The 285,830-nt window shown below is 40.9% G+C and overlaps 10 protein-coding genes across 14 annotated transcripts; 5 read left to right on the forward strand and 5 right to left on the reverse strand.

Moving 5' to 3' along the window:
• Positions 1 to 3,165: 3,165 nt before the first annotated feature.
• Positions 3,166 to 23,637, reverse strand: LOC100566498 (retinol dehydrogenase 8). Its single transcript, XM_003222561.4, has 6 exons — positions 22,773 to 23,637; positions 21,084 to 21,245; positions 16,937 to 17,116; positions 14,771 to 14,864; positions 12,313 to 12,496; positions 3,166 to 4,909 (listed from the first exon to the last, which is right to left on the reverse strand). Exons 1-6 carry the CDS (start codon positions 22,867 to 22,869, stop codon positions 4,670 to 4,672), a joined length of 957 nt encoding a protein of 318 aa, XP_003222609.1. The 5' UTR covers positions 22,870 to 23,637; the 3' UTR covers positions 3,166 to 4,669.
• Positions 23,638 to 24,495: 858 nt separating this feature from the next.
• On the reverse strand, positions 24,496 to 110,978 carry grb7 (growth factor receptor bound protein 7). Of its 4 annotated transcripts, none has more exons than XM_016994563.2 (15): positions 110,728 to 110,978; positions 49,450 to 49,645; positions 46,717 to 46,861; positions 37,194 to 37,350; positions 35,549 to 35,670; positions 34,837 to 34,917; positions 33,628 to 33,765; positions 32,449 to 32,559; positions 31,340 to 31,438; positions 30,465 to 30,545; positions 29,773 to 29,889; positions 28,526 to 28,586; positions 27,849 to 27,936; positions 27,147 to 27,240; positions 24,496 to 26,307 (listed from the first exon to the last, which is right to left on the reverse strand). In XM_016994563.2, exons 1-15 carry the CDS (start codon positions 110,747 to 110,749, stop codon positions 26,161 to 26,163), a joined length of 1,659 nt encoding a protein of 552 aa, XP_016850052.1. In that variant the 5' UTR covers positions 110,750 to 110,978; the 3' UTR covers positions 24,496 to 26,160. The 4 variants fall into 4 exon arrangements, with proteins under 4 accessions (XP_016850052.1, XP_016850054.1, XP_016850053.1 ...); XM_016994565.2 differs by lacking the exon at positions 110,728 to 110,978 and adding an exon at positions 101,631 to 101,699; XM_016994564.2 differs by lacking the exon at positions 110,728 to 110,978 and adding an exon at positions 92,095 to 92,477.
• A 6,577-nt stretch (positions 110,979 to 117,555) lies between these two features.
• Positions 117,556 to 120,906, forward strand: LOC103279236 (large ribosomal subunit protein mL40-like). Its single transcript, XM_062984059.1, has 2 exons — positions 117,556 to 117,696; positions 120,065 to 120,906. Exon 2 carries the CDS (start codon positions 120,243 to 120,245, stop codon positions 120,840 to 120,842), a length of 600 nt encoding a protein of 199 aa, XP_062840129.1. The 5' UTR covers positions 117,556 to 117,696; positions 120,065 to 120,242; the 3' UTR covers positions 120,843 to 120,906.
• On the forward strand, positions 117,556 to 126,403 carry mien1 (migration and invasion enhancer 1). Its single transcript, XM_003222559.4, has 4 exons — positions 117,556 to 117,696; positions 123,015 to 123,112; positions 123,606 to 123,682; positions 124,966 to 126,403. The coding sequence occupies exons 1-4, from the start codon at positions 117,617 to 117,619 to the stop codon at positions 125,047 to 125,049; spliced, it is 339 nt and encodes a 112-aa protein (XP_003222607.1). The 5' UTR covers positions 117,556 to 117,616; the 3' UTR covers positions 125,050 to 126,403.
• Positions 126,404 to 127,736: 1,333 nt separating this feature from the next.
• Positions 127,737 to 197,941, reverse strand: erbb2 (erb-b2 receptor tyrosine kinase 2). The gene is made up of 27 exons (XM_062984058.1): positions 197,615 to 197,941; positions 168,884 to 169,035; positions 164,246 to 164,432; positions 163,505 to 163,639; positions 160,216 to 160,284; positions 159,942 to 160,057; positions 157,206 to 157,347; positions 155,604 to 155,720; positions 154,350 to 154,476; positions 153,062 to 153,135; positions 152,833 to 152,923; positions 152,072 to 152,271; positions 149,782 to 149,914; positions 148,918 to 149,008; positions 145,419 to 145,579; positions 143,569 to 143,616; positions 142,059 to 142,197; positions 141,149 to 141,271; positions 139,860 to 139,958; positions 139,507 to 139,692; positions 137,802 to 137,957; positions 136,612 to 136,687; positions 136,374 to 136,520; positions 135,118 to 135,215; positions 132,980 to 133,153; positions 132,631 to 132,898; positions 127,737 to 131,136 (listed from the first exon to the last, which is right to left on the reverse strand). The coding sequence occupies exons 1-27, from the start codon at positions 197,694 to 197,696 to the stop codon at positions 130,748 to 130,750; spliced, it is 3,780 nt and encodes a 1,259-aa protein (XP_062840128.1). The 5' UTR covers positions 197,697 to 197,941; the 3' UTR covers positions 127,737 to 130,747.
• Positions 197,942 to 216,219: 18,278 nt separating this feature from the next.
• On the forward strand, positions 216,220 to 233,544 carry pgap3 (post-GPI attachment to proteins phospholipase 3). 2 transcript variants are annotated; one of them, XM_008113333.3, is made up of 8 exons: positions 216,220 to 216,467; positions 219,479 to 219,576; positions 220,407 to 220,529; positions 221,008 to 221,070; positions 222,338 to 222,399; positions 223,690 to 223,826; positions 227,205 to 227,409; positions 228,225 to 233,544. In XM_008113333.3, the coding sequence occupies exons 1-8, from the start codon at positions 216,275 to 216,277 to the stop codon at positions 228,286 to 228,288; spliced, it is 945 nt and encodes a 314-aa protein (XP_008111540.2). In that variant the 5' UTR covers positions 216,220 to 216,274; the 3' UTR covers positions 228,289 to 233,544. The 2 variants fall into 2 exon arrangements, with proteins under 2 accessions (XP_008111540.2, XP_003222491.3); XM_003222443.4 differs by having other exon boundaries at positions 216,221 to 216,467; positions 220,377 to 220,529.
• Positions 233,545 to 236,246: 2,702 nt separating this feature from the next.
• pnmt (phenylethanolamine N-methyltransferase) lies at positions 236,247 to 243,283 on the reverse strand. Its single transcript, XM_003222557.4, has 3 exons — positions 243,057 to 243,283; positions 241,314 to 241,524; positions 236,247 to 236,963 (listed from the first exon to the last, which is right to left on the reverse strand). Exons 1-3 carry the CDS (start codon positions 243,226 to 243,228, stop codon positions 236,534 to 236,536), a joined length of 813 nt encoding a protein of 270 aa, XP_003222605.2. The 5' UTR covers positions 243,229 to 243,283; the 3' UTR covers positions 236,247 to 236,533.
• Positions 243,284 to 250,149: 6,866 nt separating this feature from the next.
• On the forward strand, positions 250,150 to 255,421 carry LOC134299909 (uncharacterized). The gene is made up of 2 exons (XM_062984060.1): positions 250,150 to 251,917; positions 255,146 to 255,421. Exons 1-2 carry the CDS (start codon positions 250,370 to 250,372, stop codon positions 255,185 to 255,187), a joined length of 1,590 nt encoding a protein of 529 aa, XP_062840130.1. The 5' UTR covers positions 250,150 to 250,369; the 3' UTR covers positions 255,188 to 255,421.
• A 482-nt stretch (positions 255,422 to 255,903) lies between these two features.
• tcap (titin-cap) lies at positions 255,904 to 259,601 on the forward strand. Its single transcript, XM_003222442.3, has 2 exons — positions 255,904 to 256,176; positions 258,141 to 259,601. The coding sequence occupies exons 1-2, from the start codon at positions 256,028 to 256,030 to the stop codon at positions 258,526 to 258,528; spliced, it is 537 nt and encodes a 178-aa protein (XP_003222490.2). The 5' UTR covers positions 255,904 to 256,027; the 3' UTR covers positions 258,529 to 259,601.
• A 13,506-nt stretch (positions 259,602 to 273,107) lies between these two features.
• On the reverse strand, positions 273,108 to 284,904 carry LOC103279234 (melanoregulin). Its single transcript, XM_008113331.3, has 5 exons — positions 284,567 to 284,904; positions 277,867 to 278,026; positions 276,808 to 276,898; positions 275,583 to 275,752; positions 273,108 to 274,977 (listed from the first exon to the last, which is right to left on the reverse strand). The coding sequence occupies exons 1-5, from the start codon at positions 284,641 to 284,643 to the stop codon at positions 274,705 to 274,707; spliced, it is 771 nt and encodes a 256-aa protein (XP_008111538.1). The 5' UTR covers positions 284,644 to 284,904; the 3' UTR covers positions 273,108 to 274,704.
• Between the last annotated feature and the right edge of the window lie 926 nt (positions 284,905 to 285,830).

Here is a 285,830-nt window from a genome sequence, read left to right on the forward strand (position 1 = left end):
GCCAGTAATAAAGTGCAGTAGCTGGGTATAGGTGGAGGTAAAAGGATTCTGTCAAACTGTGCTGAATTAATCAAAAGCACATTGAAATTCCCAGGTTTTCAGGTCTTTCCGGAATGTGGAATCCGGCTATCCAACTTTCAAGCAGAGTATCTGTAAACAGGGGCAAACACTCCTAATTAGGATCTCCATTTTGTATGAGATATCATTTATTTAGCAACCAATGGTCCTGTCTGCTTTTGAATTCCAATTGTCCCATATTTGGAACCTGACCATTCTTGATCCAACTGACTTGAGCTCAAAGCTTGGATCGGAGGGGGGGGGGGGGGGCTTTTTGGACTGTAACTTATATGGCTTGGGGATTCTCAGATTTGTTTTTATGTTGTCCAAAGCATAACTTTTCCACATTCTGGTCAAGCCTGGAAGCCTGAAAGGCAAATGCTCCAAGAGAATGGCGTCTTGAGATTCTGCATTAAAATTCTTCGGTACCAGCAGAAATGTTTTAATCAACAGCTCTATTCATAGAAGAGGCTGCTTGACATGTTGGGGAGCTCTCCCTTCCAGTTACAGCCCAAGTATTCCTTCCCTGGCCTTTATATAGCTATAGAAGTTTACCCTTTTAACCAGTGGGATGGAGGAAGGCTAAGAGCTACTGAATCATTCATTGTCCAAGGATCAAGAAATGCACATGCGTGCGTAAAGCACTCATCCATCAACCACAGAATTCCCACTAAATTTCTTGTGTGTGTGCACAGCTATGAAGATGGAGAGGCATGGCTAGTTACATTTTGGGACTTTCTAAGCAGTACAGGACCTGTCCTGACAGCTGCACTTGAACATTTGCTACTGACAGCATCAAGGACTTTGGGAAGCATACACCGAGCCTTTCATAGGTTGGTAATCTTAGCTTCTGAAAGTGATCAACATCCTACAAGCCTTCCAAAGTGAGAAAAATGTGTAGGTAACTGTACTCCACATACATATCACCTGATCTCTAGTCATGTCATATCCTGAACTCTCAGAAGAAAGGAACTTAAGCAGCTAGCTTTATATTAGACTATTCATTCATTTAACACAGTAAGGTTTACATGCTTACAGACAGGGTGAGTTTTTTGCTTAAGCTTGGAAGATTTGCCTTTTGGACTATCATTTCAAGAATCCCAAGCCACCATGGACATGTCACTGAGAGATTTGAGGATCTCTAGTCCAAAATACTCTGACTTTTCTTAACACTTGATCTTCTTCCCCTTGCTTTAATCTGAAGAGGAAAGCTCATGGGACACACAGTAAAGCAACATCTGTGCTTTACCACAAAAACACAAGCTTACAAAATTATCTATTACCTTTCCCACCACTCCTCTGGTCTAAAAATGGGAATGGGGAAGCTGTTCTATGCCCCAGGGAGCTACAGTGAAAGCAACACATGCCTGTGACATTTGCATACAAGGGCTCTGGAAATGAATTTGGTCTGTAAGTTACAGGCTCTGGAAATGAATTTGGTCTGTATATGAACAAGAATGAAGAGAATTGCCTGCATGAACCACTAGATGTCCTCCCACATCCACATCCAAACTTTATTTGGTAAGTTTATATTTTAGATCAGATTCAGCTCTTGTTCAGAACTTTCACTAACAGTCATTAACTGCTACCAATTCAGTTTCAACTTACTGTAGCTCTATGAATGAGAGCCCCGGTGGCGAAGTGTGTTAAAGCACTGAGCTGCTGAACTTGCAGACCGAAAGGTCCCAGGTTCAAATCCTGGGAGCGGAGTGAGCGCCCGCTGTTAGCTCCAGCTTCTGCCAACCTAGCAGATGTGAGTAGATCTGGAGGGAAGGTAACGGCGCTCCATGCAGTCATGCCAGCCACATAACCTTGGAGGTGTCTATGGACAACGCCAGCTCTTCGGCTTAGAAATGGAGATGAGCACCAACCCCCAAAGTCAGACATGACTGGACTTAACGTCAGGGGAAAACCTTTACCTTTACCTATGAATGAGAGATCTTCAAGTCACTCTATCACAGTGGTTCTCAACCTGGAGTCCCCAGATGTTTTTGGCCTTCAACTTCCAGAAATCCTAACAGCTGGTAAACTGGCTGGGATTTCTGGGAGTTGTAGGCCACAAACATCTGGGGATCCCAGGTTGAGAACCACTGCTCATCAACAGCCTTGCTCAGGTCTTGTACTCAGGGCTTGATGGAATATATCCACCCGGAATGCAATCTTCCACTTTCCCTATTGACTTCTACCTTACCAGGCATTCTTTTCTTTTCTAGTGACTCATGCCTTTCCATGATATGCCAAAGTACAACAGTCCCAGTTTATCCACCTTGTTCCTAGGGAAAGTTCAGGCTTGATTTGCTCTAGGACTCACTTATTTGTCTTTGGAGCAGTGTGCAGTATTCATAGAACTCTTCTTCAGCACCACATTTCAAATGCATTGATTTTCTTTCTATCACATTTCTTTGCTATCCAGCTTTCACCATACATAGAAATTGGAAATATGATGGCATGGACCATCTGAACTTTATTGTTCCATGATTCATCTTTTCACTTCAGGATCTTGCCTAGTTCCTTCAAAGCCGTACTTCCAAAACCTGGTCTTGGCTACATTCTTGACTAAATTTTGATTTCTTGACTACATTCTCCATTCTAATGTCTGGCTGAGCCACAGTAAGGAAAATCTTAAACTATTTCACTATCTTCACTGTTTACATTGTCTACTTTAAAGTTATATAAATAATCTGTGGTCATTATTTTTGTTTCCCTGATGTTTAACTGGAAACCTGACTGTGCACTTTCTTCTTTAATAGTCTTCAGTAAGTATTCTTAGTCTGCTATTTTCTGCTAGCAGTATGGTGTCATTTGCATATCTTAAACTGATGTTCTTTCCTGCAGTTTTCACACACTTTCCCCTGAGTCTAATCCTGCTTTGTGTATGATGTGTTTAGCATACAAATTAAACAGGGAAATAAAATGTAGTCCCGCCTGACCCCTCTTGCCAACTGGAAAGCGTTGCATTTCTTTATATCCTGTTCTGATAGTGGCCATTTATTCTGAGTAGAGGTCAATAAAATATTGTGGCATACTCTTTTCTTTAAAATCAATTCAAAGCTTTTCATGATTTACTTGATCAAAGGTTTTCTTATAATCTATAAACATGCAGGCCAATTTTCTTTTGAAAGTCTTTATTGTGCCCCAGGATCCAACTGTTGTGGTTCAACATTAGTACCAAAAGGGTTACAAATAAGTTTTTGGTCAACTTTAAATTTGGTTTGGTTATTTGGGGTGCTGATTCAGAAAATTGCATTGGATAGACTGCATCAGCTCTAGTTTCTGATATACGATTATATGCCATCCAGTAGTCGCCATCTGCTCGCCCACAGAAAACCATATTTAATAATCTATAACTTATGTGGTCTATCCAATGCAATGGTCAGCTCTTTGGAAAGGAGTGGAAATAAAAATTAATAAAATACAATGAATAAAAAGGAAGGAGGTTCACAGGCCACATTTTTGTTCTTGCAGCCCACTCCTGGGCTGCGTCCCATAGGTTGGAAACCACTGCTCTAGAAAGTAGATTAAGGATTGCTGGCTTCACAACCAGCAAAAAAAGTCCAGTGATTATATTTGCAGGTTCAGTATGGGTTTAAGCTCCCACATTAGTCAAATTAACATAAAGCCTTTAACATTTTGTTCCTTGATAGATTCCGGTTTTTACCATATCTCACTGGCTTTATTTATACATTTGTGTAGAACCATTGGTTGTGCAAGAAGCTTCACTTACATAATTCTGACAAAGTGAAACTGTTTGTGCAGTTATTTTAATGCAAGCATAAGGTTCCAAAAGGATTCTGGCCCCAAATCATGGGCTTAAATTCTATTGTAAGTTCTGGCTATAGAAGAGCCATTGAACCCACTGGATTTCTCTAGTGTCAACTCAACATACAACAAATGATTAAATATGTCTACTCTAGTTGAGATTAGCTGATAGGATCCCTGCCACTGTGATAAAGCATGCAAGTAATACATACAAAACAGGACTTAAAAATGTAACATAGAGGTCTGAAAAGGCTATGGGCTGTATACAGCCCCCAAGACATCTTTATGGCTGCCAGGAGTGGGGAGTATTTCTACCACATTTGGAGGCCCCTTACACCCCCACAGATTCAAAAAACATTTGGAACTTTGAAAAAAAAGGTCTTATTTAAAATGCCTTATGGGAGGAGGGGGCACATTTTCATCATGTTTATATGCCTTCGCCAGTTTAGGTCCAGGAAAGGGGCTTTTTTAAAACAAGGAGTGATTTCCACTTATTGTTATCAAAACTTGTTTTGGACCTAAAAGGAAGGCCCAATGGCATGGTAAAAATATACCTCATGCCCCTCAGGGGCCTTTGAAACAATTGTTATAAACACTTTTTGCAAAGCTAGTTTGGGTGATGTGACCCTCTAATGTCTCCTGGAAAATTAATGCTATATCCTTGCCTTCCACAGTTGTCCACCCTGATGTGGTGTGAAGATACAACTAAATGTTATGAACATTTAAAAAGTCCAGACAGAAAAATTGCCATAATGAAATAAATCCTTGAAATGTTCTTCTGATTGGGTCTCTTGGCATCACCTCCTGGTCTCTCTTCTCCTTAAAACTCTGGTCTTTGAGCCTCCGAAGCACCTCATCTGAAGCCCAGCAGCCTGGCCCCTTGTCTCATTTTGTGGGCTTGCCAGCGAATAATACGGATGGCCTTCAAGCTGACATGCAAAAGGGTGTCATATCTGAAGATCATCTTGTAGAAGGAGTCGGTCATCAGGGCCCCAGTGGGGTCAGCATGTTTGAGGGCAGTCATGGGTGTATAGATGGCATTGGTCTGGTGACGGAAGGGAGGCTTGACAGTGGTGATGACCTTCAACGTGTGCTGTGGGGAAAAACAGATAGGGTCCTTGTAAAAGTCTGCAAACTCTGACTCACCCTTCCCTAATACAGAATAGACTTTCTCAGCTCAGTACACTTCCCAAAGTATAGTCAGGTATTTTTGATAGAGGCAGTCATCATCCCCATGGCCCTTCTGGCTAGGGATCTTATAATACAGCATTGTGTAGTGGTCGGAGTACTAGACCAGGACTAAATTTAAAACATCTCATCAGACAGACAGGGGAAAAGGCTGGGAGAGCAGAGAGAACCATCCTCATCTTTCCCCATCTTCTGGGATATCCAGTTATCTCACATCCTTTACCCATCTTCTGCCCATATTTCCACATTTTAAGCTTTGGGACTCCGTTTCCATATGCTGTGGAAAGGGATTCCTATGGAATCCAAATGATCTCATCAGACAGGCTGAGGGAAAAGCAGAGAAAGCAAAGAGAACCACCCTCCTTCATTCCCTATCATCTTTCCTCATCTTCTGAGATGTCCAACCATCTCACATCCTATCCGCATCTTATGCCCATCTTTCCACATTTCCACTGAGTCCCACCAGATGCTATGGCCTCCGTAGGGCTCCATTTCCACCACACATGGAAACGGAGCCCTAAAGCCATCTGATGAGGTCCTTAATCCTCACAACCATGGAAACTCACTAGGTGATCCTGGGCAATGGCCAACCTCCACTGAACAAATATTGCTAAGTAAATCCTAGGATTAGTCTGAGTCTATTTGAAAACATGTAACAACAGAACAACAATATACCAAATTAAGGCACACATATATACAGTAGAGTCTCACTTATCCAAGCCTCGCTTATCCAAGCCTCTGGATAATCCAAGCCATTTTTGTAGTCAATGTTTTCAATATATCGTGATATTTTTGTGCTAAATTTGTAAATACGGTAATTACAACATTACATTACTGCGTATTGAACTACTTTTTCTGTCAAATTTGTTGTATAACATGAAGTTTTGGTGCTTAATTTGTAAAATCATAACCTAATTTGATGTTTAATAGGCTTTTCCTTAATTCTTCCTTATTATCCAAGATATTCGCTTATCCAAGCTTCTGCCGGCCTGTTTTGCTTGGATAAGTGAGACTCTACTATACGTGAAAATTTCAAGTTTAAGCTGCAATAAATGCTGGCTCAAATTTAGTTGAATTGACAATCTTTTCTTCCTAGAAGCCCGTGCCATTTAAGGAGAATCAGTTGGATACTACCCTGCTATGATTCACACTTTCCTAGAAGTAAGTAGGTATTGATTCAAATTAGTTACTGCCAAATGATTCCATGCCATCCAGAGCAGCTCATGGTAGGAGGCTTTCCAAGAAAAGGATAACAACTCAAATAGAGTAACAGATCAAATAGCACATGGATATATTTGCATTGCTATCTCCTGCTTAAGCATGGACAAACCTTCAGCACATTTTCCTGCTGATGGATGGTTCCAAAGGGACTATATATTTGCTGCCTGCCAAAGTTTTGACTTGTCAGTTTAAATCACATTCCCCTTTCGCCTTCTTTTCCTCTTGGAATTTAGCTCAGTCCTTCCTTCAGCTCATCTTGGCCGCAAATTCAATGACAAATCAAATTTAGAATAGAATAGCATTCCACACTTGGAAGATAGACTTTCCTTTAGGCTGCTTTAACAGACTCTGGGCTCTCCCAGATTGACCAAAAGAAGCATGAATTCCTGTGATAAAACCCTTTGGGTTTTTCCAAGCTCTGTTGGTGTTGTCACATCTTTGACCATTCTTTCATTCCAAGTATTTTTATACTTGCACTGATCCATTATAGTACTATAACTCTAGGGGGGGAAACAAGTTAAAGAGAGAAAGAAGAAGAGATGGAGACACCTTAGAATTAAAAGAAGAATCACTCAAAGGTGGAAATTTACTGTGGCAACCTGTGTCAAGAATTGCCCAATAATAGTCCAGGATAACAGAAATGTTGAGAGGAAACTACGGATATGCGATCCATTAAAGTGGTTCAAAGGTCATTACAAAATTGGGAGGTGTGGGTGCTTCATTTCTAAAGTGTTTCTAAAGTATAGTTTGTGAAAAAATTGTTGCTATTTTGTTATAGTAATTGCACACAATTACTATAATTGAGGAAACTTCAGGGGCTTTTTTTCCCCTCATTTCTAAAGCTATTGGAGTGAAACTTGCTACAATGGTAGAACACATTTACCACTATTGGCCCACCAAATTTCACTTTCACTAAGAACTTTCACTTATCCATAGATTTTGTTGAATTTTCAAAGTCTTTACAAACAACATTTTTTAAAAAGCTATAAGAGCTACCCACTTGAATTTTATATAAATGCACAAGACAACCAGGGCATCAATCCCCAGAAGTTTCAAAAAGATTCAATCATCTACAGATTTTTGGAGATTTTTAAAAGTTTAGACACAAACAATTTATCCCCCCAAAATGCGACAACAGCAATTTCCTTGAATGTCTGTCTGTCTTTATGACACACAAGCACATAACTTCAATGTAGCACAGACTTATACTATTACTTACTTTAGTCTTCTCTGCAGATTCAATAATTTTATTTATTATTATTAGACTGCTGCAGCCTTCATTGAGTCCTTCAGATGCTGAGCATTGCATTCTGGGAAATGTAGTTTAGGGCAGCACCTTTTGTATTCTCTGCCACAGGGAGCCTTGCTTTCCCAAACTACATTTAAGATGGCTGTGTTCTCAGTCTCCTGCCTGTTAACTTTAGTTTCGCCCCAGTGCCTTCCTTATTGCAAACAGGCCAAAGAAAATCAGGATTGGTTTTTAAAACACTTTATGATTTCTTGGCTTTACCAAAATTGGTTAATGCTTATACTGAAAATTAAACTGACCTTGGGAGCCATCTGAATGTTACAGAATCTTAACTAAAATGATTGGAGAGTGTTTCGATTTCTAAATCTCCCCCTTTCCTGCAAGTTTCTAATATTGATTCCTATGCACGAATTTAATGAATTTGATCCAAAATACTAATTATTTAGTAGCCAGCTGCAATAAATCACTACTACTGAGAGGTCATGAGTTCGAAGCCAGCCCGCATCGGATTGAGTGTCCAACCATTTAAATAGCCAAGTTCGTTGTTGACCTAAGCAATCTGAAAGATAGCTGCATCTATCAAGTAGGAAATTTAGATACCGCTTATGTGGGGAGGCTAATTTAACTAATTTACAACAGCATAAAAATCGTCCAGCAGCATGCGGAAAGGAGTGAGGAAGTAATCCATCAAGGACTTGATATCACAGAGGATGATGAAGCAGCAACTCCCCCTGTGGCCGGAATCGAGCATACCCTCATGAAGCCAGAAGCTGGAAAATGTTAAATTGCCTCTGTGTCTCCATCTCTGTCTCCTGTCTGTATGTTGTATGGCACTGAACGTTTGCCATGTGTATTTACATTGTGATCCGCCCTGAGTCCCCTTCGGGGTGAGAAGGGTGGAATATAAATACTGTACATAAATAAAATAATTAAATATGAAATTATGCACAAGCCTAGTGGATACAGTCGGCCCTCCGCATTTGTGGTTTAACTTTTGCATATTTGTTTATTTCGGAATTTGAATAATATATTCTCTCTAGGTCCCCCAACATGACTCCAGATTTGCACAGTTGGATCTGGAGATCTCGAGAGATTGTACAGGCATTTGTATTTCCAATATAAGCTTATGGTCAAATTCCAGCGAAAATTGGCCATAGAGCTGCTCTGGAGAGGGATTCTCTGGAGGGGTATTTTTCCAAGAACTACAGCAACAAATACTGCAAGCTCCCAATATATTCACCCTATCTCGAGGTGCCTCTGCTTTTTCTATGTAAATTTATAAAGGGGCAGAGAATATTTTCTCTGTATCTGAGTTCTACCCTGTTTCCCTGAAAATAAGACATCCTCGAAAAATAAGACCTAGTAGAAGTTTTGCTTAATTGCTAAATATAAGGCCTCCCCTGAAAGTAAGACCTAGCAAAGTTTTTGTTTGGAAGCATGCCCAGCACCTGCCAAACAGAACACCAGAGCATGCAGGATTGGTAAATGTACATACCAGTTGTTCATGGAAATAATGGTAGTAACAAGAAATTCTTGATAGGATTCACAGTTTGGCTGGTTATGCTGGTTTGTGATGACAACTACTTTACAGTATATAATAAATGTTCATTTCTTTTTTTTTGTTCAACAATAAATGTGAATTCTTCTTCATGGAAAAATAAGACATCCCCTGAAAATAAGACCTAGAGCATCTTTGGGAGCCAAAATTAATATAAGACACTGTCTTATTTTCGGGGAAACACGGTAGGTGAATGCATTCAATATTATAAGTTTCATAACAGGTTATAGTAAGCCATGTAATTGTGTCAGCTGTGCCTTCAGAGTAACACCATCGTCCCTTGTATGTTTGCAGGTGAGTGCGTACCAGGGTCCAAACCTTGAAGTACACAACTAAGCCCTCAGAAATTAAAAAAGTTTTGAAACTGGATTAGGTGGGATTACTGGTTCATGGAACTGAATCGTTTCCAAACAATCAGGGCATTATAAATAAAAGAAGGAAACTAGATCTAAAATGCAAGTATGTAGTAATGTAGATTTAGGATAGTTTTAGTAGAAGAAAGGAGGGGGACCCCAAAATAGTAGGGTGTCTCCATCACTTTGTTTTCTTTTTTATGCATTAGACAACCCAAGGCATATTCTACAGCTATTGGGGTTGTAAGGAAGTAGCTATTCAGATATTAATCACACATAAATTCTATTATCCATTAATAATTATTAGATTCTAGATGCTGACACTGTTATAGCACTATGCAGATACCCTTTCATATTCACTGTGGTTAGGGCCACAGGATCCCCATGAAAGTGGAAATAATGCAAATTTAAAAATTGCATTTTTTTTATATCGTAGAGAAGACTTCTCTAGCAATGTCTAGACCCCACAGCAAGGCTCTTCTGGAAGCTGGCCACAGAATTGCACTAGCGGACCTAGACTGGGTCTACTCTGCCATATAATGTTGTTTGAATTGCATTACAGTGTTCCCTCACTACTTCGCAGTTCACTTTCTGTGGACTCGCTGTTTTATGGTTTTTAATAAACACTAAAATAATATTATAAGTAATACAAAATTATGATTTACAGTAGCAGTGATCTCAGTCGAGCAGCAGGGCGAAAAAGGAGCCCAAACAGCAGCGGGAGGAGAAGTCGGCAGTGCCATGTTCCCCAACCTCTTTCTTCTCTTCTCTTCTTCCCTTCCTTCCTTCCTCCCTCTTTCTACTTCCTACCTAAGGAGAAGCCTAGTGTCCCTACTTCGCAGATTTTCACTTATTGCGGGTGGTCCTGGAATGTAACTTCCGCGATAAGTGAGAGAACACTGTATATAGTCAGTGTAGACCCACATAATGCAGTTTGAATAGCATAGAACTGCCTTATATGAGTCTATACTGACCATATAATGCAAGTCATACTGCATTATATAGCAGTGCAGATACAGCTCTAAAAATTCTGAGAGTAATGTTCTCTCAGGTTAAAAAAAAGAGAGAGAGAGAGAGAGAGAGAGCTTTTTTTTGAGAAATTTGACCATGGAATCACACTGAATGAACTAGAGATAGGGAAAATATTTTAATCCAATTTGTGAATAATCAGATCCACAAATGTAAAGTCCACAAATGTGAAAGGCCAACATTTTTTATTGAAACATTTCAGTTAAGCTGCACATGAAATGCACTGGGGTTTTCTTAAGTTGATAAGTTAACTATAAAAATTAGTTAGGAGTAGAAAGGAGGAAGGAGAAGGAGGAAAAGGAAAAAGAGGAGAGGAGGAAGAAATAGTACTGTAACTACAGTTCAACATCACTGATAGAGTGACATACATGATATGTCAGGAATTACTTTGAAACGTTTCCTCCGGCATGTTGCCCCTGAAATTGTGTCACTTTGCTTTCCAATGTCCTGGAAAAAAAGGTAAAGGTTTCCCCTGACGTTAAGTCCAGTCATATCTGACTCTGGGGCTTGGTGCTCATCTCCATTTCTAAGCCGAAGAGCCAGCATTGTCCGTAGACACCTCCAAGGTCATGTGGCCGGCATGACTGCATGAAGCACCGTTACCTTCCCGCCGGAGCGGTACCTATTGATCTACTCACATTGGCATGTTTTCGAACTGCTAGGTTGGCAGAAGCTGGAGCTAACAGCAGGCACTCACTCTGCTCCCGGGATTTGAACCTGGGACCTTTCGGTCTGCAAGTTCAGCAGCTCAGTGGTTTAACGCACTTTGCCACCAGGGCTCCTAATGTCCTGAAAGCTCATCAAAATACTCATCCTGCTCCAAGAAAACCAATCAATCTGGCCCTTCAACTGTCTGTGTCTGTCTTCTAGCCAAACTGACAACTATCCCACCCTCATAGATGGTACTGCTGTTTTATTTTTAATGCTTACACAATTTAATGATTCTATATTGTTTCAATGTGATGGTTCCAATTCTGTTTATTGTTACATCTTAGCTGATTCTTTTTCTGCACCAACTTCGGTCCCACTCTAGAAGAAACCACCTGCCGATATTATGCCAGAAAATCTGATCTAAATTGTAGAACAACCAACAACACACACCTCTTGCTTTTTGCTTCTTCTCCTCATTGTAGACCGGAACATCAGAGGAGTGCAATCTCTCCATATATATAATAAATCTTTATTTATATACCACCCGCTCTCCTCAAGAGGACTCAGAGTGGTTTCCAACATAGCAAAGAAACCATATAACAAATTAAACGTGATAAAGAATAATAAATATGAAACAAGAACATACAATTCAAAATAACCACAAAATTTTAAAAACCAGTTACAAAATACTCCATCAGTGGGACTTGATATAATGACCAGGGCTTCAGAGTGGACAAGGCCAACTATAAAGTGCTAGGCAAGACAAGTGCAACAGAATATCCGTAGGGCCAGAAGTGGGTGAAATGCTGAGTGAGATCCTACTTAACAACCCGGGGGGGGGGGGGGGGGGCTAAGACTAATCCTGCTCAAAAATCTGCAGGAACCACCAAGTTTTCAGATCCTTGCAAAAAGAGCATAGTGCAGGTGCTTGTCTGATCTACCACTGAGAAGGTCCTCTCCTTTGTTCTCACCAGGCATGCTTGTGATGGTGGCTGGAGTGAGAGGAGGGCCTCCCTGACAGATCTCAGAGCCCACACTGGTTCGTAAAAAGAAATGTGATCACGAAGATAGGGAGGGCCCGAGCCATATAGGGCTTTATGTGTCATCACCTGCACCTATATATACTGGGAAGTCGGCACAATCATTTCCCTTCAAGAATCAGCTGCCTAGTGTATACAATAATTGTGCAAGTGCAGTGTGTTGTGGTCCCCTCCTCACACATGTTAACAAGATATTTAGATTTTCACCTCAGCCACATCTTCTGGGGTTTGGCCCAAGCTGGAGAAGATGGCCTTGGAATTCTTCAGGTAGATATTGGTGAATATCTCGGCTGTTTCGGAATCCGTCTGGGAATAGTCAGCCTTCTCTGCATCTTCATGGACCTTCATCTCAAACTCAGTGACCACTGGGCCTGGCTCTATCAAACTGACACTACAAATCAAGTAAGCATAGATATAAAAATCAGAGCAAGGCTTTTATATGAGACTCTTTCTGGTGGTTGTTGGCTGCCTTGTAGCACATCAGAATCTGGGAATGTTTTGATTTTTGGATGAAAATTTGAGGAATCTTGCAGAGATCATGAATGTTAAAAAAAGGAACTTTTCAAAGCTCTGCATCCATCCTTCCTTTCATTCATTTAATATGGACAAAGAGTTCTTAATTAAGCTCCAGAGGCACAGAGATGAACAAGTCAGGGTCTTAATAAAACCAATTATGGAAAACGTTAATAGTTATGGGAAAGATTAATGGTTATGGAAAAGATGAGTACTGAACACAGTCATTAGCATTACTCACTTAACTCTGTTCAGGTATTACTCACCATACTTTCTTCAACAAAGTAACATTTGGCATTGCTCCCTTCCTTTGTTTCCACAGACTGAAAGCAATGAAACTGAAGAAGAGATATGTGTCCATGTGTGCAAGAACCCTGGAAAATAAGTGATCTTACTCACATGGAAAACCTCTGTGAGAACCTCTTCTCTGCAATCCGCTGATTTGTTTCTCTCTCAGGAAAATGAGATGAATCATTCCCTTCCTCCCATGTTGAAGAATGTGTAATGAGTAATGTCTGAACAAAGCTAAAGTCTTATTACTAAATAATTGAGTAGCAACCATAAACAGAATCAATTATTGAAGGGCCACCTGTTCTTGCAAGAACCTGCCTTTTCAGCTTTGCTCAGGTCCTGCCCTTGGGAATTGATGGATCCGTTGATTTCCAGGCCCCATCAGTTTTATATGTGTTTATTGGCGGGTCCAAATTTCACAGGAATCCTCATTTTAAAAAATCCGCACGAACATTTGCATTTAGCACATATTTAGCTATGTACCTTTAAGCACAAAAATATACAATATGCTCTCTCAGACCACACAATTCGAAGCTTGTTTTATCCTAAAATAGACATTTCATGTACATTTCAATCTGCCTTTAAGCCAGGCATAGGCAAACTTCAGCCCTCCAGGTGTTGTGGACTACAACTCCCACAATTCCTAACAGCCTACCGGCTGTTAGGAATTGTAGGAGTTGTAGTCCACAACACCTGGAGGGACGAAGTTTGCCCATGCCTGCTTTAAGCCCAAAGCCATTTCACTATGAAATGTGGACATAAATTCATCAAGTATCCATAACTGCAACTTTTCGAGACAAGGGAAGTGATGGGGAGTGGGATGAAGGCATTGCCCTCCTATATAAAAACTCTGTCCCCTCAGATGATATTTTCCTTCAGTTTCCAAATTTCTAGCATTGCAGAAATGTAGACATTGAGAATGATTATCTTCTAGAACAATTTCATTTGTTGTGTTTGTATTCCGATGGTCACTCTGCCTGCCTCTCTCTTTTGGATGTCTAAACTGTTTTTCTAAATGTTCAGCAGAAGTTTTGAGGTACCAAAATGCTACAAATTTGTGGAATATTTTATGGGAAAACAGAACTTGGGGGACAACAGGTCCATTCTGATGCACACACATTACATAAACACACATAAGATATGTGCCACAAAGCCACCTTGCGTCTGGCATAAAAAATAATTTTGGCAATATCAAGTTTTGCACCTCATGAGGTTCCTTGTGAGAAAAAGCACACTATCTCTCACAAATGTGCCCATTTGTGTATCTTGCAGTATGACTTATGTGCACAAAAAGCTGTGCACATTTTTAATAGCAAAGGTCTAAAAATATCATCCATTGGGAATGTGTACAAAAATACACATGCTACTTCCACAGATCCAATAGCCACCATTTCAATTAATTGTATTCTAAAAAATATCACCCCACAGAACTGTTTGTGGGGCTTTCTAGATCAGTGGTTCTCAACCTGTGGGTCCCCAGGTGTTTTGGCTTACAACTCCCAGAAATCCCAGCCACTTTACCAGCTGTTAGGATTTCTGGGAGTTGAAGGTCAAAACATCTGGGGGACCCACAGGTTGAGAACCACTGTTCTAGATTTTCCAGTGTGATTGTACAGTATGCTTCCAGCCCAAGTACAATCAGATATAAGATTTGGAATTATTCACTGTATCTCTCTCACTGTTCCTCATAAAGCTATGGACACAGTTGCACAGGAGGGACCCTAGCTGTTAAAGCGATATTACACACCTATCATTATGTGATATGAAAAACACAATTAAGACCGCAGAAAAATATATATTGCCACTAAAGGCAACCAACTTGGGATTTTAAAGCACTACTAGACTACAACTAACTACTCACAAAATGTTGAACTTGAGCGCCTGGATAACGAGGCTTTCGCAGAAGCCCTCGATGGCAAATTTGGAGGCTGTGTAGATATCATTGAACACAATACCTGGAGAGAAAGAAAGAGGCAAAAAGAAGAGATGAAGACCAAGTTGTCCCACTTCCTAGGGATCTAACACAGTTAGCTTGCTTATTACCAGCACAAAATATCTCTTCTGTGGGGAGAAGTGGTAATATTTTTATGACCCTCATTGTAGTTCTATAAGGCTAAATGAGACATTAGGTTTGAGATCATACATTATTGTGGCATAGCATTAGGTAACAACAGGTTTCTTCTGTTCCAATTGCAATATGCAATCCCTACACTGGATACAATTGTAGTGTAACTAAATAAATAAACTGGTAAATCCACATGTGTGCCATCCCATCACACAAGTACAATGACAAATGTGAGCAACACATTCCACATTGAGCTATTTCGTGTTCTGTAGAGGGCCTCTGGCTCCATTACAAAATAAGCAGATTAACTGAAACATTAATGCTGGCTTCCCAGTGACAAAGGACTCTTGCCACACCCTGGACTCTCCACAGATATAGATTTTTTTCCTTTCCTTGCCTATTTTATCCATGCCTCACAGCCTCTGAGGATGCCTGCCATAGATGTGGGCGAAACGTCAGGACAGAATACTTCTGGAACATGACCACACAGCCCGAAAGACATACAACAACCCTGTGATCCCGGCCATGAAAGCCTTCGACAACACATTAAGCAGAAGCCCATCATGGACCACATACACTGCTTCTGATACACATCACTGATACATACTCTTCAGGTTCTGTATTTCCCCCCATCAGATGGATACTGTAAATGTATGATGTCCAATTGAAATACTTTTGCATGTGTACAGAAATTTGAACCTATAAATGTCACTAAAAGGATACTGGGCAATATATCTCACATCACTGGCTCCTTGCACTGTCTTTTGTCTTTAACAAAATATCTGGTGTAGGAGGTGGAGGGCAGCACTGAGTAAGCCTGTGACCATGGCATGGAGGAGGGGCATTGATGGGAGTGTTCCTTCCATAGCAAACAGCAAAGCCTGGTCGGATTTGCTTCAATTGGGCCCTTGAAGAGAAAGGGTTGAAGTCCCTCTGTTAATTAATGATTCCTCTAATGGACTGTATATGATCCTTTGCAGAATAGGAGAGATAACAAAGACATTGGCATCTGGAATTTATAATCTCATTTTGACAGTGGATGAGGCAACCATGAAAGAAAGAGAAAGGGGTTGATCACCTAATTTTTGTGCCATATCAAATGCCAAGTGTATTTATTATATTTTAATTTGTTTTTTACCTTACACCATACTATATTATTTAATTGTTTTATTTTTTATTTTTTGTTCTGTGCTTTGAAACTATGATGAAAGTGTGGGATTGTTAGCCACCTTGAGTTCCCACAAGGAGAAAACCGGAGTATAAATAAAGGAAGGAAGGAAGGAAGGAAGGAAGGAAGGAAGGAAGGAAGGAAGGAAGGAAGGAAGGAAGGGGGAAAGAAAGAAAGAAAGAAAGAAAGAAAGAAAGAAAGAAAGAAAGAAAGAAAGAAAGAAAGAAAGAAAGAAAGAAAGAGGGAACAATGCCAATTAAAACTGAGAATTAAAAAAAATCCACTGAGAATTTAAAAAATCCAAAGTTGTCCACATGGGTGGCTCTAATTGTGTAATCTTTGCTTTCTGATGGTTCACAGACTTTACTTCATGCACAAAATTATTTTCACATATTATATACAAAATTACTTCCAGGCTATGTGTATACAGTATACATTAATCATAAATTAATTTTGTGTTTAAATTTGGATCCCTCTTCATTACATCTCATTATGTATATGCAAGTATTCTAGAATATGAAACACCTTTTGTCCCAAGGATAAGGAATACTCAACTTATATTTTAATTCCAGGTTGTAAGACAATCAAATGTAGAAAAATCTTGGAAGAAGAATGTTTGTGGAAGTGATTTTATACAGAGTAGTTCTATATATGCTTCCTTAAAAGTAGTTTCCATTGTCTCGGTTTTACTTTTGAGTGAGAAAGTTTAGGATTAAAGCTTGAAAGTTCTAAACGGGATGCTTTGACTGGTGTGTGTGAACAAGGCTGTGGGATCAAAGCAAACAAAAGCTTACCTTGCAAACCCATGACACTGCTGATGACCACAATGTGACCGTTTTTCCTTTTCTTCATATCAGGGAGGACCTCCTTGATCATCCTCACCACACCAAAGAAGTTAGTCTCCATGATGGCCTTCATCTCCTCAATAGACTGGCACTCAATGGGACCAATGAGACCAACACCAGCGTTATTGACTATGAGAGACAGCCAAGAGTTCATACCGTTAACCTCCAGTATCAAATGAACATCAAATAGGAACAGACAATTGAGAACTATGTCATTTGATAGTGAAGAATCTATCACCATTTAGATGTTGTTGGACTAAACGTCCCATAATATCTGAACTTTGAACAAGCTGAATTAACCATTGCCAGGGACAGCTCGAAACATTTTTCCATTTTGACAGAGGTCAACATGGGACCTAGTCGTTCATTCCATGTATAGAAATGACTCACACTGGCAGATCCGTTTCAACCCAACTGATGACAACACAGTCTCTTTCGCTGTACCTGAAAGTAGCAAATTAGATAAGTAGATGGAATAGAACTCAAGTGGCTATCTGGTACACACGCTTCTATCATCCAGCTACCTATCTCTCAACATCTTCTGCTCACAGCACCTGCTGAACTGCACATGGAATTAATGAGTAGGCCTCATCTTGACCTTTGCCTCAATGGAAAAATGTTTTGAGCTGGCCTGGCAATGGTAAGCATGTTCAAAGTTCAGCTCTGCCTTAGATAGAGTCAATCTAATAGACACCAACTCAGGCCAACACATTCATGTTGTGTGTATGGGAAGCTTAGCCGAATCTCTTCTATCAAGTAGAGCCTAAGCAGAGCCCTCCTGGATCACAACAATATAGATGATGATGATGATGATTATGATGATGATGATGATACCCAGAGTCTATGTGACCAACACAGAAATAATCAGATCTTGTGTGTTGGGTTGTTGTATGTCTTTCGGGCTGTGTGGCCATGTTCCAGAAGTATTCTCTCCTGACATTTCGCCCACATCTATGGCAGGCATCCTCAGAGGTTGTGAGGTATGGATAAACTAAGTAAGGAAAGGAAAGAATATATATCTGTGTAGAGTCCAGGGTGTGGCAAGAGATATATATTCTTTCCTTTCCTTACTTAGTTTATTCAAAGACATACAACAACCCTGTGATCCCGGCCATTAAAGCCTTCGACAACACTCTTGTGTATTGTTTCAAATTATGTTATCAGGGTCTGGCATTGTATGTAATCGAAACTTTTGGCTGTTGGTTCTGCACATATAATATTGCAGTTGCTGAATATACTATTGATGCTGAAGATAATATTCAGCCAATTTGTGTAACAGCCTTAACCTAGTGGCAGCTGATAGCATCACTGTCAATGGGATGGTGAATCCACTCCATATTTAATCCAAATTCTGATGTGGTTATCCAAGGTGCTGAACCTTATTTCCGGTACCCTGGATATGTCCTTTAAATTCAGAATAATTGTGTAAAAAATTTACTATGTTACTGACACAGGAAACACCATTGCCATTAACTTTCATGAATCTCTCCAATCCCCCTTTAAAGCTATCCAGGCTGGTGGCCAACATGACATCTTGCAGTAAAAAATTCCATTGTATGTGTGGCCTATGTATTATATGTGTGTATCCTGTTAATATACTGTGAAGGTCTCTTCACTGATTCACCTCTTCAGTCTGCAGTCACCAAATGATCAAAGCACACAGAGACAGGTGCCAGCTAGTGGCAAACCTTAAAGCAGCTACCTCTTGTCTCTGAACATCTGTTTCTATCCACAGGAGAAATAACAAGTAGCAAAATATAGAGAACAAACCTGATGGATTAAACCATCCTCCATTCTGTAACAGGGATTTGTCAACAACAGTTGGTTTGCTTTGGCCATTTAGTTTCTAATCCAATCTGGAAGATTGTGAAATTGGCTCAGTGTAAGAAGAATAATCACTCCAGAATTGGCCAAAGATGTGCGTGCAAATATTTCACATTGGACTCTATTGTTCCACAGTTTTAGAGGGCAATCCACCCACACCAATACCCTACTCCATTTATATCACTGTTGTTCCTTCCTGGTACCAAAGCCTGACCTACATACAAGACTCACATCAAAAGAATGTGACCATGTAACATTTTTTTTCTTCTTGACTTCAATTAATCCAATAGGCTATTTGGAATTGATTCAAATTAATTGAGGCTATCTCAGGATTTGTTTCATATAAACTCTAGGAGCATTCTTCACATTCTTTGGGTCTGTAAAGTGAAAATATGAAACATATTTCATCCTCAATAAATGAAGTTATGCAATGGGGTCTATTATCTCAGTGTTTATCTCTAAATCATGTGAAATACATAGGATTCCATGTGACAGTGTTCTAGACAGAGACAGCACCATCATGTCCTAGCATTTAACCTATTCCATCTTGTACAGTGGTACTTAACCTGGAGTCCCCAGATGTTTTTGGCCTACAACTCCCAGAAATCCCAGCCACTTTACCAACTGTTAAGATTTCTGGGAGTTGTAGGCCAAAAACATCTGGGGACCCCAGATTGAGAACCATTGCACTATACCAACTTGAGCACAAACCCAAAAGAGACATACACATGTGTAAGATTAGCATAACCAGTATATAACAGAATACCGACCATAATGTGGCACTGAGAGGGTTTGGTCTTCAGGAGCATATGGACAAGAAGTTCTGAGGTGTGTAAAGAGCAATTTTAATGCACTACAATCACTTTTAATGCACTCTTTACAGTGTTCATTGTTGATTGACCAATTGTGTTTTATAGTACATCTTTAAAAAAATAAAAATGTCTCTGCTGTTTAAGGACAAGTCAGTGAAGAATAAATGATAGTACACATTGGATGAAGACATAGTGTAGAATTATGAGGACCGGACTAAGACGAAAGGAGAGACTGAGGAAATTCGAGTAGTATATTTGCATGGCAATATCAGTGTTAAGTGTCTGTTCATACTTTTTTCCTGTAACCATTTCTAGCCAAATTTGAAAATATCAAATGTGTATTACTGTGTAAGTGCTAGATCACGAGAAAAAAATAATGTGTCAGACTATCAAATTAAACAAACATATTCAAAATTATTAGGACAGTAGTAGTGCAAAGTAATTAAAAATAGTAGCCGTGACTCAAATAAGAACATTGGCATTTAATGAATTTTAGCATAAAAATAAATATTGATTTGATTAAAAACAAATTTTAAAATCTTAGCTGAATTTTTAAACAATTTATTCTCAAACAAAGAATACACATATAATACACCATAAAATAAGAGATAGGTATGGTTGTGTATGATGAAATTCAGTGCTTGGTCTCATATCAGTGGACTGTGAGTTGGGATAGGGTTCTCAACACCTTAAATAGCTCCTTTGTAGTAAAATTCACTACCCTTTAGATGCAGCCACTGTAGTGTTACCAGGCAAGAGTATGCAGCGGAATCAGTAGCATCCAGATAACACCATGTGCAAAAGACTCAGACCAGGCAGAGGAATTTAAAAGAACAAAGGAACTTTTACTCTTGCTTGTAGAGTTGAAATATAAACAAACAGTTCTGCAATCTTACAATGTCCATGTAGTTGCATAAGATCAATAACTAATCAATCAGCATCAATATATACAGCATAGTAGCTAGAGAGCCTTTCTTCCCAGTGCTCTCTCTAGCAAGCTCAAATTCCAACTGACATTCCCAGCCACCTGCATCAAAAAGATACATTGTTTGAGGCGTGGCTTTGCCTCTGCAAAAAGATCAGCTCCCTTTTTGCAGAGCTCTCTTGCAAGGATTTCTTCCAAGGGATTTCTCTTACACATATACACATTAGCAAGTGCTTGGTCTCATATCAGTGGACTGTGAGTTGGGATAGGGTTCTCAACACCTTAAATAGCTCCTTTGTAGTAAAATTCACTACCCTTTAGATGCAGCCACTGTAGGAACTAGCGTACTTGTGGACAATATCAACACAGGCCAATATCTGAATGAGTTTGAAGCCCCTTAAATGTTTGTTCCCTTGCTTTTGCTGTGACACTTGGAGTATGATGCCACACACATATCCTGGTTCTACTGCATACCCTTTCTTTGCAAATCTCATCCCTGGAGATGGATGAACCAGCAAATGGTTTGCGTACTTACTTAGGATGTCAATGTGCCGTTGGGGAATACTGTTGATGCAGTTGCGGATGGATTTCTCATCACAGACATCCAGTTGTTTGATGTCCAGAGTTTTGTGGAGGGCATGGCCTGCTGCTGCTTCCAGCTTGTCCTTCTTGGACAAATTTCGCATTGTGGCAATCACTGGAACACAGAAACCTCATCACTCAGCTCAAACTCCTGACTTTGGGAAAGTCAATTTTTAGATGGCAGCTCCCAGAATCCCCCAGCCAACTTGCCCAGTGGCTATGCTGATTGGGAGGATTCTATGGATTAAGGCCTCCAAATGTAACTTTTCCACAATTTTGATTAACAAGCTAATTAAATGTGGAATAAATGATAAGATGGATCCATAACTGGTTGTATAAAAATACTTATAAAGAGTTGTTATCCATAGCTGGAAAAATGTTTCAAGTGGAGTGCCTCAGTGTTTTATCCTAGAGCAGTGGTTCTCAACATGTGGGCCCCCAGGTGTTTTGGCCTAAAACTCCCAGAAATCCCAGCCAGTTTACCAGCTGTTAGGATTTCTGGGAGTTGAAGGCCAAAACATCTGGGGAGTCCCAGGTTGAGAACCACAATTTCAACATTTCAAGATTTGTATCAATGTTTTAGAAGGTAGGGTAGAGAAAATCCTATCACGCGTGAAGATGACATAAACCTGGGAGGGGTGGGTAGCACATTGGAAGACATGAACAGAATTCAATAGGACTAAAAACTAGGTAAAAGTAATAAAACAATTATATAGACAAACATTCAAAACTGCACATTTAGACCACAAAAAACAAACACACAATTATAGGATGCAAAATACATGGTTCAGCAATATTACATGCAAAAATGATCTGCCACTGGTCAGGCCTCATCTGGAGATCTCCATTATGTCCTTGGGTGCTTCATATTAAAAAGTATACAATTTGGAGCAGGTTCAGAAATGGGCAACAAAAATGAGCACCATATACTTAAAAATTATTTATATAGTTGCATCAAAAGGATTTGCTATCCCCGGATCTGTTTTATGTCATTCCTATTCTATAAAATATTCAAAACTGGTCTGAATAGATGTGGCTTTCTTATGGTTTTGTTACATATGTTATGGGTAAAGGTAAAGGCTTTCCCCGACATTAAATCTAGTTGTGTCCAATTCTGAGGGTTGGTGCTCATCTCCATTTCTAAGCTGAAGTTGTCTGAAGACACCTCCAAGGTCATGTGGCTGGCATGACAGATGGAGCGCCTTCACCTTCCCGCCGGAGCAGTACCTATTGATCTACTCACATTTGCATGTTTTCAAACTGCTAGGTTGGCAGAAGCTGGGGCTAACAGCTGGAGTTCACCCTGTTCCCCGGATCTGAACCACCGACCTTTTGGTCAGCAAGTTCAGCAGCTCAGCGGTTTAACTCACTGCTCTACCAGGGGGCTCTAACATATATGTTATACACAACAATAATCTCTTTTTTAAAAAGCAAACTGGACATAGTAATGCTGGATCATGAAGGGGGGTCTCAACCAACAGTTGGGAAATGTCTTTACTTGAAGTGTACACTTATCCCCCACTCAGGTAAATATGATTTTGGGTGCTAGGAAATTCTTCTTCATCTGGCTAGCTAAGCTAAAATAGGAGGAAAAAAACAAAGAAATTCAAAGATTAGGTCAACACTATGTTTAAAAACTCACCTTTGAACCTTCTTTGCTTGTCCTTTGCTAACTTCACAGCCAAAGCCAGTCCAATTCCAGAGGAGCAACCGGTGATCAGAACTGTTTTGCAAACCATCTTGGACCTCAGTTGAGGAGAGATGTATGACCTCCAAATATGAGACAATGGCTTCTAGAACACTTTTGAAAAGGCTGTGTGCTTCCCTAGCAGCTAGGAAGTTTGCCCTGACATCTTCCCAAAGGGTCCCTCTTCAAGAATCTTTTAAAAGGCCAGCTTGAGAGCTCACTGGCCAATATCCAAGGCTTTAATCGCCTGACCCTTGCTAAACCCCAAGTGGATTTGCAGGGAAAATCCCACCTAATCCCTTCCAGGCCTAACCACTCGTGATGCATAAATAAAACCACGAGACCTGGCAGGGAAGTGGATGGGAAAAGGTAACATAGCCTACCACCCAGAATGCCTTGTAAGGAGCATCACCCAGCATACGTTGCTTCTGGAGCTGTCATGCTAGACTTCCAGGCAATATAAAGGCTGCAGAACTCCATGGGAGAATTTGCAAGAAATACATGGTTCTGATAACCTTCTTCATGTGATAGTACCCACGGCTATGTATTTCCCTTGAATACATCTGGAAACAAAGATGAACACTGTAAGGTCAGAGGCCAATGACAAAATGGCAGTGAAGTGAGCCAGGTATTGACTTAGCCTGACTTCTGCCACAAAAGGTCTTAAGGGCAAGGAAACATGGAACGTTATGAAATAAAAACTTTTATTTACATGTCAGGGGCGCAGTGGATTAAGCCACTGAGTTGCTGAACTTGCTGACCGAAACGCTGGTGGTTCGAATCAGGAGAGCGGGGTGAGCTCCCACTGTCAGCCCCAGCTTCTGCCAACCTAGCTGTTCGAAAACATGCAAATGTGAGTAGATCAATAGGTATCACTCTGGCGGGAAGGTAATGGTGCTCCATGCAGTCATGCTGGCCACATGACCTTGGAGGTGTCTATGGACAATGCAGGCTCTTTGGCTTAGAAATGGAGATGAGCACCACCCCCCCCCCCCAGAGTCAGACACAACTACAATAGAGTCTCATCTATCCAACATAAACGGTCCGGCAGAACGTTGGATAAGTGAAAATGTTGGATAATAAGGAGGGATTAAGGAAAAGCCTATTAAATGTCAAATTATGTTATGATTTTACAAATTAAACACCAAAACATCATGTTTTTACAACAAATTGACAGAAAAAGCATTCAATACATGGTGACGTTATGTAGTAATTACTGTATTTATGAATTTAGCACCAAAACATCACAATGAATTGAAAACATTGACTACAAAAACATTGACTACTAAAAAATTGACTACAAATAAGGATAGAATTGCATAAAATGAACTTACAGTAACAACACTGTCTGAAGTTCAGTCCTTGCTGCCTAGACAAACAACTGTGTATCCGGGCAAGAGGCAGACTGCGTTTGATAATCCAGAAGGTTGGATAAGCAAAGGTTGGATAAATAAGACTCTACTGTAGACTTAATGTCAGGGGAAAACCTTTACCTTTAACTTTTATTTGCATGTCAAACGTTTAGTGTGTTAGAGAAATAGAGCCATAAATAGTCTTTGGATTCTTTGCAGGGTAATACTTTGCTATTCATTTAAATGGTTGTTGTTATCTTGCTCTTCTCCCCCTTGCCCCCCATTCACCCATCATAATTGATTTGCATACAAAGCCAAAGCAAAGATATGGAAAAAATAAGATTTATTATCATCACTTATATATACACAATTCATCACAGTATATATACTGGCCTTATAGATTTGTACAATAACAGTGACAGAACATTCTTGCTTTGCCCTTTCTCAACCCGAGGATATTTCCAATTTAAAAAAAAAACTGCTATTGCAACCTCCATTCTTTGTCTTGTCCTGATACTTGGAGGTTATATAAAAAGAAGGGAAGATTTTTTTAAAAAAAACTCTTGAAAAATCTTTAAGAGCAACTTATTTACTTTGACATATCCGTTTGTGGACTACAGCCTATCTCTTCAGATGAATTTTTTAGGAGTAAAAAACCCTCAACAAACTATGCTGTAATAAACTGCTTAATTTTAAAGGCACTCCCGGACTCCATTTTCTCCTTCCCTCTGCTCTTTTTTATATTAAAATAGGTTAAAATGGTGACTTCTTTGAAAATTGCTTAGATTTAATAGCACCACTAGGGCTGAAAACAAGGACTATTCAATCTGTGTTCTGTTGTTTTTCCGGACTGTAGAGTTTCTAGAGTTAAGATATTCTTCTGGCTTCCCATCCACACTACAGAATTATAGCAGTTTAGATGAAATAGCTCCATCCTTGAAGTTCGATATGCCACCAGAGTGCTCTGACAGAGAAAGGTAAATACCTCACAAAATTAAAAAATCTCTGAATTTCATAGCATTAAGTCATGCAGGTAATGTGGTGCCAATGCTATAATTCTGAAGTGTAGAAACAGCCTGGGTTATTCTGCCTCTCTAAAAAGCTCCTTAGCCTATCCTGACCTAGTAGGCCTGTAAGAGGTTACAGGTCAGGTTTTGGCTATTGATCAGACAACGGTTGGTATAACCTAACTATTATCCCACATGGTTGAATTCCTTTCTCCCAGCTAGAGATCTGCTCTACTTCCCCATGCAGTCTGCTGCCCAAAATCATACTAGGGGCTTCCCATGTGAATAAACTGTAATGCTTGGCACCAGAGACCAGTCAAGGAGTCAATTGCCAAACAAATGTGACAGCAACCAAAAAAAAAAATCTCTACCTGAAGGCAGACAGTTGTGATTAAGAGAGCAGAAAGGCATTTCCAAGAAAAATCAGTTCCCTGGGTATAATCAAAGATTGCTATTGTCCCAATGTTTCTTCCAGTTGATCAGGCATTTGAAACAAGCCAAGAAAGCTCCGTCAGCTCTACAGGACAACTCTCAAGATATAGAACCTCTGGAATTATATTAAGGAGCAGACAGATGCAAGGACTGAAGTGGCAAAATCTCTTAAACGTGGTGATAAAACCTAGTCTGGCACAGAGCACACACAAGAAAAGAGTTATCCCATGAAGAGGGGCATTTTGCAAGCAGATATGTGTAATTTCCCTCTTTGCCAGGTATGGTGAAAGCCACAAGTCAATAAGAAGAGTGTCTCGTCTTCTGTAGAGAGTTGACTTCCGATCACGATCCGATCATTCCTGCTGAGTGGATGAATGGGAGGATTCAAACCAGGGCCTTACTGGATCACTTGCAATAGGTGTGACTGAAGTAAGGAGCAGGCGAAAGATCGGAGTTGATCCTGGTGCACAGAGTTCATTTTTTTAAAGTCCTGCTTCTTCAGCTCCCCTCCTGCCACGGCTGTGGTGGGTCGAAGGGTAGGAAGATGTCCTATCACAAGGCAACAGAGGTGCAGTAGTGCTTCAGCTTGCAAGGCAGGATGCCACGGTTGATCTGGTGAAACTCCACGAGTTGGATCAGGTCAGTAAAACGAGTCTGCCCATCATCCATGGTGTAGTAGGGACGACCATCTTCTTCAATCTGAAACCCAGAAAAGATTGTGAGCTATGGCATGGACACCGAGAACAGAAAACACGATGTAGTGATCTCACTGTAAGGGGGATGTGCAATGTTAAATTATTCATTCCCATAGGGGAGAACAAATAATTTAATCATTTTTTTCATGCCTGTCAGACTATGCAGTTTTTGAAGATGTCTTGTGGCACGAAATACTTTCCAGTGGAACACTGGGAGGATGGAAGGGAAGATGAGCAAGAATCCAAATTAAATCCTGCTTGCAAATTCAATCAAAGCCACTTTGCCTGGTGCCCATGGGGAAGAGGGACTATGTCATATTAAACGTCCCTCTAATAGTGTCCTAATGTTGCTCAGACAGGCTTTAGTGCAGTAGTTCTCAAGCTGTAGGTCCCCAGGTGTTTTGGCCTACAACTCCCAGAAATCCCAGCCAGTTTACCAGCTGTTAGGATTTCTGGGAGTTGAAGGCCAAAACATCTGGGGACCTACAGGTTGAGAACCACTGCACTAAAGCCTATCCAAGCAGCATTAGGAGACTATTAGAGGGATGTTTACTCTGACATAGTCCCTCTTCCCCATGGGCACCAGTCTAAGGCACCTAAATGGTGAATTGGGGATGGGGAAATAGCTCAGTATTAGAGTACATGAAAGTATTAGAGTACACATGAAAGACATGTGGATGGCTTTGGAAATCGCCATCCTAAGGGTTTTTTGTTAGCAAAACCCAGAAAGCTAGAGAACCTGGATTGCTACTGACATTCTAAAGTAGGTTGCATTAGGGCTTAGTGGACAAAAGCAGCTGATTGGGGATTAAGGCAGCTCTAGGTATCTTTATCAACACTTACCGGAAGTATGAGATAGTGCTTCACCTTTTGTAAGTGACAAAGTGACAAGACAAAGCCTTTGGGATTCCGCTGGCTGTCCCGCACCAGGAATACTCTGCAATTGAGAGGTCATAGGCAGGGTGTGAATAATGCATCCCATAGTGAACAGCAAAGTGCCAGCAAACTACTTTAGCTATTATGTACAAGCCACAAGTCAATCAGTCCTTATCACTCCATGCTTTATGTCAGGGTATACTATTCAAAAACTGCTTCGGCTGTTCCTTCAATGATAACTGATGGTTGGCACTATGAATCGCACGTTTGCCACATTTGCATTGCAATTGCGTGATTTGCATAGTTTCTTTCATCTGTGGTTTGTTGATCACATTTTTAAAAACACATAGGGCTATTATAGTTTTATATTTTTTTTAATTAACATTAAGCATAATTTTAAAAAATAATGCTGTGGTGTGTGGTAGCATAAGAAAATAATGAAAACATCTTTGAGGAATGGCCCCATGCAGTAAGGCATCTGAACAGATCAGAATCCCAATGTTACCACACTATAACAGCAAAGCACATGCAATATGTGTGTGTGTGTGTGTGTGAAATAGAAAAAAAACTGCAAAGGGTTTCACTTCAACTATTAGAGCTGATTCTGAGCATGATAAGCATAGGACTACGCAAGCATTATGAATTGCAAAGTTATTACAAGCTACATACCCATCCACTAGCCCCTGCTGGATTATAAGGCGTTGGGTGTCTTCTCTAGAAATGTGCCCATGAAACCATGGCTGGGTTCTGTGAATGACTGGGAGGGAAAAAAATGAGACATTTTCTTAGAAACGAAGATTGGTCAAAGTCTTCAGAATGTCCCATTACTCACTGCAGACAGGGATCCCTACACTGAAGACAGTTGAGGTTCATGATTCCTGGAAGAAATATGGGACTGACCTGGATATTTGGCACTAGCATAGGGAAAGACAGCCTGCATCCCTCAGAGCCCTTGCTGTCATTTTGATTATTTCACACATGCCGGTATTGGCACAAAAACCCGGCTCCTGGACTGGACCGTGGCTCCAATAAACCCTTCAGTCTGTACACGGTTCAGATGCACATTCCTCTTGTTTCCCATTTCATATGTTCCCTGAATGTATGAAGGAATTTGCAGTGTGTGCCAGAGTCCAATGCCAGATATACTCCGTCTTCAAATAAGATCCACAACTAGGTCCATTTATAGGAAGCATCATCATGCTGGGCAATTTGTTATAGATCAGTTCCCAGGAAGGCTTGCTTAACTCATCCCCTAATTTGCTCCCATCAACTGGAGGTATGCTAAATTTTCACATCAGCAATGATGGGGTAACATGTTCCATAAGTTATTTGTGACAAGTACTCACCAGTACTGAGCGGAGAGCTCTGCAACTGGGTGGGAAGACTGTATCGGTGAATGGTCTTCTTCTGAAATATGCGATTTCAAGATGTTAAACACTTATCATGTATTTGTTAATTTCCCTTCCTGCTCTAGGTAGAACAACCACAAAATCCAGTAATATTTGCAACAAGTTTCAAAAAGGCAAGCACATTCATTCATCTTGTGGCAACTTAAAAGACTGAGAGTGCATCTACACTGTAGAATGAATGCAGTTTCACATCACTTTATCCTGGGATTTGTAGTTTGCTAAGGAAAAAGATTTCTTCATCACATGCTAGTTTTCTACCTTCACATTATTGGAAAAAAAGAATGCAACAGTGTGTACACAGTCAACGATGTGTTTAAAAAGGAGGAGAGATCCTCCTTTCCTCTTTGAATAGTTTGTTCTGTTTCTTCTATACTCATAGTCTGATAAAATATTTCCTTCACTCCTGTTCCATCTTTTCTCCTTAGTGTCTCTGCCTCATTGGCTCCATATTCTCAAACAGTAACTTCCTAATAGGTAAAGGTTTTTCCCCTGACATTATGTCTAGTCGTGTCCAACTCTGGGTGGTGGTGCTCATCTCCATTTCTACTCCGAAGAGCCAGCGTTGTCCATAGATACCTCCAATGTCATTTGGCCGGCATGACTGCATGAAGTGCCATTGCCTTCCCACCAGATTGATACCTATTGATCTACTCACATTCGCATGTTTTTGAACCGCTAGGTTGGCAGAAACTGGGGCTAACAGCGGGAGCTCACCCTGCTCCCTGGATTCGAACTGCAAGTTCAGTAGCTCAGTGGTTTAACCCACTACTTCCTAATATTTATATATATACATATTATTGATTAGCCCTTAGACCATATCACAAAGTAACTTCCTAATACATATTTTTCTTTTAATTTTTCATCCTGAACTTTATTCCCAGTTCCATATACGTTCTCACATATAAAGTTTGCTTCTCTAAGAAAGAAAGCTGTCTCTGAAGGTTTGCAAATATCAAAAGTTGGTATTAACCCTGCCTCTCTCCAGGTTAATTGGGAAAATGACAAAACACAATAGTGTTTAAGTGCTCAGTTGTAGGTAACCGAAGTATCTCCTGGCCATGTTTTAGGTGATCCACTGTTCTGCTCCAGATCTTAGATCTGCATATCCTCACTAGTAAGTCAATGAATTTCCCAAAGACATCCATGTCTGCCATCTCTTGGTAGGAAGCAGACAACAGACTCACCCTCCATGCCTGAGCTTCCTCCAGGGCTACTGACAGAGCCTCATTGGGGTTCTCGATCACGCGGCCTGTGCAACCAGAGAAGTCCATGGCCACCAAGGTATTATCTGATACGCTCCGCTAAGGGATTACAAAGAAAAGGATCAGCACAGATCTGATATATTCTGCTAAGGGATTATAAAAAAGGGATCAGCAAGAAATCTCCCTAATAATATGGTAACTGTCCCTAATGACAGTTTGCAACTCCACTTTTCCATTTCTGAAAAGTATGGGTTTTGTAATATCTTGATAGCCCAGAAGCAGTTTCAGAATAGTTAGGAGTGTGACTCCCCCCTTTTAATATATTTATTAAATATTTTTATTTAAATATTTGAAACATAATACAAATGTCTTATCTCACCTTCTGTTCCCAGATCGATACCCCCACAACCCTCCCACTACTCACATAGCATTACAAAAATACAGCACTCCCAATTCTATCACTTCTGCATTTTTCTAATTTTATCCATTCCGTAAAATTATTGCAATGTACTCAAAAATTACTCAACCACAATCCTTCTTGGATGTTTGGTGGCTTAAATTTGCTGATGCTTTTACACATGAAACTAATAAATGGTTTCCAAGTTTTCTCAAATAGATCTTCTTTCAATTTACCTTTTGCTAAGTACCCGGAGCCATTATCAGAAAGCACTTACTAGAGGTGCAGTGCCAATCCAGGTTGGTTCCCTTTGTCGTGCCTGACACTGCTGGTAGTTCCTGTAGAGCTGTATGCCATACTGTGGAAAGAATTGTCCCCATTAGCATTTCTAGAGCAGGCAAACCTATTAAAAACTGCAGCCCACTCTGGCATAGATTCCCCAAAGTTAGCTATAACAAAGAATAGAATTGGGCAATTGTATGAATTGGATGTCACTTCTGCAGAAGGAGACCATGCAATATAAATATATCCTTTAAGTCCATTTATTTACAAGATATGGGCAGAAAGAAGGACACATGCACCTTTTGCTATTGGTACATGCCCTCCAGTTGATCCCAACTTATGACAACCCTATCTCATGGTTTCTTTCAAGATTTATTTGAAGGGAGGGCTGCCATGGCCACTTTCTCAGGTTGCAAGAGTGATGTTTCCAAGATCACCCAAGAGGTTTCCATGGCTGGATAGGGATTCGAACCCTTGTTTCCTGGAGTCCTGGTTCACACTCAGTTCTCTACAGCAGTCTGGCTTTTAGATATGTACATAAATCATGTAACTACTACAGGAGCAAAGGGAAATGCAGCAGAAGGGTCGAAGGGAAGAATTTTCTTCTCCCAAATACATAGGTGAAACATGTCACCTGGGACACCAATAATGCAGGTCTCCATCTCAGCTGACCATTTGCTTGGATGCGGTTGGGGCTGAGGCCATAATCTAGTGAACTTTGGTCATGATGAGAAAGAGAAATAGGAGGACAACATACTATCTGTGTGTTTGCGTATGTTAACGTTTTCCTCCCTCACTGAAGTCCTAGTAAAATTCCTTTTATAAGTTGCTATTTGCATTGAAAGAAAACTAAAACAAATTACTCCATACCTTAAAGAGGCGGAAAGCAGCCATCCAACACGTGCGACTTTGCTCATCTTCACTGCAGAAGAGCTTCAGGCCTTTTGCCCCGTTGCGTGTCTTGTGGGGCTGCAGAGTAAAGACTCACATCAGACACATACAATGAATTCTGATAGAATTGCAGTTCCTCTTCTATTTCAGAAAGCTGTTGTATGTGACTGAAGTGAAAAACTTGTGGTCCTCCAGACATTAGAGCTATAGCCACTGACTACAGCCACTATTGCAAACAGTGAGGGTGATGAGAGTTGTAGTTCAAAAATATCTGGAAAGCCATACCTAATACCTACTATATATGTATTCTCCACATATTGATAAATCAAATCATTAATCTTCCCAGAAAGAGAAAAAAAACATTAATGTGCTATGAGATAACAGCCAATGTGGTTATACATTGATTAAATTATTATAGGTTCTCAAAATAGGCATCTGCATTGTTTATAATTTAGACTTTGCTTAGTTCTCATTAGACTCTCCAGGAGAGCAGTTCTACTTCTTGCCTTCTCTCTCCAGAGATTAACTAGGAAATGCTGTTGCTCCCAGTTCAGAGACGCAACAGGATTTTCCAATCAAAGGATGATGTCTGCTGCATATCTCTTAGAGCAGTACCCAACCTTTGGGCCTTCAGGTGTTTTGGACTTCAGCTCCCACAGTTCCTAACAGCTGGTAAACTGGCTGGGATTTCTGGGTGTTGAAGTCCAAAACCCTTGAAGGCCCAAAGGTTGAGAACCACTGTCTTAGAGTTACTGCTCTGAACATGCCTCTTCCCAACTAGAACACATGCCCAGAAGAAGTAGAGGTGTGTGTTTGTGTATCCTTTGTGAATATTTATTAAATGCCATCCATTGAGAGCTGGTAATTCCCATTTTAGCTCAGAAAAAGGGTGTCTCTGTGATGAGAAGTCTCCAAAATATTTGTGTACATTTTAACTTGCTGCTCTAGGATGCAAAGCTTTGGGTGTATTGAATCAGGGCGGATGTGCTGAAAAGTCTCATAAGGTTTGATTTCAGACACCCAAAACATCCAATTAACTTCTTAACCATTGATATTTCAAATGGGACCAGGATTCTCAACCTTCTTACCTTGATGCAAAAACCAAACTCAGTTGGGGTGCTGTACTGTTTCTTGCCTTGTGTGATGTAGTAGACATTGGACTCATTTATGTCAACACAATACTGTAAGTGCCGTGGGTCCTGGCATAAGAGAAACAAGAAAGAACATCAATGAGAATTTCTTAATAACATGAAGGACTATTCTATCCTATCTTCACTACAAAACATTTTTTTTTCCGGATCACAACAATGTTTCAGGCTGCAGGACTGAAAACCTGGTGGAGGATTCTGGAAATGTGTAGTCTCAAAAAGTAACATTTCCAAGATCCCATTCACATTTTCAGTATTAGAAAAAAAATTAATTACAGCTAATGTGTGTTCTGACATAAGGCAGAAACTTAACCGATATGTGGGAAATTGGGTACAAGAGCATCCAGCTAACACGGTAATAAACATGAGTTTTTCTAACCACCAACTATAGGGCTCTTCCAGATTGGTGTAGCAAATGTGAATTCTTGCAAACCAGCTCTGTGGCATTTGCAGATTACACTATGTAACACGATTTTTGTTCCTGGGTTATAAATGTAATTTCCTAATTAGTTCTATCATAAAAACATGGGAAGTTTACTAAACTTCAAAAACATTAGTTTTTGTGGGACATCCCGCAGCACATTTTGCTATAGTTTTTCAATGAATATCTTGTAGAGTCTCAACCAATTCAACATAGTTTGTGACAGCCACAAAAATGAAGTTTCTGGAGTATAACAATTACTTTCAAACTAAATATCGCACAATTAAACAAGAATACTGTAACATTTTCAAAGCAGGAACAGATTTTTTTTCAAATTTTGTTACATAGTGTTATTTTTACTTCTGCGACCACTTATTCAATTTCACTTGAAGGGTGAAATTATTTTTGGGATATCTACTAGGTTTTCCAAAAGTTTTTGTTTGTTTGTTTAACAGAATATGTCCTGTTGAGACAATCCTCCAGCTTGAAGGACAATTTTTGAGCCTGCCTATATTGACCACATAGTCAAAAGTGACTCACTTAGGAGTGGGTACAAACTATTGGAGATAGTGCTGGGAATTGGCAGAAAAGAGTTCAGGACAGCAGAAATGTCATTTTTTAAACAAACAAATAAACTCAAGAATGCAGTAACAACTTCAAGAGAGCATCCAATACATTTAGCTCACACATAATCTTACTTTTGATGTGCCTTTTGTTGAATAATAGAGCCCTGAGCGTCGTAGAGAGAAGTAAAACCTTTTCCATACTTTACGCCCAACTTCTTTTAAGTGCAGGAAGCCTTGGATTTCAGGGCAGCTGCCTGAATTTAGCACATTCTGAAAGGCAGAGACCAAAAACAGGAGGAAGAATGAGGTTGTAGTGGAGATGCAGGGAATAGAAGACAATTAGCATTAGCAATCCCACTAATGGCTTTACCTTGAAAGGTGGTGCATGATCAAGACTGAAAAGAATATTCATAAATACTCTAATTTTCAGTGCAAAAGGGCACAAAAAGTGTCAACTACTGTAATATTATTTCTATGTGTATGTCCATGTACTTTCAAGTTACCTGTTGACTCATGGTGGCCCACAAATGAATTTCAGTTTGCTTAGGTAAGGAGCATACAATGGTAGTTTGCCATTTCGTTCCTCTTAAATATAGTCTATAGCACTTTGTATTCATTGGTGGTCTCCTACCCCAAGTACAAACTAGAGCTAACCCTGCTTAGCCCCCTAGATTAGATGGGATCTGGTGAATTTAGGGTATTTGTTCCAGCATGAGAGCAAAAGGGAAACAAATTCTCTCATCATTAACCGCTACAGCTAAAATTGTTCAGCTTTGAGCTATAAAAGTGAAATGTTGTCTAGAGTACCTCTGTGAAATTTTCACTAAATAAAACCACAGAAAAGGCTTTTGACATTTTCTCTTCTTGAGTCTATGACTAAAATGAATGAAGATTTACATCCCATAGGGAAGTAAAAGGTAATATCATGGGGTCTGTAGCAATGCTTCTCAACCTGGGGTCCCCAGATGTTTTTGGCCTTCAGCTCCCAGAAATCCTAACAGCTGGTAAACTGGCTGGGATTTCTGGGAGTTATAGGCCAAAAAAATCTGGAGACCCCAGGTTGAGAACCACTGGTCTATAGAGAAAAGAACGGTTGAAATAGCTCTGATCTAAATATAAAGAATCTCTAGACCACGTAGCCAAGATTATGCTTGCAGCAATAGAAACATATCGCTACACTGTGGAATTGTGGAAAGAGATATGAGCCAGTGCAGCACAGAATTTAAGAGATTGAGAGAGAGAGGTGGGCCAGGGAAAAGTGGGCATGAATAAACGTGGGTGTGGTATCATCACAGCTAGCATACACTGCTTCTAACAAAAAGGGGAAAAGAAGCAGGATACCTGGACAAGTTCTGAGTGGGACATGCCTTTGTCGGCTGCATCTTGACAGCTGGAGACCATGACTTCAGGGAAGAGTGACTGCTGCAAGCAGAGAGAAAGAAAAGGGGTGAACTTCACAAAATTGACCAAACAAGGATGGCACTGAGCTGTCACACACATAAGATAATTTCTTCTCACACATGTCATTTTAAATGCCATTTCGGGGGGGGACGGACCCCTGAATGCTTAGACCGAGGATAAAACGCGTTTCTGGTTCTCATGTCAGCAGAGAGGGGGAAATTATGCTGCTTTGTTGCAAGTTCTTTTGCCTACCCCCTTAAAATGTTATTTCATCTCTTCCAAAGTTTTAAGAACTCTAAAATACTCAATATAAAACAGACTAAAGATCAGCATCAATACAACTCAAGTACTCATAAATTACAAAATATAAATGGTGTATTTTACAGGTAGTTAACAAATTCCTGAGCTACGACTTCAATGATATGGAAATACAGGAAACTAAAGCTTTGCAGAATCAATGGCTTGATATGTGAGGTCTAAGTGGAACTTGCACCTCTTTAATAAGCAGAAATGTTAAAGGATAATATTTCATTTCAAATAAATTGAAGGATTATGAAATTTGTAATCTGTAAACAGATTAGGAAGCTACCATTATAGTGGGTGGGTGGTGGAATAACCTTTCGCTTCTGGCTTGATGGTCAATCCCACTTACCGGTGAGCTCTTGAACAGCTCATACTTGGCGTAGTTCTTCCGGAAGACAAACCTACTGTCTCCCCCAACAGGCCACGTAGCCTGAACCTCCACCACAGACTCATGGTCTTCCAGATACCGCTCTGGAGGAACAAAGAGAAAAAGAAACAGATTACAGGGCAGCTTGGCACTATTCTACTTCTCATTCAGATGATGGCACTAACAAGGGCTTTTTAAAGCAGTGCCATGGATTTCCCACATACTGTGGCAAATTCATGGGCTCCCAGCAAGGGGTGACTTACAGAGACCCCCATCCCATGGGGAAAACATCGCCAACCGGCTTCCTCCCATTGCTGGTAAGGCAACACAGAAAGGCATATCCTGCTTGCTCTCAAGGTAAGAGGGTTGAGAAGCCTCTTACTTTGGACGGAGCCCTACCAGAAGTACATGTGCATCGTGTAATGGGCTCCATCCTGAAAGGAGAGAACAAGCAGCGTAGTATGGGGAAAGTACCCCGTCTGATGAGGTAGTATGATAAAGCATAAGGCAGTTGTAGACAAATACTAGTTGATAGGTGTCCACACTAGGTCCCAACAAGACTTGGAGGGCAGCACCCTCAATTATTTTTTATTATTTAATTTTTAAATATTTTAAGCACCCCCTATGCGTTCAGAGGTGTGGGAAGAATTTTATTATGCCCCCGGCCCTTTGGGCTGTTTTAGTCCAAGAAGAGGTCTATACATACCTAGTAAACTGCATTATATTTTTGTTCTGCTCCAGATTGCTCAGATCCAGCAAATGCCTTAATTTATCTAGAATAGGCCTGCACAACCTGTGGCCCTTTATGTATTTTGGACTTCAGCTCCCAGAATTCCTGACTACTGAACAAGCTGGCTAGGGCTCCTTAAAGTTGGAGTCCCAAACACCTGGAGGGTCGCAGGTTGTGCAGGCCTGATCTAGAACATTCACTGGACTGCCTTGATTTCGAACACAGTTCCTATACTTGCAGTTAGCCCTCCACATCTGCAAATTTCACTTTTGCGGATTTGATTATTCATTGATTTGATTAAGATATTCTCTCTAGAAATGTCAAGGTCCTCCAGTGTGATTCTAGGGTCAACTTCTATCAGAAGTTGACAACAGAGTTGTACTGGGAGACACTGAATTTTTATTTCACGAATTTTCCCACTGTTGTGGTGGTCCTGAGCCTTATTTACATACATACCGTCTAGCCCTAAAGTAGTTTCCTGAAGTCCTGCTTCTTGTTTTTGAGCCTCAAGACCAGGGGAGGAATCTCAGGGCAAGGGTACTGCCCTTGTAAACAAAAAGGATTTTTATGTTGTTGTTCCATACTACTTTAGAATTGCCACTGTAGACTCTTGAGAGACCTCATTGCCTCTTCTTCGTTCTTCTAATTTGCTTGATCAGTGTTTTGTATTTGAATGTCATACTCTAAGCAACTGTTGTTGATACTTAATGTGTGTATTTAATGGCACCACCAGGCTCAACCCCTATGATATCATCAGACACTTTATTTTGGTGTGAAGTTTAGGCCTTGAAATCTGATGATCTGGGATGCTTCTGATCTGACAATTTTACTCTTCCAAGATGCATTCTCACTCCCCACCCATTGTGGTTTAGGAGAAATACCCCTCTTATTTCTCACCGAGAGCTAAGTGCTGATAGACTTCTACGAGTGACCAGCAGTCGTCATGCAAGGCTTGGGTCTTCTGTACAAGCATCTCACAGACATGACGTGCTGTGGTCCCTGCCGTGACTTCCAATGAGCGGCAAGTACCATCTTCACTGTAGACCTTGACCACCTGCAGGAAAAAATGGGGAGCAGTGGTTAGGTGGTTGGGAGGAGGGAAGATTACATCTCTGCTGAGACAGAAGCCCAGTTCAGCCAGTGAGCAGGCACTCATAAACAATAAGTTGTTGGTGGTGTGTGCCTTCAATTCATTTCTGACATACAACAACCCTGCAGTAAATCTATCATATAGTTTTCTTGGCAAGGTTTGTTCACAGGGGGTTTGTGGTTGCGCCCCTTTGAGGCTTAAAGTGTGACATGGGTGTATGTGGATTCCTCGGAGTTCTAGTCCAACACTCAAATCATGACACCATAATGACTCACAGAAAATCCAAACTATTTTAAACATTCTTATTTTCCTCTAGAAAACTGCACATCTTTGAGAGAGGGCTTTCTCTTTGTTTTGCGAACCTTAGCAGTTAAAATTAATAATTATTACAAATAATAATACTTATTATTATCTTTAAAATTAATAGTTATGAAGACTGAAGAAGACACAAATTAAAGAAATAACCTGCTGTTTTTTAAAAAATAATGCTCCTAAAACTGCTGCCTGATATAGAGAAAATGGTGGGAACTGAATACAAGAATAACACTGAAAGCTCCTGATTCCATTTGGACATCTCAAAAAGCTCAATATATCTCCTCAGGAGGATCACATGTATGTGGTTATTACATCTGGCTAATGAGGCTGCACAAAACCCTTACTGCACATTTTATTTCCTGACTGCACTAAATGTATCTTGCCACATATCATAATATAGTAGTAACTCTTATCTGCAAGAAATATGGACTTAGAAAATGCCTATAGAGAATAGCATTTCTATAGCCACCAGTGCAACTCTATGGCCAACTTCTAGCACAGTGGTTCTCAACCTGTGGGTCCCCAAGTGTTTTGGCCTACAACTCCCAGAAATCCCAGCCAGTTTACCAGCTGTTAGGACTTCTGGGAGTTGAAGGCCAAAACATCTGGGGAGCCACAGTTTGAAAACCACTGTTCTAGCAGAAGCATTCTTGTGATACAGATCTAGAAAATGTCGAGAAAGGACTTATTTATTTTGCATGAGTGTAAGTGAAACTTCACATACAGGTCTCACAGATATGGGGATCATACTGCACATAATGTAGATATAGATATGCATACATAGCAGGAAAAATGTCTTTAAAACACCCAGGGAAACAAGACTGCTATTGAGAAGTGTTTGATGCCAGGGTCCATGCTTAAGGAATGGTTTATACTGAAAATCAGATCCTGCAAAGCAACAGTGAAAAGAGATGCTGACTTTACATGCCCTGCTTATGGGTTTCCCTGGTGCATGTGGTTGGTTGTCTGCACTTGCGAACAAGATGCTGAGCAAGATGGGACATTCTTATAAGTCACCTGTGAGGGATGTTTGCTATTACACAGCTTTTCCACAAGAGGGAGGAGGTAACCATGTTCCTGTAAAACTGAAATTATATTATTAGTCTTAATAATTAATGGCATTCCACTTATAATTGTGGAAAGGTAGGAAAATGTTTCCTATCTACTGACTTTGAGTGCCATGCTCTCCAAAACCAGATTAGTTTGTTGTTGTTGTGTTTATTCAAGTCATGTCTAATTTATGAGGTTTTTTTTCTTTTTTAACAGCTTGATAAATTTAGTAGTAAAATTCTTTATTTCTTGAGTCACTGCAGGACCCTTGCCTTTCTTTCTTAGACAAAATGTGTATACTGTCTTCCCCATGACAATGTTGATTTAAATGAGATTTGTAAATATAACTCATCAATGCAACATATCTGCAGAGTTTCAGAAAATTATATTCTGGATTTCAACTATAAGCTGAACAATCTTTCCAGCATCCGCATGCCAAACATATTTTTTTCAAAACCAAACTAAACAATGCCTTGCTTCACGACAGAACATGATAGAGTATTACGAATGCAGGTGGAATTGATGGTCCTCTGGATTGCTGACACTGCACATGCAGAAAGTCCAATTTCAGCAAAGAGATAGACTTTGAAAACTCAGTAACCTCTTACTATACCTACAATCGCCTAATGTGATAGTTTGGTGAAGGACTAAATTTACTATACCCGCAATCACCCAATATGGTCAGTATGTCTGTGCCTGTGTTCCTAGAAATGGGAGAAAGTAAAAATCTTGAGAGGACAGGTAGAAAAAAATGATTCAAGGACAATTTGACTGGAAGAAATGGTGTATGGGTAAAGATACAACAATGATCTTACACTTCTGCACATGGTTGAATGTAAGATCACTATTGCATCCTTATCCATTTCTTCCAGGCAAATAGTCATAAGAGGGGAAGACTGGGGAAGCAGCGTCTTACAAACCTATACGCCTCCTTTCTCTCTCTCTCTCTCTCTCTCTCTCTCTCTCTCTCTCTCTCTCTCTCTCTCTCTCTCTCTCTCTCTCTCTCTCTCTCAATCTCTCTGCCATCTAAGCAAGACCAGACACCTTGGCTTGGATCCCAGGGGAGGGATTAGGATGTCCCACCCTGAATATCAGCAGCACCTCCTCCGCAGATGAAAGGCGAGGGAGCATTCCCTTCCCTGTCAAAACTCCTCTCATAAACACTTCAAAAGCGGTTTCAGGCTGGGCTGTAAGTAAACCTAGAAATTGGCAGAGAATTCTGAAAACTTCAAAATTACCAGACAGGCTAAGACACAATGGCTCTTCGGGAAAGAGGCCTGTAATCACTCCCTTGCATCTTCTCAAAAGACTTCAAAATTGGAATTATTACCTCTTCCCTGGCTGCATCTAAACCTTTGTTCTTTCCATCCACTAAGAACCATTCACTTTTAACGAAAGCAGGTGGTGGTCGGGGAGTCTCCCACTACACAATTACAACATGAATCCCAAATCAACTGCCATGACTCCATCCAATGAAATAGTAGTATATCTAGTAGGCATGCGCATTCAGATCCCACATCAACTGCCATGACTCCATCCAATGAAACAGTAGTATCTAGTAGGCATGTGCATTTCGCTTGGACCTCAATCCGTTTCTGTTAGCCGAATTTCGGGAACCCCCCATACCAGTTTTCGCGAGGCTCCCGAAAACGGGTGCATTGCCGAACCACCATTTTTGGTCTGCTGCCAAAAATGTGGCTAGATCCAGCCCATTGGAGGCAATGGGGAACTTACGAGGCTCCCCTTTCCTTCATTTTTGGGGCATCCGACTTAAGAAAACACACTTCCTGTGACCATTTCCTTCTTTCTTTCCTTCCAATGGAGCCTGGATTTGAGGAACGGAGTTAAGGAAGCATCCTTCCGGGAACCCTTTCCTTCTACCTTTCAAAGGAGTCTGGGTTTGAGGAACGAGATTAAGGAAGCATCCTTCCTGGCATCCTTTGCCTCCAGCAGCTGCCTCTCTCCCTGAACGCCAGAGAAATGCACAAGCCTAGTAAGGGCTTAAGATCCCCCTCTTCCTGCTATCCTATCCCTTTTCCCTTAGAGGAGATCCAGGTTTAAGATAAGCGCTTACAAATCCTCCCTTCCTGTTATCATTTCTGGTATCCTTTCCTTCTAACTTTCAAAAGTGCCTGGGTTTGAGCGTGCGCTCTCTCCCTGCAGCATTGCACACAGCTTGCAAAGGCATTTTAAGGAGGCTTCCCATGGAAGAGTGATTGACCTGGAGCTATCCTGCCCTGGGCTTCCTTTATAAACCCCTCTCTTTGACCTGCCTGGAGTGGTGGCTTTTCCGTCCCTGTGCTTTTCTTTCTAGTCAAATGGGAGAGGAGATAGCCACTACCAGATGCCACGGGCCTACTTTGGGCACAAAAATCATGGTGGCTGGCCCCTTACTGTTATGGCTACTGGACCAAGCTGAACAGCCCGGATTGGCTGGAGGGAACCAATCTATCCGAATCCATGCACAAGCCTAATATCTAGGTACTGAAATTCTCCATCAAATGGAGCCCTCCATCAAACTGCAAAATCCCAGGCTTCAACAGGATGGAGCCATGGCAGTTAAATTGGAAACAAAGTGCTATACGTTGCAATAGGAAAAGGGGCCAAAGAGAACTCTGAACCCATTTCTGGCAATGAACTTGGTACAGTCTTCTCATAGCATAGTAGGGATGTCTATCCAAATGAAAAACTTCTGAGTATTCTGCTCCAGAGCTGTCCCAGATACATCATGGGAGCATGTCATAGACATTCTACTGACCACACAATTGGTGCATTGGCATCAGTGACCTGTTCTCCTGAGGCCATCACTGCTGTCTCACTGGCCAAAAGTAGTTCCCCAGCAGAGCCTTGCTAGCAATATCATTTCTGGTGAAGTCACCACAGGACAGCCAGTCATCTAATCACCAGAAACAACGTCACTGGCAAGGCTCTGATGGGGAGCTGCGTCTGGCTGGCAAGGACGTTTTGATGTGTTATAGGCACTGAACTGCCTTGGATCCAGCCCGATCCATTCACCCACACATTAAAAATACTGGAATTTCCTAAAACTGTGTTGTCAAAAGCTTTCATGGCTGGAATCACGGGGTTGCTGTGAGTTTCCGGGCTGTATGGTCATGTTCCAAAAGCTTTCTCTCCTGATGTTTCACATACATCTATGGCAGGCATCCTCAGAGGTTGTGAGGTCTGTTGGAAACTAGGCAAGTGGGTTTGTTTAAATATCTGTGGAATGTCCAGGGTTGGAGAAATAACTCTTGTATGTTTGAGGCAAGTGTGGATGTTGCAATTGGCCACTTCGATTAGCATTGAATGGCCTTGCAGCTTCAAAGCCTGGCTTGTTTTCTGCCTGGGAGAATCCTTTATTGGGAGGTGTTAGCTGGTCCTGAGTGTTTCCTGTCTGGAATGTCCCTGTTTTCTGAGTGTTGTTCTTTATTTACTCTCCTGGTTTTAGAGTTGTTTAATACTGATAGCCAGATTTTGTTCATTTTCATGGTTTCCTCCTTTCTGTTGAAATTGTCCACATGCTTGTGGATTTCAATGGCTTCTCTGTGTAGTCTGACATGATGGTTATTAGAGTGGTCCAGCATTTCTGTGTTTTCATATAATATGATGTGTCTGGATTGGTTCATCAAGTCCTCTGCTATGGCTGACTTTCCTAGAACTTCTGACACAGCCTAAGATTCTTCTTGTGACAGGTAAATGACTTGGAAGCTGTGAAACCATCCATACATTGTGTGGACTGCTTGCAGTGGGTTTGAGGTGAGAACCTTTGATATGGCCCATGTACACAAAGGGTTGGGGAAGAGTTGAACATGCTTCATTATTGCACAACCCCTCGGGGAAAACAATTTGTCTTCACAACTACAGTAAGGAATATGAAAGAAGATAAACAAAAGACGTTCTTGAATATTTTGTTTTTAAAAAAGGATGCAAGCAAAATTGCTTGAAGCATCTGACTATCACAGGAAATAATTTAGTCATGCTTTGAAAATGAGCTTGCACAAGCTTTGGTGAAGACATAAGGTCCATCTCTATGAGTCATCTGTTTAGAATGGGACAGTATGCTACATTAGAATGGGGCAAAGAGCCTAAAACTTGTATCTGTATTTGCTGATAAATTGCTGGTGTTTTATATCCTTTTGGTCTGCTGTGCTTTTAATTGTAATTTGATTTTTTAGTTATTTTATTGCTCTTAATGAGGATTTGATTTTGAGTTGTAGGGTGAGCTATTAAACTGTAAAAATATATAAACACACTAGTCACAACACAACATGAAAATAGTTTGCTATGACTCTCTAGCTATTTCTCGGCTCCTTCTGGTACTGAACACAGAGGAACATCCCTGTTTTTCTCTGCCAAACACAGAGGGGGGATATCTATTTAATATCGCTCTGGTGGCTTTGATAGGAAGCACTGAGACAGCAGGTGGACTGAAACATTTCCTAGACTGTTGACAACCTTCTGTCCCGTGACTGTGAACTGCCTGGGTGGAGGCTCGCAGGCTAGCCAAACAAAACTTGGGAACCTTGACAACAATCTCCATAGAAATTAGCCTCACCCTTTCATGTCCAGTGAAGCTCAAAGCTCTTACTCAATGGAGGGGAAGTGGCACAGGTAACACTATAGATAGAGTCATGATACCTGAGTTCTTATCTTTAACAAAGGGCTCGTGCCTCACGCATATTGTTTTGGGAATTCATGTATTGTTCTGTATTATTTTGGATACTGGACTGAGACATGAAACCTGCTTGAAGTTGCAACCTTTGTGTGCTAGCCTGGATGTCTCTCAAAGAGTTTTTGCACAGCAATGATTCACATAATTTCCTGAGGTTTGCCTTATCCACACTCTTTTTATCTGCATTGGTTAGGTGTGTCTACACTGTAGAATTAATGCAGTTTGACATCACTGTAATGGTCATGGCTTAATGCTATGGAATCCTTGAATTTATAATTTGATGAGGCATCAACACTCTTTGGCACAGAAGGCTAAAGACCTTGTAAAATACAACTACCATGAGTCAACAGCACTGAGGCATGGCATTGAAGTGGTATCAAACTGTATAAATTCTACAGTGTAGATGTACCCTTAAACTGGATCTACACTGCCCTATATCTCAGGATCTGATGCCAGATTATCTGCTTTGAATTGGATTATATGAGTCTACACTGCCAAATAATAATAATAATAATAATAATAATAATAATAATAATAATATTTATTTATTTATTTATATGCCACCCTATCTTCCCAAGACGACTCAGGGCGGTTTCCAACATAAGCAAAACATTCAATTGCCAATAGTAGACCATACAACAAAAGTAAACATCATAAAACAAAACAAAAATACTATCCTACCAAAATAACCACAAAATTTAAAATTCTGTTTCAGACTACTTCATTGGATGGGTTCAAAATACCAATACCAAGATAAGTTGAGATAAGAAGATAATCTGGGATCAGATCCTGGGATAAAGGGCAATATAGATCCAAAATCAGCAGCCAGTCTAAGTTGTTCATATTCTACCTTAAAGGCTTGCTCCTCCATGTTTGAAGAGCAGCTGTTACAGAGTCTCTCACATGAGATGTTACAAACCCCTTAGTACTTGTAAGTCAGTCTGCTTCATTTGTATTCACAAAAATATAAATCCTGCTTAATTTTTCATTAGAGTCAGTGTGGGACTGGTTACTGCTCATCTTCTATTTCTGATGCACACCCAATGAAATTATCTGTCATAGACTGCGAAGAAATAAATAAAATGGGAAGAAAAAGAGCCAGGCATTCTACCTGAATACAAAATATAAAACTTACATAGATACATACAAAATGGTTGGAATAGGTTTTTCTCAACTGTTGGGAAACATTGACAAGGACAACCTTGAACTGGTGAGAATTTTTTTCAGGTCAGGACTTCTTCCACATCAAATATATATAGGAGCCCCCGGTGACGCAGCGGATTAAACTACTGAGTTGCTGAACTTGCTGATTGAAAGGTCGGCAGTTCAAATTTGGGGAGTGGGTGAGCTCCTTCTGTTAGCCTCAGCTTCTGCCAACCTAGCAGTTCGAAAACATGCAAATGTGAGTAGATCAATAGGTACTGCTCCAGTGGAAAAGTAACGTTGCTCCATGCAGTTATGCCGGCAACATGACCTTGGAGGTGTCTACGGACAACACCGGCTCTTCAGTTTAGAAATGGAGATGAGGACCAACCCCCAGAGTCGGACACGACTAGACTTAATGTCAAGGGAAAACCTTTACCTTTACCTCTCTATATACATAAAAGCAAAATACATTTTTGTACAAAATATGGTTTTTTGTGCAGAAAATATCTGCATTTTCTGTAAAGTAAGTAGAATTATTAATCCAGAATATATTTTTCTGTATAGAACTAGCTGTTTTCAGTGCCAAAAAGTATACACATCTGATACAAATTAAGTCCTGAACTGCAAAAACCCTTTGAAAACTGCTCAATTTTCAAGCCAGAAGAAGGATTTCATCCTTGCTTTCTTCAAGATGAAATCAGGGAAGAATTACATCATCTCAGCAGCACTGGGTTTAAAGGGAATAAGAGATTGCTGGCAGAACTGTGTAAGTGCAACTGGTGGATCTGTTGTAGTGAATCTAGTCTTGATTTTATGCCTACTTTATCTGCAGCTGCAGAAGTTCATCCAACGTTCTAACTGTGTTAGGAGCAAAATCCAACATAAAACCATTACATGATTCACAGCGACAGAGCTATTGCTTGTACTTGTTATCCTCTGCTTTATAAAGGAAAGAGGAGAAATGCAATGAAAAAAGTTGAGAATGGGGACTTGCTTATTTTGATAATCCTTTTGATTTTGCTGTCTTTTGAATTTAATGGTACTCTAGGCATGCAGTTGGAACATTTGGCTATCATTAAGGCCAAAAGGACAAATTTTCATTTACAGTAGAGTCTCACTTATCCAAGCTAAATGGGCCGGCAAAACCTTGGATAAGCAAATATCTTGGATAATAAGGAGAGATTATGAAAAATCCTATTAAACATCAAATGAGGTTATGATTTTACAAATTAAGCACCAAAATGTCATGTTATACAACAAATTTGACAGAAGGTAGTTCAATACGCAGTAATGTTATGTTGTAATTACTGTATTTACGAATTTAGCACCAAAATATCATGATATATTGAAAACATTGACTACAAAAATGCATTGGATAATCCAGAAACTTGGATAAGTGAGTCTTGGATAAGTGAAACTCTACTGTATTTTTCTACGTAGCTTAAAGCTTGGCATTTTATATCAAAAACAATCATTTGCTGGGATGGAGATAGGGGATACCATATCTCTATGTCAACTCTTCACAGTCTCTGAAGCATATTGAGCTCTGAAGTTTACCTGAGAAGGAATCCCACTGGAGAATTGCAGCACGTCAAAATACCTGGGAGTCACTCTGGACCGTGCTTTGACTTACAAGAGCACTGTCTGACAACCAAGCAAAAAGTGGGTACTAAAAATAACATCATATGAAAGCTAACTGGCACAACCTAGGGATCACAACCAGGTCCAGTTAAGACATCTGTCCTTGCACTTCGCTACTCTGCTGCTAAGTACACATGCCCAATGAGGAATACATCTCACCATGTTAAAACAGTGGATCTGGCTCTTAATGAGACACATGTTGCATTATCACAGAATATCTACGCCCTATGCCGTTGGAGAAATTATACTATTTAGCCAGTATTGCACCACTTGATATCAGTCGGGAAGTATCAGCCAGCAATGAAAGGACCAATAATACATAATAATAATACTACTACTAATAATAAACAACTTTATTTATACCCCACCACCATCTCCCATAGGGACTCGGCGCGGCTTACAAAATAGCACACAAAGATGCCATACATAAAACACATAAAATACATAAAATTCAAAGCGAGCCCAATCCCAGGCTCCTTTTGATACTCAAATGTAGTAATACTTACATGAGAGCCACCATCTCGGGGTGATCCGGGTCCCAGGGAGAGGGTGCTGAGGATGGGTGAGTTGGAAGGGCTGCAGAGTTCTGGGAAAGGGTTTGGGATAGAGGGAAGGGATAAGGCACGGGGTTCCTCCTCCTCCTTCAGTTTTCTAAAGAAAAAAAGGACATTGGAAAGATTACCATAAAGGCTTTCAAGGCTGCATTCCAAGAAAGCAAACATAATGACACGTCTGGAGTAGTGAGTAAAGCCAAACCTCTTCTCAAGAAATCCAGAAAGCTCTGTTTGGTTTAGAGAATAGAGCTTATCATGGGGGCTCCTTGATAAGAAGATCCAAATTCTGTAACCAAGCAATCCAAATCTTGCAATTTGAACAATTCATATAATGTAAGCAATTTATCTAAGGATTCATCTCACTGTTGAATCAATGCAGTTTGACATCAATGTATAACTGCCATGGCTTAATGATCCAGAATCCTGGGATCTGTAGTTTGGTGAGACATCAGTATTCTTTGTCAGAGAAGGTTAAATAAAGGCCTTGTAAAACTGTAACTTTCAGGTTTCTATAGTATTGCAACATTGCAGTTAAAGTAGGTATCCAATTGCATTAATTCGACAGTGTAGATCAGTGGTTCTCAACCTGTGGGTCCACAGGTGTTTTGGCCTACAACTCCCAGAAATCTCAGCCAGTTTACCAGCTATTAGGATTTCTGGGAGTTGAAGGCCAAAACATCTGGGGACCCAGAAGTTGCAAACCACTGGTGTAGATACACCATTACTTTTTTTTTCCTTTTTCTTCCTCCTTGTCCCCATTTTTCTTGAATTTACTACTTTCTTCAGTTTTTGCTACTCACGGGAAGGGTAAAAAGCCACGTAGAGAACTAAATGCTCAAATGTTTTACTTCTTTATTAGTATGGATGGGGGTCAGTTAATGAGCCAGAAATACCAACTCTTATTCTAGCCATGCTGTTAGAATAAATAGTCTTTTATTAAAAACTCTGTATTTGCTTGTACCTGCACAATTCTTGGGATTAACAACTCCCCTGCAACCTGTCTTACAGTCTCACCGTGGCACCAGCCAAAAGGGCAGTTGAAGCTAATAATTAACCCCTATGCCCTTTGCTTTTTCTTCCCAAGGCCTTTTATACCCAGCAGTTAGTCTGCAGCCTGTCTGGCACAGAACTCCAGTTGTTAGATATATATGCATAATGCAGCTGGAATGACGCTTGAACAGCTGCATGTCAACAGAGCTACAGAGGAATGAGGTACATGCCAAAGTAGTGGCATATAAGTGGTCTCAAGTGATTTTCAATTGAGATACTCTTCAGGTGCCCTTCTTTGCTTCAGAGACAAAATGATACTGGGCATTTGCAAAGGCCACTTCCCCAAATTCTACTACTTTCATTGGAACTCTTTTGGATTCTCTTCTCAAAACAAATCCCTGACACATGACTCAATTGAAAAGCCACTCAACTGACTACATTTTTCTTTAGCCTTCACATCTGGTATAAAACACTGAAAGTAAGTTTGTTATGCTGATCATCAGCTTCATGCCCATTCATGCATCATTTTGCTATCACATTTGAAAAGGACATTTCATGTCTTACACAGGCGAAAGGTCAATTTGTGTTATCTCTTCAAGTCATTTTCGATACCTTGTCAATGTGTGGGGCTGAAGTGTGTTACTTGCCCAAGATCATCCAGTGAGTTTTCAGTCACAGTTCAACACTCAAACTACAGTAGAGTCTCACTTACCCAAGCCTTGCTTATCCAAGGTTCTGGATTATCCAAGGCATTTTGTAGTCAATGTTTTCTATATATAGTGATATTTTGGGTCTAAATTCGTAAATACAGTAATTACAACATAACATTCCTGCGTATTGAACTACTTTTTCTGTCAAATTTGTTGTATAACATGATGTTCTGGTGCTTAATTTGTAAAATCATAACCTAATTTGATGTTTAATAGGCTTTTCCTTAATCCCTCCTTATTATCCAAGATATTCGCTTATCCAAGCTTCTGCCAGCCCGTTTAGCTTGGATAAGTGAGATTCTACTGTACTACAAAATTATATCTTCACAAATCATTTGTTGGACACTGGAGGGATTGGAATTCTCTTGTGACTCGGTGCAATGACCAGGGGATTAGAATACAAATATGTATTCTGGCCATCATTGAATTTTTTTCCAGTTCCAAATTACTAGCATTGCAGATAATGAGGAAATGACAGTTATTCACACCTAGAACTCTTTAAGTTATTATGTTTGCATTGCCTTGGTAACTTTCCTTGCCCCCCTTTTTTATGGCTAACCTAAGTGCTCAACTAAAGTTTTCAATTACTGCAAAACCAATTAAGAGACTAATGGAAAATTTAATGGGGAGATAATTTTTTATTTGAGGGAGCAATGCCCTCCATTTTGCCTCCCCCATAGCTAAACCCCCAGCAATAACAAACTCCCTCTCCAAATTGACTTTTGACTCATTGCAGCTTCCTTCTATAACATGGGCACTTATTATCTGGTGGAGAACAATATCTGGCAGAAAAAGTATATAATATGGCTGGACATCCACGACCGACATCATCCTGTGGGGCTTCTGAAAAAGTCCCATGAGACTTATGAGATGCCTTGTCAATGTGAGTTCAGGAAAAAATTGATGTTGCTCCATCACCCCATTTTGAATTTCCTGAAAATAGTGGTCTGAATTTCCCACAATACATTGTTCCAGCTCCACATACCTGTTGGCCTGGATGAACAGTGGTTGAGAACGTTTGACGGCATCGCTCCCCGTCAGGAGATCCGCTTGCTCACCGTTGCAGGCAGGGTTGGCATTTGAAAGAGTGCTGGTACGGCCAGATTTCAGATCGTCCTCATAAGCATTGTCCACAGTGCAGTTGAGGTTGTTTTGAAGAGCTCCTAGGTCCATGTCATTATCTATAATAAAGGAAAAGAGAACACAGACTTTCTAAATCACTACTTATTTTTGTGTAGCAGGGATACTGCTAGATGAGAACTCCTGTCTTGTTGAGAACTCCTTGGAAAAACTTTTAAATGTTTTTCAGAGAGCATTCCTTGACAAATTGTTTGTTGTCACTGCTTTCAGATGATAGCACTCTCGACTTCCACCATTCGCCTTCACTGACAACATAAAAATTGTTATAGCTTTGCAATATCATCCTGCTCTTAACATGACCCTGATAGGCCATGTTGAAGCCAAAGTGCAAGCTGTTGATATTCTCTGCAACTCTGCTCAAGGAGCAGGGCTTTGGCCTTGCCGGCGGATAGATCAGGCACAGTTACACTCTGGACTCTACGACCAACACCTGCTTCTTTCTGGATCTCTCCCAGGTCTTGCAGAATATCTGAAACTCAAAGAGCTTCTCCAGCATAATTTTGCTCCAGATATCTCTGGAACATTCCCCTTGCAAGTGAGCAAATTCAGTTGATTCAGCATCCCTTGAGCTTGGCTGGAACAAGACAGCGCCTTACTAAATAGGAGGCAGAAAAAAGACCATGCTATGCTGCTGGACCTACTTATGTTCATTTGAAAGATATCCAATACATTATTGGATGAAATGCCCTTCTGCCATGGTTATCATGGACCCATTTACTCCCAAGATCAACATGAGAATAGAGACAATGTACTTCATGCTACTTCTAGCTTTGGAGAGTAGGGTTCAGGTGTCATGCCCATAGCACCCGGTTGTGATAGAATCTCCAACTCCATTGTTGCTGCTGCCCAACCAATGAGTTAGTATGGAAAAAAGTGAGAAGACACTTCGGGAAAAGCCAAAGACCTGGTCAAAGCTTATTCAAGTTACTTTTTGGACTACAATCCTCAGAATTCCCAAGCCATGGATACTGGACATAGTGGTTAGGATATTCTGAGATTTGTTTTCCAAATTCTGGAAATGGCCATCTGCTCATACAGCTGTCTGCTGCTTTGGACCAGTGGTCAGGACAATTTCAGCAGGATCCATGACCCATTACTGCCTGTATGAAACAAAACCAAGTAGTTGTGGCCCCTCAGCACTGACAGCAACAAAAGGAGCATGTGGCAATATGCAGCAATGGGCAAAATAGCAGTGGAAGCAGCAGAGGGCTCAGGTCACATACTGGGGAACAAGGCAATAGCGTCATAGAGTTAGAAGAAACCACAAGGGTCATCTATTCCAGTTCTTTGTCATGAAGGAATATACTATCAAATCACTTTTGACAAATGGCCATCCAGCCTCTGCTTAAAAATCTTCAGAGGAGACTTCACCATACTCCGAGGCAGCATATACCATTGTCAAACAACTCTTACTATCAGGAAGTTCTTCCTAACATTTAGATGTAATCTCTTCTTTTGTAGTTTGAATCCATTTGAATGCCCATAGGTGCTGCTCTTTGATATCAGTTCATAATGAAATGCTAATCTTCCTTTCCCGGTTCCCTTGACTAAATTCACTCGAGAAAGTGACATATTATGTGGGGTGAAGGCACAGTTCAAATAATAATCTCAACAACTCTGGGCCAAAATTCTGCCCACCAGCGCATTAGGCAAACTTTAACTTGTTAATAAGTAACTGATTGTAGATACCAAAAGCACATACCAACAAAACCAATAAATAAAAGTTCATTTTCAACATGCTACCACCAAAATGATTTAATAAGTGCTGAACTCCGCAGATTAACAGCCAGCCCAAACAAGAAGGTCTGGGAGGAAAAAAAAACTGCATAGGTACAGACCCTGGCAAGCCTCCAGGATGAAATCCAGTTCCTCAAGTTGATTTTTGGATGCTTTGGAATAGCACAGGGAATGGCAGTATGTTTTGGATAGCCACCCAAACATTTCACCAAGACTGTTTCTGAACTGAATGCGTTCTGGCAAGGAAAATAGTTTCCAGATGCAACCAGATGCAATATATGCCAACATTTCACAGTTCCTGCTGCACAGTATTTGGACTATCTCCCAACTTTGGGTAACGTGGGAGAAGATGTTACCTCAGATGAATCCTGTGTAGTGTTTGGCCACTATGGGGCTAATTCACATCTACACCAACCTAAGTGATCAGCATAGTTCTGGACCTCGTCTCCAGACCTGTAGTTTAACCACTACACCACACTGGTTCTCAATATGGAAAATAGAGAAAACAGCAACCCAGTACTCATTATATTCTATCTCATCCTATGCACTATATTAAGGTGAATATTAAAAAAGGGGAAAGCTAATGTCATTGCCTCCTTTTCATTATCCCAAACAGAATATTATTTGTAACATTAAAACTCTTTAAAACTTAATGACTGCCATACAGTACTTAAACACACTTTAAATAGATAGCAGATGCACATGAATTGACAAAAGGAAATTAAATTGAGTCTAATGGATGAGACTGTAAGCCTAGTTCTTCCCTAGTGTCGTGTTTTGCCAATACTGTCACAAAACGTTGTGGACATTTCATGTGCAAAAAAGAAAGAAAGAAAAAGGTTTCAACCCCCTGCAAGCAAGTTTAAAAACTAGGTTATCATCATGGCTTCACCTAATCACTGATCTTCTATATGATTCATTTAAACACATGGAGGCACAGTCGGTTAAAGCCTTGTGACTTAAAGGTTGGGTTGCTGATCTGAAGGCTGCCAGGTTCAAATCCAACCCAGGGAGAGCATGGATGAGCTCCCTCTATCAGCTCCAGCTCCATGCGGGGACATGAGAGAAGTCTCCCACAAGGATGGTAAAAACATCAAAACATCCGGGCATCCCCTGGGCAATATCCTTGCAGTTCTCTCACACCAGACGCGACTTGCAGTTTCTCAAGTCGCTCTTGACACACACACACACAAAAAATTAAATCCATGTTTTTAAATGTTAGGCAAATATTTTTAAAAAATTAATCCAGTGCCAGGATTTCACCCACCCTTCTTTCTCTGTATCTAGTGACCTGCTTATCAGAGCAAGACAAGGTGACTCAGGGGTTGTCTGTGGTCAAAGCAGTGAAGATATCAAAGGTCACAAACCAGTCTAGGCGGCGTGGGAAGAAACATAACCAGACATTTGTGCTGCAACTGCATTCTTCCCTGCAGGGTTCCAGTCACCTTTCCATTCTATAATGATGCTATGTTTTGTTTTGTTTTTCTATCCGTATCTTCATCACCGGTAGGGGGGATGTAGTCTTGGTTTTTTGAAAAAATAAATATTCTGGGAATTAGTATAACTTTAAATCACTTTTGCAAGTCATAGTGCCTTAAGAACTTTGGGAAGCATCAGTTACAAGACATCTTCTCTGGGTTTGAAAAACATTGCGCTCTTACACTTTTGAGTGCTTTGAGGAACGAGAAATATCTCCTTTTTCATTCTGAACTTCACCTGAGATTCACTGCTTGCATGGTATATTTGCAAGACCATTAAATGCCAAGAGCCTCACAACAAGTCTACAGAACCAAATGTTGAACAGAAGTTTACTAAGGGAAAATTAAAACATTTAAGAGACATTGCGAGGCATTTCCAGCAAAAACACACAAAAACAACTAAAAGGTGATGTATAATTTTTCTAAACAAAAGCAAAACAAACAATATTGTAATTGATAATTTCTAGGGTTATCAGACTATACACAGCCCAACATTTTTCTCTCATATTCAGGGTGAACAAGAGAGAATTTAAGAGTGAAAAGCACTGCCTTGAAAGGTGTACATATTGTGTGTGTGTGTGTGTGTGTGTGTATTCCTCATTTATTATACATGAAGTTTTTTTATTTGAATGGCATACTCTGCACACCTGCAGTTGAGGCTTAATGACATCACCAGGACTTTCCCTTGGATATTACCAGGGCAGGTGTCCAGTGATATCATAAAAGATCATCCCTACATCTCACACTTTGGCCCTGGGAGAGTCCTGGCCTGGCAATCATAACAACAGCAAGGAATTCCAATCTAAACACTACAACAAGTAGTGGGAAGAAATTATTCCCCAAAAGTACGCTTCTGGAACTACTCTTGTATCCAACACGCCAAAACGAAATAAATTATATTTTCAGATTTTGACGGCCATGCCCTCAAGCCTTGAAGCAGGTTAGGGAACGCAAAAAGGTGTGGGTGGAATCAATGACACATTGAAGAACATAAAAAAATCAGTCAACACAAAACATGAAAATTAAATGCAAAGGCAAACAAAAATGAAAATTCAATGCAAAAGCCAACCAAGCTAGACAAACATTACAAGGGCCTTCAAAAATATAGAAATGTTCTGGACTCCAATCTATATATATAAATGAGTGATGGCATCATGGCGACCAACAAAACAACAAAACTACAGGCCCCCCAACCTCGAAATTTGACAACACAACCCATCATCCATGCCACTAGGTTGATACAACAAAAAGAAAAGAAAAATAAAGTCCTAATTAGAGGGAGAGCAATAATTGTTTTTATCCAATTGCTGCCAGTTTAGAGGGCTAATCTCTGCCCACTTGGTCTCCTAGCAACCCACTCAGCCCAGGGGACAGGCACAGTTAGGCCTCACTTAGGCTTCTTCCACAGATTATCCATTGGATTATATGGCAGTGTAGACTCAAGGCCTTTCCACACAGCTATATAACCCATTTAGAATCTTATATTATCTGCTTTGAACTGGATTATCTTGACTCCACACTGCCATATAATCCAGCCTTCCAAGCAGCAAGTCTATTCCTTTGTATTCCAGCTCATCAAACAAGGATTCCCATAAGAAGAAAATGGCCAAGCTTTGAGGCTGCAAGGCTATTCACTGCTATTCCACCTGGCCAACAAAGCATTCCCATAAGCCACAGCAACGCGTGGCCGGGCACAGCTAGTGACCTTATAGAAGTGTGCTGTGGCATTATTGAGGGGATATTATTACAAACAATACCTCCCTTTATGTCCTTGCTACATAAAGTCTGGCTGGAATATAGATGACATCTTGAGGAGCACACCTTAAGTGGATCTCAGGCATAGGAGGCAATGAGATATAAGGGAGGAAGCAGCCTCTCTATTTTTAAGGTTTAAACTGATTAGAGTTCAGCTTTGTACATTCCATTCTATCATTAGAATGATCCCTATGCCTGGAATAATAATGACTAAGGGAACACTTGTTTTGGCTGTTGGGCAAAAACTGCCCTGCGTCAGGACTTCTGTAGACAACCAAGTGGAGCAATGCCACCAGAACTTTTTCTCCAGCTGTCTGGTGCTTGTTTTCCACCGGAAGGCGGCTATTGTTATTAACATCATTATTATTTTTCGTACAGGCGCCAGGATCACTCGGTATTCAATTATGGCAGGGCTAGACCAGTCAGGCATGAATCACCAACTCACAATGCCGGTTGGACCCGGCTTATCAAAAATCACACACCTGCCTCTTTACAAGAGAAGTTGTGTTCTCTGTCAACAGAGTTGAATGGCAAAGAAAGGAACGTGCCCCTAAAAAAAATCTGGCTTCTTTTACCAATGATCTCCTGGCATCAACCAGCCCTTTTTCTGTGGGATGGAGAAGCCGGCCTGGCGGACTTCCTTGTGTGCTTCTTCCTACTCCATCAAAACAAAACAGTGACTCAGAATGTGGGCTGCTGACTCAAAGCCAACAACCTGCCCTTCCCACTGGCCCCAGCCTTTACATACCTACTCCTCCGGGTGTATATCTGGGAGGCTTTACCTTGCAGTAAGAATTTTGTCCCTCCAAATGCAATTTTCTCTCTGGCTTTGCAGGGAGTGAGACACTGCAAATCATTCACACAAAGGCCTCTTATATTTCCTGTGTTTGCATTTCCTTGGTCACTTTGCCTGCCCCTTTTCTTTGGATGCCTAAAGTGTGTTTCGAAATACTCAAGTGAGTCTTAAATTACTGCAATGATATAAATATAAAAGAAACTTCTTTGGGGATTAATGTTTACTTGGGGGCCAATGCCTTTATTTTGTGTCCCATAGCTACAACCTCCACCTCTTCTCCATGCTACTGGGTCCTTTTTCTTTTGGAAGTCCATACAAGCTATTGAAAAAAATGTTATGTCTCTGAAACAGTCAGTGTCTGCATAAGGCAAATGTTTTAATTCACGGCTCCACTCAAGAAAATATCACCCGCACTTGGCCTACTATTGAAGCCCATGCTAAAATGATCCATCATTCTCAAGAAGAGTGTTTCCAGTCCTGCACCAGATGGAGCAGATATTTTAATTTAGAAGAAATACTAAACCAATGAGCTGAAGTGCCTTTTAGTTAAACATTAAAAGTCCTAACAGCAAAAGCTATTTGACACTGAGAAAGAGCACCTCAGGCAAGCTGGTACTGAAGGAGATACCTGACTATAGTTTTCATATCTATATGAACTATAGAACCATAGCTCTATATGAGCTATGGGACACAAAATAAAAACATTGGCCCCCAAGTAAACATTTATCCCCCAAGAAGTTTATTTTATATTTATATCATTGCAATAGTTTTGTACACTGTTTTTAGGCATTGCATTTTTGCCTATTTATTGTAAGCCGCCTTGAGTCCCCCCAGGGATAAAGGCAGGGTAAAAATGATATAAATAAATAAATATCTGGATAAATAATCACACACAAAAAGATAAATGCACTTGTGATATCATTCACCCACTACTCGACATGTTATATATTACTGCATTTCTTCTCAGCAACTTTCAAATTTCTGACTGGTAAAATTTAGTCTATGGCGAGGATACAAAAATATTTGTCCAATCTAGTAACCCGAAATGCATTACCTCAATCATCTCAATTTTACATTTTCCCCATATGCTGATACAATTAGATTCTGCACAGTTCAGCCTTTTTGTTATTTTTCTGCGACACACTGAAGCTTTAACTCAATACTAGCAGAGATTGTATACAGTTAACAGATTGGCTGTATATGATCTTGAGATTTCTTTGAGTGATGGCAATGTATACAGTGATCGTTGAGTGGAGTAGACCAATGATTATATTTTGAAAACACAGATGTTAACATTAAAGACAATGGACAAAGAAAGGTAAGCTTTTCAGGAAGCTGAATTATAATGCTTATTAATACCCATATATTTAAACAAATAGCTGCGCAGAAGTAAGCTGCCACATCACGCCTCGCAACTTTGAATGCCGCCGCAGTTTGCTGGCTTTCTCTATGGCGATCCTCCTTTCTCTACAAGCCTAGAAACATCAACACACAAAGCTGACCCAATGCAGAATACTTTGGAAAGAGGAAAAAGAAAAGAAAAAAACAGCAAGAAAGGGAGAAGAGGGAGTGGAACGAAATCGAGACACAGGCTGGATCTACACTGCCATATTATGGTTAGACTCATATAATGCAGTTCGGTGCAATTCAAACTGCATTATATGGGTCTACACCACGAGTCCCCAAACGAAGGCCCGCAGACCATATGCACCCCTCCGAGATCATTTACCTTAGTGACTAAGTCTGAAGTGACTTGAAAGCACTCAACAACAACAACAACAATCCTAATTAACTTGACTATCTCATCAGCGAAAAGCAGGCCCACACACCCACTGAAATACTGGTAAATTTGTGTTTTTGCACTACAAATAAGATATGTGCAGTGTGAATAAGAATTTGTTCATTTTTTTTCCTTCAAACTATCGTTCGCACCCCAATAGTCTAGGGGACCTTGAATCAGTCCTCTACCTAAAAAGTTTGAGGATCTCTGTTCTACTCTGACCATATAATGCAGTTCAAATCACATTATATGACAATGTAGATCCAGCCACAGACAGAAAGATTGAAAAAAATTGTGTTTTTTAAAATGAATCTCAAAAGTCCAGTTTGAAGTTAAAGGTGAATTCCAGTATTGAAAAGATTGACAATGATGTCAGCAGAACATGCAGAAGCAGCAAGGAGAAATGAACACACAACAAATAAATATCTTGTGCTCACAACACACATGGTCAACACACTCCAGGGCCCCTACGCCTTCTTGCTTCCGGTTAAACCAGTTCTGCATAAAAAACATCTCCCAAGTTGGATGCTTGAATAGCTCCTCCCTTGTAAACATCTCATCAGCCAGGTATCCAGGGCACAATGAGGAAGGATGGCTCATTTTGGAAGAAGGAGATGCAGCCTTCGAAAGGTGGTGGGGTGGGGAAGGGCAGAGGATAGGTGTGGGGAACGGAAATAACTGTTGGCAAACTAAGGAAGAAATTGCCATATAAAAGTTGGAGAGCTGGACTACTTCAAACCAACATATAGACTATCTCAACCAGAGAAATCAGCCATAGCAGAGCACTTGATGAACCAACCTGGACACAGTATATTATTTGAGAACACAGAAATGCTCGACCACTCCAACAACTATCATGTCAGACTACACAGAAAAGCCATTGAAATCCACAAGCATGTGGACAACTTCAACAGAAAGGAGGAAACCATGAAAAGGAACAAAATCTGGCTACCAATATTTAAAAAAACTCAAAAATCAGAACAGTAAATAGGAAGCAACACTCCAAAAACAGAGGAGTTCCAGACATGAATCAACCAGGGGCGGCTAACGACTCTAAAAAAGGATGCCCCCAGGCAAGAAGAAGCCAGGAGATGAAGCTATTCAATGCTAATTTAGATGATTAACTACAACATTCACACTGGCCTCCAACTGACCAGAGTTCTTCTCTCACCCTGGACTTTCCATAGATATATATAAACCTTCCTTGCTTAGTTTCTCCATACCTCACAACCTCTGAGGATGCCTGCCATAGATGTGGGCGAAACGTCAGGAGAGAATACTTCTGGAACATGGCCATATAGCCCGGAAAACATACAACACCCCTGTGATCCCGCCCATGAAAGCCTTCGACAACACATACAATAATTGCATAAACAAAAAACCGAGTAAAATAGCAGATGACAAAGTGGTCCTATCTGGGTGGGATGTTTAAGACTTTTCATGCAGGGAACTACAGTAGACTTTCAGTTAACTGGTACCTATTTATTTATTTATTTATTTATTTATTTATTTACAGCATTTATATTCTGCCCTTCTCACCCCAAAGGGGACTCAGGGCGGATCACATTACACATATAGGCAAACATTCAGTGCCTTTTAACATAGAACAAAGACAAACAAACATAGGCTCCGAGCGGTCTCGAACTCATGACCTCCTGGTCAGAGTGATTCATTGCAGTTAATTGCAGCTGGCTTGCTCTCCCTCCTGCGCCACAGCCCGGGCCTATGGTAGATGTGGGACAAATCGAGTTGCTGGTTGCTTAAGAGTTAATATTGAAATAGACCTCCCACACTATATCATACGATAAACTCTGTATTGATTTCATATTAATATTGGAATACAATAATTAAAAGCAAATAAAGAGAAATAAAGGCAAACTTAACTAAATGTAACATTGGTGCTAAAATTGATTTTATTTTAATTTTTATTTAAAGTATTATTTCTTTGATATTTTGGGGGGCTGGTTGCTTGAGTTCCAGTTCACTGAGAGTCGATTGTACTTTCCATTCATGGGACCATAATGCCTTGTAAAGAGGATCCTCCTACTTTTCATCCTGGATTTTTACAACCAAGTTTTTATACCATGTTTCCCCGAAAATAAGAGAGTATCTTATATTAATTTTTGTGCCTTTCCCTCCTCCTTCACGCCACACATGCCTTTCTCGGCGGCAACAGCTCTCTCCTCCTTGGTCTTACTTTCGGGGGATGTCTTATATTTGGCAATTCACCAAAACCTCTACTAAATCTTATTTTCAGGGAAACATGGTATATAGAAAAACTTTAGGCCTTCTTTATCAATAAGCATATTATTATGGTGATCAATATCATTAACTTTATTTATACCTCACCTTTCTCCCCATGGAGGCTCGAGGCAGCTAACAATCCGACATTTTATTAAAATTTAAAAGGCTCAGTACAAAAGTTTTTAAAAAATTAAATACTACAGTGTGGTAAAAACAGATTAAAATATAATAAATACACTTAAAATAGCCTTTAAAACTCACCCCCCCCCCCTGCAAATCCCACCCACAACCCCAAAAGCCTGCCCCTTATCCTTCTCCAAATGCCTGCTGGCAGAAGAAGGTCTTAACCTACATATCCCTTCAATGCTCTATATGTGAGTGTAAATGATTTCTTTAACAAAGAGGGGAAATGCTAGCTTTTGCACAGAGATTTTTTTTCAGCAAATTGTGGAAACCAGATCCTCCTTTTAAAAAAACTCTCCCTGACTCACTCTGACAAATTTGTGGGAGTTGTTTCTTTCTCAAAATGGTACCTTGACGTGTTGAAACACTATTTTGTTAAGAAGGATACATTTTGCAAACACTCTTTCCATTCTGGCTTCCCAATATAGCTATGTTCATCTTTGGGGATTTTCATCCCCCGTGAAATGCTCCCAAAACTGAAGCCAATACTTTGGCCCAACACGTAGAAGGGAGTAAAGGTTTTCCCCTGACATTAAGTCTAGTCGTGTCCGACTCTGGGGTTGGTGCTCATCTCCATTTCTAAGCCAAAGAGCCAGTGATGTCCGTAGATGCTTCCAAGGTTATGTGGCCAGCATGACTGCATGGAGCGCTGTTAACTTCCCGCCGGAGTGGTACCTATTGATCTACTCACATTTGCATGTTTTCAAACTGCTAGGGTGGGAAAAGCTGGAGCTAACAGCAGGAGCTCACCCCGCTCTCTAGATTCGAACCACCAACCTTTCAGTCAGCATGTTCAGCAGCTCAGCAGTTCAACCCGCTGTGCCACTGAGGGCTCCATTACATATAGAAAGAAGGGGAAATATGGAGCAACTATAGAAAAGCACATGTTTGCCATACAAAAGGTTCCTGCTTCATTCCCGCAGATCTTCTGTAGAAAAATCTCAGGCAGCTAGATTGGGAGAGATGTCCTTCTGTGGGTTTGGAAAGCTACTGTCACCCCATTTCTGAGCATATTGTCTCTCTTACCCTTTGCCTGTTCTACATGGTGAAGGTTGAGTGAACCAAATCGTGTAAAGAAGAGTCTTGAGCTCATATTGACAATGCTTTTAGAAAGCCTTTTTTTGTCCCTGGAGTAGAAGTGAGCTGAGTGAGTGATACAAACCAATTTGTTTGGCTTATGTCTTTGGCCAATTGCCTTTCAGGAGGCGAGTTTCTGAACAGGAGAGTTTCTGAACAGTCTCAAGGTCAGGGCACAGGAATTTGAGAACAGAGTGGGTGGAAAAGATTGAGAGCTGGGATTAAGTCCCAATTAATCCTGTCCCACTTTCTCAGCTGCGTTTACAATGTCCCAGTTTCTCTCTCCTCCCATGTCCCCCTTTGCCCTCAGCTTATTTCACTTGCTGCAAACTGAGTTCAAAGCAAAAGCTGTTTTTCCTAAGTTAACTCAGGGTGGAGGACAGAAGGGTGGAATTGTGGCCTAGTTTGTAGACTCGGCGAGAATCCAGACTGATTCAAAAGTCTCAGATTTTGTTCCTACTCTTTCTAATTTTATACAGGGTTGAAATAATCTCATCTCTGGAGCTGGCAGAAAATATCCTGGGATAAACAAAACATGTACAGATAAAATCAGAAAGAACAGAAATGACATTTCAGCCTTTCTAGTTTTTTTTAGCCAATTTAGATGGGCCCTTAGGTAAAAGCAAACTGAGGCAGCATCTCTTATCTATTCTTTCTCATTCATACCTTCTGCTATCTTGACCACACTCCGATGTTGCTTTTCCATACAAGTCCCAGTTTCCATGTAAGGACACATCTACACTGACCACTTAGGTCAGTGTAAAACCATCAGAGAAGGAAGTGGTTTTGGTGTGTGGTTGATTAAATGAGAAATCCTGAAACTTTGAGATTGGATAGTTCTTACACGCATTGCAGAGTCTGGTCTGAAACCAGTTCTTGGATCCGCAAAATGCACACACACACACACACACACACACACACACACACACACCGTAATGTGTATGTACAGAGCCTGCTACAGCACACATTTGCAGTGTGCATTATATAAACATCATGCTGATAAGTTGCCTTCAAACTGCATTAAATGGCGAGTGTAGATATACTCTGTCAAATTTTGGTGTGAATGAAGAATGCTCAGCCTCTTCCAGCATCATCATTATAACTATTGTTAACTGAACCAATTTACTAGGACTATCCTAGTAATTTATAATACTATATCACAGTTTTTTAAAATAAAAACATCAGAAGGATACCTGATAACACAATGTCAGTGTGAGTTACTGAAGTGGTGTATTTTCCACGCAATTTCCAAGAAACCTAAACCAAACCACATTACAAGCCAAACGTCACCCTGTTAAAACTTTTGTGGCTTGTAAAACTGATGTGGAGAGGGATCAAATGAGGGAGAGTGGGGGGATTTGAACCCTTTTTTCATCCCAACCTGCAACCAAAAGCAATTCCAATTTCTTCATGTTTCAAATGCATCAAGGAAGCCACAATCTGAAAGTTCCTTCTTTCGTCAAACTTATCTCACTTTCCCTTCTGAATCCTATGGTCTCCATTTCTTTTTAAATTGTGTACCCAGGAAATCAGATTCTGGATGTTCCAGAACATATAGGCAAATGTTTCTTTACATTTATTTGCTCTATTCTTTGGCCCACACACAGAGGTGTGAGCAAGAGAGATCAAGACAAAATGGTTTATTTTTTTCCCTTCTGTAAGTTAACGAATTCCCACACTGGCTCTCTGCCCTGGTGTATGAGTCAGAGATGTCCAAGAGCTCTCAGTTTTGTGCTCACAAAACAAACTCCCCTGAGAGGGAGTAGAGATAAAGCCAGGCGAGACGTTGACAGGGCCTGAGGGCAAGACACCGACTTGGAGGACATACAGAGGGTCAAACAAGGAAAGAGCAGTCAACAGTCTTCCAGGGCAAAGGGACCCTTCACATCATACAATGATAGTGCAATTATTCCATTTTAATTTCCATGGTTCCATTCTGGGATTTACAATTTAAAGAGGCACATTTTCCAATCTTGAACAGAGAGCTGTAGTGCATTATTGTTGTTTATTTGTTCAGTCGCTTCCGACTCTTCATGACCTCATGGACCAGCCCACGCAAGAGTTCCCTGCTGGCCTTCGCCACCCCCAACTCCTTCAAGGTCAAGCCAGTCACTTCAAGGATACCATCCATCCATCTTGCCCTTGGTCGACCCCTCTTGCTTTTTCCTTCCATTTTCCCCAGCATTATTATCTTCTCCAAGCTTTCCTGTCTTCTCATGATGTGGCCAAAGTAATTCATCTTTGCCTCTAATATCCTTCCCTCCAGTGAGCAGCCGGGCATTATTTCATGGACTATGGACTTGTTGGATCTTCTTGCGGGTCCAAGGCACTCTCAGAATTTTCCTCCAACACCATAGTTCAAAAGCGTCTATCGTCCTTTGTTCAGCCTTCCTTATGGTCCATTGCTTTCACTATGTGGACCAGGGGTCCCCAAACTAAGGCCCGGGGGCCGGATGCGGCCCATCGAAGCCATTTATCCGGCCCCCACGGCACAAGGGCAGAAGAGGGTTGGGATAAATGACCCAAGGGGTCTCTTCTTCTCTTACAACCATTATTATTATTATTGACACAACGACGTTGTATGACACAGCAAACAAGATAGATATGCTGGATTTCGTTTCACAAAACCACAAGTCGAACACTTCCCAAGTGTCTAGGACTGTGTGATGTATTTTCGGATGATGCGTGCAGATCCCAGCAGGGTGGCCTTTTGCAGTTGGCAGATCGTAATTTTGTCAATGTCTATTGTTTCCAAATGCCGGCTGAGATCTTTTGGCACGGCACCCAGTGTGCCCATCACCACCGGGACCACTGTTCATTTGGGTTTTGATGATTCCGTAGCCCACTTGTCGATGGATGTCCAGAATCAGCAGCATCCACCGCGGTCCTTTTTATCCTGGGCGACGACCGAGCCAGTATAGACTTCGTTTGGGTTTGATTCTCCATAATGCTAATGGGTTAGGTGCTCTTAGTTCTGCTCCTCAGCTGAGGCCTCTCTGGCTTGGTTGGACCTGCCGGTAGTAACACTACCACCAGCACAGCCCACAGTCATCATTGGAGCAGTTAAGCCCTCCCCCCCCCCCACGTCAAGGTGGCACCTGCGGGGGGGGATTATTATTATTATTATTATTATTATTATTATTATTATTAGCATTGAGGCTGGGTGGCCATCTGTCAGGGGTGCTTTGCTTGTGCTTTTGGTACACAAAGGCAGAAGGGGATTGGACTAAATGGCCCAAGGGGTCTCTTCCAACCCTCTTTATTATTATTATTATTATTATTATTATTATTATTATTATTATTAGTATTAACATTGAGGCTGGGTGGTCATCTGTCAGGGGTGCTTTGCTTGTGCTTTCGGTGCACAAAGGCAGAAGGGGGTTGGACTCAACAGCCCAAGGGGTCTCTTCCAACCCTCTTTTTTATTATTATTGTTGTTGTTATTATTATTATTAATTATTATTGCTCGGTGGCCAACTATAGTCCGGCCCTCCAATGGTCTGAAGGATCGTGAACTGGCCCCCTGTTTAAAAAGTTTGGGGACCCCTGATGTGGACCTTCGTTGCCAGTGTGATGTCTCTACTCTTCACTGTTTTATCGAATTTGGTCATTGCTCTCCTCCCAAGAAGTAAACATCTTCTAATTTCCTGGCTGCAGTCTGCGTTACAGTAGTGCATTACTAAACTACAAACCCCACAGCAACAGGCATTGGTCCCTTATCCTAGCACAGTGGTTCTCAACCTGTGGGTCCCCAGATGTTTTGGCCTTCAACTCCCAGAAATCTTTGCAGTTGGTAAACTGACTGGGATTTCTGGGAGTTGTAGGACAAAACACCTGGGGACCCACAGATTGAGAACCACTGTCCTAGCAGACAGGGTGAGATTAAACTTAGGATCATTAGACAAGGACAACCAGAGCTCCAATTCTCACATAGTCATGCATCAATCTACAACTATGAAGCCCGGGATTTGAATTCCCCACTTGGCCATGAAACTCGCTGGCAAGACACAGTCTTTCAACCTAAGAGGAAGGCAATGGCTAACCGATTCCGAACAAACATTGCCAAATAAATCCTGTGACAGCTTGGTCTTACAGTTGCCATAGGTCAAAAACAACTTGAAGGCACATAACATGAAATATGCTAATTGAAAGCCAATCACCAATTTTCAACTTATTTTCCAATATTGTTGTGGTGATCAAATATTATATTTCTGTATTTATTGTATTAATTAGAACACATTAATCAATAGTTAATTGTATGCTGGGATTCAGCTGCTTTATTCACCTATTACTGTCTTCTTTCTGCCTGCCTGACTCTTCTTTCTCTTATTTTCTTATTCCTATGCAACTTTTTTCCCTATGAGTTCAAGATGGTATATGTATATCTCCACTCCCCATGTTATGCTCAAAAAGACCCTGTAATTTAGGTTAAACTGATAGAGGGGACTGCCCAAAACGTCCTTACTGAGATTCATAGACAGGATCAGAATCCAGATTTCTCAGGTCTCACTCCAATTCTCTGTGGTTCTTGGAGACAAGGCAGGACACAACCATAATGAAAGCAAACAAACTGACCTTCATCCTTTGAATCCCTTTTGTTTGAAATACACAGAGTGAACAAAGCTTCTTTTTCTGTCAGTGCAGAAAAGAATGGCTCAGAGAGCCCTTCACTGTGTGTTTACCTTTGCATAGGGCAAAAGTAAATAGGAAGAGTATCCTTGGGAGCAGGCAATATGCAAAGGAATGATGCAGAGAGGCCTCTCCTGAAAGCTAGATGGGCATTATTCCTCCGTTCGCATTTTCCTACTGTATAAGCACATCTTCCCTCCCATCTAAAGCAAACTACAAGGGAACTGTAATAAAAAAAATGGCCACATATACAACAAAATCCAACTATACAGTATGACTTGTGTATCCACTGGAGATACGTTTCTGAACTTACCATTGAACCCTATTGAAAAGACTGCCTTCCATTGGAAGTTTTATCATAGAGTTGCCTTGGAAAACCTAAAAAATGCCCAGAAAGGTATCATCTCTCTGGTGGTGGTTGTGAAGATCTTCCAGGAAAATGTTAAGGGGCACATTTACTGGCTGCCAAATACTTACTTTGCATTTCCACAAGATCAGAGTGAGTGGTAATGTTTTAGATGTTACTTGTTTCCTCCACAATGTGGTTTCTTGGGGACCTGTCCCAAAAATGTGCCTGTTGTCTATTTGTGGAATAACATTCTGGGAATGGTCTCTCAATCAGAGGTGCTGCTCAGTCACAGACCACATGATTTCTGTGTAGAAGGACCCAAGTTAAATTCCCACTGTTCCCATTAAAAGTATTTCCGGTTGCAAATCTGGAGAAAAAGACCTTGCAGAGTTGTGGTCTGAGCAAGGATAAGAAAAGTGGCATTTTGGACTACAACTCCCAGAATCCCCAATCAGCTTAGCCAATTCTAAGGATTTCGGTCCTTAAAAATATGCAAGAGTACCATGCTGTAAGTTTCACTCTGTCTTGGGAAAGGAAATGTTTGAGAAGGGAAATGGCCAGAGATTATGCTGAGGGTTGGGTTTAGTGACCTCTTTCTCATTTCCAGTTCCAAGTACACTTTTCAATGCCAGTTCTGAAATAAACACACTTACTGTGAAGCCAACCTCCTTCTGTTATCTCTGTTTACTTCCTTGTTCTGTGTCTACAACACATACAGTTTCCCAAAGCTGTGTGCAGTCAAGGGGAGCGGGAAAATTACACACCAACCCCTTGGCACATGCCCAAAGGCAAGCGAGATACAGTCTGCACTCGCTCGGCACCAAAAGCAGATGATCAACATACTGCAGGAGCTCATAACGGCCCTCCCACAGTTTTTGCAACATGAAGACATGTTCAAAGAGGTTCCAAACTATGTTAATCCATTTTAGTCCCCGATCTGGATTGTGAAATATGATTTGTAGCATGCAAAATGCCATTCCTCCTGATGACCAGGAAGGGCATAGAATGGTTCATCATCACAACAAAGTTTAGCATTTGCTTGAGGCTTTCAAAATAAGCAAAGTGCTTTGCAGTATGCTCTCTCAGTATGTACAAATACTCCATAGGTTAGAACTACACGTAATAAAGGAAACAATATTCCCAACCATGTGATGAGTTTGACCTGACAATGCCTGTCTCTTTAAGAATCCCTGTGGCTAAAAACGGATGGGCTACATCATTCTTTTCCTAGTAACAGAGAAGTCACGTCCAAAGCATCAGTTACATTCATAACATAGATCTAACAAGCACAGAAAGCATTCCTAGCTTATCACTTTTTAAATTCTGTATTCATGTCTATTAAACAGAGATATAGATCCTAAATAATGTTGTTCTCACATGTGAGGGTGGGTAAGTTTGACAGTTTTTTCCCATCTTGCTGGTTCAAACAAATACTGTGTTGTTGAAGGCTTTCATGGCTGGAATCACTGGGTTACTATGAGTTTTCTAGGCTGTATAGCCATGTTCCAGATGCTTCTGAAACATGGCCATATAGCCCAGAAAACTCACAGGAACCCAAACAAATATTCCTTTGCATTAAGCTTGCTGTCTTGAAATGTACAAAAATGCGACGTAGGAATTAAAAACGTGGGTGTTTTATGAGCAAAAATTACATTTTTCATGCAGAAAATAATTTTCCTACAAGGAAATAGGGTTTTCTGTGCCGAAAACACAAGAAGCCTTTCTTCTGCTCATAAAACCTGTTTTCTGTGCAAAAACCAGGATTTTTTTTTTACACAACACAGCACATGCTTTTCTATGAAGAATATTCCCCCCATACCACCTTAGGATGTTTGAATACTGGTAGAAAATTGTGTAAGATGCTCTTTTAACTATTATTCTACCCAACAGAGTTTCCCAGCTGTCCAATACATACATTTTTGGTCTGGGAGTTAATAATAGTAAATACTACTTCATGCCTCCTTTTGAACAAGGGTCAAACTGGATTGGAAGATTCCTCTCCACCTGTCAATGTCTCCTCCTGCTTAATTCTAGGGAAATAAAACGAGACTGTTTTCCCATAAAATGCTGCCTCCTATCAAACATCCAGAGTCCTTGTAGATAAGTACATGATTCACTATAACCATGCTTAGTGTCAGGTATTCAGAAAATAAACTGCTTTGCTTTAATTATTTAGTAATTTAAAACAAAATTCTGCCTGTCTGGTGCTTACTCATCATTTGGTTAGCAATTAACACCAGCAGTAAAATGCAATAAAATCACATATCAGCATTTTATAGCTGCTTTCTTATCATCTACACTTCCTTCTCCTGAATCTCAATAAAACCTTTTGAAACCTTTAAAACACGAAGCACCACATTACTGTAAGTATCGTTTGTATCACCCCGAACACATCTGATTTGATTAGAAAGCTTGGCAGGGTCAAGCCTGGGTAGCTTTTGGATGGGAGACTACCAGGGAATAATGGAGCTTCTCCAGTTAATGACAGGAAACCAGTACAAACCAGATTCCTATGTAATTATGGAAAGGAAGAGTCCCACCTAGATGCTAGGTTGCTGATGTCTTTGCTATGGATTTGGTAAACAGATGGAGGCAAACAATGGAGTAAGTATGAGAATGTGCTATAAATCACTTTACCTCTCTCAAGTGATTGATCCAAAGACTTGAGATGTCTTCCCACAACCTATTTAAAATAAACGAAAAGGATGGCGCTAGTATCAAATAATGAAATCAAAGAACAGCACACCCATTTGATCTGTGCAACAAGACATGCACAGTTGTGTATGTGCTTTCAAGTCAACTGTTGACTTATGGCAACCTCATTAATTTGATAGGGTTTTCTTAGGCAAGGAATACTCAGAGGTAGTTGCCAATTCCCTTCTCTAAATCATGACCTATAGGATTTGGTACTTGCTGGTGGTCTTCCATCCGAGGATTAACTAGGCTACTGCACTTACTATTCATTGGTGGTCTCCCATCCAAGTCTTGATCCTGCTTAACTTCCAAGATCAAGACACACTGTATTTGTATAGAAATATTGGTGTTAACACAGTTGGAACATGTTTGTAAGAGAGAATCAGTGCAAGAAAGAGCATTCCTGATATTTCCTCCATTCCTCCTATCCCACCAACTCATTTTTCTGTCCATTTCACCGACCACCCCAGATCAGAAATAAGGTGTGTATGTAATGATGACGATGCATAAATGAGGAACAAGAGCAAAAGACATTTTAAGTATCTTCTCTCCTTCTCACCTGTTCTTCTCTGCAAATGTTTCCCCATTAGTATTACTAGTCAGACATGTATTTGGTAAAGCATGATTCCTCAGCTAATTAGTAGCTCTATCCTAAGTCAGGTCGGCATTATTATCACCAGGTTACAAATGTGGGATTAAGAGAAAGGCTTGCTCATGCCAGAGATGAACCTGGGATCAGATGCCTCCCTATTGCAAAGCCCAGCGTGCTAATCACTAACACTCTGGGTACCATGAACAGTGGGTGCCGAAGTATTTACATGTAAATGATATATTATAAAAAAGCAAATTATATGCTTGGGTAAGAGGCAGAAAGAAAGGCATAATGGTTTTAGTGTTGGTTTAAGACCCTGGGAGATTTGGATTTAGAACCCTGTTCAGATATAGAAACTCACTGAAATACTTTGGCCAAGTACAGGAATATTCTTTTTCTAAGAAAGCAATGGAAAGCTTTCTCTGAATAAATCTTGCCAAGAAAACCTTCCCAAAAGCTTGTTAAAAGCTGGAGTTAACTTAAAAGTCGCATAAAAATGCAACCAGACATACAAATTAACACCGCAAGTCTATGCATATACAGTAGAGTCTCACTTATCCAACGTTCTGGATTATCCAACGCATTTTCGTATTCAATGTTTTCAATACATCATGATATTTTGGTGCTAAATTCATAAATACAGTAATTACTACATAGCATTACTGCATATTGAACTGTCAAATTTGTTGTTAAACATGATGTTTTGGTGCTTAATTTGTAAAATCATAACCTAATTTGATGTGTAATAGGCTTTTCCTTAATCCCTCCTTATTATCCAACATATTCGCTTATCCAATGTTCTGCTGGCCCGTTTATGTTGGATAAGTGAGACTCTACTGTACTTAAAAGTAAACCTACTGAGTGGAAATGATTTGAAGGTAAGTGTGCACAGGATTGCAGCAAAGAAGAGCATTCCTAAACTGCAGTTGGAAGTAAAGGAGCATTATCTGCCACTTTAAAAGTAGCTTCAATTCATGTCAGCCAGAAAAGGTGGCGGGAAAATCATATGTACTTTTTCTTCAACTTTAAAGATTTCCGCATGCCACTTGTGCAGCTTCAGTAGAAAGGAAAAAAAGGTATACCAGCTTTATGTTGAGGGCCCAGATCCTAGGCTTCTCAGGGGAAGAAAGGGGCTTGCATCCACAACATTGAAGGCCACCTCCAACCTACCTGCTGAATGCCAATTTGGGGACCTACCACTAGTGGAAACATTCCTGATGTCACATCTAGGCTGACTGGGCTTTCTGTGAACATTCTGGTGGCTGTTGGGGTAGATGTGCCCTCAGTAGTGGACCTCCTCTCCATTGTTGGAGGGACACTTCCACTCCGACCTAATGACCTCCAACCAATGGATCTCAGAGTTAGGTTTGCTCTGCAAGTCCCTTTGCCCTCATTCACACACTTGACTTACAGATTTCAATGTCCAAGACGAAGGCACAATAGGTTTTGAATTTAAAAGCAATGAAGGAGGTGGTAAATGTTATGGTACCAGAGAGAAGGTGGTGGTGATTTTGTATATGTGGGCAGCAGAGCCAAGAAGCAAAGAGAAGAGCAACCAGGTGATGAAACAGAAGAGAAAGGTTCTCTGACAGATCAGTTCTGGAAGTTCAGATCAACTTCAAACCAGCTTTTGAGCACTTCTAGAATCCATCTCATGATAGAATCTATTGTGAAATATGACTGGATACACTATATCAAATACAGTAGAGTCTCACTTATCCAACATTTGCTTATCCAATGTTCTGGATTATCCAACGCATTTTTGTAGTCAATGTTTTCAATACATCGTGATATTTTGGTGCTAAATTCGTAAATACAGTAATTACTACGTAGCATTACTGCCTATTGAACTACTTTTTCTGTCAAATTTGTTGTATAACATGATATTTTGGTGCTTACTTTGTAAAATCATAACCTAATTTGATGTTTAATAGGCTTCTCTTTAATCTCTCCTTGTTATCCAACATATTCACTTATCCAACATTCTGCCGGCCCGTTTATGTTGGATAAGTGAGACTCTACTGTAAATGGTGTTTAGACTGTTGGCTTAAATTATTTTTGATTCAGTAGGTCTACTCCAATTGTGTCTTACGTTTTTGCTTATAAAAGCCTTCAGAACCACCTGCTCAGAAACAAGGTAACTAGACTACATGCATTGCACATATTTTGATCTTTCAGTCACTGGCCAGGCTGGCTATGGGATTCTGATAGCTGCAATCATTTTACAAATTCTGAAGGTAGTGTACAGTTTTTAGATTGTTAGATCCAAATATGACTTGCACAATTCCGTGGTTGTAGCATTCAGATGTCTTGGTGGAGAGATTTGATTCAATCCCCACTTTCTCCCCAAATAGATCCAAAGCAGCTTGTCTCTCTGTTAAGCACCTCAAAATTAATCCCTTTAATTGCTTTGGAGAAAAAGATGGAGGGTTACTTTTTAAAAATTGCAGTTAAAACACCTAACGACTTTTGTTCATGACAGAAATTAGAGTAGCAAAGTGAACAGAAACTGTAGCTTGGTTCTAGTCATTTTCAGATGTCTGGTAGTACAGTTCCTCCTTTATGAATCCTTGGAAATATAGTACAGTGCTGGTTGGTGGCTTCGATATCAGTGACCCTAGACAGGTTCAGCACCCTAGACAATTCCTTTAAAGTTCTGATGAAATCTAGAGAGGATTACCACTGACATGGGAGCCGCTAATCAGGTCTGAGTAAGGGAACTAATAAGCAGAAACAGATTTTTCAGGGCTCTTTTTACTGTATTCCCAAGGGATTTTTCCTACTTCTTTGCATCTTGGCCATAGAACACACCAGAGCCTGCCAACACGGCATCTTGGGATTAGGATGGCAGCAATAGAGCAGCCCCAAAATCAGTGCAAGGGTCAGGCTCAAACACGGAGATGTGAGCTCTGAGCCCAGCCCATCTTTCACAATACCAAACCAAGCAAAAGCAATTTGAGGCACAATCAATGAAGGGTAAAAAGAGCAAGAAATTTAAAGTCCTATAGATGGAAGCTGCAAGTGGAGCATTTTCGCCTACGTAAGGCAGGAGTAGGCACTATAAAGCCCTCCTGATTCTAGTGAACTGACACTCTTAGCATTTCTCGCCATTAGCTGGGCTGTCTAGGAATGATAGACCTTGCAGACCCATAAGGTTACAGAGTTCCTGCCACTAAGGAAAGTTGAAGCAGAGTGGAATACAAAAACATAATGAAAAAATGATTGCCACAGCCTTAATTTTCCCTACTGGTTCTTGCAATTTGTGGTTTCCTGTGTATGTCTCTCCTCTAATGGACATCTAATGTGACCACATGCCCACATATCATTACCTCGTTGCTTTGCCTCTTATTTATCCTTCCCCTGCCAATATTTAGACCACAAACACCTTTTGGCAAAAAAACTAACATCCCACCTGAATTATCATGATCTGCATAGGGATCCCATTGAAAAGTGCTTGAAAATTTCCTCTGGTTCAAAATGCTGTAGAGACAGATTGTTGATTTGGACCTGCTACAGGGGGCATATGATTCCTTGGTCACTACTACTGTTTCTTTGGCTATTGATTTTTTATTTATGAAGTCCTCTATAAATTGTGGCCAAGTGCTTTGAAAGACTCCACTCTCCTTTGTAAACCTGCCCAGGATTTTAAGCTCTTCTGTCCCAACCCTCTCAGGGTCACATCTGATGGGAATGCAACACAGATACTTCTCAAAGGTTGATCGCGGGCTCAGAAATTCCTTATAAATTTCCCCATTCCATAGTCCTTTAACTGATTTGATTTTACTCAGACAGGACTTTGGCATTTTGGTTGCTTCTTAAATCAAAGCGTTTTAACCTGTGTTAAATCTAGTTTTATGTTTCAATTATCACTATGTAATACAATTTTTGTTTCTAGGTTGTAAATGTCATTTCCTAATTGGTTCTATCATAAAAACATGCAAAAGGTTTATTAAACTGCAAAAACGTTATTTTTGTGGGACATCCTATAGCACATTTTGCTATACAAAGTTTCGACTAATTCAACATAGTTTGCGGCAGCCACAAAAACAAAGTTTCTGGAGTATAACAACTATTTCCAAAGTAAGTGCCACACAATTAAACAGGAAATAACACTTTCAAAGCAGGAACAGATTTTTTTTTAATTTTGTTGCATGATGTTATATTAGTCTTATTTGAACTTTACAGTTGTTAGCCACTGAATTATTGGACGGAAAGGTAGAATATAAATATAATAACTAATTAATTAATATTTTAATTCACTATTGCTTAGCCTGCTCTTTAAAGCGTTACATATATAGGTCTCCCCCGTTTTGGTATCCAGATCTCTTGAGCTACAACATCCATCCTGTTGGTTGAGTTCATGGGAGTTGTAGTCTTACACATTGATAGAGTGCCAGATTTGGAGAAAATTGACGTGTACATATAACCAGCAATGGCTGGTAGTTCCCATGACAGTAGTGAATCTATGAACTTGGAGGGAGATGCATGACATGTTGAACTTATTTGGAGGATACAATACTGTATCTTGGATAATTCCTTTAAGGGTCACACTAAAAGCAGAAGCAAATTCAACAATCCACCAACCTTAAAGCAACCAGCAGCCAGGCTATAGGTAAATATCCTTAGGAACCATATTTGTCATATGCTTTCAAATTGTTTCTGATTTATGGTGACCCTATTTTGTGGTATTCCAGTGGCGTTTTCTTTTGCCTTCTTTTGAGGCTGAGAGAATGTGAATCTGATCCCTTAGCAAAGCACTGGAGGGCATAAAAATAGCTCTGAGGATACATGTGGCCCTTGGCATTCAGAGACCAATTCATAAGAGATTGAGCAGCATGCAATAATGAGATGATCTAGCCCAAGGCATCCAAGCTGCCAGAACTCCAAGTGAAATTCCATTTCCTAAAGCGATTCTTTTTCTCTCAAGATGTAATACGGGAGAATTATTAGAGCACGAATGCTCACTTCCAGCGTTTCCATTCCCACAAATTTCTCACGGCAAATTTTATTTCCAGAGAAACGTTTGTGACCTGAATGGGATCAGTCCAAGCCTCACGATCTGTAATCAAATTAACCGAACTTCTGAAACTTCCTGCTCCGCCTGAAAGGCAGCAGTTGTAGCTGGGTAAACATTAAGCTAGTCATGTAAATAATACTTATTTAATGTCCTTGTAAAAATTTCCAGAGTGGTAACTGTGAAGTTTGGTTATTGCATTAGCACCAACAAAAGACTTTGGTGGTGCCCTAAAGTCTAAAAAATATATTCAGCCAATGAAAGCTTATGCCTGTCTTGGTGTCCTCCAGAAGTTTCAAGGCTTCCACTTCCATTATCATTCACTATTATTGGCAAAATCAGCCAGGGATGATGGGACATGTGGTCCAAAGCATTTGGAAAGGAAAAGTTAGTTTACATCACATTAAATGTGACTGTCACTAAGGTATCATAAAACTGTTGGAACTTCTTTTAAATAAAAAATTCTGTCCGGACACAGTATTCTAGATGGGCAATTGTGTCAGTCAGTGACAGAAATGGAAAACTGGATGTTATCTGCATGACAAAAGTTAGTTCTTTTTCTGGGGAACCATAGTTTTATAAACTGGAGAAAAGTTTCTATGAGAGAAAACATTCTGCAGTTGCATCAGTTTATAATTCCCAGGCTGCTTTGGAAGAAGCTATGACAACAGAACTGGTAGAAAGCCAAAATAAATGGGACTTTTAACTTTGACGACAGCATAAGCTGTTATCCCCCCCCCCCCCCCAACAAGAGGGAGGATACAAGGCTGTAATTCTAGATATACCTGTTTAGGCACAAAGTCTCATTGGAAATCATTGGGATTTACTTTCAACAACAATAATAACAAATATTTATAGGATTGGATTATACATCTCATTCTGCCATGCCAGAAAATTACTAGAAATGGAAAACCAAATAGCTTACACATTTGGATGGGGGAGGGGTACTATAGCTCCCAGCATCTCTGAGCTAGCACAGTCACACTTGCTTGGGAACAATACTATTTACTGAATGGTGAGAGCTTTTTAAATTTTGCTTTTATTATTTGTCTTTGCTTTTATTAGAATTTTCCACTGCTGGTCAAATGAGCACAATTCCTCCCATAAAAGTAGACTATCAACTAAAAAAGTAAACAAACAAATAGAATGAAAGGATTATAATGCTGAACTAGGACCTGGGAGATCCAGCATTCACTCTGTCATCTTAGCCAAGAGTGATTGTGAATATAAAAATAGAGGAAAACAGTCATGGTTGCTGCCTTGACCCGACTGATAAAAAGGCAGTATAAATGACAAAATCCTGGTTAAATTTTTGGATAAAAGAACCATGGCAGTTTGACCATATTCCTGGCTCACTTTAACCCATGTCATTTCACTTCATGGTCAGATTGGGCACTGAAATAATCATTTGTGTGGATGCCTATTATATTGGCTTCTGGCCAATATCACAAGTTTTCTTTGTTCAGAAGAGGTTTCCAACTGCCTTTCTCTGAGGCTGAGAGTACATCTACACCAGTGGTTCCCCACCTTTGGACCTCCATGTGTTTTGGACTTCAACTCCCAGAAATCCTAGACAGTTTACCAACTATTAGGAACTGTAGTGAATAAGTAAGTAAAAGCAGAGGCGGTCCAACCATAAGGCGAACTAGGCACTTGCCTGTGGCGCCATCATCCCAGGGGCGCCATCGTCCTGGGAGGAGGGCACCACTCTCCACCTTTTTCTCTTTTGGGCCTTCCTGTAGCCACACTGGGCCTCCCGGTGCCCGTGCTGGGCTTTCCGGACGGCGCAGACCCACCTTTGCACCACGGGAGCCCACCTTCGGGGCCTTCAGAAATTGTGAGGTCTACGAATCTTGTGCCTTAACTTGGATCAAAGACTGGCTATTTCTAAAGAACAAGAAAATCTTAAATCTAGAAGGTTTCGACCTAAAAGCCGACTGGCATTTATATATATGGCACAAAGCAGACAAAAATGATAAGAAAATATTCAGAAACCATATAATAAGAACTTCACTAAACAACATATGGGAGAAATATAAAATAAGAATGTTCACCAAAACTCCAATGTGGCTATCACCATTAGCAATAACTCAGAAGAGTATCCAAAGCAACATAAACTGGCCCACATACAAAGATGTCCTCACAAGTCAAGAAAATGAATACGTACTAAAATCACAAGAAGAAGTATTGAAATCATTCGGTCACTTATCATGGATCCACTACAGGCAAATAAAGGAAGAATATATTAAGGATAAACAAGACGGCTTCATGAAGAAAGACTCAGAATGGGACAAAATTCTAGAGTCTGAAAACAAATTAATTACGAAGATATATAAGAAACTCTTGGAGTGGAATACCGAGGAAGAACAAATTAAGGGAAGCATGGTGCAATGGTCCAAAGACATAGGAAGGCCTATAAGATATGAGGAATGGGAATCAATCTGGAAGAAAAATATAAAACACACATATGCAACCGACTTAAAAGAAAATCAATACAAAATGATTTACAGGTGGTACATCACTCCAAAAAAATAAGCCATTACAACAAAAATATTCAAATAAAATGTTGGAAGTGCCAGGTGAATGAGGGCAGTTTCTACCACATGTGGTGGTCCCGTCCCGAAACAAAGAGGTACTGGAAAAAAATCCATGAAGAATGTGTAAAAATAATGGGAAAGAAACTACATATGAGACCAGAACTATACCTATTGGGCCTTAACAATTTGAAATTGAACACAGATGAGGAAAAAATTCTAAACTATCTGGTTATAGGAGCCAGGATTGCCTTCGCCAAACTATGGAGAACAAACCAGATCCCTTCAATCAATCAATGGTTATTAAAAGTATGGGAAATAAAGACCATGGACAGACTAACCTTCCTGATGAAGGAACACCATGGACAACCAATAAAAGAAACCGACTGGTCAATATTTGAAGAATACATAAGGAAAAGACGGACATACCTCGAAGAAATTCCATAAGAACAAACAGAAATATACAAATCTAGCAACACAACATGTCGCTTCAGGAGGCAAACGGACCCCCCCCACCCACCCAAATGGACAGTTACCCATGGACTAGCCGACACAACAAGGGGACTACTCTCTGACATCCAAAGACTCAACCGACTCTCCCGGGCCAGTCTCTAGCCCCCTCCCCCCTCCCACCCTCCTAAAACCCACACCCTTTGCTTTTGTTTCTCCTCCTTTCCCCTTTTTCCTCCCCCCTCTTCTATAACCTCTCTCCCAGCCCCACTCCCTCCTCCCTACCCCCTACTTCCCTCTCCCATTTTGAACCCCACTATTTTAAACCTGTATGCAAAAATAATAAAAATTATTTTAAAAAAAGAAATTGTGAGGTCTGTGGGAACTTGGAAGCTAGGTATGTGGGGTTTATATATCTGTAGAAGGTCCAGGGTGGGAGAAAGAACTTTTCTTTGAAGCAGGTGTGAATGTTGTAATTAATCACCTTGATTAGCATTTAATGGCCCTGTGGCTTCAAGGCCTGGCTTCTTCTTGCCTGGGAGAATCTTTTTTTGGGAGGAGTTAGCTGTCCCTGATTGTTTACTGTCTGGATTTCTTCTGTTTTCAGAGTGTTGTTCTTTATTTATTGTCCTGATTTTAGAGGGTTTTTTTTAATACTGAGGGCTATCTGGGTTATCTAAGTCCACACTGCCCTATATCCTTGTTCAATGTTTAGTGCTAAATTCGCAAATATAGTAATTCCTACATAACATTACCATGTATTGAACTGCTTTTTCTATTGATTTGTTGTAAAACATGATGTTTTGGTGCTTAATTTGTAAAATCATAATGTAATTTGATGTTTAATAGGCTTTTCCTTTATCTTTCCTTATTATCCAACATTTTCGCTTATCCAACACTTTTATTTTTCAGTGATTGGTTTGGGGGGGGGGGCACCAAAATTCTGTTCGCCTACACTTGAAAAATATCTAGGGCCGGCTCTGAGTAAAAGTTTATTTGTATACCGCCCCCTCTCCAGAAAGGGACTCCGGGCGGTTTCCAATATAAAATCAGCATAAAACATTGTACAATAAAACACTGAAAACACTATAAAACTGTAGGAGCTGAAGTCCAAAACACCTGGAGGCCCAAAGGTTGGGAACCACTGATCTACACATAGAATTAATGCAGTTTGACTCCACTTCGCTCAATGCTATAGAATCATGAGAATATGGCATCAGCACTCTTTGGCAGAGAAGGCTAAAGATCTCCTGGCGGGATTGGGAATAATACTTGTATTTTGATTGTGGAATATCAAGATTATATGTCTCTATGGGTGTGTGTATGTATACACACACACACACACACACACACACACACACACACATATATATTCCACAATAAAAAGGGGGGACTCTAAAAAATTCCATAGCATTGAGCCATAGCAGTTAAAGTGGTGTCAGCTGTATCAATTCTACAGTGTAGATCAGTGGTTCCCAACCTTTTTTTTTTACCAGGGACCACTTTTTGTTGTTGGCAGGGACCACAAGGTTCAAGAATAATAAACTGTGTTAATCTAAAAATAAACTTTAATCAAAACTTTTAACATATTCATGAAATTTAATAGTAACATGAATTAAGAGTACTATTATAATATAAAAAGAACATTTTAAATAGAAAATTAAATTTGGTTTGCATCAATGTGATTTTTGAGCTTTAATCTTCTTTGCAAGTGGGGTAATCATGGGGCTAATATTATTGCTCAAAGTTATACTCATATCCTCACTTACTTTCAATCCATTCCTGGACTTGTTTTTAATTACCAGCAAAGCAGAAAACCCTTGTTCGCATAAAAAAGTTGTGGAGAAGAGCATAAGATAGCACAAGGAGATTCCTTGAATTTTAGTATAAAAATTGCTTTTTTACACCAAAACTCCTCAAGGGAGTCGGATTCCTATCATTTTGAAATTCAATGAGCTCTTCCTGGATTTCTTCTGCAACTTCTCCAACATTAGTACCAAACGGGTTACTAATATTCAGGACTAACGGTGATTAAAACTACTGGAGCCGTTGAATAACTGAAGAGCAAAACAAAATCACTGACACAGCTTAGCAAGACAAAAAATGTGTGCGACTAACTGATGCTGGGTGGCATGAGTACGTGACACATGACGTTGATTGCTTGCTTTCCCCCCGGCCTTCCAAGCTTGCTCGACCACCTAATTGCCGGCGTCACCCGCGTAGCAACGGATTCATTAACATGAATAAAACTTTAAAAATTTTAATGTTTTGCGGACCATATTTTAGTTCTTGCAGACCACTGGTTGGGTACCACTGGTGTAGATGCATCCTGATAGAGTGCAACTTGTCCAATAGCAAATCAAGAATGGTCTCCAGCTAAGCAGGAAGGCAAATGTCACAAAAACTGGCTTGTTTCCTTTATGACATAAATTTACTAATGTAGCTATGTGGACATGTAGTACATTGATGTGTGTGTATTATTGGCCTCGGACTTTTGTGGATTTAGCTGCAGGTCTAAGTCAAACATTCTCTAGTTGCAACCCAATTTTCAGCATATATTCATTACACTATATTACAAAATTTGAAACATTTTCTGTTCCTGTTTTGAAAGTGTTATTTCCTGTTTAATTGTGTGGTACTTACTTTGAAAGTAATGGTTATACTCCAGAACCTTTGCTTTTGTGGCTGCCGGAAACTATGTTGAATTGGTTGAGATATTTATTGAAAAATTATAGCAAAATGTGCTACAGGATGTCCCATAAAAACAAAGTTTTTGTAGTTTAATAAGCTTTTTCCATTTTTTAATGATAAAGCCAATTAGGAAATAAATGTAACGCAGGAACAAAAATCATGTTACATAGTGTTACAGTAGAGTCTCTCTTATCCAAGCAAAACGGGCCAGCAGAACCTTGGATAAGCGAATATCTTGGATAATAAGGAGAGATTAAGGAAAAGCCTATTAAACATCAAATTAGGTTATGATTTTACAAATTAAGCACCAAAACATCATGTTATACAACAAATTTGACAGAAAAAGTAGTTGAATACGCAGTAATGTTATGTTGTAATTGCTGTATTTACGAATTTAGCACCGAAATATCACGATATATTGAAAACATTGACTACAAAAATGCATTGGATAATCTAGAACCTTGGATAAGTGAGTCTTGGATAAGTGAGACTCTACTGTATCTGCAAATGACATTAGCATTTCATAACCCTCTTGCAGAGTGGCACCACTGCACAACACATAGCAATGACTGAGTGCCATTATCGTATCTGCAATAAGCATGTGAAACCAAAATGTGCAATGTTGCTGTATGGGCAAATCTGCTTCCATGGCTGTCCAATCTACTGTGACGAATGCTTTATTCTGCTTGCACATGTCACTAACAGAACACCGCCCTATATTTGTACCTATTATATTCTTATAAACCTATCTGGTGAGCAGGGTGTACCAAGAAGCCTGCTCTTTAAACCGTTAGATGGATGAATAGAGTTGACCATTGAGTCGAAGGATTAATCATTTATTTATTATTTGTGATCTTTCCTCTGTCCGTGTGCGTGCATGTGGCATGTTTTCCTTTCCAGGACACGTTGCATCTCAGGTCAGCTGCCTCCCTGGGGGTTCGCCTCATGCCAAGTTTCCAGGGCTTTGCTAATTGTTCAGGATTGGCGATAAAGAAAAGCCACTTGGAATTCTCATATGTGGTGCCAAGGTTGAAGCCACATTTTCAAAAAAAGAGAGGGGAAAGTAGGGAGGGCAAAGACGTAGAATCCATTCTCTTTAACTCACTGCCTGATTGTCAAAGAAAGATGTCTCAAGGACTCCCTTGAATCAGAGCTTAGTCTAAGCCTAGGATTAATCAGGAGTAAGAAACAAAACCTATACTGAATGTCACAATGATTCGGGGTAGCCGGCATAAAAAACCCAAAAAGATCAAAGCATTTGCAATGCCCATGAAAATATATCATGTATAACTTGCAAGGATATATTTCAATATATTCACAGATTTATATTGTGTCCTATTACCAAAGTCAATAAATTAATTCAAAAAGGATTTTGAACAAAACTATCAATGTGCCATTTTATGATTCTGCCAACCTAGCAGTTTGAAAACATATAAATGTGAGTAGATCAATAGATACCACCTCGGCAGGAAGATAACAGCACTCTATGCAGTTATGCCGGCAACATGACCTAGGAGGTGTCTATGGACAACACAGGCTTTTCGGCTTAGAAATGGATATGAGCAAGCACCATCCCCAGAGCCAGAGATGAGCACCACCCCTTAGAGCCGGAAGGGAAAGCCTTTGCCTTTATCTGTGTTATGGTTGTTTCTGGGCATTGAATTTGTGTTTATGTATGCTCGAATCCTCCCTAAGTTCCCTTTGAGAGATAGGACAGAATACAAATAAAGTATTATTATTATTATTATTATTATTATTATTATTATTATTACCTCACCAAACCACAACTCCCAAGATCCCATAGCATTGAGCTGCAGCAGTTAAAGTGGTATCAAACAGGATTAATTTTACAGTGTAGATGCATCCAAAGATTATGGACAGCACCTTCTTCTTAATATAAGATTTAAACTGTTCTTCTTGACCTGAAATTATTTCTAAACTAGTGATAGAAAATTGAAACAAATTAGAAACCATTTCCAGAAGTCTGTGCTTTAGCATGAGTTTGATTACATCCACATCCAATATTACATGACTTAAGAACAAAAGCTTTTCTGTCGGAAGTTGTAACTGCAAGGCATTAAAAACCCATTCCATTGGTCCTTCAGTTTTCACATATTAATCTGACAAAGTTGGCCATATTGGAGGGAGAGAATGGGACTTGGATCCCAAATAATTCCAGACTTGAATTACACTAGTCATAAAACGTGTCCCGCCTGTAAAATGGGAACGACAGAAACCTATTGCTTAACAGTGTTGATAAAAAAAGCAATAGCAGCAGCAACAACAACGATCGCTCAATATATTTTATACTTTTGTATGAGGAAGGTAAATACAAAATTCTGAATTATTCTTTTGATAGCCCAGTCCAAACATTGTATCTTTTAGGCAGTAGGTTGTATTTCAAATGAACCTGCTGTCTAAGTCAAATATATTGGGTCAAAGTCATTGGACCTTTTAGGCTACTATCTAGTCTAAGGATGTGGAAGTGCAGGGTCTAATGTTCTCATTCTGGGTCATTCTAGGGCTGCACGGACTGCCAAAATATGCACAAAACAAAAACAAGCAGGAACGTAAAACAAGTGGTCAGAAGTCTGTATATCATTTTGCAGAGCTTCCAACATTCCAGAGATTATAACAAGACAATGTGGCCAAGCAACACCAGAGGTTGTCAACGGTTATTAATGGAGAAGAACACACAAACTAGGAGATGTCACAGCAGTTTGCTTTTACCTGATTTTACAGGGAAGGGCAAGATTCCGCCCTCTCTCCCATTGAGTTGATTGAATGCAAAAAACTATCACCATGAACTCAGTTTGAAGCAACAGAAGTAAGTTGAGAGTAAAGGGGGCAAGTGAGGGGGAGGAGAGAAAAAAATATTTTTTTTAAGCAGCTGGAAATGCTAGACAGGACAATTGTCCACATCAAGAGAATTGGAGGGCATAGTCATATTTGATTTTAATAACATAAGATCCTGTAAGAATGTGAGAACGGCCTGTTCCAGAGGCTGCCAACAGAGAAAATCCATCCCTTTTGTGGACCAGAAAAAGGACAATTCAGGGAGGAGGTGGAGGCCTCAAAGGGGTCCTTTGGGGGCCATGCTTTGCACCCGCTCATTTGCTCTAACTGGCAAAGCAGGTCTTTCAGTTGAGTGTGCTGGGCACTGAACCTGGGACCTTGTGCAGCAAAAGCCAAAATCTTGACACCCATGTGTTGCCAGTTGCATAACGATTTGCAAAACCCACTCAATACAGTGCCATGGGGTTGATCCTAATGGCATTTTTACAAGCTTGACATTTTTGCTTCTTTTTTTAAACCTCTAGAGAGTCATCCAGACAAGTTAATAGTACAGTTAATATTTTTAAAGTTTAACCCTACCTCACCAGGGCAGCAGAAATGGCAGAAGTTCACAAGGCCACAGCGGACACCCAACACTCAGGGAGTCTTCAGAAAGAAGGGATCCCTTTGTCAGGCTGTCCTTGGTGACTCCGGTTCAGCCTGCTCCACGTTCTGCCTTAACTAATTAAACCTGTCGGCAGGAGTTGGGTTCCACCTGGGGTTTTATTAACTGAACACTTTGTCCCTCTCCCAAACCTTGAACTCATGTCCTTCTAAATCTGGGCGGCATCCAACTGGCAGCCCACAGGTTGGACCTTGGCAGCAATGCTTGAGTCAAAATGTAGGTGACAACGCCTCTGAGCCTGTGCATGTCTTCCATGGCTGAAGGAAACCAGCCTTCTTCATTTATCTGGGATTAAGGGCAGAACCAGGCCTCAAGGAGAAGCCTAACAATTTGATATCTGCCCCATGATGCTGTGAGAGGGAGGATTAGAATTGCCGTAATCCATTTCTTTGACTCTTGGCATCTAATTTTGCAAAGCGTGCACATTTTTTCAATTCGAAAAATTATTCTAGTTTCCATTCTAATTATGCAAATACACCACATTAATTGAATGTTTTCTTTCATCAAATGTTTAAATCATCATTCTATTTTTTACAGTTATAACTTTTATCTGCAAGAACTATAGATACAGCAATATATAAAATACTTGGAGCAGTGGGATTTCTATTTTTCCATGGAATTTACCACCCAACCTTGGCCATCACCGCCTCTCAGCAACCATATCAGCCTATTTACAATCAGAACAGGAACACTCGGTCTTTCTTCTGTAAATCTACCTCTCCCGTATCCTGGATCTTTTATGCCAATGGATTTCCCCATATGTTGTTTTCAAGTCTGGTAACATGTTGTCCTGCTGGCTGGAAAATATTGGGTGGAGGGGATTGTTTGAGATACTCGAAAGGTAACTTTTGAAGGCTTCAGTTCCTCCAAGTGCCCCAACATGTGGTCCTTTGTTGAAATAGATAATACCGAGAAGTCTCACCAGTTAGTCCAACAAATGATTCTTCTTCAAAAATGCCTTTCTTCCTATGCTCACAGTGAGTTTTTTTAAAAGAAAATTAATCCAAAGAAAAGGACCTCAAAGGATCAAGTTAACAGCTTGGAAGAAAGCATCTGGGCTTGTACCAATTTGGGAGGAAGAAGCAGTATCGATTGACCAAGACCAATATGCCACCTTCAGTCCTATCTAGAATGGATGCCACTCCTTGGACACTGGTAACCTTCAAGATGGATCACTGCTATGCACTCTAATTTGGGATTGCCCCAAAAGAGCAAACTGCAATTGCTATATAACTTGGTCATTCAGGTACTGATAGAGATTTGGTTTTAACATAAATTCTTGACATCTACACATTTTGCCAGAGCATTTTGGCCCAGATCAAAAATGATGGAATTAGCCTTTAAAGTCCCAAACTGTTTGCGATAACATTATATATAGGACAACTTGTACATAATGTATAGATACCCTAATGCTCATATTAAGATCTCCTACATATATGTCTTCTGGTTTTGCCAGGCAAAACAGAAAGGACCTTTGCACTGGTGAACTTTCCGCTATGGAAATCCCTTCCATATGAATTGTGCTGGGCCAATTAAAATAATCAAACACACCTTAAAATTCTATTTCTTTAATGTTGCATTCTCTAGAGGCAGCAACCAGGTGGCTTTGGGTTTGTTTTGAAATGGCTTTCCAATACCCATGACTATAAATTTGGCTTGACGGTATTACTGTTATGCACTTTTCTTTGTAGAGCTATGGCTCTGAAAGCAGCCAAGAATAGCCTTACTCAAATATAAACACACCTGTCAAGGAATGTGTGACTGTTATAGGAAGGGGGGGGGGGGAGAGAGAAGGGACAAAAGGAGTATATTGCTTCCCTCCAATAAAGAAAGATGTGGAGGAGCCAGAATGGCATAGAATCATAGAATCCTAGTGTTGGAAGAGACCTCATGAGCCATCCAGTCCAACCCCCTGCCAAGAAGCAGGAAAATTGCATTCAAAGTACCCCTGACAGATGGCCATCCAGCCTCTGCTTAAAAGCCTCCAAAGAAGGAGCCTCCACCACACTCCGAGGCAGAGAGTTCCACTGCTGAACAGCTCTCACAATGAGAAAGTTCTTCTTAATATTCAGGTGGAATCTCTTTTCCTGTAGCTTAAAGCCATTGTTCCACATCCTAATCTCCAGGGCAGCAGAAAACAAGCTTGTTCCCTCCTCCCTATGACTTCACCTCACCTATTTATATATGGCTATCATGTCTCCTCTCAGCCTTCTCTTTTGCAGGCTAAACTTGCCCAGTTCTTTAAGCCCCTCCTCTTGGGGCTTTTTTTCCAGGCCCTTGATCACCCTCCTCTGGACACATTCCAGTTTGTCAACATCTTCCTTAAGTTGCAGTGCCCAGAACTGGACGCAGTATTCCAGGTGTGGTCTGACCAAGGCAGAATAGAGGGGCAGCATGACTTCCCTGGATCTAGACACTATACTCCTATTTATGCAGGCCAGAATCCCATTGGCTTTTTTAGCTGCTGCATCACATCATTGGCTGATGTTTAACTTGTTGTCCACACAAGGACTCCAAGATCTTTTTCACACGTACTGCTGTTGAGCCAGGCATTGTCCCCCATTCTGTATCTTTGCATTTCATTTTTCCTGCCTTAGTGGAGTATCTTGCATTTATTCCTGTTGAACTTCATACTGGTTTGAGAACTAGACTATGATTCTGGAAAATAGGATTTAAATCCCCGCTCAGCCACTCTTAGCCTCAAAAAAGACCATGATAGAGTCACCTGAGGGTCACCATAAGATAGTAATGACCTGAAAGCAAACAACAACAACAACAACAACAACAACAACAAAAAATAAGAATTTTCCCACAACCCTATTAACTTTTTCTTTAGTGTCCAAAGCTATAGCACTGCAAAGAAAATTGTTCACAGCTAAAATTCTTATATTTGTCAACTTTGTTTTCCATTAGTCACTTTGCTTGTTCCTTTTCTTTGGATGTTTACCCAGCATTTTGAAATGCTGAGCTGAGGTATGAAGTTACTTGCAGTTTGGGGTTAAAGGAATATATCATAGAGTTGAGCAATACCCTTATTTTGTCCCCGGTCATCTTATCTAGTCCTGCCCATAATAACAAGCATTGTCTAAATGAAATCAAAGGATGTTAGTTCCAAAGAAACAGGACTCCCAATTAACATGGTACAAACTACAGACAAAGCCGAACATGGCACCTCTGCTATGCCAACAGAGAAACCTGGAACTGAACTGAAATTGTATCATACCCTATATATAAATGCATGTGAGCTTGTCACATGCTCCACAGCCCAATGTGGTAAATAAAGAAAGCCCTGCCCCTGTCATTTGTTCTGCTTTGCTTGATCTCATTTCTGAATTGCAACCTATTTTGCTTTAGCAGATATTATACTAGATCAGGGGTCCCCAAACTACGGCCCGCGGGCCAGATGCGGCCCGCCAGAGCCATTTATCCGGCCCGCGCATGCACATTTCTCTCCTCCCCGGCCCACACGCACCTTTCCCGCCGCCACCAAGGAAGGTGCACATGGGGCGAGTAAAAGGCCAGCGCCTTTCCTCCCTCGCCCCGTGGGCAGCTTTCCTGCCGCTGCTGCCGAGGAAGACAGCGGGAAAGGTGTGTGCTGGTCGAGAGAGAGAAAGGCACACGCCTTTTCCTAGCCCCGTGGGCAGCTTGCTGCTGCCAAGGAAGATGCACACAGGGCAAGAAAAAGGCCTGCGCCTTTCCTCCCTCACCCCATGGGCAGTTTTCCCGCTGCCGCTGCCGAGGAAGACGCACATAGGGTGAGGAAAAGGCCTGCACCTTTCCTCCCTCGCCCCATGGGCAGCTTTCCCGCCGCCGCCACCGAGGAGGGCAGCGGGAGAGGTGCGTGCTGGGCGAGAGAGGAGAGAAAGGCGCACGCCTTTTCCTCGCCCCGTGGGCAGCTTTCCTGCTGCTGCCGCCAAGGAAGATGCACAGGGGTGAGTAAAAGGCTTGGACCTTTCCTCCCTCGCCCCGTGGGCAGCTTTCCCACCGCTGCCACTAAGGAAGGCAGTGGGAAAGGTGGATGCTGGGAGAGAGAGGAGAGAAAGGTGCAAGCCTTTTCCTCGCCCCGCAGGCAGCTTTCCCGCTGCTGCCGCCGAGGAAGATACACACAGGGTGAGTAAAAGGCCTTCGCCTTTCCTCCCTTGCCCTGTGGCGCACGCCTTTTCCTCACCTCGCATGCACCTCCCCCCCCCCCCCCCCCCCCGCTGCCGAGGAGACAAGCAGGGAGACAAGGCAAGACAAGCAGGGAGTCCGCATGTGCCTCTCTCCCTCGTCAGACATTCCAATGTGAATAACTGAAAGAATACTCTGCAGCCCTGTTGTGGATTCATGTTTCTTGAAGGCTAGCAATCTCTTCCAACGGTGATTATTGTTGTTGTTGTTGTTGGTCAGGGGTTCTTTATGTTTTGGTGCACAAAAGCAGAAGGGGGGTTGGACTAGATGGCTGAAGGAGTCTCTTCCAACCATGTTTATTACATTATTATTATTATTATTATTATTATTATTATTATTATTATTATTATAGGATGGCTATCTGTCAGGGGTGCTTTGATTATGGTGTGGACAAAAACAGAAGGGGGTTGGAGTAGATGGCCCAAGGGGTCTCTTCCAACCCTCCTTATTATTTTTATGATGATGATGACGATGATGATGATGATTATTATTATTATTATTAACATTGAGGCTGTATTTGTTCGTTTTTGTTTGTTTTTTACTTGAAAATAAGATATATGCAGTGTGCATAGGAATTTGTTCATAGTTTTAAAAAAAAACCTATAATCCGGCCCTCCAATGGTCTGAGGGACCGTGAACTGGCCCCCTGTTTAAAAAGTTTGGGGACCCCTGTACTAGATCCTTTAGACAAGATAATGCATCCCTTTCCAAACTAACTCATACCAATCATAGCTACTGCCCACTGGTTCTGTGCTCCTAATAATTATTATAGATTGCAACCTCTCACGTAAAAGCATCTTTTAATTATTATATATGAGAATCTTTAGATACAGCAAAAGTTTCGGGAAGTTGTGGTATTTGTTGTAGCTCTGTTTTGAAAGAGATGTCCAAACCATATTTGTGTTGTCTCAAAATATTTTCTGGACGGCAAAGTTTTAATCCTGCCCTTTGATGGATTTCTTTTTCATTTAAAGACATATCAAAACAAAATAGTCATCCCCCTACATTCATTGTGGTTTGGGGCACATGACCTCCAAGAAAGTGAAAAACTAAACAAATTGCTCTTTTTTACCTATCCAGGAATTTCTAAGTCTTTTGACATGACTATATGGTTACTGTCCACTAGAAGCTAACCACAAAATTGCATTGAAGGATGTAGAGATTCCTAAAGATGTGTTCTCCTCCAAGGCAACTGAAATCCATGAATTATCAAATCCACAAAAGTCAAAACTGCAAATGTGGAAGGACAGCTTCAGTCTCTTTCTCTTCTATTCCTCGCAAAAAAATTAAAGAGCTATGGTGCATCAATCCATCAGTAAAATGGCATTTGTCTCTAAGGATTTTTTTTAATTATTAAGGAGAAGATTTACCCATCACATTTTAGCAAATCAAACTTCCATCTTTCTTTACCCAAAAAAAAAACCCTTTGGAAGAACACTCTGGCACATCCAAGAAATTGATTCGAACAACCTCCAAAGAGAATGGAACAAGGATCTGCGTAGTGATGAGGTGGCTGTATCTCCCATCCCTACTGGTCCCTTCTCCTTTGTTCCCTATCCTCCCCTCAGTCAATATTAGGATTTCTGGTGAATGTTACAAGAGCAATCTATTTGGCTGTGGCACAATTGTACATGGTGACACAGCAACCTACAGTGATAACCGTCATGATTCAAGTTACTTCATCTCCATATTCTCCACCCCATTGACATGATGGAGGGATGACCCCTGAAAAATCTTGACATTCATCCAGAAAGGGAATTTTATTTGTTCCCACGTATTTGTTAGGTAGAGAGCCAGTGTGGTGGAGGTGTTGGAGCGTTGGACTATGACTCTGCAGACCAGGGTTTGATTCCCTGCTCAGTCATGAAAACCCACTGGTGGGTCACATATTATTTGCCGCAGAAAACACTGTGATAGGTTTGCCTTGGAGTTGCCATAAGTCAGAAACAACTTAAAGGCACACAACAACAATAGCAATAACGTTGTCTAGCTTAAAGTGGGCACAAAATGTTGGGCATAATATAATGTTGGAAGAAAATGTGAAACGGGGGTTAAAATGTACATTATGTTATAATTTGAAATATAAGTTTTATAAAATGATGTATCTATAGTATATGACATCTGAAAAGCTTTCTAACTACCTCATCACACGGGGCCAAAATCGGCGGCATAACCCGATCTAGCCCCAGTCACCCACAGAGCCAGACAACGTCATGCTGGCTAAATGGGTGAATTAGGGCGGAACTGGCATGCTACTGCCACTGCAGCAACACAAGAGGCTTCCCATGTTGCCATTGACTTTAATGGGGAGAAGCTGTGTGCTCCACATATGCACCATGCTTCCCCCCATGGGATCAGCTACCAGAGGAGCCCGACGATGTGGGGTGAGGGGCAGTGGCTTCCCCATGCCCCATGTTGAAGCAGAGCGATGTGGGACACATTCAGCAGCCATGTAACAATGTGGTTAGATGTCTAAAGAGGTTTCCAATACTTGCTGGAAATGTAAACAGCAAGTGAGATCCATCTACCATATGTGGTAGACATGTAAACATGCCAAGAAATATTGGATTCAAATAGATAATGTGATCCAGAAAGTTTGGGAGGGAAATATCCAGTTAAAATCTGAGACTTTTTTTACTTGGTTTAACTGATACAAATGACTATGACAAACTGTTGCAATACATGACCACAGCATCCAGAAATGGAAGAATTCAGCAACACCAGCAACAGAGGTGCTAAAATGATAGACTTGGCCGAGATGGACAAATTAACATGTCTTCTGAAAGAAGGGACATTTGGAAAAAATGAAAAACTGGAAACTTTTTATTTACTTTTTGCACGAGGAAGAAAAAGTACTCACCAATGTTGAGTTTTGAAGAATAATTTGAGGGGCGTTTTTTGTCAAAAGGAGTCAACATTGGGAGGCCTAGAGGGTGAAGCTTATGCAGTTTTCTTTTGGCCAGGAGAGGATATATCAAAGGTCATCTTTTTTCTTTTTTATTTCTGTTTTATTTCTTTGTTTTTTCTTGGTACTTTTTGTGTTTCTGTTCTGTATTTCTTTTCTTGGTTCACTTTTTTGACTTTTAATGTAACTTTTAAAACTTTTAAAATAAAATTATTTTAAAAGAATGTGTCTAGTTCAGTGGATTCACACTCATTGGGATGAGAAGCGAAGAATATAAGTTACATTTGGTGCCTTTGTGGCTAAATCCAGCCCAGTGAAGGCTACTATTAAATTTCTAGGTCTCAATCCAGGTGTCTGCGTTTAGAACATCATCAGTTGCATGCAACCAATCAACAAGGAAGAAAAATGTGAGCCCTGTCTCCCAACATCACCTTATAAGAAAAGACCAGAGGCTTTCACACTATACAGTTACATCACTGTGATTCCATTTCACTATTATCCTCCATGTATGCAGGTTTGACTTTGTAAATTTGATTATTTAAATGCCATGCTATAAGACCTAGAAATTCCTGTAAACATGTTCTCTCAGTTTAAAAAATTAAGTGGTTTTTATATTTGCAATTTTTCACTTTCATGGGGTCTTGTGCCCCAAACCCCAAAGAATGTGGAGGGTTGATTATAACTGCCACCGCAACCTATACAAGTCTGGGGCTTGTAGTTTGGTGAAGCACAACAGTTCTCTTGCAAAAAAAATTCTAACTATTCCTCCCTAAAATGCAAATCCCAGATTTCCGTAGGATGGAACCACAGAAATTAATCATAGCATTAGGATTACACATCCCTCCATCTAATCTAACTTCCTGTGCCCAACCAGATGCCCCCAGGAAAGTAACAAAAAAGACAGGAAGCAAAAGCTCTCTTTGATGGCAACTGGTGCTCAAAGGTACACTGCTACTATAGTAGGAGGTTCCATTTGCACACCTGAGTAATAACCACCAAGAGACCTTTCCTCCTCCATGAATTAGTCTGGGTGGCTCTCTTGTAAAATTAGTTGTTTCCCCAGCAATTACGTCAATGAAAAAAACTTTTTTTTGTTGCTCCAGCAGTCTTACTCATCATTTTCCCGCCCCTATTCTATTACAATTTCCTTTTTTAAAGATACAAAACTACCTTGAATTATGATATCCCTGACACTTTCTTTTGTTCAGGGTTTCCTCTTTTGATTTCCTTATTAAATGTACAAACAGCAAAGTAGGAAAGGAAATTTAAACGACGGGAACAGCAAGAAAAGGTGAAATAGCTGGGGGGGGAAGGGGGGAGGGAGTTTTGAACCTCAAGGTAGGTAAATATTTATATAGTATGACCCTGTATCTGCTGGATGAGTATCTGTGGTTTTATTTATCCACGTCTGATAAAATATGTCCTCCCTAGGCATTTTTGAGATCCTCCAGTTTGATTTTATGGTAATCTTGGATGAGAAGTCCCTCTTTCAACAGGCGGTTTCACAAAATCACATGATGTACAGGAACGTATTCACCCATGGCTATGGCTATGTCCCGTATTTACCAAAACAATCAGAAATAAAGTTACTGGAAACAAAGAGAACAGGGAGGGGAATCAGCTTTGAAACTAGTATCAAAAGGGAAATAAAGTTAAGACTGGGAGTGGCAGGCACACAAAAGAAGACAAGTAGAAAACAACTGAAAAAGTTTTGGAAACTTCAAAATTCCGGGCTTTTACACTTCTATCCATACATAGCTGGGAACAGGCTCCACCAAATCCAGTGGGTCTTACTTCCAGGTCAATCTGCACAAGATCAGGCTATAGATTTTTCAGATCACCTTGCATCTAAGTTATTTTCTCCATGGAAACCTTTCTGGCTCCTGGACTAAAGAGGGGGAAAGTGCAACAAGACCGAGAAGCAGGAGGAGAGAGGGAAAGAGTCGGCTTACCTGACCCTAGTGTTTCCGCCGCCGCCTTGTGTCTCAGAACTGGGGGATCCTGTTTAGTTTGAATCCTTTATCTACCTGCCCCCAAGGTGGCCACACCTCCTCCTCTTGACATCACAGCCGGTCAAAACACACACACACAGCCAGACGTGGATCAGCCAAAGGTGTTCACTGGCAGGTGCATCCAAGCGCCAGGCTCCCTCCACTTTGGCCCTACCATTCAGAGTCTGATATTTCACCTTCTTTGACTTTTCCTCTCCCTTCTCTCAACTACTTTCCTCCTCTCCTCTTTTTTCTTTTGTTCTTTTTTCCTCTTTCTTTCTTTCTTTTGGCTTTTGAACATCAAGTCACAATGACAATGTTTCCACACCACCCCAGAGGCTGCCAGCTAGCAAGGAAAGGGCATCTGGTGTTACTCGTAAGCCTGATAAAACCAGACATGACAGCTTTGGGAGCGTAGAGGTGGGGCGGGGGGCAGGGAGCATAGGCTGGAGAACGAAAGATCACATTTCTAGCTGGCCTGCTGCTGCTTGGGCACCACAATGCAGAACCTGCCGTGAGACAGGATCCACAAAAATATGCATCTCTTTGGTGTAGCACTACAGACTACACACTAGATGCATCACCAAGGGGAACGGAATGGGAGGGACAATTCCTGCAAATAGATAAGTAGGTGCCAAGGAAACTTTAGACTCAATAACACCATCACTATATTAGATTTTTTGAAGCGTCTGATGGCGCAGCGAGTTAAACCGCTAAGCTGCTGCGCTTGCTGACCGAAAGGTCAGCGGTTTGAATCCGGGGAGCTGTCATCCACAGCTTCTGCCAACCTAGCAGTTCGAAAACATGCAAATGTGAGTAGATCAATAGGTACCACTCCGTAGGAAGGTAACAGTGCTCCATGCAGTCATGCCAGCCTTAGAGGCGTCTACGGACAACACTGGCTCTTTGGCTTAGAAATGGAGATGGGCACCAACCCCCAGAGTCAGACTCAACCAGACATAATGTCAGGGGAAACCCTCTACCTTTACTATATTCTATTTAATAACAATGATAGCAGTGATAGCAGCAGCAATAACACAATACACTCCAACTGTCTTAATTTGGCAGGGACATTCCTGAAGAAGCCCCTGCTTTCCCACTTTCTCATATGCTTTTTAAATGTCCCAGTTTCTCCCTCCTCTTCCACCTTGTCCCTGGACTAACATCAATTGCTGCAAACTGAATTCAAAGTGGAAAGTTAGATGCAGGGGCAACTTGAGAAGGCAGTCTTACCCTTCCCATGAGGCTCAGGCAAAACCAAATTGCTGCACCCTGTCTTATCTTCCATGTTCTCTCTCATTACTAACTTTTGCCATTGTGGCCACACTCTGATGTTGACTGGCAACATTTGTCCGAGTTTTCATCTGTTAAATATTGGGAGAGTTTGTAATAGTAGGAGGTTTTTTATCGTGCCAGAAGCAACCCAACCTTCATGTCAGCAGTCCAGCTGGCACAAGGGTTTAACTCACTGCACCACTGCAGCTCTCTATAATAGTAGTAACAGTAAAGAAGAGTAATAATAACACCAGCTGCAGAGTATAGCTATGTTGGAATTATGCTTCTTTAAACTACAAATTTTGGGAATCTCACAGCAAGTCATACTGATTCCCGGTTCTGAGAGTTGTCACCAAGAAAAAGTAACTTTTTAAAGGTTTGGTATTTGGACAGCCCAGTGCAAATGCACAGGTTAAAAGAGACTGCAAAAAATAACGCAGAGAGCACCAAGAGGGGAAATAAGGGAGAAAGAAAAACTGCAAAGCAGGGAGGAGTGAAGAATGCAGATGCACGGGTACACAGGAAGCCATCATAAGGTGTGATTCGGATGTGATTGAAGTGGGAATATAGCTCTGCAAGGGAAAATAGGAAGGGAGGAGTGACTAAATGAGCTGCATGTATAATCCCCTGGAAGCCTGCGTAGCAAAAATGACTGGCTTTGTCTTAAAACGGAGATCCTTGTAGCTGTTCCTGATCATGTATCAGAAGAACAGCCATTGCCTTGTGCCACTGCTTAAGGTATGCATGCGCTATAAAAGCAGTCCTGTCATTCATTCTGTAGCATGCCATAATACAGTGAGAAGACATGCCAAGCAACCTGAGAATTGTTGCTATAGAACAAATATATCATTGGTTCTGGGGAAGAAATAACAATAGGATTTCATAAGAACTGTGCCAGCAACTCCATGCCATAACTGTTATCTCGCTTTTTGCAAAACTAAACCCGTAGACCTGGCATGTGTCCTGGATTGTACCACATCAGAGAAGAGGGAGGTGGTTGCATGCTTGAATGCTCCTACACATGAGAAATTCAGCATGCCACCAAGAAGATTAGATCATACTCTTTACCTCCGATATGCTATTCTATCATAGTGCACATAATTAATTATATGAAAAGAGAGTAGAGTTTCCCTGAAATGTCAAGGCTAGGCAGGTTATTTATTTATCGTATCAGAAGCAAACCAAGGGTACAGTTGTAATGTATTTAAAAACACAAACAATGTTAAAAACTTGGCATTATACTAAATGTCCTTTGACCAGTAGATGGCCACTTGGAGTGCCTCTGGTGTTGCTATAAGAAGGTCCTCCATTGTGCATGTGACGGGGCTCAGACTGCATTGTAGTAAGTGGTCTGTGCTTTGCTTTTCTCCACATTCACATGTCATGGACTCTGCTTTGTGGCCCCATTTCTTAAGGTTGGCTCTACATCTCATGGTGCCCGAGCGCAATCTGTTCAGCGCCTTCCAAGTCACCCAGTCCTCTGTGTGCCCAGGAGGGAGTCTCTCATTCGGTATCAGACATGGTTTGAGGTTATGGGTTTTAGCCTGCTACTTTTGGACTCTCACTTGCTGAGGTGTTCCTGCACGTATCTCTGCAGATCTTAGAAAACTATTTCTTGATTTAAGGCGTTGGCATGCTGGCTGATATCTGAACAGGGGAGAGGCCAGAGATGTCACTGCCTTGGTCCTTCCATTATTGGCTACTACTTCCCAGCGGGTGTCAGGTGGTGCAATACCGGCTAAACAGTATAATTTATCTAGTGGTGTGGGGCGTAGACATCCTATAATAATGCAGCATGTCTCATTATGAGCCACAACCACTGTTTTAACGTGGCAAGTTGTATTCCACACTGGGCACGCCTATTCAGTAGAAGACTAGCAAAGCACAAGGGCAAATGTCTTCCCTGTGTCTGATTGTGATCTCCAGGTTGCACCAGTCAGCTTTCGTATAATATTGTTTCTAGCACACACTTTTTGCTTGATATTCAAAAGCAGTGCTTCTTATAAGTCAGAGCACAGTCCAGGATAACTCCCATGGTTTTGATATGCTGCAGTGCTCCAGTGGGACACCTTCCCAGATAATCCTCAGGGCTCAAGATGCTTGTCTGCTCTTAGTGGATGTGAGAGAAACCTCCCCACAGGATTGTAACACATCCGTGTGTGTCCTGGGCAACGTCTTTGTAGACGGCTGATTCTCTCACACCAGAAGCAACTTGCAGCATGCAACCAAACAAACAAGTAGACAGGTGACTCTTTGCAACGCCAAAAGAGAGGGTCAGAAGTGCTCCCAGGTGCAAGTTTGGGATGAAACCCATCTAACTAGGTAACATCACAAGGCAGAGCCAGGAAAAATGCATATTCCTTTTCAGCAAGCAGAAAAATGAATCCAACAGCTGCAACCATTCCTGCTAGGACTTGCATCCTGCGTGACTTTACCTACCATATATATAACAGATGGGGCAGCTCTTCCAGGTGCTACCCTGTTACTCGGGCACGTGGAGGGCTCATTGCCAGTGCTAGGAGAGTTCCTTCAAGCCTTCCACCACTCCTGTCTGCACATGTACAACAAATAGGTTTGCCAGGCAACACTGGTGCTCCATTCCGGCCCTGATCCAAATGGCAAGATAGGCATGAGTGCACCCCTCCCCCTTGTTTTGCTTTTTTTGGTGTATCAATATGTGCAATACACATGCAAGTACTTTATACTGAGCCAGAAAACTCTACCACAAGCTGGGAATGGGTCAGAAAGTCAGAATACATACAACGCCCCCACCACAATCCCGTTCTCCTCCTCCAGTCCTGTTCATCCTAAGATTTATCTTTCCATGTGGAGATGCAAGGAAGCATACCAGTTCCTCAAACCTCTAACCCAGAGATTTCCAAACATTTCATATTCGTGACACACCATCTTTATACATCCATTATTTTGTGACACGGCAATTCATTTTTATAGTAAACCAGAATCTAAATCAATTGCTTATAAGAGATACTGACACATACATATTGTGTAATAATGAAACATATGGGGACACAACAGTCCTCATTAAAATATTTCATTTCTATATGATTTCCTGTTTATTTCACACAGATCCAGAGATTTCTCATTATGCTCATGCGACACCCCTACACAATGCAGTCAGCACACGAATGTGTCGTGACACACTGTTTGGAAAGCTTTGTTTGAGCCAATGACCTGAGATTTGACAACACAAAGGACCATGCAGATCCACAGCTGAACATTTGGGGACTGAGGTTGAATGACCCACTTGATTTTATGCTCTGACTAGTAATCTAATCAGCTGTTGCCATGAGTAATCTTCTGTCAGATGACCTGAACTAGTTCAGGCTGTATCACATGATGTAGATCAAAGACATAGAAGAGAAGGAGATTGCACCACTATCCCTCCTCCTAACCTCCATATACTCACTGGCATGTAAAGACAAGTCACTTGGAATTATATGGGGAAAATAAGGCTCTTGAGCACACAAGAAAAACCTACATGACTTTCACAGACACTGGGGTCTTTTACATGGGAAATTGGATTCATTTTAACTGCCATAGCTACATCCTACAGAGATCTGGGATTTGCTGTTTCAGGAGGCACCAAAGCTCTCTGGCACAGAAGTCTACATACCTCATGAAACTACAAATCCCAGGATCTATAGAATGCAACCATGGAAATTAAAGCAGACTCAAATTGCTATGGTGTAATCATGTAGTGGGATTCAGACGCAGCACAATCACATTCTCCCTTCAAGTGTTCAGCTTACATAGTTGGAAGATGCATGAGTCCCTCTGGGGAGATAGGGAGGGCTATAAATAAAGCATTATTGTTATCATCATCATCATCATAATCATCATCATCATTATCATCATCATTATATTGATTGTTTGAAACAAACTTGGGGCAGGGACAATTATCTTTACACCCATTTCAGTAACAAAGAAATCCTTTGGATCTACTGTAAGTGTTGGATCATCACTATGAGCAACTCCAGCAGGACTGTCACAGAATTGCAAGAAATTACTTGAATTTTATTAGTTTGGATGGGACTCAGGGTGGATTCCAAACATAAAAGGCAAACATTCAATGCCCGAACACAACAATATACCCACAATAACAAAAATTGACAATCCAACAAATAAAAACAAATTATGACTTAACAACTAAACTTAAAATAAAAAACGCAACCTGTTATATCAGACTTAAAACAAAACATCAAACAGAAAAATTTAATGTCCTTGAAGATTTTTTATGACATTAATCCAAACAGTTATCCTTAGGAAATTGTATGAATTTGTAGCAAAACCAGATCCAATCTATTCATTGCTTTCATTTGTTCACTGATATTCTTCTCTTCAACAACTGATGACTGAACACTCTCATTTAACATTGTTTTTTTAATGTGATAGTTAAATGAAGTTATATTCTACTTTCAACATCCACTAAATTATTCCTGAACTGTTTATTTTATTTTACTGCTTGTAACTGAGTATTTGCATTCCCTCTTAATTAGCCATTGGGCACAAGAACATCTTGTCCATAAGTTATTATGTGTGCCCAGAGATTAGGTTAGTTCTGGGGCAGGGGCTCTCATTGAAGAAGTCATGAGTAGAGGGATACATGATTGGGAACTGGATGGATCAGATGAGAAGAAAGGGCAGTGAGACACCAACAAACTAGTCAATTTTTCATTTCTTTTCCCAATGTAATGGGGATCCTGGTTTACCCTGTCAACTTGTTGTCTGGATTTGCATTGGTCAAGTCAATTCAGAGCATGCTTACTACCATACAATCCTGACAATAACAATCTTGTCTAATTTTGGAAGTTAAGACAATGGTCAGATCTGGTTAATACCTGGATGGGAGACCCTAAGATCAGGGATCTCTTAGTAGGACTATGGAATTATCAACAGAGAATCATTATTGCCAGTTAGAATTGACAGTACTGTGTTAAAAGGAAAAGCTGTGTTACTCAGTAGAAGGCAGCTTCCTATATTCCACTTGCTACCCATGAGTAGACTGTCGAAGAAAATGACAACTTGGTGTATATGTTGGATGAGTCATCTATGAGTTGGCAGAGGGGGGATTATATCTTTCAGTAATGTTTAAAGTTTGGGAAAAAGATATTGCTATTGGGTTTCCATTTCTATCACAGGAAGCCAATCCAGGCTACAAATGTATTTGTGTAGTGATGGTTCTTGTAGAGAGACTGGGGTCTTGCTGGTTTTCTGACCATCACCTCACCATGTCAAGAGTGTTGGTCTTGAAGTTGAGGATGTTCTCTCAGAAGTACTAACAACCACGACAATATTTCCTTGATAGGGCCTGATCAGGATTTCATGCCCTTAGTCACTGTCACAGCCAGGAATGGTCACAGTATGTAATCACCTTTCACATATGACATAATCCAATCTGAATCAATGCAACTAAAAGGCAAAGGATATGGAGAAGGGGACTCTGGCCTGATAAAGGCAGAAAGCAGGAGTTAGTATTTCATTTGGGCTCCAATACAGATCAAATGGAGACAGTGGTAGACATTGTACAGGACATCATCAACATGACAAGAACCACTTTGTGTTGTTTTACATTGCTGTTGTCTTCTGTTGGCATGGGAAGTAATGGCAACCTTTGTGCCTTAACAAAAGACCCATTGGTAAGTAGCTCTCACTGCAAACCTTTCAGACTATAATCTTGAATGGACTTCTCCCTGACTTTTTAATAGGCTAGGACTGTGCAGTCTTTTCTTGCAGATCTGATTGCTCCCCTGTGCTCACTTATGGTGATCCATGTCTAACTTATTTATTTCTTTTGCAGGTTCAGCTTCAAGGCTGATAGAAGAGATTACAGCAATGGCTCAACAATAGGCCCATTGACAAGTGCAAAGTTCAATTTGGGCTTGGGCTCCTGAGCGTGAGCACATACTCTCTAAACATATATATTTGTTTGGAATGGCTTGCGTGAGCACACACTGTCTAAACATATATATGGATATGTATGTATATTAATGTCTATAAAAATAAATATAAACATTAAAGAACCTTCTATCAAAGCAAGATGAGAACCTCTGTAGCAGAAAAAAATAGTAGAGCCCAAACATGATTTGGCAATTTCAATAAGAGCTAAATCTATAACAAATCCCTTTCCACTATATCAGAGATTATCAAACTGTGCTCCTCCAGATGTTTTGGATTTCAGCTCTCACAATTCCTAATAGCTGGTAAAGCGGCTGGGATTTCTGGGAGTTGTAGGCCAAAACATCTGGGGACCCACAAATTGAGAACCACAGCACTAGATCATTGTTGAAGCCTAGCTGTGACTCACCAGTCACCAATTAATACATCATTACATTGCGATTTTCTCCATCATGTTAAACCCAAATTAGCATAGTGGGAATGAGGAGCAAGTTTTACCTCTTCAGCTGTTACAGCTTAGCTTCTAACTCAAAAAGACAGTGTTTCAGGATAGGTATGGATGGAGAGACTTCTAGCTTGCAGGATCTATGCTAGTTTTCAACTAAATTTGAGATCCATCCATTCGTTTGGTGAAAAAGACTTTTCCATACCCTTCAACAGTTTGATTCGGCACTGACAGGCCCAACTGATCCCCTATTGTCTCACTTTTGAAATGTCCCAGTTTCTCTCTCCTCCTCTCACTTTCCCTGTTGTCTTCAGCATACCTAAGCTGCAGCAAACTGAATTCAAAGTGTTTGGCATTCAACGCAATTTTCCTTTCCCAATAAGATAAGTCAAAATTACACTGCTGACACCTAGCTTGCGTATTTTTATTCAGTAACATTTTTTGCCAATCTGGCAATGCGGTATTGTTGTTGTCCCTAGTCTCAGTTTTAATCACTGAAATGCTGTAGGACACACATTCACCTTAACTCTGTGAAGTGAGTTGCTCAATCTGCAGACATTAAGGCTGCAAAAGTGGACAATGGGGGACAGCAACCCCTGCAGACAAGCCCCACTCTCAATGACCCAGAATGTGCAAGAAGCAGTGTTTGGAGATATTTACACATTCAGTGCTAAATATTGCAGAGAAGCTGGAATCATGTTTGATTAAGAGCACTTACCAGTCTCCTGGCAAGCAAGAATTCACCTTCCATTGCCTTTTACCGTATCCTTGTTGAACGCTTGTGTACCATAGGCCCACTACAACTGAATATAAGTCCCAACACAGTAGACCCCCAGGCTGGATTGACACTGCCATATAATCCGGTTTCTGAATCCAGATTATCTGCTTTGAACTGGATTATATGAGTCTACACTGCCATATAATCTAGTTCAAAGCAGATAAACTGGATTCAGAAACTTGATTATATGGCAATGTTGATGCCGTTTCATTTAACCGACAACCATGAGGATTGGTAGATGCCAGATAAATGCAGTTTCTGGTTGCCTGAGAGTTACTATTAAAAATAGATCTGACATTTACTATACCCCTTAATACACCATACCATAAACTTTGCATTGACTCAATATTAATATTGAAACACAGTACAGTAGAGTCTCACTTATCCAACATAAACGGGCCGGCAGAATGTTGGATAAGCGAATATGTTGGATAATAAGGAGGCATTAAGGAAAAGCCTATTAAATGTCAAATTAGGTTATGATTTTACAAATTAAGCACCAAAACATCATGTTATACAACAAATATGACAGAAAAAGTAGTACAATACGCAGTAATGCTATGTAGTAATTACTGTATTTACAAATTTAGCACCAAAATATCACGATGTATTGAAAACATTGACTACAAAAATGCGTTGGATAATTCAGAACGTTGGATAAGCGAGTGTTGGATAAGTGAGACTCTACTGTAATTAAAAACGAATAAAGATAAACTTAATGTAGCACAGTTTTACCGTATTGTAAAAACAGCTTTGTGAATGCAGTATCATTTCTTTGATTTCTGTTTGCTGGTTGCTGGGTAGTTTCAGTTATCTACTGTTTATATTTTAGCCAAGTTACAACACTTCGTTTTTGCATATTACATTTGTCACATTTGCACTGTCCCCAAAGTTCTGTGCAACCAATGAAGTGTCAGGGCATGAATGCAGAAATCTTCTGCCTGTGCAGCTTAGAATTACAAGATTTGGATGCATGCAACCTTAAAGAAGAAATGCAAGATCGAGGCAAATCCAAAATAGAAGCTCCACCATTAAGATTCCCCTTTTGTTCCCTCCTAAATACATAACTGAAAATACCACTACCTTATTCAGAGTGAAAGGGCCTACTCTTTATCCCTGGCAACTGCAGCTTCTCTCCAGTTCTCCCTCTCTGAACTCAGCTAGAAAGTACAACCCCTTCCTTAGGTTTTCCCCACCCATTGGAAGAAACCATTCATAGGGATTGCACTTGCAAACAGCTTTAACATTAAAGAATTCTGACCCCAAGAATTTATTTTGGTACCAGACTGAACGGAGTGCATGGTTCAGACCAAAATTGGCTTTTGCTTGCCCCAACCTTTTTTCCCCCTCTCATTTCAGGTAGAAGTCCAGGAGAAAGAGTCCTTTTGGTGCTGCTATTTGTCCTACTAAGAGTCCAAAATCATTGCCCCGTGTCTCCCAGCCAAGGAACATTGAACACATTGTGTGGATTTGCTGACCTTGGCTAACAAGTTCAACCTATCAGTATGAAGAAATTATCGTTAATTTGTATCCCTGGGGTGCTTTCACACTGCACAATGTTAGCACACTGATTCCAGTTTAGCTGCCTATGGGATCCTGGGATATCTAGAGGGGCGAGTTACTCGGGCTGTCCGGCTGAGAATTGTAAATAGTCTCTCCCTAGGCTGCAAATTCTTGAATCTCATAGGATGGAGCCATGGCAGTTAAAGTGGAATCATAGTGCTATAAAACATGTAGTGTGAACCCTATCTAAATTTTCCAGCACTACAAGTGTTGGAAAATCTTATGACAAACTTTGTTTCAGAAGAAAGGGATGTGCACAAATATATCCCACAGGATTTGTGGAGCTGTACACTCCTAAGAAAGTGAGCAGCAGCTTATCTCAAGTATGTTAATGTCAGTTCTATCTACTAGAGTTTTCCAATATTGTGTCTAGTTTCACTATAAAGCCAGCATTCCATATTTTTCTCAATTCAGCAGTACAGTTCAATGCTTGAATCAATATAAAAATTGCCTTATTTCAACCAACCATCCTGAGTGTGTCAGTCAGCCCCCTCTAGTGACAGTTGTTGGCGTTACTTATTTCTACCAGCAAATTCACAAAAGTACAATCCTTGTATCTAGAATCATAGAATCATAGAATAGTAGAGTTGGAAGAGACCTCATGGGCCATCCAGTCTAACCCCCCGCCAAGAAGCAGGAAATCGCATTCAAAGCACCCCCGACAGATGGACATCCAACCTCTGCTTAAAAGTCTCCAAAGAAGGAGCCTCCACCACGGCTCATAGGGCTTGTTCTCCAGACCCTTGATCATTTTAGTTGCCCTCCTCTGGATGCTTTCCAGCTTGTCAACATCTCCCTTCAACTGCGGTGCCCAGAACTGGACACAGTATACCAGGTGTGGTCTGACCAAGGCAGAATAGAGGGGTAGCATGACTTCCTTGGATCTAGATGCTATACCCCTATTTATGTAGGCCAGAATCCCGTTGGCTTTTTTAGCTGCTGCATCACATTGTTGGCTCATGTTTAACTTGTTGTCCATAAGGACTCCAAGATCTTTTTCACACGTACTGCTGTCGAGCCAGGCATTGTCCCCCATTCTGTATCTTTGCATTCCATTTTTTTCTGCCGAAGTGATATGTGATATGTTCCCAGCCTTCATATGGATATGTGAAACCATAGGTAATAGCGGATCCTATAGAAATGATGCAATTCTGGCCCAAATATACCATAGAGTAATGCTAGAGAATGTAGAAAATGCTTAGATTAGACATATTTTGTTGGACATCTATCAATACACATAATAAAAGTGAAAAAATGTGAATGTGTACATATGGAGGAGGTGTCCACTTACACAGACAGCCTCCTGCCTCCACAAACAGCTATATTTCCCACTGAGCAGGAGACACCCATGGCCCTCCATCCACTGACATGCAGGTTATAGTGAGCGTCATGAACATGAAGCCCAAACCCTGCCCGTGTCCTCCACAAACACCATTCTGCCCCCACCCAAGTGAAGGCTTTCATGCGGGGACAATTCTAGATGTTCTATTTTTCCTCCAGAATGGACATCCTAGAGTTTCTTAATTTGCCTCTCCCTTAACCCTTTCTTATGGCACACAGTTAACAGAGAAATTGATCAGCAACTGAACAAGAGGTTTGGGGAGAATTCACCATGATTTACAAGAGTTGTACTTGGCATAAACCCAGAGAGCACTGTCAACCCAACCAATGATGGATCTGGACCAAACTTGCCACAGATAATGGGACTTGCAGTCCCTTCACTGATACTGTGACCCCCATCGCCTATGGACTGGGATCAAACTTGGCAGAGAGAAGCCTCATGACCAACTGAACATACTGCAGTATGGACCTTGATTTTGGGAGTTATACTTGCACCCAGAAAGCACTAAAGCCAGCTGACGTCAGATCTGGACCAAACTTGGCACACAGATCCAACATGGTCAACTGTGCATACAGGCCTGGTTTGGGGGTGATTGACCTCGGATCTGGGAGTTGTAGTTCACCCTTATCCAGAGAGCCCTGGACAGATCTGGACTGAACTTGGCACACAGACCCAACATGGCCAACTGCAAATACTGGCAGAATTTGGGATAATTGCCTTGGGAATCTGGAGTTGTAATTCACCCTTATCCAAACAGCACTGAACCCAGCCAACGACGGATCTGGACCAAACTTCAGTGATATTACCTAACATCCCAAAACATACAATGCCTTCTTCTAATAAATAACCCAGGCACCGCCGGGTACCCGACCTAGTATATCAATAAAACGACAAATACCAGTTCCACAGATACAGGAGTCATACTGTACTCCCCCCATCAACTCAACACAACCACCAGAGATACCGTTTTAGAGGAAATGTTTTAACACTGTACTGCTCACATCTTGGGGGGGTGGGGGCATGCCTGAAATACTAAAGAAACAGAAAGGGAAAAGAAGCATAGCAGCAATGGGATCTGATGAGAAACATCTCCTTCTTGAAGTTTCTTTTAAAATAAATCAACCAATGAAAAAACATACCTGGAAAGAACTACATGGAATCCCAGATGCTTGCCATACTAAAGGCTTGGTCTGCAGACAATCCGAACCATCAAGGCACAAGATTCTGAAGACTTGGCTGGAAACATGAATTTTCCATGGGGAGCAACCAGGAGTGTTGGTATGGAGGAGGAAGCAAGACAAGGGCTTTGTTCCCTTCCAAGTAACAATTCTGTCCCCCAAATGAACATTTCCTTCAGTCCCCAAATGTCTAGCACTGCAAAGAATGTGACATGGGAAAGTATTCACACCTATAAATCTTGCATTTGCTGTGTTTGCATTACTTTGGTGACTCTGTTTGCCCTTTTCTATGGATGCATAAACTTTATTTCTAAATACAGACAACCTCCAAGTTATGAACAAGATAGATTCTGAAGGTTTGTTCTTAAGTTGAATTTGTATGTACGTTGGAACAGGCACATTTTTAAGTGTGACTCCAGCCAGATAGACAGATAGATGATAGATAGATGACAGACAGATATCAGCTTTGGATAGCGTATGAAAGGGTTAACACTCATGTGGTGTTTGTTTTGCTGCCTGTGCCCCTTTTCAGATATTTCATCTCACTTTCTGTCCTTGTGAGAGTTGAATTTTGAAAAATTTGGCTTGTTGTGGAAAAAAAGGATTGGTGATACAGCCTCAATGGAGATAATTTTTCCCCCTGATAACTTGTTCCAGGAGTGAATTTCCTTTCCTACAAGTAGATTTCTCTCACTTCCTGTTGTCTCAGCCCTTTTCTAGTCATTTTTAAGTCAAATGTTTGTAACTTGGGGATTGCCTGTACTGAAGCTTAGGGTTACTCCAATGCTAGAAATATAGTTTCCCCAATGAAAAGTTTATTGGGGAAACTATTTTTTTCTCACATTCCTCTCTCACACACAGGTCTCCTCTGAGGAGACCTGATTTGTGTTTTGAAAGCCATTTGATTAAAGTAGGTTCTCCGTGCTTTACATGAGGGATGGACAGTCCTCCACAGTGGATTGCAATCTCTTGCCATCAACCAATATCAGCTAGGATTGCTAGGACTCATGGGCTGTCGGGCAAATTGTCACAAAATGCTGGTTCCCTGGATGGGTTGGAGAGTTGCACATAACGCTATTCTTTTGCCAGGAGGTGAGTCCACCAAAACTGGAATTGACTCATGCCTAAAATGACTCATGAAAACTGGAGACTCGTAGTCAAACCAAAGCCTGGCAACCCTAGTCTGACCTGTTTCTCTAATTCTGCTATTTTTAACTGCACTGAAATCTACCACTTCTGGCATTTCACTCTGCTTCAGACTGCTGGCTTTGGGGCAAGGAACCAACATGGCTTAATTTGAAGTGGAGCTAATTGGAACAAAACTTGAAGACCTACTTTTAATTCCAGGCAGTGTTGTTATCTTACCAAATCATTGGGAGCCCCCAGTGACACAATGGGTTAAACCCTTGTGTTGGCAGGACTGCTGACCGACAGGTTGGCGGTTCGAATCCAAGGAGTGCAGGTGAGCTCCCTCTGTCAGCTCCTGTTCCCCATGCGGGGACATGACAGAAGCCTCCAACGAGGGTGGTAAAACATCAAACATCCGGGTGTCCCCTGGGTAACGTCTTTGCAGATGGCCAATTCTCTCACACCAGAAGCGACTTGCAGTTTCTCAAGTCTCTCCTGACACTAAAAAAAAAACCCAAACCATTGGAAAAAAACTTGGGAAATATTTTTGAAAACACTTCAGTACAAAATAGTTGTGGGGAAAAGAATGTTGACCCACAATATGGCAAACTAATGGTGTACCTTTACAAAGATCCAGGTTTTGACCTAACAGGAGTTAAGAAGCCCACTGAATCAGACATAGTTAAATGTTGAACCCTATGAGTACTAGCAAGCTTACACACCAAGCTTCCTGGTGCAACGCTCGTATATAAATGTCTACATGGATCAACCTTGGGTCTCACATTATTTCCTGCTAACATCCAGTCGTATCCCTGCAACTATCCACTTGGCTGCAGTTGTCACCTATGAAATCTCATGAAACTTGAGCTCATTGTATATTTAAAAAGTAATGGAAATATATTAGAACAAAATAGAAACAATGGAAACATGAAGACGCTAGGAACTTAACTCTTCAAAGTTTCTACTTCCAACAAAAGGTTATTTTTTTCCATTTGGATTCTAATTGCCAAGTTCTACCTATATAGCACCTAAACCTTCTCAGATGTACAAGGACTCCTTGAAAAAGTAAATGTTCTCTAAGAAAGAATACCACGGATCCCAAGAGAAGTTACTTTACTGATGATTAATGGAGTTTAAATTTGGCTATCCTTTTTCTCAGTGCTCACATGCCCCCCCCCCCCCCAAAAGGGAATGACCTCAGTCTGCATTGAGATGCCTCCAAGCCAACTGAACTACAAAAGAAACAACATTTGTACAAAATAAAGCCTAGGGCTAATATCATGTTATCAAAGGCTTTCACAGCTGGAATCATAGGAGTGTTGTGTGGTTTCTGGGCTCAATGGATCCTCTGAAGATGCCAGGCAAAACATCAGGAGAAAATGCTACTAGAACACAGCCATACAGCCCGGAAACCACACAGCACTCCACTAATATCATCATCATTTCTTCTCTTATATTATTTTTAACATCTTTGGCATGATGAAGAGGGCAGTGGAGCTTCAAAAGCTTTCATTATGTATTTTGTACATTTTGAGTGAACAATGTGGATTTTGGATTATAAAAAGTAATGTGACCTTCTTGGCTTGCACATAAAGATAAAACACATACAAGAAACAAAAGTCCTACACAGTTTCCTTTAAAGACACAAGTATATCAATAGCATACAATCTTCCTTCCTCTAATACACATATTCTGGAAGAATGTGTATGAAGTGTTGGGCAGGAGAATACATTTAGAAATATTTATTACCTTACAATAATAAGCACCAAAGATCATCTAAAAATATAAAGTTGCCAACAATGAATCAGATCATTGGCCCATTGCTCAGTTCTTCTAAATCTCAGGCAGGAATTTTTACCAAGCCTGAACCTTTAACTGGAAATAGTGGAAACTGAACATGCAAAGTCTGAACTCAACTGTCCAGAGTACATTATTGCAGTCTTATAAAACAATAATGGTATACTTTTCCCCAAGTATTTTGTTTCCCCTGGCACGAGCATCCCTAGGGATAGGGGAAGGAAATGTTTTTAGTATTTAATTTCAAGCAGTGAAACATCTGATACTGACACCAGTTTTGCTTTTGTGATTGTTTGTGGCATCAGGCTTTTGGTAAAAACTGCCTTTGTGTTGTCCTTGCAACCTTCCCAGCTCCAGCATGGAAGGTAGAAAGGTGGTCCAATAAACTCTTCCTTCCGCATTTGACAAGCAAAGCTTCACTTCCCAGCTTCTCTGCTCCATTTCCTAGATGCAAATCCCTTTACAGCTATCGATTTATGGCTCTGCTTTGGTAGTTGAACTGAGGTTACATGAGATTTCTAGGAAGGAGGAGGCTTTTCCCAGAATGGTCTCCAAACAGTAGAAGTAAAAAACCATGGGAACATGACAGAGCAACCAAAATGTAAAAGGATAAATGCTTGGCTAGCTGGGGAAGGGATTGCTTCTGGGGCAAAGTAACTTGGTGTGGAATACGGTGCTGGGCGCAAACACTGATTTTTGTCAAGAGACATCTCACAGCTTTGAGAAGCTTTTCCTCAAAAGAAGGGCAGGGAGGGAGGTGTCTCATTGCATGAGAGCTGACGTATAAAACCAGTGAGGGTTATGAGGGCTGGACAGCTGCAACAGCCTTGGCAGTGTTGAATTGCTGTCTCATCCTTGCCGATGGGAGTTTGAAATCAGCAGTAATCCAAGACCTTGGCAAAAACAGAAACAAAACAAAACCCAAGAAGCAAACTTTCTTTCTTCTCCGAAGCCTGCCAGAACCCTAGGAGGCCTTTTCTGTATAATGCAAAAAATGTTGTAATGTTTGAACATTTAATCAGACAATCTTTTTAACCTTCCTTTTAAGCAAACTCTCCTAGAGCTGCTCACAATAAAAAGATGTTAAAACAATGACTGAACAAATATAATAAAAACAGTGTCTGACGCAAGACCTTTCTTATGGTCACCAGTTTTCTTTGAACAGTGAAAATTTCCACGTATACAATGCTTTCATGGTTTTAGTTCCTTTTGAAAGAAGTTCATCAGGGGTTTATTGGTTACTGGTTATTTGGTTACTTTTATTGTACTTATTGATCATCTCTCAGCCCTCCATTTATGTACCAGTTGAGCAGAGATGGGGACATGGCTTCAACACTCCTACTCAAAAGTCTCTGCTCCCACATCAGACCGCCAAAGAAGTAAACATTTTAAGCTGCCTATGCTTATAGAACTCAAATTCAACTCTCTCAGCCCTTTCCTTTGACTTTCCTCAAGTTCTATCACAGTACTTTGCTACCTTTTACAGATACAGTAGAGTCTCACTTATCCAAGCTAAACGGGCCGGCAGAAGCTTGGATAAGCGAATATCTTGGATAATAAGGAGGGATTAAGGAAAAGCCTATTAAACATCAAATTAGGTTATGATTTTACAATTAAGCACCAAAACATCATGTTATACAACAAATTTGACAGAAAAAGTACGCAGTAATGTTATTTTGTAATTACTGTATTTACGAATTTAGCACCAAAATACCACGATATATTGAAAACATTGACTACAAAAATGGCTTGGATAATCCAGAAGCTTGGATAAGTGAAGCTTGGATAAGTGAGATTCTACTGTACCTAGAATGCCATATCCTTAGATGAAGCGAGACAGATTTGCCTTTTTTGGATTGATTTTTTGGATATACAGAATATCGCCCAAACAACCAAGAACTTAAAAACAAATGCATATGAAGAGAGAGACAGAGAGAGAGAGAGAGAGAGGAGAGAGACAGAGACAGAGACAGAGTCTTAGCTATATATTGTTGTTTGTTTATCTAACAAGAGATATGGCAGGCCAAATCCAGTTATGAATCTAACTTTTAACTGCTCTTATGACCACTAGCTGTATTCTGGCAAGTCTTACAACAGTGGTGTTTCCGAACTCTGGTCTTCCAAGTGTTTTGGATTCAGCTCTCAGAATCTCTACTAACTGGTCAAGACACTTGAGGCTTCTGGGAGTTGAAGGTCATAATACCTGGAAGACTAGAGTTTGCAAATCACTGGTGTATAGTGTTAATGTGACTATAGCATATCAAACATGTGTCTCCTTGCCCCATCTCTAAATATGAGTCTTGGAAGAATAATTTTAAAAGTCCAGTAGAATTTGACGTCAGGTATATCAATGAGCATTGAATTTTGAGGACAAAACATTGGGGTGAGCAACTTTACCCACATTCTGCATTAGAACCACAAACATATACAAACATGATTCTATGATTCTGTTTGCTTATGTGGACACATGTGTACTAGTGCAGACACACATACACATGAATGTACTAGACTGCTTCAGATCATGTCACACCATTTAGCATCATAAGGTTGCACAAATAATCTCTTTGCCATTGAATTTTGATGACTCCTTCTTGCCCTGAACATACATGTGGATGCATTACTATTAATATTTTCAACAGTATATTGACATAACCTTGAATGTAGGTGGAGTACCTAACCTCATTACATGCAAAGGCATAGCTGTGTTGTCTCACATCTATAAAAAAAATTACAAGTAGAACTAACTCTGTGTTCCAAAAAAGCCATTACAATGGTAGCACTGAACAAATGCAAAGTTTTTCCCCTCACCTTTGAGTAATTACAGATACCACATACGGAAACAAGTCAAAAGCAGACTTGATTCTTAATACCTCACAACCTCTGAGGATGCCTGCCATAGATGTGGGCGAAACGTCAGGAGAGAATACTTCTGGAACATGGCCTCACAGCACGAAAGACATACAACCCTTGATTCTTAATAGTTTTTTTTCCCTACCACCAGGAGATGGGAATGGAGAATATAGGAATCCATTTGCTTTACTCTTTAAGGAATCCCAAACAACACCTCCCCACAAACTAGGAAGCTTAGCTTCCAAATGAATAACTATGGCTGTTACGCCTGGTCTTCATACTTCATGACCACCATGACCACCACCCCGAGATGAGTGGTTACCTTGTAGTGGGCAGCAACACATTCCTTTGCCCAGGGCTGGTGGATGTTTTGTAGGTGGGGTGGGGTGAGGTGACTGTGCTGTTCCAGACACAGCAGAAGACCACTCCTACAGCTCTCCTTTGGTGCAAATTCTGGGTCTCTTGTATGCTGTGCACCTTCTTGAACTGAGTGGCCCCACTGGCCTAAGCCAGGATGGCGACACCGTCTTCTCCACTTTACTCCAAAGAGATTCTGTCTGTAACTGCGCAAAGGGCTCTTTCCACGCCCCCAAACCCCTCCCTTCCCCTGGCTGCTGAAGTCCCATATGCTTCACACTCAGCTAAGATGACAGGACTGGATACTTCAAATAGTGACGACTACGGAGGATCCATCCGGCATGGCTCACTCTGTACCCTTCCCATCTTCTGACAGCCCCCCTCCCTTCTCATCCCTTGCTCTCAGTCCCCAAGATGCATAATTAATCTGAAGGACCATCGTGAAGAAGGTGGCCACGGCTGCTCCACCGCATGCAGGTCAAATCTGTCTGGGTCATTCTTCTTATGGAACAGAAGTCATCTGGAGACGCTGAGCGGCTCAAAAGGCAGAGGGTGCCAAGCTATTTTTGTCCACATAAGAGATGGAGACAGGCAGGGCCATGTCAGGCCAACTACAGACTATAGCCCCTAAAAAGGGAGGGAGAGGCGGCCTCCTAACTCAGGCAAGCTTTCAAGCTCTTCATGTGAAATTCAGCTGTTGTAAAGGCAACCGAAAGGCACCTGAGGTCACGTATGTATATGGGGTATCTGTCCAAACAAACTTTATTTGTTGTAGTAAGGGGAAGGGTTAACCATTCCCTCCCATCTTTTACTCAACCCAGGCTGATAAACTTTTAACAAGGGGAATTCATGCCAGCCACATCCGGAGAAGCACTTTTTATTATAGTCCTTACAAGAAACGTCACTGCATCTCACTCACAGCTCTTGTGCAGGGATGAGAAGGCTTGAAGTGATGAATAGCTTTCAAGGCAACACAGGCATCACAGCCGGCCCTAGGAATTTTTCAAGTGTAGGCGAACAGAATTTTGGACACCCCCCCCCCCAAAACCAATCACTGAAAAATTAAAGCGTTGGATAAGCGAAAATGTTGGATAATAAGGAGGGATTAAGGAAAAGCCTATTAAACATCAAATTACATTAAGATTTTACAAATTAGGCACCAAATCATGTTTTACAATAAATCAACAGAAAAAGCAGTCTCGACTGCGCCCCCCGTATGTTTTGTGCCCCAAGCGACCGCTTAATTCGCCTCATTGTTGGACCGGCTCGGACAGGCATTTGCCTCCAGGTATCAGGTCACATGGCAGCTGGTGGGAAATTGAAATCAAATATTTAGCCTTGGAATTACAAAATGGCTTCCCTGACTTTGTCAAATTTCATGCCTTTATTTATGTTCATAGAAGAGCTGCACCTAGTGGTTTCAGCCAGCCAGAATAACCATTTTCATATCCATGCCCTCATGGGCTACAAGAGACCGACCTTAGGCATCCATGCACTGAAAACACAAAAACAAAGGATGATATTAGAAATTTTGCAGAGGAGAGCAGACTAAAATGCAGACATTTAACAAAGCCTCTGACAATGAAGTTCCTTTTACAAAGCCTTTTTATGTCTGACCAGTCTCCTTTTCCAACTTGGTCTCTGTCTAATCTGTGAAGATTTTAGTAACATTAATGATGGAAGAGGGTGAAGAAGAGCTGAAGAAATGCAGTTGTGCTGCAGATGCGTCTCTGCAGTAAACAATGCATAGAATCATAGGGTTGGAAGAGATCACATGGGTCTTCTAGTCCAACTTCCTGCAATAAAGCAAAGGTAATAAAATTTGAACTGGGAATAATTTGATCCTATTCCAGTCAATCCTACTGTAACTGTATTACAAGGTATACAATGGATTCCTCCAGAATACATTACAAGATTTACTGTAAAAAGCAAAATAGAGAGAAATTATGAGAATAGATAAGCATGCCTCAACCAACTCATTTCCTGCATGTTTAAGAAAGCACAGATCTATATATTTAGCCTTCAAAATGGAAACCATCAAGAAAGAGTTTGGAAGAAACCAGGAGACTGGCAGGTATTTTATGTATTGTGTCAGACACAAATTGGGAATACAGTTATAATTTATAGAAAAACCACAAACAAAGTTTTTAAAAATTGACATTATACTACATTTCCTTTGACCAGAAGCTGGCCACTTCAAGTACCTCTGGTGTGGCTGTAAGGAGGTAGTCTTTGGTTTGCTTTTCTCCACACTTGCATGTCATGGATTCCACTTTATAGACCCAATTTAAGATTATCTCTGCACTTTGTGGTGCCAGAGTGCAGTCTGTTCAATGCCTTCTAAGCCGCCCAGTCTTCTGTGTGCCCAGGAGGAGTTTCTCATCCAGTATCAGCCACTGATTGAAGTTCAAGGTTTTTATCTGCCACTTTTGGGCTCTCCCTTGCTGAGGTGTTTCTGCGAGTATCTCTGTAGATCTTAGGAAACTATTTTTTATTTAAGGAATTGGCATGCTGGTTAATATCCAAACAGATGTTGGGCTGGAGATGTCAACGCCTTGGTCCTTTCATTGCTGGCTTCTACTTCCCGATGGATGTCAGGTCGTGCAATACCGGCTGAACAGTACAATTTCTCCAGTGGTGTAAGGCATAGACGTCCTGTGATAATAATTTTACTGGCAGCTAAAATCAAAACGAAAAGAACCAGGTCTCAATATTTCCAGGAATGTGCTTCTTTCCGGATGAGCCTCATTTTCCTTTGCTCCAACTTATTTAGCACTCTGATTTATTGCATATGTCATTTGAGATCGTTACATTTAGAGTTTACATAATTGTATCATATTGTTTCCATTTATTAACTACATCCATAATGCTCTGAACTCTTTCTTGCCACAAATAACTCATGTTGGTTTATGGCAGAGTAATCCAAACATTTCATGATCTCTAGCAGAGAATTTAAGTACGTAGATCAGAGCTTTCCAAACACTGCATGTGGGTGACACACTTTTTAAACATTCATCATTTTGCAACATGGTAATTCAGTTTTACCAGCTAACTGGAAGTTAAACCAACCCCCTATAAGAGATACGGGCACATACATAAATAGTAGTGATAAAATGTACAGGAACACAACATATCTCATGAAAACCTTACATTTATATTCATTTAAATGTATGATTTACTGTTTTTTCTTTTTAAAAAAAGTCTTTAATTTTTAAAAAGATTTATTGACACTTTTGTGTATTATGTATCTATTGGGCACATCAGCCCTATATATAAGGTTAAAAATTTTCAGCTTCAGTACAATCTTACATACTCAGAAATAAGACATATTGAAATGTTGTGTGGTTTCCTGGCTGAATAGCTGTGTTCTAGATCCTCTGATGATGACAGCCACAGGTGCAGGCAATATATCAGGAGAAAATGATGCTAGAACACGCCATACATCCTGGAAACCACATGAAGGCCATGACAGCCTTTGTCAATACATTAAGACATATTGAATTCAGATGGAATGATTTCTAGTCAATTTTTACCTTTCCAAATGGCATTGGATTCCAACTCCCATCATCTCTCATTGCTGGTCATGGCGGTAGGAGCTAATGGAAATTGTGATCCTGCAGATGTTAGAATGTAAATTGACCCACTAATATGAAGAAGTGAAGCATCGCGCAGCATGAAAACATTAGTTAGTCTCTTGAACGTGTATTTTAGAAGACAGGATCTTGGTGTTTTCCTGTAATAGTAAAAATCAATAATCAGGAGGAAAGCAGAAATGTCTGTTTTTAAGATTATTCAGAGCAACAGCTAGCTCAAATCTGGGTTGCTGTGAGTTATCCAGGCTGTATGGCCATGTTCCAGAAGCATTATCTCCTGACGTTTCACACACATCTACGGCAGACATCCTCAGAGGTTGTAAGGTCTGTTGGAAACTAGGCAAGTGGGGTTTATATATCTATGGAAAGTCTAGTTGGGAGAAAGAACTCTTGCAACTTTCACAGGAGAGAATGCTTCTGGAATATAGCCATACAGCCCGGAAAATAAAATAAAATAAAAATAAAACTTTATTTATATACCGCCCTATCTCTCAGAAGGGACTCAGGGCGGTTTCCAATCATAACAGCATAATAACCCATTATTAAAACAAGGTAAAATCTATACAATTAAATAAACAATAAATAACACTTACAACAACAAAAACTCACAGTAACCCAGTGATTCCGGCCATGAAAGCTTTTGATAATATATCTCAAATTTGTTTTAGCTCAAGACATAAAAGCAACTAGTAGCACCTTTAAGATTAAATAATGGGCATCTGACTAAATATGCTGAGTCCATGAAAGTTTATGGCAGAAATTTCTTCCTCCCTCTTAAACTACAAGGTACTTTTACATCTCTTTAAATCTTTTCACGTTTCTAGGACTGAAAGTTTGGAAGCCAAGCTCTATGGGGAGCAGCTTAGGAAGCTCAGTATATTTAGAATAGAGGAAAAATGGTTGGTGCTGCTCTGGAGGCTATGGCACCATCTACACTGCCTTGTACGGCCTGTTCTACACAGCTGTATAAAATCTACATTGAACTGGATTATATGCCAATATGGACTCAGTTCAAAGCAGATATTGTGGATTATCTGCCTTGATATTCTGAGTTATATGGCTGTCTGGAAGGGCCCATAGACTATTGGGAAATTGGCTGGATTAGAGTTATTAGGATCACAACTATCAGGGTATAGATTATGACCTGTTGGGATCACAATCTAATGGAGTAGCACAGTTTATTTGGTAATGGATGACTACTGGGCATGTAAATATTTTGTTTCAATTAGATGCTTTCAACAGACAATGATGCAAGCACACTTCTTTTAAAGTAACAAGTACTGTTGATTTCATGCATTTAAAGATACAGGCACATTTCTTTGTCAGGTTAAAAACTTCAAAACATTAAGAGAGTTTGTATCTTAAACTTATAAACTTTAACAGTTTCTTCATAAACTATATAGCTTTATACAGGTCTCTTTAATAAGAGTTTGTTGTTGTTTATTCGGTTCAGTCACTTCCGACTCTTCGTGACCTCACGGACCAGCCTATGCCAGAGCTCCCTGTCAGCCGTGGCCACCTCCAGCTCCTACAAGGTCAAGCTAGTCACTTCAAGGATACCATCCATCCATCTTGCCCTTGGTTGGCCCCTCTTCCCTTTTCCTTCCTTTTTCCCCAGCATCATTCTCTTCTCCAAGCTTTTCTGTCTTATCATTATGTGGCCAAAGTACTTCATCTTTGCCTCTAATATCCTTCCCTCCAGTGAGCAGTCAGGCATTAGGTAGAAAGTGGCCAGGCTTGCAAGCAGCAAGGCTATTTGGTGCTATTCAACCTGGCCAACCCAGATTTCCCCTAGATAGAAAACCCACAGGTTTTGGAGCCACGAGGCTACTCCGTCCCATTCAATCTGGTCTAGCAAGGATGTCCTATGTAGAAAGTGGCCATGCTTTTAAGATGCAAGACTATTCAGTGCAATTCAAGCTGGCCAAACAAGGATTCCCCTACAAAGGAAATAGCCAGACTTCAAAGCAGTTCTTTGATTGAGGGTGCTACTCCAGCTCACCAAACAAGGATTCCCCTAGGTATCACATAGCCAGGCATTGAAGCTGCAAGGCTATTCAGTGCAATTTAACCAGACCAACAAAGGATTAACCTTGGTAGAAGGCAGCCAGGCTTTGAAGCAGCAATACTACTCTGTACTATTGAAGTTGACCAACCAAAGATTCCCCTAGGTAGCAAGCAACCAGGCTTTGAAGTAGTGAGGCTATTCATTGCCTTTTTAACAGCCCAAAAAAAGTTCCCCTAGAATGCAAGTCTTCCAAGCTGCAAGCCTATTCCATTGTATTTCAGCTCACCAAACAAATATTCCCATAAGAAGAAAACAGCCAGGCTTTGAGGCTGCAAAGCTATTCACTGTTATTCCACCTGGCCAACAAAGGATTCCCATAGGCCTCAGTAACGCGTGGCCAGGACAGCTAGTAATAATAATGATAATAAGAGTTCACTTCCTAAGAAAACACAAGTGTCAACAGTTCATGCCTCTGCATTCTAACAGACTTCTATACTCAAGGCTCAACATTGTCTTCTAACAGACTCAAGGCTCAATTGACTTCTCTAACAGTCATCTTTTAAAAAAGTGAATAGTCTATGAGTCAGTCACATGACCTGCTGCCCCACCCACTGCTTTATGTATATAGAAATAAAACCAAACAGGCATATACTTCAGGATATAAAACAACATACTATAAAACAGACAAGCATCAAATAGAGGCTTGAGAAGGTTGTTTTCCTCCAACACAGACACCATACACAAGTAGTCTAAAGGTAATTTGGTCCTCAGATTTGTTTGGTTTTTTTACTTCATTTCCCAGAATTCCCGGTCATTGGCTATACTAGCTGAGGCTTCTGGGAGTTGAAGTCCAAACGATACTGAGGACAAAGCGTTGGGAAGCAAGTGGGGGCGTGGCATGCGCATGCGCGAGGAGGAGTCGCGGTTTCTCCCTAGGCAGTCATGGTAGAAATATCAAAAGAACATGTCTCTTTAAAGAACCGCTTCCTACTGCGCATGCGTGTGTTTCAAACCTTTTGGCAGAGGGACGGGGACGCAGTTCTTGCAAAGTACCGCTAGGTGGCGCCGTAATACTCAAGCGTCGAGGAGGGAAAATAGCAGCGAGAGTTGGAGGGAGATCCACTACCCTCAAAAGGTCACGACGTGCAACGCCGGAAGTAATATCACAGGAAGTTCCTTTTTGTGTCTCGACGCTGCGGCAGCGCTGAGGGAAGACCAGGGAGGGGCTGAAAGCGGCTGTGGAAAAGCCCGCCATGAGCGACGGGTCTGGGGAGCCTGCTGCCGAGGCCCCGCCCGCGACCGAAGGGGGCGTCCGAATCGTGGTGGAATACTGGTGAGGGGAGGAGAAAAAGTGCACCCTGGCCCCGCCCCCTTTCCCGATTAGGCCCCGCCCATTTCGCTCAATCCTCGCCTTTTTTTTCTTCACGGGCCCGACCGCCTTCTTTTTGGCCCAGCCACTTTCTCTCCTTTTAAGGGTGCTTCTCTGTCATAGAATTCCTGCATTTCTGAGCCCCATTTCCAGTCATGGACGTTGTAGTTTGGTGAGGTACCATTATTCTTTGGCAGAGAAGCCTTTGAAAGGTCTTTTGAAACTCCACTGTCGTTTTGTAGGCATATATGAAGCATAAAAATGATTTTTTTCAATTACAGTAGAGTCTCACTAAACTAAACAAGCTGAACGGGCTGGCAGAACCTTGGATAAGCGAATATCTTGGATAATAAGGAGGGATTAAGGAAAAGCCTATTAAACATCAAATTAGGTTATGATTTTGCAAATTAAGCACCAAAACATCATGTTAGACAACAAATTTAACAGAAAAAGTAGTTTAATACGCAATAATGTTATGTTGTAGAATCATAGAACAGTAGAGTTGGAAGAGACCTCATGGGCCATCCAGTCCAACCCCCTGCCAAGAAGCAGGAAATCGCATTCAAAGCACCTGACAAACAGCAATACAGTAATTACTGTATTTACGAATTTAGCACCAAAATATCATGATATATTGAAAACATTGACTACAAAAATGCCTTGGATAATCCAGAACCTTGGATAAGCGAGTCTTGGATAAGTGAGACTCTACTGTATTTACATCTGTAGAATTAATGCAGTTTGACGCCGTTTTAGTTGCCGTGGAATCATGGGAGTTGTAGTTTGACAAGGTCTTCAGCATTCTATAGCAAAAAAATAGTGATGCCTCACCAAACTACAAATGATTTATTTATCGTATCAGAAGCGAAAGCGAGGGTACAGTTATAATGTATTTAAAAACACAAACAAAGTTTTAAAACTAGCATTGTGCTAAATGTCTTTTGACCAGTAGCTGGCCACTTGGGAGTGTCTCTGATGTTGCTATAACAGGTATGGACGAACTTTGGCCCTTCAGGTGTTTTGGACTTATGCGGCTGAGGGGGAAAAGGAAAGGCCCTGAGGTTGTTGGGAATTGTGGGAATTGAAGTCCAAAACACCTGAAGGGCCAAAGTTTTGCCCATGCCTATGCTATAAGAAGGTCTTCCACTGTGCATGTGGCAGAGCTCAGACGGCGTTGTTATAGGTGGTCTGTGGTTGGTTCTTCTCCACACTCACATTTTGTGGACTCCACTTTATAACCCCATTTCCTAAGCTTGGCTCTGCATCTCGTGTTGCCAGAGCATAGTCTGTTCAGCGCCTTCCTAGTCACCCCGTTTTCTTTGTGACCAGGAAGGAGTTTCTCATCTGGTCTGAGCCACAGATTGAGGTTCCAGGTTCTAACCTCCAATTTCTGGACTCTCGCTTGCTGTGGTGTTCCAGCGAGTATGTCTGTAGCTCTTAGGAAACTGTTTCTTGATTTAAGGCATTGGTATGCTGGCTGATATCCGAACAGAGGATGAGCCAGAGATGCAATACCGGCTAAACATGCAACTACAAATAATAATAATAATAAATTTTATCCTGCTGTATCTCCCCAAGGGGACTTAGGGCAGATATCGGCAAACATTCAATGCTGTGAGAAGCTGAAGAAAGACAACAATAAACAACCCCCCCCAATTCCCAAAAACAAATCCACATGTACATCAAAAATAATAACATCAAAAAATACTAGAAATAATATATGTAATATATAATATACAATTATCATATGATAATATATTATTATATTGTACTATATTATACAAAACCCATTGATCCATAGCATTGAGGAATGGAATTTTAAATTATCAGATTATATTAATTCTATGCACCCTAAGATATCCCATTATGTATGTCAAAGTTTTGCCAAATTAGAAAAACTGAAAATTGGAATATATTTTGAATAAGGGATGTTCAGCTTGTAATGGAGAAGATCTCCCGGGGGTCTTGTCTCAGCAATTTGGGGACTTTTTATTCTATATCCAGATTCCTTTTCCCTTAGTAAATAAGGGTCAGTGCTTGGTAGATTTAATGTGTAGAAAATGCTATGAGATATTGTGTAATATCGGAAAGGATGATATCTGCTTTATTAGAGGAAGACTGAGGCTACTTCTACACTGTCCTATATCCCAGGATCTGATCTCAGATTATCTGCTTTGAACTTGATTATATGTGTCTCCACTGCCAGATAATCTGGGATACACAGATAATCTGGGATCATATCCTGATATATAGGGCAGTGTAGAAGGGGCCCGAAGAAACTGATGGCTGAGTTGGGGATGAATGACTTATCCTTTTGCTCCTTTCCCCAAAGACGTCACTTCCTCAAAGATGCTGAGAAGACAAATGCCTGACACTTGTGTTGATACTACAGCAGAGATTTCAAACGCATTTTCATCAACCTTATAGTTGCCTTCAAATGGACGTTGAATCCATGGATGGAAAATTTGTGAATAAAGAGAACCAACTATAATTATTTTACATAGTGGTAGATGTCGGCCTTTGGTTTCGCTCGGTTCGGGGCGGGAGGCGCTTACTCGAGTTCTCAATTAATCTGGAACATTCAGCATCCAGCAAACCACTGGCAGTCATCACTTCTCGGACTGAGGGCTGCTCTCCCCATGAGAGCAGAACCAAAGAAAAAGAAGAAGGTGGATCCAAAGAGAGAACTTGCCATTAGGGACCGGATGAAGAAAAAGATTAAAAAATTGGAAAAGGCTCCTCAGGAATTGATTCCCATTGAAGACTTTGTAACACCATTCCGATTCATGGATGAAAGAAAAGTGCGAGCCATCTCTCCCCTGCCTTTTGAGGAGAGCGAAAAGCGAGCATTGCTTTTGAAGAAGTGGGTGGTATACAAGCAAGTGCAGCACAAGGCAGAGATGGAGGCAGCCAGGTCCCTGGTGGAGGCCCAAGAAGAGGCCTTAAAAGAACTGTGCCTCGAATCGGAGGAGCTGTATCAGGCAGCTGTTTGGCGGGATGAATGGCTGTTCCCTTTTGAGAGGCAGGAGCCAACCCACACACCGCCAGTGCCAAAGTATGAGGCTCTTGAAGGGAGGTGTAATGACATCACTAAAGTTTATACCCAGTGACACCAAAGGGTTGCCAAGGGACTGCCAGAAGATGCTCTATTCAATAAATAAATGAATATAATCACACTAGACTGGAAAGCAATCTGTTCACCCACTGGTTCTGAATGAGGCAAATCATGCCTGAAGCAAACAAAGCTGGAGGGTGTTGCATCATTTTTAGAGTGGGATATAGTCTACATACTGGCAATCCCATTATTTCTGGACCAAGTGTGAGCTAAAACATTTTTAAGACCCAAACCTCAATAATTTCCTTCCTGGCTCATGGATATGAGTGTGGGATCCTGTCATGTTTGGCTTTGTCATTTCCTTCAGGACAATTTGAGTTATCCTGAGAGCCATTAAGCATGAAGCTTATTTAAACAGTATAGAATCCCTGGGGAGAAATACATAATTTTTGTCAGAAGTGAGTTAAAATCATGCTGTTTTTGTTTTATTATGCATTCAATCAAGTACAGCACATTCAATTTGAAAAAAGGGATGTCCTGTGGGCCAGGCGAGAGGCCTGGAAGTGCCAGAGGGCCCACTTTTTGGTAGCTAGGGAGCCTTGGAGGCCAGGGAAGTTCCCCTGGAGAATCTGTTTTTTGGCATAGATGCCTTTGTGGCCGAGGCCCTCCAAGAGCTCCAGGCAGCTTAAGAGCTGACTCCATACTGACTTGTAGACCACGTGGAAGTTGTGACCCTGCCATCTAAAATGCTGAAGGGACTCCTGGTCAAGAGCTCTGCAGAGCAGCTCTGACTCCCCATCCACATGTGCCCCAAAGTTGGTCCCTGGAAACACTTTGATGTCTCCACATCCTGAAGCTCCCATATGGCATTTTCAATGTCTCACCTTCCTTGGTGGTGTGGCCTAGGACGCATCATCCACACAGTTCTCCATGGAGATTGAACTACTGAGGCAACAATTATGGAGATCAGACCCAAGAGGTTTGATGTAGATCCAGTTATTAAGCAGGATCGATTGTTGTCCCATCCCATTGCTCAGCAAAAGAGTTGGAGTCAATATTATCCAAATGTTGCAAAACTACTCATCACTGTTCTCCAAAACTTATCTGAAAGTTTACAGAACAGGAGAGAGCAACCCAAGGAAGGGTTGCATCCAGTTGGAAGAGCAAATGTTGGAGCAGATACTACTGATGCATCATACCTTGGGTGCCATGATGCCCCTGTAAACAATCTGGATGGGGACGGCTGTGAAACTGCTGGATTTACTGGAAGTGGAGATCTTACCTGACAATAGTGCTCAGTGCCCTTTAGTTGTTACTGAACGACTACTCCCATCCCTTTTGATTATCCACCATGTAGTATGGGAATAATGGGAGTTACAGCCCAACAGCACTTGTGGCTCTGAGGTTGGGGAAGGGTTAAAGGGCATTTTTAAGTCAGACATCAAATTATCCGCAAGACTTGTATCTAAATTCAAACTCAACTGTCCTGCCTAAACAGAACAAACTGCAGCCTTCCAGATTTTACTAAATCACAACTCCCATTAGTTCTAGTCATGATGGGGAATACAGGAGTTATAGTCCAGCATCTGGAGGGCCCCGTAAAATGACATGGTGTCCTGTATTTGGCCCATGGGTCTTGAGTTTAACACATGTGTACTACATAGTGAGTATCCTTTATCGAAATTCTTGATACCAGAAGTATTCTGTATTTTGGATTCTGTTCAGATTTTGGATTACCTATTTTTTTTATATCCATTCATAATGAGGTCTCTTGGAGATGAGTCTAGACATGAAATTAATCTATGTTTCATATACACCTTATACACGCAGCCTGACTGCAACGTTTTAAGTAACTTTCTCCATGAAACAAAGCTTCCGTGTATTGCCTCATTAGAAAACAAAGGGTCACCTATGTGTTTTGGAATATTTAAGATTTTAGGATTCTGGATAAACAATGCTCAACCTATATTTTCCTTAGAATATCTACTGTTGGCGTGTAAACACTGATTCAACAGAATGAGTTGTTTCAAATTACACATCATGCGTTTTTGACACATGATGACACATGATCTCCTGGACAGTTCACTGTGTGTTTACTGTAACAAAAACCAACTGACAAAATAGTTACATTATGTATTTTTGCTCCACCAGTCTCTGCTGAATTTCACAAATTTTCATTGTCATGTTCATCTTCCTTTTGACAACCTAACAAACTTTCTTTTCCTAGCAAACCATGTGGCTTTGAATCTGCCTATCTAGAGCTGGCAAACGCAGTCAAAGAAGAATATCCTGATGTGGAGATTGAATCCCGCCTTGGAGGGACAGGTATATTCTCTTGTAAACTTCCATGCTGATAACACTATGTAAGGAAGTTTGAAAATTTTTCTGTTCCTGGTTTGAAGGTGTAAAGTGTTTTAACTATGCGGCACTTACTTTGAAAGCAGTTGTTATACTCCAGAAGCTTTGTTTTTTGTGGCTGCCACAAACAATATTGAATTGGTTGAGACTCTATGAGATATTCATTGACAACTATAGCAAAATAGTGCAAGATGTCCCACAAAAACAAAGTCTTTGCTGTTTACTAAACATTTTCCATGTTTTTATGATAGAATCAATTAGGAAATTATTTATATAACCCAGGAACAAAAATCGTGTTACATAGTGTAATAGTAGCAACTGGCAAAACCATGTTTATAGTGTGATAAAGTATTGCTGTGAAGGTAAAATAATTGTGAAACATATCACAAGATGGAAACTACTGGCTTTACATCTCATCCTGCCATCTTCTCATTTCATGCTAGTTTTTCTTTTCTTACAGGTGCATTTGAAATAGAAATCAATGGACAGCTGGTCTTTTCCAAACTTGAGAATGGAGGATTCCCTTATGAGAAAGATGTGAGTTCTTCCTCCTGCACACTGCAGTCTCTTGAGCTTTGGTCCAGAGCATGAGAGCCACTTTGAGATGATCCCTGCAACCCTGAGATATATCTCATTACCAAATGATTTTTTTTTCTTCTAAAATGAAGCAAAATTTCACCTCCCTAGCTTCATCACAAATTCAGAAAGATCACAGCATCTCTGTTTCATCTTTAAACTATTATTTAAAATCATTATTATTAGATGACATCTTTTGTCTGAAGAATCGCTGTATGTGAATATTGTGCTGTTGGCAGCTTAAAAGCTCAATATACTGAATTTAAATTTCTTGCATTGTTACCTAGGATTCTCTGTAAGTGTATTTTAGATGAAGTAAGAGCCAATTTAGTCTAGTAGTTTGAGTGTCAAGACAACAATTCAGGAGACTCGAGTTTGATTCCCCATTCAGACATGGAAACCCACTGAACAAATCGCACACTTTCAGCCCTAGAAAACTCTTGGGGTTGCCATCAGTTGTGTATATCTTGAAGGCATACAACAAGATAAGAATAGCACAACTCTCATTTATGAGAAGAATGCATCAAGTATTACGAGTATAAACATAAACTGGTTTTTAAAAGCCCAAAAACAGTTCCTTAAATTCTGGGCACACCAGCTAAAATTGGCCTTTACCATTATGAAATTCTTGGTGATTGATCTACTTCTGATTCACGTCTCTTTGGTTATAATGTACTTTTGGGTTTTGGAATAGGAAAAAAGCTGCCTATTAATGCTTTACTATTTTGTATGATAAAATTGTTGTTACACCCCAGGCATCTTTTGAAACTCCAAATAATTACTGAGATTATATTAAGAGGAAATTATGATGATTAAATCACTTTTTTTGGTTGTGTCTTTATGTCACTTTGGATTTATGATGACCCTAAGGTGAACCTATCTCAAGAGTTTCATGGCAAGATTCATGGCAGTGGTGGTTTGTTCTGCCTTCCCCTGAGGGCCCTTCCACACAGCCATATAACCCAGAATATCAAGGCAGAAAATCCCAAAATATCTGCTTTGAGCTGGGTTATCTGAGTCCACACTGCCATATATTCTGGTTCAAAGCAAAACGTGTGGGATTTTACTCAGCTGTGTGGAAGGGGCCTGAGAGAATGTGACTTGTCCAAGATCACCCAGTGTGTTTCCATGGCCTAATACATGTTTGAAAGTGTCATCTTCAGTCAACTCTCAAACCACTTTGTTCACTAGCAAGAGAGAGCCTGTATCAGAGGAATTCACACTTACTGTTTCCTCTCTTCCAGCTCATCGAAGCTATCCGCAAGGCTATTAATGGGGAGCCACTTGAGAAGATCACCAAGAGCCGACCTCCGTGTGTCATCCTTTAGTTTCTTTCTCCACATCTTTCAGTCCTCTACATACCCGACACCTATAATCCTGGCCATTCTTGCCTCTACCTCTTGACTGCAGATCCATATGCCTTGTTACGTTTGGTAAAGGGGGCAGGAAGCTTGCTGAAGTGAAATCAACATGATTTGGAGTTGCCTGAACATAAAGCCTTATAACAAGAACCTGAGCCACTTTCTGGGGAAGAGGAACATGGAGGTTAGAGTCCTTGTTAAACAAGTTGGCTCAATCAGCCTTTCTTCAAAAGGAAAATAGTTTCAAAACATGCCTCTTCTCACTTGTAAAGTCCAGAAGGGGTTTTGTTTTGATTACTGTTTTTGCTTGTATCTGTATACACAAGTGTGAAGTAGCCCCACCAATCCAGTCAGAATTAGATCCTCTCTATTTCTTCTGACTTCTGTGATTCATTCAGAGATCAGCTGTTTCCTCCCTCGTGTTTCACATTCCTTTAACTAGGAGCCAGTATAAGCTAGTGTCTCATCTTGCCCTCACTATAAAACTGAAAGTGCTTGTGCAGAGCTTGCTAAGAAGTCTATATGGACTGATGCCATGGAAGAAGCCCCCAGCTTAGTTATGATCACCAGTGTCCTTTCAGTTAGCGCTCCCACTCTTGCTCTTCACGTGGGTTGAGATAGAGTTTTACACAGCTCTGCTGCAGCTATATATTTCTATCCATGTCCCACACCATTGCCCACTTTTGGCTTTAAAATAGAGATTAGTAGCTCAGCTGAAAGGTTTATCACTTTTAATTTTGAAGTCCTTCCCAGGTAGCCAGTGCCATCTATTTTCTACATTAAGTCCTGTTCCCTTCTTGTCCACTTTCTTGTCAGGACTTTCTGTAGACATTCCAATGTAGATCTCTCCAACTAGACCACCTTTTTGAAGAAAGGAGAGGAAGAGCCTGAATGCAAACCAATGCAGTGGCCTCACTGTACTGTTATGTTTCCTGACCAATGAATTTGGCAACTAATGACACAGAGTTGGATGGGGAAGCAGCAAATACAATAGCTCCATGTCCCCTATTTCATTTTGTGTGTGAGACAGCTATGCATACACATCATCTGCTGAATATGTCTAAATCCTCTTCTGTGCCTACTCCCTGTTTCAATACTTTGGGGTCTTATCATGTAATTTTCTTTTCTGTTTATCCCTTTGAAACCTTGGCACATCTCCCACAGTTGTAAGAAATATTGCTGCTAAAACATTCTGAAGACGCTTGCCCCTTGTTGAGAGCAGAGGGTGAAAAAATAGCCAATACCGTTCCTTCTAAGTGTCTTAATTTATGTGTTGAGAATGTTGTATAATCCAATTTATATAAAGAGACAAGAAGTTAAACATTTGTAGTGAATAATGTCTATGTGTGTGGGCTCGTTGGGAGAAGACTAGGTGAACAGCTAATACTGTTTGGGGTAGTTGCTGGGAGAAAGAGGGGCAAAGGTGCCATTTCGGGGGGATGGGGGGATTAGGCAAGATTCTGAGCCAAATCTAAAGGCCATCTAGAGTGCATAGAATGCAAGAGCAGCAGTGTATTTTAAGGGTGTCTGGATACTTCAGTTTTGTGTAACCGTAGCAACTATAACAATACTGTCAACTTAATCTGCTTGCTGCACGCATTTGTTCAGCTACTCTCAGCTTTTTAACCAAGGGAATTTTTACCATTAGTATCTGCTTAGGTCATCAGTTGTATTTTGTCATCAAAAGAGTTTGGTGTGTAGAACCAGCAGGATATGATGGGGGATCCCACTGGTGTTAAAAACCCGGGAGATTGAATTGGTGCCCAGCCCTCCAAGATTACTTTACCAAATGATGTAAAAGGGCTGGTACCTTAGAAACAATTGACTCATATACTTAACATCTTGATTTCCATGAATAGAGCAGTTGGGTTTCTATCCACTGCAACCTTTTTTGTATGTGTGGATGAAGGAATTTTGGCTGTGACTGGACATTTAATCTTTTAGGTTACATGCACAGCAAAGTGACCCCTTTTGCCTATAATATGGGATGTCTTCTCATTTCCACTGCTACAGATTGCTGCTGCTCCCTCTCTCCAGTTATAAGTATTTTCTTCTTGGTTGCAATTATCTCCTGTACATTTGCTGTAACTTTGTCTTCATATTTGTTTTAACTGGGGAAATAAGATGAGAAAAGGAACTTGGGTAAAAATGGGATAATTAATGAGGTCAAGATTTTTCTAAAGTTTGTGTCTTCTCAGGAGACTTCTAACACAGACGGTCACTATCACTCTCCTTCAAGCAATAACTTTGTCAAAAACATCTCCAATGTTGATGTCCTTCAGGGTTTGCAGCTTCTATCACCTTGGAATAGTAACCGTGACAGTCCCTGCAAACATGTCATAAGCCAGAAATGTATGAGAAACGTGTCCACACATTACAGAACACAATGACATACTGCTGCCAGGCTTTCTTTTTGTTCATCAAGACTGATACAAAAGAAAAGCAAGGCCACAGGGATTTAGAAGTATAGAGTGTCAGTGCTGAGAGAGTTCTGGTCTTGGAAGCTTTCACTTCACTGTAATTTGTAGAAGAAAGTTATCCGTTTATCCTGCCTAGATCTGTTCCATAGACAGGATATAGAATGTTCATCTTCTCTTTTTGAGAGGAGATGTCAACAAATGTTTACCCCATAAAAATACTCAGGAAAAATAATATAGAAAATGAAAACCAATGTATAATTCTCAGATATACAAATACTTATGACACAATTGATTGTTTTGAAGTCATCCACAGCATATAACTGTCAGTGTACCAAAATAGCACCAGCTTGAAAACAGGTTTTAGAGGGAAGTTCGATGGCTCCTCCCCCCTCCCTCCATCATGCCCAAAATCGACTGTGTTTTAATTTTACCTTGTGTTACTTACAGAGTTTCCATAGATGGTGCTGAAAGTACTATTTGCAGTTCCCACAGATTTGAACACACTGAGAACAAGCCATTCTAATCACAATTACATAGAGAACTGCCTTCAGAGAACAGGTTGTTTTAGTTTTTAGAATCCTGAGACTAAGAAAAAAGGAAAAGGAGAACACTTAATTTTTCAAAGAAAGGCACTGTGGTGTCTTCATTGCTGACTACCCCATGTAGCATCACAGGTCATTTTTTTCTACTTTCAAAGGAACTTAACTTTCCATTACAGACCATTTACCTTCCAGGAAGAGCTGCCTCTGTACTGGGAGGAAGTCAATACATAGAAAATTACAGTGGACAAGAAAGATTGATCTCTTCTCTAAAGCCAACATCAATCTTTCCTAACACTTGCTTTTACATTCTCATAGTTGTAAGGATTTCTAGTCCCATCAGAGCCGGCCCTAGGTATTTTTCAAGTGTAGGCGAACAGAATTTTGGCGCCCCCCCAAAAACAATCACTGAAAAATAAACGTTGGATAAGTGAAAATGTTGGCTAATAAGGAGGGATTAAGGAAATGCCTATTAAACATCAAATTACATTAAGATTTTACAAATTAAGCACCAAAACATCATGTTTTACAACAAATCAACAGAAAAAGCAGTCTCGACTGCGCCCCCGTATGTTTGGTGCCCAAAGCGACCACTTAATTCGCCTCATTGTTGGACCAGCTCTGATTCCCATCCTCCTCCTACTATTACCCCAAAAAACAGCTGAATTCTACATAGTTAGATTTTGAAGTGACAGTTCCATGTGAAGATAATATCGTAGCAAGCTGAATTTTTGAGATGAAAAGGTCCAAAATTAATACAACAACTTTACATTTCAATGAGCAAGATGCAAATCATATTTACAATCGCCATCCCTACCATTGACATCCAATTCCCAGTTAATTCTTTGAGAAAAACACTGAGTAATAGGCCTTGCTTTAGAGTTCTATGTTTAAGGCACTTATAAAAGCTCAGTTTAGTGGTCTGTATAAACCACCCAAACTGAGCAGTTTTGCTACATTCCTCTTATTATACATAATTTATTCGGCAGACTATTTTGCTTGTCAACAAGGACAGAACATTGAATCTTCACCCCACAATCATTGGAAATCTTATTCCAGGACTTCTCTGACTTCAGAGATTTTCCCATGGACCTTCAAGCTTGTATTTCTGGACATCTTTCCCCACAAAAAAAGAGCAAAGAAGTGAAACGGGATCTCCACAACCGTTATTTTGTTCTTCTGACAGCAATTTTTATAGCCCCACCCAATTTCAATGCAATAAATAATCAAAGAACACTGAGAATAGCAGCTCAAATCTCCCTCTCTATCACCCAAAATAGTATGTCTGCTGCTCTTGGCTTTTTCTGTATAGTTTCAAATTGAATGCCACAACAATGCAATATAAAATTTGGTATTAAAAAGTGGTGTCACTTTAAAAAAATAAACAAATATATTACTGCACTATAGTAAGATGTTCAATTAGTCTCAGATTATTATACAGTGTTCCCTCACATCGCGGGGTTAGGTTCCAGGACCACCCGCAATAAGTGAAAATCCATGAAGTAGGGACACTATTTTTAATATTTATACATTATTTTAGTAGTTATACACTATTTTAAGTCTTTATCAACCAATTGTGTGTTGATAAATCACCACCTCCTCCTCTTGTTGCCGCTTGGGCTCCTTTTCTCTCCCTTTGACTTCTCCTTCCTCCCTTTCTTAGGCTGTAAATTATAATTTTTTATGATTTATAATAGTCTTTTAGAGTTTATTGAAAAACTGCGAAACAGCGGATCCACGAAAAGTGAACTGCGAAGTAGTGAGGGAACACTGTAGTTTATAAAGCTGCCCATATCATGTAATGAATTGGGGTTTTGTTGTTCTGCATCTGATTCTTCTAGTAGCATAATCATCACAAAGATTTTTGCTACGACGCAAAATTATTTCTCCAGACTCTATTACCACATATACATTTTGATGTAACCTTGTGAAAGAACAATGTCTTTTCTGTTCTCAAGTCCAAACAAAAATTCCCTTTTTTATCACAATCAAAAACATCACAGTTTCAAAGAGAAACTCACATTCTGCCCTCAATTTCTTCCAAAACAGTATCTCACGGCTTTTCCTTAGTGTCAGTGCAAAATCCAGGATGAATATCTTCTGGTGGCTTTTCTCTACCCACCCTCTCCAGAAGTTTCAATTCTAAATAAAATAATCCAAGTAGTGGTCTCACCCTTTCTGTCTTGTAATCCAAGGAAGAGATGGAGAAGACACTGAGGAGCACTCCATTTTGTTTGCATGCCTGATGGAAATTGTCACAAAGCCCATACAGGGAACCCTTAGATCCATCAACCAGAACATGATGCAATAGTCATACATATAAAATTAATTCTGGGCCCAGGAATTAGTCCTGAGTGATGCTCAAAGGTTTCCCACACACAAAAACACTCCTGGATCATCTCAGTATAAATTTGAGCAGTATAAATTAAAGTGTATATGGAAGGGATGACATTTTTTTCTGCTCCAGGAATCAGGAATCAGCAATCCATTGTAATGCACTGTGAATCAGCCATGCGATCCAGATCTATCTTCTGTCCACCCCTGCCTTAGCCTAGCTGCCAAGAAGAAGAGGAAAAAGCAACCTCCTTGGCCTGAAGAGGCCTATATGAATTTTGCTCATTCTTACATGAATCAATAATTCACTAGTTTGTGTCCTGAGCTGCCTTCACTATGAAAATTGAAGTCTCTGGTGATGGGGAATGGCCTTCATGCAAACTCCTTGGAGCAAGTGACAGATTCTGCAAGACCGAGGTACTCCAGATTCTCCGCAGTTGGGGTTGTAGTGAAGCCATTAGTGGTGGCAACAGGAGCAACGGAGGTAGCAAAGAATTCTACTGGGTTGCTCTTGGAAGGGTCTTGATTCCAATAATAAAGATTGTCAAAGGCTTGGGATAAAGGGCCAGCCACAGGGAGGTTGCATGGCGTCAGATATTCTGGGTTTTCCACCACATTGGTGAAACTGCTGGGGAAGGTATTCTTTGGATCTTTGATGAGTCCATTCTTGCCAAAATGACCCTTTGGCTTGTCTAGGGTAGTCCCAGGTGGTCGAACAATTTTGCAGGAAGGCAAATTGTTTTCTGGCTGGTTAACATATTCTGCGGAGGTAGGAGAAAACCAAAACTGATTTTAACAAAACCATGACATAGTCTTTTTTATTTCCCTTCTCCATCCAACCAACATCATCTTTTTTGCTCTTTTGAGTCTTTTAATAATGACCCCTCAAGACTTAAGAACCAGGAACTTTAGGGGAAAAAAACATCTCAGTAAAAACACCTGGCTTGAGAAGAGTGCATATGAAAGGGATCTAGAGTCTTAGTAGACCGTATGTCGAAGATGAGTCAACAATGTGATGTACCTGCTAAACCAGCTAATGTGATTCTAGGCTGCATCAATACAAGTACAGTGTCAAGATCAAGGGAATCAGAGTCCCACTCTATTCTGCTTTGGTCAGAACTCACCTGGAATACTATGCTCAGTTCTAGGCAGCACAATTAAAAAAATATTGACAAACTGGAATGCGTCCAGAGAAGGGTGACCATAATAGTAAAAGGTCTGGAAGCCAAGCCCTATAACAGTGGTTCTCAACCTGTGGGTTCTCAGATGTTTTGGCCTTCAACTTTCAGAAATCTTAACAGCTGGTAAACTGGCTGGGATTTCTGGGAGTTGTAGGCCAAAACACCTGCGGACTCTCAGGTTGAGAACCACTGCCCTACGAGGAATGGCTTGGGGAGCTGGTTGTATTTAGCCTGGAGAGGAAAAGGTTAAGAGGGGACAAAATAGTCATGTTTACTTATTTGAAAGGATGTCATATTGAGGAGGGAGCAAGCTTGTTTTCTGTTGCTCCAAAGTCTCTTCCAACTGTATGTTTCTATGAAAAACATGAAAATCCCCTGTTCTATTTATTATTTCTTTACTGCATTTATATACCATTTTTGTTACCCAAAGTGGTTTCTAACATAATAATGGCAAAATTCAATACCAAACGATAATATCTAAACAATAACATATAGCTATGAATTAAAACCTTTAATACCATTAAAACATGAAACATAATCAACATTTAAACATTAAGACATAGAATTAAAACATCCTAGTATAAACATTAAAATCATAATCCAGAATCATAAAGCGAAGCCATTCCAATTCTCAATTGCACATAATCCCTATTCATTTCTTGCACTGCATTACTTTACTGACCTAAAGACATGGGTCAAGGCCAAGAGGGAGGGCACTGAGCTAATCTCACTGGGAAGAGAGTTCCAGAGCTGTGGGGCCACCACTGAGAATGTCCTGTCTCTCGTCCCCACCAGTCTCACTTGTGAAGGAGGTGGGACTGAAAGCAGGGCCTCTCCGGAAGATCTTAACCTCTGTGATGGTTCATAGAGGGAGATATGTTCGGACAGGTAAACTGGGCCGGAACTGTTTAGAGCTTTATAGGCTAAAGCCAGCACTTTGAATTGTGCTTGGTAGCAGACTGGCAGCCAATGGAGCTGACATACACGGCTCCGGTGAGAAATCTGGCTGCCGCCCATTGGACCAATAGAAGCTTCTAGTTCTGCACTTTGTAAATACAAATACAGTGCATATACCTGGAATGAAACCAGATGGTGAATTGTAGTTTTGGGCATCCAGATCCTCATGTTCATTAGTTGAGGGACTGGTGGGATCTTCACTGTAGCGCTGAAGAGGGCTGGACTCCGGCAGTGAGTCCTGCAATGCCTTGCTTGCTGCACAGTCTCCATCGAGCATCAAGTTAGTGAGTACAGTGTCTGGCTGTTCCGGGAGCAATGGGCCCAAATATGGGCTCTGAGCTGATTCGTCAGTCTCCTCTGCATCTGGCTGAGTCTCTGTGGCACTCTGGAAGGAAAGAAATGAATCACCTTCAGAACTGTATGTGTTCTCTAGCATCATTATTTTCTGAGTGAGATGTAATCTTACTCTGGTTGAAGGAATCCGAGGACGATAGTCAGGTGATGCCTCGCTGCTGAAGAACCCCTGGTGGGGGACCAGGTACTCTTCTGCATCCACCAGATCTTGCATGTCTTCTTCCTCTAGCAACGTGCGGTAGAAAGTGCTGTCAATGGGGCTGGCTAGACCCATCTTATCATCATTCTGTCAAAAAAAGAATAAATCAAATAAAAATAAGTATTTGTGGATTCAGGGATTCTCCCGCTGGGAGGAGGTAGGAACTGGGAAGGAATCTGCTCTATCTTTTGAATAATTCTTATAAATAAATCTGTGTGGTACATTAATATTCTTTTTCCCCCACATATTTAAATACATCAATATTTTTGGTTCTCATAATGCTGTGAAGGCTTATTGAAGGCCACCCAATGGTTTCAAGCAAGATCCAAGATATGAACGGATGATTTCCTTGTTCGCAAATCTGAATGCATTTGGTTTAATTTGATCAAAAGTCAAGAAAAAATGCTTTTTCGATGTGACAAAGGCCAAGTGAAGATATTTTGCTAAATGAGGCTAAAACCCAAACTAGCATACATTTGTATTCCATATACAAAAGCCAAATGAAGTGGCTGTTTAGTCTTTTTTCAGAATTAGGAATGGGGCCCAACTCCACCATACCTGAAGGCAGCATGCTAGTTTAAGAATGTAACGTGCCATGACATTATATTCTCCTCCATCACCAGACTATTGTTTTCTCCCAGTATTTGCTAGATGAGAAGCTACCTGACAGCTTAAATCCAGGATTTGCTCTGCAAATGGAGGGTCTCCCAATAAACCACAGAGCCAACATGATGTAGTGGCTTGAGTGATGGATTACGGCCATGGGAGACACCAAAGTTTGAATACCCATTCAGCAATTGAACCCACTGGGTGTCCTTAGGCAAGTTTCATCAACTGAGCTTCAGAGGAAGACACTGGCAAACTTTCTCAGAATAAATATTGCCAAAAAGGGCCCATGATAGGGTTGCCATATGTTGGAATCAACTTGAAGGGCATAACAACAACAAATCATTGTGTTAATGCACATCCTATGCTGAACACATAGCCACACTGTCTGGAATCAGGAGAGATGTCAACTATGAGCTTTCTCTGCAGTTAAGAGTGCTGGGCATAAAAATATCAATTGCAATTTTACACAGTGAGTAGCACACAGACACATAGGGTCTGCAATCCTGTCATATAAGTCATGACCGGCCTGCTCTGTGAGAATTTTGCTATGTAATAAGTAGTCAGGACATGAAGTTCCTCCAAAAGTCAGCTGTGAATTGCTTTCTTTGTAACTTAAGAAGCATATCAGGTGATGATGTTCCTTAAGGAAACAGTGACTGACATCATAAAAACTGTAACACTTCTCAGATTTCACTGCTTATTTGCTTTTGATGCCATAGTGCTAGGGACAGATGGTACTTCCTGGAAAGAGATGGTTCCAGAGGATTGAAGCAAATGAACTAAGCCACATATTTGAAAGGCAGCAGACAACAACAACAACAACATGCATGCCTGCATACATCTGTACATATGACAAGAGTCAATCCAACTTGGAATAAAATATCTTTGCTCTCCAAAATCTATCTGGTCCTAGAGGAGCAAAATCTAGTTCACTGAATTTCAGTCCATATAGTATTATATACAGTATAAAGTGTGTATATTCAGAAACTTCTACATACCAAATCTGGTACAAAATGTGCCTTTAGTCCAACAACTAGTTTCTAGCACATCTTCTAGCACAGTGGTAGCAGCTGTATTGATGTTTTTGCAGTACAGCACCCATCAGCCCTACCAGTATAGCTAATGGTGCAAGATTATGGGAGTTGTAATTTATCAGTATCTGGAGGGCCAAACACTCCAGGCACAGATGTGACCAGTTGCCACAAACAACTGGATTAACAAGAGGTTCGTGTTTTTCTTTCCTCACAGCAATCATTTTGGAGATACCTAGCTGGGAAAATAATGCACTAGATAAACTCTGTCTAATCTGGTAGGAGGTTTTGTAACCTTACTGATTCTCATCTTTTTACCCCACTTCCACCCCACTTTAACAGCAATATCGTTACTGGAGAAAACTCCACATGGCTCAAACCTTTCACGGATAAATCAGGCTATTTTCTCACCTGAATAACCACAAAACGCTGTGGATCTCTGGCCATACGAGTGAACTCCGTGACCAGTTCTCGGAACTTAGGCCGGCATTCTGAATCAATCATCCAACCTGTGGGGAAAACACAGCACAAGTGTTCCCTCCAGTGCATCAGATCAAATTAAGAATTTATGAGAAAAGAGAACTTATTTTCTCCTAATGAGACAGAGAAGGCAGTAAAAGCAAGCCGCTTTCAGCTATTTAATGAACTAGTAGGTATCAAGAAAGAATTAAGGAAAATTTAAAAGTTTTTGGAATCTCAAATTATTTCTTTCCCCATCATAGAAAAAGCATACTTAGAACCCTGCCTTTTTTCTAGTGTGTTAGGCCAAATCGTATTCACAAAACACTACTGTATGTAGTATTCTAAAACTCAGTATTTATAGGACTATACTCTGACATGAATTCTGCTGGTTACTAAATTGGGCATTGAAATGGTGTATCAGCACTCATAGGTAAATTCGACTGCTACAGTAAGCCTATTTTAGTAAAGGCTATCAACAGGATTCTTGCCTCGCCATGAAAAATTATAATTACAGTCCAAATTTTGTGTCCAGAAAAGCTGATTTCTTGTAAATTGGGAAAACCTGATTCATTTCTGCCTAATATGTTCTGCAATGTTTGTAATTTCAAATCATTTTTCTTGGTTTTTCTCTTCATAAGAGGACAAGGAGCTACACATGATGCTATGGACCTATCCTTCAACAGCAAAAAAATAGATGCCTAAAAATCCAGCTGGAGTTGTCCATACAATACTGTAAAGGTTGGGAATTTTATTTTTAAAACAGAAGCAGAGATGATAAAAAACTCAATACTGGGCAAAATTTTATTCCACGCTTTTCTACATTCATATGGAATGGCATTGCTTATAAATCTCTGAATATGTGCAAGCAAAACTTTGAACATTTATTTACTAGCTTTTCCAATCAAACAATCAATGCACTGAACACAGCTAGAAAATAAAAGTGGTCTATCTCACTCTCAAAAGAATGCAAGCAATCTCACCGGTCCTCGCCGTCAAAAGAAATTACAGCTGAATGAAATACAATCTCAAGGATGCCTATCTTGTTAGATGAAAGTATGCCAGAATATATCAAGTTGCCAGGCTTCTCTTCTAGCTTTTTTATTACAAGGCTGCTGGGAAGCAGATGCAAGCAAGATTATTACTGTGCCCTTATACAACTCTTCTACCTTGTATGCCAAAATCAAGAAATACCCCTGGTAACATACATTTCACCATAATCATGTAAACATCAATGGTGCAGATGGGGGGCTGCGGCAGCCTCTCTCCTTTCTCTAGCAGATCAGGGATCTCTCGGGCTGGGATGCCATCGTATGGTTTGGCACCAAATGTCATCAGCTCCCATACAGTCACACCTGGACAGAAAATGGAAGTGGCATCAAGCATCAGTCCAGTTTTTGAAATGGGAGTGAAAGATATGGACAAAGAATGGGAGGCCTGGCTTACCATAGCTCCACACATCACTTTGGTGAGTGAATCGCCTGCGCAAGATGGACTCCAATGCCATCCATTTGATGGGCACCTGGGCAAGGCAAAACAACACCGCAAAGATTACCATGTTGCCAGGAATCTGTCTATCCGGATGGTTCCAAGCAGTAGCTAATCATGGGAATGTTTTCAAAGAGCGAATGTGTGTATGCATCCGGCATCAGCCTAGTTCTCAGAGAGGGGGTAAGTCTATGCTTGGACTGTTTCAGTTCAAACTAGAGATTGAGAGAGGAGGGGACAGAACTGGCCACTCCTCAATACAAGACTTTATCTGCATTTTTAAAAAGAATTCTACTTTTTCACAATAGACTCTTTTTTGAAGTAGCATTTGAGCCTGCATGTATGATTAGACATTGTATGGTACACATACAGGTTCATCTATCTTAATATTGTTTAGAATAGGGATAAGCAATTTCAACAGATCTAAGGTCAATATTTCTGCTCCTGGGATCTTCAAAAGACCACCAGTAAAAGTGTGAAATCTAATGATTAATCTAATGATTCTATCTTTATATTGCTGCTGCAGTCCCCCCCACCTATGAAATTTGACTGAATTGTATTGGTAGTTGTTTGATATTATTACTGTTGTATTAACTTTTGTTTTAACTTTTGTTTTATTACCTTATTGTGTTTTAACCTGTGTATATTGTGCTAATGTATTTGTGTTGTTACTTTTGTAACAACGTGAGCTGCCCCGAGTCGGGGAGATGGTGGCAGGGTATAAAGTTTTATTATTATTATTATTATTATTATTATTATTATTATTATTATTATTATTATTATTATTATTATTATTATTATATTAAATAATAACAAACAAAATAAAGCAGTTGGAGGCAAAATTGGTTTTGGAAACTTTAAAAAAATACATTAGCATAGTGCAGTGGGGCTCCAGATTCTAATGAAAGAATGAATTACTGCTGAAGACAGAATGGCTCTTTGTCTTTCTTTCCACACTTTACTTTCACACTCAAGACGACCAACTGGTCCAAAGTCACCCAAGTTAAATTCAAATGAATGCAGAAGAAAAGCTGTATCTCCCATGTATTAGTACAATATTTTAACCATTACGTCACGCTGGCGCGATCTCACCAGTTAAACAACCCAGTGTTAAATGTGTTTTAGGTTTGTCTTCTACTTGGTCCTACCTTTCCTCCATCTGCATGATATTCTGTCTCGTCAATGTCCAGCAGTCGGGCCAAGCCAAAATCCGTGATCTTCACATGGTTTGGACTCTTCACCAAAACATTCCTGGCAGCCAAGTCTCGATGGACCAGACGGACTTCCTCCAGGTAGTTCATACCCTGAGAAGGAAGAGACAAAAGTCTGTTGGCTTCCCTCAAAGATAAGCCAAGGGAAATTATCACTGGAACTCTTTAAAATATGTAAATAATGCAGATGTTGCTTGCACGTGCATCTTCAGCCCATCTACTGAAATGTGGGTGCAATTAAAATTAACTTTTCTTTTTAGTAACTTTTGCACAAACTTGCTAAACAACATCTAGATTAAAAACAAATCAATCCAAGACATACTTGAAAAAAAAGAAAAGAAAAGCCAAACCAATCTCCAACTAATAACATTTCCTTCAACAGCAGGCACAAAAGAGGACAACCTCAGCCATACTACTGTTTCACAAATGGAGAATGAGTTGCTCTCAAATAATGCTGAACTATATTTCCTATTATCCCTATGAAGCATAGTCAATATAAGGAAATATGTGAGCATAGTCCAACACCTGAAGAATAGCACTAGAAAGTATTAACTGAACTGGAAAAGAGTAAGCTTTTCAGCCGAAGCCTTCTAAAAACAAAGTATGTTTTCTGCCACTTATTTGTGAGTGTTCCCCAAATGTATACATACCCTATATAAATGTTCGTCAAATAATCAATCTAAAAAAATAAACCTTAGTGAATTTATCCATGAGTCAATGTTAGTATTGTACCTTAACTTCTATAAAAAAAAGAAAAGAAAAAAAGAACCAGATAAGAGTTTAGTTTGTCCCAGGAGAACTTAAGAGCACCAAGTTCCTCTACTTTCTCTGCTATGGCACCACCTCTGGCCTTTTTGAGAGTCTAGGTGAGGAAGTGGCCATGAGGTAGAATTAGTGTTTTCCCTTCTCTGTGGAACGCTTTCGACTTATATACGGGTCATATAAAATCCATTTTTTTTACTCACAAACCTGCAGGAAGTGTAAGTAAGTGGTAAAAAAAGAATGATAGTTGCATGCATATTCAGAAGAATAAGGAAGCTCATGTAAAAGAGGAGGGAGGAATGCAGAAGTTTTCAGATTGCTGACATATTCCCAAGGTCTCAGCCTCTGTACTAAGGCATGTGGTATGTACTCAGCTATTCCTTTACTGCTGTGAAAGAAACAACTATGATGTCACATAGCAGCTACTCCAATTAGACTGCTGCAGTTGTCAGACAAGCTCCACCAGCCGAAATCCTCTTTTAGGTAGCCAAGACAAGTGCAGAAACCACGTTTGATCATGAATCCACCAACATCACCAGCCATCCCTAGTCTACTTCTCATCAGCTGGTAAACTTGTGGCTTGCATAAGTTAGACGTAACAGTACTATTGTCTTGTTTGTTTATTTTTTATTGTGGCTCTTTTAAGAGAAGGAAGAAAATATGAGAGGATACAGTAGAACATACTGATAGATCCAAGACCTGCAAACCACATGTAGGTGAGGATCCCACTATTCTGACTCGGTAGCCCACTCCCCACCCCCTGAAAGATGGTTTGAAAGATGAATATTAGTAATGATTGATCCCAGGCCTGGCAAAAATGTTGCTATGTCCAAAGGAGCATCACCATGAAATCCAACTGTTGCCTTGCAGCTCCGCCTACCTTTGCTATCTGCACACACCAGTTCAGAAGGTCCTGGGAACCAATACGGTCCTTGTTCTCCCGCACATAGTCCAGCAGGCAGCCGTAGGGCATGAGCTGAGTCACCAGCTGCACCGTGGAAGTGAGGCAGATTCCCAGAAGCCGAGAAACATATGGGCTGCCCACACCTGCCATGACATATGCCTCCTGGGAAAGGATCAAGGGAAGCAATTGAAAATGTTAGATGTCTCCTTTGGAAATTGGAGGGGATGAAAAACTCCACAGGGGAGAAACATGAAGGATATTCTGGAGGGAAGGATTATAGTGCCAACTGCACACCACTCAGAAAGACTCATAATGCCCTCCCCACTCACATCCAATATCTCCTTGTTTGCTTTGGGCGAGGTGTTTTCTCGCAAGACTTTGATGGCCACTGGGATCTTCACGTTCTCACCATCTGGAATCCAAACACCCTGCACAGACGATCAAGAGAAAGACCATGTGATTAAATACACTAATGTAAGGAAACTGCATAAATATAATGCAAACACTGGGCTAAAACCAAATATGAAAGAACTTGTTATGTTCACACACAGACAAAGGATCTAACTCAATACACTGCATGATAGTTTGCCCACCCATAAACCTTGCTATTCTGCAGAATTATGAACAATGAGAAATCTACCATAATGTAACATGTTTTTCCACCGACAGTTTTAAGCAAAAGGATGCACACATGCTTCAATATATGGTGAAGAAGGACCATGGCTGATTAAGGATGATGGGAGTTATCACAGGCCAATGGATCTAGAGAGCAAAAGGCTGGAGAATGGCTTGTGGAGACACTCACAGTGGATGCTAATCCATGTATCAAGTGGTAGAAGCTCCTCCTTTGGAGACCTTTAAACAGAGGCTAGATGGCCATCTGTCAGGGGTGCTTTGATCCCTGTTTTAGTCTCCTGTTTTTAATACTTTATGCTGTATGTTGATTACTATGATGGTTTTATTGATATTGATGTTTTACTGTTGGAATAATTGTTTTATCGTTTTATGGTTGTATGTTTCGGGCTTGGTCCCCATGTAAGCCGCTCCGAGTCCCCACCTGGGAGATGGGGCGGGGTATAAAAATAAAGTTATTATTATTATTATTATTATTATTATTATTATTATTATTATTATTTGATTGTGCAGGGTAGGGGGTTGGATTAGATTACCCATGTGGTCTTTTCTGACTCTATGATTCTATCATTTTAAGCAGAACTTGAGAACTGACTCAAATAAGAAACACACAGTGATTCACATTTTGTTCAAAATGATCAGTTTCAGCTCCCATTCAAGTTTTTTAATAGGCAACATGCAAGGCATTCAGTCAAAGTGTACTTTGAACTACAGATTTTAAGCACAACTTTGTCAATCTTGGTACAGGATGACATCTTACCAGAGACGCAAAACACATTCCCAAACATGCTCCTAACAAAAAGGATCACGTTTGACAAATATCCTATGGAAAACAGGGAAAATGCAAATGTTTCCTTGAAAAAAAGTTTTTAAAAGGACCAGGGATATGATCCCTGCCTCTCTGGGAAGAATTTTGTGGTCTTCAAATTGGCAAAACAATTTTCCAGTTACAGATATTTAACCAATCAGTTTCTATTCTTCTCACCTTGTACACTGTTCCAAAAGCACCGGACCCCAACACCTTGACTTTTTTCAATTCCGTCTCCTTGAGAATACGCATCTGAGCCTGGTTTGGCAGAGCTCCACTCGGTGTCAATGGCTCCACCAACTAATTAAAGCCACAGAAAGAGAGCAGGAGAAGGAACCAAGATCAGGAGAGAAACAGAGGTAGCATTTTCCATCAGTCAGTCTCACATGCAAAAAAGAAATGAAATAATTCTGTTAACATGAAAAAGAAATGGGGGGGGGGTAGTGCTATGTACCTCTTCGGGGATAATTCAGGAGATTGCTCCTTCAGAACTATTTCAACCTGTTTTACGTATATGATGTAGAGAATCTAAAATCTATCTCATTCTGTATTTGGCTTCAAACACTGGTGAACAATATGTCTCTGGCATGTTCACATGCAGGGCATAAAGGAGCATTTTATGGGGATATTATATTCGTTTTTTAAACTTGTATTTGTTTTTAAAATGTTTTATAGTATTTTAAGTAGTTTTAATTGCCTCAAATTTTTATTGTGAATATTTCTTAATTGTTTTTGGGTCCCGCTCTGGGAGAAAGGCAGCATACATATAAAACAACAACAACCTGCCTTGTTTCTTGTTTGCCCTCTAGCAATTCATATTCACGGGACATGGAATTTTCACTTAGGTAAACTAAATATACAGAACCTATGGTACCTGGAAGTTTGAGAGACAATTAAAATATTTAAATAAATAAATAAATAAATGAAGAAGCAATATAAATAAAAATGTACATGGGCACATTTCCCACAAGAATGGGAGGGAGTCAACTTTTTAATTGCAGGAGCACTCTTTTAAGAGACTGTAAGTCCAACCTGGGTGAGAAACAGTTTTGGATTTACGAGATCTTGTATTTTCAGTGCAACCAACCTCAGTCTCCTGAAGAAGACGGCGCATTGTGTGTTTCCTTTCTTGCTGCTTCCGCCGGTTGATGCAAACAATGATGATAAGCAAGAGGACCAGGGCAAGGGCAGCTCCCACCACCCCAGCTATGATGGAGGTAGCCTGGCTGAAAATGGAGGAAAGAAAAGAAAAATAAGTAGTTTAAAAGGTAGGGATGGCTCACCAATTACACTCTGGGTGGAAATCAGCTCTCAGGGTGATTTTACCTCCTCAGCATTTGGAGCAAAGGGAAAAGCAAAGAAGATGCACACAGAATGTTCCACCCGTGATGTTTGAGAAATTCCATACGTCTCCTTCCCTTCTCCCTTTTCATGGTTTCAGATGCATATGGACAAAAAAACTACCCTGTTGTATGATTATTAATAAGTATATAATAAGGATTATGAGCTAATAAGCTACTTAATACTGTCATTTTACTTTTCTGACTCTCCTGAGAATCTTTCCCAATTTGTCCATTTATTATTTTATGAGAACTCACAGCACACCCAAACGCTTTGTATTTCTTAAGCAACAGCCCTGAAAGATTCTCTGTACAGACAAATAGACTCGGAACATACTTTCGTTTATAAAATTTCAAAAAAAAAACTAAAAGCGAAGGCTTTCCAGAATGGTTGTTTGCATTAGTGTTCTTTTTCTTCTCTGCAAATGTGTGCCATCAACCATTCCAATGTTTGACACCTTCTAGGTGCCCCTCTTCCCACATACACAATGGCCAAAGTCCCAGACCAAGCAAATGGAGGGCAACGTTCACCCTGTGCAATTCTTTCTCCATGCCTTATTTATGTCTCCCTCTTTTCTTTTCTTTTTTGGATGAGGTGCAAAAAGGTTATTCCCTAGCCCTTTCCACCCTGTCAAAAATTATCTTTCCTATCCCTTTCCTGTTTTAAGCTCCAAGAGGGACAACTTCTGCTGGTTCCCAACTTGGGAGAGTAAAGAGACTATTCAGGCACTGTGTTGTTGAAGGCTTTCATGAACATAATCACTGCTAATCAAGGTGATCAACTGCAACATTCACACTTGCCTCCAACAGACAACTGTTCTTTCTCCCACCCTGGACATACCACAGATATATAAACCCCACTTGCCTAGTTTCCAACACACCTCATAACCTTTGAGGTTGCCTGCCATAGATGCAGGCAAAACGTCAGGAAAGAATGCTTCTGGAACATGGCCATACAGCTCTGAAAACTCACAGCAACCTTATTCAGGCATTGACAAACCAGTTCATCACAGTTCAGAGGAGAAAGGAAATAGGTGTACCCTTCTCTTCCTTCACCTTAGACCTGTCTCCCCATTTCTCCTGATAAATTATAAGAGCAGCAGGCCATTTCGAGGCTTGACAGATGTAGAGAGAGTTGGAAAAGACCCTTTCCAAACAGCTATAGGATAGCACACACACACATAAGTCTCTAACAGGATTCCACCCAATATGTCTTATGTACACCATCTTAAGACATAAAAAGAAAAAGTCCAATACCCAGGTTTCTGATCCACGGGGCAGCCTAATTCATCTCGGGCTGCGCAACTGCAAAGAGAAACACTAGTCATGTCACATAAACAATACATTTACGAAACATTGGTTTAAATGTTCAGCAAAGATGACAAGTGTGGGACACCATGACTGCCTCAAAGCCCTATTTTTACAATTCACACTAGTTATAATTGTGCTCATTTCAATTTACCTTTCAGTATAATGAATTTTATTGGGTTGAAATGACCAATAAATACACATGCAGTCAACTACAGACTATGTGGCCCAAAAAGTATTAAAAATGAGGAAAGGAAGTCAAGAATACATCTAGATAAATGAATTAGGAAGTACAAGCAAACTAAACTGACTGTCCCCTGCAAGCAGTGGGCAAAATATTACTTCTATAGAAATTGAGAAATTGAATTTGAATTGAGAATAAATATTTTTCTGTTTTAAAAAAAGGATTAAAGCGATTGAGAATTAATGTTCACAAAGGTTTCTTCCTGTAAAGCTATAAACAACATGCCGAAGGATTTTCCAAAAGGCTTCACTGGTCTTTTATAACAATGGTGGGCAACAGAGCAGGGCTATGGGAGAATTCCCTCCAGCTCCCCGTATGTATCTCAATTTGACAAATTGCCTCCAGTTTCCTATTTCAAAATGATGACCAGAAATGATGCTGTGCCACTTATTGTTGCCATTTTAAGAGGGACTCTATGGGAGAAAGGTTATTATGGAAAAAGGCTTGCTACTATCCACTGTTCCCATAGTCATGCACAGTCCAGGGATGTGTCCCCCATATTGGATCTATATTTCCTTGGTAACTTTGCCCATTTTCTGTGAATGCCTAACATGTATTTCTAAATGCTGAAGTGGAATTTTAAAGTATTGTAATGCTGAAAATTTGGGGGCTAAAGAAATGTGAAAATGGGAAGGTCAGACTTCCCTCCTTCCCCTATAGCACTATGTAACAAAACTGGAAAAAAATCTTTCCCTGGTTTGAAAGTTGTTTCCTGTTTAATGTGTGGTATTTACTTTGATACTTAATTTGAAAGTAGTTGTTATACCCCAAAAACTTCATTTTTGTGGCTAAGACAAACTATGTTGAGACTCTATTAGATATTCATTGAAAAACTGTAGCATAATGTGCTGCAGGGAGTCCCAAAAAAAGCAAAGTTTTTGCAGTTCAATAATTTTTTTCCATGTTTTTCCATGTCATTTCCAATGAGGAAATGACATTTATAACCCAGGAAAAAAAATCGTGTTGCATAGTGTAGTACATTGCTAGGGCAGGGAATTGCCAAGTACAGGCAGTCCCTAAGTTACAAACAAGATAGATTCTGTAGGTTTGCTCTTAAGTTGAATTTGTATGTAAGTCACAACAAGTACATTTTAAAGTGTAACTCCACACACACACATGTGCTTTGGATAACATAGGAAAGAGTTAACACCCTTGTAGAGTTTGTTTTGCTGTCTGTCCCTCTGTTCAGAAGGTTTCACCTCACTTTCCGTCCCTGTGACAATTGGATTTTGAAAAAAATTGGCTTGTTGTGGAAACAAGGGTTGGTGAGAAAGGTTCAGCGGAGACACCTTTTCCCCATGATAACTCTTTCAGGGGTGAATTTCTCTTCCTAGAGGTAGATTTATCTCACTTCCTATTCTCTCACCTTTGTTCTTAAATATGAGTTGTAAGTTGGGGACTGTCTGTACTGGGAAAAGGAGGTAATTTCACATTTCTAGTACAGATTAGTTCTCAGCAGTTCTTCTTCCCCAGTTTCCACCGACTTTTACTATAATATGCCAAGAACCGCTTAAGGTTGATCCGCACTATGACCTCAATCCTGCTAAAAACTCACGAATGTGTGCAGTTGATTGGACAAAACTGACAAATGGCTTCATCATCAGCATATTTCCAGATGGGAACAAAAGAGTTATCCATCTTCACACCACTGGGACACCGCTCCACACAAGAAAGGCCATCTTTGTAATGAGCACAAGCCATACATTGATCTGCTTCCTAAAAAGGAAAAAGAAATGGGGTCAGGAAAGACTTTCCATTAGGTGCAATGGGAGTGTACACAAGCATTTCAGCTAATGTATTCAGACTAAATCTCAGCTTGTTGTTTTACCATACAGGTTCACCAGGTGCTGACATGACCATAGACGGACATGAGCTACAAATCAGGAGAAACTCAGCTGACTTGATAGGAATCTAGGAATCTGGAGTCACCAAGTCTGGAGCTGTTGCAAAGTTGCCTCAGGAACTTAGTGCTGTTGTTATACATTTCATAACCTATGAAGGAAAGAAGTTATGCAACTGGGATATGCAGCAATATTGTGGGCTCTAAGGACAGCCCACTGATTCCAGTTAAAAAGTTAAGCTCACGTTGAACCTTCTCTCATTAAACACAACAATGCTTCAAAGTGTTTCCCTTCGGCTGGATCGTGTTCCCAATATGTGTAAGAAAAGGCTTCTTACTTCACTGCCTGCGAATGAGTCTTTCTAATTAAGCTTACACAACCTTGCCGATAACAGCCGAAGTCTTTACCCAAATACCATTCTGTGCTCTTCTAAACAAAAGAAGAGAAAACACAATGACTATGTCAACTGTCCCACAGATCTTATATCAACCTTCCTCAATAGGGTGTCATTCAAAATGTAGTTTATTATGACTAATATTTTACTCATTTACATATGCTTTTTCTGAGCTCTGGGACTCAAGGAGGCTTGAAATATTAGAACTGATACAGGCGAATGGTGTAGCTATTTAAGTGCTGGACAAGAACTCTGGAGGCCAGGGCTTGAATGAGTGGCTTTGAGAAAGTCACTCTCTCTCAGCCTTAGAGGGAGGGCAAAATAAATCTCCTCTGAACAAACCTTGCCACGAAAAACCCAAGATAGCTTCACCTTAGGATCATCAAAGTTGGAAACAACTTGATAGTACTCAACAACAACAACAACACTCACAAAACAAACAAAAGGAAAAATATAAACCATAAATCTCCAGTGATCAAACTATAATATCAAACTATCAGTCCTTTCAATTAACTCCAATTTATAGCAACTCCAAGGCCTCTTCCACACAGCTGAATAAAATCCCACATTTTTTTTTTTTGCTTTGAACTGGAATATATGGCAGTGTGGACTCAGATAACTCAGTTCAAAGCAGGTATTGTGGGATTTTCTGCCCTGATATTCTGGATTATATGGCTGTGTGAAAGAGCCCTAAATCTTCTTGACGAGGTTGATTCAAAGGAGGTTTGATTCCTTTTAAGGAATCCAACACTCAAACCACAACGACTCTAGTCTAAACTATAAATAATAACTATTAAACTATAATTATCAACTACCAACTGAAAGAGCATGTAGTATAGTTTTGGGCAAGGAACACATTTCCAAATCAAGAAAACAATAGGAATCTGCTTTGAATGAATGGGAAACTCTAGGACAGGGGGAAGGTAGTTTAGAATTGACTTTAAAGCACATAAAAGCAACAGCAAAGATGACATCCTAATGAGGCCGAAACAATGGCCAAATAGTTAAGCCCCTGAAGACAGATACATGGACTCTGCAATTACAGCTCTTTACAACTCTCAGCCTCTTTAGCCAGTATGACTAAGGGCCCTTCCACACAGCCATATAACCTAGAATATCAAGGCAGATAATCCACAATATCTGGAACTGGAATATCTGGGTCCACACTGCTATATATTCCAGATCAATGTGGATTTTATACAGCTGTGTGGAAGGGCCCTAAACCTGGAAAAGGTGGTTCTAGATAATAAAGCTAGACCTGTTCAGATACAAATAGTGCAGGCAGAATGAGTCTTTTCTCTTTTACCATCAGGTCTACAACTTGTATAATGTATAAACAAGATTCATTTCCTCTTGTACCTGAAAACCGAACATCTAGGTCACTTTTGTTTAAACATTTGCTTTTGTTAACAAATGCTCAATCAAGTTTCAATTTTTTTATGTTCTAGAAGAAACCAAAATTTCACATCCAGCATAACTACTTTTAAGTTATGTAAAAATAAACAAGCTTCTAGATTTCATGGCACTGAAAAAAAAAACTGAAAGGATATTCATTTTCAGACCATAGACCATTAGATTAAATAATCCCTAATCGAAAAAGAAAAAAATGTAACGATTACATTTGCATATAATTTATATTGTCTTTGTTCTAAAATGGGGCCTACGCCTATTGTGTTTATGTTGATGTCCTAAGGGCACTATATCCTCTGATCCTGAAAGCGAAGCAGCATCAAGGTTTGTATGTACTTGGGTGGGAGACCACCAACGAATACAAGGTGCTGGAGGCTATATTCCAGAGGAAGGAACTGGCAGCACCAAGTCTGAATATTCCTTGCCTAACAAAACCTTATGAAAAATACATGGGGTCTCGATAAGTCAATAGGTGACTTGAAGGTTTATACATACACAGCATTTATCACAGACATAATCTTATAAAAGAGAGACAGAGAGAAAAGGATTCTTCTAAAATTTTGCCTATATATATTTTGAATGAATATATATGTATGCATATTATATTATTGATTCTGTGAAAAGTTGGTTAATTAACTAATATTGCATGTATGTTTTTGTTTCATGTTTATTATTTTTTATTATGTTTAATTTGTTGTATGGTTTCTTTTGCTATGTTGGAAACTGCCCTGAGCCCTGTCAAGGAGATAGGGCAGTATATAAATAAAGTTTTATATTTTTATATTATGGTGCAGTCCTTATGGTCACCAAACACAACAGAATCATGACAACAAAATACAAAAGGCAGAACACAGAAATATCAAATAATCATGAAAATTTGAATATAACCATAAACCTAGAGGTATAACTCAGTTAACAAAGGAGATTTGTTCCTGAGCATTCTTCCTTTAACATAAATCTCAAAAACACAGTTTCCTACATCACTAAAAAGAAGTGCAACAACATGAGTACTAAACACGCTAGTTTTTATGACATGACAGGACTCTTGGTCACTTTTGCTTCAAAAAACAACCGTGGCTTTGCAAATGGCTCCAATAGCATTCGCAGCAGATCCTCCAGTAAACATAAGCAGAAAAGACAGTGTGGAAAGAATTCCTTGTTAGGAAAAAGTCTGGAATCTGTTGCTGTAAAACCATATGGAAGTAGACGACAACCAACAATTCCTTGCAGAACATTTTCAGCTTGTTGAGCATAATAACCATTTCTTTTTAAATTTTATGGGTGTGATTGCAAAACAGACAAATAAGTGTGTGCACCTCGTAGCAAAGGGTAGAAAAAGAAATATGGAAGCAGGAAAGGCAGCTTCAAAGTATAACAAAGTATAACCCTCCCACAGTCCCTGTCCTTACCGAGCCATTGCAGGACTCCGTTCCATTTTGGGGCATGCACTCTGGATGACAGGGAAAGCACCGTGTCCCACTGACATATTCTCTGATATCTCTGCAAGGAAATGTATTGAAAAATTAAATCAATCCACAATTTAGCTAGTTTTATTTCTTCTCCTCTTGGCTTCCTTTTATGTCCCACAGCACCACTGATTTTGCAATCTGCAACCCGCTTGTACAGTTATCATCAATACAGTGTTCCCTCACTACTTCGCGCGGTTCACTTTTTGCGGATTTGCTGTTTCGCGGTTTTTCAGTAAACTCTAAAAGACTATTATAAATCATAAAAAATTACAATTTACAGCCTAAGGAAGGGAGGAAGGAGAAGCCAAAGGGAGAGAAAAGCAGCCCAACCGGCAACGGGAGGAGAAGGACAATTGGTTGATAAAGACTTAAAATTGTATATAACTGCTAAAATAATGTATAAATATTAAAATAAATATAGTGTCCCTACTTCACGGATTTTCACTTATTGCGGGTGGTCCTGAAACCTAACCCCAGCGATAAGTGAGGAAACACTGTATAACTTTATCATCCAAGTGTGTGAGTCTCCCATCCCTTATCCAAAATGTTTTGGACCAGAAGTTTTTTAGATTGGGACTTTTTTTTCCAGTTTTAAAATACCTGTATTTTCATATGCTCAACATCCTAAGAAGATAAACATTTATTTTGGGAGGAGGGAGAATTATCAAGTTTCCAGATCTTATTGTGGGACAGAGTCATTTTCTCCTGAACACCCAAAGGACCACTTTCCTCCCTGCCACAGTATTTTCCACCCCAATGCTAAGCAAAATTGGTTCCTGTTCCTGCTTCCCCTTTGCAACATACCCATCCAGAATGTTGCAGGTCTCTACACATTCCTTTCCACGCAGAAAGCCATTACAGGTCCTGCACTGGGTTGCTCCTGGTCCCCAGCAATGTCCCTCGGAGCACAATGGGAAGCACACCTGACCTTGGAGTTCTGTGCAGAGAGGATAAAAAGAGTTAACTTGTATTCTATTATTATGCTTGCCAGCAAAAGAATTTCTTTTGCAAAATGCAGAACTTAGTTCAAGGAAGCATTTTATCCTTTTTTATTTTTATGATTAGTATTTTTAAAAACAGATTAAAATAAAACCTACATACGAACATGCAAAAAACAAAACAACAACAAAATATTTTAAATGTTTTCTAGAATAATACATCCTAAAAATAAAACAAACAAGTATAAGCTACAAATAACAACAACAACAACAACAACTTTATTATTGTACCCCGCCTCCATCTCCCCAAAGGGACTCGGGGTGGCTTACATGAGAAAACAATCATAAATTAAAATATAATCCATAAATTATAAATAAATTATAAATAAATTAAAATATAATCCATAAATTTAAACCACAAAATAACATAGTTATAAAACAGCATAACATGACAATTATTAAAACCAAGACATCAATCTATGTTACCTAATCTAAGGGCTTTATATTCACTGTCTGGTAGTTATATTCCCTAATTAGGGGAATCAATCAAAAGAGAGTCACAATGAGCAGGAAGCTGACAGTTCGGATATTGAGAGCCAGTAGAGCCTAATGACTTGAGTGTTGTACTCCTGAAACTAAAAGCCTATTTCCTGCTCGGTCAAGGAAATCCCTTGTGTAACCTTGGGCAAGTCATACTTTCTTGATAGTAAGGAAATATGTAGCTAGAAAATCCTGCAACAGTGTCATCATAAGTCAGAGTCCACTTGAGGGCACATAACAGCAACAGCCAAGGTAGTCTCCAAATGAAGCTGAAATGACAATCGTACAAACCCTTTGAAAACAGATATAGGGGCAGCATAAGTCTGGCAACCTCTTTTGCTGATTTAATGCATTGAGTACAACCATGTCCCTTAGTGATAGTTACAATTTGGAAGTAATACTTAATATGGCTCATTTAGGGAAAGTGACCAGACAGAAGAAATATTGGGCATCTCAGCACCATGGAAGAATTTCTAGTAAACGTCTCTTATGGAGACTCAAGGATCTCTAGAGGCTTGTTTCCAGGCAGAATATATTGAGAATTAGTCTCTTAGCAGATTTGAAATGAAACATCATTTCAGGTAGCAGGTTGGACTGGATAGCCCTTGTGGTCTCTTCCAACTCTATGATTCTATCATTGGCAGAAAGGGGTCTACTTTTTACTTAAACAGAAGCAATGCTTGAGGAGAGCCTGACCCGTTCCTCCATTGGACATCACTTTATGTATTTTTCCCCTGGCTCTACTCATTTCCAATACTAGAACTATGAAAGAAGAAAACCCTTGCTCTAATGGAATACTGAGAGTTTCAGATAGCAAAGGGTTCTTATCTGGTTGCCTTTATGCTACCTTTCAAGCTAGATTGATACAACAACCTCTCCACCTCAATGTCTTATTCAGCAAATGAAGTGGTCATGTGAATAGTGGTCAGCTGTAGATGATAGAGGCAGGTAAGGACTGACATATTAGATGGTGGGGAGTTTCTTTCAGGTCAAATTTTACAGCAAAGAGACCTGATTTCAAATTGAACAGTGTCTGGACTGATACGTGGATAAGAGCTCAACTTATGTTATGCTGTTTTACATTCAAAACTGTTTAGGAAAATGAGTGCTTTAGAGAACATTGTGTAGAAAAAGTCATATATTAGGGGGAGGTGTATACAAATATATGATTTGGATTTTTGTGCTCTTTTTAAAAATAAATAAATCATGAACTAATCTGGAAGAAACAGACTGAACAGGCTTATGACTAAACTCATCTGAATCAGACATGATCCAGGCATGGATTAATATGTCAGTCCTTACCTGCATCTATCATTTTTGGTTTCTGTTGTGGTTTGAGAGTTAAAAACACCCAACACCTAACACACATGAAAACCACCTCACAATCTCTCATTTCTTTTTCTTCTTCTCCCTCCTGCAAAGTGAGTCTGTTTACTAACCACAAGGGTTTGGACAAATTCCTTTGTCACTCAGCCAAAATGCTTCCCAAAACTCCTCCCATCCCACCTACTTCCCAAAATAATGGGGCTAAAAAAGAAGGCTTCTGGATCTTTGCAGATTCAGGGGGAGTGGCATTTCTAGGTGCAGATTTCACATGCACTCACGTAGCCACTTACCACACTGCTCAACTGGGCTGTTATCATTCTGGAACAGCGTCTGCCGGGGATTTTTGAAGATATCTCCCCACGGCACGCTTTGGATGAAACACAGATTAGGGTTGTGGTGGATAAGGACCATCCCGCTGCTGATCTCCTGCAGTGAACGCAGGCCAAGAGAAGTGATGTTGAGGTGCTGCAATGTTAGGGAATACGCTCCGCTGCCAAAAGGAAAAAGAAAAACCCTCCCTCAATTAGAAATGGCAAAGGAACAACACCAAAGCAATCACTGTACTTCTATCCACACTCAGCTAGATATTTACAAAACCACTAAGTGACTTTACAGCCCAACTTTCTATTTGATTGTATTTGAAAATACCTTCAACCACTTCACTAATGTTGATTAGAAAGAGGGACAGAAAGGTTTCAAATAAATGAATAGAATTATTTAGTCATTTTGCCCTCATCTGTCCATTTCAATATGGCAAACTGCCATAATAAAGTTCCACTGTACTTGTTTCTGGTCATTTTCATGTATTGAGCTGCAAATAAGAAGAAGAATAAGCATAGAATCTAACGTAACTCTTCCCTTGTATTCCAGACTAGGGAGTAACAATGGCTTGGAAAACTAACAAATTCATTGGAAATGGCAGCATTCATAAAAATATGAAAGCTTTTCTTGAGGCCACTGGATGGGTTTTTATCAAAGATGAATTCTTAGTCTAATTTCCAGAGTTGCCGCTTGGTCATGGTAAGAGACAAAATCAGGAAGGAGAACTTACTTGTAGAGGGCTCGACCCCGGATCATCTGAAGGTTCTGGAAGGGAGTCAAGTCTGAGAACGTCCCCGGCCATGATTCAATGTAGAGGTAGCCTGTGAAAACACAACATTAGACCTCTTCAATGGAACATAGGTTACAGTGTAATATGCTACCCCCATGAATATTGGAACAACCTTTTTGCATAGGATGGGGATACATTCGCAGTTACCCAGAAATAATTTCCTACATACCAGTGAGATCCTTTAGGTTCTCAAAGATTTTAAGCTGCTGAAGATCCAAAGGTGGAGTATTGGTGTCAGGATCCCTGAACAGAACAGAAAAGAAGAACATTGGAAAAACAAAAGGCACATCCATACAAAAGCCAAAAAGCCATATAGGCTTTAGCCTACAAAGCTCTAAACGGTTCCGGCCCAGCTTATCTGTCCGAACGTGTCTCCCGCTACGACCCGCCTCGAAGCTTAAGATCGTCAGATGAGGCCCTGCTCGCGGTCCCGTCAGCCTCACAGGTGTGGCTGGCGGGGACGAGAGACAGGGCCTTTTCAGTGGTGGCTCCCCGCCTATGGAACGCCCTCCCCATTGAAATCAGGCAGGCTCCCTCCCTCCTGTCTTTCCGAAAGAGGACAAAAATGTGGTTATGGGACCAGGCATTTGAGCATGAGTAGCAGCAAAAATGAGATAAGAATATATGACCTACTGACAGACCCCACATGAACATGGAAAGCGCCTTAAATGTATATTTAAATGTATAATTATGTATATTTTAATGGATATTCTTAATTTTATTGTAATTTTTAATCTTGATGGAGTTTTAAATTTGACGACAACTGTTTTTAATGTGTATGTTTATATTGTAAGCCGCCCTGAGTCCCCTGATGGGTGAGAAGGGCGGGGTAGAAGTGATGTAATAAATAATAAATAAATAAATACAAACCTAAAATGTCTCCACCATCCCTTTTTATTATATGAGATTCTGAAGTCCTGTCCTTTCTAGTAGGAGTTACTTTGATTCTACTCAACTAATACATGGGATTCATCAGCTTACCTCCATCTTTAACCGATCAATGCTTTTCCCATCCTCACCCACAGTTCATATCACTACCATTTACCATATAAACAGTTACTGACTAATCGTTCATCTCCCTCATGCTTCTTTTGCTCCAAATTCCAGATTGAACATCATTCCTTAATTTGTCCACTACTGTACTTTATTTTCTCCCCTTGTATTCTCAAATGTAAGATGGAGCTTGAGCCTTAAAGAAGGTCTTGTAACTGAAAAGTTATTCAGCAGCAAAATAAATTTACTAGAATGTGGTGCCACTTTTTGTTGCTCGCTGTTCCCTGTTTTGCAAAATAACTCATCACAAAGCAATACTTTAAAGAGTAGCAGAACGACCTCCACAACTCTCACAGAGGTTCCCTTTTAAAACCAGGGCCATGTCATGCGGCCTAGCGACAGAAATGCAGCCTGCAACCCGATACGCTCTTCCACCCATCAAAGGCATATGCTTAGTCGCTCACCCTGCGAAGGTCTCCGGCAGAAAGGCTAAGCTGCCAAAAATCTTGGTGCAGCCGGCAAAGTGATGGATATTGGAGGCATTGACAGCACGAACCCCTTTTAAGGAGCCCATCCCCAAGCCATAGCAACCTTTAAAAAAACATACAAGTGTTGGAAAGGAAAACTGTGAGGCAGATCTGTGTACATCTGTAAAGATGTGTAGACGACGTGAGTCATTAACCTTGCAGCTTTGGACCAAAGCACCAGAAGGCAAAATTTAAGTAATTCTTTCTTGGGTATTGAACAAAAATCCTTGATCTTGATAAGCAGGGTAGCCAGATTGCTGAATATTTTAGATTTCTGAAATTGCTGCTATATCAGTGTGGACTTGGATTTGAAAATCAAGATTCGAATTCTCATTGAATCATGAAACCGACTAGGTCATCATAGGTTATCACTTGTGGCTGAGTATGATTGTCTTCTAGGGGCAGAATCTTGGTTGGTATATAAGTGACTGTAGAGACCTATTTTGGATCCGCATGGTCTTTCACTGCGAGGACAAATATTTCCAGAGGGAAGGCAGTCCTATCAAATTGACCATAGGGCACTCACTGTCTCTTAGCCTAACCTACTTCATTGAGCTGTTGTGAGAGTAAAGTTACAAGGAGGAAAGTCAAGCATTTCACCCTGAGCTCCTTGGAAGAAAAGTGGGATACTAATAGTATTGGTATAATGATTTGAGCATTGGATTACAACTTTGGAGACCAAAGATTCAAATCCCCATTTGGCCATGCAAACCCACTGAGTGACTTTGAGTAAGCCACATTCTTTAAGTCTTAGATGAAAGCAAAGGTAACCTCCCACAATGTTGCCAAGAAAAAATCCCTTTAAGGTTGCTATAAGATGAAAATGATTGAAGACACACAACAAAAATAAAAATATTTATAGGTAAGAAATTTTAAATAATGCAAGAATGGTAAAAATAATAATGTAGGAGAAGACAGACCGAAAAAAATTGCCTGGGATCTCACTCTGAGAGATAGGAAGGATAAAATTTCAACAAGCAAAACAAAATAAATTAACCTCCAAAAGAAAATGCGAGTTGTTTTCAAATATTTGTTGCAGCACATTTTCTTCACATACTCTGCAAGCACATATGATCTAGGACTTCACAAGAACATACACAATGTGATTAAAAGGCAGCTGCATCATGAGCAATACAGTATCCTCCTGGAAACAGCTTTTCAACCCATGATCAAGCCAATCCTGGCTCTTACCTTCTGGGCAGGGCTTGGTGCACTTTTCACACTTCTGCATGTTGTCCACACGCACCTCCTGGCTATTCTGAGGACATACCAAAGTACAAGAACCCACCTCTGCAGCCAGGTAATTATCTGTAATTAGAGCGGGGGGGGGGGGGGGACACACAAGTTAAATTCTACATTCTCCACTGCAATGGCTTCCAATTTGTTTCTAAGTTTAAAAAACAGTCTCAGTTAAGGATAGTATATCTCCTCTGAATTAATTAATTAATTAATTAACGAGGAGATAATCGTTTGGACGAGGAAATATAAACTGAAGCAGAACCCAGGCAAGATGGAGGTGTTTACTGTCCAGAGTCCTGGATCTGGAGGTGTGTCATCCACTCCTGGATGGGGTTTTACTCCACCTGTAAGTCTTTCAAATATCCTGGACCCAAATCACATAGAGTTTTGTAGGTCAACACCAACACCCAGATTAATGAGCCTGTCAGAAATTTCAGCTATTTAGAGGAAGCCCTACTGCATTTCTCAACATCTTGTGGAATAAGGTTGGGCTTTCTCTATAGCATCACCTCAACTGTGAAAGTCAGGCCGGCCCATCTCTTCCAAGTTTCCAGCAAACAGCCTAATCGGTGCTGTTTTGCATGGCATTCAGTGTTTGAAATTTATTTTAACTGTTTTGAAACTGGATTCTAGGATTAATTTTAGAATACTTTTAGAAGTTTTAGAAGTGTGTTTTAGAAATGTTTTTATATCAATAATGGAGCTTCTTGTGCTGGCAGGACTGCTGACCGACAGGTTGACGATTTGAATCTGGGGAGTAGGTGAGCTCCCTCTGTCAGCTCCATGTGGTGACATGAGAGAAGCCTCCCACAAGGATGGTAAAACATCAAACATCTGGGTGCCCCTGGGCAACGTCCTTGCAGACAGCCAATTCTCTCACTCCAGAAGCAACTTGCAGTTTCTCAAGTCACACCTGACATGGAAAAAAATCTCAATAATGTTTTAACTGGTTATTTATGTGACATAATTAATTTATAGTTCATTATGTCTTCCTAGCTCGTATATAGCATGTATTTTCATTCACACAATCATTGCATGCAGTAAACTACATGAGGAATGTTTATTTATCTTGCTCCTCACTATTTGTTATAGCACTTTAAGTGGAATTGTCCCCATGTTCTGCCCTTATTAGCTTGGATTTTATCTTTGGACCCTATAGAACACTACACTAGTCTCCCTCTGCTGTGCAGAACAATTTTATGCTTAGGTTTTAAGTAACTGTGATGTTGTTTTATCTTGTGTTGCATTGTTTTAAATCTTATTGTTTAATTATATTGTGTGTATTGTAATGCTTTACTGTTGTTCATGTTTTTTCTTGTGTAAGCCACCCCGAGTCCCTTCGGGGAGATGGTGGCAGGGTATAAAAATAAAGTTATTTATTTATTTATTTATTTATTTATTTATTTCCCAACCTGAATAGAGCCACTATTTGGTGAAATGGGAATTCATCCCAGATAGCACTGATCAGGTTTGTGTATCTGAGCCACCTCAAAACATTCAAAAGAGTAAAAGAAAATCACATGAAACAATCCCTTCAAGATGACAGAACCTTACAAGGGCATTCGGTGACACAAGTTGCTCCAAAGGTATAGCGCCCATGTTTATTGGGTATGGATTCATAGGTGTCTGGATTGTAGATGATGAGCGGTGGGCAATGGAGTTCACAGACCCCACTGTGATTGAAGTTCAAACAGGCCTGGGAAAAGAGAAAGGGGAAAAGGTTACAACACACTTCATTCTTAGAAGAATCATAAACAACATTCAAGGGACCACATTCTGATGGCTAATTTGCAAGGAGTAAAAGTGATAAAAGTTGTGACTCCACACAGATGATGAACAAGTTACATATGCTGATCAACCTTTGCAGGTATGAATTGATATTTTAATGGCACACCTTGTAAAATGTATTACACAAGTTTCCATCTTATGAGTGGGAAGTAGTTCCATGGCAGCACTCCAGAACTACGTTCTTTTGAAGAGAGCACTGGAGAGTTAAGCTGCCTCTCCAACCTTTGCTGTACAGACAATAGTCTACACTGTAGAATTAATGCGGGTTGGCACCACTTTAACTGCCATGGCTCAGTGCCATGGAATCATGGGAATTGTAGTTTTACCACATCTTCAGCTGCCACCAAACAACAAATCCCAGGATTCCATAACAGATCCATGGCAGTAGTGTCAAACTGTATCGATCCTACAGGGCATATGCATGTCATGGGAGGTCATGTAAATACAGTATGTACAGTGATACCTTGGGGCAATGGTGGCACAATGGGTTAAACCCTTGTGCTGGCTGAACTGCTGACCTGAAGGTTGGGTTGCTGACCTGAAAATTACCAGTTTGAATCTGCGAGATGGGGTGAGCTCCCATCTGTCAGCTCTAGCTTGCTGAGACATGAGAGAAGTCTCCCAGCGACAACGTCTCTGTAGAGGACCAATTCCCTCACACCAAAAGTGACTTGCAGTACAATCTCAAGTCATTTCTGACATTATTTTAAAAAGTGATACCTTGACTTAAAGAGTTTAATTTGTTCCATGGCCAAGCTCTTATATCAAAATACTTATTGCAAATTGAAATTTCCAATTGAAATGCATTGAAATATTATTGCTCCATTCGCCCCCCCTTTTTTGTTATATGCTTTTAAATAAGAAAATGTATTTTATAAATAATGAATAATGTATAAATGCACATTTGCATAGAACAATAAAAAAGATCAACTTTAAAATGGTAGAAGCACAATGTTGTGGCAAGGAAGCACATTTGAGGCAACAAAATGTGTGTTGGCCAGTGTAACAGCAAGGCAAAACCTGCACATTCACATGGATCCATAAAAAAGGAAGATCAACTTTAAAATGATAGATGCACAAAGTTGTGGCAAGGAAGCACAAAGCACAAAGCAAAGGGGCAGAAGCATCATTTTCTTCATACTGTACTCATTCCAGCCTTCCTCCCTCTCTTGCTCTCTCTCCCTCCCTCTCTTCATGAAGCCAAACATAGCAGGAATAAAAACCACACAAAATCAACTAACCCAAAGTATCTCAAAGTGGACAAGAGAAAAGCGGACAGCAATCTCCCAAAGCAGATAAGAGCTTGAGACATGGAGGCTGCCCTAAGGCCCTGCACTCTGGCCCTAGCACTCCCTCTGGAGCTAGCTCTTAACTCAAAATACTGCTACTACGTCAAAGCAAAACCCGGGCAGAGCAATGGCTCTTAACTTAAAATGCTCTTAAGTTGGGATGCTCTTAAGTCGAGGTCCCACTGTATATGAAAGGTCGATGTGGTGTGGCATAGTAGTCTGGGTGTTCAACTAGTATTTCAGGAGACCAAGGTTCAAATATTTGCTCACTGATGGAAACCCAAATCACACACTCTCAGCATCAGAGGAAGGCAAGCCTCTTCTGAATAAATCTTACTTTAAAAAACTATGTTGGAGACTCACAGCAATACAAAGGGAACACTAGGTCCTTCAGATGTTGTGTACTGCAGCTCTCACAATCGCTCACCATTGACCACACTGACTGGGCTACAAAAGGTATAGGCCAAAGTAACTGAAGAGGTTCCCAACCTCTGTTTTAGTACAAGGTGGAGATGCTGTCAACAGATCTCCAGAAAGAAACCCCTCCCATCCTTTTAAGCTTTCATAGCAATACCAGTTAGAATTCCCAAGTTTGTACTCTTTTCTTTTTCTCCTTTCACTCCTTCTCTCATACCCACTCCTAGCCAAGGACTCAATCATCTCAGACGTGCTCCTGCAGGTGAACTGCCCATTCAAGAAAGACATTTAACCATTAGCAACTTTGATGAAAGGTTAATGGATCACTCTGGGCTATTAGTCAGGCAATCGGCTGAACAAAGAGATATCCTTGGCAGCTGGTAACACCATTTTTTTTTCCTACCGAGTAGGAATTTGAAAAGCCAGCCAGTTCTGAAGTTTCAACAAAGACCTCATCAAACATGAAGAGGAAAACTGGAAAGAAGTGATCTAGCAGCACTTTCAAGACCGACTTGTTTTATCATGAGTTTTCATAGATTTCAATCCACTTCATCAGATACGCTGACCGAGTAATTCAAAGCCACAGTTATATTTGAGTCACATAGCTGTGTGAGTTCAGTCCGGGATTGATCCAGAATACAACCAAAGTTAGCAATCCCTCATTTTGTGCTGTTATGGCATCATCTCTCTTTATCTCGGCTCTGCTCCACCATGGGTAGCAGGATCAACAGGAACTGGCAACCCATCAATGTAGCCTTTGGAGAGGACACATCTAACCCAAAGGGCAACCACTCACCAGGCAGTCCGAATGCTTAGGTCCTGTGCAGCCCGCCGCACACCGCTCATGGCAACAATCTGTCGGTCGCCTGCCCTTGCACCTGGCACAGCTGCTGGCACAGATTGTGCTTGTCACTAGCAGGGGGCAAAAGAGAATTTTTAAAGGGGCTCTTTCCCAGCCATAATATCAAGGATCTGAATTGGCGACCTTCGATTCTCCAATTGTCAGATCTCATGTGCACCAGTACATTTCAGTACATCTTTTCCCCAGATCTCAAGCAACCCATACTTACATGTCTGACAGCTTCCTTTGGCTTCTCCCCAGCAGTGGCCATTGGGGCAGATTTGGTTGCAGTCAAGGCCTGGGATGGGGGGAAAACAGAGACCTTCTTAAAGCAAGGGATTCCTACTTAAGAGGTAAAGGTAAAGGTTCTCTCTGTGTGTTGAGTACACAGGGTATCATTCTTAATCAATAGTCCATAGTCTTTAGGCGTAGTTGTACTTACTGAAGTCCATAAGTCATACTTCCCTACTGAAGTCCTAACAGCAACATACATCCCCCTTCACTGAGGTCTGATGCAAACATGCATCTACCTCCACTGAGGTGTAAAGCAAACACTGAATACAAAATGGAGTCCTAAGTCTGAACATGCTTAGTACAGTCACATGACTATAACCCCTACCACACCAAAGAGGTACAGTCAAACTGGCAAATCAACATACACATAAAATAAAGGTAAAGGTTTTCCCCTGACTTTAAGTCTAGCCATGTCCGACTTCGGGGGGTGGTGCTGATCTCTATTTCTCAGCCAAAGAGCTGGCGTTGTCCGTAGACACCTCCAAGGTCATGTGGCCGGCATGACTGCATAGAGCGCCATTACCTTCCCACCAGAGTGGTATCTATTGATCTACTCACATTTGCATGTTTTCAAACTGCTCGGTTGGCAGAAGCTGGGGCTAACAGCGGGAGCTCACCCCGCTCCACGGATTCGAACCACCAGCCTTTCAGTCGGCAAGTTCAGCAGCTCAGCGGTTTAACCCACTGTGGTACCGAAGCTTAAGAGGGGGATACATGGAAAACTTGGAAAGGATATAGAGATTGCGGAAGTTGCTCTTTAAAAACTATAGTTCCCAGAATATCCCTCTGGGAGCTCAAGGACAAAAAAAATCTAAACTTGGGTCTGGCTAGGTAAACTGCAGGTGTGAGCAATGAACACTATAAATGCATCCTGAGAATCCATAATCATCGTTTGGAAAACCTATTTTCATTTATTTATTTATTTACAACATTTCTACCCCACCCTTCTCACCCTAGGGGACTCAGGGCGGCTTACAACAACTGGCAAAATTCAATGCCAAACAAATCAATAAAAACAGCAACACATCTAAAATCATTAACAATAATCCATAAAATACAATTTTTTTCGTGTCAGGAGCAACTTGAGTCGCTTCTAGGGTGAGAGAATTGGCCGTCTGCAATTTTTGGACTACAACTCCCCAAATCTCCCAGATAATATAGCAGTCATGGGCAAACTTTATTCAGGTGTTTTGGACTTCAACTCTCACCATTCCTAACAGCCTGTTAGGAATGGTGAGAGCTGAAATCCAAAACACCGGGAGGGCCGAATTTTGCCCATGCCTGCAATATAGTCTTTTAAAAAGTCTTTATATACAAAATGATGTAACTTCCTGACCATATTTGCTTGCTGGCTTTTTCTTTCCTTCTTTGGTAAAAGATTTCTGTGACATACTTAAAAGTGTGGGGTCTGATTCTGCTGAAGTCTCAGATATCAGTAGTCATCAACCTGTGGGTCCCCAGGTGTTTGGCCTACAACTCCCAGAAATCCTAGCCAATTTACCAGCTGTTAGGATTTCTGGGAGTTGAAGGCCAAACATCTGGGGACCCACTGGCTGAGAACCACTGAGGTAGATGAATAAGACAATCACTAGCCCTATGCGCCTCCTTGGTCTTACCCATGCCTAGAATCATAGAATCATAGAATCATAGAATAGTAGAGTTGGAAGAGACCTCATGGGCCATCCAGTCCAACCCCCTGCTAAGAAGCAGGAAATTGCATTCAAAGCACCCCCGACAGATGGACATCCAGCCTCTGCTTAAAAGCCTCCAAAGAAGGAGCCTCCACCACGGCCCAGGGGAGAGAGTTCCACTGTCGAACAGCTCTCACAGTGAGGAAGTTCTTCCTGATGTTCAGGTGGAATCTCCTTTCCTGTAGCTTGAAGCCATTGTTCCGTGTCCTAGTCTGCAGGGCAGCAGAAAACAAGATTTCTCCCTCCTCCCTATGACATATTTGTACATGGCTATCATGTCTCCTCTCAGCCTTCTCTTCTGCAGGCTAAACATGCCCAGCTCTTTAAGCCGCTCCTCATAGGGCTTGTTCTCCAGACCCTTAATCATTTTAGTCACCCTCCTCTGGACGCTTTCCAGCTTGTCAACATCTCCCTTCAACTGCGGTGCCCAAAATTGGACACAGTATTCTAGGTGTGGTCTGACCAAGGCAGAATAGAGGGGGAGCATGACTTCCCTGGAACTAGACGCTATTCCCCTATTGATGCAAGCCAGAATCCCGTTGGCTTTTTTAGCTGCCGCATCACATTGTTGGCTCATGTTTAACTTGCCTGGCCAACCCAGAGCAAGTCTGGCAAATCAGAAAACGTGGCAAAATAAATTATGCAAACATCGAGGAAAATTATGCAATTATTACACATTCTGTAGGAGGGGCAATCCTGATTTCCCTGGTACAGAAAGTGTGCTGTTTGGCACAGCCCACACAGAGCCCTTATGGCAGAATGATGTCATCTAAGGCTATAAACAGGGAATTTCCAAAATGATGGAAGCAGAGATGCTGCTGATTTAGATAGAATGAATGAGGCAGCAGGGGTCATCCTGAAACTGTGGGAGAAAATGAATTGATATGAACAGTGAACAGCATGTTCATCCAATCAAAGGGAGCACACAGATCACAGAGACCGGAAACAAAGGGACAAAAAAACTTTAATCCCACGAGGAGCTAAAAGAGAGCACTCTAAAGACATCAGCTTTTGATCTGTTGATTTAGGTTTCTAGCCCTTATGACTCTGAAAATGGACTTGTTCTCTCAAATACCTGTGCCCCTAACCTCTGCAAATGTGGAGGGCTGATGGTATATGGCAATATGTACCACCTGCATGATATAATTCTATATATATGTATGTCCAGTTCACCTTATCTGGCAGCAGATTTTTATCTTTACCACTGAGGACATAATGCTTTATTTTTTTTAAAGGAAAACTAGAATCTTGAATGTTATTCAAACAACAGTAAGAGGAATTTTACTGATGTAATGTGCTCTTGGTAACCCAATCTCCTAAATTACAGATTTAGGCCTCTTCCACACTGCCCAATATCTCAGGATCTGATCCCAGATTACCTTCTTATTTCAGATTATCTGGCAACATGTAGACTCATATAATCTAGTTCAAAGCAGATAATCTGGGAGCAGATCCTGGGATATAGGAGAATGTAAAGGGGCCTTAGTTTAACACAGGATTCTGGAAGACCAAAACCCAAACAATGACACTTACATTGCCGAAGTCGCTGGCTACTGATCTCTGTGTCATTTTGCTTGTTGTCTTTATGGAAGATGGCATCCCAATAGATGGTTTCCTGGAAACACAGCTGTGGGTTCCTTTTAACAATCACGCTGCCTTTCAAGATTTCTATGGAGAACAAAGAAAAGGGTAGCAAAGAACAAAACACATTCGTGATTTGGCACTTTTTGTTTTGGCTTCTTAGACAATGCCTAGTATAATCTATTAATCCACCTTGAAATTCAACAGTTCTCGATTGAGCCACAATAAAATACAGAACAATGTTGTTAGCATGTCTACAATACATTAAAGTACAAACCCCACTTGTCAATCCACTGGCTAAGCTGTATTAAGCTCACAACTGGGAAACATTGTTCTGCCCATAGTTCTGGGAATTCTGCAAGAACTGTAGGCAAAACAATGTTTCCCAAATACTTTTTCTTACACAGAATGCTTTTCCCTGCACACAAAATGCCGTCTCCTGCAAAAAAAATGTTGTTTTTCTATGCAAAACAACCACATGGAAATTTTGCACAGAACAAATCCCCAATTGTGAATATTCTCATCAGTCCAGGATTCTTCTTTTCACGTTTTTTCATACTTGAAAAACATGTTTTTCTACTCTTTTGCAAATATTTCCAAATATTCTTTCCATCGCAATGCAGATACCAACCAAACCTCATCAAAGCCAACTATTCTTGTTTCTGAAATAATGCCTAGCCCCATTCTTCATACCTGTCAGTTTCAACATGCCCAGCTCCCGCAGTCCTACATTCCCACTGTGGTCGGCATTGTCAAGGATGGCTAGTGCATACTTGTCCTCATATAGCTGGGTCCCACGAATGATGATGAGGTTCTCCAGATGCAAGTTACTCACATTATTCTTGGCAATCAGCACATATCCCTGGACCTCTCTGATGTCCTGAGAGAGAGAAAACATTATCAAGATGAGAGCAAGCACACAAGGAACCCTTGTTTCAGAAGATACGTAAAAATTATGAGATTTATTTATTTACTAGCTTGAGGACCCGGCGGTGCCCGGGTTATTTGAGAAAGGCATTGTTTGCCTGTGTTCCAAATGTAGTCTAGATCCAATGTCAGCTGGGTTCAGTGGGTGCAGGTGAACTACAACTCCCATATGCAAGTCCCATTGTCCATGGTCCATCCCCCTCCAAACAGCGCCAGGATGTAGAGTGGGTCATGGGGGCTGTGTGTGCCAAGTTTGGTCTTGATAAGTCATTGGTGGTTGCAGTGCTCTCAAGAAGTGAGTGAAGGTATTGCAATTCCCATCGTCCATGCTTCGTCATCTTCCAAACCGCACCAGAGTATAGAGTGGGTCATGGGTGCTCTGTGTGTCAAGTTTGGTCTTGATCAGTCATTCGTGGCAATTGCAGTGGTCTCAGGAAGTGAGGGAAGGTACTATAAATCCCATTTTCTGTGGTACATCCTCCCCTAATCTGCACCAGGCTGTAAAGTGGGTCATGGGGGTTATGTGTGCCAAGTTTGGGCCAGGTCCGTAATTCCTGGCAGTCACAGTGGCTGTTATACCCCAGCCACCTTTGGGTTCTGAACCTGATTCAGAAATGAACTTTGACCAGGATGAAGCTTATTCTGACCTTTTACCCAGTTCTACGAGCTCCTTTCAGTTACAGACCCAAGTTGTGGATAGCTCCGATGCTTCCTTAATTGGGAGAGATACTGAAAACATTACTCCCGTGGTAGAACCAAATGTCCTGAGTTCCCCGGGGAATGTATCCTTTAACAGAAGGGAGTCTTTGCATTGCCAGAAATCAGAAAATCAGGAGCTTCGAAGGAATCAACGATTGGCATCTAGAGGGGATACTGGATAGGATATTTCCTTGGGAACCTTTGGGGAGTTGGTTTCCCTTCGCTGTGATTAGATCTAAGTTCCATAAAAGTGTCTTACACTGTGAACAATTCGTGGTGTCAACGTAGCAACTTCTGAGAACACTTCGCCGATTCCAGTTCCCTGATTTCACCAAGCCAAGTCTCCTGTTCCTGGCGGCCGAGCCGAGCCGCGACTCCCGATTGAATCCGGAGTAAATTCACGTCCTTGCCTTGTTCCTGAATCCAGATTGCTTTTAGCTTCGTCTTCTGCCTGCCTTGATATCAAAGACTTCCTCGTGACTTTGGACCTTGTTATTCACTCCTGCTTTCTTGTTGTTTCCCCGCTCAAAAACTTTCCAACAGTTTTCAACGTGTTTCGGTTTCTGGACTTTGGACAATAATATTGGACATATTTCTTCAACTCTTTGGACTAATTCATACCATATCATAAAGGACAATTGCTCACTCATCCTTTCCACTTATTCTTTCCTGAATTTATAATTGTTTTAATAAATATATTATATGATTATTGGTCTCTGTTTGGTTTCCAGTGCTCACGCTGCCTTGGAGTGCAACAGTGGCCTGTGGAAGAGCCTTTGCAGCTGAAGAGCAGGGCATAATTGCTCTAAATATATTTTTTTAAATCCTAAAATTGGAAGGGACCACAAGGGCCAACTAGTTCAACTCTCTGCCATGCAAGAATATACAACTAAAGCATTTCAAAAAGATATTCATCCAACCTCTGTTTGAAGGTCTCCAAAGAAGGAAGAGTCCACCATCCTCCAAGGCAGTATATACCTCTATCGAACAGATCTTACCGTAAAGAAGTTCTTGCAAATGTTTAGGTTAAATCCTTTTTCTTGTAATTTGTTCGTTTGTGTTCTCATCTCTGGAGCAGCACAAAACCACCTTGTTAAATCTTCGAGCTGACATCTCTCCAGAAATTTAAAGATGGCTATCATGCAACCATTCAGTCTTCTTTTTGCCCTGGATTATTCATCGCAGGACTTGGTTTCAAGATCTTGTCAATATCCTTCTTAAACTGTAAAAGTCCTTTGGCCCTTCAGATATTGTTGAGCTACATCTCTCACCATCCCTGAGCCTTTGCTATGCTTGCCAGGGCTGACAGATATTGAAGTCCAATAACATCTAAAGGGCCAAATGTTGTTCAGCTTTTCATCCAGATGAACTACCGAAGAAAACTGTTTACCCGAGCAAAAACAAAAACAACCCAGCATGCTGCAAAGCACAGAGCAGACATATCACGTTTGCATACTTCAATGAACCTAGGATTGCTTCCGTAGCAACACCCGTAGCTCTGGTAACCTCAGGCATTCTACACATTTGGAAGCTATCAAGCTATGTCAATAATTTACTTTAGATAATTTTAATAAAAGTACAACAGAATAGAGTACGGTGTAAAATAATAACACATTAAAACAACAACGGCTCTGTCAACAGATAGTAAAAGTCAAAACTATCTCAGGTTCAAAATAAAATTAGCAGTTTCGTAAAAGCTTGGGAAAAAAGAGGGGGGAGTATGTTTTGCTAAGAAACTAAGTAATAGCATGAAATGCACCAGGAAAAGCGGGGGCATCCCAAAACCAAGGAGCTATCAGTGAAAGACAGTCTTGGATCTTTACCCATTACAGTTCTGGCTGTAGTGGCCCCAAAGGAAAAATTCACATAATAATCACAAAAATGGATAGCTTGCTGTGAAAGACAGCCCCATGAGTATAGCAGTCCCTGAGTTACGAACATCCGACTTACATCTGATGCATAGTTATGAACAGGGATGAGACAACACGAAGTGAGAGAAATCTACTCCTAGGAAGGGAAAATCACTCCTGTAAGAATTATCATAGAAAAAGGGTATCTGCCCTGAAGCTTTATCACTAATCCTTGTTTCCACAAGCCAAAATTTTCAAAATCCAATTATCACATGGACAGAAAGTGAGGTGAAATCTTCTAATTTGCACAGATAGCAAAACAAACTCCTCAAGGGTGTTAACCCTTCCCTATGCCATCCAAAACTTGCATCTAATATATCTGGCTGGAGTTACACTAAAGAATGTACCTGTTCCAACTTAAATACAAATTCAGCTTAAGAACAAACCTATACAACCTATCTTGTTTGTAACTTGGAGACTTCCTGTGTCTGGGATCAAGGCTCTACAAAGCTTTAACTATGACAATCTAAAGTCAAATACTCTAAAAAGTTACTGGGTGTCCATAATATTCTATCCAAACATTAATTACAACAAATGCTATTGATATGCTATCTTTTTTTTCTTTAGCTGATTGCTAAGTATGGCCAAGCATTTTGAATTTTGTTGTGAACATTCTCATTATTATTCCCTTCCACCTCCTGCCAATAAAATCTCCAGATTGTAAAAACAACTCCTAGAATCACCCAGTCAGCTGGTTGGTTCAGTGGGCATGGCCGCTGGGGGAATTCCAGAAAAGTTGAACCTAAAACATAATGTTTCCAATCTTTGTGACATTCCTGGTACTGGACTGCAAACACACCACAATAAGGATGCCTAAAGAACAAACCACTCCCAAAGGGCTCGTGCAAGCAGGCCAATCCACATTCTCAAGAACATAGTTTTGAAAATGTGTTTCCACTTGTTATATTCATTTTTTCAAAAAAAAATAGGAATGAGATCTAAATCTTTTCTTCTCAGGACAATTGTATGAGACAAATCACAATGGTTTGTCATTTTGCAGAAGTAAACTCAGGCAAAAAATATGGGTAGATGACTCAGGGTCAGTCCAAGAAGAGGTAATCCAATTGGAAAACTTATGGATCCAAATGTAAATGTTGCACTTGTCATGCCTAGCACTTTATAGTTGGCCTTGCCCACTCTGAAGCCCTGGTCATTGCATCTGGCCCTGCTGATGGAGCATTTTGTAACTGTTTTTTTATTTTTTGTGGTTATTTTGAATTGTATGTTCATGTTTCATGTTTATTCTTCTTTATTATGTTTAATTTGTTGTATGGTTTCTTTTGCTCTGCTGGAAACCATCCTGAGTTTTCTCGAGGAGATAGGGAGGTATATAAATAAAGTTGTTGTTGTTGTTGTTGTTGTTAAATTTCAAAAACTAAAATTCCACAATCCCAGTTTCCAGCCCAACAGGTAGCTGTCCACTGTGGTCAAGGTCAAAGTCTGGAAAAAATACTTTTTGTATTTTTGTAATATGGCAATGCTGGCCAGGGAATTCTGGGAGCTGCTATCCAAAACTCAGTTGTTTCTACCCACCAAGAAAGCCCTGCTCATTGCTGGTGTGATCATGCTACCCAACCTTTTCCATGTATGATGTTCTACTGTCGGAGGGGCAAAATCAAGAGCTGTAAGAAATAATTGGATTCCTCATTCTTAGTGGGATGTACAACACCAAAAAGAATCAAACATAGACAATGTACCCATCTGCTCTGTGTCTTCTTTCTCTCATTTCTCACAAAATATTCAGAGTACCATAACTATCTTGAGAATCTGTCTTTACTTCCCACATCATACCTACCTTGAGGAAGGACGTATCTGCAGATGCTGGTAAGTGTGTGATCTCCAGGTTGCCTTGCACAACTTGACAGTATTCATAGAGCCGGCGGAGGGTGGCATGGTGGTTTTCTGGGCTGGAGGGACGTTGCAACTTCATATCAGTTCCTGTGCAGACTAGGGGGGAAAAAAGAAAGGGAGATTCAGATGATTGTCAGATTCTCTAAAAGAATGCCAACAGCAAAGTTGCCCACATTCATAATGATGATATCATCACATTGGATTTTTATGCACCTTTCCAGTCAGCGCATCTGGAAATGGGTACTATAGTATTTGAAAAGGGGTGAAATAGATCAGCTAATAGATAGTGCTGTCAGCTATATGCAACTGCAGTATCAACGGGAGGAAAAGAAATCATTGCTGGACATAACTATGGGGAAACATGAGCCAGGGAATGTCATTGTGCTTGTGTCCTACATATGGGCTTTCTTCTGTAAGGCAACTAATTCACCACTGTGGGAACAGATCACTGGACTAGATAGGCTCTTCAATCTTGAAATGAATGAAAATACACATGGGCAATCATTGGCAAAAAATTAGAGGCTGGAAGGAGAACCAGACTGCCAGTGATAAGGCTTAGGCATCCTATGAAACTTTCCATCTTTCTGTATAATTATCAAAATCAGAATTAACTGAAAAGAATAAGTTTACATGTGCAAAATGGGTACACTATTACATAGACTACAAAATTCCATTTCAGGGGCTCACTGAAAGACTACCCTTTCCCCAGTGGTTCCCAACCTGTGGTCCATGGTCCACCAGTGGTCCCCAAGAACTACTGGCATATAATGTTCTGTATCAGAAACTAGATATGATGTGGTCTATCCAATGCAATTTTCTAAATCAGCACCCCAAATAACCAAACCAAATCTAAAGTTGACCCAAAACTGATTTGTAACCCTTTGGATACTGACGTTGGAATGGCCCCTGGTCAAAGTGGTCCCTAGTAAAAAAAAAAAAAAAAAAAGTTGGGAACCACTGCTGTACCCAGTACAAAAAATCACTACAGGTCTCTCTTATCTGAAATGTTTGGCACCAGAAGTGTTTTGGATTTTCTTTCAGGATTTTGGAATACTTGCTTATACATGATGCAATATTTTAGCAATGGAATCCAGGTCTGATCACAGAACTCATGTATGTTTCATATACACATTGCTGGAAGTCATTGTATACACAATTTTGAAAATAACTTGATCCATGAACAAAAACTGAATACACCAATTCACCAGAAAGCAAAAGTATCACTATCTCAGTATTTTGCAATTCCAGATAAGGCATGCTCAACCTGTAGTAAAAGGTGAAAAATAAAATAGTGCCCTGCATGTATCAGAATCCAGTAAGACATAGGCTTCTCTACTTACAAATTGGTTCAGTGTGTGCATATGTACATGTAGTGTGGATATGTATGTATAGCTCAAGGAGATAATTTTTCCCTTTTGTTGGAGGACATAGCTTTTCCAGCTGTGTGTCTTTAAGCAGCCAAGGAGGAGGTAGAAATCCATCTGGTGACATTCCCTCTGCAACAACCCAATGCTGGGGAGATAAAACAGACAGAGGAAGATAGAAAATTCACATGTTGGCTTGAACTAAGTAAAGTGGAGAAAGGATTTTGGATTCAAGGTTTTAGCACAAAACTTATTCCCAGAGCTTGGAATCCATCCAAGTCTTTCCAAACCAGACAGGAACTTCTCAGAACGTTTCAGAAATCCTGATACTTCCTGTGCTTCCCCCTTTCCAGTTTCCGAAGCCAATGTGCATTCATGAGCCCACGTACAGCCACTGCCTCAATAAAACCATCCCCCAGATTCCTGGCATCAAATAGAACATAGAAGTATCCGTTTCCATAGGAAATGCCATTCTCTCATTTTAACCCAATAGCTCATTTCAACAACTTCCCATAGATTTCCTGTATCACCCCCGGTTGGTGTAATAAACCTAGCAGCTTCTTTGTCTAGAATGGCCACTCCCCCACAAGGGCCCTGAATCACAATCATTTGGGACAATGTGACATTTAGGGACCCATGGATGGACTGCTTTTAAAATTACTTCATTGTGAGCTAATGTTTTTTGGTATTTTAAAAAATCTGAATCAAGAGATTTGTAACTTCATTAAAAATGCATTCCAAATAGAAAACAAGGGAGTAAATTACGACAATAACCCATAAATCAAGGATTTGGATTTCCTGACTTATTGTTTCAATGCAGCTTTATACTCCTAAAAGCTATTTGTCCCATCCAGCTTCTTTCACAGATTGCTGCCTTGGGCCCTGTCCCTTCTCACCTAGATCACAAAATCTCTTGCCTTTCATTGACAGCTCAATCATGATAAAACATTTTCCTTCCTCCTTCCCCATAATGCTGCACCTCGAGTTCTAAAATACCTCCTTTCATTCTAACTAAAACGTTTTAAAACCCCACATACATTGAGATACTAATATCCCTCCCAATGCAGGCATGCATTTCTAGGTGTGATCGCCTGGAGTCAATCATGCCTTTGGGTCACAAAATGTTCCCCAACCATAAATCTTGAAGTGAACTAAAATTTGAAATCCTGCAGACAAAAGTATGGTATGAACCCCGCTACACCCCATGGATGAAGGATCAGCACCCACAATTTCACCTACACACCTGACAAAATGTCCTCTCTTCGAATCATTTAGGGACTCTTCTACACATGCAGTAAAACCCGGAAGTAACCGGGACAAAAGGGGGAGAGCTAGAATCAGATTAACAGCGAAAAAGCAAATATTTAAAAGCTGCACTTAAAACCCTATTCCATTCCAAATATGTGCACTTTCTCATAACTGTATATCCCTGCAGTCATGGAAAACACGAAACTTCCTTCCCATACCGTGGGTTGCTCCAGCGCAGGTGCACATTTTAAAAGTCCCAAACAGCTGATTAGGCTATCAAAAAATTTTAGCCATGGACATACAAGTGGCTAAAGGGAAGCGCAATTGGAAAGCAATTAGAACTCTCTGCAACCATTCATTTCTTTCTTATAATATTAAACAGAGCTTGAATTAACAATTGGGTGAAGAGAGAGATAAGAAATCTGCTTGTGTGAACATTAGGATCTTTGCATGTGTGCATATGGGGGTCAGTGCATCTTGGATATAATTTTTTAAAAACCTTCTGCTGAATGTCCCTTGTCCATCCTCCATTTTGATCTTCTTCAAAGGAAGATGTGAAGATGGCAGGGACCATTTCCCAGAACTGACAGGTCTGTGTATGGACTTGTTGTTAGGTCTCGGGACTTTTTGCCCCACTTTTAAAACCGACAATTTGACTCTGTCTTGAAGTGCCCTAGGTCTTCCAGTGATTCTATAGTAGCTTCTGTCTTGGAAAACTGTGCAGTCTCCTAGAAATGATACCTCTATAGCAATTTTCTAGGTCCCTCAGGTCGATACTACGGTTACTTTCAGCAGAAGTCATTTTTTTCAATAGGGTTCACTATTATCCATGGATTCCCATTTCCATAGTAACTTTAGGAATGTATCCCCTGCAGATATGGGGGCATACTGTATAACAATTCAGCATGTACTCTTAAAAGTCATAATACATCTCAAGCATGTGTTCACTTCATCAAGAGAAACAGGAAGAAAGGAAGAACACATGTCATAAAATGCCACATTGTTGAGAGTTTTTGATGAGGGTCCCAACTGGTCATGTCCTCTTTGACAATAATCTCACCCCAGGTTTTCTCTTTCTCCAACTCCAGCAACAGTAAACATGTGGCCACTAATCATGCTCCGTTCTCCTTTGGCTGCTTTCGGATCTAGCTCAACACTGCCAAGACTTGGCGGCATGGAAACCAGGGTGGAAAACATTGCAATGAACAGTCCCACTTTATTTAAACGTGCATAACATTTGAGAAGATTGTGCTTCGTTGTAGTTAATGTATATGTGAAGAGCAAAACATCTTAGGTCCAATCTGGTAGTTTATCTCAGTTATCACTAGTTCCACGACTTTATCTCCAGAGCACCTCCTTCTGGCTTGAAATCATGATTTAAATCAACACAGAGAGACAACTATGTGTACACAAAGCAGAGCTCACTTAGGGCACTCCCTCTATACAACTCCCCGCCTTTCCCCTTCTGTGTAGTGTATACAATTTAATAAAAACTATCCTGCAAATCACGTGTTCTTCTGCTGTTTTAGAAATGCTGCAGCAGAGAAGCAAACATTTCATTGTTGTTGTCTTCTGTTTTATTGAAAGCTGAAAAAGCTGCACATCATTAGTAGGACAGGACTAACTAGAAATAAATGTTCCTGGGCACTTGAAAGAAGGGAAATCTTTCTGCAAACTGTGTAAAGACCTACAATGGAGATTACACATTCTGTACTTTGTTCCCTTCCAAGAGGGGGAAAAAGTTTATCTGAGAAATAACAGGCCGGTTATAAAATCCAAGAGAAGGCGTGGATCAAGCTTGTTTTTCTGGTTGGGATGGGCGTTTCTCCACCATGTTTACTCCCTTCCCACGCGGGCATGTTTACGCAACCTACTTTCTTGCACAGACAAGCAACAGAAAGAGAAGGAGAACCAACCTTCGCCTCTAGAACAGCAACCTGACGCCGTGAGCCCATTGGCACCCATGAGACTGTTCCCACAGACATGTCCCAGCCCCATATCAGATAAAACCTTGGACAATGGGAAGGTGGCAGAGGGAAGCGCGATTCAAGTTGGTTCCAACATGAATTAAGCAATCAATGAGGTGGAACTAAGAAAACAGGTTAGGGAAAAAACAAACAGTGCAGCAGGTGGATTGAAGGCTTACCAGGGAATAGGGGGAAAAATCCCAAAAATTATTCTGAGGACAAGTCTTCTGGAAATCAAAACAACAGTCTCCACCATTTGGAGACTAGCAGGCCAAATAAAGGACAAACACTGAATAATAAATGTGGTCGATAGGGGACTGATAACACCCAGGATTTTCAAACTCCAAGAAGTTTCTGTATCTCAAACAAACTTTGTTCAGCTTGATGAATCACTAGCTGTAATATGGCAAATATTGAAATGTATGATTTTAAAACATTTTTGAAGAAGTCAATATGGCTTCAAAAGCTTGCATGAAGTATATTCTGTGTTTGGTCAATAAAAGCATCATTCTTTTGTGGCTTTTGTTTTATTAAAATTGTTTGCAAAAAAAAGTAATAATAGTATCAGATTATCTCCATGTATAACCTACCCCCAACAAAATGGACTAATAACTTTCACTTGGAAGGACTCCTCGACCTTTCTTGGCCTTGAATTGTGAGCTGGCCTTAAGAGAAAGAATGTGTTCGATTCTATTCGGGTGTGACTAATATTTTCTGTCCCAGGATATTTGTACAGGGTGGACTATTACTGAAAGTGACTACTATGACTTATGACAGTTGCAAGATTTAGAATTATAGCAACTTTGGAAGGTAAGGCAAAACAATACCATATTTCATCAATTGTAAGATGCCATCGATTCTGATACGCAGCTCAATTTTGGAACAATTTTGGAGGAAAATAATGTTCCTAGAATATAATGATAAATTAAGGATGAATTTTAGGAATCAAATAACAGGCTCAAATATAGTTAGCAAATAAGCAGGATCTTTAAATCACTCCTTTCAATGGGACAGACAGGATTTGTCAAGGTGGAACGTGACAACCTGGAATGTGTCCAGAGGAGGGCGACTAAAATGATCAAGGGTCTGGAGAACAAGCCCTATGAGGAGCGACTTAAAGAGGTGGACATGTTTAGTCTGCAGAAGAGAAGGCTGAGAGGAGACATAATGAGGGCCATGCATGTGAGGGGAAGTAATAGGGAGGAGAGCAAGCTTGCTTTCTACTGCCCTGGAGACTAGGACGTGGAACAACGGCTTCAAATTACAAGGAAAGGAGATTCCACCTGAACATTAGGAAGAACTTGCTAAATGAGGAACAATCTGCCCCAGAGTGTGGTGAAGGCTCCTTCTTTGGAGGCTTTCAAACAGAGGCTGATGGCCATCTGTCGGGGGTGCTTTGAATGCGATTTTCCTGCTTCTTGGCAGGGGGTTGGACTGGATGGCCCACAAGGTCTCTTCTGACTCTATAATTCTATGAATACAGCTAAGGACACTGAAGTGAAAACTGAACCCCAAATTCCTTTCACTAACAGCTTGCTTTTCAGCCACTATTCCATCAATAGGTAAGGACATCATCTTTAATAGTTGAATCACATCCAAAACTAAATGAGACTACTATATTGCTTTTAACAATGGGAAGGCAAAGAATATAATCAGAGAGCAATTATTTAATGTAAACAGTTCCATAAAAGTCTTCATGCTGCACCTCCCTGAACAGCATGACGCATTGCCCAAAATGTGTCTTATCTGATTATGAAGAATAATAAATCGTCAATTTCCTAAAAAGAAAATAAAGAATGTGGCAATCTATGGAAATATAAAAGGACCGTTGAATGAAATCTTGGTCCTAGAAGTACAGTTGTCCCTCTTCATCCATGAATGGATTAAAAATATCCCACCCTCCTTCATTAAAAAAAAAAACCCAAATCTTGATTTTGCCATTTTATATATGAGACACCATTTTACTATCCCCTGTATCCACAGGTTTTGGTAACCACAGAGGTCCTGGAACCAAATGTCAGCAGATACCAAGTGCCCACTGTACTGAAGATCACTGGATGAGCCCATCTCAGACCCCTTCTAAGATGTCATATAATCTGGATTATCAAAGCAGATAATCCACATTATCTGCTTTGAACTGATTATCTGAGTCTACACTGCCATATAATCCAGTTCAAAGCAGATAATCTGGATTTTATCTGGCAGTTTTACATCATGCAGCAAACAGCAAGCCTTTCCTTGGATATTTCAGAGGCCAACCACATAGCACGGGTTTTAATATAGCTTTTCTTTCTACCAGATCAACGGTGTCTTCAGATTACCCCCAGGCATTTGGCAAGGCTTCACAACAGAACTGCTTCTTCAAGCAGAGCGCGTTTTTAGAAAGGAAAAGGAACTCCATGAAGCAATACTGGTGAAGTTAACATGCTTTGTCTCCCACATACCTTGACCATGCCCACATAGCTCCACTTTCATTTGTGCTATTGCCACTGAGAGATTTAGATCTAGAGGCACTGATACAGAAGAGAAAGGAATTGCTAAACAGTTAATCTACAAAACACGTAAAGGGCCCTTAATGTAGTTACTTCTCCTAATGACAACCAACATGAACATACATTCAAGAAAAGTCATTAACAGATCTTGAATACACACTTTCCACTCAAGTTTTTCTCTCTATCCTGCATGTGAGATCAGAGTGTAACTGCTCAGTGAGAGTTGTGCAGAAATATACTTCACCTCTATGACACTAGAGTCACACACTTGAAAAAACAGGTCATGGAGGTAAGAAATGGCTCCTAAGTAATCCACAGGTTTTTTAATCAACACACTTAGCGGGCACACCAGCCAGGAAACCAAGCAGGAACTGTATGTGTCACCCTTAAACAAGAACACAGCAGCTGAAATTCTCAACTCAACCTGAAACAACTAAGTCCAATGTCATCTTGTGATTGAGCAATATAATAACACCATACATGCAAACACCAATCCTGGTCAGGAAAGAAAGGTACATCTCAGGCTCTTTCACATTTTGCAGTTATATGACTATGACTCCACTTTAATACCAGGGCAACTTCCTAGAGAGTCCTTGAGTTTGTAGTTTGGTGACGCACTAGAGCTCCTTGATTGAAAAGATTAAATCTCCTTTCTAACACTATAAATTCTAGCATTCCATATAATGTTGCCACAGCAGTTAATGTGGAATCATAGTGATGTAATTAAGGTTAGGTAAAGGTTTTCCCCTGACATGAAGTGTAGTCGTGTCCGACTCTGGGGGTTGGTGCTCATCTCCATTTCTAAGCCGAAGAGCCAGCGTTGTCCGTAGACACCTCCAAGATCATGTGGCCGGCATGACTGCATGGAGTGCCATTAGCTTCCCGCTGAAGCGGTACCTATTGATCTACTCATATTTGCATGTTTTCAAACTGCTCGGTTGGCAGAAGCTGGGGCTAACAGCGAGAGCTCACTCCACTCCTCAGATTCGAACTGCCAACCTTTCGGTCAGCAAATTCAGCAGCTCAGCAGTTTAATCTGCTGCGCCACTGGGGGCTGCACAATAATGTAATTAGGGGGTATGAAAACGACCCCAGCTCTTCTCTCTCAACTCACTGCTCTGCAACAGTGGAAAAAAGAAATTGAAACTACATACACTTTCCAAGCTACAAGCAAGATAGGTTCTGTAGGTATAAGTCTAGTTAGTGAATCTGAGCATGAAGATTAAAGGCCTGAATAAAGTAAAGTACAGATAAACGCTAGTTCAAATTCTTGAGTTGAAAAAAAGACAAAGAAGTACAGTACAAAACATGTTGTCCCAGTGCAGACAGAAAACAACCACCAATCTGATGAGCAAGACGGCCCAAAGTGAGTCAGGGAAAGCACAAAGCTTCAGCAAACACTACAGACACTATGTTCCTAAACAAAAGTAAGAGGTCTGATGAGCTCCAGAACCAAGAAAAGACAGATGTGAAAAATAGGCAATAAGGGTTGTTGTGTGTTTTTCGGACTGTATGGCCATGTTCCAGAAGTATTCTCTCCAGATGTTTCACCCACATCAATGGCAGGCATCCTCAGAGGTGTGAGGTATATGGAGAAACTAAGCAAGGAAGGTTTATATATCTGTGGAAGGTCCTGGGTGGAGGCCAGTGTGAATGTTGTAATTAATCACATTGATTAGCATCAAATGGCCTTCCAAGCTTCATATCCTGGCATCCTTCATATCCTGATATGAAGCTTGGAAGGCCATTTAATGCTCATCAATTACAACATTCACACTGGTCTCCAACAGACAAGAGTTCCTTCCCCCAACCTGGACTTTCCACAGATATATAAACCTTCCTTGCTTAGTTTATCCATATATCACATACTTCTGAGGATGCCTGCCATAGATGTGGGCGAAACGTCAGGAGAGAATACTTCTGGAACATAGCCATACAGCCCGGAAAACACACAACAACCCTGCGATTCTGGCCATGAAAACCTTCGACAACACAATAGGCAATAAGATAGTAAAAGAAGATCTTGCTCTGGAATCCAGAAATCTGTGTGCCAATCCTAATAGTCCCACCTTTGTCCTCTCTTTCTTGTTGTTCAGTGTCTGCACGTCATCTCCTACTAATGGCAACTCTAAGGAAAACCTAATGTATACCAGTCATGTACATATAAGTCAATCTTATGTGTAAATCGAGGGCAAGTTTGAGGGTCAAAATTATGCATTTTGATATGACCTGTGGATAAGTTGAGGGTAATTCCACAGGGAGGGGAAAGCATCAATGCCACATATGTATCAGCCCCATTTTTGTGTTGATGTTTTGACTAAAATTTCTATACATATATTTCAGTGCAAATATTACAATTTCTGCATAATTTGGAAATGAGACTGCAACATTTTTTTTCTGTCAAGAGTGTGCCACTGCCATGATGAGCCCATATTTAAAGTCATTCCCATGATGGGCTCAATAGCAACGATTTCCTTCACCAGGCAGCAGTCTAGCTTCCTCACTGTCTCGGATTCAGTGGGGACTCTTTTGCAAGACAATCGGTCAAAAGGACTGGCATTAAAGTCAACTCCCAGCTGCTGGAATTCTCCGCATGTCCGCCTGCAGTCTCCCAGCAACCAGCAACCGTAGTCCTCAGGCTTGGGCCACCCAGATTAGCAAAGGGTCTGGTTCTTATCTAACGCTTAGTGCCGAAAGAGTGGGAGGGAACGTTAAAATTAACTTTGTTACAGAAGGAAGGCTTCAGTGCTGGACAAGGCCCCCACAGCATTAATAGCTGCACTGATTCCCACTCAAGCGCCTTTAAAGAAGTTTATACTGTGCATTTGGTTGCAAAACATCCGTAAATAAAATCCAACGGAAACAAATGGGGAGGCTCATTTTAAACTGATTCAGCAACAGGCTTTCAGCTGGGCATTTTAAAGTAACAATTGTGAGTCCAAATGGATACCCAGAGGAGAAAAACAGACGCATACCATTGACTCAATGAACCATATAATGCTCACTCTTTTCAATGTTTTCTCCAAGTTATTGCGAACCAAAATTAACAATAATCTCCAACTGTGTTTGTAAGCTTTTTAAAAAGTTTTTAAAACAGCTTTGATAAACATTTTAGTGACTGTTTCTTAAATCAAGGTTTTTCTAGTCATGGCCAGGACAATACAAATTTGCTAAGATATTGATGTGTGTTTTCATTTGAGTTGCTTTTCAGTTTTGACTTCCTCCTTGAAAACAACAACACAATCTCAATGTCAGGGTCATATGAACCAGAGAAGTTTCTACTCATAAACTTTGAGAAGAAGAGAAGGTTAAACGCAATAACAATTTATTTTAAAGTGCCCTAGCTTGCAGTAAGGCAGTTAGCAAACAATTGTAAAGAGCATCAAGCTTCTGCAAGTAGAGAAACTTTAAGCAGAGGTTATTTTCAATGTAAACTTTTCAGGATAGACAATTGTTTTGTCACTGCTGTGCGTCCCCACTCCCTGCAACTGCGAAATGAAAATGTAAGTAGTATCAGTGTAAGAAACCAGTATTTCTATCCTTTCCCTCCTTCTGTATTTTCTATTTCTCTTTGTGTTTCAGGGAGCTTCAACCTTGTATCTTTCTTCTGCATTCCTACATCTTGATTTTTTTTCCCCTCAGCCATCCCGACCCTGAAAGCATTGTGCGTCTGTTCTCGTAAGAGCTGGGTGTGATTTTCAAGATTCATTACCCCAATGTGTTAAACTGTTTGTTTATTTTTTATGATCTGTATTACAGGAAGTTTGCAGAATTAAGAAATGACTCTCACATGAAAACATTCTAGTGAACCTTTCACATTTTGGCCGGCAGTGGCTTTCGTGACAACTTAACCTTTAGCTGTATTTTAACTAGAGATATAGATAATAGTAGAGCAGTAAGGCTCAACATAGTATGTGATAAGTATCTAGTAAGCACACCACTGCTGAAATGTGTTAATAGGGATAACACAAGCTTTTACATTTCAATTTTGTGATTTATTGTGTGTTTTGGATACTTTCCATACCATAATCTGCAAATTTAGATCTAGCTGCTACATCATGTTGACAACGACAGACTAGAGTTGGAAGAACAGGTGAGAAGCAATGCAGTTACTTGCAACTGAGTTTCCCTTTTAATAGAGAGGGCATAATATGCTTACTTGTCAAGAGTAATACAATGGCTGTCAATAAAGTTATTGCATTGGTCAAACCCAGGTGCAGGAAACTGTAGGCCCTTCTACACAGTCATATAACCCAGAATGTCAAGGCAGAAAATCCCACAATATCTGCTTTGAACTCGGTTATCTGAGTCCACACTGCCATACATTCCAGGTCAAAGCAGAAAATGTGGGGTTTTATTCAGCTGTGTGCAAGGGGCCTATGAAAGAGAGTCTTGAGGGTATTGCTGTATCCCATAGGCCACACATTGCCCACTTATGATACAATACGTATAATTAATAAACATATGTGGAAGGATTTGTGAAACTTTATTTAAAACGTAACAGATATAATTGCCACCACAAGCAAAGTCCTTAAAAATACTCTCCAGGATGATTCAAGAAACTAGACTAAACGACCATAAATCATGTTGTAAACTTTAGAGAGCTAACATAGGATCATAAATTTAGTAAAACACATGCCTATATATACAGAGAGAGAAGTCCACACACTACAGGAAGAACACAACACTGTTGAAAGGTTCTACTTATTGGAGACAGATCTCATCTACAACTGGACCCAAAAAAGGTTTTTTGGAAGTCAATGTCATACCCAGAAAGAAAACCACCTGGGTAGCAGGAATATGTCAATTCCTCTTAAGTTTGGACTTTGCAATTTACCTGGTTGAAAAATAACAACACATCTCAACATTTAAAAAGTGTGCATGTTTGCTAAGGTTATCTGTGAATTTAGCCAACCCAATTTAATAAAGATTACCAAAATAAGGCTGTAAAACACTTCCCACATTCAAAGCAGTTCTATGGAAATGTTATGAACAATGATGATTTATCAGGAGCATCTGCCTATCAATTACAGTTGCAAATTCGAGGCTGCCTGAATCTGAAATAGATTAGTTGGCTTGTCAAGGAAGTTTATTAAGTTTCAAGTTGTGTGCAGGAATCCACATGTGTGTAAACATTAGAAACTGGATTAGATGGCAGTGTAGATGGGGCCAATGTTGCAATCTCCCACCCAGCATTAGATTTGTAATCTCAGGAAGAAGGATAAAAAGACATCTGGCCCCTTCTACACTGCCATATAATCCAGATTCTCAAACAGATAATCCACATTATCTGAACTGGATTATAAAAGTCTACACTGCTATATAATCCAGTTCAAAGCAGATAATCTGGATTTGATATGGTAGTGTGCTTCCGACTCTTTGTGACCTCATAGGCCAGTCCACACCAGAGCTCCCTGTCGGCCGTTTAGTTATTATACATTTAGTTATTATACATTTAGTTATTACAATACAGTATATGTATGTGTCTGTATCTCTTATAAGAGGTTGATTTAACTTCAGAATTACTGTGTTTTGAAATGATGCATGTCTAAAACGTAATTTATTAAAAATTATTAGAAAGCTCTGACCTGGTGTGGTTAAAAGAGTGCTGAGGGATCCTGTCTTATACATAATAGAAACTTCTAGGAAGGCTTTGCTGTTGGACTGCATAAAACTAAATATAACCCTAGAGCTGTCTCTCAGCTACATCTGAAACATTTAAAATGATGTCATATTATCTGTGGGTGAAGGCAGAAAAACAACATTTTGACCTTACACCCGCTTCACCTCCAGTCTCGTTTTTTTGCCTGCCGAGGGAAACCAACTGCCTCTGTTAATAAAATGTAGACTTGCTTATCTCCCATTCATTCTTTTTGGGACTTTGCAGCAGAAGGAAACCCCCAGGAGCATTAACAAGATCCTCTGCAGTTGACTGCAATACTTTAAAAAAATTAACTGGAGTATGGGGGCTGCGCTGTTGAGGAACAAAGAGTGGAAAGTTTCTCTCTTATTCTGCAAAACCATTAGAAGAGTTTAATATTTAACAGCGACTGCAATGGACATGAAGCCGAGGAGGGGAGCAAAGGGGTCATTGTTCTGGTAAAACTTGGAGGTCACCTTGGTAACTAAGTAGACTGATGTTGTTTGCATGCCTGTGCGAATACCCCACCTAAGTAGGAGAAATGAGAGATCAAACCTTGAACTTGAAGGTGGTGCATTTCAAAATTCTTGCCTTGCCTTTAGTTTAAGAATAGCTTAACACCTACACGCATTCAAGACCTTCCCTTTGTGTCTCATTGTGAAACTTTGGACATGAGTCTTGACCTGGTTCTCTCATCCTACACTTACACACTTGGCAAATCCCCAGACAGCCAGGATACTTGATTTCACGGAAATCAATGGGGCTGAAGTTAGTTGGAACCAGGAAATTCCGCTCCTCTTAATGAGTCTACTCCAAGTAGAGCTAAGGTTGGATTTGCTCCTCATGCTTGTATTAATTGGAAGCAACATAAAGGAAGCCAAGAATAGATTGATTAGATAGTAAGAACTGTATTTTCAGTCTATTCATGACTTTTCCCTGAAAGTGGAAAAATCATGAATATTTTTTTAAAAAGAAAACAGTTCTCTAGATCCTCAAATGCAATTTGATGGTCTCTTTTGCCAGTAGTGACCAAAAAGTCCCAATGGAGGATTTATAGCAAATCTGTCCAAGCATTTCATGTTGGTGACACACATTTTTGACGTGCATCAATTCAACACAGTACCTGAGGTTAAACCAACTCCTTATTACAGATACAGACACATACACAAATTGTAATAATGTAATGCATGGGGACACAACATATCGCATGACAACCTTTCATTTATAAATTTTAAAAATATATGATGTATTGCTTATTTCACATAGACTCAGAGGGTTCTTGTTGCATTCGCGTGACACACCAATGTGCCGCAACACACACTGTGGAAAGTTCTGATCTAGATAATCCTAGAGAAAACACATTACCGTAAGCACATCCGGAAAAGTTAAATCCATAAATGTAGAGCACTAACTGTAATAACATTTAAAACATATTTTTAAATCATTCCAAATTACTAGGTAGAATAACAATCTAGAAGTTTGAGCTTTATTACATCTTTCTTTGGAACTCAACTGATGGATGTATTTATTTAGATTTTTGTGCAAGATAAACGATGACAGAAAATCCAAGGAATAAAAATTTATAATCACGGAACTTTAAAGGAGCCAAGGAATCAAACATAGCCAAGTAAGGAGCCAGTAGTGACAAGAGCAGACGACAAAATAATCCTCTCTGAGTAATTATGAACATGGTGTTAATATATCTTTTCGCTTGCCACATCAGAGGTTTTGCAACATTCCAGAAAACCTCATCACATTTTGCTTCCCAGCCTAAAACATCATGATTATAAATTCTAGTCTGACATCTGGGCCAAGGTAGGTCTAAACATATGGTGTGGGAGAGAAAGGTGAAAACAGATTAAACCAAATATGTCAGTGTTACAAGCAAATCAGTCTTCTCCCTTTCACTCTGCTACTATCTAGGTCTAAAGACAAACCCAAACCAACAGTTGTGTGAATAATGTTACTCACTCCAACCTTGTTATATACACACTCCTAATTTCCCAAGGTCTGTGGCTTGCTCAATCAAAGTGATACAAAGGCCTCCAACTTACTTTAGGTGGTCATGTCAAAAGCACCTTCAGATTTTGACACTTATGAAGACTTTCTGAAGACTAACTCTTGAATGTTTGCAAATTACAGACAAGTTCCAATAATCTGATGAAAGATCTGTGCTTTTGTCATATCATTATCATCATCATCGTGTTTATTTATATCCTGCTTTTTCTCTACATAAAGGAGTTTTTTTTGCCTATGAGGTTTGCTTGGGACTATTTGCATGCACATGCGCAATCCCAAGGTTTGTGCATGGAAAAAGGAGACCCCTCCTTGTTTTACTTTTGAGCACATCCAAAAGCTCTTTTAGTTTTATCACAAGCGATATATAGTGTGTTATTTGTATGTATTTGCAAGCTACAATAATTTGGGTTCCACTTTTCAACCAATTTCACTTTCTGACAGCCCTGAAGTACCTACCTAGCAAGTTAAATAACAAGGGGCTTTTTCTGTATTGCTGAAAACAAGTGGAGCTGCAATCCTGTATATAATTACCTGAAACTATGTCCCAAAGAAGACAGTTGTGATTATTTCTGATCAAACATTAATAAGATTATGTTATAAATAACCCATCACAGCGAAGTGTAAAACAAAAGTGCAAGTATCATACAAGCACCTGGAGTATTAAGTTTGTGCATATGGTTGGCACATTATTTATTGGACTGTGTGTTTTTAGAAGTAGTAGGTGTATCTAACTACATTTGTACAGATCACCTTATGAAACTGACTAGTAATATATTTAGAATAGAAACACAATGCTTAATTAATACATGACACTCACTACCACAAGATGAGAATTAAAACAAAGAGAATTAAACAAATTCTTGAACAGCAGTATTCACCAAATTGTTAAATGGAACAACTAGGCTGAGAAGCAGCATCCATCTTAAGAGCTTAGAAATATTACATTTTTAAAACTATTTTTCCTCAATCCCTCCAACTGGCAAGGAAGCCAAGAGATTCTGGGAGTTACAGTGGAAAGTAGTAACTTTTCCAGACTCTGTTCTAAACACCTGTTGCTTGGAGCCAAACAGTAGGGAAGGGCTGGTGTTTGCAGGTCCTGCTTGTAGTTTCCCAGCAAACATAGAACCTGAAGAGTGACTTTTTGGATTACAACTGTCAGATTCTTCCAGCAGCCTGGCTGGGAGATTCTGGCAGCTGTAATCCAAAAGAGTGACATTTCCAAACTCTGCAGAAGCAACTGGTTTGCTGTTGTAGGAAACAGGATTCTAAACTAGGGGCCCATTCACATTATATGATTCTAGTGCTACGATTCCACTTTAACTGCTGTGACTGCACTCTATGGAATCCTGAAATCTGAAATTTGGTGAAGCAATCTAACTGAGAACTCTAAGTATTGCTCCCTAAACTGCAAGCCCCAGGATTCCCAGGATGTTGCCATAGCAAATAAAGTAGACTTAAAGGGTTGTACTTGTGTAGTGTTAATAGGACTCTAGCTTGGATTGTGATCTGATCTGATCTCTGCAACATTTTTAATACTGCGTCTTATTTAATAAGTATTTCATAATTTTTGTAAATCTAAAATTTTATTTTAATATGATGTGCTTGATCTGTCTTCTCCGTACCCTACCCGTAAATCTTGGCTAAACATCCTAAACAAAAGCAACCATTTTCTTTTTCTGTTATTTATTTATTTACTTTATTTACTTTATTTTTACCCCATCTATCTCAACCAAGAAGGGGACTCAGAGCAGCTTTCAAATTGGCAATAATTCAATACCACATTAACATAAGACAAATAAAATGCTACATACATTGTGTGTTAAATCACGAAAATCATAAAACATTATCTTAAAATCATAAATCATCATTATATCCACATATTTAGCTCTAAAAGATTAGAAAGTTATTTTCAGAGAGAAAACAAATCTAACCCACTTATGCACGTGTTTCCTCATCAGCAAGAAAGACAGATAAACCATAAAGTAAATATGGCTAGCCAAACATAACCCATCTACATCATCGAGTCCCTTCGGGGAGATGTGGCGGGGTATAAGAATAAAGTTGTTATTATTATTATTATTATTATTATTATTATTATTATTATTATTATTATTATTCTGGTACAGAATTACCCTTCTGGAAGTGCATCTACATTGCAAAATTAATGAAGTTTGGCGCCACTTTAACTGTCAGGGCTCAGTGCTATGGAATCATGAGAGCTGCAGTTTTACAAAGACTTTAGCCAGTGGTTCTCAACCTGTGGATCCCCAGGTATTTTGGCCTACAACTCCCAGCAATCACAACCAGTTCACCAGCTGTTAGGATTTTTGGGAGTTGAAGGCCAAAACATCTGGGGACCCACAGGTTGAGAACCACTGACTTTAGCCTTCTTTGCCAAAGAGTGCTGGTGCTTCATCAAATTACATATCCCAAGATTCCATTGCAATTAAAGTGGCGTCAAACTGCATTAATTCTAGAGTGTAGATATACCCTGGGACTGTGTACAGCATAGAAAACATGAACAACTGTATTTTTATTTTTAAAAATAAAACATCAAGTTAAGAACAAGATAGATTCTGTAGGTTTGTTCTTAAGTTTAATTTGTATGTAAATCAGAATAGGTACATTTTTGAAGCATAACCTCAACCATACATATAGCCCCTGTGATGTTTGTTTTCAGAAGATTTCACCTCACTTTTTGTCCCTGTGATAATTGGATTTTGAAAAAAAAATGGCTTGCTGTGGAAACAAGGATTGGTGATAAAGCTTCTGTTGAGACACCTTTTCCCCAGGATAAGCCTTCCAAGAGTGAATTTCCCTTTCTTGGAGTAGATTTCTCTCACTTCCTGTTGTTTCACATCCATGTGTAACTATGAGTCATTTGTAAGTCAGATGTTTGTAACTCGGGACTTACTACATAAAGACATCAGGAAGTATTAGAAGAAAAATAAAGCTATAATATTTTCCCCTGATAGCTTTGCTCTTCACAGCCATGAAAGCAATGCAAGTCAAACTGGTGATCTGCAAATTAATGACTGTCCTTTGACTGGTTTTCAACAAATTTCCAGGGAACAAAGAAAACAGTTATAGTCAATGGGCAGAAACATGGCTTGCTTCCTGGCATACTGCGAAGAAAAGAATACGGGTCCCACCATCAGCTTTAAAAACACTGCATTAAAGCAGATGCAACAGAAATCTCTATGGGACAACACTTGAATTGCAAATAGAGGTTCCCAGGATCAATGCTTGGCAGCTCCATTTGAAACCATCAAGTAGCAAATGATGTCGAAAACCTCTGATAAAGACTGTGGGGAGCCACTTGTAGTCAAATCTTTGAAACATCATTCTTGTGCTGCTACAATGCCCAGAATCCCACAGCCAAATCTATGGTCGTGCTGGCTGGGGGATTCTGAGACATGTAATCCTCAAAAGCCATTTTCCAAGCTCTGGTTTGAATAAACTCTACTGGATCAGATGCAACACTGATCTGTCCTATTAAATAATAGCTTTTCATGCAAGCTGAAATACCTTCCTTCATGGGCTTTACAACGTGAGTTCTTTGAATACACAGACCTACCCTTAATTTTTTAACTTCAAGTAATGAAGGGTCTAGGCAAGCCCCAGTTGAAGGTGTGTCTATCCTAATAATATAACCATATTTCACTGCATGCTTAGAGAACGAAGCTTTGCAAGTTCTGGAAATTGACATCTTCTTGGAATTGCTGCCATTGTATATGTTTTGGGGTTGCAAGGAAGAATCCTGCTGCCCTTGAAAACCACTGAATTTGCAGTGTTATATTTCTGCTACAAAATATGCTCCTAAATGTGGAGGGATGACTGCAATGCAAAACAAAAAAATAGATCTAGAGCTGTGAAGAGCTTTATGCTAAAGGAATTGGGTAACTACTTTATTATGAATATTTGCCAATGGACAAGATTTCCTTTATCAATGCAGAGTCTTGATTTGACAAGAAACAGCAAGGAGGATGCTGCAAGATTTCTGTTGATCACATGCGAGAATGTTTATATCTCTTAAAATAAGGCATGAACACATAAAAACACTGAGTCAAAGGTTATTCCATTACAGGATGCAATACTAGCCCTGCATCCTGAACAGACTTTAATATCCACCTAACTTACAGGGAAGAAGTTAGCAGGTAACAAACACTCTTTGCCAGAATGGAGATTAAAAGTGGTAGAGGAAAACTTTGTCAAGGTAATCCCATTACAGTAGAGTCTCACTTATCCAACATAAATGGGCCGGCAGAATGTTGGATAAGCGAATATGTTGGATAATAAGGAGAGATTAAGAAAAAGCCTATTAAACATCAAATTAGGTTATGATTTTACAAATTAAGCACCAAAACATCATGTTATACAACAAATTTGACAGAAAATGTAGTTCAATACGCAGTAATGTTATGTTGTAATTACTGTATTTATGAATTTAGCACCAAAATATCACAATATATTGAAAATATTGACTACAAAAATGCATTGGATAATCCAGGACATTGGATAAGTGAATGTTGGATAAGTGAGACTCTACTGTATTTCTGATTCCTGTTCAGTTTATGTCATTTGATATCCTTTCCAGCTAGCTCCAGAAACCCTTGTAACCATTTAAAAGATATATAAAAACTGCTCTATCTCCACTGTAAAACAATAAACAGTTAAAACACCAGCCATAAAAGCACTAAATAATCCATAACAAAAACATGAAGCAGATGTCAAAGCAACAGTTAAAAGTGACCCTAATTTAAAATGAATTTGCAGATCTTCTGAAGGACAGGTGCAAGTTGGCCAGAAAAGACTTTTCTGTGTGGATATAGAGATGGGATGCCATCAAGAAGTCTCTAACTCGACGTGGGTTCTCAATACTCTTCAGAATATGGTGGTTCCTTGTAGGATCACCACTTACCTCCTTAAGGCACAATAATGATGAAGCTGATAGAGGGAGGCACTCGTTTAAATACACTCTTAATTCAAAATAGGCAACCGTGGCTCTAAGACGCAATATCAACAATCCTACCCCATTGACTATGCTGGCCAAAGCTAATGGGAGTTGTAGACCCCACTTACCAAAAGAGAGAGTCACAGATGGTCACCCCTGCTATGGGCATAGACTTTGACAGGCAAAAGTGAAAATGTCATCCTCTATATGCTTTATAATAAAATTCTTGGTCTTAGCAACTACTGACTATGCTAACTAAAGCAACTAAGACTTGCATTCTACCCACATCTGGATAGTCAAAGGATTTCCACCCCTGATGTAGGGCTTTAACACTGCACTTTGAATTGAGCCCAAATATGAATTCATTATCAATGCAGAACTTAACTGAAGCCAAAATCATGCAGCCATCAAGATCTTACCAGATTAGAACTCCCACCATTCTTTATCATTGACTGCACTGGCTATGGCTGCTGGAACTTGCAATCCACTTGGATTGCCATATGATTTCTACCTTTGCTTTAAGGCCTGGGAGGACATGGTGCCTACAGAGGACACCACCTTAGCATCGCATTTAAAGCCATTCTAAGATACAGTTGGCAAATCATGCTCTTCCTCCTCAAACTGGGTCTCTCCATAACCAATGGTACTCTGTATCTTTAAAAAGTTTCAAGGTTATAGGTTCCTCCTCAGGTTCTTTCCTCTTCAGAAATAAAAGTCCTAGGTAAAGTAACAGAAGCTAAGGGGAAAAGCAAATTTATATCTGGCCCTATAGCTTTTGTGCCAGTACACAACACACCATTATAGCACTACAATTCCATATTAACTGCCATGCCAACATCCTGAGATTTACAGTTCAGGCAGGAGCATTTTATCTTATCAGCCAGAGACCTCTTCTAATGCCTTCCCAAACTAAAAACTCCAAGATACCATAGGATATAGTCATAGCTATTGAAGTGGAATCATAGTGCTATAACTGTATCATGTGAAAGGGTGCTTTGAGGGGCCACCAGACACAATTTAGCAATGCCCCTGACGTCAGTACTTCTCAACCTATGTCCCTACAGATGTTCTCAATGTCATCTTCCAGAATCCCTGACATGTTTTCCCCACAAAAGGTGTCGAAGTCATTCTCCAACAAAGAGCTACTGCCCCAGTCATCTGCAGCCTGGCATTTTCCTGATGCACTGTTATGATTGGACATAATGGGAACTGTAATGCAATAAATGGCATAAGGTTGGAAATGATCGGTTTTGGGGTTTTTTTGTGTTGGGAGCAACTTGAGAAACTACAAGTCGCTTCTGGTGTGAGAGAATAGGCTGTCTGCAAGAACATTGCCCAGGGGACGCCCAGATGTTTTGATGTTTTACCATCCTTGTGGGAGGGTTCTCTCATGTCCACGCATGGGGAGCTGGAGCTGACAGAGGGAGCTCATCTGCGCTCTTCCCCAGATTCGAACTGGAAACCTTCATGTCAGCAACCCAAACTTCAAATTAGCAGTCCTGCTGGAACAAGGGGTTAACCCATTGTGGCACTGGGGGCTCTGGAGAAGACTGGTATAAGAAACACTCAGACCAGTTGGCCCAGTGGTTTCTCTTGTAAGGAAGCCTCCACCCACCAGAATTGACCCTCTGACCCACAGGTCAGCATCCAGTATTTCCCAGCCTTTACTTTCTTAATCTCAAGGACAAGCTCTCTGTAATGTTCCTTTAAGACAATTCTGTTGATAAAAAAAATGCAGAGAATCCGCATGATCTGCATAGCGTGCCCTTTGTGCGGTTATTAACAAGCTCAAATGAACATTATTTTGAAAAGCACATTTTTGCTACCCTGTTTCCTTGTACGGGTGAGATCCAGGGCCCTCCTACTCCACAGAACTGTAACACTATGAAGTTAAATTGCCAGGGCTGCATCCTATGGAATCCTGGGGCTTGCAGTTTGTCAAGGCTCTGGAGTTTTTTTGGCTGAGGATTTTCAGTGCTTCTTCCTAATCCGCAAGTCCTAGGAATCCATAGGTTGGTAATTGGATAGTTAAAGTGGAATTGTAACACTAATAGTATGAAAGTCCCCACCCCCAATTACTATGAGTGGCAAGGATTACACAATGTAACACAATTTTTGTTCCTGGGTTATAAATGTCATTTTCTAATTGATTCTATCATAAAAAAAACATGGAAAAGGTTTATTAAACTGCAAAAACGTTGTTGCAGTCTGCACATTGAAAGGTTTAAAAATGGCATATTCTCATTAAGGAAAATTACAAACAAAACGAAATGCCTAGACCGAAGAAAATAATAGTACTACCCTCAGTCACAAAAATGAGGTTTTTGGAGTATAACAACTACTTTCAAAGTAAGTACCGCACAATTAAACAGGAAATAATACTTTCAAACCAGGAACAAAACATTTTTCAAATTTTGCTAGTGTTATCATTATCAAGTTTTCTTGATTCACAATCATGCTTTAAGTGCATCTGGGCTTGATCCTGTGGGCCCCTTTATATGGTTGTCAAAAGCAGCTTACATTCAGACTCTCTTGACACAGATTAGTTATGTGTCAAAAGATCAAAAGCCTATCCTTTTTCTTTGAAAGGATAAAGAGAGTAAAATCTCAATGGACCACCAGGGTGGACAGTTAAACATCCACCATACTCACTGTTATTACCATCATTAATATTTTCATTATTATTTTTATTATGTGTTGTTCATTAAGTTTATCTGGGGGAGGGCAAAATGAAGCCATTGCCCCTCTAAATAAGAATTCTCCCTTTCTGTTTTTTTTCCCTTTGGTCTGCAAATTTCTGGCATTGCAAAGAGTGAGACAATGAAACGCATTCACACCTAGAACTCTTGTATTTGCTGTGTGGGCATCCCTGTAGTAACTTTGCCTGACCCATTGCTTTGCATATCTAAACTCCATTTCTGAAGACTCAACAGAAGTTTTAAGTTACTGCAATTGTAGAAACTTGGGGACCACAGGAGAATTTCCTTTGCAGGGGTCAGAAGTTTATATTTGGCAGGCAGTGCTCTCATTTCGCATACATCCAAACCTCTTTGTTTTTTTGTGTGCCTTCGACTGGTTTCTGATTTATGGCCATCCTAAGGCAAACCTATTATGGGATTTTCTTGGCAAGATGTGTTCAGAGAGGGTTTCCCACTGTAGCTGAGGCCCCGTCTACACTGCCATGTACAATCCAGATTATCTGCTTTGAACTGGATTATATGGCAGTGTAAAAGGGGCCTGAGAGAGGGTGGCTTGCTCTTGGTGCCAGGACTGCAAAAGATTTGAAGAATCCTAGTCTCCAGCATCAAAGTCCAATGCTCAAACACTTTGCAGTTGTTGTTATTGAGTGCCTTCAAGTCATTTCTGGTTGAACACCGAAGACTCAGGGTGAATCTACACTGTAGGATTAATGCAATTTGACACCACTTGAACTGCCGTGACTCTAAGCTATGGAATCCTGAGAGTTGTAGTTTGCACTATTTGGCAAAGAAAACAAAAGACTTTGAAAAACTATAACTTGCCACAATTCTATTACATTGAGCTACAGCAAATAAAGCAGTGTCAAACTGCATTTATTCTACAGCAATGGTTCTCAGCCTGGGGTCCCCAGATGTTGTTGGTCTACAACTCCCAGAAATCCTAGCCAGTTTACCACACCCTAGGTTGCGAACCACTGTTCTACAGCAGGCATGGGCAAACTTTGGGCCTCCAGGTATTTTGGACTTCAACTCCCACAATTCCTAAGTCTACCAGCTGGGTCAGGAACCTCCGATGGCCTAGGGGATAAAAGCCTTGTGACTTGAAGGTTGGGTTGCTGACCTGAAAGCTGCCAGGTTCAAATCCCACCCGGGGAGAGCGTGGATGAGCTCCCTCTATCAGCTCCAGCTCCATGCGGGGACATGAGAGAAGTCTCTCACAAGGATGGTAAAACATCAAAACATCTGGGCAACGTCCTTGCAGATGGCCAATTCTCTCACTCCAGAAGCAACTCCAGTTGCTCCTGACATGGAAAAAAAACCAGCTGGGTTGTTGTATGTTTTCCGGGCTGTAAGGCCATGCTCTAGAACAGGGGTCCCCAAACTTTTTAAGCAGGGGGCCAGTTCATGATCCTTCGGACCATTGGAGAGCCGGACTATAGTTGGCCACCGAGCAATAAATAATAATAATAATAATAACAACAATAATAATAAATAAGAGGGTTGGAAGAGACCCTTTGGGCCATTGAGTCCAATCCCCCTTTGCCTTTGTGCACCGAAAGCACAAGCAAAGCACCCCTGACAGATGGCCACCCAGAATCAATGTTAATAATAATAATAAGGGTTGTAACAGAAGAAGAGACCCCTTGGGTCATTTAGTCCAACCCCCTTCTGCCCTTGTGCGGTGGGGCCAGATAAATGGCTTCAATGGGCCGCATCCGGCCCCGGGGTCTTAGTTTGGGGACCTGTACTCTAGAAGTATTCTCTCCTGATGTTTCACCCACATCTATGGCAGGCATCCTCAGAGGGAACTCTCTGAGTTGTCGTTCAAAACACCTGGAGGCCCGAAGTTTGCTCATGCCTGTTCTACAGTGTAAGGCTCCTCCACACAGCTGTATAAACACACAGCTGTATAAAATCAACATTGAACTTAGGGCCCTTCCACACAGCCATATAACCCAGAATATCAAGGTAGAAAATCCCACAATATTTGCTTTGAATACGGTTATATGAATCCACACTGCCATATAACCCAGTTTAAAGCAGATAATGTGGGATTTTATTCAGTTGAGTGGAAGGGGCCCTAGTTCAAAGCAGATACTGTGGATTATCTGCCTTGATATTCAGGGTTATATGACTGTGTGGAAGGGCTCTAAATGCACAGTACTGCTCCTTCTACACTGCCATATAATCCAGATTTTCAAAGCAAATAATCCACATTATCTGCTTTGAACTTGATTATATGAGTCTACATTGCCATATAATCCAATTCAATGCAGATAATCTGGATTTCACATGGCAGTGTAGAAGGGCAATATAACCTAGAATATGAAGGCAGGTAATCCACAATATCTGCTTTGAACTGGATTATCTGAGTCTGCATTGCCATATAATCCAGATCAATGTGGATTTTATGCAGATACAGTAGAGTCTCACTTATCCAACATTTGCTTATCCAACGTTCTGGATTATCCAACGCATTTTTGTAGTCGATGTTTTCAATACATCGTGATATTTTGGTGCTAAATTCGTAAATACAGTAATTACTGTATAGCATTACTCCATATTGAACTACTTTTTCTGTCAAATTTGTTGTATAACGTGATGTTTTGGTGCCTAATTTGTAAAATCATAACCTAATTAGATGTTTAATAGGCTTTTCCTTAATCCCTCCTTATTATCCAACATATTTGCTTATCCAACATTCTGCCAGCCAGTTTATGTTGGTTAAGTGAAACTCTACTGTATGTAGAAGGGGCTTAAGAAGACAGAATCCTCAAATCCCATCATCTTGGGTCCATCACTCTACAGTTTGACACCATTTTGACTGCCATGTCTTAATACTATGGAATCCTGGGAGCTGCAGTTGTATAAGATCTTTAGGGCTGGTCCCTCCCCAAACTATACATCCCAGGATTTCACAGCATTGAGCTAATGCAGTTAAAGGTATGCCACGAGGCTCCTTCCACACAGCTGAATAAAATCCCATATTTTCTGCTTTGAACTGGAATATATGGCAGTGTGGATTCAGATAGCCCTGGGTCCTTCCACACAGCCATATAACCCAGAAAATCAAGGCAGAAAATCCCACAATATCCATAGCACTGAAAGTGATGTCACGCTGTATGCCTTCTATAATATAGATGCAGCCCTTTTCCTCCTCAAAAGAAGGAGCACCCAATCCTCCAGCTCAAGACAAACACTATGCCGAGCCAACCAAACCTATGAGCGCGAAACTTATCTCTCGAGTAAACGACCCAGAGCAGCTACTATCGCCCCAGGTCCCTAAACCGAAGCGAAACTCGATAAGGCTCATTCCCTATGGACTGCGCAATCCAGATTGCAAAGGCGGGGCTGGCAAGCGATTGATCGGGGAGCCCGGGCTTTCTTTCTAGGAAGGAGGGACGTTATCTCCAAGCAAAGGCATTCATTAACCAAGGCAGAGCCCAGCGGGGTTTGTTTACTTCTGAACTGCAATCTCGGCCAAGCCAATCCAAGGTGTCCCATTTCCTGGGGAAAGCGATCAAGCCATCTGACCCCCATTTCTCAAGATTTCAAAAGCCTCCAGCGGTTAGGAACCACTTGCACAACAACTTCGCTTTCTCTCTCCCAACCCCAGGACTGTTTTGACATGCAGATTGGGAACAAATGCAGTTTGACGCCACTTTAACTGCCAGGGCTCAATGAAAGCCCTGGGAAGATGGGGATTTTTGCTCTGCTCTGTTTAGGGCTCTATGGTCCATCTAGAACTCATAATAATCCATGTAGACTCATATAATGCATTTCAGTGCAATTCAACTGCATTATATAATTCTACACCGACCATATAATGCCCCTTCCACACAGCTGAATAAAATCCCAGATCTGCTTTGAATTGGGATATATGGCAGTGTGGACTCTGATATCCCAGTTCAAAGCAGATATTGTGGATTATTCTGCCTTGATGAACTGGATTATATACCCTGTTTCCCCTAAAATAAGACATCCCCAGAAAATAAGCCCTAGTAGAAGTTTTGCTGAATTGCTAAATATAAGGCCTCCCCCGAAAGTAAGACATAGCAAAGGTTTTGTTTGGAAGCATGCCCAACAAACACAGAGCATGCAGGATCGGTAAATGTACATACCATAGATTGTTGTACATGGAAATAATGGTAGTAACAAGAAATTCTTGATAGGATTCACAGTTTGTCTGATTATGCTGGTTTGTGATGACAACGACTGTACAGTATATAATAAATTTTCATTTTTTTTGTTCAACAATAAATGTAAATTCTTCTTAATGGAAAAATAAGACATCCCCTGAAAATAAGACCAAGAGCATCTTTGGGAGCAAAAATTAATATAAGACACTGTCTTATTTTCGGGAAAACATGGTAGTTGTGTAGAAGGGCCCTCAGTCTGCATTGTGGATGGAGCCAAAGAGTGCTGGTGCCTCATCAAACTGCAGATCCAAGGATTCCATAGCCATGGAGCCACAGCAGTTAAAGCAGTATTAAACTGCATTAATTGCACAATGTAGATGCACTCCCCATTCAATGAAGATGCCTCCCAAATTCCCTGCAGTGTTTTCTTTCTGTAATACAGTATCTTCTGATCCCTTTGTAAAATATTAGGCCCCTTCCACACAGCTGAATAAAATCCCACATTTTCAGCTTTGAACTGGGATATATGGCAGTGTGGACTCAAGATAACCCAGTTCAAAGCAGATATTCTGGGATTTTCTGCCTTGATCTACTGGGTTATATGGCTGTGTGGAAGGACCCTCAGAAGTTTATTAAAGGCAGAGAAAGCAAAAGACCTTGGGATAGATTTTAACTGGTTTTTTTAAAAAAATACCAATATATTTAATTCTGCTTTAATGTTGTTTTATATTTGTAGATCGTATTGTATTGAAATACAGTAGAGTCTCACATCCAACATAAACGGGCCTGGCAGAACGTTGGACAAGTGAATATGTTGAATAATAAGGAAGGATTAAGGAAAAGCCTATTAAACATCCAATTAGGTTATGATATTACATATTAAGCAACAAAACATCATGTTATACAACAAATTTGACAGAAAAAGTACAGTAGAGTCTCACTTATCCAAGCTAAACGGGTGACAGAAGCTTGGATAAGCGAATATCTTGGATAATAAGGAGGGATTAAAGAAAAACCTATTAAACATCAAATTAGGTTATGATTTTACAAATTAAGCACCAAAACTTCATGTTATACAACAAATTGGACAGAAAAGGTAGTTCAATACGCAGTATTGTTATATTGTAATTACTGTATTTACAAATTTAGCACCAAAATATCACGATATATTGAAAACATTGACTACAAAAATGGCTTGGATTATCCAGAGGCTTGGATAAGCGAGGCTTGGATAAGTGAGACTCTACTGTAGTTCAATACGCAGTAATGCTATATAGTAATTACTTCATTTACGAATTTAGCACCAAAATATCACGATGTATTGAAAACATTGACTACAAAAATGCGTTGGATAATCCAGAACGTTGGATAAGTGAGACTCTACTGTATATTGAATGAGGCCCCTTCTACACTGCCAGATAAAATCCAGATGATCTGCTTTGAACCGGATCATCTGGCAATGTAGACTCATATAATCCAGCTCAGAGCAGATCATATGGATGATCTGCTTTGATAATGTGGATTATATGTCAGAGTCCAGACAGGCACTATATTCCAGGATCTGACCCCAGGTTTTCTGCTTTAAACCGGACTATAGGAGTCCGCACTGCCAGATAATCTGGGATAAATAGAAAACCTGGGATACAGGGCCCTGAGTCTCCTTGTGGAGAGAAAAAGTGGGGTATAAATAAGCATAATAATAATAATGTCATTTAAAAGTGGTGTCAAAGGATGGACCTACACTGTTAAGTGAATGCAGCTTAGATCTGCATTATATGGTCAGGGCAGACCTATATAATGCAGTGTATGGGTTTATAGTAGGCATGGGCAAACTTGGGCCTTCCAGGTGTTTTGGACTCCAACTCCCACCATTCCTAACAGCCTCAGGCCCCTTCCTTTTCTCCCTCAGCCGCTTAAGCGGCTGAGGGAGAAAAGGAAAGGGCCTGAGGCTGTTTAGGAATGGTGGGAGTTGGAGTCCAAAACACCTGGAAGGCCCAAGTTTGCCCATGCCTGGTCTATACTGACCATATAATGCAATGTAGATCCAGCCAAATTGTCCCTGCCCTCCTTTCCACCGAAAGGTAACTCTCAAACCCTATATTTAGTTTGTCTCTCTGTTTGTAAAAGCCCAAACAAAGCCCCTCGGACTTACCTTCGGTGCCCCAAACTCCGGGCAGAACCGATCCCAGGAGGAACCCCAAGCCAAGCCATCCGGGGCTGAGAAAGGGCCCCATTGTTTTGTCATGGCCAAGCCCGGCTCATCCTGCCGTCCAAACTTGGCTGGAGAGTTTACTTCTTCTTTCCGATCCTTTCCTCCGAATCCAGCCCGGTTTGTCTGCTTCTCGTCCCAACTTTCCTTCCCGATCCGAACTTCTTCTCAACCCCCGACCTTTTTCCCACCCCACTTCCGCGAAGGGGAAAAAAAAGAGAGAGCAAGAGAAGCCACCACCTCCTTTCTCCTCCAACCTTGAGCGTCGGGAACGCGCCCGGCGCGCCCCCGAGGAGGAATCTGGCTCTCACTGCAAAGCCATTCATTCCACTTTGGGACACGCTTTGGAATAGGCAGCGTTTAGCAATGCTTTCACTGATTCAGGCTGGATCCACGCTGCCATATAAGTGCAGTTTCAAATTGCATTATAGGGTCAGTGTGGACTCAGGGCCCTTCCACACAGCCATATAACCCAGAATACCAAGGCAGAAAAACCCACAATATCTGCTTTGAATTGGGGGCAATTCCACACAGCTCTATATCCCAGAAACTCAAGGCAGACAATCCCACAATATCTGCTTTGAACTGGGTTATTTGAGTCCACACTGCCATATATTCCAGTTCAAAGCAGATAATGTGGGGTTTTCCTCAGCTGTGTGGAAGGGGCCTTAGTCCACACTGCCATGTATTCTTATTCCTGCAGAACCTATTTTGGATTACTGTGAGTTTTCCGGGCTGTTCGGCCATGTTCCAGAAGCATTCTCTCCTGACATTTTGCCGTTGCTGTGGCAAAGTATGGTGGTATCGGAAATAAAAGTATTGAGGAATTGGTGGTAGTTAAGGTAAAGGGTAAAGGTTTTACCTTTCATTAAGTCCATTATAAATGGGTTGGAAAGGCCTTGAGTCTACACTGCCATATAATCCAGTTAAAATCAGATAATCTGTATTTTATAGGCAGTGTGGAAGAGGCCTAAGTGAGGCCTAACTCTGCCTGTCCCCTGGGCTGAGTGGGTTGCTAGGAGACCAAGTGGGCGGAGCTTAGCCTTCTAACTGGCAGCAATGGGATAAAAACATTTCTTCCTCTCGCTCTAATTAGGACTTTATTTTTCTTTTTGTTGTATAAACGTAGAGGCATGGATGAGGCGTTGTGAGGCCAAGTTTAGAGTTTCTGGGATGTGTAATTTTGTTGTTTTGTCCTAGGCCGAAATTTCATTACCCTTTTATATATATAGATTTACAGTATTTATATTCTGCCCTTCTCACCCCGAAGGGGACTCAGGGCGGATCACATTACACATATAAGGCAAACATTCAGTGCCTTTAACATAGAACAAAGACAAGACAAACATAGGCTCCGAGCTGGCCTCGAACTCATTACCTCTTGGTCAGAGTAATTTGTTACAGCTGGCTGCAGCTGGCTAGCTGCTCACCAGCCTGCGCCACAGCCCGGTCTATGCAAGTGGGGTTTATATATCTGTAGAAAGTCCAGTTTGGGAGAAAGCACTTTTTGTCTGTGTGAGGCAAGTATTAATGTTGCAAATGCCAGCTTACCTCACAACCTCTGAGGATGCCTGCCATAGATGTGGGCGAAACGTCAGGAGAAAATACTTCTGGAACATGGCCATACAGCCTGGAAAACATACAACAGCCCTGTGATCCCGGCCATGAAAGCCTTCGACAACACAATGGCCAGCTTGATTAACATTTAATGGCCTTGCAGATTCACAGCCTGGCTGCTTCCTGCCTGAGGGAATCTTTTGTTGGGAGGTGTTACCTAGCCCTGATTGTTTCTTGTCTGGAATTCTCTTATTTTCTGAATGTTGTTCTTTATTGACTGTCCTGATTTTTTAAAATACTGGTAGCCAGAATTTGTTCCTTTTCATGGTTGCCTCCTTTCTGTTGAAATTGTCCACATGAACAAAATCTGGCTACCAGTATTAAAAAAAATTCTAAAATTAGGACAGTAAATAAAGAACAACACTCAGAAAACAGGGGAATTCCAGACAAGAAACAATCAGGACCAGCTAATCACCTCCCTACAAAGGATTCCGTCAGGCAAGAAGCAGCCAGGTTTTGAATCTGCAGGGCCACTGAATGTTAATCAAGCTGGTCAATTGCAACATTCACACTTACCTCAAACAGACAAGAGTTCTTTCTCCCACCCTGGACCTTCCATAGATATATAAACTCAATTTGGCAAGTTTCCAACAGACCTCACAACCTTTGGGATGCCTGCCATTGATGTGGGCAAAACAACAGGAGAGAATGCTTCTGGAACATGGCCATACCAGCCCAGAAAACCCACAGCAACCCAGTGATTCCGGCCATGAAAGCCTTCAGCAACACAGAGAACATATCTTGTTCATAACTTGGGTATTGCCTGTGTCTGGGATCTAGGCTCTACAGGATTTTAATTATGACATCTAGGAGTCAAGTACTCTATACTGGTGGTTATCCATAATATTCCATCCAAACATTACAACAAATTCTATTATATGCTATCTTTTTTTTTAACCTACATAACCTATCTTGTTCACAACCTGGGGACTGCCTGTAATATAGTTTAATTGCATTGAACTGTATTATATGAGTGTATACTAACCATATCATACAGTTTCAGACTGCATTATATGTTAGTGTAGATGTGGTCAGTATCGACCCATATAATGCAGTTCAATGCAGTTAAACTGCATTATGTGGGTCTACAGTGACTTTATAATGCAGTTTGAACTGCATTATTTGGCAGTATAGCTCCAGCCTTGGAGCGCATCTACACTGTTGAATTAATGCAGTTTGGCATAACTTTGAATCCCACAGCTCCATTTTATGAAAGTCTGGGATTTGCAGTTTGGGAAGGCATAGCTCTAGATGGTGCAACGTGTTAAAGTGTTGAGCTGATGAACTTGCAGACCGAAAGGTCACAGGTTCGAATCCGGGGAGCGCGGAGTGAATGCCCGCTGTTAGCCCCAGCTTCTGCTAACCTAGCTGTTCGAAAACATGTAAATGTGAGTAGATCAATAGGTACCACTCCAGCGGGAAGGTAACAGCACTCCATGCAGTCATGTCAGCCACATGACTTTGAAGGTGTCTATGGACAATGCCAGCTCTTTGGCTTAGAAATGGAGATGAGCACCAACCCCCAGAGTTGGACACGACTGGACTTAATGTCAGGGGAAACCTTTACCTTTACCTAAGAAACAGCACTCTTTGGTACAGAAGGCTAGAGACCTTGTAAAACTAAAATTCCCAAGATTCCATAACATTGAGTCATAACAGTTGAAGTGATGTGAAGCTGCAATAATTCAACAGCTTAGATGCACCCTCAATATTATGGAATCATGGTATTTGTAGTTTGTAAAACCAGCACTCTTTGGTAGAGAAGGCTAAAGATTACATGATTCCATAGCATTAGAGCCATGCCAGCTAAAGTGGTACCAAACTGCATTAATTCAGCAGTGTAGATACACTGCTGGGGCAATACTATTCCAAGAAATAGGTTAATCTAATTTGGACATATCGTGAAATAATATGACACAGTGGAAAAGATACTTAGGCTGCGTAAAGTGGAATAGAGCAGTCTAGTAACATGATTTTTGTTCCTGCATTATAAATATAATTTCCTAATTGATTCTATCATAGAAACATGGAAAAGTCATACAGCATATTTTGCTATAGTTTTTCATTGAATATCTCATAGAGTCTCAACCAATTTAACATAGTTTGTGGCAGCCACAAAACAACAAGTTTCTGGAATGTAACAACTACTTTCAAAGTATCGCTCAATTAAAGAGGAAATAACACTTTCAAACCAGGAACAGAAAGTTTTTCAAATTTTTTTACATAGCATAATAAGAAATGAGGAAAACCACAATACAAATGGATTAAATCAATCACGGAAACCACTGAGCAGGGCTATCAGTCGCTGAACTCATTGACATCTTGCATCCATAAGGTCAGTATAAGTTGAATCTGACTTGACAATGACTTCAGCTTCAGTTGATTCACTGCTTAAACAAATGTTTCATCTTGGTTACTTCAATCAAGTGGATATACTTGAACATTGCCAAAACATGGGCGTAAGTGGTTTTCCGAGGAACTGAAAGAAGTGGGGAAACATTACTGTTTAGTCAACAAATGTTACCATAGTACTTGTTCGGAACAGGGGTGGAAACATACCAGGTTTCAAGCAGCCGAAACACAAAACATGCAGTTAGCTTTCTTTTTTCTTTATTAGTTTTTTTACTCATAATATAAAATACAGTAATACAGAAAATCCAGTTCTTCACAATATATATAACTACTACAACACAACTATATATAGGACAGTTGCCCTAACATAAATCATTCCTGCACTAATAAACACATCTTGAACACACAACTACTATGACAATTCTATGAAACCCACACTCATTGTCCATTGGTTTTTAATTGTTTTCCTACTCCTTTAAATAACAGTATATGATCACACTTCTACTTTTAATAACACTCCTCTAATTCATATATCCAATAGCTAAAGTTTGCCCCCATCTTTGCTGTAGAAAAATAATAAATGTGAGTCTCAATCTTTCCTAAACTTGGTCACAGATTTTTCCTTATTCAGCATCGTCAGTTTCTCCATCTCAACTAGGGCCCCATCTAAAATGCCATATAATAAAGTTTGAAACTTTATATGGTCAGTGTGTAGACCAGGCATGGGCAAACTTGGGCCCTCCAGGTGTTTTGGACTTCAACTCCCACAATTCCTAACAGCCGGCCCTGCCTAGTTTCCAACAGACCACACAACCTCAGAGGATGCCTGCCATAGATGTGGGGGAAACATCAGGAGAGAATGCTTCTGGAACATGGCCATACAGCCCGAAAAACTCACAGTAACCCAGTGATTCCGGCCTTGAAATCCGACAACACATTAAAACCCATGCAGATAGTTTTCAACTGTAGAGATCAAAATGGTGTCCCAACCAATCAATTTTGGTCAATTATTTATTTTATTTATTTCTATTTATTTATTTCTATTCTCATGAAACAGGACTCAAAGCGGTGAACAACACGCAGACAAAAAATATTACATAACAATAAAAAAATAAACATTATCAACAAACCACAACATATCAATTCACCTTATATATGAATACAATCAGTCCTCCACATTTGTTGAGGTCAGGGGTTAGGGACCCCCCACAAAAGTGGAGCAAACATTAATTTAAACCCTTTTTTAAAAATCTGAAAGAACGCTTCTTTACGAATCACTAGGTCCTCCAGTGCTACTCTATGGTCAACTTCCAAACCTGATGAGTGTTTAACTGGAGGACTTAGAAATCCCTAGAGAGAACATTTTAATCAAATCCACAAAATCACCCTAATGAGGGGACTGGCTCTGGGTTGTGTCCTGTTCCACTTTTACTTCCTTGTGAGTATGTATTACTGCAGTATGAATAACAAGATGATCTTTTACAATGTATTATGTAAGATTTAAGTTCTGTTGAGCTTCATCCCCTTTAAAGTTAAGTGGATATACTACTGAAGCTTAAACCAATCAAAATAAGCATGTCTATCTACATACAAACACACACACACTTTAATTGGTTTATGCTTCAATCGGCCCTGTGGGTGTAGTTATAAAACAGCATAATTGGTTTAGACTTACTTTCTGTATATACTTGTGCATACTACAGAAAAACTCAGAGTAGTGCTGGACTAGAACTTTAGAGGGCTAGGGTTTGAATCCCTGCTCAGCTATAGAAACCCACTGGATGACCTCTCTCTCAGCCTCAGAGGAAGGCGATGGGAAACCATCTATGCACATATCTTGCCAAGAAACCCTTCTGAGAGGATCACAATAAATCAGAAATGTGAAGGAACATAAAAATAACAACAGCAAGCTTGATGGAAACACAGGGAAGGAAAATAATAATATAACAATCAATATTCTGCCTCAGATCTTGCTGCTGTTGGCAATATTATGAGATTCTACAGAATAGTAACATTTAAACACCTATATTCCATTTTGGAGAATCCCATATACTTTAGATGTTTTATATGTTAAAATATTTGTTAGACTGTTTTTACCTGTCTGCTGAGATTGTCAGAGGATCCTGTTATCTAAAGGCTCCAGACCTGTGAAAAAAGAAGAAAGGGGCTTTTTGCTATACAGTAATTAATATAGCAAACACAAATAGTTCCTCCTAGATTAAAGGGAATAAAATGTAAAATAGCTTATTTGTTATCTGAAGTGACCCCTGAACCTTGAATTATGTTAGTTTGTATGCTATATATATATATGTTGTTGTTGTTGTTGTTGATGATGATGATTTTATTTTTTATTCTTACTAAGATGATAGTTATTTTGTGAACATACATGTAAACAGAAAGTGTGAGTTGTAAATTACAGGAACAGTAAATCAATACTGGCCCCTTCAACACTGCCGTATAACATCCAGATTATCTGCATTGAACTTGATTATATGGTAATGTAGACTCAGATAATCCAGTTCAAAGCAGATCATTTGGATTATCTGCTTTGATAATCTGGGCTATATGGCAGTGTAGACAGGGTCACTGTAACCCTAACAATAATCCTGTAAAGGTTATGCTACATATGGAGACTGAGACAGTAATGGCAAGAATAAGATTCTACTCAGATATTTCCAGATTCTTAGGTTATACATCAGGAAATAATCCCAATGGTAGTTCCTGTAAAGCCCATTCCACACACCTGAATAAAATCTCACAATATCTGCTTTGAAGTAGAATATATGGCAATGTGGACTCAGATAACCCAGTTCAAAGCAGATATTGAGGGATTTTCTGCCTTGATATTCTGGGTTACATGACTGTGTGGAAAGGCCCTAAGAATGTGCAGCGTCTGACTCAAATAACATTTCCATTTCCAAATGTTAAGAAGCACAACTACTGCACAGGATTTGGACATCTTCCACTTTGTAAATAAAGGAATACTTTAAAACAATCAGTATCATACATATACTTGTCAAATCAAAGACAGTAAAGAAGAAAGTAAAGCCAGTTATATACACAATCTCTGAAATGAAAGATAGTAATAAAAGACGCTAAACTGGCACACTGTAGTGGTTTAAGAATTGTACTAAGGAGACCCAGGTTCTAATCCCCACTTGGTCATAAAACCTACTCGGTGACCTTGGGCAGGTCACTTTTTCTCAGCCTCAGGGGAAAGCAATGGCAATCTCCCTCTGACCTAATCTTTCCAGGAAACCTCTATGATAGTCACCTTACATCAGAAGAGATTTAAAGGTAAGCAACAACAAAAGAAGGAAGTATGTACCTCTTTGGGAGAAAAGCTGATACCGGTTTTTTGGACAACCAACAAAACAGGAGCAGGATGACCCTAAATCATCTGATGAGTAATCATCAGAAAACACAATAAATTTGTAGTTGAAGGAAGTAGCAGCAAGGATTTATGAAACAGAAAGCTCTCCTGTGTCAATCCCCAATGAAATAAACATTACTACAGAATGCGGAATCCTGTGTGCATTATTACAGATGAGGGACTCATGCAGCCATGTAAACATTGTTTAGAGCTGTTGGGATTTGCCATTCAAGAGCACTTGTTTGAAGCCAAATAGCATCTCTACCTGCGACCTATAGAGAGACCCATACAGCCTCCCCCCCCCCCCCCCCCGTTTCAGCGCTCCACTGGCTCACAGTTACTGGACACAGTTCTAAGTGCTGGTTATATCAGTCAAAACCTTAAATGGTTTCAGATCATGTTACCCAAAAGAGCATCATCTACCTGAGATTTAAAATAATCTGGAAAGACCTCCTTCTTAGATATATAAACATCTGGCAGAGAAATGAGAGAGGACTTTAATAACAGCAAAACACCATCTTTATAAGACTCCCCTATGGACTTGCCTTAGACTTCTTTTTATTTTCTTTATTTTTAAAATACTTCTTATTAACTCAAATAAAGCTTTTACAATATTTTTCTTAAAAAATAGAGAGGGGTGTCATGGGGAAATATGAAGAAAAAAAGAAAAAGAAAAAAGGGAAGAAAAGAAACAAAAACAAAAAGTATTAGAAAACTAGGGTAGTGGAGGGAAAGGTAGGTAGGTTGGTGGAAAAGAAGAAAAAACTTCCATCTGCTTCAAGGGGGTATATTTATAGACCTTTCAAATAGTTTTGATTCTTCTTCTCTACTTCCCCTTTCTCACCTGCTGTCTCATGGAACAATATTTCCTTGAGTCTTTTCTTTATATAATTATTTTCATATTTTTTTTGCTTCAAATGTCCTATAACTGGTAGTCAATCCATTTTCTTTTTCAGTTTTCCTTTGTGGGATGCCAATAACTGGATTACTCTGTCCATATTCATAATTTCAGTTATGTTTGTTAACCATTCATCTATCAAGGCTGTTTCTTTCATTCTCCAGTTTCTAGCATAAATTATTCTTGCAGCTTTTACCAAATAATAGAAAAATGTCTCTTTGTTTTTCTCTTTTTCTATGTCAAGCATTCCCAATAGAAAATATTCTGGTTCCAGTTTGATTTTTTATGTCCAATATTTTCTGAATTTCCTCTTGGATCTCTCCAGTATTTCTTGGCTTTTCCACATATCCACACATGTCTGAGATTCGCACTTTCAACACTTATTTTGTACTGTTTTCTAAGATATTGCAAGTTTTTGTGGGGTAATGTACCACTGGTACATCATTTTGTACCAGTTTCTTTTATGTCATAAGCGTAAGTACTCTTTATCTTATGGTTACAAATAGTTTCTGATTCTTCAAGTCTTATTGTATGGCCTATATCTGGCAAAACCACCTATGAGGATTCCTGGTCAGTGAAAATCCTATTAAATTCATGGGGTCAGAATGGTCAACAAGCAACCTGAAGGCACATACACATGTGTATACACAAACACATACATATATACATCCTTCATCTCATATATATATAAAAAAAACAATTGAACTAGGAGTTTGGTTTTACTTACATGTTTACGGAGTACAGGACAAGCTGCATGGCACACACATAGAGCACTATGCACCCTTTAAGAGCAAGCATTGCAATATAAGATTGGTTGTTGTTTTCACTATGGTTCAACACAGAGGTTCCTGTTACAGAAGTTGTGTACCTGTAATTTAGACTGATTTGGGAACCTAACATTGCAACATCTTTAAACTAGGTGGAGAAGTGGCTTAGGTAAGGTTCTTTGAACTGATTGTGGGAAATGTTTCTCTGGATGTACAAAGGGCTTAAGGTAAAGGTAAAGGTTTTCCCTGACATTAAGACTAGTTGTGTCTGGCTCTGGGGGTTGGTCCTCATCTCCATTTCTAAGCCAAAGAGCCGGCGTTGTCCGTAGATGCCTCCAAGGCCATGTGGCCAGCATGACTGCATGAAGTGCTTTTACTTTCCCACCGTATTGATACCTATTGATCTACTCATATTTGCATGTTTTCGAACTGCTAGGTTGGTAGAAGCTAGGGCTAATAGCGGGCACTTACTCCGCTCTTCGGATTCGAACCGCCAACCTTTCAGTCAGCAAGTTCAGCAGCTCAGCGGTTTAATCTGCTGCGTCACTTGGGGCTCCAACAAACTTTTTTCCAACAAAGGGCTTTAACACTGGTTATGTGTGTTTCCTTTTAATCTGTGATTATAATAAACTCTTTTGCTTGGACCTCATTGTACCTTTTCCCACTGTGCAGAACTTCAGACTTACAAGATATGCTTTTAAGATCTCTTTTAATTTAGACAATGACTCCAAAGCATTAGCAAACCATTTAGAAAATGCCATAGTTTAAGAACCGTTGTACTGGACTCTTTCTTATCATTGTAGCTTTCCTCTAAACTCCTCTCTCCGATGACAGTCTTAAAGATAAGTTGACCGCTGCTAAGGCAAAGTCTCGGTTGACTTCAGTGGCACAAAAGTAGTGGTTCTCAACTGTTTGTTGTCTTTCTTGTGTTTTCTGGCAGCCTGGAATTGCCGCCAGTTGGGATCAGGGCTTTTGCTGGGTTTCTTGTAGTTCTTTTTCAAATATGAAAGGCCAGGGAGTGGGAGAGGACTTGGGAGGAAGGGGAGGGGGTGTGTTGGCTTGAGAGACGAAACCCTGCGGAGGACATTCTTGGAAGAGTGGAGAGGTTTGAAGAGAATGAGCTCTTTCAGGGCTTCCTGCAGGCAGCTAAACAGGAAGGGAAAGTCTCTTGTGTTAACTGATTCTTTTCTTTCTCCTTTGCCATATTTTACATGCCCGGCAGCTGTTTAGAAAAAAATGGCTCACTGTGTATTTTCTGTCTAAAAGAGACAAGATATCTACCTTCTAAAAACACAATGATAAAAAATTGCAGAGTATTAAAGGCTTGAAAACAGTATCTTCCCTTCTGCTTTTGGATAGGGAGAAAATAAGAATTTTGGAAGATGAGGGTGTGATCGAGGTGACCCCCCCCCCCCCCCAGGACTTTGTAAAAGATAGTTCAAAAATCAAGACTTTATGTTCTATATTCCATATATTTATAGTAGAAGGTGATTGAGACTTTTTACTGGAGTTTACTGTGGATTATCCCTGCACTCTGAGGCAAGAGATAACAACTTCATGAATTGTAAAATCATGCTGCTAAAACTCCACTTTTATGAATTTCCATGCTGGGTTCTCCAGATGTTATGAACTTCGTTCTTATCAAATATTTTCAATTGTTTATATCATTCATGATTCCCCTTTAGGCAATGTAACTCACTTTTATGGATTCTCCCTTATTTCCATGAAATCTATCTGTCTGCCTATATGTATTTGTACTCTTTGGGATCCCCGGAAAATATGTATTTTTCCCAGCATGGTTTATATTCCAACTTTATTTTATCTTTTTCATTTTATTTCATATAATTGTCAAGTCATGAAATCAAATAGGAAATATTTTGAACTCAACCTGAACCCCAGAACCTATCCCATTTCCTATGACCCAGGCTTCCCTTCCCAAAAACAAAAGGATAATCTGCCACCGCTAAACCCAATCAAATTCAGATTGCATGGACAATATAGGGCTTGAGTCGCCGAATTCGGAGTGTTGACCTAAAGGTGATTCGCCCCAAGGCAAACATTGTCATATCTCACCCAAAGGAAAAACCAGGACACCTCAGGAAGGCGCCCTGCAGAGCCTGTCAATATGGCTCATCACCACCCATCTTTACTCCCACCTCTGACACCCCAAGGCATATCTAAAATCTGTATACGTGACAGAAACCCGGACACCCTTGATTGCTGCCATTAATCCCTTTAGAAATCGGTCTAGCAGGTCTTAATCCGACAGTTCCTGCCCTGTCACCCCATTGTTTCAATAACTCCCGCCTTCTCTTTCCTGATTGGCCCGAGTAGAGACAAAAGGTAGCTTCCTATTGGGCCAACGGAGCAAGGCGGGAAACGAAAGCCCGCCTCGTTCAACCTTCTAGCCTATCAACGATCAGATGGGCGGGGGAGCGGGGCGGGAAATTCAAAGGGCTGTCAGACTGAAATTTTGTATAAATATGGCTTTATTTTGATTATGTGGTACCCTAGTAGACTGAATGATCGCTACTAGAGTCCTCTTCAGCTGAATTGCTCAATAAAGACTCCTTGGCGGATTTTCCTTCAACTTTGGCGGACCTTCTTCATTTCGGCTTCAGGTTGTATTGCGGCTCATATTTTCCTATTGGCTCCGCCAAGGTCCGTTCTCTCAGGACCGGATCGGGTTTCTCCTCAAGGGCCCCGATCCCCTAAAACGCGGTCGACAACAAGGGGGACATTGAAAGGAGGAATTAAAGATACTTTACTTTCAGTTCAAGCAAACTGGCAGGTATTTCCAACACCATCATATATTAAATAGGTAAAGGTTTTCCCCTGATATTAAGTCTAGTCGTGTCTGACTCTGGGGGTTGGTGCGCCTTTCCATTTCTAAACCGAAGAGCCGGCGTTGTCCATAGACACCTCCAAGGTCATGTGGCCAGCATGCCTGCATAGAGTGCCGTTACCTTCCTGCCGGAGCGGTACCTATTGATCTACTCACATTTGCTTGTTTTCGAACTGCTAGGTTGGCAGAAGCTGGGACTAACAACAGGAGCTCACCCCGCTCCCTGGATTCGAACCACCAATCTTTTGGTCAGTAATTTCAACAGTTCAGCAGTTTAACCCATTGCGCCATTGGGGGCTCCCATATATTAAATAGCCATCACTATATTCTTAATATGAATTAGAAAAAATACCCAACAATAAATGTTAAGCTTAACAAAGTCAAGGCTTGTCTAACTTTTCCTTTCATTCTAATGCAACTGCTGCAAAACTCCTCGGTTGGCACATCATCTAGTTCTAACGGTTGCAATTGTGTAGTTTTCACACCTTTCTGTACTGAGAACAAAGGACCATAATGTTACTATATATACACCAATTCACACAGGAGTCAGTTCTGGACACCCTTGTCTTTGAAAAAGCTATCTCAAAGCATGGAGAAGGATATAAATGATGAACTAACAATCTGACCATATTTGACTTCTTGGTAGTAAGTGGTCTGTGGTTTGCTCTTCTCCACACTTGCATGTCATGGACTCCACTTTGTAGCCCCATTTCTTAAGGTTTGCTCTGCATCTTGTGTTGCCAGAGCGCAGTCTGTTCAGTGCTTTCCAAGACACCTAGTCTTCTGTGTGCCAGTGTGTGTGTGTTTCTCATCTGATATCAGCCACTGATTGAGATTTCAGGGTTTAACCTGCCACTTTTGGACTCTTGCTTGCTGAGGTGTTCCTGCGAATATCTCTGTTGATCTTCGGAAGCTATTTCTTGATTTAAGGGTTCAATTGCTGGCTGATATCTGAACAGGGGATGGGCCAGAGATGTCACTGCCTTGGTTCTTTCATTACAGACTGCTACTTCCCAACAGATGTCAGATGTTGCAGTACTGGCTGAACAGTTTAATTACTCCAGTGGCATAGGGCGCAGACACAGGGGACATGAGAGAAGCCTCCCAGGAGGATTGTAACACATCTGGGCATCCCCAAGGTAACACCTTTGTAGACGGCTGATTCTCTCACACCAGAAGCAACTTATTTATTTATTTCCGATATTTCTACCCTGCCCTTCTCCTCAAGGGGACTCAGGGCGGCTTGCAGTATTCGACAGTATAAGGTCCCATGATGAGAGGGGATAAGACCAGCAGCATACTTGCTGAGGAGAGGCAACAAGAACTCTCCAAATAAGAACTCATCTGCCAAGACTAGTTCCTTCAGTTTCTCAATTAAAGCATTGTTGAGGCTGAGAGACTCAAAATCAACCATACCTAACATTCTGGGTGGAAGGGTGTTGCCATAATCTTGGGAATGGCTTCTTCTTGGATTCCTTGCACTATTTTTCAAACAGCAGCCAGACAGAGTTGTTCTTCCTTGTACAGTAGAGTCTCACTTATCCAAGCTTCTGGATTATCCAAGCCATTTTTGTAGTCAATGTTTTCAATATATCATGATATTTTGGTGCTAAATTCGTAAATACAGTAATTACAACATGACATTACTGCGTATTAAACTACTTTTTCTGTCAATTTTGTTGTATAACATGATGTTTTGGTGCTTAATTTGTAAAATCATAACCTAATTTGATGTTTAATAGGCTTTTCCTTAATCCCTCCTTATTATCCAAGATATTCGCTTATCTAACCTTCTGCTGGCCAGTTTAGCTTGGATAAGTGAGACTCTACTGTATTAACTTTGTAAGATTTAGGCTTAATTAGTTATTAATGAGGAAGAAGACACAAGATAGGAGAGGCTATAGCAGCTTGCTTTTGTTTGAACCCAGCGAGAAGGGCCAGATTAATTTACCTTGGAACAATTTAAAAAGCTGCCCAGTACTGTTCTGCCATCCTTTCTCCAGACACCTTTTCAACTTATGCAATAAATTTGGAAGACTGCTGTTCACTATCTGTGTGAGCTCTCAGTATTATTTATTTATTTACAGTATTTATATTCCGCCCTTCTCACCCCGAAGGGGACTCAGGGCGGATCACATTATAACACACATAGGGCAAACATTCAATGCCCATAAACACATCAAACAGAGACAGAGAGAGACACGCAGAGGCAAGTTAACCTTCTTCTGAGGGGATGTTCGATTCTGGCCACAGGGGGGAGCAGCTGCTTCATCATCCACACTGACGGCACTTCCTCATACCAGGTCGTAAATTAGTTAATCTTGCCTCCCCACTTTTTATAAGTGGTACCTTATCTCCTACTTGATAGATGCAACTATCTTTCGGGTTGCTAGGTCAGCAACGAGCAGGGGCTATTTTTTATTTTTAATTGACGGGTGCTCACCCCGCCACGGGCTGGCCTCGAACTCATGACCTCATGGTCAGAGTGATTTAAGGCAGCTGCTCAACAGCTGCGCCACAGCCCGGCCATCAGTAGTAAGATGTTTTTCTTGTTCCAACTTCAGTAGGAGGCAAACCATAGAGACAAATACAGTTTTAGGTGGCTTATCTCAGGGTTGGTTGACTCACAGATGGGATAGAAATTTTCCAAAACAGCTGATGTTCATGGCATGTTTAGAACCTAGGAATTTGAATAACATACAGAAGGATGGCTGTTGTGATGGCACACATGCTACAGCAAAATTTTGAAAGGAAAAAGGTTTTTAAAACCTTTATTTAAAATGCTAGGCATTTGTTTGAACAGCAGCCTGGCAGGCAGAATCCCAAAAGGGTTGTTGTGTGTTTTCCGGACTGTATGGCCATGTTCCAGAAGTATTATCTCCCGATGTTTCACCCACATCTATGGCAGACATCCTCAGAGGTTGTGAGGTATATTGGAAATTGCCTAGTTTCCAACAGACCTCACAACCTCTGAGGATGCCTACCATAGATGTGAGCGAAACGTCAGGAGAGAATACTTCTGGAACATGGCCATACAGCCTGGAAAACACACAACAACCCTGTGATTCCAGCCATGAAAGCCTTCGACAACCCACAGAATCCCAAAAGTTCCAGTGCTTTCCTACTGAAGAGATGGAGCAAGGGAAGAAGTGTCACTTGCTGCATTCTGTCAGTCCCTCGATTGTTGAAGGCACAACAGTCCTGGCTGCCTTCCAGCATTTTCAAAAGGGAAACAGAGACATGCTTGTAAGACCTGCATTCTCATACTGCCCCCCAACGGACTCTGTGCTGCCTTCATTGGCTCGTTTTTTATAAACCATTCCTCTAGGTATTGTTAATTCTTCTGTATCTTGCTTTTTTCCAAAACTGGCTTGCAAAATACCGTAGTTAACAGAAGGATTTTCTAGTTCTCTTTTATCGCTTTCTCTATTTAACATTTTTAATTCCTCCTTATATCAAGGAAATTATTTACTTCTGCGTCTTTTTACATTAACAAATCACTATCCCAACAGTTTATATCTCCAAACGTGTACATTAAGTCTTTTCCTCTCCCTCCGATACATATTTACAAAACATTTCCCATTCTTTTAAGTATGTGTCCAGTGATTTATCCCGTAACCAAATTGTTAACTTGTCAATTTCTATTATTGTTTTTTCGTCATATTGTATTAATCTTGCACTTTTTACCAATAAACGTATCCTTATTCGGGGCCCAAGCATCAAGAAGGGGGATGTGTTCTTCCCATATTGAGTTCTTAATCTCTCATCCCTTCATGAGCAACAACAAAAAAAAAAAAAACGTTTAAGTTCTATATTATTAATACAGTATGTATTTAGTAATTCTGAAAAACACTAGCCTTTGCTACTTTTATTGAACTATCACATCCTACCTGTGTCCCTTTGTTTTGCTGTCTGTGCCTCTGTTCAGAAGATTTCACCTCACTTTCTGTCCTTGTGATCACTGGATTTTGGAAAATTTGGCTTGCGGAAACAAGGATTGGCGATAAAGCTTCAGTGGAGACACCTTTTCCCCATGATAATTCTTTCAGGAGCTATTCTCACTTCCTGTTGTCTCACCCCCATTCTTAACTGTGAGTCATTTTTAAGTCAGATGTTTGTAACTTGAGGATAGACTGTATTCTGTAACTTTTTGGAGCCTTAGGAAACATTCTTCTGCAGCCAATAAATATACATTTATCTTATTCTAACAAAGCAATAAATGCTAAAGGTAAGACCTTTTTCATAGCAACATTCTGAATTAGCTCCTCCAATTCAATTTCCATTATATGTTCACATTCAATGTACAATGCCTGCTGTTTTTAGCTTTTATCTGTTGCTAACAGTGTGCAACCTCACCATTACTTGTAGTTGCTTCTTGTAAGTCTAATTTAATCACATAAGAAATATGATTCGTTTTCTTTTCCAAATGTAGATTTTTCCTGTCATTTCGTCCGCTAGCTTTGTGCATAATTAGGCACATAACATGTCTTTCCACACTAAAGCAATGTGATCTCTAGACATCCTTGGAAGTGAGCTGAATGCCAAAGAAGGGCAACTCTGCCAATTTACACTGACACATGACTCTTAAAAATAGGGGGTTGCAATGTATTAGAGGGAATTCCAAATAAATAAATAAATGAGGATGTCCTTGGTGAATAAGAAAGACTGAAATGCAGCAGACTCACATTTCTCCAGCACCCATGGGGATTGATAGATGCCGATAAATGTGGTTGTTTTATTAAAATAAGCCTAATACTATGTTCCCCATACTATACCATAATCTCAGTATTAACTTGATATTAATATTTATTTATTTATCGTGTCAGAAGCAAATTGAGAATACATTTATAATGTATAAAAAACCACAATCAAGGTTAAAAACTTGGCATTATGCTAAATTTCCTTTGGCCAGAAGCTGGCCACTTGGGAGTGCCTCTGGTGTTGCTGTAAGAAGGTCCTCCATTGTGCATATGGCTGGGCTCAGACTGCATTGTAGTAGGTGGTCTGTAGTTTGCTCTTCTCCACACTCGCATGTCGTGGACTCCACTTTGTAGCCCCATTTCTTAAGTTTGGCTCTGCATCTCATGGTGCCAGATCGCAGTCTGTTCAGTGCCTTCCAAGTCGTCCAGTCTTCTGTGTGCCCAGGAGGGAGTTTCTCATCCGGTATCAGCCACTGATTGATGTTCCAAATTTTAGCCTGCCACTTTTGGACACTCACTTGCTGAGGTGTTCATGCAAGGCAGTTGAGGTTTATATATCTGTGGAAGGTCCAGAGTGGGAGAAAGAACTCTTGTCTGCTGGAGGCAAGTGTGAATGTTTCAGTTAATCACTTTGATTAGCATTAAAAAGCCTTGCAGCTTCAAAGCCTGGCTGCTTCCTGCTTGGGGGAATCCTTTGTTGGGAGGTGTTAGCTGGCCCTGATTGTTTCGTGTCTGGAATTCCCATTTTAAGACTGTTGTTCTTTATTTACTGTCCTGATTTTAGAGCTTGGAGGAGGCCTGCCATAGATGTGGGTGAAACATCAAGAGAGAATGCTTCTGGATCATGGCCATACAGCCCAGAAAACTTGCAGTAACCCAGTGATTCATGAAAGCCTTCAACATCACAATGTATATTGTATTTAAATGCCTATTTATGTTTTACCTTGATAGTGTACAATGTTGTTGATTAACTTTTGAGTTTTTAACATGTTGGAAGCCGGTTTGGGTCTCCATCATGGGAGAAAAGCGGCATATAAAGATTTATTATTACAGTAGAGTCTCACTTATCCAACACTCGCTTATCCAACGTTCTGGATTATCCAACGCATTTTTGTAGTCAATGTTTTCAATAAATCGTGATATTTTGGTGCTAAATTTGTAAATACAGTAATTACAACATAACATTAGTTCATATTGAACTACTTTTTTGGTCAAATTTGTATAACATGATGTTTTAGTGCTTAATTTGTAAAATCATAATCTAATTTGATGTTTAATAGGCTTTTCCTTAATCCCTCCTTATTATCCAACATATTTGCTTATCCAACATTCTGCCGGACCGTTTATTTTGGATAAGCGAGACTCTAATGTATTATTATTATTATAAACACAGGACTCCCCAGTGGTGGAGCGGATTAAACCGCTGAGCTGTTGAACTTGCTGACCGAAAGGTTGGCGGTTTAAATCCAGGAGTGGGGTGTGCTCACGCTGTTAGCCCCAGCTTCTACCAATCAAGCAGTTCAAAAACATTCAAATATGAGTAGATCAATAGGTACCGCTCCGGTGGGAAGGTAACAGCGTTCCATGCAGTCATGCCAGCCACATGACCTTGGTGGTGTCTATGGACAATGCCGGCTCTTTGGCTTAGAAATGGAGATGAGCACTAACCCCCAGAATCGGACATGACTGGACTTAATGTCAGGGGAAAACACAGAAAATAAACCATTACACAGACATATACTAAAGTTAGATATGAAAACAAGGTTAGCAAAGTAACATTGGAACCTTAAATCTTGTTAACGCCCAAAAGAAATATTCAAACAAGATGAAATGTTACGGGTGAATACAGCTTTGGAGAGGACACACACCATGTATTGACAAACAAAAGTAATTATTGACCACGATCCCTGATCAGTGCTGTCACTGCGGCGGAACCTTTGGCGCTCAGCTCGTGTTTCCCTGTTTCCATGGCTTCCTTTAAGGCAGTTCAAAAGAAGGACCACTTCCGGCGCGGACCAGAAGTGGCGCTCCTGAGCCTCCCGGGAGGCGGGATGGCGGCTCGGGCCGCGCTGCTGCTGCTTCTGCTGGGAGCGGCGGGAGCCGGCCCCGCCCCGGCGCAGGGTTCTCGGGGCGACCGGGAGCCCGTCTACCGGGAGTGCCTGACCCACTGCGAGAGGCGCAACTGCTCCGGGGCCGGGCTGCGGCACTTCCGCTCCCGCCAGCCACTCTACATGAGCCTGACAGGTAACGGGGAAGAGGGCAGGAGAGAGGCCACGCCCACCGCCAGAGACTCAGGGTCCGCAGTGTGGTCTTTTCAAGGAAGCCACGCCCACCAGGAACGAAGCCCCGTTCTCTCCTCTTCATTGGCGCTTGGTGGCACCGCCTACCTGTTCTATGGACCAATTACTTAAGGACCTTATCTACACTGCTATCTAATACAGTGTTCTCCTAACGTGGGTTCCAAACTGTATTGTAGGGTCAGTATAGACCAAGCATGGGCAAACTTGGGCCTTCCAGGGGGTTTTGGACTCCAACTCCCACCATTCCTAACAGCCTCAGGCCCTTTCCTTTTCTCCCTCAGCCGCTTAAGCGGCTGAGGGAGAAAAGGAAGGGGCCTGAGGCTGTTAGGAATGGTGGGAGTTGGAGTCCAAACCCCCCTGGAAGGCCCAAGTTTGCCCCTGCTTGATATAGATTCACATAATGCAGTTAAACTGCATTATATGATTCCCCCTTGACCGTATAATGTAGTTTCAAACTGCATTAAATGCCAGTGTAGATGGGACCTGAAGTTTTATGCTGGAAGGGGGGAGTCGCCAAGGAGATGGTGGGTCTTGTGCCTGTGCAAAGTGTCTTTCCTTCATTAAAGGATATCAAGTCTCTGAGGCCCCTTCCACACAGCTGAATAAAATCCCATATTTTCTGCTTGGAACTGAAATTTATATATTTATCTATTGGCTACATTTATATCCCACCCTTCTCACCCCTAAGGGGACTCAGGGCAGCTTTGGTTCGCAAGTTCAGCAGCTCAGCGCTTTAACACACTGTACACACAATATAAGAGCCCTGGTGGCGAAGTGCATTAAAGCACTGAGCTCCTGAACTTGCAGACCAAAAGGTCCCAGGTTCAAATCCCGGGAGCAGCTTGAGCGCCCGCTGTTAGCTCCATCTCCTGCCAACCTAGCAGTTCAAAAACATGCAAATGTGAGTAAATCAATAGGTACCGCTCCAGCGGGAAGGTAACAGCGCTCCATGCAGTCATACCTGCCACATGATCTTGGAGGTGTCTGCGGACAACGCCAGCTCTTCGGCTTAGAAATGGAGATGAGCACCAACCTCCAGAGTCAGACATGACTGGACTTAACGTCAGGGGAAACCTACACACAATATATTATGTTATTAGCATAGAACAATATAAGCATTATATATTACTATGTTTTATTATACCACTATGTTGCAATATTATTAGTAATATTGCATGTAATATGTAATATACAATTATAATAGATTATTATTATTATTATTATTATTGTATTGTATTACATTGTAATATTATTATCAATTTATGGCAGTGTGGACTCAGATAACCCAGTTCAAAGCAGATATTGTGGGATTTTCTGCCTTGATATTCTGGGTTATATGACAATGTGTAAAAGCCCTGGGTGGATTTACACCTTAGGCTTAGGTCTCTTCCACATAGTCATATAACTCATAATACTGAGACAGAAAATCCCGCAATATCTTCTTTGAACTGGGTTATGTGAGGTCCCTTCCACACAGCCATATAACCCAGAATATCAAGGCAGAATAATCCACAATGTTTGCTTTGACCTGCAATACCCAAGTCCACACTGCCATAAATTCCAGTTCAAAGCAAATAATGTCGGATTTTATTTAGCTGTGTGGAAGGGGCCTCAGAGTATCAAATCAGATAATCAATATCTGTTTCGAACTGGGCTATCTGAGTCTACACTGCCATATAATCCAGTTCAATGTGGATTTCATACAGCTGAGTGGAAGGGGGCACAATGCACTTTCACACCACTTCAGCTGCCATGGCTCCATGTTAAACAATCCTGGGAGTTGTAGTTTGGTGAGGCACTGGCACTCTTTGGCAGAGAAAGCTAAAAGCTTTGTAAAACTACAATTCCCACGATTCTATAGCATGCAACCATGGCAATTATGTTCATCTACAATGTAGATGCACCCTCTGAAGGTACTAGTGACATGCCTCTTCCTCCAGAAGAATTGAAAACATTGTGTATGACTTTTTTTTAAAAAAAATCAAAGCCTTTAAAGCATAGTACAATGGTCATATCACATCTTTTCCCAGATTTGTACCTCCCCAACCCTCCTGTTACATAGCATTATACAAATAGAGTACTGTCAGGTCTGTTACTGCTGCATTCTTCTAATTTTATCTGTTACAGATTGTTATTTTTATGTGTTTATTAATTGTTCAAGAACAACAACAAAGCTTTGAGGATTTTAATTTAATGTTATTTTATAATTGTATATATTTAAATGTCATGTATGTGGACAGTTGTCACTAGAAAAGTTGAGAATGCTTGGTAAAGAGGAGGATGGAACAAAAAGATGTCTCTTCCAGATGGATAGATTCAGTCGGAAGAGCCATGGCCCAAGGGTTATTGAGGAGAGGTGGTTTGGAGGTTTTTCACTCATTAAGTCACAGTGGGTTAAAGTGAACTTGAAGGCAGTTCACAACAACAGACCCTCTGGTTTCATCTAAACATACACCCAAGTAAGCGGAGTCAATGCGTTGTTTTAGCCTAGAACTCAGGTTAGGAGACTGAATCGGTCCTCAGCCTAATCTGCCCAGAAAAGAGCATTATTCTGAGTGTAACATTGTATGACAACCGTTTATATCACCTTCTGTTCTTTGAAGGAAAGGTCAGATACACATGTAATAACAGTGTGTATGGCATTGCATCATTAAACATTTTTCATCCTGCCTCTTTTACTGAGAAAAGTTTAATTATTCCCATTTTCAACATTTACATATTTAGTTGTGCATCTGAATTAGGCATGGCAAAAATACACCCCTGGTAGGATACCAAATAACAATTTTAATACAAATATAATATTTCCATTTTAGCTTTCTCCAAGCATTTGTGGCATATTGATATATCCTCTAATCCCACCCTCTTCCTTGAAATTTATTTTGATGATTCCACTGTTTTCAGGCATTGTCCAAACACCTCTTTTATTTTGTGAATTTCCCCCCATCTGTGTTCTAGGCTGGACCTGCAAAGACGATTGCAAATATGAATGTATGTGGCTTACGGTGGGCCTTTACGTCCAAGAAGGCTACAAAGTGCCTCAATTTCATGGAAAGGTAAAGCCATGTTTGCAAAGCCAAACTGCTGCAGTTGTGTGAATCGGAGAGGTTTAACGTTCTCATATCAGCCTGTTTGTCAGTTCACCCATATCCTTGAGTTTTTGAGGTAGGGGATGTTTAAAGCACCAGAGCAGAGAGATTTTCTATCTATGCCTTTTGAGAAACTTCAAATAAAGATGGCAGGGCTTGAATCTGAGGCATACGCTGGGCAATTGAGTCATGACGCCTTTATGCAGAAGGTACTCTTGAGACTGTGTATGTATGTATGTATGTATGTATAAACATACTATATCAAGACATCTAATAATCATACAACACAGGCAGTCCACAAGTTACAGATCTCACATATAGTTAAGAATGGGGGTGAGACCATAGGAAGTGTGAGGAAATCTACGCCAAGGAAAGGAAATTCACTCCTGGAAGAGTTATGGGGAAAAGGTGTCTCAACTGAAGCTTTCTCACCAATCCTTGTTTCCACAGCACACCAATTTTTTCAAAATTCAGTGATCACAGGGAGAGAAAGTAAGGTGACATCTTCTGAACAGGGGCACAGACAGCAAAACAAATTTCACATATGTGTTAACCCATTCCTGTGCTATCCAAAACATATGTATATATATTTGGCTGGAGAAGAAGGAAGCAGTAGTTCAATATATCTGGAGTGTCTGACTTGGTAAAGGCTGCTTTAACTCCAAACCAGACTTGGGGGGTGGGGGGAACTGTATTTTCACTTTTGGTTGATGACCTTCTTTTTTCTTCTTGCTGTCCTTCTCTTCTCTCCTATCCACTCTCCATAGTGGCCCTTTTCCCGTTTCCTGTTTTTTCAGGAACCTGCTTCTGCCTTTGCTTCATTCCTTAATGGACTTGCCAATTTTGTGATGCTGAACAGATACAAAGCTCTTGTCCCTCGTTCTTCTCCCATGTACCATACTTGTATCGCCTTTGCTTGGGTAAGTGGTTTTTAAATATTGTTTTCCTGTGGCAACAATCCTTTTGTATATATGAATGTACATCAGAAGCCACTCTATGAGGACATGGGCTTAAATGATGCCTTTGGAAAGGATCTTAAATTACAGTAGCTCTAATCATTATCTGAATTGCAGTTGTGGCAGAGGGTAAGAAAGAGTTGCCCTTCTACAGTACACAAAGAAAAAGAGGGAAGTTATAAAGAAGGGATACATAGGTGCAAAATTAGCACCAGGCCTGAACATCGATTCTGGGAGTACTTCACTTTTACTGATACATTTTTCCCAGCATTTCCATAATTTCATAGCTCAATTAGGTTTTTGATATAAGTACCATATGATATTCACTTGGGGGCTTAGCTGAGCAGCTCGTTTTTATGTGTTTCTACAATGTTTGCTCCATAGTTTTATTGATCAATCTCAAAAAATGTGATGTTTTCTGGCTATTATTTCTTCCCTTCAGGTTTCTTTAAATGCCTGGGTCTGGTCTACAGTTTTCCACACTCGAGAAACAAACCTAACTGAGGTGAGCAGTTACAGTTAAGTCATGAAAACATCGCCAAATTTGAGTAGGGATCTCTTTTGCAAGAAAATTTTGATTGATATTTCCAGTGTTTTATTTTTTCTAAAGATAAATATTACATAGCAAATATTTTTTTCTAAGTCATAGTACAGTTTGCATGAGATTTTCTTCCAAGATAATTCTGGAATAGCACTTTTTTCAAACTTACCGGTAATAGTCATGATTGTTTATTGTTTATACAGCACTGTAAATTTGTGTTGTACTTGATAACAAAGACAGTTCCTTGTGCTAAAAGGAGAGCCATCTAATGCATGATGTAAAGGAAAAAAGGGGAAATAATTTTAATAAGTATTGTGTATAGTTAGTTTTTATTTCACGTGGGAGATGTGGCCTAACATCTTTGCTAAATGCACTGTATTTCATAGCATAATAGTAAAAGGGTGTGTGTGACTATATGATGAAATACAGTCTTTATTTTGTTACATTTATTTCTCATCTTCACTTTGAGGAACTCAAAGTGAAGCCCATGGTTCTCTTCACTCTGTCTCATTTTAAGTGTACAATAAGCCTATGAAATAGATTAGCCCTACAAAAGACACCGAACCAAGGTAACTCAAGACCCTTCCACACAATCATATAACCCAGAATATCAAGGCAGGAAATACCATAGTATCTGCTTTGAACTGGAGTATATTGCAGTGTGGACTCAGATAACCCAGTTCAAGGCAGATATTGTGGGATTTCCTGCCTTGATATCCTGGGTTATATGGCTGTGTGGAAGGGCCCCATAGGCCCTTCCAGACAAGCCCCATGTCCTAGGATCTGATCCCATGTTTTCTGTTTATCCCAGATTATCAGACACTGGGGACTCGTATAATCCAGTTTAATGCAGAAAACCTGGGATTAGATCCTGGGATATAGGGCCTATCTGGAAGGGCCCCAAGTGAGTTTTGTAGCTCTGCTCTTATCCAACAGTACATTCTCTTCAACAGAACCAGAAAAACTTCATAGTATAAGTAGCCTTTAAAGCACAAGAAAAATGATGATCTTACTAGGGCAAACCATTTCTGGAATGCTCTAGTCAAAAGCCAGCGAGGTGTCAGATTATTCCAGACAAGTTGTAGGTCATATTTATAGTGAAAAAAGTAATGGGGATAGTGTGGGGAACATCTCTGTGTTACTCTAAAAAAGATAGGAGGAATCACAGAAATATTTAAAGCTAGCAGATAGCTTTGAGTGAGATCTCTAATGCAGTTTTATCTTCCCACAGAAAATGGACTATTTTTGTGCATCAGCAGTCATCCTTCATTCTATTTACTTGTGTTGTGTCAGGTGAGTCTTCTAAGTAGAGACATGATGAATCAGGCCAAAGGTCTCTGTAGCTTTCCATCAGACAGAACTTTCTTACTGTTAATGACAAAGTGGCAAGAAGGTATTTATTAAGATTCCACTATGTGATGGGCAATAAATTAATAGGGATACCACCTCTAATACAAATAGTATAGCAACTACTGATGGGGTTTGCAATTCTGTGTTTCCAGGACCTAAGTACCTGTTAAAAACAGGGTTTCTTGGAGGTGTCTTATTTACAGAGTTGCCACAAATCAAAGTCATTAAGAATGTGGTAATTAATAGCAAAAATGACAACATTTTTTCCAAAAATAGATTGGTCTGATTTACTTTCAAAGCAATCTAGACTGATAGCAATCATGGCATCTCTTTGCGCCCACAGTGTTAACTGTATGCCATGTGAAAACTGTTCCTTTGCTTCTGTCCTGAATCTTGTTCTACTCAACTGCATTGCGTAATCACAGATTACAGAGTAAAGGCAGGAGAAAAATCCCTCTCATTTCGCTTTCTGCATTACATGTATAATTTATTATGTTTAAAAGACAAAGCAACTTTTGGCTGCTGCGTGTTGCCATTGGTCTTGTGCTGCATTCTAGTGAGATTTAACTTCTTTTAAATAGAAAACTAGCACAGATGTTCTAGATTTCACCCCTCCTCTGCCTTCTGAAAAGGAAGTTGTATTTTCCTCTGTGGTGCACAAAATTATTCTAAACAGAATAGAGAAGGATTTCACATTGGCAATTTAAATAGAATTAAGAAAAGAAAATGTAACTTCTCTCTCTAGAGGGGTTGTCATCTTTGTGTCTGGAAAGGCTCCTGTGCTTTCAGTGGCAATGTGATAGGTAGAAACATGGCAGTATTTCTATAGCCACAACTTCCTACATGGAAACATTGCAACAGTTGCTTCTCTTCACTTCCAACCACACCTTGACTAAACATGCAAGAATTTTGCTGGAACAAAATGGTAGCATTCATACTTGTTACATATGTGTTTGTCTGTATTATTCTCATATATATGAAGCTTCCTTAAATTATCACATGTAATCTGATTTGGAATAAAGCAGGGATGCTTGCTTGAACTATGAGCAATCAATATTCTCCTGCAATGGTGGGCAAAATATATTTGTGTTGTGTCAACTTTGGCTGGATGACAGTGGGTTTGCCTTTGCAGCATTTTTGTACTCCTATACTATGAGGAAGTATGTCAGCTGCGATACCTATAAACTATTGTACCCTTGAACATTTCTTCAGCACATCTTCTTTTCCTTGCAGAACCCTGGGCCTGAAACATCCAACCTTTGCTAACGCCTTTGGGTGCTTCCTGCTGCTCTTCCTGGCCTGCCACGTCTCGTATCTCACGCTTGTGCGCTTTGACTATGGTTACAACATGGCTGCTAATGTGGCAATTGGTGAGGCTCAGTGGAGTGGCATTCCTTTATTTTTCAGACATACTGATGTGAACAGCTGGGATGTTGGTGTGGCTTGCAGATGATGTCATATAGTGGTCCAGCAGATAATAGGACAGTGTGAGGGTTGCAGGTCTGCATTTGGTAACACTGTGACATTAAAAGACATTAAAAGAAAAGCCTATTGAAAATGACGACTGCTTCAAAACAATGCACATGGAACATCCCTCATTCTGAATCCAATTCCTGTTATTGATTGGCTACTGGAAGCATTTGTTTGCTTTAAATCAAGACACATGCTCCCTGCACACCTTTTTACAGTTTCATGTGTGCACTGGCCTTGTTTATTTGGAATAGCAATCATGAGAGAGTCACTAAATTCTTCTGCTGCTGTCATTTTAAGCAGAGGCTGGATGGCCATCTGTCAGGGGTGCTTTGAATATGATTTTCCTGCTTCTTAGCAGGGGGTTGGACTGGATGGCCCATGAGGTCTCTTCCAACTCTATGATTCTGTGATACAAGGGCTGGCCTTACTGTAAGACAAACAAAGTGAAGCAGCTGTTGGGAGGCCAGAAGAGATGTCAGAGGATGGGCACTGAGCTGCCTAGTCAGCCTTGCACCCACTACATTAGTCTTCATGTGCAGTGACTGAAGGGATGCTTCCCCATCATGAATACTGAGGTAAAATTCGATTGCCCATCGAATGTACATTATATTAGGAAGATAGGCAGATCTCAAAAATGTCCTCAACTCAGTGAAGCATATGAGTCCAACATTGCTGCCCATCCTCACTTTCTACTATTACAGTCAGACCCCCACATTTGCTGGGGTTAGTGCCATATGACTCCTCCAAAAATGGAAGTCTGAATAAAAATCCCGTTTTTTTTTTAAATCTGAGTGAATGCCTCTCTAGGAATCTAGGTCCCCCAGTGTGATTCTGTAGTCAGTTTCTGCCAGAGACTGACCTCAGAATTGTGCTGCCAGAGGTTGAGCACAGAATTGTGATTTCCAGTGGAAATTGGCCATAAAGTTCCACTGGAGGACCTAGACATTTTTAAGGTAAAGGTTTCCCCTGACATTACATCTAGTCATGTCCGACTCTGGGGGTTGGTGCTCAACTCCATTTCTAAGCTGAAGAACTGGCATTGTCCGTAGACACCTCCAAGGTCATGTGGCATATTGTACATGTACATATTGAGGGTCCTTTTGAGAAAAGTACTGGTGGATCAAAATATATGATGCTTATTGTAGAAAGAATGAGCAGATTCGGTTATGCATATTTCTTTGCAGACTTATCAGAAGCAACTAGAAAATTGAGTGATTGGCTAAGTTTGGTAGAAAATGTGTATGAAAAGAAATTGGACACTTTAATAATTGACAAAGGTGCAGGAGTCTGTGGCAGTGAATTTAAAGCATTGTTAAGGTCAAAGAATATTAATTGGATTGAAATTGAACAAATGAAAGGTGAAGAAGGTGTTGCTGAAAAAAGAGCACAGCTGTTAAATGAGATGAAATTGTGTATATTTAAAGACAGTCATATAGCTAACAGTTATTGGCCAGAAGTGTTATAAACATGTAATTATTTGACAAACAGGCTGTGGGATGAGTGTGTGCAAGACATTTCTTTTCGAAAGTTGTATGATCATGTACCAAATTACAAGTTTTTGAGAATATTTGGCCAGAGAGCAAATATAGTCATCCCAGCCAGTGAGAGAGCAAATAAGAAAGAAAAATACAAAGAAATGACATTCATTGGGTACAGCAAAACGTCTTACAAGTTCTTAGAGATGCCTACCAAAGTGAAATTGTCAAAGATGGCTTATTTGGAAAAACCCAGAGATTGGAATAATATACATTTTAATGTAGAAAAGTTACATGGTTTTCAGAGAGTTAAAGTTAATGTAGAAAGTGAAGAAACATCTAAGAAAGTAATTGAGTCAGTGAAATCAGAATGCACAACACCAAAGAAAGTAAGTCAAGGTACACCTAAGAAAGAAGGAACAAGAAGAAGATCTAGTAACAAAGGTGTAGACACACAGGTGAAACAAGAAGCTAAAGAAGAGGTAAATTTGAGTCATGTTAGTGTAGAGAAGAAGAGATATGCTTTAGTACCATATACATATGATCCAACGAAGTTTTATAAAACACCTGTGGCAAAAGATTTTGTTAGTAGAGGTAGATTTGTAATTGTTGAAGAATGAGTCTATAGTTGTTGGTGATTGTGTGTAATGAATTGTAAACTTGTGAAAGTGTTCCCCATACATGTAAAAAGAAGTTTTGTATATGTTTGTTTAACCTCAGTTACAAAGTTAGACATTCAGAGTGTAACAATGTTATGACTGTGAAATAAGATGATTGAAATGTGTTCGAGCTGTGTATATAACTGTGATGACTAAATTACATTTAAAGAGGGGGAATTGTTGAAGTGGGAATTATTGTATATAGAGTTGTTTAAATGTAATTGAGTTATAGTGTTGCAATGTGAGCTGGAGATTGCATCATGCACTGTCTGCTGTCCACTATGCGAGTGTGTAAAGAGTTAACTGTGTATTGCATCAGACAGCAGAGGTGGTTATAAATAGCTCCTTGTGTTATCTCTCTGCCCTCTGCTCTCTACCTCTCTGCACTCTGTCTGTATATATCGTCTTGAGAGTTTTCCGTTTGTTAGTAAATCTTTTGTAGATAGCCAAACAGGCTTCAGCCTCTTTATTGGTGCCAGTGATTCTTCGTTGATCTTCCGCTGCATGTGTGTTTATCCAAACCGCGCGCTCTGACAATGACTGCATGCAGCGCCATTACCTTCCCGCCAGAGCGGTACCTATTGATCTACTCACATTTGCATGCTTTTGAACTGCTAGGTTGGCAGAAGTTGAGGCCAACAGCGGGACCTCAGCTTCATTCCCTGGATTCGAACCAGCGACCTTTTGGTCAGCAAGTTCAGCAGCTCAGCGGTTTAACATGCTATGCCACCGGGGGCTCCTATAGAGATTTTTAAAGAGACCATGTTAACCAAATCCACAAATAACATTATGTAACACAGTTTTTGTGCCTGGATTATAAATGTCCTTTCCTAATTGGGTCTATCATAGAAAGATAGAAAAGGTTTATTAAACTGAAAAAAAAGTTTTTGCAAGACAAAATGCAGCACATTTTGCAATAGTTTTTCAATGAATATTGCATCAAATCTCAATCAATTCAACATAGTTTGTGGCAGCCACAAAACACGAAGTGTCTGGAGTACAAAAACTTTCTTCAAAGTAAATACCACATAATTAAATAGGAAGAAGACTTTCAAACCAGGAACAGAAAAACTTTCAATGTGAAAGGCTGACTATACTATGTTGATTCTCTTTTCTTTTTTTCTGATGCTGTTTTTTGCAGGCCTTCTCAATCTTTTTTGGTGGCTGGGCTGGTGCGTGAGGAATCAACAACGTCTGCCTTACGTCTGGAAGTGTGTGGCAGTTGTGCTACTGCTCCAGGCTTTGGCTCTTCTGGAGCTTCTGGATTTCCCACCATTGCTTTGGGTCTTTGATGCCCATGCCATCTGGCACATCAGCACTATCCCTGTCAACATCCTTTTCTACAGGTCAGCCTTGATGCTTTCCCCCCTCTCTTCCTCACTTTTGTACTTTTTTGGCCTTGGAGATTATTGCCACAAGATGCAGTCTCTTTATCATACTTTTAAAACTATTGGATGAGCCCATAGTAACTATGTATCTGTCAACCATAGTTAATCTACATATTCAGAGGCATTCTACTTTAAAATATGAGATGATGGGAATAAACTGGGAGAAACCATGATCTACAGCAGAGGCAGGGGACATTTGACATTTGACTAGGTTGGATGGAAATTGATAGTCTTCTGTACAAATATTCTACCCCTACTCTGTATCATGTTTTACAGCATTGCCTGGTAAATTATCTAGTCTGTAGGGAGTCTGATTAAAACATGGTTCATATGCCTCTGAAAAATGAATCTGCGTGTAGCTTTTTGACCAGAGTATAGTGTGTTGAGAAAATATTCCATGCTTCTGTTTGTTGTGGTGTCACATATCTGCTGGGGAACATATAAAGCATAGGAATATGGTAGATGGAGAAATAAGACTTCTTCTGAGGACAGAATCAGGATATGGCAAGAGGTGGCAGAGCTTGGGATAATTTATTTTTAAACTGCAGCTCTCGTAATAACCCTTTCCCCATGCTATCTGGTAGATTCTGGAAGCTGTATTTTTAAAATGACTTTTCCAAACTCTGATAGGCAGATACACCACAAGTTCTTTGACCCAGTACTACTAGTTTATAAAACCTGTTCTCATTCCTTTAAATATAGGCTTATTAGCTAATCTAGTCCATCACTTAATGACTGTTCCATTAACTTTGCCATTCCTCTTCTTCTTGCAGTTTCCTTGTTGACGACAGCCTTTATCTCTTGAAGGCCAACTCTGACATTCTTAAAATAGACTAAACCCTTTGGTGAAATATAGCTCGGAGCAAGGCATACAGCTTTATGGAAGATACCCCTCAATTACTTCCATCATCCAAGGAGTGCAGAGCTTTAGGCCTACTTTGTTCTAAGTATCGGTGACAATTTGCACTCCTGTTTCTGCTCTTCTACACCTAAAGCATCCATATCTGGATTCTGTTGCCATGAATGGACTGCCTTCTTTCCTAACTATGTCAAGATTTACATACCTTCTCCCCTGGAACTTGATTTGGGTTCCTTATTTTGCCTTCCCAACAATTTTCATGCCTCTCTGGAGAGAGCAGGGACTGATTAGCTTGTTCTACCCAGTTCCTTTTTTTTCTTTTATGAGTGGCTTTATTGTAGGTGCACTTGCTGGTCCAGAAGGTTTTGCTAACAGGGCATCAAAATGAGCACTGAAAATGGCAGTAGCTGTTTTTGCCAAACTGGAGCTTGTTTGTGTAGAAACCTTCTATGGCTGATTTGGAAGATCAATTACGTGAGCAAAGAAATTGTTATACTGCTTTCCTAAGAGGCAGGGCCATCCCTGCCATTAGGTAAAGTGAAGCAGTCAATTTAGATATCAGATATGAAGATGAGAAACAAGAATGACTGTATGTTCTACAAAATCTGTCCTGGACTCCCCCTTTTTTTTTTTTTTTGGCTTCTGTCCTCAGATGCAGTGGGAGACATTATTCCTTCTCTACTGTTAAAGATTCAGCTGTCACTCTAATCAGGTTTTATGTACAAAATGGAGGGATGCACAGCAAATGTCTTGAGAAGGCTATTTTTTTGTTCTTTGCCAAATATCAGGAACTTGCTTCTACTCTAGAAAGGAGAACAGAAGATTGATGCTGTGTTGTAATTATTTCTCTTAAACAAGCAACAGCACATATATCCTGTCCCAATTATAATTTATCCCTCCTTATTGCTGTATACATACTCTTGAGACACTCAATTATTACTACTATATCATCTGTTCTGGGGTGCTATGTCCTAGGATTTGGTGTCTAAGCCATGGCCCAAATTATGTTTGGAGAAAATCTTAAGGAATCATGCTAGAAAACAAAATGGCTGAAATGAATACTGTGAAATTTCCATCAGAGACTATTTTTACCAGGCTGTGGAAGTTATTTAAGGATTTTTCAAGATGAAATGCAAGCCAGAGCTAGCAAAGAAATAAATAGCATTACTCTTTTCCATCTGCTCACTATTTTTAAAATAGCAATATAGACACTATCAACTGGAGTGGGGGCTGAGCATGTGGACGATAAGATTTGTTTCGCTGTATCCAGCCAAAACTCCATCCGGGCCATTGCCATCAGTTGCAGTCAGCTGTGGCCAAGAAGTTCACAAGCAAGACCCGACAAGAAGATTTTTCCTCTGCTACCTATCTCCAGCATCTCTGAAGTCTGTTTTCTCAGGTTTTGTTTTCAGCTGCTCTGGCTAGTCATCATTGGACCAATCAAACCCCTTTGAGTTGGATTCATGAAGCCTGAAAATTTATTGTGTACTTTTGGCATCCAATCCATCTTCTTTCTGTCTTTTGGAAGAGCTTGCAGCTAAAAGAGGAGTCCCTTCCAGTTTGGGACAGAAAGCATAAAACTGTTTCTGCCAACACGCAAGGTTGATTTCTTGCACCTTCCCTGCAGTGCTTCTAACCTTCCCACATCTTGGTCATCTGGAAATGATAGCACTACTCATTAGGGACCCATTAGGGTCAGCAATGATCTGAGATACACAAATGTGTTCAGCCTCTTAGAAAGATCTTCCAGAAGACAACCCAGAAGAGGAAGCAGAGGAGGCCAGAAGTGCCTTTTGTGCAAAGAGTGCCAAAGTGTTTCTAAGGTTCCCAGGACTAAAAAAAAGAACCAAAGTTTTAAAAGAGACAATGGATCGCTCATATAGGTGTTGTGACTAATCGGCCACTAGGTGGCAATGGACACCAATTCACCAGTGCTTTGAAAAGTTCCTTTTTAATCAGATGTTAGACTTTTCATACTTTGTTTTAATGCTGTGCTTTTGTTTTCAAAATCAAGGGTTTCTTTATTAAATTGCTAAAGGGTACTTTGGATGCATATATACTGTGCCGTGAATGCCGTTTGACACTACTATAATTGCTGTGGCTCAATTCTATGAAATAGTGGGATCTGTAGTTTTATTTGCTCTTTAGCCTTCTTTGCCAAAAGTGTATTGGTGCCTCACCAATCTACAAATCTCAGGATTCCATCAGACTGAGCCAGAGCAGTTAAAATGGTGTCAAACTGCATTTTACAGTGTAGAGACAGCTTAAGAGAAGATTTGCCAATCCTTTGTCTTTTGCAGGATATAGCCACAGAGTATGGTTGTATTCTTCTGTGTTACCAGCATGTGCGACTTCTTCGCAGTGTACTGAGGTTCTTTGGCAACTGGGCCAGTGTGCAAAAAGTTTAGTGAGATAGGAAGATTTTTAAAAGCCTTTGTTTCAGTGGATTATGTTTACCATTAGAATTTTCACCAAATCCGGGAAGAGAAGGACTAGAAAGTTATGTTTCATTGTGACTACTCACCCATCCCTTGGTGACAGAACTCCATGCCTCTGAAGGTTGTGTGGCAGGCAGATATTTAGGATTCAAAGCTATCTCCACAGTCAGAGCATCTCCATGTCAAGTAATAGAGCTGGATAATGGAGTGCTTCTCAGACTGTAAATTACTTTTTTTCCTCGTATCAAGTGTATGCTGATTGGCTACAGTTGTTCCTTTTTTTACTGGAAAATTGCACGGACCAGCAGCCAATAGCTCATGGATCAGCACCAGTCTAGGAACATCCATTGGTGTCATGATTAGTGTGTTAAGCTGAGACTTGTAAGATTTGGGCTCTAGTCTTCATTTAGCTAAAAGTCAGTGGCTAACCTAGTGTGAGTTACTCCTGGCCTGATCTACCCCAGAGGATTCTTGTGGAAAGTGGAGAACTTTTGAACTCATTGTAGGAATAGTGGAGTATAAATGTAATAGAGGAATATAATAATACACCTTTGGTGCCTGGTCAAGTTCTGCCTGTTTTATAGCTGCTCAAAAGCATGGGGAGAACCCTGCCAAGAAAAAAAGCAGACAGATCTTTTTATCCTCCCCATCAAATGTGGATGGAGCTCACAATGTGCCAGAGGAGAGCAAACAAAGGGGATCCAAACAGATTGGCCTTCATTGTCAGGTTGTTAGAACAGTTGGCAAAAATGTAAACTTGAATAAGTATGCCTGGTATAGGTGGAGTTTTATTGTCAGACTCGGTTATTACCCAGATTTTAAAATTACAGAATAAAGACCAGGACCTTTCCATGCAATTCTATAACAGAGATTCAGAATTTAGCTCATGGATTCAATCTCCTGGAAGCTTCATGTTTTGTACTCATAAAAAAAACAATCATGCTATTTCGTGCATACCTGTTGTGATTGAACTGTGACTGATTGCCATTATGCAGTCAGGAAAATACCATTCTGCAAGGAGGTATTGGATACTTTTTGTGCAATGTCTGCATTCTGCAATACTTGCATTCTGTCATCAAGGGGATTCCAGCCACTAATGCTAATATTCTGCAGACTTCTGTGTAAACATGTTAGCTAGCTTTCCCAACTTGATGCCTTCCAGATGTTTTGAGCTAGTGTCTTCTTCCTCAGCAAGCTTGATCAATAACTATTGTGGCTAGGGATTGTTTGGGACTTGTAGTCCAAAAAAGATAAAACCAGGGCACCAGGTTGAAGAAGGACAAAGTGTAGTATATATCAGAGATGTGAAACATATTGAAAGTGTCGAAACTACCTCTGCAGTTTGCCCATGTCTCCAAAGGTGCCAGGGCCAAACTAGAAGGAACATGTGGTAGGCATGCTCCTACTGTCACTGTTAGCACACCCCTCCTCTGTAAGCAGAGTTATGCATGGGAAGACAACCAAGCTGGTTGGGAAAGGGATGCAAAGTTGGGACCACTGGTCTTCTCACTGACACAGCAGGAGGAGCCAGCTTGCTGTGCTCTTCACTTGGTTGCCAGGGCCAACTGCACAGTACTTTTGGGCCTCCAGGACATTTTTGCATGCTTGCTTTTATATAGTATCCACCTTCAGATTAACTCTAATCCTGTTGCTATAGTCAAAAAACCACTTCTCTTCTATTGGCCCCTGCAGTGCCCCCAGTTTCTAAGAACTGTACATTCCACACAAGCTTTGCCAACCTTTTTGGCTGGGAGCTTGGAAACTGGATGGCTGCAGGTGACCTGTTCAGGCTTGCATCTAAGGCCATGGCATTTGTCCCGAAGGTCAGAGAATGTCAGAGAGCTGCTTTCCAGAATCTTTTGAGACAAAGCTCTTGGTCCGAAGGCAGCCGTGATAGTAACCCTGTCATTGTTTTGCATGCAGACGATTTGGGGTTCATATCATGGCATTTCCAGTGAAAAGTTCAAGGTAGAAAGAGTTCTGTCTGGAGCAGTACTGTTAATGTACACAGTCCTGTGCTGAACAGACAAACAGACTGCAGTTCTATTGATGACAGATGCAGGCATAGCCTACAATTGTCTATGTGTTGTATGTTGTAGAAGAAGGAATATAACAACAGTAAGGGGAGTCTTACAATTGTGGTGGAAGCCTTTATCGTCTTCATTTTAAGGGAGAAGTCTTATGATCGTGGCAGAAACTATGCTGGAAACAAGCAAAACCAGAATACTCCCAGGCTCACCCCTTTCTCCTTTTTGTGCCCTTACGGAACTGTACCCAGAAGGCTCATCCACTTCCCTCATCCTTGATGGTATTAGTGCATTGAGAAAGTTTACAGGATCGCAGCAATAGTTTGACTTGTTATAAAGGCAGGTGCCAATTTTCTAATCACTGTGGCTGAAAACTCAGTGAAATGATAGAACGGATGCCTTCTACTACTTAATGATTCAAAATTCTGTATCAAGAGCTATGTTTTGCAAATGTGGCAGATTATACTGAGTATATGCATACATATTTTTTTTTCTGATCTGTTCTATTTTTTGGCCTGACTAGGTCTGTTTCTGTTCTTTATGGGGCAGGAATGAGAAGCTATGCTGGCTGGGAGATCATGAAAGTTAATGTCCAGTCCATCTGTGGGACGCCAGGTTGGGGGAAACCGAGTTATACTGTGAAGTATTCTGTGGTGAATTTCATTGTGTGTCACTGCTGGGGTATCAGTTTGCAAATCAAATCTTTTGGGACTTATGTCTCAATTGATGTATGCTGTAATTCCAATAAAAGAATGGTAATTAAATTTAAGATTTAAACTCTTGACCTGCCTGATTTAGCAGTTGAGACTTTGAGGAAAATCTTTCTGAGCTATAATAATAGCCCGTTAATCTCCACTTGTCTTTGAAACTGGAGTTGCTTCAAGGGCAGCAGCTGAAATTCAACAGTTCTACAAAGAGAGAAAAGTTTATGGACCTGGAAAGGCAGTGACTGACAACAGCAAGGGATCAATCAGATAAGCACATGCTGCAGGCCAGATCTTGGAGAAGTAATTTTTAAGACTATGGCTCCCAGAAACCTGGCTCTCATGCCCATGTCCTGGGAGTTAGGGTCCAAAGCCATTTCTCTGAGATCAGTCCAGTGAAATCCATCCAAAATAGCCCTCATGCAGAAGAAATGTGGCTCTCTTGGTTAACAAAAGCTGGAGTGTGGGATTAAAAGAAGCATAAACCACTGAGGTAGCACATGTCTTAACTATGAGAGTATTGATATTCCACGTGGTCAATGGTTATCCAGGGAGACCAAGGATACACAGTGTTATGCACCAGAGCTTTTTGACATCAGGACCATGTTAACAAGGAACAGCAACAATGCGAAAGAAGCGGAGTGAATATTGAGCTTGCTGGTTGGGATTCATGACAGTAGGGGATGTGTGTGAGGAGGAGAGGTGGTGAGATTCTGCCAATGATAATGGACTGCAATTCCCAGTTCTTTTTACTCAATCAGTAGTGTATGAGGAGGGCTGTAATCCAGCAACATCTGGAAGGTTGCATGAATCTCACCTGTGGTAAAGGAAGTTGTTCACCCTATTATGACTCATATTATTACTATCATCTTTTTTCTCAAATTGGAGAAAAAACTTACTCCTAATTTGACTTTGATTAAAATGAACACAGTGTATGATATGTAAACATATTAATATATAGGTGTATAAATACATAGCTAGAAGCTCAATGCCTTTAAGACCTCTGGAGAATTTCTTAGAGAGTCTCAAGTAAACACCTGTTGCTGTGCATCCAGTTATAGAATCATAGTTGGGTGCTTCTTCGCATTTCCCCTTGCTGTCCATGAGCTTATAAACAGTGGTATTGAAAAATTGGGGTTTGAGGGTGTGGTGGAGATGCTATGTCATCGTTTTGGCTTTTAAGACTCCCAATTCAGGACTCTGGCTAAAATATTGTAGCTTGTGGAATAAACCTCTTCACCCAACCATTCCTTCCTCTTTAATAAACAGTTTATCCCATTGCTTTTCAGTTTCTCAATTCATAATCAACTCGTCATTCAGTGGTCACTTAAATATACTTATCTTTCACTGAGCTGTTTTAGGGCCCACCCCTTCCGGTTTTTTTCCTGGTATTTTTGTATTGTACGCAGATTGATGCATTATGATGATGAATGTGGGTGGTGCTTTTATGGCTATAAAATCATCATCTTGTATAGCCTGATCACTGAAAACAAAGGAAATAACAATTGTAGGAAATGCAAATAAATATTGATTTCACCCTAGGTTACATGCTCAGTTCACATGGGACATTAGTGAGAATGTTCGCAGATTATGATTGTGATCAACATGAAACAAGAATTTATCTACCATAATCTCACAATTCTCTGTAACATATAAGATGCCTTGGTGGGTGATATGATGCGGAAATATTAGCTAAAGGCATGGGTTCCTTCTTGTGAGCTGTATCCATCCAAGATTTCAGGGGGTAGGGTGGATATCCTGACAATTGCTCACCTTGCTTCATGGCAAATGGTTACATCTATTGTAATAAAACAGTGCTTTGGGTTGGAAACTTACACCTGCTGAAAGACTTCATAATCTAGATGGCATTGCCCACTCCCCCCCCCCCCAACCAATGTGCGATGGGAAGTTGCTGCCAATTGCGAGATAAATAAGGTTGAACACCGTGAAAGCTACCCACTATATGGCTATCAGCCTCATCCCAGTAGACGTAAATCAAGGAAATGTTTCATGAGAACCACCACTTCTCTATGTATTCCTCCAGCAACAGCAAGAATACTGCTGTGGGCAGCAAAATCAGGCAACTCCAACTGGATGGCCCCCCACAAAGGTCTTCCTCCCGGGACAAACCGAGAATGGGCAACTTGGAAGTCCCTGAACAGACTCAGAAGTGGATTTGGCAGATCAATAGACAACCTGGCAAAATGGCACTACCTAGAAGAATCCTCCACCTTGTGTGATTGTGGAGCAGAACAAACAACTCAGCATCTGTATGCTTGCCCACAATGCCTTCCCTCATTCACAGAGGCAGAACTGTTTAAAGCTACAGACTATATGGTCACTGTTGCTCATTTTGGTCTAAAATTATTTAGCTGCTTGTGCTCCTTTTATTTCATCCGTTTTATATTTATTTATTTATGCAATGCTTTTGACACAAAATAAATAAATCTATTGTAGTTTTAAGTGTTTATATGCCACATAATGAAAACACTCTTGTTTGTTGCTAAAAATATTTAGAGAAGGGCTGTGCCTTGTTTGAGGAGAATTGTACCCCTTAAAGGGTTCTGTAAGCATGACTCTCTTGTTTTTTGTTATATACTATAGATGTATTGCAATGGAGTACAACTTATGGAGTGGCCCACGGACTGCAAAAATAGCCCTGGGGCAACTATGGGATTTGGATGGTCTCTAGAGGGGGATGATGTTCTCTGTTGTTAAACTATTGGCACTACAGAATGGTTAAATGAATCACCAGTGGACAAGGTCATGAAGGTTAAACATTTATTTCTTTTTACTGCTTCCTTGGGCCATCAAAGCAGTGAACTGTGTAGCATGATTTGTCCCAGTTACTGCAACTAGTCTTATTTTGTGTAGAGAAGATTAATTTAAAGATGGAATCAAGAAAACCAGACAGTGCACAGCTCTTGAGTATTGTGATATTAATACAGGAGGTAATAGTAACAGTGAACAAGCTGTTTTTCTAGCTACATACAATGCAATAGGATATTTCTTTAGTTGTGGCTGGGCAGGATTGAGCCATTCAGCAATGGAGAATCAAGCTGACTTCTGCCCGTTGATGAAAAAGATGCCTTGTACATCATCCACACCAATCTTCAGACTTGGTGGCATAGTGTAGGAGTGAAAATCGTGGATGCGATAGCCAGCCTTCGTAAAGGATTCCTTGACGTCTTCTTCCTTCATGGGGACAACTGACAGTTTGGCTTCTCCAGCCAAGTAGAAGGACTCTTCCAAAGCTCCGATCATGAGGAAATGGCCTCCAGGTTTGAGAAGAGTGGTGACGTTCTGAAGAGCTCGGTCAAAACTCTCTCGATCTGGGCTCACGGCCTCGATACAGAAGGCAGAGACTAAGGCATCAGCTGGTTGGCTGAGCACAAAACCTAGTGGTTTGGGCTGGTGGACATCGATGGGAAGGATCTTCTTCAGTTTCTTTTTCAGCTTTTGCTCCTTCTCTTTCCAGGGTTCCCTACAGGAGCCAGGAGCAAAAAAAAAGGAAGCAAAAAAAGTTAGCCTGGCTGAGGATACTTGGTGCTGTAGTTTTTAAGACATAACGTTTAAAAACTTTGTTCAGAACTAGACTACCATTTCTCCAGTCAATATTTCTTCCGGTTTCTTCTGGCAAAGCCAAAGCAACAGAATGTGTTGATTGGCATGGGCTCATACCAGCATCAGCTGCTGCTACCTCAACCTAGTATTCCCTATAGTCCGACCTGGATTCTTCACAATACCTGGGGAAGTGTGAATGGATTTTCCCAAAAACAGTAAATAAAATAAATATTTATATTCCATTTTTCTCCCTCACGGAACCCAAAGCAGCTTACAACATGTTCAAAACATGTAAACAACAATCCAAATACATTGGTAATAAGTATAAAACATAAAATAAACAATTTAAAACAATAATAATATACATTCACATTCTTGTGGTATCATATCAAGTTATATTGCACTTTGTTCAAGTCCATAGCATTATAGGGTTTTTTTATCACTCCAGATTAGTTTCCTTCACTAAAGGCCTGTCTAAACAGAAAAGTTTTTAATTGGTTCTTAAAATAAGAAATGGAGAGAGCTGTTTTAATTTCTTTTGTGAGGGTGTTCCACAGAGCCGGGGAGGCCACCGAAAATGCCCCCTCCCTCGTCGATATTAGCTGCATTTGTGACCGTGGTGGAATGAGAGTAGGGCCTTGCCTGAAAATCTTAAAGAGCAGGACGGTGGTTATGAGGATGTGGTCAGATAAGTATGATGGACCTGAACTGTTTAGCGCTTTAAAAGTCAAAACCAGCACCTTGTATTTAGTTCGGAAACAAATTGACAGCCAGGACAGGTGCTGTAGTAGAGGGGTTGTACGCTGTCTGGGTCCAGCACCTGTAAGTAACCTGGCTGCAGCTCTTTGAACTAATTGAAGTTTCCGGGCACTCTTCAGGGGCAGCCCCACGTAGAGTGTGTTACAGTAATCTAAGTGAGATGTAACCAAAGCGTGGACCACCATGGCCAAGTCTGGCTTCTCAAGCTACGGGAGCAGTTGGCACACAAGTTTTAATTGTGCAAAGACCCTCCCGGCCACTGCTGACACCTGTGCCTCCATGCTTAGTGATGAGTTCAGAAGGACTCCCAAACTGTGGATGCCACCCTATACTCCAATCTGCCTTACGACTTATCAGGAGGACCTCTGTTTTGTTTGGATTCAATTTCAATTTGTTTGTTCTAATCCAGTCCATTACAGCTGCCCGACACTGGCTCAGCGGCTTCCTTGGCTTTTGGTGGAAATCAGTATTAGAGTTGGGTGTCATCTGTGTTCAGATGGCACCAAAATCCAAAAATTATGGATGATCTCTCCCAGTGGCTTCGTGTAGTTGTTAAACAATATAGGGGAAAGTACAGAACCCTGTGGGATCCCACAAGACAATGACCATGAGGTTGAGCAGGCATTCCCCAGTAACAACTTCTGGGTATGTCCTTCCACGAAGGAACAGAGCCATTGTAGGACAGTGCCCTCAAGTCACATCCCAGAGAGAATACCATGGTTGATGGTATCGAAGGCTTCTGAGAAGTCCAAGAGAACTAACAGGGACACACTCCCCTTGTCTAGTTCTCCACGTAGATCATCTACCAAGGTGACCAAAGCCATCTCAGTCCTGTAAAAAGTAAAGGTAAAGGTTTCCCCTGATGTTAAGTCCAGTCATGAACAACTCTGGGGGTTGGTGCTCATCTCCATTTCTAAGCCAAAGAGCCGGCATTGTCCATAGACATCTTCCGGTCATGTGGCCGGCATGACTGCATGGAGCACCATTACCTTCCCACCGGAGCGGTACCTATTGATACCTATTGGTACCTTCTTCTATTGGCAGGAGCTGGGGCTAACAGCGGGCGCTCATTCCGCTCCCGGGATTTGAACCTGGGACCTTTTGGTCCACAAGTTCAGCAGCTCAGCTGAACTCTGTGCCTAAAACCAGACTGAAATGGATCTAGATAATTATTTATTATTTATTTACAGTATTTATATTCCGCCCTTCTCACCCCGAAGGGGACTCAGGGCGGATCACATTATAACACACATAGGGCAAACATTCAATGCCCATAAACACATCAAACAGAGACTGAGAGACACACGCAGAGGCAAGTTAACGTTCTTCTGAGGGGATGTTTGATTCTGGCCACAGGGGGGAGCAGCTGCTTCATCATCCACACTGACGGCACTTCCTCATTCCAGGTCGTAAATTAGTTAATCTTGCCTCCCCACTTTATAAGTGGTACCTTATCTCCTACTTGATAGATGCAACTATCTTTCGGGTTGCTAGGTCAGCAACGAGCAGGGGCTATTTTTTATTTTTAATTGACGGGTGCTCACCCCGCCACGGGCTGGCCTCGAACTCATGACCTCATGGTCAGAGTGATTTAAGGCAGCTGCTCAACAGCTGCGCCACAGCCCGGCCTCTGTTTCCTCCAGGAATCTCTGGAGCTGCGAGGCCACCACGTGCTCTAGGACCTCTGGGATATTGTTGTACCCCATTCTTGTCATAACATTTGGAGGTGATTTGCATGGCTAGTTAACTAGTCACGAGCTTTACAAAAGTCATCCCCTGATTGTGGTTAGAACTACTACAAATACTTTGTGAGTATGAAAAAAACAGGTCCAACATATACGGGCCGGCAGAATGTTGGATAAGCGAAAATGTTGGATAATAAGGAGGGATTAAGGAAAAGCCTATTAAATGTCAAATTGCATTATGATTTTACAAATTAAGCACCAAAACATCATGTTTTACAACAAATGGACAGAAAGAGCAGTTCAATACGTGATAGTAAAAGGTAAAGGTTTTCCCCTGACGATAAGTCCAGTTGTGACCGACTCTGGGGGTTGGTGCTCATCTCCATTTCTAAGTCGAAGAGACGGCGTTGTCTGTAGACGCCTCCAAGGTCATGTTGCCGGCATGACTGTATGGAGCGCCGTTACCTTCCCACCGGAGCGGTACCTATTGATCTACTCGCATTTGCATGTTTTCAAACTGCTAAGTTGGCAGGAGCTGGGGCTAACAGCGGGCGCTCATTCCGCTCCTGGGATTTGAACCTGGCACCTTTTCGTCTGCAAGTTTAGCAGCTCAGCGCTTTAATGCACTGTGCTACCAGGGGCCCCTAATACATGATAACGTTATGTAATAATTACTGTATTTACAAATTTAGCACCAAAACTTTGCAATGTATTGAAAAATTGACTGCAAAAACATTGACTACTAAAAGGCAAACTGTGTTGGATAATACAGAACGTTGGATAAGCGAAGGTTGGATAAGCGAGACTCTACTGTACCTGAATTATGAGACTTTAATTGAAGTACGACAATGAGAAGTGTCATGGGCCAGCATACTTTCCAACTGTCCTAATTTGACAAGGACAGTCCTTATTTTTACACTTGCTTTTAAAGCATTGCAATTTCTTTCCCTTCACTTCTCCCCTTTGTTCCCAGTTTATTTCAATTTCTCAAAGCCAGTCTGAAGCACAAAAATAATTTGTACTCTGTTAGCTTAGCAAGTGGGGAGAGGAAAGGAGGAGGCGGAATCTTATCCTTCATGCAAATCAGGAAAAGGCAAATTACTGCATCCCTTTCTAGCATGTCAGTTTTAGCTTTCTTGACCACAATTGGATATTACTTGGTAAATTGTGTCCCAGTTTTCATCTGTGAAATGTTGGAAGGTTTGTCCCTATGCTTCATGATTTACATGGCTGAATTAATGGGAAACCAGTAAGATAGCGTCTGGATAATCTCCATCAGAGGAGACGATGACAAAACAGGAAGCCAACATACACCTAACTCTGCTCTTGGACTAATGAGGGGATAACAGTACTGCTGACCTAATAATGGGCATTGCAGCTCCCACAATCCTTTCCCAATTGGCAACACACAGAGGAAGTTTTAGAGCAAAACATCTAGTAATTCAAGTTTTTCAAGGCCAGTGGTAAATTACAATGAATTGTGGTTGAAGTTTATGTGAACATGATGGCCTTCTGGAAACTATGGGGACATGCAAATATTCCAGAGTGGAGATTCAAAGGGTCATTTTGTGGACTCTCAGGATGCACAGAATCCTCCTCTGCTCCAAAGAAATAAAGGGAACTAATAAGCCAGCCTATGCTGGACTTAGAAAGCATATTCTTAAAGCAGATCTAAAGGTTTGATTTTTTGGTCACTAATTGAAATGTATCCCATTACACAGTCATTCTGCTGGCTAGTGGGCCAGATAGAACAATTTGAGAAGCCCCTCCTGCCCCTGCTTCACGTAGCCCTTTGAAACCTGGCAATACCCTCCTTTGTTTCTTACCCTTTGCCTTCAATCTTACAAGTGTGCTGGATATAAGGGGACCAGTCAAATGCCCCTGGGTCATCACTGTGAATCCAACTGCGGATCTCAGCCCGGTTTACTTCCAAGTAGTCAGTAGCCACAATCTCCTCAAAGTAGTCACAGGCACTGAGAATCTGGTAGATTGTGGGCCCTGTGCCAATATCAATAAGAGTCTTGCCATAGATTTTCCCTGCAGAAAATTTAACAGAGAAGAATAAATAAAATGTGCTATTTCTTTTTTGGCCATTGTTTGATAGAAGAGAGAGAATTCCCAACCTCAGGTTGTATTTTGCCAACAATAGTACAAAGGGATATCTATTGGATTTGGGAACCCCAAGGATATTTAAGGCGACAAAAAAATCCAGTTCTGCTTTCGACATCATTGTATGTTAAGGATGGGAAGTGCTAGCTAGTGGCTTGTTGAAGCGTTTGAATTGGCATGCCTGTAGTGCCCACCTGAGCACAAAAAAGAGGATGTGTGTTATCAAAATAAAGGATAGCAGATAGTAAAGGTGTGCATTAAAAATGTGCATGCTTATATATGCACACTTTTAATGCAAATTTAGAATTAGTTATAACTAAAGAGAAATACTGTATATGCCGGCAGAAAACTACACAGTCAGTCCTCCATATACTCGGGTTAGAGGCACAAGACCCCTGTGAAAGTGGAAAATCATGAACAAAGAAAATGCTTTTTAAAAATCTGACTGAAGACCTCTCTAGAAATGTCTAAATCTTCTAGCACAAATCTATGGTCAGCTTCTTACAGAAATAGACTACAGAATTGCACTGGAGGACCTAGAGATTCCTAGAGTGATGAGTTCCCTCCAGAAACCTCTGGATCCTCCAGCATGACCAGAGGATGTTGACCAAAGAATTACAGTGTAGGATCTAGAGATTGATATAGAGAAGACTGCAGTTAAATCCATAAAAATCACATCCACAAAAGTCAAAACTACAAACTGGAAATATGGCTATAATCATATTAGCTCAGTCACTTTCTCCTTTATGATTCTTTAATTTTAAAGCCAGCTTCAGTCTGACAAATTTTCAGTTTGAGAACCCCTTAAATAGAGGGCTGTCACCTGACAATCTTGCAAATGGAGGACCCACCATAAAGCAGGACACATGACCGCTCTGTGCTCTCAGGTTTACCCAAGGTACTACTCGTAAATAATCAGCTGAGTTCTTTTGTATTGTATTGAATGGGACAGCCACTAAATGTATGAAAAAAATGGAGCTTTCTCAAAAAAATATACCGTGTTGATATACTGTAGTCTATTCCAGTGACAGATTCTGCAAAGCAACAATTCCATGCATCAAGTAAAAAGTTCAGCTGAGCCACCTAGATTACAAACAAAGGACTTGTAATCTAGTATGCTTAGGTATTGAAAGCTCTGCTTTGATGTAATAACAGCTCAGGTTTTGCAGAGCTTATAAAATAGATTGCAAAGGTGATTTTATAAGGGCATTTTGCTACAATTTAGTAGACCTAGCATTCAGAAAGAAAATGTTCATAATTCAGTGAAAAATAGCTGACAAAAACGGAGCAACTGGGCAAAAAAATCCAAGAGAAATTATGTTTTTGAAAAACAACCACTATTAAAGATCACATGAGAGAGCACATTTTTCTCTAAGGAAAATGTGCTCTCTCGTGCGCATTTTTAAAAATGCCCAGAAAATCTCCTTGCAGGGAAAATGGTTACACAGACGCAAACGTACCTGTGGCAAAGGCATCTGCCAGTCGGCGGAGTTTCCAAGGCACAGCATATTCTTCACTTGTGAAGTTAGCACGGGGTGGCATATAGTTGTTCTGTAAGTAAGCCCTGGGGTTGAATGTCTGGTAGCTTTCAGCCACAGCTGACACTCCAATGGCATTCATGGTTTGAGACATGGGGAAGAAGCTTGGCAGTGTGTCTCGCTCACTCACCGGGCTGGCAATGGGCAAGTGGTTTTATAGCCCTGCTTGCCCAAGGCATCAAAACAGGTAAGTGGGCCCAATGTGATTAACGCCAAGTACTTTGGGCTGATACCATCAGAGTCTCCCTGCAGGGTATCTATAAATTGGGACCATTTCTCTAACACACATCCATGCCCTTCCGCCTGTGGAGTAATTGAGGAGACCTTTCTCAAGAGCTTGATGGCAGGGCTGTGGGGGCGGAAGGGGGGCAGGAATGGATCACTTTATCTCTCACCGGATAGTCGTTTAATAACTGTATTGAAAGGACACTTTATTGAGGCTGTCCATCCAGTGTAACCAAATTAACGTCAGGAACCAGGGAAAGCTGGCCAGCCCCATCCTTCAGGGATAGAAGAGACTTGGTGACAAATCTTGCAAAGCACCTGGATTTAATCAGAGTTTGGAAGAGCTACTTTTGTGGGGTCAAAATTTGGATAGCGAGAGGACAAAGGGGGATTAATTTTAAATGGCCATGTAACTAGGGGTTTCTGGGAAATATAGGTCAAATAAATTAAAATTTCTGAGCTCTGGATTTAATAGGTGACATGGCACTGGCTTCTCACTCAGATAGCAGCAACAGCTGTGAATCACCCCTCTGGTCCATCATATTAATCTATGCACAATCCAAGCCAGAGATTTAGGATTTCACTTCCTCGCCCTTGGTCTTCTGTATATCAGATTTTAGCAGTAACCATTAAACCAGAAATAGACAACACAGGAGAGAGCTATAATCCAAATTCCCAATGTTTAAAAATACAGTAGAGTCTCACTTATCCAACATAGCGGGCCGGCAGAACGTTGGATAAACGAATATGTTGGATAATAAGGAGGGATTAAGGAAAAACCTATTATACATCAAATTAGGTTATGATTTTACAAATTAAGCACCAAAACATCATGTTATACAACAAATTTGACAGAAAAAGTAGTTCAATATGCAGTAATGCTATGGAGTAATTACTGTATTTACGAATTTAGCACCAAAATATCACGATGTATTGGAAACATTGACTACAAAAATACGTTGGATAATCCAGAACGTTGGATAAGCGAGTGTTGGATAAGTGAGACTCTACTGTAACATAAAATTGTAAACCAGATTTTCCCAACTCAGCACACCCTTCAAGATTTTGGACTTCAACTCCCAGCGTTGACATACAGTTAGATCTAAACATTATGCTGTTTTATTGTCTGATCAGAGATACTCGCAGGAGCACTCCAGCAAGTGAGAGTCTAAAAGTGGCAGGCTAAAACTCGGACCCTCAATCAGTGGCTGACACCAGATTAGAGACTCCCTCTTAGACACACAGAAGACTGGGCAACATAGAAGGTGCTGAACGGACTGTGCTCTGGCACCATGAGATGCAGAGCCAACCTTAAGAAATGGGGCTACAAAGTGGAGTCCACGACATGTGAGTGTGGAGAAGAGCAAACCACAGACCACCTATTACAATGCAGTCTGATCCTTGCCACGTGCACAATAAAGAACTTTATGTTTTCTTTTTCTTTTCTTTTTTTCTTAATGGTTTTTATTAAGATTTCGCAGTGTTACATCGACATAGACATAGTCTAAGGGAAAGAGTGTGCGGGGGGGGGGGGGGATATAGGTATTTAAGGTAAGGGAGGAGGGGGAGAAAAGAAAAAAAAGAAGATTGGTTGGGGAGGGTTTTGGGAGGGTAAAAGGAGTCTATTAATAGACTCCAAGGGAAGGTAGCCCTAACCGTATGTGTGTGTGTGTGTGTGTGTGGTTAGGTCAACTTCCAATTGATGACCGAAACCCCGGCTTTCAAATTAATTTGAACCCGCAGCGGAGGGTTCCGCAGATCCATCACCAAAGGAACGGAGCGGGACCGCAGCAGACTATTATTAAAAGATCTTTTTTTTCTTCACTTTCCCCTTCCCTGAACTATGTAACAAATCCCCCAATAAAAGTAGCATTTATTTTAACAGTAACACTCTCTATCTGGTTATTTTGTGTCTTTCTCTGACTCCTTCCTTTGCATGCAATCTCTCTCTCTCTCTCTCTCCCTCTCACTAACCCGTCTGATCTTTAAACCCTGGCGGAGGCTTCTCCGCCATAGATTAATACGGCGGACGGTACAAATTGGCTCATATCTTTATCAAAATTACCCCTAGCACACTCATCTTTTAGTCCTAACCCTTTCTAAGGCCCCTGACTCAAGGACCACCAGCGGAACCGAAATCGGTCCGGTTCTCGGCACCTCAACAGCTGACTGTCAAACGGGACCGACTGCTCTTTTCAAGCCGGACTGCTCTCCTCCAGCCTTATCCCGGACTTTCCTCTCCCCGTGACCCGCGGAATGGTTCTAGGAGATCCCTAGCCCCTTTCTGTGAACTGGGGATGGGGGGATCGCTCTCCCGCTGGGGAGACATAGTTCTCCAAAGACCCTCACCCTCTCTACAGCTGCCAGGGGGTGCCCGGACGGGTGCCCTCCACGTCTCATTCATACCTTCATAATTTTATGAAGGAGAAGAACACTCTTCCCCAGACCTACCCCTGAACTTGTGAAATCTTATACTTCAAAAGACTGCAACCCACATGTGCCTCTTCCCCATGCCATCTCTATGAATTCCTTCCACCAACAGATGAACTCTTTTCCTCATGTATGTACCTGGACACCCTCATGACCCACTGTTGTATGAATTTCTAATCGTTGGGCTAACTTCATGAATTGTGAAATGATGCTGCTAGAACTCCACTTCTATGACTTTCCATATTGGGTTCCCCAGATGTTGTAAACCTCGTTCTTATCAAATGTTTTCAATTGTTTATATCATCCATGATTCCCCTTTATGCAATGTAACCCACCTCTATGGATTCTCCCTTACTTCCTTGAAATCTATCTATCTGCCTATATGTATTTGTACTCTTTGGGATCCCCGGAAAATATGTGTTTTTCCCAGCTGGGTTTACGCTCCAACTTTATTTTATTTTTCATTTTATTTCATATAATTGTCAAATCATGAAATCAAATGGGAAATATTTTGACCCCAACATGAACCCCAGCTCCTATGACCCAGGTTTACCTTCCCCAAAACAAAAGGTTAATCCGCTGCCGCATAACCTAATCAGAATCAGAGTGCATGGACAATATAGGGCTTGAGTCGCCGAATAAAAGGTGATTCGCCCTCAAGGCAAACATTGTCATATCTCCTCCAAAGGGAAAACCAGGACGTCTCAGGAAGACGCCCTGCTGAGCCCATTGCCACCCATCCTTACTTCCCCCCCTTGACACCTCAAGGCATATCTGAAATCAGTGTACATGACAGGAACCCCTGATGGCTGTCATTAATCCCTTTAGAATTCGGCCGGACAAGAACTAATCCGATCCTTCCTGCTCAGTCATTTCATTGTTTCAATAGCTCCCGCCTTCTCCTCTCTGATTGGCCCGAGTGGGGACAAAAAGCGGCTCTCCATTGGGCCAGCAGAGCAAGGCGGGAAACGAAAGCCCGCCTCGTTCAACCTTCTAGCCTATCCGCGATCAGATGGGCGGGGGAGCGGGGCGGGAAATTCAAGGGGCTGTCAGACCGAAACATTGTATAAATATAGCTTTATTTTGAATGTAAGATATGCTAGTAGACTGAATGATCGCTACTAGTGTCCTTTTCAGCTGAATCGCTCAATAAAGACTCCTTGGCGGATTTTCCTTCAACTTTGGCGGACCTTCTTCATTTCGGCTCCAGGTTGTATTGCGGCTCATATTCTCCTATTGGCTCCGCCAAGGTCCGTTCTCTCAGGACCGGATCGGCTCTCTCCTTAAGGGGCCCGATCCCCTAGAAACGCGGTCGACAACACAATCTTCTAACTTCCATCAACAATTGACGTAGTTTCTTCATTTCAAAGTTTCTTGAAGGTATTCTTCCAAAAGTGACCAGTTCGTTTCTCTCATTGGTCTCCCAGTAGCTTTTTAAATCAAAAAAGTCAATCCGTCCTTATTTTTAATGTCCATTAACTTCTCTAACCACGATTCTTTAGTAGGGCTTTCCCTACCTTTCCAATTTTTCACTAGTACTATTCTGGCTGCAGTTACAGTGTAAGTAAAAATTCTCTCTTTACTATCTTTTTCTGTGTTTTCAAATACATTACAACTTGTACCCTTGGTTTACTTCTGACATGATAAATAAATAACTTTATTTCGACAACAACTGATATTTCCCCATGGCCTGTATTGTTTGCTGAACTTTCTCATTTATGCTATCAGTTTCCCATTCATTTTATAGGTGATCTGTATTTGGGTAAAGTAATTGTGTTTAGGCCAGTGACAGTAACATTTATCTAGACCAGGCATGGGCAAACTTTGGCCCTCCAGGTGTTTTGGACTACCGGCTGTTAGGAATTGTGGGAGTTGAAGTCCAAAACACCCGGAGGGCCGGTTTGCTCATACCTGATCTAGACCAATATAAGAGGGAAGCTCTATGTATAAAAGAAATGGTAGAATACATAATTTTGTAAATTTTGTGGCAGATATAACAAAATGGTGCAATTCTCTTGACATTGTTGGACTGGAGTTCTCATTAGCTTTTCCTTCTGGCTGTGATTGCTAAAGCTGCTAGGAGTTTCAGTCCAAGAGCATTCCCACTCCCACTGCACACATGTACATGTTGGTGTATATGTGTGAGAGACATACACTTGCTTCATTGAAAACACAGGAAATGGATATGCCGGCAAGCAAGCCATCTGAAGGAATAAAATAGCTGTGATCCAGGCTCTTTCATTCCCATTCCCCCACCAATTGCTACCGGTGGATGTGTAATCGTGTGCAGAGATGCACTCTGTGAACATTAGATTTGGCTGATAGAAGTTGAGTGACTCAGTTGGGGAAGCTGAGAATAAAAACAGGTTGTTCCAAAGCAATCATACATGTCAACAGTAGGGTCTGGGATATGTTTCCCACCTTCCCAAGATAAGGGAAGGCCTGGAGGCTATGTAGGAAAGGTGCTACTTTCTGTTATCAGCCAACAATAGACCAGAGGATGGAAAGGAGCATTAAAAAATGAATGCATGTTCCTTCTCTTTATCAACACACCCAACTACACTCTGGAAGCAAGCAGTTGCTTCATGCTTCATGTGAGAATACCAATAGAAATGCAACATTTGTGGTTGTGGTGATAGGCTGATAGCAAGGCAAGAGGAATAATAATAATAATAATAATAATAATTATTATTATTATTATTATTATTATTATTATTATTATTAATATACTGCCCTATCTCCTCAAGGGACTCAGAGCTGTGCCCAACATAGCAAGGAAACCATACAACAACTTAAAACTATACAACAACAAAACATAATAAAATAATGAGCATAAGTATACTAACCATACAAATCAATCAATTAACCATAAATAAATAATCAAAATCCTGGAGGGACAATGGGAGGAAATCTCAGTACAAACGACCCCAGGGAAAGTGCCACCTTAAGAAAGGTGCTTCTGTTTCAGTAGAAGGCTCTTGAGTGCCAACTACCCCATGGAAAGTGACAGCTTAAGAAAAATGCCTTAAATCTGCTTCCGTGGAAGTATCTTGAGGGCAGTACTGCCTTAAATAACAATACTTTATTTATAACTCGCCCTATCTTCCTGATGGGATTCCTTGGGGATACCTGTTTTAAAAAAGTATGTTAGTATCCTTGAAATGGGAGGAGTCATCACCTGCCCATGTGATGGGAATTAAATGGATGGTTGGGTTAGAAGCTGAAGGAGGCGATCTAGTGTGATGGAAGTGAGTATATTCTTAATCTTCTTTTAAAACAGAACCCTATGAAACCCCACCCTTTACCTGCCTTCCCTCATTTTCTCCAACTCTTTGTGATGAAGTCCCCAGATCCACGTTCAACCACACCTGACATGATTGTCGTGGGCTAGATAGACATAAGAAAGCGTCCTATGTTTCTGGAATGCTAATGTTTGTCTCTTAAATTACATAAGCAAGCCTTTATTTCTTTATCACATTTTCTCTGTACTTCAGTGAGTTTGGGGAGGAATGCATGGTGGACACATCTCTGATATCTTATTCACACAATTACGCAGTATACCAAGTGAGATTGAGTGAGGGCATCTAAGTCTAAGGTCATCTCAGGGAGCTTCTAGGATGGGATTTAAGCCCAGGCTGGCTCAGAATCCCTCACTTCTCTGTATCCTCCCTCTGTTCCCTGCTTCCCGCTTCTGGCATCATCCCTCTGGAGTGTGGGGCTTCCACGTGTTGCAAGAATCCCTCCTATTTCTGCCCACAGATCTCCGACTCCCCTCTCTCCCTAGTGGCCCTTTGCCTAGTCAACAACTCATGTTGTTTTAGCCTGTCCCTAGTTCTCCTCTTTATAGGACATTCTCTCCCTGTAAGGCCAGACCTTTAACATTGTGTCTCCCTAGAGATGGGAGAAGAGTATATGAGGCTGGTTCTAGGTATATATGTTTGTGTGTATGTATAAAAGCAGAAGGGCTGGCATGATGGTCTTGAAACCTGAGTGGGTGGGTGGGTTGAGTGCCTGGATGGAAAGATCTTCTTTCCAGTGACTTCATGTCACAGACATGTCACACAGCTGTGCCGGCTCAGCACAGGGCGCTCCCATCAAGTAATCTCTCAACCTTTCTATCCATCACCAAATGCCTTTCTGAATTGCACACTCACTGGCTCAGAAGTTCCACTCAGTCTCAGCATGAGGTTGACTTCACATCTTGAGTCAATGCCGGTAAAGATGAAAACCTTAAAATGAAATTATCCTGTAAATTTGGATGCAGAATCATTTCTGATGAATTGACTCCTGGATTAAAATCTTATCAAATGTTAAAATCATGGTTCTATTGAGCACAATACCAAATAATTGCAGAGGTCCCAAAGTGTCAGAACCCTGCTACTAGAGCCTGGATGTGGCTCTGAGTTTCAGGGTCACTGACATTGATAAGACACCTGCGTCCCAGGACTCGGAGGAGAAACGGCTGATGGACTTGGCGGGGAATTTGCGCGGGGTTTTACTGAGCGGGAAGAGACTGTTCAAATGAGGGGGAGGGTATATAAAGGAGGGTTGGCCGGAGCCTCCCATTCTTGGCTTTTCTGATGTTCATGTTTCCTACAGTAAAAGTTCCTGGTGATACCACAGAGAGTCTCGTGTGTTCATTCAGGAGCGGCTGTGGTGAGCTGACACTAAGCCAAGAATACGGACACCATCCCGCTGTAGCGGTGAGGTGTAACATGCAAGTGGAGGATGAAGAGCTCTTGGGCGCCGGAGGAGGAAGGTCGGAAAGGGCCACTCCCGAGACGGACGCTGAGTTCCACCAGCTGGCGGCCCTGGCGTCATCCACCGCTTATGCCCAGCCAAATGGGGTAACCCAGAGGCGCGGAGTGGTGCGGGGAGATAGCACCGGAGGAGAGGAAGGTTCACCTTCCCCAGGCCCGCAAAAGATGGTGTTTCTGGAGGAGAGGATGTCGGCGATGGAGACCACCCTGGCAGTGATGTCGAGGGCGATGGAGCGCCTGGCGGTTTTGGCGGAGCCGGAGCGAGGAAGGGAACTCCGGGCTAGCTCAATGTGGGACGTGAGCATGGGAAGCAGCCAGGGCTTTGCAGACCTCCCAGCACCGAAGGGAAGGGAAATGCGAAAGGAGCCCGGTGCCCGGCCCAAGATCCAAATGAGCCTGACGCGGGTGGAGGAGAGTGACGACGAAGGGGAAAAGCCTCCGAGAATCCCGGCTACGCTCCCAACTGAGACCCTGGTGCCCCTGGCGAATGCCGGGCGTGGCACAGGACAAAGGGAAGCAGCAGCGGGGCCCACCGGCCCGCAAGGGGGCTTGCGACGGGCGGAGAATTGGGGATTGCCACCACAGGGACCCCTACCGAGACGAGAGGAACTAAGGATCGAGTTTGGGGGAGAGTCCTCTGAACTGGATTTTTTCCTGACCACGGTGAGGGGCTATATGGAGGACAATGCCCACACTTTTAGAACGGAATCCAGCCGGGTACGGGCCATTGGTGCAGTGTTGAAGAGGGGAGCGGCCAGCTGGTACGTTCAACTACACGCGCGGCGCGACCCATGTCTGGGGTCACTCCGACGCTTTATGGGGGCCCTGGAGACCCGTTTCCGAGATCCACTGGAGCAGATCCGGGCGAGGGAGGAGTTGAAGACCGTCTCCCAGGGGCAGAGGTCGGTATCTGAGTATGCGGAGGAGTTCCAATGCCTCGCTGAAAAGGTGCCGGAATGGTCTGCAGTGACAAAGATAGAACTCTTCAAAGAGGGGCTCAGGCGGGAGATCCTCTCCTGGGCGGTGCATCGTGATGAGCCTGACACACTGCGCGGATGGATTCAGCTGGCGGGGCGCATCGAGACATCGCTGGCCCAGGCGAGGAGGCACCGAGGAGGGCTACAGCAGCGGCCGCAGATGAAAGAGGGGAGCCGGAAGGAGGGATCAACCCCAGCCGGGAGGAGAACGGAGCCGACAGGGAACGTGAGCACCAGCAGGAGGGGCTGCTTCGTGTGCGGCCGTTTGGGCCACAGGGCTGCCGAGTGCTGGCAGAGAAAAGGGGAAGGCGGAGGCCCGCCCAAACCAAGAGCCGTGGCAGGGAAACGCGCCGAGGAAGAACCACCGATGAGGCACCACTCGGGGGGGTTGGTAAGTCAGGACAAAGCCATGATAGTGGTCCCCATTCAGCTGGAAAGTGGCAGCAAACAAGCAACCTGCAAAGCATTTGTGGATTGTGGATGTTCCAGGAACATCATCTCCCCTGAATTAGCCGAGGGATTGGGTTGCGAAAGAACGAACCTAGAATCCCCAATAGCTTTTTCGCAGTTGGACGGATCCACAGCATCGGGATCATTAGCTAAGTACAGTGCCGAAGATGTAAAGTGTAAGATAGGGAGTTGGGAAGGAAAGGTGTCATTTGTGATATCACAAATAGCCAGCTATAATGTTATACTAGGCATGCCATGGCTGGGGCAGGCCAACCCGCAAATCAACTGGGAGGATAAGAGCATGATCTTCAGGATGAAGTTGGAAGGAGGGAGCCAGGAAGTGGAAAGGGAGCCGGGGAAAAGGGGGGAGGAAGACTCTATCAGGATAGCAGAACTGGCAGATAAATTACCCCCAGAGTATCGGGATTTTGTGGACGTATTTGATGAGAAGGAAGCAGACAGTTTCCCACCGAAGCGGAGAGTTGAAGTGAAGATAGAGCTAGTCCCAGGAGCAGAGCTTCCTAAGGCAAAAATATACCCAATGTCGGCTAGGGAAAAGGAGGAACTGAGAAAATACATTGATAAAAACCTAGCGAGGGGTTTCATAGAGCCTTCAAATTCCCCTCTAGGGGCGCCTGTGTTGTTCAGGCGCAAAAAGGACCAAACGCTGAGGCTCTGCATTGACTACAGGGGCCTGAATGCAATCAGTTCTGGAAATAAATACCCCCTACCTTTAGTGAAGGACTTGATCGCCCAGTTATCGGAGGGACAGATATTCACTAAATTGGACTTAATTGAAGCGTACCATAAATTGCAGATTAAACCAGAGGACAGGTGGAAGACGGCCTTCTCCTGTGCATTCGGATTATTCAATTATCGTGTGCTCCCTTTCGGTTTGTGCGGCGGAGGCGCCGCGTTCATGCAATTAATCAACGAAGTGTTGCATCCATTGTTGTACAAGGGAGTCTTTGTTTTTTTAGATGACATATTGTTAGTATCTCGGACTAAGGAGCAACACATAGAACTAGTCAGGGAAGTCCTGCAAAAGTTGAGAGAAGCAAAACTGTATGCGAAGCTTGCCAAGTGCGAGTTCAATAAAGACCAGATAGACTTTCTGGGGTATAGGATTTCCTCCCAGGGAGTGGCGATGGACCCTGCGAAGGTAGAAGACGTGAGGGGGTGGGAAGCCCCCAAAACACGGAAGCAGCTGCAATCCTTCCTAGGGTTCGCAAACTTCTATAGAACATTTATCAAGGACTTTGCGCGCCTCACTTTGCCATTAACGGATTTGTTAAAGACTAAAGGTAGGGGAGAAACAGCCAAAGTGAAGGCCCCAGGGGCCAAACTGACCTGGACAATAGAATGCCAGGAAGCTTTCGAAGCCCTTAAAAAGCGTTTTACTGAGGAGCCTGTCCTACAGCACCCTGATATGTCTAAAGCCTTTGTATTACATTGCGATGCGTCAGACCGGGCATATGGGGCAGTTCTGCTACAGAAAGACGAGGGGGGGAACCTGAAGCCATGTGGCTATCTGTCAAAAAAGTTTAGCGATACAGAAAAAAACTGGCCGATTTGGGAGAGAGAAGCCTTAGCGATTCTAAAAGCACTAGAGTGCTGGAGACACTTTCTGGAAGGAAGTGGAACACCGTTTGAGGTGTGGACTGACCATAGAAATTTACAGTATCTAAGATCCCCTCGTAAACTATCAGCGAAGCAAATTAGATGGGCCCAATATTTCAGCCGTTTTGATTTCAGACTCAGATTCTTCCAGGGGAAACATAATATACTCGCTGACGCTCTCTCTCGGATGCCTCAGCACGGGGGAGGAATTCAGGAATCTGAAGGGAGTATTTTTCTTGATAAGCAATGGGGCCTGGCAGTACTAACTCGAGCACAAGCGGCCAAAGAAAACAAACGTACTGCCATTTCCACGGGGGGAGGAGAAATATGGGAGGAAGAGTTGAAGCGAGCGTATGGAATGGACAAATGGTTACAAACAAACAAAGAAAAGGGAGAATTGTGTGGGGATTTGGTGTTTGTAAATAAGAAATTGTATATTCCTGAATGTTTAAGACGAGAAATGTTAAGGAAGTACCATGATAACAAGGGTGCGGGTCATCTAGGCCCCACCAGGACTATTAAACTGTTGGCCAAACAATGCTGGTGGCCCGGAATGAGGAAAGACGCCAGGGGATACGTCACGCAGTGTGAATTATGTGCAGAGGGAAAAACACCACCGGGGAAGCCCCAGGGGCTATTGCAGAAGGTGGTGGAGCCCATGAGGCCATGGGAATGCGTAGCCATGGATTTTGTAGGCGAACTACCCCCCAGCAGAGGCCACAGATACATTTGGACAATATTGGACCTATTCTCAAAACAGGCACACTTTGTGGCTCTGCCAAAACTCCCTTCAGCTGAAAAACTTGCTGATTTGTATGTGAAGCATGTATATCGCCTACATGGGTGTCCCGACAAGATAATTAGTGACCGGGGAGTCCAATTTACTGCAAAATTTTGGGGAAAATTCTTACAGCTGTTAGGAGCAGAAAGGAACCTGAGCTCGGCCTTTCATCCCGCGACCAACGGGGGGGTCGAACGTACCCAACAGACACTGTGCCAATTCTTAAGGATGTACACCAATTATAGACAGGATGATTGGGCGGACCTTCTTCCGTTTGCTGAGATGGCTTTTAACGGGGCCGTACATTCGGCCACAGGTCGTGCCCCATTCGAAATAGTATACGGACAGGAGGTGGCACCTTTCCCCAGGCTACCCGAGTGGAAGGAAGGGGAGGGCCAGACCGACGAGGAATGGCCGGCCAAAATCAAGCAAGGGTGGCAAACCGTGGTAGAGGCATTGCGGGAAACACAAAAGAAGTACAAGCTCTTTGCGGATCGTAGGCGCCGAGAGGGGGACAAATTGGGCGAAGGAGATCTGGTTTGGCTGAGCACAAAAAACCTGAAATTGGGGTTCCCATCCAAGAAATTGGCTCCACGCTATATAGGGCCATTCAGGGTAGCAAAAAGAATAAACGAAGTGACCTATGAGCTGAGGCTACCAAAGGACCTAGGAAAGGTACACCCGGTATTCCATTGCAGCCTGCTAAAAAAGTATAAAGGAACTCTGGACAGCGGAGAACAATAGTTGTGTTTAATCTTTTCCTTCCAGGACGAAGGGGAGGAGGACGCCATGTCAGAACCCTGCTACTAGAGCCTGGATGTGGCTCTGAGTTTCAGGGTCACTGACATTGATAAGACACCTGCGTCCCAGGACTCGGAGGAGAAACGGCTGATGGACTTGGCGGGGAATTTGCGCGGGGTTTTACTGAGCGGGAAGAGACTGTTCAAATGAGGGGGAGGGTATATAAAGGAGGGTTGGCCGGAGCCTCCCATTCTTGGCTTTTCTGATGTTCATGTTTCCTACAGTAAAAGTTCCTGGTGATACCACAGAGAGTCTCGTGTGTTCATTCAGGAGCGGCTGTGGTGAGCTGACACCAAAGTCTAAAGCAGTTGAAACATCAGATAAAATTTCATTATCCTTTAATGGAAAGGAAATATATGTCATCTGTACATGATCAGAAATGCACACATATCCTTATGGCTCAACTGTTGTCACAGATAAAAGACTCAAAAGAAAATTGACTATATCTCAACTTCAGGGGGTCCACATTAAATAAAAATTATTTGATGTAAAATCTTTAGCTAAAAGACTGTGGCAGCAGTCATTCAGTGATTTAAACAGCCTGTTGACAGCAGTTCTCACCAGGAAGAGAAGAGTTAAATGAGTATAAAAATATTGTAGCATCACAAATGTGGTTTCCAATAACACATACAACCCGAGGAGGCAAAAAGAGGGAGGGGGATAGAAGTGGTATCCAGTATCAGAATGCTCCACCAGTGACTCAGCATGCCTAGTTTAGCTCCAGACGCCAATCCCTCGGGAATGGGCACTTGGAAAACTATATAAGTCACTCGTGGCTGGGACAATAGCCCAAGCAGAACTGAGGCTATACATTCACATCCTAGCTGAAGCAGAGACACAGACGCAACAATGCACGGCAAGAGTGTGGTCCTGAGGAGCTCTGGGACACTGTCCGCAGCTGAACTGGCTTGCCAGGTGTCTGAGGGGAACACGGCACGGAAGGAATCCTTCTCCGCTGAATGGAAAGACCTGTCTCTCACCACTCGTCCTGAAGAAGCGTGAGTGTTTTGATGACCTCGGGTTAGGCAAGGTTTGGGTTAGGCTTGGTCAAAGCGGTCATAATAAAAAGTATCACAAAATTACTGATAGGTTTTGGGTTCTCGAAAGAAGACTATGAAATGAGGCAAAGTTTTGTTAGATCCATCTAATCGTTTAGACATAGATCTAAACTGGGTTCAATAAGAGGTGTGAAACAGGTGGGCACTAGAGACCTGAGATCTCAGCAATATTTTCTCCAAGCTGTTGCCCTCCAGATGTGTTTGACTACAACTCCCACTAACCCCAGCCAACACAGCCACAACACATCTGGGGGACACCAGTATGGGGGGGCTGCTCCACAGCAAGGTGATATTAGATTGGCAATAACATGCCTTTGTGTGAGGATCTTACAGCCTAAATTTTGACAAAAGGGAAAATAGAGTGCTAAAGGGGGATGAAAAATAGTAAGGTTAAGAGACAATGACCATTGAGTCAGACCACCAGCAAACCAGTACTGTTTAAATGGATGGGGTGAGTTGAAAAAAAGTGTGCAGTGCATGCTTGTGCTTACTTAATGTGGATTTTACACTTATGACTCTTTTAATGAAAGCTGTTTTAAAAGGTGAAACACCCCTTATATATTTAATGCATACAAGCAATGAATAAGATTATGAATTCACTTTGCTGATTCAAACCAGAGGTCGATAAAGTTACTTTTTCCTACTGGAACCCTTAGCTAGTCTTCCTGACTAAGGGTTCAGATCCAGCTGCACATGCTTACTGCCAGGCAAATTATTCTGGGGAGCTCACAAACAAAGCATCCGGAGGATGGCTGCCTCCCCTCCACTACTTCAAAGTTTCTCAAACTGTGCTTCTCCAGATGTTTTGGATTTCAGCTACTACAGTTTTTAACAGGTGTTAAGCTGGCTGGGATTTCTGGGAGCTGAAGTCCAAAACACCTGAAGGAGCATAGTTTGAGAACGACTACTCTACTTTGTCCATAGTATGTGGTTTCTGCCTCCGAACCTAAGAGAAGCCTTAACCCAAAGTCTTTCTAGTTTAGCATCATCTTTTCTACAATCAGATCCTCATCAAAGCCCAAACAAAAGGAGCACAAAGTGACATACTGCCTCCTATTCATGTCCTCCAGCCAATGGTATTCAGAAGCATGGGGTGGCACATAGCCTCCTTGATTAGTAGTCATTGATTGCCTTAATCCCATTTACATTTAAACCTAGTTAAATCAGGGCAGGGTTTTTTTTGGCAAGAACAACTTGAGAAACTGCAAGTTGCTTCTGGTGTGAAATAATTGGCTGTCTGCAAGGACGTTGCCCAGGGGACCCCCAGATGTTTTGATATTCTACCATCCTTGTGGGAGGCTTCTCTCATGTCCCTGCCTGGAGCTGGAGCTGACAGGAGGGAGATCATCCACGCTCTTCCCAGGTTGGATTCAAACCGGCAAACTTCAGGTCAGCAGCCCAACTTTCAAGTCATCAGTCCTGCCAGCACAAGGGTTTAATCAACTGCGCCATCGGGGGCTTTTCTATCTATCTGGGTAACGAGTGGTTTTCTAGATCTTATGGAACACCCAAGTCCCATCAGCATTAACCAGTCAGGATAACAATGTAGTATGATAGGAGTAGAAGTTCATCAATACCCGCAAACTCATAAGTTTCCAACCTGTGATAATTCTTGGCCATCACCATGTTTTGTGCTAGAGAAATCCATAGCTTGACTATGTGCTGAGTGAAGTAGCATTTCCTTGAATCTTGCCTAGTTCACTCACATTGGAGAGGTCTTGTCCAAGCTCTTTTTAACTCCCTTTTTATTCCCTGTGTAGGCTGACATTATTAGGAGCAAACACAGCTATTCCAATTCTCACCATTTACCACAAGCACAGGAAATTTAATTTTGGCAAATTCTGTACTGTTGGGAGATCATGTGGAGGCAAGCTTAACATTCATTCATTCTTTCTTTTCCACAGCTGGAATCGGTTTGAGGTGGACAAGAGGCGCAAAGAAACCTACCGCCAGCAACAGGAGGCTCGAGTCATAGTGCAGCGGTCACCCTGGGGTATCCTCCGCCTGGGTCTGCTGGGTGAACCTCTGACCTCCTATCACCTGCCATATCAGCGGGCTTTGCCCTTGCCCCTCTTCACCCCCTCCAAGCTGAGTGCCAGAGAATACACACCCACTCCCTCAGAGTCCGTAGAGTCACTGCCAGTGACAGGCGTGTGTCTTGACAAGAAACCTCTGGCGGAGATCACCAAAGAATTGCCTCCTGTTGTCCAACCCACCTACCCCGACTTCAAGAAAGCTGGCCTGCCACGCTCATTGTCCCGCTCCATGTCTCAAGAGGCCCAGAGAGGCTGAGGCTTATGGGACATCTTCCCCCCTCCCGAAAAAAAAAAAAAAAAACCCAATGGTTCCTTTTCAGGAACTGGCTTGGATTCTTCGGGCCTCTGTGTCTGTTGCTGCATGAGGACCATCTCAAGGGGCCCAGATAGATAGAAAAGACTTGCTAGAACTGAATCCATCAAGATAAACTCCTTTGGGAAGGAGCAAAGACTGTGATTGCATCTCTGTGTGTGTGTCACAGACAAAAAACGTTGACTTTTGGAGACTACACCTCCCAGATTCCCCCAGCTAGCATTCTGGCTGAGGAAATTCTGGATGTTGTAATCCAAAAAAGTGAATTTTCAAAGCTCTGGCTGTGTTTAACCAAATAGATGTCAGTGTTATGCACTTTCTTTATTGTGTACTTTGGAACACCCGAGAGATTAGGAAGAGTCCTTTGGACTAAGAATAGGAAAGAAAGGTGGCACAACGAATCAAACAAATAATTTGAAAAGATCCTCTTAAAGTTACACAGTAATATTGTGAATCTTTTTTGAGGCAAGGGGGGTGAGATAGGAAGATGGATGGATTTCTGAGTTTAGCCTGAGAAATCTAAAATAGGATGCTTTCTAGGTCCTATTCAAAACAAGTTTGAATGGTTAGAAGCAAGTGGAAAATGTGAAGGAAGCTGGTGATGTCCTTGAATTAGTTGCTGTAATGATTTTACAGCAAGGAGAGGAGAAAGAGAATAGTGGGACTATGTTTAGCAGTGGCGTCCCCTGCCACTTGCCAGTTCTATGACTGAATACATGTGCCATTTCAAATAAGGAGTCATTGTACCTTGGCAAGCTGAAGGTTGAAGGGTTTGGAGAAATAGGAAGACATATTAGCCTGGTCAGAAAAGCATAAGTAGATTGTGTCTCCCACACATTCTTGTTGCAACTGTAGCCAAGAAGATTGGAGGATTCTGTTGTGACTGTTTCTAAACACCCTGAAGTTATTTTTATCTTTTGTTGTTCTTGTGAAAAAATTGAAAAGATCCATTGTAAAATGCTGTATTTTTAATGATTGTATTATCATCGAATAATAAAATAAGAGAAATTATAAAATGGGCATCTCTTTCTTTTTCAAAGTCCTCTCTCATTGGACCACCAACAGAAGCAGTGCAACTTAGCAGACATATTAATTTCTCTTTTAGTGTGCACAGTTAAGAACAATATATAATAAACAATGTGTGTGTATATGAGTGTGTGTATGAATGTGCTGTTTTAATATGGTGATCCGAAATGTTGCAAAGCCCTGGATTGAAGTGCCAGACATTTTTATTAGTAGGTTCAGCATCCTAAGACAGCTTCTTTAAAGTTTGCAATAAAACCTTTATTAAATGCAGTAAATTCCATGTTTCCACACACTTTAGAAATGGCCACCAATAGACTCCATCACTTGATGCACACTTGTATGTTTCTAGTCTTTCGCCATTTTTAAAGTATGTTTTCCCCCCAAATGATTTAGAAACATTACCATTTTGGGACTGCGAAGGAAGGAATGGTAATTTATTAATTTTGTATTGTCAGTTTTTTGTTGCAAAGAGAAGAAATCCTGTTGATTTTTTTCAATAAAAAGAAAATGGGGGAGGGAACAGTAGGAGGAGAAATATTTCTTCTATGTGGTAGGAAGGCAAATAGATAATTTGTAAAGAAAGCAGAATGGCAGAAAACATGTGATGGGGTAGGATAATCATTTGTTTAATTTCCAGAAGGGGCGTTGCTAAGCTAAAGGGCAAAGCTACAATCCTTTCATTAATTGCGTGGGGCTGAGCTTAGCACAGCAGGATAAACTGCTGTGCTGCAGAAAAATCATTTCAATTGAATGGTCAACAGTTCGAGCCCGGGTCAAGGGTGAGCACCAGCCATTTGCCCCAGCCCACCTACCCACCTAAGCAGGTCGAAAGCAGAAATGCGAGTAGATAAGCAGGTACCACTTTTAGCGGGAAGGTAATAAAGGCATCCTTAAGGACATCGATTGGAGGGAAGATTGTATGAAAAATGGAGAAACAGCAACCCTCCCTCCAATGGCCGGAGTTAAGCACAGCCTCCAAGATGCCAGAAATAAAATGGGAAAAACTGTCTTCACATCTGTTTGTGATTACAGTAGAGTTCCGCTTATCCGAGTTAAATGGGCAGGCCGTGTCTCGGATAGCCAGATCTCTTGGATAATAGGGAGGCCCGACCTAAGGAAACCTGGGGCGCACTCCTCGTTTCCCCAAAGTCTTAGTAAGGCCTTTACCGAAGGGAGGAAACTCTTCCCTTCGGTAAAGAGCTGAGACTGGGAAAATGCGGAACAACACCCTCCGATTAAGGCGCTCGCCTGGGCAAACGTGGAGAGGATCGCTTCCGCGTTTGCCCAGGCAAGCGCCTTTACTGAAGGGAAGAGTTTTCTCTTCCCTCCGGTTAACACACTTACCTGGGGAAATGCATGCTTGGCGATACCTCGCCCCTTGGGAAGCGTTCGCCATTTCTTGGAAATAGGGCAGTGTAAATCAAGCCTAAGATGTGCGTCATCAACATAAAATCCTTGGAAAGCTCTGTTCAAAAGAATTGATGTGTTGATGCAGTAGCTTACTTAATTGCTATTAATTTTTCCTTTCTAATTTTTAATTCACATACCTTGTTTTTGCTGCTGTATAAACTGTGCTGAATAGCTAGATACAAATGAAATAATACATAATTAGATAAATAAAGGTAGTTGCACCAGTGTTGTGTAGTGGCATGGGGATAGGATTAAGACCCTGGAGACTAGGGTTTGAGTCCCCATTTGACCATGGAAACTCATTGGGTGACCTTGGGCAACTCACACACACTCAGCTTCAAAGGAAGGCAGTGGCAAACCGCTTCTGTTCAAATCTTATCAAGAAAACACTGTGATAATGTTGACTTCAAATTGCTGTAGGTTGGACATTATTTGAAGACCCTCAGTAACAACAAAACAGTAATTTTCTCCGCTGCAATTGCAATTAGAAGAGTTTCACCACAATATCTGGCTATGGGGTGAATAGTACAGGAAATGAAGTGTAGAATACTATAAAAATAGCACAGCTCAACAAAACATTTTTTCTTTTGTTGTTTTGGTTTTTAGGCTTATTCCTGGGGTTATTTAGGGCACTGATATTAAAAATTGCATTGGATAGACTGCATCAACTCTAGTTTCATATATATGGTTATCATGATTTTCTATGGGCGACCAGATGAAGAGTGGTATATGACATTTGTTCTGTATCTCAAATAGTAGAGCTGGTAGGGGAAAAGTGGTACATTTTTGGAATCAGCAGGTCAAATATATCCAGAGGCAAGTATAACATTTGAAGCACAAAAATGTGTGTTGGCCAGTGTCATAATTAAGAACTATAATCATTGACTGGACTCTGTGAATACAGATCACATTGGCTAGAAGAATGAGACCAATGACCTCATCAGACAGAGTGGGAAGAAAGTGGGGGAAAGTGGAGGTAAACATCTTAAGTCATTCCCTTCCATCTTTGCCTATCTACAGGGATAGTCAGCCACCCCACATACTTAACTGTGCCTGTCTCCACATTTTCCCTGCTTTCTGAGGCTTGGAGTCTGGAAATACCCAATTCCTGAAAATGGCTGCTAGGCTCTGTATCCCTGCACTGCAGAAATGGAGACCCACATGATGGTTTCCATGGAACTCGTCTGGGGATCTGCTTCTTAAGCGCATGAAAACAGAACCTAGCAGCTGTCTAGTGAGGTCCTTACCCCAACCGAGAGATCTGCTTATAGGCCCTGATAAATAAATAAGGCTCCCGAGTCCCATGTAGCCCTCTCACTGTACAGTCGTCTATCTGCAGATGGGAATAATTGTGGTTGCCTTCCTTCTTTCCAAGGCCATTGTAGAAGTGGGGTTGGTGGTGATGGCAGAGATAGAATTTGAGCTTTCCCTTTTCTTTGACTTATCCATGGGTTATATCAACATCTGTAATTTCGGCCCCTAAACCTGCTCTTGACTTATACATGAGGTCAACCTATACATAAGTATATACACTTGGCATAACCAGGAGTTAGGAAACCAAAAAATACAATATGCTCTTGTTAACACTATCCGCTGTGGTTTGGTTTCAAGACCCCTTGTAGATAACAAAATCCATGGATGCTCAAATTTCATTATATACAATGGCACAGTAAAACGCCCTTATATAACACGGCAAAAACAAGGATTGATTTTTAGGATTTTTAAAAAAAATGTATAGTTAAATCCTGGATATGCAGAGCAAACAGTATTTAGAGATGGAAAAAGTCAGGGAGCTAGAATCTGTAAAACAACCCAATCAGGACAGGTCATGTTCATTTGGTATGGAAAGCAGATTGACTCTTGAAAGTGGGTGGGAGAAAAGAAAGGATTGGGATGGATTGTAGTACAAAAGGAGAGTAACACTGGCTTCTCGACACCCTGAAAAAGAGCACTCGCCACTATAACATGGTGCAGCAATTTCTCATGCGATGGAATGATAAAGCATCTCTCTCTGTTTGCAAAGAGCACAGCGAGTCCACCTTGCCCCTTTTAGCTCTCCCTTCCCTAGCGATCCCTGCTAAACTCTTGCCAATAGCAGCCTTTGGGCAGACATGAGACAGCAACAACCGTCCCCAAAGATAGCCTGAGACGCAGGTTGAGAACCCACCCAGTTTGGCCTTCACGTGTCTCTCCCCGTGTGGAGTCCAAGGTCGCTAAGAGGATGGGTAGAATGGGGCAGGCTGGCACTTGGAGAGGTGGGAGAGAAAGAGGCCCCATGACGGGAGAAGCAAGGTATGGGACATCTGAGCCTTTGGGCCTTGTTCTTGATGCCAAGGCAGGACCTGGCAACAATACAAGATATGGAGAGTGGGTGGAGAGCGGATTATATAATGCAAAAGGACAAGGCTGCCAAGCCAAATCTGTTCCACAGCCTGATCTCACAGCCTAAAAACTAGGACTCAGTAATATTATTTATGCTGTTAAGGAGAGAGTGGTGCTAAATGGTTACAGCAAATAAAGGATTGTTTTTTCAGATTTGGTCACCAATTTCCCTTCTCCGGGGTTTAGACCCCAGAAATTGGGAACATTACTTTTTTGGTCTATATTCCTATTAGTATACCTGTGCTGGCTGAAAGATTTTCAGAAACATCATTACCAAAATACATACAACATTTTGATTTTATACTGTCTCTCTCAGTTGTGAAGCTGAACAGGGTAGTTGCAAAGGAGCTATTGCTTTACCATCTTAGTGCCTTAGATGGGCATTTGGGTTGGACATTAAGGGCGGGAGAGGAGTACAAGAAAAAAAATAGATTAATCCTCTGGGATGTAATCCTGTGCCAGCTGCTTTAAGACCAGGCGAGCAAGAGGATTTTGTCCCAATTAATTATTTCCCATGCTAATAAAGAACTGCCATTTTGAATTTATTTTTGCCTCATGCACCCAAATATCTTCACCTGACCTTGAGAAGTGCAACACTGCCAGAATTTCAGCTGAGCTGAAATTCAAAGCCAGTCTTGAGATGGGAAAAAACTCTCTTGAGAATTTTGACTAATCCTACAAAAACATTCAACTTCCTTTGAAGCTCCTTGGTGTTTCTGCTGAGAACATACCGCCGATGTTTATGCAAAATGTGCATAGTAGATTTCTTCCTGGCTTACTAATTTTATCTGGACAATACATTGTTTTGTTTGTGCAAGGAACACATTAAAGGCAGTCAGGATAATGTTCCTTCATTCTCTTATACTGAGGATGCTTTCAGTATTTCTTAAACTAACAGTAAAAAGGCACTGGGCAGCTATTCCACCTGCTCTCCTGGTAAGACAAAAAAAGACCAGAACTTGTAAACATTACTGGTTTGGAGTACAACTTAGGTCTCTTTCAGCACTTTGATACTACTTTAACTGCCATGACTGTATCTTATGAAATTCTTAGATTTGTAGCTTTGTGAGAGGAAGTAATTGATAAAACCACCTCTGAGTATTTCTGGCCTAAGAAAAAACTAGGAAAGTCATGGCATAGCCATAAGTTGATAGGCGATGTGAAGGCACAAATAAAAACAAGGCACAACTGCTCACAAGCAAAGAAGTCTAAAACTACAAATCCTAGGATTCTGTAGGATGGACCAGCAGCAATTAAGTTTACTTTTAATTTTTTAGATTGAGTCTCAGAGATGTGCTGGACCTCATATGCGCTAATGCAGATATCTGAATGTGCAGACAAGCAGATTTCTTATTATCTCTCCTCACCCTCCTGTAAATTCAAGCTCCATTTAATTTCATAAATATCTGAACAGATAAATAGTTGCAGAGAGTTCTCATTATAATTGCTTTCCAGTTGTGCTTCCATTTAGCCACCTGTGTCTCTGTGGCTCCATTTGTTTGTAGCCCTCATCAGTATGTAATGTAATGTGTTGATTTATTGCTTATATGTTGGGTTGGGGTGTGTGTGATTTTTTTTTTTGTATTATGTAGTTGTTTTTCTATTTTGTTCGCTGCTTTGAGTCCCATCTGTGGGAGAAAAGTGGGACAAAAATAAATAAATAAATTTTTAAAAAGCTGTTTTGGGATTTTAAAATGCAGATATGCACTGGAGCAGTCAACACCAGTGTATAGCAATGAAGTCACATTCTTTTTTTTTTTGACTGCAGGGATATGCAATAATGCAAATATGTGCATTTTTCGTCTGAAATCAGGTTTTAAGTGCACTTTTTAAACACATCTTTTTCAGTTGTTAATACGAAACGGCGTGCAGTTTCATTAAACATCCACTGCCACCCTCTTTTACCCTGGTTTCTTCCTTGTTTTAAAGGATCCCTTCCTGTGTAGAAAGGATGGTGTATATAGAAAATAGGTCTGTGAGGAACCCAGAAGGGCAATGTATTTCTGGGCATGGAGAGAGAAATTGCATGCTCATTCTTGTCCTTGTCTTCCTCCATATCAGTATTTTTTTCAAGTTCTGGGGGGGAAAAAGGTGGGAGACATGAGAATGTGAAATTGAAGTCTAGGTTGTCTGGATTGGGATTGCAAGAGTGGGAGATCAACAGTGGAAATTTCCTCCACTTAAGTTCTCGAATTGACTAGCACTTATGTATGCGGCTCTTACAGAGCCCAGAAGCTTCCTTCTTTTGTGCGATAAATTTTAGAGGGCGAGTTATAGTACTGAAGTGTTACTCCTATTTGTTTTCTTAAACTAAAATCACACTGCTTCCAACACACAATGTATTGCAGAAAACAAAGGGGAAATAGCACCATGACAGTGGACCATTTTAGCACTATTGCTGTTGTATGGTGTTGTGAGTCTTACCTGTTAGGCCGGGAAGGAAGCCTGGATAACAGTAGGGCAGGCCTCCATTTTGGGAGGGAATGCCAGGGAGGCAGCCATCTTAAGTGAGGCTGGTTGAAAAGGGCCCGAGTTTGGAGACTCTTAGGATTGGCCAGAGGAAGCTGAGAGGAACCAAGTCTTATAAAGGAGGAGGAAGAAGAAGGAAGGGAGCTTCAGTTGGAGTTGGAGAGTTGAGCTTCAGTGGAAGTGTAGGTTAGAGAGTTAATTGCTGTGAGCTGACAGGAAAAAGGTCAGACAGCAGGGTGATATCTTGTGGGAATTGGCACAAGGGATTGACTCTCTAGACTGGGCTAGTTAACAGGAAGAACTCTAGGATAGAGTTAGTTAATAACCCAGGGGACACCCTAGTTAGGTTAGTCAAACTCATTACTATTCTCAGAGATAGAGCGAGGGTTCTGTTAACCAATAGTTAGATTGGTCTGGCTAAAATCTGTCTGTAACTAAGTGAAGTGAACTGAACAAACAACCAAGTCAAGCTAAAGAACTTTTGTAACAAGTCATGCTTTTTGTACCTCTCAGAAGTAGTTAGTTGTCTGTTTTAAAGAAAATAAATCTTGTTCTATTTAACTTTTAAAATGTCTCTACAGTGCCTCATTCTATCATCAAGCCTGTGTGATAGTTCCAACCTTTTAACATCCTGGTACTACAGAAAAGCCTCTCAATAAACAGTTGTTTGGGAGCCAGGGGTAACAGCAGTGTTGACAGAAGTGGGATAAGTTTACCTCACATAATTTTAAAACAAAAATCCTAAAACATCTTAGGTTGGTGGCAGCTTTAATCCTAAAAGAAAGCTTTAAAAACCAGCAGGGTTACATCTCTCTAACTCGTATCCCTCACCTGTGCCTCCGTGTTCCGTGTGGTGTTGTGTGTGGCACAGGGTGTGTTATAATTGGTGTCAGCGGTGTGTTATATATGGCTTCAAGTTTTTTTTCAACTTATGGTGGCACTGAGATGAACCTATCACAGGGTTTTCTTGGAGAAACTTGTTCAAAAAGAAATTGAAAAGTGCCTTTGCCTTCCTCTGAGATTGAGACAATGTGACTTTTTTTGTGGGTTTCATGGCTAAGTTGGGATTCGAATCCTGGTCTCAGTAATAGTCCAATGCTCAAACCATTATATAACACTGGCTCCCAATTAGCACTATCCCTCTAGAGATTTTTTTTTAAAAAAAATTGAATAAAATAGGAAGATGCTGGAAGAGAAATATGGAGACTATGCAACAATCACAAAACATTCAAAATATGTATTTTTAGGGGAATTGGGAGAGTTCGAAATACTCATGTTGTAAGGCACCCACAAATGAACTAAAATGTGCTGCTTTGACAAGTCAGGAGAGTGTTTGGATGTGGAAATGTCAAGTAACGTCAAGATGTCACACAAAATGAAATATATCATTTATAAGTTTGATATAAATAAGCACGTTTCCAGTCCAAGTGAAACCTTTGATAAGTGGAATTGATCCTACCTTAGCGCTTAGATTACTCTGCTTTCCTAGATTTAAAAAGCGGCTTGCAATTCCTCATTTGTAAGCAAACTAGGATGCTGTCCCTGTTTATCTCTCTTTAAGTGGGATTCAGCTTTAAAAATAGAATAAGGATCTGGCATAGTGTCAACATGCTGGGGCAGAGAGAAAAGCAACTTGTGTGTGTTGTGTGTTTGGGTGGCAAGCTAAGCAGGGGAGGGAACTGGGATGTGTGTGATCATTCCCAAGGCAATGGGGTGGACTATAAAAGGATCATGCAGGCAGATTAACACCACTTCCCCTCCCCCTAAAAGCACGCATTGCCTTGTATGTGATAACACCCCGGTTTGTTTGCTGTTATTTTTAAAAAGCCCATTCCCTCCATGTGGGACTGCTTCCTAACATAACAGCACAAACTTGACAACGTGACCAAAGGTCAGAACATCCAGCAAGCGGGAAAGTGGTGTGGATGTAGCAGAAGGAACATGAGACTTTGGGATAAAAGCAGCCCTGCTGTCTCCTGAAACCCCAATCAACAACTCTCTCTCTCTCTCTCTCTCTCTCTCTTTCTCAAATCCAGAGGGGAAGAAGAAACTCTTTAAATAGAGTAGTCTTGGCTGTCAGATGCCCTTGAAATTGTCAACTGGGGAGGCAGGAGGAGGTTCGATCTGAGCACTTGGCAACATGCTAGCCAGATGGAGTTGGAAGCGACCTCTTGTAGATGGTAACAAAGGAATAAAGATTTGAAACTTTGTGGGGTGCAGGACAATCCAAACTGCATGGCTATTCACTGGGAGAGTTGTAGTCCAAAACAACTTTATTACAGAGTGATGATGATACATGGAAGCTCTTACGTGTGCTCGCGATCCAGGATCATCCGCAGAACAATAACATGCCACTCAGGTTTGCAGAACAAAAATACGGGAACTTTACTGATTCCAAGAGATTAAAAAAACAGTATTTACAATAGTCCCTCTGATCACTTACAGAAGTCCACAGTCATAAACAGTCCTTTCTCAGTCCACAAATCTGCTTCAGAGGAGAATACAGTCCTGGTTCTTCACCCAATTTTCTCTGCAGCAAACAGGCCTCAAAATAGCAAGGCCTCTCTGAGTACACTGCTCTCTTCACCAGCAGTACTCAGCCAGCACTGAAAAAACTTGTCCAAACTGGTTCTGCAGTAGCAGAACAGAAACAGTATCGAATCAATCCCCGGGTCTTTGCAGGCTCAGCCAATTGGCTTCATGCACTTCATTTTCTAGTTAACACACACAGCACAGTGCCTTTGCAAACCATGACAAACTTTTCCAAGCAATAGGGATTTGGGACCAAGCTGAAAGAACATTCCAAAATGAACATCTTGATGCTTCCAGCAGCTCACACAAGACATAAGCAACCAGTGCTGTCTCCTCTACTTCAACCAGTGGTGTCTCCTCTACTTCTGACATTCAATCTGTTTTCTTTGCAAAATAACCAGGTGTGAATGTTGCATAGAATAAGATTCAAATTGCAAAATTCTTTGTCAGTCCACAATTTGTTGTCAAAGACTTTCATGGCCAGAATCACTGGATTGCTGAGTTTTCTGGGCTCTATGGCTATGTTCCAGAATGCTTCTGGAACATGGTCATACAGCCCGGAAAACTTACAGCAACCCAGTCCACAATTCTGTTCATTATGGTAACTTGATACAAGAAATGTTTTTCTTACCATTTCTTGAATACTTTCTGATATTTTCTCCATTCCTACAGATTCATTGAAGGAAACCAGATTGCCACACTATCAAGGAGTCCAAAATAATTATATCATTCCATTAAAAAGATTTTATAGATATTCAGCATGTCTCTCACATTCAATTGTCCCCTTGCCCTTTGCGCCCACATTGGTTTGGTTCAGGAGTTTAAACTTTTGGCTCTTTGGGAATTCTTGACGATAGTTCTTAGCATTGCTCACTGTTAGTTAATTCAATTAGGGATGAAGGGAGCGGTATCAAAGAACACCTGGAGAACCACATATTTCCCGTTTGCAAATGACACCCAATGAATGGACTGAATGAGAATGAACAAATTGAAACTTAAACCAGGTAAAACAAAGATGCCTCCGGCCAACTGGAAGGTGGAAAAGGGAAAAGGAATTCAGCCTGTGCTGGATGGGGTTACATTCACCTTGAGGATGCAGGCTCACAGCTTGGGTGTTCTCCTGGACTCAACCCTGATCCTGGAAGCTCAGGTTTCTGCAGTGGCCAGAAGTGCACTTATGCAGAGAAGGCTTGCACGCCACCTGTGCCCATTCCTAGAAACATCTGACCCGACTGTAGTGACACATACCTTAGTTGCATCCCATTTGGATCACTATAACACATTTCATAGCGGGCTGCCTTTGAAGAATGACACAGGCTAGTTATAGGGTAAAACAGCTCCCTTTGGATACCAGACTATTTCAGGCACAAAGCATTGGTTATGACTTATGAAGTCTAGTCTGTCTTGGGTCTAGGTGACCTGAAGGACTACATGCTCCCATATGAGCCTGTGTGTGACTTGAGACCATCAAGGGAGGCTTTTATGCCTTAACTAGATTCACAGGTGAATTTGGTGAAAAGATTGGCTTTCTTGATGGCTGCTCCCAGGCTTGGAACCCCCTTCTTAGGAATGCTAGACTGGTGCTTTCTATGGTGCCTTTCCAGACAGACCTTTGGGAACTAACTGCTCATGGTTTTTCCTGCTTCTTGGCAGGGGGTTGCTAGAACACAACCATACAGCCCAGAAACCACACAACACCCCAATGTGTTATATTGTCTTGGTGTTTCTGATGGATTTGTTTTTAAATTACTTAAATTATATTTATTCCATAATTATATTTTAACTTATGTTGCTTGAATGATATGGATTTTTATCTACACCTTTTTCAGCTGAGCTGCTGAACTTGCTGACTGAAAGGTTGGTGGTTTAAATCCGGGAACGGGGTGAGCTCCCGCTGTTACCCCAGCTTCTGCCAACCTAGCAGTTCAAAAACATGCAAATGTGAGTAGATCAATAGGTACCGCTCTATGGGAAGGTAACGGCGCTTCATGCAGACATGTTGGCCACATGGCCTTGGAGGTGTCTACAGACAACGGCGGCTCTTCGATGAGTACCAACCCCCAGACTTGGACACGACTACATGTCAGGGGAAAACTTTTCCCTTTACCTAAGCTGCCTACAATTCTTGGATTGGAAAAAAGGTGGGTTTATATTAGGATACTTGCCTAATACTATAATTTTTTCATGTCAGGAGCAACTTGAGAAACTGCAAGCAGTTTCTGGTGTGAGAGAATTGGCAGTCTGCAAGGATGTGGCCCAGGGGACGCCCGGACGTTTTGATGTTTTTACCATCCTTGTGGGAGGCTTTTCTCATGTACCCACATAGAGCTGGAGCTGATAGAGGGAGCTCATCCACGCTCTCCCCGAGTTGGATTCAAACCGGCAAGGGTTTAAGCCACTGTACCACCAGGGGCTCCAAATACTATACTAATAATGATGAAAGCAGAGTGTCTGTGTCAGGTTCAGCCAAAGACATTTTGCTGCCTGAAGCAGGACAAGAAATTGTTCTCCTTTTCTTCCCCAAACCACAGAGCAGTAAAAATACAATCATAGAAAAGTGTTAAGTAATTGATGTCCCTTAATGACACCCCATATCCGCTGCTCGAGGTGCTGAATAGTAGGGCCAGCCTTGGTCTTGTAGGTATGTATGCATTACATGTTAGTGGTTGCAAAATCTTCCTAACAAGAAGTTTGAGATTCTTCTGAGAGTGCAAAACCACAGACACCTTGAAGAGGTCAGAAGCAAAGTCATCCCAGGGCAAGCACTCCTTTCGCAAGCTACGCCTGTTCTTCTCAGCTGTCAGAAAGGACGATGGAGACAGTAAGGGTTGGAGGAGGTGCAAGTCCAGGTGGGATGCGAGTCCAGAGGTTTCCTACATTCCTTGCCAAGAATCTTGACTGGCACTTGAACTCTGGGTCGCAGACTTCAGGAAACAGCTGGCTAGATCCCTCTCTTGGCTTTTTGAGAAGAGAGAGAAAGAGAGAAGGAAAGGGGGGGGAATTTCTTGAGCTAGCCCTTTGTTCTCAGCAACTGGAGGCTCCACTATTTAGGAACAGGAGCCAGAAGGATTAGCCGTGGAGGGCACAGCAATCATGTCACCCCGGCTCAGCTGGCTTGTATGACAAGGACAGTTTGTACACAGAGATACAGGGAGACAGTAGTGATGACAGGAACAGGTGGTCAGGAAAAACAAAAGTGGACAGGCAAAAATGAGGAGGAGGGAGAGGAGGCGAGAAAGCTGATCTTATTTTCCCAAGGTACAGAGAAGGCCTTTCCTAGGCAGGCCAGTGTGCAGCGTCTATGTGTACAACATGTACCAATAATAACCTCCCCCTACAGCACCCAGCCAATTTCTAATTAACTCCCTGTCTGTGCCAAAAGTCTATTCCAGTAAGACGTGCGAGTATGAAAAGTAACTTAACCCGCATATATTGACACATTTTGCTGAATTTAATAGCTTCGGCCAATACCTTAAGGGAGTTTAAATTCCCACTATCAACCTCCCCTTGGACTTTTGAGATTTCTTTAAACCTATTTTACCCACCAAACTGGGGCTAGAAACTTTCTTAAGGTGTCCCCTCCTGGCAAACAGAAGGGATGCTCAATTGTGAAATGAAAATGGCCAGTTCTGGTGCCTCTGCAACCAAGTTGTAGAAAATTTCCAGTGTTGCAAAGAAGAGGTGTGTGTGTTTTCAAGTACTAAAAAGCATCTAATTGTACACCTTTTAGAGTAGAAATTTAGCAAAAATGGGTTTCACAGGAAAAAAGTGACATCTTGGCAACAAGAAAGTTTTCAATCAAGTCCACAATTCACTGTAGCAGTGTCATTAGCCCTAATCTAATTTACTTCTGAACTGCCTTTGCTCTTCCATCGAAAGGCTGAACTAGATCCTCGCCATGAAGGGTCCTCAACTTTTTCCTGTTTAGCTTGCATCTACTTTTAAAGAAATCTCTGGATCCTTCAGTTTGTGCAAATTGTTGTCCTGAGTTTCTCCTCTAATTTCTTTCTTAAATTTTGGAAAGAGTTGCCCTTTCCTAATTGATGTCTTATCTGACTACACATGATCTTGTTGTACCATTTCAATTAGGGTTTTATTCACACCACTTCATTGAAGCAGCCTTAACTCATGAAGTAAATGATAGGCCGGGTTTTAGCATACCAGCTGCAGTAAATCTTGTCAATCAAGAGGTTGACAGTTCGAAGCATGGGTCAGGGTGAGCTTCTGGCCTTTAGCCCAGCTTCTGCCTACCTAGCGGTTTGAAAGCAAAATGTGAGTTGATAAATAGGGACCGCTTTAAAGTGGGGAGGTATTTTAAGGGCACCCATAAGTAAATGCCAGAAAAATGCCAATCAAGGAGGAAGTTTACGAACAAAGCTCTTTGGCAGGGAGATGGAGCGACAGCCCCCCCATGGCCGGAACTGAGCACAAGCCTCCAAGATGCCAAAGATGGGAAATGCCCATATATACCTCTATCTATATACAATTGTCTGTCTTGTTAGTGTGTAAATGGCATTGAATGGTTGCCGCATATATACCGTATATACTCAAGTATAAGCCGACCCAAATATAAGCCAAGACACCTAATTTTACCCTAAAAAACTGGGAAAACTTATTGACTTGAGTATAAGCCGAGGGTGGGAAATGCAGCATCTACTGGTAAATTTCAAAATAAAAATAGATACCAATAAAATTACATTAACTGAGGCACCAGCAAGTTAAATATTTTTGAATATTTACCGTATTTCTAAGAAATACGTAAGAAAAACAGTAAACTAGCTCTGTAAGTGGAAAAGTAGGGTCAACAAAAACAATGTGGTATTAACAATAACTTAGCAACAACAACAACAATAAAATTTCATTTCTACCCCACCCTATCTCCCCATGAAGACTCAGGCCAGCTTCCAGCATAGTAATAGGCAACATTCAATGCCTATATAAACAATGCAGAGCTAGATATAGATCTATAATTGTATATACTAATTTCACATATGCATTTCCCCCCAAATGTTTGCAAATCCTCTTTATATATGTGCATTTCCCTCTTACATCTATCTAGAAATCTATATGTGTGTGTGTGCATTCCCCTGTAGTATTTCCAAGCCCTATATATCTATATTCATATATATCTAGCTAGACATCTCTCTATATATAGATAATTATATCTGCATAGGATTTGCAAAGACTTGCAAACATGTGAGGCAAAAAATTTATATATAAAATGTATACACATAGATACAGATATACAGGTATATGGAAATCTCTAGATATCTATATGTATATAGGATTTGTAAAGACTTGCAAACGTATGAGGGGAAATTCATATATAAAATTAATATATAGAGAGATTTAAAATATTTAGATACATAGGGATTGCAAAGGCTTGCAAGGGGAAGTGCCTACATATCTGTAGCAGAGATTAACAAATATTTCAGGGGAAAATGCTTTTATAAGATTAATGGGTATAATATATATTCTTATTCCTGATTTGCAAGGGCTTATTTTCCTTTTCAAAACATTCTCTTGGTTAAGAGCAAGGGAGGTTTTGGAAAAACAAAACCCTGATAAGGGAGAAGAGAAATATATCTTATATTGTAAGCAATGGCCTCCAGGCTCTGCTGCCCAGCTTGACCTTGACCCCATTATAAGCCGAGGGAGACTTTTTCAGCTGATAAAAAGGGCTGAAAAACTCGGCTTATCTTCGAGTATATACGGTATGTTTTTTTATCTGCTCTGGACCCCCTTTGGTGTGAGAAGGGCGGAATCTATAAATAAACATTCTAGTGGCAAAGGCTAAGTGTCAAAATTTTCATTGCTTCTGAGCTCTTTCTGCAGCTTTTGACATTTTGGATCATGGTTGGCATAATTACAAATTATGGGGAATGCTTTGTTGTTTGATTATTCCTCCTCTGTTTCATTTTGAGGATCTAAGTCAAAATGTGCCCGTTAACTGTAGATGTGTCACCAGGATTAGTTCAGGGTTTTCTCTTTTCATTATACACTCTCTTGCTTGGATTTCTTTCAGGACTTGGTTTCCAGTATCACAATTTTGCAGATGTCACACACATTTTCCAGAGTTTTAAGTCAATTGATTCCCTTGATTGGAAATCTTTGATTCAGCAGATGAGGCTGCTGAATTGTCCTTGAGACTCATGAGATGGGTAGGGGCTGTTGGGGTGTGGAGGGTTTCATTTCATGCATTGTTATAATCTTACTTGTTATTGCCCTTGTCCTTGATTGGAATTGTTGATGTTCTGCCCTTTGGTAAAAAGGCCGTTATATATAAATATCATCATCATCTCATTCTAAATCAACATCTAAATCAACATCCTCTATTTCTTCTTCCACCACTTCGGCCTCTTCCTCAGCCTCTTCCTCAACCTCTTCCTCAGCCTCTTCCTCAGCTTCTTCCTCTTCTTGAGCTTCACTGCCCAATTTGACTAAGACAGGACCAGGAGGTGGAGGACCTCCATCGCTGGAAGATGAGTCATCCTCTTCTTCCTCCTCCACGGGGTAAAAATGGCGAGCTGCCGATAGGAAGTCATCCCCTATATCCAGGAGAAGGAGCCTGTCCTGGAATTGGAGAATGGGGGAGGTGTGGGAGTGGAGTAGAGAAAAATATTAAAGAAATATGGACACGTGGTCATTTACCATGTATCCCCTCCCACAAAAAAAGGACGATCTTTTCTGGTAAGGGACAAGATTCAGTGTCAGTGCACATGTACAAAGGTGTGTGTACATATTATCTCTCTTCCATCCTCCCACCCGACCCTGACACATAAAGTTGATTTAAACTTCTCTCTTTTTTATCCAGTGAGATATCGGGTTTGGGGTATGTATATGAGAAAGACCCTCTCACAAACCCCACCAGCCAGCACAAAGATGGATGATTTTTTGTTGCTGTTAGCAGCAGACAAGCAACTGTTTGGAAGAAAATCAGGAGGGGAAGTGATGGGAAAAAACTATGTGGGATGCCACCGAGCAGCAGTGGTCGTGTCAGTGGTTTCAATGGCTACATCAAGGGCAGCTAAGGGTTGCATGTGGTCCCAGGGCCACAGGTGAGGTAGATATGTCTTGACCTAGCAGAGCTGGCAAAAAACCCTTTTGGGGACTTCAGCTCTCAAAACCCCCAGTCTGTTGTTTTTTTTAAACTTCCCACACTTTCCTCTCCTACTCACAAGAACAAAAAGGTATCTCTCTGGTGGGCCAGTACCACGGTTACGACCAAAAATGGTTGTCTGTTCAGCCAGGAAATTGAGGAGCTTGCGGGCCTCCTGAGGCTTGCGGAGGGATTCGTATGACGTGCCGGAGGTGACAGTGAGTAGACCATCTGCTTCATTTTTGAATCCTGCATTAACAAGTAACCACTTAACCCTTAATGTTCATGATCCAAAATGCTCTTCTGTCATTTTTCTTAGACAACTTTTATATTGTTAGATAGCTACTTCTCATAAAAATAACAAATTTTCAAACAAACCTTAATCCAGCAAACAAAAATATTATATTTTCACAAATAATAATAATAATAATAATAATAATAATAATAATAAATATTTATTTGTATCTCGTTTTTCTTCCAAGGGCTTCCAAACACTTCTAAACAACTCAAGAATCTAAAACCAGTATGAAGCCTATCATGAACAATTTTTTAAAATTCAACACACTTCAAATTGATTTTTCTAAAAAAATTCGCATTTGAGACTTCAACCACGTATAATCTTAAAACAACTGGAGAAATAAAAACATTTTCATCTGGGACCAAACATAACATAAGATTTTTTCATACACTGCTGGCAAGGGCACCCAGAAAAGGTCCATTGCACTCTCAAGCACTTTTTGTATTCCCATGTGGAAGGAAATTGACTTTTTCCTGTTCCCAATCTATTTAGAACTTTAAGACTTTGACCTTAGCTTGTTTTAAAAACATATTTATCAAGAATTTAAGCAACAAACTTGTGACATTGTAAAAGCTCTTTCCAGAATAAATCAGATGGTGAATGCACTTATTTTCCTATTGTGTTTTATATTCTGTTTCCAATGTTTAATAACTGTAATTCAGACATTACGTTTTAACAGCAACATCTAAGATCATACAGTTTCAAATAATACTGGGACTTTTATGCCAATATGCTTATGTTTTGATGTAAAATGGTTTTTCAGACACAATCCCAGCTTGATAAAAGAGGGACATTTAGATTTAAATGTAATGTATTTGTCAAGGCTGTAAAATAAAACGAAGAAATTGACATTTGCTGAAAATAATGTCCTTGATGCCAATAGACGAGAACGCGAATCAAAATGAAACTGCGGATAATCAGTAATGGTACTGTAACTGTTATATTAATCCATTTCTTTTTTTAGTTGTATTAGAAATTCTCAGAGTGAAAATCAAGAATATCATACCTAAGGCATCCAGGACATGTTTCCATCTGTCTTTCACCTTCTGACGAATCTGTCGCTGGGCAATGATGTCAATGCTCAAACGTCGGTAACCCTTGGTTAAGATAAAGGAGAACATAAAAACAATGAACTCCTGAACTACAATTATGAGCAAAACATCCATGACGGGCAAGATCTGTTTGGGGAATGGGCCTGTACAAAACAAGGATCTTTGTGGGATCTTGTGGGGACATGAGAAACAGTGAGAGATAAGTGGACACAGTCGGAGATGTTGTAAGGTGATGGATATATTAAATTTACAGGATCTTACAGCACATTGTGTTTGGCATGGAATTCAATGCCCTGGGAATTACATTGAATTTTAAACTCTTATAGCCCTTATAGGTTAGCGGGTTGACTCCGGGAAGTAGAGTGAGCTCCCACTGTCAGCACCAGCTTCTGCCAACCTAGCAGTTCAAAAACATCAATAGGTACCGCTCCGATGGGAAGGCAACAGTGCTGTATACAGTCATGCCAGCCACATGACCTTGGAGGTGTCTACGGACAATGCCGGCTCTCCGGCTTAGAAATGGAGATGAGCACCAACACTCAGAGTTGGACACGTCTGGACTTAACATCAGGGGAAAGCCTTTACCTATACCTTATAGCCCTGGTGACTGTGATAATGAGCTTGATAAGACATGTATAAAGCAGTCCAGCCTATTTTGAACACCAGCATTAGACTAGCTGTGGGAATTGTGTGGCTCCCCAAATGTTGTTGAATTGCAGCTCCTAGCAGCCCTAAACAACACACCCAGTGGGAAGGAATGCTGAAAGTTATGATTTAAGGTGAGGGCCACATCCTTCCCATCCCTGTTTTCGTCAGAGCTACATGTACACATGTTCCATTTTTATATCATCATTTCCCTATTGTTTCAAGGCATTGTCAGAATCCTTGCAGTGACACATAAATAGGGACAGTAGCAAAAAGGCACATGCCTAGCTCTATCTGGTGGTGCGGAGGGGACATTTACATAATTAACTTCTCTACAGGAAAATGTCCTGTATGGCCAAGCAACTGACCTCTGATCCACGGCGCAGTTTTGACCTCTTCTGCAGCATCGTAAACAGCTGACGATCATCATCCCGTTCCATGTGGGTGCTATCCACAGGCTCGTTCCATAGGTTTTCTGCTTCTGCTTTCCGCTTTTTCTGTAAGTTGTTGATGTACTGAAGCGTGTCACTGTAATTAAAAAAAATTATGTAGTGTAGCTGGTTTCCAAAATCCAATCCGAACCTAACACTTATGGTGCGGTAAACCCGTTTCCTTTAGGACTGCACCATTTTAAATTGCAGGCAAAAGTTCAAACACATGCAAGATTTTGTTTATTTAAATGTTCCCCAAGTTAAATTGAAGATGTTTAGGACCTACAAGGGGTGGGGGTTCAACCCAGAGAGCCAAGGACCGACCCTGTTAATTTCTGGTGGCCCCTCTCTTTATAAAACACCTCTATTAGCACTCTTCCATAGCATTATTTTACAAAGCTTATCAAAACTTGGGAAAAGAGTATGGCAGGGCTGTATACTTTCGCCCTACCTATTCAACTTGTATGCAGAACACATCATGCGATGTGCGGGGCTTGATGAATCCAAGACTGGAGTTAAAATTTCTGGAAGAAACATTAACAAACTTGCAGATGATACAACCTTGATGGCTGAAAGCGAGGAGGAGCCGAGGAGTCTTATAACCAAGTTCAAAGAAGAAAGTGCAAAAGCTGGGTTGCAGTTAAACATCAAGAAAACCAAGATTATGGCAACCAGACTGATTGATAACTGGCAAATAGAGGAAGAAAACACGGAGGCAGTGACAGACTTTGTATTTCTAGGTGCAAAGATTACTGCAGATCCAGACTGCAGCCAGGAAATCAGAAGACGTTTACTTCTTGGGAGGAGAGCAATGACCAATCTCAATAAAATAGTGAAGAGAAGAGACATAACACTAGCAACAAAGGTTCACATAGTTAAAGCAATGGTATTCCTCGTAGATGCCAGAGCTGGACCATAAGGAAGGCTGAGCGAAGGAAGGTAAGACACTTTTGAACTGTGGTATTTGAGGAAAATTCTGAAAGTGCCTTGGACCGCAAGAAGATCCAACCAGGCGGTCCTCCAGGAAATAATGCCTGACAGCTCACTGGAGGGAAGGATATTAGAAGCAAAGATGAAGTACTTTGGCCACATAATGAGAAGACAGCTTGGAGAAGAGAATGATGCTGGGGAAAATGGAAGGAAAAAGGAAGAGAGGCCGACCAAGGGGAAGGTGGATGGATGGTATCCTTGAAGTGACTGGCTTGACCTTGAAGGAGCTGGGGGTGGTGATGACTGAGAGGGAGCTCTGGCGTGGGCTGGTCCATGAGGTCACAAAGAGTCAGAAACGACTGAACAAATAAACAACATCAAAACATGTAGCTCTTCAGGTATTTTCTTGGCTTTTTGCTACAACCTTTTACTGGAAGCTGACCCCACTACAGGGGCTCGAAAGTTTCACCTTGCAAAATGTCTCTTGGAGACCTTGTCTAAGCTTACTATCTGATCTATTTTTTTCAGTTCACAAAACATTTTATAAGGAGGATTAAAAGGGAATTGTTTGATTCCCTGCCATCATCTGCAGTTTGAAGCAGCACAGTCCTATGCAGACCAAGGCTTCTATATGTTCTTATTACTATAATGAGATTTTTAGTGTTTAGAGCTTACTGTTAGGATGACCATCTTGATCAAGGGAATCTTGATTGCCCCCTGTGGAGCAGTGGGTTAAACCCTTGTGCCGGCAGGACTGATGACTTGAAGGTTGGGTTGCTGACCTGAAGGTTGCTGGTTCGAATCCAACCCAGAGAAAGCGCGAATGATCTCCCTCTATCAGCTCCATGTGGGGAGATGAGAATAGCCTCCCACAAGGATGGTAAAAAAATCAAAACAACTGGGGTCCCCTGGGCAACATCCTTGGAGACAGCCAATTCTCACACCAGAAGCAACTTGTAGTTTCTCAAGTTGCTCCTGACACGAAAAAAAAAAATGGATTGCAACCCCTACCTGGAGGACTCTGAAAGCTGCTATCCCAAAACATGACATTTTAAAACTTATGAGCTTGTCCTCTGTTCCATACATTTTCACCTAAAAGTTTTCAGATCAATTATTAAAACAGTGTTAAACATCTTGGTCCTAAATTCATTGGGGACTAAATCTTTACATATCTGATCCTCACGTACACAGATGAATAATTTGCAAAGTGTTCTTGCTATGGGAGAACATGAAGATTTTTATGTTGTATTCTAGCACTACTCATATGTTGCAAAATGTTCTAAGAAAGGAGAAAAGTACAAAAAATTATTCTTTCCAGTGGGGTTTCTTGAATCTTGGAAACTCTTTTCTCAAGACACAAACAACAACGGATGTTTTTCTGTCTGATTCAGCTGCATTTTTCCTTATGGAGATGTTCCTCAGACAACTGAAATAGTCCACGTGAAAGTGGAAAATCTCCAATAAACACACACTACTTTTAAAAATCTGGAAGAATACCTCTGCCCTCCAGTGCAATTTTATGGTCAATTTCTGCCAGAAGTTGGCCATAGACTCAACCTACAAATGTTTAGATAGGTGTTCTCTCCAGGAATCTAGAGACTAGGGAACCTAGAGAAATTAGAGAGATTAAACAATTGTGTGAATAATTAAAGCCACAATTGTTCAACCAATAATGTGGAAAGCTGACTGTACTAGAAGCTCCTGGATTGACTCCAGGATTCTCACTCAAGGCAAAATAGCAGCAGAGATATAAGAAGTCTTCTTTCTATCCCTCTTGTTGCTGCTGTTCACGTGCTAGACCTACAGAAGGCATGAAAGGCATGGCTGGCACTGCTGAAATGAAGAGACCTTTGTTGATAATAAGAAATATAACTTAGATTTGGAGGCCCCTGGTGGCACAGCTGGTTAAACCGCTGAGCTGCTGAATTTGCTGACTGAAAGACTGGCGGTTTGAATTGGGGAGCGGGGTGAGCTCCTGCTGTTAGCCCCAGCTTCCGCCAACCTAACAGTTCAAAGACATGTGAGTAGATCATTAGGCACCACTCCGATGGGAAGGTAATGGCGCTCCATGCAGTCATGTGGCCACATGACCTTGGAGATGTCTACAAATAACACCGGTTCTTCGTCTTAGAAATGGAGATTAGGACCAACCCCCAGAGTCGGTTATGACTAGACTTACTGTCAGGGGAAAACCTTTACCTTTACTTCTACCTTAGATTTCAAAAAGGATATAAAAAGCATGGTTCCCATGGGTGAGCGGAGATTTGAACCCTGGTCTCCAGAATCAATATCCAGTAACATTTTCTATTTACAGCCAGCCCTTGGTATCTGCTGGGGTTTGATGGTCCATGTCCTTCAATGGGTATACTCAAATTCCATATATAAGGGCATACTAAAATGGTATCCCTAATTTGAAATGGAAGAATCGAGATTTGACTTTTGTTTTTGTTTTTTTGCTTTTTTGTTTAAATCAAGTTTTGGATGTTTGAATCTGTGGATATGAATGGCTGACTGTACTATTAAAATGTACTACATTTTTATAAAATGCATAGATTTTTCCGGTATTAAATCATCTCATCACATTTATGTTTTTAAAAATATCATAAATCCTGCCTCAAGCTATGAGGAGAGGCAGGTAAGAATAAAATTATTATTATTATTATTATTATTATTATTATTATTATTATTATTATTATTATTTCAACACAGATTGTGCTCTGACTTATAGGAAACACTGTTTGAATATCAAGCAAGAAGTGGGTGTTAGAAATAACATCATACGAAAGCTGATTGGCACAATCTGGGGATCACAGCCACACACAGTGAAGGTATCTGCCCTTTCGCTTTGCTACTGTGCTGTTGAGTACGCATGCCCAGTGTGGAATGCATCTCACCATGTTAAAACAGTGGATGTGGCTCTTGTTGAGACATGCCGCATTATCACAGGATGTTTACACCCTACACCACTGGAGAAACTATACTGTTTAGTCAGTATTGCACCACCTGACAGCCACTGGGAAGTAGCAGCCTGTAATGTGAAAAAGTACGTGTGAAAAAGATCTTGGCGTCCTCATGGACAACAAGTTAAACATGAGCCTACAATGTGATGTGGTAGCGAAAAAAGCCAATGGGATTTTGGCCTGCATCAATAGGAGTATAGTGGAACTCTCTGTCCCGGAGTGTGGTAGAGGCTACTTCTTTGGAGACTTTTAAGTAGAGGCTGGATGGCCATCTGTCAGGGGTGCTTTGAGTGTGTTTTTCCTGCTTCTTGGCAGGGGGTTGGACTGGATGGCCCATGAGGTCTCTTCCAACTCTATGATTCTATGAAAGGACCAAGGCATTGACATCTCCAGCCCATCCTCTGTTTGGATATCAGCAAGCCAACACCTTAAATCAAGAAATAGCTTCCTATTAACTACAGAGATACTTGCAATAACACCCCAGCAAGCAAGAGTCCAAAAGTGGCAGGTTAAAACCTGGAACCTCAATCAGTGGCTGATACCAGATGAGAAACTCCCCTGCACCCGCCCCCAGGTACACAGAAGACTGGGCAACTTGGAAGGCTGTGAACAGACTGCAACTAGCAAAAAACATATTTTAAGAGAGACTGATTGCATAGTGCGAGAGCCAGTGTGATATAGTGGATTCAGTGTTGGGCTATGGCTCTAGAAACCAGGGTTTGAATCCCAGCTGAATCATGGAACCAATTTGGTGACCCTGAGCTGATAGGAATATCAGTCCAACAATACCTTACAGGCCATATTCCCATAGCAATTCAGAGTACCAGAACTGAATGGAGTTCACATTCTGTTGTGCAAAACTCCAGTTCATTACTCCCAAGCTTTCATAATTTCAGCAATCTAGTTGTGTGTGTGTGTGTGAAGATCAGTGATTATCATCTTAAATAACCAAGAATAAAAAATATTTGCTGATCTGTTATGGAATCACCCAGATATTTACCAGTAGTTCCAGATCTGTCTTCTGATCTGCTCACATCCCTGAGGCTGTTCTGCACTAGCTATATAGTATCACGGCTCTACTTTTTCCTTGAAACTTTCCTATGGGATTTTCAGGTTTACAGTCTGGCGAAAAGCATGTTAAATTCTCAGCCAGAAAGCTCTAGTTCATCACTGGAATGCAAACCCCAGGATTCCATAGGATGCAACCAGAGAAGCTAACAAGAGAAGCATAGTATGAGTGGGGTATATAATGGCTCCTGGTCTATTTTGACACAATGTGAGTGTATATAGAAATACAGCTTGACACCATTTTAATTGCCATGGCTCAACACTAAGGGATAATGGGAGTTGTAGTTATACAAAGTTGTTAGCATTCTATGGCAGAGTGCAAATGCCTCACCAAACTACACATCCCAGGATCACATAGCACTGAACCATGACTGTTAAAGTTTTGACAAAGTGTATTCATTCTATAGTGTAGATGCATCCTCTATCTCTGCCATTCACAGTTCAGAATCTTTTGATCAGAGCTGCTAAGATCAGAATCTGAAGTCTTCCAAGCATCCATTATACCACTGGTGCTACCAATGATTAGGATGAAAATACATCATTAGTATTTTAAGTGTCTTTATTTTGATGCAAATATGTTGCTTAAGATGCACAGCAGTTTTGCCTTTAATGTTCAGATTTCCCTTCTCCAATTAAAGCTGATGTCCAAGGTACAGTTAACATAATTCCCTGACATTTGAAAATTGCATTTTCAAAGAAGTCTCTTGTGTTGACAAACACAGAATTAGGAGGCCAATTGAAAAATATGAAACTATACTGAAGGCAGTAAAGGACAGTCATGGCAAACAAGTTGGAATACTTTTCTATGCACTAACAACAAATTAACTCCCAGCGATTATTTTTTGTGTTGCCATAATTGAAAGATTGGAAAAGTTATTTTTTGAACTACAAATCCCAGACCCTTCCATCTAGTATAGTCATCCGAGAGAGAAATGTCCTCTGGCTTGAAGGAAGTTGGGAATAGTCAATACAAACAAAATAGTCTGCTCTCTATATTCGCAGATTCTGTATCCACGCATTCAACCAACCAAAGTTTATAAATATTTCCGGTTCCAATCCCCAACCCCCCCCCCCCCCCAAAAAAAAGGCAAACCTTGATTTTGCCAGTTTATGTATGTAAGAGTCACCCTTTTACTATATGCCCTTGTATATCATGGGACTTGAGCAGCCATGGATTTTGTTATCTATGGGAGTCTTGGAATCAAACTCCAGTGGATTTTTTTTCGTGTCAGGAGCAACTTGAAAATCCGCAAGTTGCTTCTGGTGTGAGAGAACTGGCTGTCTGCAAGGATGTTGTACAGGAGACACCCTGATGTTTGGGTGTTTTACCATCCTTGCGGGAGGCTTCTCTCATGTCCCCGCATAGGGAGCTAGAGCTGACAGAGGGAGCTCATCCATGCTCTCCCTGGATTTGAACCGGCAACCTTCAGGTCAGCAGCCCTGATGGCACAAAGGTTTAACCCATTGCGCCACTGAGGGCTCCTACTCCAATGGATATTCCTTCCCAATATATCTTCTTCCTTCCTTTCCTTCAACACAGATAGCTATCATGCAGCTCCATTTTGAGAGCATAATTACGTGTGAATACATACAAATACATGCTATTGCATAACTTATTACCCAATCTCGAGGAATGATCAGTATAACACAGAGAGATGGCAATTTCCTGGATCACATACCCAACTACCAGTGGATTCTTCTCCAGTTCTTCTTCATTATAGCAGCAGCAACAGCAAACTCTGCACCAGAAATCCATCTCTGACTCTGCTTTGCAAATCTTGGCCGGTCTTAAGATATCCCTGTGACTAGCATATCAAAATGTAATAAATAAAATAAAAATGGTATTGGGGGGGGGATCGCCAAGTCTGATGTTAATCCTAAAGAACTGGGCTCAAAAAGAGGCAGTTTTAAATTTCTCTTTTCAGACGCATCTACAGGTCATAAGTAGCTATCATGTGAGATAGTTCTTCCATCGCTAAAGGCGTTTAAACACAATGGGCAGTCTAAAACAGTACACTGCGGCCTTGCCATTTATATGGAAAGAAAAGTAGGCTTGTTTCCCCCCCCCCCCTTAATTTCGAGGGGAGGAAAAGAGCACAGGGTTAAAGGCAAATTGGGAGGTACTGCAGAATCCCATGAAGGGGGAAAAAGTGTGTGAAAAGACAGGAGAATGAAATTTTCCCCGTTGTCTATTGGTTACTGGAAGTTCTGCAAATTTGTTATGTAAAAATGGGCACTCTGTTTGTGTTATCCTTATTCTGTACATTTCAGAGTTGTATAAAAGGATGGCTCATTTTAACCTCACAGCCACTTTTGTCAGATTAAGTAATCTAAGACCATAATTTGTAAACAATTATTATTATTGGGTTGCTGTGAGTCTTTCGGGTTGTACGGCCATGTTCCAGAAGCTTTCTCTCCTGACGTATGACCCACATCTGCGGCAGGCATCCTGAGATTGTGAGGTGCCACAGGAATGGCTATAACTGGCACACCAGTCAAAATCAGTACCAAGCATCCCAAAAATCTACACATTTAACCTACCCTCACAGAAGTAGTCACATATAAACATAAAATCTTGTGGGTAGGGAACACGCAGCTCTCTCAGTGAACACTACAACTCCCATCAGTTTTCCTCTGGCCAGGGCGGGTGAAGTTAATGCCAGAAGTTGGTTACTCATGGTACATGTTCATTACAAGGTTCACTTCATGAAACTTTATAATAAGTTTGTAAGTCTTTGCAGGTATCACAAGGTGCTGCGTCTAGCCACAGGGTTGCTCAGGGAGTAGCATAGCCCAGATGTTTGTTGTTGTTACATGCCTTCAAGCTGACTTTGACTGATGGCAACCCTATCATAAGATTCTCTTGGCAAGTTTCATCTTGAAGAAGTTTACCATTGAATTTCACCAAAACTGAATGTGGCCAAGGTCACCCTGTGCCTCTCT

This window comes from Anolis carolinensis, chromosome 6 (genome assembly GCF_035594765.1).
Source record: "Anolis carolinensis isolate JA03-04 chromosome 6, rAnoCar3.1.pri, whole genome shotgun sequence".
NCBI lineage: Eukaryota > Metazoa > Chordata > Lepidosauria > Squamata > Dactyloidae > Anolis > Anolis carolinensis.

Coding starts and splice junctions, on each gene's coding strand:
- LOC103279236 (XM_062984059.1), top strand. CDS start 120,243: ATGTCGGCCTTTGGTTTCGCTCGGTTCGGGGCGGGAGGCGCTTACTCG.
- erbb2 (XM_062984058.1), bottom strand. CDS start 197,696: ATGGGGCCCTTTCTCAGCCCCGGATGGCTTGGCTTGGGGTTCCTCCTG. Junction 155,721..157,205: donor TTGTGTCACCGAATGCCCTT/GTAAGGTTCTGT, acceptor CTCTAATTACAG/ATAATTACCTGGCTGCAGAG. Junction 135,216..136,373: donor TTACATGATTATGGTGAAAT/GTATGTTACCAG, acceptor TTTTCCCCACAG/GTTGGATGATTGATTCAGAA.
- mien1 (XM_003222559.4), top strand. CDS start 117,617: ATGAGCGACGGGTCTGGGGAGCCTGCTGCCGAGGCCCCGCCCGCGACC. Junction 117,697..123,014: donor CGAATCGTGGTGGAATACTG/GTGAGGGGAGGA, acceptor TTCTTTTCCTAG/CAAACCATGTGGCTTTGAAT. Junction 123,683..124,965: donor GATTCCCTTATGAGAAAGAT/GTGAGTTCTTCC, acceptor CCTCTCTTCCAG/CTCATCGAAGCTATCCGCAA.
- tcap (XM_003222442.3), top strand. CDS start 256,028: ATGCACGGCAAGAGTGTGGTCCTGAGGAGCTCTGGGACACTGTCCGCA. Junction 256,177..258,140: donor ACCACTCGTCCTGAAGAAGC/GTGAGTGTTTTG, acceptor TCTTTTCCACAG/CTGGAATCGGTTTGAGGTGG.
- grb7 (XM_016994563.2), bottom strand. CDS start 110,749: ATGTGTTGCTGCCCACTACAAG. Junction 30,546..31,339: donor CTGCTTTCCGCCTCTTTAAG/GTATGGAGTAAT, acceptor TTCTTTCCACAG/TATGGCATACAGCTCTACAG. Junction 28,587..29,772: donor AGGAAGCTCAGGCATGGAGG/GTGAGTCTGTTG, acceptor CGCATATTTCAG/AAGAAGACCATTCACCGATA.
- LOC134299909 (XM_062984060.1), top strand. CDS start 250,370: ATGTTCATGTTTCCTACAGTAAAAGTTCCTGGTGATACCACAGAGAGT. Junction 251,918..255,145: donor GGCACCACTCGGGGGGGTTG/GTAAGTCAGGAC, acceptor TTTTCCTTCCAG/GACGAAGGGGAGGAGGACGC.
- LOC100566498 (XM_003222561.4), bottom strand. CDS start 22,869: ATGGTTTGCAAAACAGTTCTGATCACCGGTTGCTCCTCTGGAATTGGA. Junction 21,246..22,772: donor CAAGCAAAGAAGGTTCAAAG/GTGAGTTTTTAA, acceptor TCTGTGTTCCAG/TGATTGCCACAATGCGAAAT. Junction 17,117..21,083: donor ACGGCACATTGACATCCTAA/GTAAGTACGCAA, acceptor TGTCTCTCATAG/TCAATAACGCTGGTGTTGGT.
- pnmt (XM_003222557.4), bottom strand. CDS start 243,228: ATGTCTCAAACCATGAATGCCATTGGAGTGTCAGCTGTGGCTGAAAGC. Junction 241,525..243,056: donor GGCAGATGCCTTTGCCACAG/GTACGTTTGCGT, acceptor AATTTTCTGCAG/GGAAAATCTATGGCAAGACT. Junction 236,964..241,313: donor TGTAAGATTGAAGGCAAAGG/GTAAGAAACAAA, acceptor TGGCTCCTGTAG/GGAACCCTGGAAAGAGAAGG.
- LOC103279234 (XM_008113331.3), bottom strand. CDS start 284,643: ATGGATTTCTGGTGCAGAGTTTGCTGTTGCTGCTGCTATAATGAAGAA. Junction 275,753..276,807: donor ACATGTCCTGGATGCCTTAG/GTATGATATTCT, acceptor TTGTTAATGCAG/GATTCAAAAATGAAGCAGAT. Junction 274,978..275,582: donor AGAGATACCTTTTTGTTCTT/GTGAGTAGGAGA, acceptor CTCCAATTCCAG/GACAGGCTCCTTCTCCTGGA.
- pgap3 (XM_003222443.4), top strand. CDS start 216,275: ATGGCGGCTCGGGCCGCGCTGCTGCTGCTTCTGCTGGGAGCGGCGGGA. Junction 222,400..223,689: donor ATTTACTTGTGTTGTGTCAG/GTGAGTCTTCTA, acceptor TTTTCCTTGCAG/AACCCTGGGCCTGAAACATC. Junction 223,827..227,204: donor GGCTGCTAATGTGGCAATTG/GTGAGGCTCAGT, acceptor TGTTTTTTGCAG/GCCTTCTCAATCTTTTTTGG.